At 43.4% G+C, this 251,187-nt stretch overlaps 2 protein-coding genes and 1 pseudogene across 3 annotated transcripts; all 3 read left to right on the forward strand.

The window, feature by feature from the left end:
* Positions 1 to 33,652: 33,652 nt before the first annotated feature.
* PIP5K1B (phosphatidylinositol-4-phosphate 5-kinase type 1 beta) lies at positions 33,653 to 166,760 on the forward strand (the record flags this gene model as incomplete). Its single annotated transcript, XM_080911334.1, has 13 exons — positions 33,653 to 33,721; positions 71,078 to 71,208; positions 77,666 to 77,783; positions 84,614 to 84,766; positions 88,449 to 88,748; positions 105,125 to 105,336; positions 107,132 to 107,215; positions 107,345 to 107,393; positions 110,403 to 110,487; positions 115,052 to 115,207; positions 118,941 to 119,085; positions 157,469 to 157,583; positions 166,596 to 166,760. The coding sequence occupies 13 exons, from the start codon at positions 33,653 to 33,655 to the stop codon at positions 166,596 to 166,598; spliced, it is 1,620 nt and encodes a 539-aa protein (XP_080767460.1). The 3' UTR covers positions 166,599 to 166,760.
* A 12,944-nt stretch (positions 166,761 to 179,704) lies between these two features.
* Positions 179,705 to 180,186, forward strand: LOC308416172 (protein max-like; annotated as a pseudogene). The gene has a single exon. The product of its transcript is annotated as a protein max-like (transcript).
* Positions 180,187 to 183,676: 3,490 nt separating this feature from the next.
* On the forward strand, positions 183,677 to 203,696 carry FXN (frataxin). Its single transcript, XM_080911655.1, has 5 exons — positions 183,677 to 183,860; positions 187,055 to 187,152; positions 191,150 to 191,270; positions 197,213 to 197,310; positions 202,345 to 203,696. Exons 1-5 carry the CDS (start codon positions 183,702 to 183,704, stop codon positions 202,493 to 202,495), a joined length of 627 nt encoding a protein of 208 aa, XP_080767781.1. The 5' UTR covers positions 183,677 to 183,701; the 3' UTR covers positions 202,496 to 203,696.
* Positions 203,697 to 251,187: the final 47,491 nt, after the last annotated feature.

Genomic DNA, 251,187 nt, shown 5'->3' on the forward strand with positions numbered 1-251,187 from the left:
CAGCTGGTTGTGAGCTTCCATGTGAGTGCTGGGAATCTAACTCAGGTCCTTTGGAAGAGCAGCCAGTGCTCTTAACCTTTGTGCAATCTCTTCAGCCCCCACTTGGTGATTTTTGAATACCCAGTATTCACTCTTATCTACGTCTTTTATTAGGTCATTTTCTACAAGGCATGAAAGCCTTATGTTCCTAAGCTACTGCTTTTCTATGAATGGTAGAACTTAAATAGGCTAAGGTCCTAAGAGTCTATATGGATAATTTCTGTCACCATAGTAACTTCAACAATTCCCTCTTAGCTCATGTAGACATTTTCATCTAAAACATATTTAAGCAAGTAATGGCATTTAGTTAAAAGTCCATTTTTGTCGTATCTAATAAACCTCTGTGGTATATTTTCTTTTATTGTGGCTATTTAAATTATATTGTGAGTGAAAGAAATCACAGTGGTTATCAAAAAGACCAAAGGCTACTATATGCGGGGACCTTTAAGTGCTTGCCCTGCACAAAGACCTGCATCAGATTGCTTTTCAGTAATTCAGCATGACTAGGTCAATCCACCTGAAGAGACCACACAAGACAGCTGATAGAAAAACAGGGAGTCTCAACTTAGGGGAAGACTGAGCAAGGACACCTGCAGCTGTTGATTTACTTTTGGAGCGGTTTAGGAGTACAGAGGTGTGAAGGAAGGCCATGTCTCTCTCTCTCTCAGAGAGAGAGAGAGAGAGAGAGAGAGAGAGAGAGAGAGAGAGAGATCTGCTTCCTTCCGACTACTAATTAATGAGGAACGCAGGATATTTGAGAGTAGGGTAAGTAGTGAATGAGATGCTTAATGACCTGAGAATGTATAAAGGGAGGGGCTGGAGAATGAATGGAAGGCTAACCAGGCTACACTGGATTCCATTCGAATGAGCACAAAGAAGTGGGGTGAGTTGATTATGTTTGGGAGTCAGCTAAGTAGGCACTAGTTAAAGTGTACTGTGACACAGTCATTCCTTGGAAAATGCAATACAGTAAGAGGCATTGAGGATAGTCAGAGAAGACAGTAGAAAGTGATGGACTGCCTGCCTATTTGGGGTCTAACCTTATAATGTGCCATACCAAAGTATGTGGAGAACCTGATCTCTGGGGCACTTTGGACCATCTTTTTTTCACAGATGATTTTATTGAGCTAGAAGAGCCGCCCAAAAGGCGTGCTTCCACCTGAATTCAGCTTACTTGATAGATATTGTGTCACACTGCTCTCAACAGCCATGATACAGGTTGTTGACATCTCAGTGAATTTTTTTCCTGAATAATTGAAGTAGTCTTTATATAAAATGTAATGAAGTGCTTTCTGTGTATCCAGCATTTTTTAGGAGCTAGTTTTCAGTGTAATCATTTTATGGTTTCCCTGAGATGGATGCTATCCTGGCCCTTGTTTTCTAAAGGAGGAAACGGAGACAGCTTGGTGAGGACACTTCCTGGGAATCCCAACCTGGAAGTTGCACAGTTGATTGCGGTCATCACAAAGCAACCGCAGAACCAGGTTGCTGTGGTCAGTGGATGCACGGCCCTGACAGCAGTGCTGAAGGAACACTGAAGTGACAGCTGACATCTGTGTGTGTGTGAGCAGTAAATCCCTCTGTAACTTCCCCTGGATTCACGTCCAGCTCACTGCAGGTGCTGGCCACTGCTTTCTCTCAGTGCTGCCCACTCTGGAGTTTAGAAACCCTGGGTAGTTTCTTCAGCGAAATGAGGCTATCAGTTACTGGCAGCTAAGATTTCCGGTTCTCACAAGACCCTTTGTTTTCCTGGGTGGGGAATCATCTAATAACATTTTGTCAGCAATAATAAAAATGAGTATCAATGTTTATATTATTTACATCTGGAAGGAAGATATCAATGCAGCATTCAATGTAGATACTATGAATTTACTATAAATAATACATAAGAAAGTCAAGTCTGTTTCCTTATGTCCCATTTTTAATTTTTCCCTTAGAATTTGGTTCCTTTTTGGTGTGTGTGTGTGTGTGTGTGTGTGTTTTATCCTGATAATTTGTTTGTGACGACCCGGTTTCCTAGCAAGTTAGGGCACTTGCTAGCTGTTAGTGTTACCACTTTTCTTTAAGTCAGGTGATATATTTATTAAAAAGAGCACATTTCATTGTCATTATTGGGCCCCAGGAGAATATCAGGAAGATGGTTGCCTCAGAAGTGACATGCTGAAGTGGATGTAAGGATATCATTCCAAAGTTTGGCATTTTAAGCTGATTGCTCTTTGAAACAAGAAGAAATAGCCAACCTTCTTTGTTTTCTTGTTTGTTTTGTTTAAATAAATATAAGATTTATTATTCTGTTGAATGCATATTCATAGATTTTGTTATATTAAATTTAAACTGATTCAGTTTTATATTTACTACTCTGAGGGAGCAAAGGCAAGAACCAATCTGAGTCTTCGTACTCCTCCACCATTTTTTAAAAAGCCATTATGTACACGTTTAACTCCAGCACTCAAGCAGCAGAGAACTCTTAGGGTTCAGGGCTTGACTGATCTACAGGACAACCCTGACTCAAACGAAAAAGTGGGGCAGCTGTAATGTATGTGGTAGCTATACTCACGATCCTTTTGTTCCTGGTTTTTAGTTTTTCTGTGTTGAACTTTTAGAATAAATTCTCATAGCAATATAAACATCACTCATTAGCAAACTCTAAGGCATCGTGGTTCAAACTAGATCCTCCAGCCCATCCTCACTCTTGTATTAGTGAGACAGGACACGCTGGTTCTCCTTCCAGTTGTCTCCTGGGGTTTCCCTAGCCTGACTACCGTCTTGGGCTTAGCTAACCAGGTACTGTGAAAGACAAGAGTGAAGAAAGAGCTTTTGTGCCCTAGCAAAGCAAGATGTTTGTTTGAGGTAACCATCCTTCCTCCCCCTCGCTGAAAGGACAAAGAAAGATGTCAGTGTTGCTGTGCGAAATCACTGAAACTCGATTGACAAGTGGCTACTCAATGTCAGTGTCCGTTCCTCCTACTGAGATCTATGAGCTCTCACCGAAGGAGCGGGTTATTTATTTATTTATATATAAATATATTTATTTATTTATCTTTAGCATTGGTAAATGTCAGGAGCTGTCACATTGGACCCTTCTGTGAGTAGGGAGACAGTGTGACTTTCTTGAACATTCATTTATTCTTTGTTTCCCTTCCTTCAAAATTTAAAACCAGGCTGTGTGTAAGAATTTCTGCAAGTTACTCTTGATGTTCTCTGCTTTGAGTCTCCTGAAGGAGGGGATGGTAAATAATAACAAAGGCATTAAGAACCAGGTGACTCAGGATTAAGAATTACAATTCGAGTTGCCATTTTTTAAAAAAATAAAATAAAAAGACTCTTGCTACCTGAGCTAATATTCTATACCCTTCTCAAGGCTTCCTTTACCACACTGCTTACTACCAAGACTTCTGGAATCAGCTCGAGTGTGCACCTCTAATGACTACCGCTTAATTCTAAGATTAAATCAAAGCAAGCAGCGTTGACAATCACCCTCTCCTCCTCCACACAGCCCCTGCATTCCAGGACTGCCCACACAGTTGCCTGTAGATCCTGCTCACACATCTGCCTTGCTTTCTGATAGTGTGTCTGTCCTCTCCTTAACATGACTCCCCCTACTCCTCCTTCTCCCCCACAACTGCCCCCTTAACTAACTCCTTAAACCTTACCTAAAGGGGCACAGTGGTTCTGATGGTCCCTGGTGCTCCTGGGGCTCTCCTTGAGGATTGTTTCATAGACAGGAATTCTCATTGTCAAAATCACAACTGCCTGAATTCTATTTGTGTGCTTCTTTGCCTCTTTCCCCATACAAAAGTCAGAACTAAGTCCCTAAGACCTTTATCCCTGAGACCTGAGCATAGCACATTAATTACCCAAGCGTTTTCTAAGTGGATGAATCAGTGGATAAATGAGAACCTTTGTTTGTTTTGTTTTTGATTTCGTGATATTCTTGGTGAGATTTTTTTCTTTCATTAACTGTGACAGAAGGTGATTGGAAAATGTGTTATTAAGCACTTACTCGGAAACACTGTGTCTTTAAGTGAGAAATGCACTAAGAGTCTTAGTGGAAGAAGTCTAGTCACATGGCTGAGCTCTTAATAGCTTCCTAAGAGACCAGAAGTTCATTCATTAAGCCATTTTTATTCCAAAACCTATTATGAGCCTCCCACTGGCTCATATGATATATTAATGTCTCTTAGCATATATTAATGTGAAAATAGAGCTTCCTAGTCAGTAGGAAAGACATTTTGTTTACATTCTAACAGGATGGAGAGGAGAATTGAGTGTGTGCATATATGTAAAGGGTAACTTATTGTGTATTAAAAAATGAGATCTAGGAGGTGGGAATAGAAGTACTTTGAGTAAAAGTGAGAACTGTCACAGGGGTAGCGCACAGAAGTCACATGATCAGTTTTAGGTTTCTTGTGAGGGACTCTTGAAAAGTTGAGAATTGATTTAGGGGAAAGAAATGGGGTTAATAAGGAGGCTTCCCAGCTGCCCAGGTATGAGATCATGGTGGCCTGGGTAAGGTTGGTAGCAGTAAGCAGAAGGGGGTAGCAGTTTAATTCTAGATGTATTTTTAAAGGTAGAGCCAACAGATTTTGCTGGCAGGTTTAAGGTGGACAGGAGCAAGGGCGAGAGAACTCGAAAGCAGTTCTGTGGATTTGAGCCTGAGCAACAGAAAGCATTGGAACTGCTCGGCTAAGATTGGAAATACATCTGAGTGGAGTGCGCCTACAGCTAGGGCTGTGGAAATGCACACCACTGATACCTTCACTTTGTTTTTTAAAGGGGGTGATCTTCATTAAGCACTGAGTTGGGGTGGGGGTCAAACAACAAGTTAGATGACCAAGTCTGAAGTTTAAGAAAGAGAATCTTGCAAATACAGAGGAGTTATATGCCTGAGGGTACATTTAAAGTTGAGATTAAACAAGTCTGATCAAGTGTAAGACATCGGTAAAGAGAATAATAACGAGGCTTTGGGGTACACCATGACACTGGAAGGTCAGAAAGAGGGAAAAAGAGAAGCAGCAATGAGGGAAGAAGGAAATCCAAGAAAGGGCTGCATCCTGGAAGCCCTGGGAAGAAACAGGCAGTTAGTGATCCTGTCCACTGCAGTAGGTCTCACCAATAGGATGAGAAGAATCACTGAGCTTAGGGACAGAGTGACATGGAGTTATTTTCAGTGGAGCATCAGGGGTGGGATCCTGATGAGAGAAGGAGGAAGAAGAACCGGAGTCAGACGATGGGAGAAAGTCAGATGGAGAAGAGTCAAGTGGAGGAAAGACAGATGGAAGAAAGACAGACAGAAGAAGGTCAGATGGAGGAAAGACAGACATAGGAAACTGTCTGAACATGACCTTGAGTTCTCAAGGCCTGAGAGCATCTGAAGCATGGGGCTTTGTTACTAAGAATTTACAGTAAACATTCCCTTACATATATATGATTGTAGTTTCAGAAAATAACATGGGGAGAAAATCATCTGGCAGTCTTCTCCCCTCCCCCACGGTGGCATTTTGTAATGGAGAATAAATCTATAAATTAGTGTTTTTACTGCAATCCTGAGCTAGCCATTAGAGCTAAAAGCTTATGATTCATTTCCTCACGTCTTGTCTGGCTCATCTTATTTCCTTGTCATTTATTTTTCTTCATGGCTTCTTTGCTACTTATAAGTTGAAACTTAGTTTCATACCCGTGGCATAATTATTTCTATAAGTTTGGCCCAGTTTATTAGCATAGAGACATGTTCTTCTTTGGTGAGTGCGATGAATTTTTAAAGTAGTTCATGTCACTAGGTAGATGTGACTTAGTAACAGCAATTTTCCTATTTTAGTTATTATTGTTTATGTTATTCTTTTTTAGAAATTATTGCTGAGTGATGGAAGAGACAGTTGGGACATTTTTCTCACCTTGAACTGCTCAGAATATATTCTAATCATAAAACGTCAATCATAAAATATCACTAGAGGGCTGAAGAGATGGCTCAGTAGTTAAGGGCACTGGCTGCTCTTCCAGAGGTCCTGAGTTCAAATCTCAGCAACCACATGGTGACTCACAACCATCTGTAATGAGATCTGATGCCCTCTTCTGCTGTGTCTGAAGACAGCTACAGTGTATTTATATATAATAAATAAATAACTCTTTTAAAAAATCACTAGATTTCATCTGCAGTGTTTGTCAGTCTGTTTTGGTCCTTTGCAGATGATTTTGGGACAGCTGGGCCATGTTCATACCCCACAAGAAAGAATGCCTTCTGGATGTATTGTATTGATCTTGGTCCTGAGGCTGCATTTTGATCTTTCAGACTCCGTCACGCACTGCCTGCTCTGCGGAGCATCTCTCCACTCTTCTGCTGGGTTCTCTCTGAAGTTTCGAACTGCCTATTGCCTGAACCCTTACTTTGGTATATGGTTGTCTGTCTGTCTTTGTGTGAATGGTGTGTGTGTATGTGTGTGTGTGTGTGTGTGTGTGTGTGTGTTTGTGTGTGTGTGTGTGTTTGCATAGCGTGTCTTGTGTGAGTGTATTTTATGTATATATGAGTGTGTGTGAGTTTGTATGTGGTGTCTGTGTGATGTGTTTGTGTAGTGTCTGGGTGTGACTATGTGTGGAGTGTCTGTGTGTGAACATGTATGGGGTATCTTATGTGGTCTATTGGAGGGTTAAAAGAGCTCAGCTTCTACAGACTGGTAAAACCCCACTCTCTTTCATATTTCCCAGCTTTGTCATTTTTGGCAAATTAATCTTATGTTGTTGTCTTCTCACCTATTCAACAGGAGTAGTTTATACCTCTCGATATCATAGATATCATATCACTAGAGAGGGGGAAAACATAAAAGTATTGTGCAAACCAGGGACAAGCAATGTGGAAGTCTGGAATAGAAGAAGACAGGTGTATACATGAGGTGGAGAGCCTTATCCTCATGGCATGCTTCCTGAAAGAAGGGGCCACTTATCTATTCTTTCCCTCCTGTTGACCCTCAGCTGTGGAGAATGCATGGTGCATGCTTGTTGGTGATGGGAGTTGCTCATGGAGCTGCAGCTGCAGTGTATGTGTTTACACAGGCTTTGCACTCTGGCAGGCATGTTAATATTAGGAAACCTTTTAGCCAATCACAGAGCACGTAGTCTAGGGAAGATATCTTTTTAATGACCCAGGATTCTGTGTAAGATCTTCAAGTTCTTTTTTAAAAAATCTGCCAGCATAGCCCCCCACCCCATTATTCAGGTTTCCGTAGTATAGAAATTGGCTTTACTTTGAACATATTCATCAATGTTTATAAATTTAGGAGAGGCATTTAACTATACTTTTGAGCAAACTTTCATATGCTATGTACTTGAATAGTGCGTGTAAAGTTCAAAGTAAAAAAGTAAACAGGCTAAAGGCAATTACATATACCCTGTGAATATAAAAGACACGCTTTTATTTGAGAACTAGAAATGTAATAAGTGACTCTTCCTGCCTTACCAGTGTATCCCATATGCTCTCTTTCAGACCCTCTGTGATTAAACATACTTACGTAATTTTCATAACCTACTACTGTTATGGAAATCATGAGCAGGTAAAGAGAAGCTCTTCCAATGATAGAGCCCATAGCTTCTTGTCTCTGGCTGTCACTAGATGGTGGCCACAGCCACTGTTGCTGCTGTTTCTGCTCAGCCACCACTTTTACACCAGTTCAACCCTTTCTCCTAATGGTAGAACTCAAAAATAGGGAAGGAAAAGGCCCTTGGGAGAAGCTAATGGACCTGTTGCTGCAGCCAGGGGCAGCACAGGAGGGTGTCTCCTGGTTGACTCAAAGAGTGTTGAGCCAAACAGCCCAAAGCCTGTGGCAAAAGTGTCAGTTATGGAGAACTGTATTCACACCAAGGATCAGTCCTCTATTTGACCACCAGGAAATGGTCCCCTCGTAGCCCAAGCCAGGATAAAATGATCACTAGAGCTTGGCAAGCCTTGTCATAGGAAAGTATCTGATGTGACTGCCTGAAACAATCATCACTAAAAAGTTGTTGCATTAATGGGCTCAAGTTATATGTCGGTAGCAAGCAGCTGTGGTTGCAGAATAGCCTCCTGGGGCATCACACGGAATAGTCAAATCAACAAATGGTCCAGTGCTCAAAATAGACAAGGGATTGGTCTAACAGCTGTAGGTTAGAGCCAAATCCTCCTAACCTCCCAGTAATATTAAAGCGGAGCTTTGATAAAGGCACATCACTGACGTTGAGAATATTGAACAGCTGTTATCTATCTTCTTACTTGTTTCTGTTAATGGCTTCTTTCCCTTGTACTGTACTATATTGGTTAGCCTTGTTTGTCAACTTGATTAGCTTGAGAAGCAACCCAGGGTGTGTCCTAGAGGGTATCTCCAAAGGTGATTATGGAAGCCAGACCTACTTTAAATGTGGATGGAACATTCACCGGGAAACCCAGGAGGAACAAAGGGAAGCTCCTGTTGGCTACCATGGTGCAACTATTCTCCTCTGTGTCCTTTCAACTTTGGTGGACTAGAACCTCTGACGTCATGTGCCAACATAAATATTTGCTTCCCTTAAGCTGTTTTATTACAGCAGCAACAAACAAACAAACAAACAAAAGCCCTCATCCATGTATAATTAATGTCTTAAATATTCTTCTGTGTCATTTTAATAGCTGAATGCTATATTCTTCTATGGGTGTACTGAATCATTATTGCCTGACTGTTACTGTCTCTGTGGGGAGTTTTTAGATTATTTTTTAAACTTAAACTGTCCTCATGTACATCTAAACAAACTTAAAATCTCAAAGCCACTTGTACTTCTTTTCTGTCTTAGTTACTTTCCTGTTGATGTGAAGACACATCATGGCCAAGATGAAAAAAGAAAGACTTTATTGGGGCTTAAAGTTCTGGATGATGAGTCTGTGACCGTCATGGTGGGAAGCATGGCAGGATGGCAGATGGGGTGCTGCAACAGTAGCTGAGAACTTATCGACAAGTAGTAGGCAGATACAGTTAACTGGGAACATTGTGGGCTTTTAAAACCTTAAAGCTCTTCCCCAGTGACACACCTCCTCCAACAGAACCACCCATCATAATCCTTCCCAAACAGTTGCACCACTTTTGGATCAAACATTCAAATATATGAGCCTTTGGGGCCATTCTCATTTTAACGCCACCGCATTGGCCTCGCCAATATGAAATGTCTGTTGTGAGAACTTGATTCACTTCTGTTTGTTCTTAAACTATTTCTTAGTTTAGAGGTGTTTTTTTTTTTTTTTTTTTTTTTTTTTTTTTTTTTTTTTTTTTTTTTTTGGCAGTTCTGTTTAGAGTTATTTCGTCACTGGAAAAATAAACCAAATGTTCTCTGAAAATACTCTGCATTTCAGATTTGATTTTATTTTTCAAATGAGTCTGATACAGGCTTTTTCCATCGATCCAAACTAGGGACTTTTAATAATGGTTATGGGAGAAACTCAGCTCCGAGATCTCTTTTTAAACCACAGTGATCAGAGATTCCAAGCTAAAAATTGTCCTTGGAGATCAGTGATAATTATACTTTTGCCATTCAGTGATGAAAAGCTGGGGGCTGAGGTGGGGAACAGGGGACAGTAAGCTGATGGCAAGTTTGACACCCGTCCTGTGGGCTTAAAAGTAAGTTTAAAGTCATCATCCTTCGCCTTCCATAGCTAGGGCAAGCTGAGGTCCTACGTTTCTAGATAATAGCTAAGACAGCAGATATTTTCCTCCACCTGTCGATTAAGACATTTCAGAAAGATAAGTGTTTTGACATTAGAGTGAACATATTTTGTGACGTGCAATATAAATGACATAATATATCTTATGACATCATGTCCATGTTTCTTATGGGGGTGGTACACTTGTGCACTTGCTTGCTTGGTTTTCGTATTTTGTTTCTTTTTGTTTTGTTTTGTGTTCATTTGTTTGTTTTATTCTTTGAGATAGGCATGCTCTCTCTCTCTCTACATCACCTTGGCTGTATCTTGATATGTAAACCAGACTGGTCTCAGACCCACACTGGGATTAAAGGCATGTGACACTGTATTCAGCCTACATTTACTAGGTTTATGGCTATAAAGTATAGGCAACAAAGCAAGAATCACAATGTTTATTTTAAAATGTAGAATATTTTATATTAGTGGTTTTTTGTGTGTGTGTTTAATGTTTTTATCTCTGTATTTCTGTATCCTCTGTATTTTTTTTTCGAATAAGATAATTGTTATTCTGTTAGAAAATTGCTAAACCATTTTATCCCACAAAGTAAGAGGCATGCATATGGCATAATCAGATGTTCTTGTAACTATTTCCTGTCTCAGTGGCATACTTTTCCCCTGACTTGGATTTAATTACTTGCAATTAAGATACACAAAGAGATTAAGAGACAAAATGCTCAGGAAGCATGCAGTTCAGATTATCTTCTAGATGCCTGTATGTGCTGAAGATCACTGTGCACGTCGCTGCCTTGGCATTGAAAAGGCCTTGGGTTGCACATTCTGAGGTGCTGAACAAGGAAGACTAACAGTGGGAGGAAACAGGTTTAGACTGAATAGACTGATGGGCTTAAGAACAAGGCACTGGTCTTGTTTAAGTAGATTCACATTTAAATAGGCATCTAGTATGGATATATTGTTACCATGAGATTTCAAACAAATGACTTTTCATGCACAGTGATTTAATGCCCTGTGGGATGCCACATAATAGCAAATGTGGATATTTGAAGATTAAAAAATACATTAGAGCCCAGATCTGAATTAAACTCAAGTATGACGATTCCTTTATTAATTTTGGCCTCATTTTATAAGGAAGATTTTTTTTTTAAGTTTAGAAAGTCTAATGAACTAATTAACAAAGCTCTGGGGAGTAATAGGTGGAATGAATTTCTGGCATGGTTATAAACTGTCAACCTGACAAATATTTTCTAAGCATGTACTTTGATAGGCCAACCATTGCACTTAGGGAAGAACTTTGGTGTACAATGTACACATTAAGCCCTTGACTTACATTGTAGCGAGGGGAGATTGTAACACAAAGATAATAAAATTATTCCCAGTTCCAAATGTTAGGGAGGAAATAGCAAAGGCTGTGAACTTGAACCATACTGAAGCACCTGCTTTGGGAAGAGTGGCTAAGGGAACGCCATAGGCAGAACCGTGGTGCATGCAGACCTAGGACAAGAACAGGCTTGGTTGTTGGAGCCGTTCAGATCAAGCTTTGAAGGCTAAGGCACAGAAGAGCATCGGATGAAGCTGCAGAGCGTCATAGACAGCGACTGAAAAAGGGCTCAGGGGACAAGGGAAGGAGGCTGAATTTTATTCCAGTTTGCAGAAGGCATTATGGGATTAACAGAAGGGACAAGTCTAAAACAGATTTTTTTTAAAATCACTTTTGTCTCACGAAGACTGGTTTGGGGGAAGGAGGATTATGGGGTGGACCAGTTATGGCTGCTACATTTGTCTAACCAAGACATGTTGGGTCCTAGGCTGAGGACAGTGGCCAAAATAAAAAGGAAGAGTGGCTTTGAAGGTTTTCAGGATGTAAGGGAGGACGTTCTGAAAGGCAAGAGTCTAGATTAGTTCCTAGCTCGATGAATTGAGTGAGAGAGAAACAATTTAAGGAGACTGGATGAGATGGGAACCCCAGAGGGCCAGAAGTACTGAGGAATGTGAGATTTTGTGGAAGGCTTGAAGCAGTGCTATGTCTAATGGGCTTGTGAAGTTTCAAGGGGAAATGTCTTTAGGGCAAGGGTTCTCACCTTCCTAACACTGCAACCCTTTAATGCAGCGCCTCCTGTTGTGGTGACCCCCAACCATAAACTTAATTTTGTTACTCATAACTGTCATTTTGCTGTTATGAATTGTAATGTAAATGTGACCTCATGGAGGATGGTTTGACCCCTGGAGGGTCACAACACACTGGTTGAGGACCACTGCTATAGGGTATAGGGCGCAACAGTTGAAGGCAAGCGAGCTAAAATGACACGTGATGCCAGGCAGGATGGCTCATGCCTGTAACTTCAAAACTCAGTGGCTTGAAACAAGTTTTCATGCAAGACTATCGCTGGGTGCTGAAAGCTGAGGCTGTTGGAGCAACCTAGCAAGAACTGGCCTAGGAGGGAAAAAAAATTACATGTGAGATAATCTTCCCTTAAGATTTATTTAAAACGATATTTGAATGGAATGTAATACATTTTACCAAGGAGGTGAAAATATTTGTCCACTGAAAACTACAAAACATTGGTAAAAGAAACTAAAGACTATACAAGCGAATGGAAATATGTCTCATATTCACAGGTTAGGAAAGTTAATATTACTTAGATGTCTGTATCACCCAAAGTGATGTTCAGACTCAGTCCAGTCCTTCTCCAAATCCCAATGAAATTTTATAGAAATTAAAGCAATTCATCTCACTTTCTGATTTCAAAGTATATTAAATACTACAGTAATCAAAGCAGTATAGTATTAACTTAAAAGTAGATATAGAGACCTACGAAATGGAATAAGAGGCCAGAAACAAACCCAGGTATATATTGTTAGCTGGTACTCAACTAGGGTGCTGGAAGTTCACACTAGAGAAGAAATAATGTATTCAACAATTTACAGCAGGAAACCTGAGTATCTGCATGCAAGAGAATAAAACTTACATTATACATGGTAAGCAGCCCAGTATCGATTAAAGTCTTAAATAAAGTACCAGGAACTGTAAAATTCCTAGAAAAAAATAAGAAAAAGATCAAAAACTAGGTCTCACAGTGGTTTATTAAATATGCCTCAAGAGGAAAACAATATCAAATTTAACTTTTGTCTAACAAAAGAAGCCATCATCAGTATGCCAGGGGAACCTACAACATGTGGGTCAAGGGGGGGAAACCCATGGCAAACTTTCCTGATGTGGGATTTTGATCTAAAATGAGTTGGGTGATAGAACCGTATGGAAGAGGAAGCTGTTCCCTGTGGTGTCCAGAAAGCTGGGAAAGGGAATTCTACAAATCAATAGCAAAAGTAAGGATAATCTGGTTTTTAAAATAGCCAACTCAGTTGCTCCTGTTAGTTCCTTTAAGGAAATAAAAATGTTGATGCTGATGTGAGTGAAGACTCTTCTGAAAAGCAAATTGTCGGTTAGAGCCTGCAGGTTTATGGCTAAGTTCCTTCAAACTGTTGGAACTGGCATGGCTTTATAGTAAAATTGCAACGTTATTCCTCTTATATACTACAGTAGGCCGCATGAAAGAAATGGATTGGTTTAGGGCAGACTGCAACTCATGGGAAACATGAGCAAAAATCTAGAAATCGTTTTTCAGTTAAAGATCACTTTGCTTTGAGCCTGTAAACGCTTCCCTGTAGAGTCATTAGAAGTTATTTTTCTGTGTTAAAATTTTTGAGATCTTAGCAAAATCAATAGGGAGCCACTCCAGGATTTGAGAAAAAAAAATGGGGTAAACAGATTCGCACTATAGAAAGTCCCTTTTAGTAATAGCTGTCTCAGACAGGTGGACTAATTAGGAATCTAATGAAATCATCTATGGAAGAAATGATGCTTTTTTTTTTTTTAATCAGGAAGGTACAAGGAAAATACAGAGAAAGTTTAAGTTAAAGAATATTAAAAAGATGGATTGGGAAAAATTGATTGATCAAGTGGCATATTAAAGAAGAATCCTGACAACTTTTGGCTTGGGTGTCTGTAGTAGGATAAAATAAGACTAGCTGGATTTGAGCACAATTAATTTGTCACACCTGTAAGACACATAGGAACCCCGTAAACAACTGTGACTATACAGCTCGAACTCTGAGAAATGTCTAGGTTCAAGAGTATTTGAGAGTCATTTCCAGAGTGTATTTGTGAAGTACCAGGGAGACAGAGACGGAGATGGGGGCGTCGGGGGTGGGGGGAGGAGAAATGGGAGTGGGTTGAGCATAAGTCGCCCTTGTTGTGTCTTCTCTGAAGTCCCCCCTCCATAGAAGATGAAAAATATATGACAAATGCCTCCAAGACTCCTCAGACTTAAACATCAGTGCCTCAACACTGAGATTGCCAACTTCCTCCACCCCCCACCAAGGAGCAGGGGAAACACCCAGATAATGTTAGGGTAGGCAAAGGACCGCACTGTTATGACTGGTAGCCAACGGAAATTGGACCCTCAGTGGACGAGGACCAATTGTTTAAGGTTTCAATCCAAATTTGAGAGCTTACAAGCCACTCTGAGTGCTGGTACTTCAGAGAACTCAGGGAAGGTGCTGAATGAGAAGAGCAAACAAGAGTCTGATTGCATACTTGGGGTGACCATGGCAATGCAACTTGGGACTTTCCATCCATAAGCCAGGGAGGGTGATGAAGACTATCTGTCAGTCCTTTGATGATTTTGGCCTTAAATGTAAGGTGAGACAAGTCTACAGCTTAAAAGGAGGAGCAACAAGCAGAAGGGGAGCAAGAAATAAGGGTTCTCCAGACATGAGTTAAGTTCTTATGTCCTCCGGTTGAAGAGCCCTATGAGAGAAAGAGGTTCAAGACCATGGGAAAAAGCATGACCAATAGGAGAAGACTCAGACAGGTGTGTGTTAGGGAGTATGTTGGTCAGTTTTGTGTCGTAGTGACAAAGTTACCTGAAGTAAACAACTAAAACAGCTGCTTTTCACACAGTTCAGTATTGGCCAGCTTGAGATACACTTCAAAAGTCGTGCCCCAGGGACCTCCTTCCCCCAACCACACTCCACCTCATACTTCCCATCGCCTCCCAATAATAGCATCATATAATGAAGCCATCAAAGGACTCATCTGTTGACACTGAGCCCTCGGGGTACGATCACCTCTCCACACTTGGACACACCAACAGGAGGCCAAGCCTTCAGTATATGAGCCTTTGAGAGTGGGATTCACTCTAGCTACTCTAAAAGAGCACCCAAAGCCTACCTAGGTGTGAGAACAGAGACCATGGACCAAAAAGAATAGGTGTGGCCCATGAGGTCACGGGCAGACAAGGTAGTAAACAGAAGGACCATCATTCCTCTGTGAAGCAGAAACAGGGTGCAGACAGTTGTCATGCAGGGAACTGAAGGAGATGGCAAGACCAGCAGATTGATGAGCAGGAGAACTCTGAACCACTGCATTGCCCACCTTGGCACTAACATTATGATCTTTGATAAATCATTTAGTCTCTCAGTCGCTTCTGTGTTCCCTGTAACCAAGCAGTGAGCTGTAACTTTGGGTTATTGAAAGAATTCCATGAGTTAATCTGTACCATACAAGAGCGTTATGGCCTGCAACTGTCATTATTGGTAGATCTGAGGGTGACTGCAGTCTGGGGTGAACCTAGCACCTATCAAGGTGAGTGGATGGGGGTGTTGAGCGGGGGAGGGTGATCGTAGCAAAGGAAGTGATGTGTACTGCTGGGAAGCCCTCAGAAGAGAGTAGCACTCAAGATTGGCTCACCGGGTCACTGAAAGGCTTCTTCAAAGAATGCAAACACTTGTTCAAAGGAGGCACAAGGCCTCCTCTAAGAACCTGCCATGTTGTAAAAGAGTGAGCCCTTGTGAGTGTTGTTGACAGGAAGCCTATGACGCCAGAGAACCATCTATATATAAACTTGTGGGCCGTGTAGCAGAGGGAGTGGCCGGGAAGAGCACAATGGCATGCCGTACAGAGCCTCACGTGTTCTGGCCTCTTGTAGCTGGGGGTTTAGGAGCAGTGATTGGCTCACGAGTCCCCTCTGCACATTCGCCGTACAAGACTGGCTACAATTAGCAATGGCGCTAAATGTACAGAATAGGTGTTACTTGCGGGCGACACATCTGAGCTGTGGATGTTGGGCTCTCCTCACATTGCAGACAAAAAGCATAGCCTTATTTCCTGCTCTCGGATAATGATGATGTGGCACAGAGGTGGATCCCTCTGGCCGAGCTATGCAGTTCGGGGTTGGAGGCAGGGTCATTGCCATGATTAAAGCTGGCAATTCGGCTTCACAGACTGTCTCAACCGCCCAGCTAGCTTAGCTTGTCCTGTTTTATAAATGGCTGTACTAAGAGAGGAGCCACAGGGGTAGGTGGAACTGACGCCAGGGTTATTCTGTCTTAAGTCAAAGGGCGTTGCACTGTAAGCATGAGAGCCCCCTACAAAGAGCTCTGAAGAGTGCTTCTTGGGATATAAGAGATCCAAGGCCCTCCTAACCCAGCAGCCAGCTAGGAAGAATGGCTTGACATAGCCCTGCTGGAAGGCCATATGCCTCTGTCCATCTTCCTACAGTCTGTGACTCTAGCTAGCCCTGTCCCTTCATGGCCTGACACACTGTAGCAGTTCTGTAGACTCACAGATGGGCTGGCCAAAGAGAAAGATTCTTTCTGGATTCTGTAGCCTTCAGTAGTCAGTGTTTGAAAAGCCACACACTTGTGACTTAACCCCATGCTTCCCAGCCCCAAGCAGAGCCCAGAGACAGAGCTGTTTCTGTTACCAGCCTGCCATGGTGTTTCTGTCCTCAGCTAGATTCAGAACTTTTGGTTTTCACCTCAACACGACCATAGAAGTTGCCAACTTTACTCAAATTTGGTCTTCTGTTACATCCTTTCTGCTCTTTTTTAAAAAGGCTTATTTACTTATTTATGCATATATCATGTATATGAGTACGCCGTAGCTGTCTTCAGACACACCAGAAGAGGGCATTGGAGGCCATTACAGATGGTTGTGAGCCACCATGTGGTTGCTGGAAATGGAACTCAGGACCTTTGGAAGAACAGACGGTGCTCTTAACCTCTGAGCCATCTCTCCAGCCCCCATCTACTCTGCTCTTAAGCGAAGTTTTTAGCCGATATACTTTATGTGTGATGTATCTGGCTGCTGCCCTTCCCCCAAGACCACATACAAGGTCAATTACTGACCATTCGCCCAACTTGGTACACCCTGAAGGTCAAGATAATCTTTTTGTGGTCACACCTCTTCCTGATCTGCTGACAGCCCTTGGAACCTGCTCTGCCATCCTGTCTTTCTTTGAGACTGCGAACTCCAGATCTTTGTCACCTCCTTCACCTCCACAGTATCTTGTTTTGCCTCCTTTCAGCTGTAATTGCTTCAATTCAGTCTCTGGCTCATTGACTCATTCAGCCCCTAGTGTGTCTTAAGCCTACGCAGAGTCAAGCACATGTCAAATGCTCTGTGGAAATTTAATATTCAGTGATTAGTCACTGATTTGTGATTTGCTGGCCTGGATTTATTTATCTTGGTTTTTGAATTTTTATTGCATTTTTTAGAACATTACATATAAGCCCTCTGACTGTGACGACCGAATACTAGTTAGAGGCAAAGCCAAGTGAAAGTATTAACTCCTAATCCTGCTACAGACATCCTCATTATTAAATGTGCTCATGTTTTGGCTTCTCATTTGGGTTCCTTGACAACAGGCACCTTCTTACCCTTCGTCGTAATCCCCAGTGTGCCTCGTGTAAAGGAGCCCTGGAGTGAGGAAATGAAATGTCCTTGCTGAGGAACATACCTTAAATAGTCCTTTTCCTACTGTTTTCTCTCTAGATATTTAGGTTTGTACGTAGTTCAAACTCACTTTTCTTTCTTTATTGCCTATTGTGCTGGTTAGTTTTATGTAGACTTGACACACATGTGAGTGGCGAGAACTTCAGGAAAGGATAGGCTCCCACCAAATTGGCCCATTCTCTTGATTAATGGGTGATGTTGGACGCCTAGTCCATTGTGGGTGGTGCAACCCCTAGGCAGGTGCTCCCTGATGATATAAGAAAGCAAGCAGAGCAAGCCGGTAAGCAGCATTCCTTCATGGTTCCACTACAGTTCCTGCCTCCAGGTTCCCGCCCTGCCTGAGTTCCTGCCCTGACTTCCCCTAGTGATGGACTATGACCTACTAAGATGAAATAAACCCTTTTCTCCCCCAGATTGCTTTTGGTCTTGTAGTTTTATTACAGCAATAAAATCCCTAAGTCAAGCTTATTATTAGCTCCGAGCCATAGGAAAACATTAAAAACTTCCTGGTTCAACATTTCCTCCTGGATTTTCTTTCCCTTTCCATAACTATATTTTCATTCTCTCCCACAAATGTCTTTTAAGATCTGTCCAACTCCACCCACTGTGTTCTTTCAGACTTCCCAACAGGCAGAGACTCTGACATCCAGTTCATTAGAAATTCTTTGGGGCCATTTACCCACTGTCCTTTATTGGAATGTTTCTGGCCTAAGGGAGACCTGTGCTGCTTTGCCTTTCTCCACAGAGGACAAACTCATCCCGCAAGTACTCTGTAGATTGCAGCAGGAGCAGAGCCAGGCAGAAGACCAGGTTATTTGTTTCTAGGGCCAAACGTTTGTCTTCGGTTAAATTTGGCTTTATGTGCATTTGGTTGGTCCTTGAGAAATTTCCAGGGAATGGAGCCTTAAACGGGGCACACCTTAGAAAACTAATAAATATCAAAAGCAAAGTATAGAAGACAAAGAAAAGAGAAGAGACATCATACTATCAAGACTTGATACTTTGAAATCAGTCATTGGTCAAATGTCTTATAAAAAGTGAATGAGAGAGCATAGAAGAATTATATGAAAAGGGTTCACCATTTGAGGTTTGCTGTGATTATTCCCACGCGTGGCCAGGAACATATTTTTTAAAGATATTTTAATGTTAATAGATTCCTTTCCCACATGCCAAATATCATGGCTTTATATGTATCTACTCTCCTGACTTTTTTTCCCTCCCTCTGGCATGCCTGCCAAGTACACACAAACACATTAGGTCTTTGTGTGTTTAGGATCTAAAAGCGAGGTTGGGGACTATCTGGCTGCGGTGCTGTTGCCATGAGAGACTGAGTGTGACGCTGGTCAGAGGACAGCACATGACTCGTAGCTGTTTGTGCCAGCGAGTTTCTTCTGTCCACTGCTTGTGGTGAAACGGCTTTACAAAGGCTTATGAATTCTCTCGGCATAACCTTTGTTGGGAAAATGAATTCCAAGTGGTTTGTTTTATGCTGAGCCTTTTGTTGCCACCATTTAAAGCATCCTGTTTGTTCACTTTGTGAGAGCCATTCTGAGGGCTGATGAATGTGTTTTAGGAGAGAATAGAAGAGCCTACAATTTGTTTTGATTGATCTTCATTCTGATTCAAAGAGAGCAGGTGCTGCGGTTTGGAATTGGTTTGGGCAGTGGCTTGGTTATATAAATATTAGAAGTATAGACTAAAGCTTCGTTTAAATTATCTTTCTCCATAAGCACAGAAGAGCTTTACATTGAACATTAGAGTCTGTGGTTCTATTTTTACAACTTCTCATATAAGCATGTTCCATACCATATGTTTGAACATATGTATGTATATGTGGCCTCCATTGTGCAGATGTATAGCATGCGAATTTTCCACACTCCTTTGAAAGTTTATGAAAATATTATTTTTTTTAAAAAAATCTAAGAATGTGATTTCTTCATATAACAAGAGGCCTTATTGTTTTTCTAGTCTGAAAAGTGTAGGCAGTTCTAATTTTAGAAACTATGCAAAGGGTTATTTTCATATATTTCAGAAAAATGTGGTTTTTGATGCTCATCTTTAAGCCTAATGACCCATTGCTGTTTTAAATTTTTCTTTCCCTTTCTTTTCTGCATTTTTGTTATGATTGTTTGTTACCAAAAGCCCAGCTGTCCCTCTTCTTAAACACACTGGGCAGATTATGGAAGTACTTACTTCCTTTCTAGCAAGACTACGTTCACGTACACATAGCTGCTCTCACCTAGTCCTCTGTGAACTGCTTTTGTTCAATTTCTGTCTCCTTGGAAGTGGAAATGGAACTTTCTGTGACCCTCCCCCCACCCCAGACTGGACTGACCCAGTTCCTCCTGCAAAAAATCCAGAGCAAAGCTCTGGGCACACTGGGTTGGAGTCATTTGCAAGTTCCTCTCTCCCTCCCTCCCACTGTGGTGATTTCCTGGTGAATTAGGCCCTGTCTTTGTCATTATGGCCCGGGAGCCAGGCTCACTACCTGGCATGTGATACTCATTAAACATTTATTGAAAGCATGGAATTATTTGTTGTTTTCATAATGAACATGAAAAGAGAATGATTAAAGTAAAAATGATTAGCAGTGACATCCACCGAGGACGGAGGGCCACACATACTCTGTCTGCTTTCTGTTCTGAGGAATTTAGAAAATGTGCATATACGTCCAGCCCGGAAGTCAGGAGAACATTTAGATATTGCTGTCTTACAGAAGCTCAGTTTGCAGGGGGCAGGAACACTGGGGGGCTTAAATAACTAACGGTCCCCTTCTCACTTTAAACAGGATTGAAGGGAAGCTATATCAGAGGAACTTGGCAATGCCACCAAACCAGAACCTCCTATGGGGGTCAGCACAACTCCTGGTAGAAGAGAAGGAGATGAGAAGCTGAGGTCACCGAGGGTCAGCAGCAGAGATGGGCAAAAACCCAGACTGTAAAGCCTTGCTCACCATTAGTCTTAGTTCCACCCTCGCTTCCTGGGTGTTTAATGAGCTGTTTGCACTTGTAGTTGTTAGGACCCTTCACCTCTTGTTTATGTTTGCTGACCTATTTAGCTAATTAGCCACTTTTCCCGTCATATGGCTTTGCCTCAAACTCAACTATGGCAGATTAAAAAGATGGAAGAAGGTGGACCTAGCTAGGAGTTGGAGGCTGTGGGCTTTCTGCTGTAGTTCTCCAACATGGCCCCTAGGTATAATACAGCATCTAAAACACTCAGTGGCTTTAAGCAGTTCCCCTACCACCTTGGAAAGTAAGAACGACCTCTAGGTTAAGACTCACTAATGCAGAACGCGTTTTACATGAGATACTTATGTAAACTAATATTGTAAGCTAATCTTTCAGTTGCATTTACAGATTCAACAATGCAACATAATTTTTATTAGTCCTCTAGTTATTTTATTTGGGGAATAGGAGGCAGGGTGTCAGCATACTATAAAGAACATTAGATCTGAAGTCAAATGGCTCTGAATCAGGGCTCAGCTCTGCCCACTCTACCTGGGCTTCAGGCAAACTACCCAAGGTCATGGCCTCTCTCCTCCTGTGGCATCTTGGCTCAGTGCAGGCAAAGGTGGAGCTCAGCAACTTGGTTGTGATCCACTGAAGTTCTTACCCAATTCCTAGAGTCATATAAATGGAGGCTCCTTTGCCAGCCTCTCATGGTCACCTTTCCATTGAGAACCACGGTTCTTATGGCTCACTATGTCATGTCTACCTTCCGGCTTTCATTTTCGTTTCTGTTTTCTTCTTTGTCCATCACTGGCACGTGCATCCTCACTTGTCCCTCACTTTGGACCAGCTCTGATGTGGGCCTAGCTAGGAAGTCACAGGGGATTCATCTGCCTAGCTTGGGGATTCTATGGGATCAGGTGATTTTAGCAGGCTGGTCCTTGGGAGCCTTGTCTGTAGTCTAACTTCTGCATTCTGCACTTGATCTTAGCCAAAGGCTCAGTAGCTATTACAGGCCACATAGTTCAACCTTCGCCATGTTGGTCAGGCCCCAAAAGACACCTCTGCTTTTGAGGTCTCTTAAACCCATCTCACCTTGAGAAAATCAAAAGTAGTTTCCTGCTGATACCCATCTCTGTCTTTAAGGATTACCTCTTGCTTAGCATTTTTTTTTTTTAAAGACAGGTTCTCTCTATATAGCCCCAGTTGGCCTAGAACTCACTATAGAGAACAGGTAGCATTGAAGTCAGAGATTCTGCTATGTCTGCTTCTTGGGTGCTAGGATTAAAGATGCGTACTAAAGTGCCCAGCCCTTGCTTAGCTTTTCAGCTCACCTAGCACTTTGGTAACCAATTCCATGTATTAAGTTTCTTTTCTTTACTCCATGTGTTTCTGTTTTCCCTGGTGGCCTCTGATAGCACTCTTGAAGTGGTCAGTTATCTGTATTTCCTTTAGTGGTTAGAGTGGCTTACATGTAAGGCCTCCAAGCTTATGAAACATGTTGAAAATGCTGGTTCACCATTCTTGCTATGCATGGGTAGTCATTAGTCACTTGCTTTGGCATGTGGCCCAAGAATGTGAGTTTTCAAAAATTCTCACAGCAAACCCACACTGAAGTAGGGGATCCTTGAGGTAGACATGGGGAGCATCACTAGGTTCACCGACCAACTAAATGCCTCTGTTCTACAAATCAGCCTTCCAACAAGAGTACCTGCCCTAAGAAAATTAAAAATGGCTGCGTCCCATCTGCTTTATGAAACAATCAAGTACAAGTATCAAAATAGCACACTGGGGGGCTAAAGAGAGGACTCAACAGTTGAACGCCTGTATGGCCCTTGCAGAGGCCCTAATTTCAGTTCCCAGTCCCCAATCCAGTGGCTCACAATCACTTGTAACCCCATCGCCAGGACATCCAATGCCCTCGATGGGCAACTTCAATTTATGTGCTTATACCTCCACATACATACGTACATGTATATAACTAAAAGTACGAATAAATTCTGAAGCCATAACAAAGCTAAATTGAGGAATGCTGAGAAGCTCTTTGCAATATGAGGTGAGTTAATGTGTGGGACACCATTCGTATGTCATCACATCATTGCATGAAAACCTCTGTCGTTAGTCATGATAACAGACACTGGTGAACCTAGCGCTTGGAAATCTGAGGCAGGAGGATCACTTGAGATTAAGTGTTTGTGGACAGATTGGTACTATATTCTCTTTGAAAAAATATTTTAATTTAAAAAGATAGTATCCATTGTTTATTATCCCTGTTCATGAGAAGATATGTGTGTAGATTCAAAAGTATGTGGGTGCAGGTGCATGTTAGTGTGTGTGTAGGTGCATGTTGGAATGTGTGCATGTGAAAGCAGAGGTCAGCCTCTGGTGTCCTCAGAATCCGTGTATCTAATTTTGTGAGAGTCTCTTGGTGGTAGCCAGTGAGCTCCAGGGCACTACCTGCCTGCCTCCACAGCATTAAGATTGCAAGCATGCGCCACCGTACTTGGCATTTTACATGAGTAAAGGGATCAAACTCTGGTCCTTGTGCTCACGCAAGAAGTACTTTACCAACTGAGCCATCACTCAAGCTCCTGAATTATTTATTCTCTAAGTTAACAGAATCCAGATAGCATGTACCAGAAACATAGGTAAATAATCAGAATTATGGGGGGTGGAGGGAACCAACAAAACAAAACCTTTTATTTCTGGCATCTGTTATGTTAACCAACTTTCTTTCTCAGCATCTTACTACATGACAGTTTAAGATAGCTTTGTTTAATTTCAGAAGTCTTTTTAAAATGAGTTTTACTGGAATCATGGATCAGACTGCATTTTCAACACATTTACCCAGGAGACTATGCCCTTAATTAGCCACTGGATTTTCTGCATTCTGTGCCTTTGCGGATACTATGAATGCAGCCCTGTCTAATTTTTATCAAAAGGTTGATTGTGAAGAATGCCATTCCCAGGGGACAGCCTGGAGGATGTGCAGTCTGTTTCTCACCAAGAGACCTTTTAAATCTTCCTCACGGTTTGTGTCAGATCACCAAAGAGCTGCCAGCTGGGGTCTCCACATAGCTCCTTCTTGTCAGTTTCACTTTGCCGGGGGAAATGAATGCAAACTGAAAGCCCCATCATCAGAGAATTCTGAACTGTGTATTGAAAAAGAAAACACAGCTTTCCTGAGGAAGAGGAGTGGAGAGATGGAAATGGGATTGAACGAGGGACACAATAAAGTTGAACCAAAGGGTTAGTGGGCTCAGAGCCTTTCCCTACTGGAGAGATACATTAATGAGAATGACAGAGAGAGAGAGAGAGACAGACAGACAGACAGACAGACAGACAGACAGACAGACACGGAAAGACATGGAGTGGGTTGAGGGAGACCAGCTATGTGCTGCTCACGAAGGAGCTACTACTGAGAGTGTTTCCATCAAATGAGTCTTGAACCAGGGGCATGAGGATAGGGGAGGACAAGAAAGCCACAGGGAATGGCAAGCGGCAAACTTAATCAAATGGATTAGGTACTGTTTGCTTTGCTGTGAGGAAATACTGGGCAAATGCCACCCAAAGAGAGGAGAGGTTGTTTGACTCACAGTTGGAAGGAATTCAGTCCATAATGTAGAGAAGGCATGGAGGCAGAAATGTGGTCACTTTGTAAGAGAGCCAAGACTGGCCAATGCTGGTTTACTTTCTCCTTTCCCCCTTTGTATTTAGTCCAAACCCCAACCCATAGTGTAGCCCCACCCTCCCTCAGGATGGGTCTTCCCTCCACTGTGAGTCTCTCTAAAACTCTTTTAGACTCTTAAGATATGTCTCCTTGTTGATCCTAAATCCAGTCAAACTGACAATGATGATCAATTGTCACAATTTATGATCAGGTCTAAATGACGACCAAGGGGCTCTGAGCTGTCAGTTGTTAAATCACACTGACTGAAGAAGAAATGGCACTGTTTGTGATTTGATAAATGGTATAGAGTAGGAAATGAGAGAATTAAAAACATCCCAAATGTGCCCACCTGTGGTTATAAAAGAGAGAAGTTACTGGTTGGGTTCTCTAGAAACACATACTGGAATAGAATGTTGGGTGCCTGATATTTATTAAGAATTAACTCTGTTGTGAGAATTGTGCTCTCTGGGAAGATATGTTGAAGGCCCAACTTCAAAAAGTTGTTCATGTAATCTTGTTTGGAAATAGACTTTTTGAAAGTATGGTCAAGTGAGGATGGAGTTGGGTTAGGCTCTAAGCAAGAAGGGCTCAGGAAATAAGGAGAATGTCACACTTAGGCAGGGATACCTGGTGAACCTACTGTGGGTCAGAAAATGCCACAAGCAGGGTGAAGGAGAATGAACCCAAGACTGAAAAGGTAGAGGGAGAGGCAAAGTTAGGAAGAGGCCAGGAATGGTCCACCCAGAGCCTCAGAGACATCATGGCTAAATCCTCGATTTTGAACTTTCAGCCTTGAAAACCGGCAGAAAACAAACTGGCCACTTTAAGCCAAACTAGCTAATAAAGCAGCCCAGGGAAGCCTAAAAGGAGCTATGAGGAAATTGAAAGCCAAACTCCCCTGCAGAAACCACAGAGCCTGCACTGTCTGCCTGAGGAGTGGCCTTGTCATCTGACCACAGAAAAGGCTGCCCAAGGAGGTGATGACCTAGGGTGACTGACTCCCTGCAGTGGCTGACCCAGATAACCCAGCTGCAAGCTGAGATGTTCACTGACCAGCATCCCACTCCCATCCCTGTCCCCCCAAGCTGGCAGCTCTTGCTTCCTGGAAGATCTGATTGGTAACTCTTTGAGTCTGCTTGCTACCTTAGGCCATGAGAAAAATAGCTGGTAACAGGGATGGATATAGTCATTTTGTGAACAAAAATGGTTGGGAATATAACTCTGCAGTAGAATGCTTAGTTATTGTGGGGGAAATGCATTACAATAAGAAAGAATTTAAAAAAAAAAGATTTAAAGTAGAAAGATAACTATGAGGAAATATATATGTAATTAAACTTTTAAATTACCAGGAAGAAAAAAAAAAGAGTCGAATTATAAACTTGATAAATGCAGCAAAGGAGTAAGAAACAATAAATACAGTTACAAGTGTAATTAATCATAGGAATGTGTGTTGAAAGCAAGCCAAAATATTATTTTCCACAACAGATATAATTTTTTAAACAGCAAAGTCAGATTTTGTTTTTTAAGAGCGATCTCTTCTAAGTTTTTATAAGAAACTAAGAAATCCTGTTGTGGGAGCAGACTCAGTCTGGTGCTTTGGTATTTTGGCATTTGGTTAAAATACAGAATGGCAAACTTGGTGGTGTAACTCAATGCTTACCAGCATTATTCCCAGTTGAAATGGAGAAAAGAGGGGGCAAACAAGCCAGCCCATACTTTAAACCAGGTGAGTATGGGATGCATATGTAGATTCCAGTGCTTGGAAAGTCAAGACAGGAAGATCATAAAAAACCCACACAGTCTGAGCAGTACAGCAAGATCCTAGGTCAGTTACTAGTATTTGGTGAGCCCTGCATTGGACCCCCAACACACTGGTGTAGTACATGCCTTCAACCCAGCACTGTAGAGATGAAGGCAGAGGATCAGTTATTCAAGGGGACTGACAATAACATAGTAAGTTGGAGACCAAGCTGAGAAACACGATATATCATCAGATCAAAAGCAAACACTTACTGGGGATATCATTGCATTGAGGAGCACTATGTACTTTTTTTCCTTAAACCCCTCCAAAAAGAAGAGATATTTTTGGCAGTGTTGGGATTTGAACCCTTAACAATGCTACACTGCTGAATTCTAGCCCAAAGAAGAGCTATTAACAGGAAAAGCAAAGGCATTAACAATCAAATGGAAGGCATTCTACAAGATGTCTTCCTGAAGACACCAGGTCCTTTTGAATAATCAGATTGAGGCTGATTTCACCAGCTCAAGAGTTTTGGATTCAAATCTTGTCTTAAAGGAGATTGAGAAACAGCTGGAAGAAAGGGAGCAGCTGAAAAATTGGGGGTACCTCTACCTTTAAGGTGATGGAGGCCCTGGTGTCAGAAGGAAAGGGACAGGGTGGGAGCTTCCTGACCCAGACAAAAAGGCATCTACTTCTTAACTCCATCACCATGGCTGACTCAGCCTTGCTGGCTTTGGTGGCTGGTAAAAATGAATCCTCAGTCAGCCTTCCTTTAAGACAAATTAAAAATTACAGGAAACATAGATCTGGTGATCAAGTTACAAATTCCTCAGCTTCAGCTGGAGAAACCTAAGCTGTAAAGAACTACCTTTGGGCACGTTGGAAGATCAAGATGAAGTGTACAGATATCCATAAACTTCACTGTTGGAACCTAGACTGAAACATTAGCAAATAGCATGACTTAATTGTTCTTAAGTGGGTATGACCAAGCCTCTTTTTCCTAAGCTCTAGGTGAAGAGAGCTTGACAATGTGCTGTCATTTTGTAGAATTGCATACAACTGTGGCGAACAAGCTAATATGGTAATTGTGGTTGGGAGTAAGTCTGAGTTTCAGGATAAAATAAGAACTGTAAATTCTAAAGACTACACAGCAAAAGTTCTCATTATACTTTTAAATATATTTAGGGATTATTCTGTTTAAGATTCAATTCAAGTCTTCCTTGGGAGAACCAGAGAAAACAGAATGCCACCAATTTTCATTGTTAATTATATATATGAATATATTTATATATTATTATATCTATATATTATAATATGTTATATATTACTGATTACCATAATGTTTCCCATTATAGTTATGCCATACTATACCATACTAAGGCAATATACTATATATATCATACATTACATATTTATATATATAATATACTTAATTAATATAATTAAATAGTTGACCAGTAATTGGAGTTGTAGACTTATCAGTTTCTGGTGTATAGTTCTTAGGATTCTGAAGTGAGATTTTTTAAAAGTCTTCAAAGTTTTTCATTTTGTGCCATCAGAAAATCTTTTCTCCTCAAATTAAAAAAGAAAAAAAATTATGTAATCAGAATGTGGGGCAGAAGCTGGACACAAGCCTATTTTTTTTAAGTGAAACTGGTTTTAACTGAATTTTTCTCCTTAAAAGAGTAGAGTCTTAAAATCATACAATACTATTGATTAAAATAATTGAACAAGCCAAGCAATAGTGACACACTCCTTTAATCCCAGCACTGGGGAAGCAGAGGCAGGTGGATCTCTGAGTTCAAAACCAGTCTCATCTGAAGAGTGAATTCCAGTACAGCCTGGACTACACAGAGAAACCCTTTCTTCAAACAAACAAATAAACAAACAAAACAAAGTTTGTTTTTGGTTTCAGAAACTGTATACCATTTCCAAACAATTATCTCATGTTTTTAAACTGAGTATTTTGTTGTAATTTTTCTTTTTCACGTGTTTAATTATCTGCAAATATTTGGAAGTCAGAAGAGGGCACTGAATCTGGAGTGACAGGTTGTGAGCTGTTATATGCGTGGTTGGAACTGAACTTGGTTCCCCCGAAGGAACATTAAGTGCTCTTAACCACTGAGCCATCGCTCCAGCTCCCTAACTCTATTTAATGCACACTCAGATGTGTATACCTGAAAATTAAAATAGCTCTTCCATAAAATAATGTATTGTATTAAAATGTCCACAGAACAAATAAAAAAAGAACTCTAGTAATAAAAAACCTGTCTGCAATATTTAGAGTACACACACACACACACACACACACACACACACACACACACACCACACACACACATACACACACACAAATGCAGTAAACTCATAAGAGCATTGATGATATCATGACTTGGAGACACTCTTTCAACCTCTGACCCTTACAATCTTTTTGCCTCCCTCTTTCATGATATTCCCTAAGCTTTGGGGGTGAGTGAGCTGATATAGATTTTCCATTTAAAATATCTGCAGTCATTTAATCTCTGTCCCAGCTATTTTTAAATAGGAATATATATATATGTGTGTATATATATGTGTGTGTGTATATATATAATGTATGTACTGGTAATAGAAAGTGGAACAGAGAGAGAACATAACATAGCCACAAGCATAGAGAATGGCTTTTCTTCACAGCAATGAAAAAGTATTGATATTGATTATCTGTAGGGGAATATATGTGTAAGGCCTGGTTTGTTTTAACTTTATACCTATCTACAACTTAAAAGGTGAATATGACCCAGGCACAGTGGCACACGCCTGCAATTTCAGATACTCAGAAAGCTAAGGTAGCATTTTTGCAAGCTCAAAGCTACTTGGGAAACTTAGCAAGATTGTGCCTGGACATTAAATAAAAAGGTATAGGGGTATTGCATGGTATTGTGCTTGCCTGACATGCATGGTAGCTGTGCTTAACCTCTAGCCCTGAGAAAGAAAAGGTTACAATGAGCTGATGGCCCCTCTATGCTAAGCACAGTTATAGCCAAAGGTTTGTGTAAGTGCTGTTTGCAGTATCATCTTAGCACCTATGATAAAAATGATTTGTCATAGAACTAATGCTGAGAGATTATTTACATGTTATGAAAAGGACCCCCTATGAAAACTGATAGGGTAATATCCAGTGCAGCCTCTGTGGTTTGAGTGGCTGCTTTTATCTGGTGGAGACTGTGATCTGGAAGCAGATCATCTCCTTGGCTGTAACAAGGAAGGACTTCCAATTTGCGACCCACATTATTGATACTTCATGCTACTCCTTCCCTTATTCTCACACCTCAACCTGAGAGTGCTATGTGATCCTTTGGGGAAAGGGAAATGTGGATATTAATAAATATTGACCGGCGATCTCTTCTTTAACAGGAACCTGGGGGGACAAAAGCAGTGTCAACGATGAGCAGGCTACCCATCACCACCAACTACAGATGACTTGTCATTTCACTTACAAAGGTAAGAAAGTGCATTCTCTGTCCCTAAATAATCCCGAAAGAAGCTCTATAGAGGCCTTAATCCTTCTACTGTGTCTTTATTGATGTACCTAGTTCATGACATTTATCTTTAACCATATCAAATTTCAAACAAACATCAAGCAAATGGGACATGGAAAGTTTTGAATGCCTGCCTGTGTGTGCAGAGACAAAGCATGGTGGGGGGTGGGGAGAGAATGCCATGAACTATGGTACATGGTTCATTTTTAATCCCTTCACATTCTCCCTACTTTTAAACAAATACTCAGAGAATACAGAAAAATATTAAATAGAATGTTTGGTTCATTTGCAATTTCATCTTCAGGCAATCAATCAGCAGTATTTACAGGATCTCTTTCTGTAGTTGTAAATATTCAACAATGGCCAATGGTTTCAAGCATCACACTACACTATCTCCTGCTACACTCTGTCCCCAGCATTCTCTCTGCATCCATGGCTAGCCCCATGAGCAGCTGCCTCTCTGCTGCACTCTGCTCCCATTCCCAGCATCCTTCCCCATGGTTATTGTCACTATTCCCAGTAGCACAGTAAAATCAAAACTCTCAAGGCATGGAATTTATCAATCAGATTTATATCAGTAAATTCTCACTTTGCAAAAAGTCCCCAAAATAAACTCAGAGCCGATTAATATTGATATAAACCCAACTAGATAAGACAAATTGTCCTATAATAATGCATTCCTTGTAAGATATTCATAGCTACCTGTGGCTATTTAAAGCCACACAGGGGATGGGTCATCCTTCTCCTCCTCCACCTTCTCTTCTTCTCCTTTCTCCTATCTCTCCTGCCTCTCAAACAAAAACAAAAACAAATATAAAACTCTGCACCCACCTTTCTTTTTCACTGCCCAATCACAGGCCTTGCCTTATCTTGCGCCTGCCCTCACCTGCATATAGATATCAACCATATCTTCCTTTCTCACTTTTGTGGAAATGGTATGATTATGATGTTATCTATGACTGTTTTGACTTACACACTTGCAAGTGTGTAGTTTGCTGTTGTGGTGCTTATTGCTGTCAACTTTGAAAATCTAGACTGGCCAGGGAGACTGGCCTCTGGACCTGCCTGTGGGAGGTCTTCTTGATGTCATTGACTGAGGTGGGCAGACTGTCAACTATGGGTGAGATTTTCCATGGTCCCTGATTGCTGTTTCTGGACTGGATAAAGTAGAGTGAGCTAAGCACAGGTAATTAGTCCATTGCTTTCCATGCTTCTTATAGACACAAAGTTAGTAGCTGCTTCAGGTACCTGTGCCTTGATTTCCCCATGGTGACAGACTGTAGTTTGAACTAAAATAAGACCTCTCTCCTTTAAGTGGCTTTTGTCATAGGATTCTATCACAGAAACAGGACAAGAAGCTAAGAGTCTGTCCCCAACCATTTCATTCACCTCTTTGACTTAGATGTATCCCTGCTTGGTATTACCGGTGTTTTGTTAAACATCATTCTATGAGTATATGAAATCTCAAATATTTTAAAAGAAAGAAAAATAACAACTTTAAACTCAGGTGACCCTTTAGGGGTGATACTCTTTTCTAACAGGATCCCAGGGTAGGGAGCAGAAGCACTGTCAAGAATGAATAGCCCCCCGCCCATTACTACCATGGTCCTCACGTATCTGCTTTGTGTTTCTCAAAAGAAATTTAAATCTCTCACCTCCTTTCCTACTGGCAAGTTAAGAGTGATTTACAGTGTAATGGAAAATACTGTTAGACTCTGCTCATTACCCTTCATTCATACCAATTAGACCATCTCCCAGAAGTTGTTTCCCAACTCCCACAGAGTAGCTGTTGACATGTTTCCATCTTCAAAACTGGAGGTCTGAGAAATGCAGCTACTCACATGGCTTTCTTCAAGGAGGGTCTCCATCTCTTTGTTCTGTTGAGCCAGGTTGGCTTTTTATCCTGAGCTGATGGTTGGCTTTTTAATCCAGAGCTGATATTATTAAGTCTTAAAAGCGTTTTAATCTTCTTACCATTTTATTAAGAACCCATAAAAAATTATTCTAAAAAAATAGGAAAAAGTCAATTCCACTTTAAACAAATAAAGCTGATGTTTTTTTGTAACAGACATCTTTGAAGACTCCCAGTTAAGGGATAGACACTTTAAATAAACCCCCATCTGAAAGTTGAGAGGGTAAGACAGGGGTTGATTGTGATAGCAGTAGACCTGGGCAGGTAGACTCACCTAAGTCCTTATCCTCATCTTCTGAATGGCCTTAGTTATGTCATGCACACATCAATGCTTTCCTTTCCTCAACCTTAGATCATAAGTCTTCATCAAACCTCTCCCTTCAGGGCTCAGAGATCTGTAAGAAAGAGGCAGAAAACTTTTAAGAGTCAGGTTTGGGGGATGACTCTCAGGAGACAGCATCTTCTTGGACCCAACAAGACTGTTATCACATCAGAATCAGACACACATATGACCACCACAGGTTCAAGCAAGACAATACTGAGAGAGAAAGCGACACAAATCCCACCCTTAAACAAGAAGCTATTTGCAACTGATTCTTACTGGGAAAGTAAATACCTGTTTTATCCAATGACATCTTAGTGAATTTATCAACCACACTCCAGAGCAGGCCCCAAGCCCAGGAGTAGTTGACCAACATAAGTCAGACTTCTTGTTTGGTTTGGTTTGTTGTGCACATTGTATTTTGATTTTCATTTGGGGGAGGTGGCTGTTTTAATTCTTGTTGTTTTCTTTCCTAAGTTTTTGAGGGGGCAAACATGAAGTTGGGTGGGTAGGGAGATAAGAAAAACCTGGGAGGAATTAGTAGAGGAGAAATATGACCAAATATGATACATGAAAAGTTTTGTCATCTTTCAAAGATCCTGAAATATTGTAGCCTGCTGTTGATGCAGGTACCCTTATTTATCACAGAAGTAACTGGCTTTAATATTTTTTAATGACTTTAAAGATAAAAATGAAATGCCTATTGAAAAGTGATTACAAGTACATGTTTGAACATCTACTGTCTCTCAGTTAGAAAAAAATTTTTATCTTAAGTGTATTTGAAAAAATTCACAGAATTAATAACTATTTTTGAGTTATTAAAACTAAAACATAAAAAATGTTTCACAATTTTTAAACAGATTAAAAGGCATATCGCAGCATGGAAAAATACTAATAATGTGCTTAGTGATGAAGTAATAGTCTAAAAATTTAGGATTAACAAGGAAATCACTAATACTACTAACAAATATGGGTTTAAAAATCAATAATAAAAATACTAAGACCCTGTTAGGTACATTAGCCAAAGTACGAGAAACGCAGAAGAAAACAAAGGGCTAACGGTGGTGGGAGGAAAATGTGATCCTCACTAAATGAGGAGGGTCCTTGATTGACCTGACAAATTATCAAAATATAGTAGCTGTTGTTGCTCAGTGAGCCAAGCTCCCAGTCACTCCAGATAGGGCTCTGAGTGGGCAGACTTCTTGGAAGGCCATTTGCTAATATTAGCAAGAGCTTTAAAGTGTTAATAGTCAAGCATGACAGTCATTCCAGGAACTGAGTCCAAGATAACACCAATTCTGGACAAGGACGCAGCACGGATAATTGTTGTATTATTTGCAAAAGCAAACTGTGCCATCTCAGCTCTCCATCAGTGTTAGCATTATTAACTAAAGTACGGACACCACAATTGGACTCACACCGTGATGTCTCCTTGCATCTAAAAGAAAACATTCTTTTTCCAGTGAGGATTTTTCATTGTCATAAGAGGGGCACGTGCTCGTTACAGCAATGTTTACTGAAAACACAAAGATGATATTATCATTTTTTTTCATATCAAAATGCATATGTCAAAAGAAAGGGATGAGTGTTTTAAAGTGTGGATTATGGAGTTGCTTCAGGGAAGTACTACTGAGAGAGAGAGAGAGAGAGAGAGAGAGAGAGAGAGAGAGAGAGAGAGAGAGAGAGAGAGATCGAGAGAGAGAGAGAGAGCATGTGGTTCATAATTTTGGTACTTTCCAGATATTTTGACAGCTTTACAACCTGACGCACAAAAAAAAAAAAAAAAAATTTAAATAGCTTGTAACAAGAAGTCTATCCATGTGATAAGGGTCTAGGCTCTCTACAGCATCTTTCTTCAGACTGAGAGAGGTGAGCATACTCCCTGTAAGAACTCTTGGAATTTTTTTCCTCTGCACACACCCCCCTTAAACAATAGCATTAACAACAAAGAACACAACAGTGTATAAAATATATCTGCTTCTGTAGCAGCGTTGCCATTATGCTGCTCTAGAGAGGAACAGTCAAATTTCACATGGAAATATCTCTTCGCAGATGTCGTCAACTGCTGAAAATGGGGACGCGGTACCTGAAAAACAAAACGAGGAGAAAACCTACAAAAAGGTGAGGTTTTAGTGCTGTTCTGCTGTGGCCGGATTGGGGATTTTAGGCCTTTCCTTCCTCTGAAGCAGTTGTTAACCATCTTAGTTTCTCTTGCGGCTCTACTGAATGAGCAAAGCCTTGGTGGTTTAAGTGAAAAAATGTATCATCACATAGGTGTAAGGATCGGGGGTCTGACTGGCATCCACAGAGCTCCATCCCTTCCAGAAGCATTTGGAGGCTTGCTTTATTCAGTTGTTAGAGTTCCCTGAATCTCTACTATCACACTTCCTTCTTTCTCAAAGCCAGCAGTGGCTGTCAGGGTAAGGTTCAAAGGGCATGCCCTTCAAACACTGTAAAGGACCAGTGGATTACCCTCCTAGATAATGCAAAATGATCAACAACCTAAATGTGCACTAGCTTAAACTCTTGGCTGCCATATAACATAGCATATTTATATGGGCGAAGGATTAGGACATGGCTCTCTTTGGGAGACATCCCAGTTACCATGTGAAGACAGGTAAGGAGAAAGAGTTATTTTTCTGCCTTTATTCTTTGTATTCATAAAAAGAAGCCTCTCGGTGGTGTATTATATCCTGTGTCTAGCATATGAATCTTTAAACTGATTGAATAAGTACTTTCTGTCTTAAATCTCTTATAAAGTTATGAGCCTGAGTTGCTGTCACTACATGCCTTTTTGAATCCTCTAAAATTTCACGTCTTCGGTTTATTTCATACAGACAGACCTCTATTTCTGGGCTTCCCAGTGTATCTTACCAGTCTTTGAACCTGATAAAATTTTTTTTTTTTTTTTTTTTTTTGGCTCTTAACCAATCAAGCTAATGTTAACACCGTCATTGGATGTTAACTTTATACATTACTGCTTTTAAAAGTTTTTGCCTCCTTCTCTTTTGGGTTCGAGATGCTCGTGTATTGTAGATTTACTATATCCCTTCTTTCTGTTTCTACTTGAGATTCTCTGATGGACAGCTAGTGAGAACTTTTCTCCAGGGTCATGAGTCATGTGAAATGTTGCTTTCCTAAGTGTCCTTTTCCTGTAGCTCTTTTTAACTCTTCCTTTCACTCAGAGAAAGCTAGAAATATAAACATGGAGATTACTATTGCCAATGATGATGCGCTCAGGAAAAAGATGCATCAGGATGAAGACTAAAGAATTCCATAATGGCCGGGTGGTGGTGGCACATGCCTTGAACTCCATGCAGAGGCAGGTGGATCTTTGAATTTGAAAACAGCCTGGTCTCCAGAGCAAGTTCCAGGACAGCCAGATCCACACAGAGAAACTATGTCTTGGAAAACAAAACATACAAACAAACAACAACAAAAAGTAGAATTTCAGAATATCAGCTATTATAAACTTTGGAATCCAGCCAAAGATAGCAATGACAACTCTTAACTTTAGACACGGGTGGGAAATGGGTGGTTTTTTTCTTTACCCAGTAAGCATGGGAACAAGGTAGAGACTTTAGGTTACATTACTTTAGGTTAGCTTCCAGCAGTATCTTCAGTCAGCATCAAAGTGCACCAAGATCCTTTGTCATATGCACATTATAGCAAGAATATGGTCAGCACCTATTGGCATTTACCCTGTGTGCCAGGTCCAAAATGTAGCAAAGCTGGAGGGTTCTACAATCAATGGATTGTGAAGTTGAGGAAGTTGCAAAAGTTAAAAACTCAAGTGCTGTAGTAATTCTTATAGAAAGAGATAAAAGGAAGTTAAAACGCCCAGCACACGCACACTCACACACATACACACACCCAAACACACCAACAATGTTTTAAGAAACACAATAATATAGGAATCTTTTGATGATCAGATTATTTGGAGGAATATAAGAGATGCAGGGTTTAGCCCTTAATGTAGTATTGGTGCTGCACAGCACACAAGGAACACTTCATGAACACATGAAGATTATACCTTGAAAATGTTCACAAATATTGGAAGTTATGCCGGCTCTAGGAATACATCAAGTCTACCTTGCATTCCACTATATGTGTTTTTAAGTGAGGTTTTCTTCCTAGTTCCAAAGCTCTGATGACAAAATATGGATCTGTTTAGTAAAGAGACTTGGTGATCCACCGTTTATTATGATGAAAAAACAACCCAGGTTAGACTGCTCCCTCCCCCATCCACTGCCAGGAATAAGACCCCAAAGGAGTCTATAAAGACTTTGCAGTTGACTGGGAAAAGTGAGCCTTGAAAAATAACTGTAGGGCTCAGTAGCCTCTAATGAGGTGGTGAGAGAAACCACTGTGGATTAGTGTTAACCAGTTACTTTGGGCTTTCTGTACAGGGCCCCAGGTTAGATGGGCAGCAGCTGACAATATCCAGCTTCCTCAGTGTAATGATTTCCACGTCTTAGGGAATAGTCAGCATTGTGAACTCTCTGTTCTCCTTGTCTTGATCATTTACGCTTGAGTGTTAAGCTGGCTGCTTTTGGTTCTTCCAACTGCCCATTTCTCTACTTTATTCTCAATTCTTGGCAAGGCCTGTAGGAACTAAACATAAGCCCATAAGGTTAATGTCTTCAACAAAAGGCTAAAGCAAGTTGGGTTTTAGCTATGTAAAACAAACATGCTGCCATTAAGGCAGGCATTAATGGCTGCCTCTCTCTGTTTACAGAGTCTAGGATTTCCACTCTCAGTTAATTTGCTGAATGTCTTCCGCTAGAGTTGTAAACACGAAAGCCTACAGGAGCCAGGCAGGAAACAGGTTTTGTATAACTATGGGAACCGTCATAGGATGGATGTGTGCCTTCCATTGAGGGTGGATGGCACTGAGCTGCTGCTAACAGAGCTCTCTCTCTCTCTCTCTTTCTCTCTCTCTCTCTCTCTCTCTCTTTCTCTCTCCTCCTCCTCCTCCTCCTCCTCCTCCTCCTCCTCCTCCTCCTCTCTCTTCCTCCCTCCCTCCTTCCCTCCCTCTGTCTTTCCCTTTCTCTCTTTGTCTCTCTGTCTCTCCCTCCCTCTCTCCCTCCCTTTCTCTCTATGTCTCTCTCTTCCTCCCTCCCTCCCTCTCTCCCTCCCTTTCTCTCTGTCTCTCTCTCTCTCTCTCAGGAAACAGAAATACACATCCTGGTGTAAAAATCTTCCAAGTTTTTAATCATCAGCTAATTCAGAAGTTTGTTTTTAAGTTTGCTCCGAGCCAAAGAGCAGGCCAGCCTGGACCGGTTTGTAAACACGGACAAACTCTTGATATTAAAAAAAAAAAAAAATTTTTTTTAAGTGAAGAAGAAAAGAAATGCCTTTGAGACCATGTCTCTGTTTCCCAAGAATGTATGGTTTATTTGGGAGGAAAAAATGTAGTCCCGTGTGACAAACGAACAAAGAATAACTCAGATCAGTATTACGTACCCAGATAGTTGACAGCCATTTTGTTTAGTTCGAAAGTCCCAAGTACCTGAATGCACATTGTTGTCCTCCAGGCTCTGGCAGCTTCTAAACTGGGGGAGGATTTGCTGGGTAAAAGGATCCTGCTGTTGATTTACTTTCCATCACTCCTTTAGTGACTGTCCCTTCTCATTTGCTTACGTGTCTATGTGGGCATCTGATGAGTGTGACACACACTTGGATGAGCATGGCTTGCTGGAAGGACAGGAAAGGCTAACTTGAACTCAGCCTCAGGGGCAGCATGGTGTTGTAATGGGTGTGAACCTTATGTTCCAGGCTAGTGTTGTCCAATAGAGCTTTCTGGAATGGTGGAAGTGTTCGATAGTCTGGACTAAGTCCATGGTGGTAAGATTTTCGAGGTTATTGAATGGCAAGGGTATCAGAAGAACTTTGTTTTAATTGATGTAATTGTTCTTCTTGAGTTTAAAAATTATTTTATTGACTGACAATTTTATGTGTATATAATGTATTTGATTGTATTAACGAACCCCATTTCCTTTTCTTACCACTTTTCTGCTGCATCTGCAATCCTTCTTTCTAACACTTCTCTTTTCTAATTCCATGGCTTTAAAAAAAAATAGCCTATTGAGTTTAAATAAGGTTGCTTTCCAGTGCACAGGAGTGAGGTCATTTATTGCATGGAGGGCCACACTGTTGAAAAAAGTCACTTCTCCTGCCCCTGACAGCTGTTAAATGCCAATAGCTAGATCCTCCAGAATAAGTGGGCGTCTCACATGCCCTTCCTCCATGCAGGTTGGAGTTTTGACAGCTCCATGTTGTTCAGGTCTTCTCCTGCCAATAACTACAGATACCATGAATTGATGGGAGCAATGGCCTCTTTCTGGACAGAAAACTGTATTTCATAGCCTGCTCTCTGTTCTCCAGCTCTGCAGTCTTTCTTGTCTCTCAGTCTTGAAGACAGAAGCAGTGTGTGCATGTGTGTGTGTGTGTGTGTGTGTGTGTGTGTGTGTGTATGTGTGTGTGTGTGTGTGTGTGTGTGGTGTCATACGCATCCCATTTAGGGCTGAGCAGTCAACTGTCATTTATTATCAGTGTTTGACAACTGATGAGTCTCTGCATTGATTACTGCCACTGTGAAAAGCTGCATCTCTGACCAAGGTGGAGAACAGCACTAGTCTGTGAGGATCAAGAAATACTTAGAAGACAGCTTGACAACTTGTTCATTTAGCAAAACAACACTAGAGGTTCCCTTTGAGGCTTCCTTGGAATTTTGACCATATTTACAGTACATATATTCTCTCCCATGTAGCAGGTCCCAAATCCAATCAGAATGCTGTTAGCCATCCCTATACGCATGGTACCACTATTGGGTCATGGGGAGGTCTTGCTGGGCAGCTCAGTTTGTAGCATGCAGGATCCACCATTGATAAAACCGCTGATGACTTTGGTATACCACAGGCTGAGGACCTGCAGTTTGAATCTTTGTTAGTAAACTTGAAGCTTAAACAGGTACAGGCTGGTTACCATAGTGGTTGGTGCAGTTGTAGGCACTAAGGCACTGTGACACTGTTGTGGAGAACAGTGACAGGCTGTGATGGCCATCCATTCCTAACAGCAGTATAGGGTGCATGGGGTAGGGGACTGTGGTACCAGCAACTTTTCTATTCAAGGAAACAAGAGTTGAACATAAATTAAAGTAGGAAAAGATAGAAGTAAAAAAATCTGAAACAAGTCCTCTCAGGTAGTCAAAGCTCACCTCAAATTCACAATCCTCATGCCTCTGGCTCCTCACTGCTGAGATTCCAGGTGAACATGACCATCCACAGCAAGAAGACTTTTGTTTGTTGTTGTCGTTGCTGTTTTAAGAAATGTATTCCTAAAAACATTCCAATGAAGACTTAATTGAAAGTTTGTGATCAGAGTGACTGTAACTAGTAAAGGATATGGTGTTGTGTATGTGGGGTGGGGGGGGCGGTTATAACCAGATGAGAGACTTGGAAACAAAGCAAAAGGCAAGGAATTCATCTGTAGGGATGGTCAGTGCTTGGGTAAGATTGTGATGCTGAAGACCCAACTCTCAGCATTTGTATGGATTTATTTTTAAGATGGAGTCTCATTATATAGTTTGGAACTCACTATATAGACCAGGCTACCCTTGGACTCATAGAGATTTGCCTAACTCTGCCTCCAATTTCTGGGGTTAAGGAAATGTTGCCCCATACCTGGCCTCTGTATTTTTTTATAAAGACATTTATTTTTATTATACATACATATATACATACGTACATACATACATATGTGTGCCAGCAGGTATACATGCAAGCCTGATTCCTGAAGAGGACAGAAGAGGGGATTGAATCCTCTAGGAGAGGAGTAATAGGCAATTGTGACCCACCAATTGCTGGTGCTAAGAACCAAACCCAGTTCCTCTTCACAAGCAGCAAGTGCTTTTAGCCATGCAGCCATTTCTCCAGTCCCCACGCTTCTGTACTTTAACTGTGATGAGACTGCCTAGTCCCATCCCTCTCAAACCAACAGATGTCATGATGGCAGAGTGATATGACCTGGTTCACCCAGCAGTTCTTTGCCAGCGACTTGACTCGAATCACTGCACTTGCCTGAGTTTTCGATCTCACCGTTGGAACTGATAGAGTTTCCCAGGAGCTGGGCATGTGCTGGTACAGGAAGTGCTTGTTGTGGCCATTTGCCACCTCTGTCACCTCAGTTCTGTACCCTGACCTTCTAGCCTGCTTCTACTTTGTAATTCTGTCCACACACCAACCTCCTCTCCTAGGGACATCCGTTCTGGTGACTACAGGTTGCAATGGGAATGGGTGGTGTGGGGCGGGGGCAGAAGCCTCCTGATTTTCATACCAATGAGTCTCTAACCAGTCTGGGAGGAGACTGAAGGTCCAGGACACATATAGGAGGGGCCTGGACTAAGTGTTCCTGTTTCTTTCATCTACTCTTCTGTTTTTCAAGACCTTGGTTTTGTTTCATTGCAAGGCATCAGCCAATTTTCCTCTTGGTAGAGCAGGCAGCGATGCCTGACCCTTGTCACATTTACAAGGGCAGATGGCTTTTATTACTTTGGAAATGTGAGTAAAGTAATGGCTCAGAGACACTTCGATCTAATCAAAGCACTTATTTAAACGTAACCCCCCCTTACATAGTCTTCATGAAAACATTCAGGAGAACTCTGAAGTGGCGATCCCAGATTGGAGGAAGGCACATCTGTGTGTATCTGTTCGTGCACACTTAGCTTGGATTCATATGAATATATTACTTATTCAAAAGTTGAATATTCATTTGAGTAAGGAAAAGAGCTTGCCTGTGTCTCATGCCCTAATCATTCTTCCCTTCCCTTGAAGCTAGCCCTACTTCCCTAAAATTAGCAAGCATATGTCCTGTCCTGGGGGGACTGCCCTCTTCAGCATGGCCTAGACACCCATGTATGTATTGGGCATCAGTTGTCTTGAATATCAAGTACATTGACCTCTAGGAAGAGGGACTGTGTGGCCTTTTGAACGTTGCTCTTATTTCATCCTAATGTGGAAACTACTCAGTCAGAAACTGTGTGGAAAACATTTAAGGTCTGGAGACATTTTTTTGGTTATCACAGGCTTAAGAGGTAGTCTGCTTAGCTTACAAAGAGATAGAGGCCAAGGACACTGTGTCTTACAATACACAGAAAAGACCTGTCAAAGCATCACCTAGATATTACTAGTACTACCAAACCTTGGAAGAAGAGAGTGGATTTGAGTTCTTCTCTGACGATCTGTAATCCTGAGCATTTTTTTTTCAATTGATCTGTGTCTTCATTATTCTCCATACATAAAATATAATGGATGCATGCTCCATCTGTATCACGTGCTATAAGGATCAAATGATTTAACAGATGTGAACATGACTGGATGAAGTAGAACGCTAGTGAGTGAAGTCACAGTACTGATTAATGAGAGTAAGAGCCCTCCACCGTGATTTCCACATCCATTTGTAAGAACAGCAAGGAGGTCGTGAGGCTGCTACTCTCAGGACTAGACTCATAGAAATGATTGCTTAGCATCCTGAGGCCAGCTGCAGTCGACCTGGGCATGGGATGGGAAGTGGGGAGTGTTGGAACTAGAAACTCTTCTTCCCCACAGCAGTGGCTTGTGAAGTAAGATGCAAAGATGAGCTGTAATAATAGACTGCTACTAGGATTTTAAAGTTGAACAACAAGGAGGTAGGGGGTGTAATTAAATAATCATGTCCGATTTACAAGCGTGTATAATGACAAACCATTATCTCCCTCCCCACATGGTGCAGACCCCATTCCAGACATCTCAGCTTCTGTAATTCATGTTTTCAAATATTCCTTTATTTCTTTCAGCGAGATATCGCATATCATTGAGCAAGTTAGTGGCAGCTTCAGAGAGAGCTCACCGGGGAAGCGAGCCATCTTGTCAGTCTGTTTCTCCAAATGGGTCACCAAAAGATGGCCACTTTCTGCATTCATATTGGAGGGGGCCCTCGGGTGGCTGGGTGTGCTCCATCTCCACCTTGCAACCACCAGTGTGCTCCATCTTTGGTCCCCAATTTCAGTAACCATTACATGGGTGTCCCTAAAATACCCCCTGTAGGAGATGCCATTCTAAGTTCATAACCTGTTTTAGGGAACAGACACCAAACGTAGCTGTGTTTGATATTAGGACAGGGTCTGGGGTGTTTCTTTCTGTTTCTGTGCCCAGACTCCATTGGCGCTGTTGTTCCTGATCACAATGAACCAGGCTACTTCATTTTCTAATGCAAAGACTGAATATGGGATGGTAACCTGCCTTCTGCATGATAGGGCCAGGGGGTTCTCATCTGAGCAGCAGATCTCCTTGTCACAGGGCCCACAGCTTATCTCTCTTTATCATGACCTCCCTGTATTTTGTCTGTTCCCTGAAGATTTTTTAAAGGGGGTGACATAGGAAAATATTGAGATTTCAAATGCAAGAATTCAGGATTCTGAAAAAAGGAAAACCAGACACAGAAGTTAGTCTTAAAAAACTTAATAAACACTCATAGGACACTCATCAGAGTGTACTTATTTAGAGTTGGCTATGGTGCGGAGTATTGGCCGGTAGAATATTTTTTATTGAGTTCTGTTTAGTTTATGCTATCTCAAAGCCTATTTGTTTGACAAATTAAAGTATATTATTATCAGATTCCATTTCAAAAACTGAGCTGATGAGAGTACTAACATCAAATGTTTGCTTCATGCCTGATACAGTTATACATAGCTTAGAATTATTCACTTTATCTTGATAATAATCCAGTGAGGGTGTCAGTGAAATAGCTCAGTGTGTTAAGGCACTTGCCACCAAATCTGAGACCCAAATCATAGGAGAAGAGAAGTTGTTCCTGAAAGTTGTCTTTTGACATCCACATATGCACAATGGCATGTCTGTACACACACACAGACACACAGACACACACACACATAGACACAGACACACACACAGACACATACACAGACACACACACACAGACACAGACACACACACAGACACACACACACACACACACACAGACACACACACACACACACACACACACACACACACACACACACGCAATGTAATTTTTAAAGATCCCAGTGGGGAGATGTGCCTGGCTTTCTGTTTTCATTAGTTACAAGTCCATGGACTCAGCCAACCATGCACTGAAAATCTTCAGGGAGAAATATTTCATGTGAAGTGAAATGTACAGAAATCTCTTCCCTGCCATTGTCCCTGAAACAGAACAGTGCAGTAGTGACTGGCACAGCATTTACTTGGTATTTTTGTTCTCAGTATTGTGGGGATGATTTAGAAGAATGGATGTTAGATGTAGGTAATATTCAAACATAGCACCATTTTATAAAAGGAACTTGACAGCATCTGTAGATTTGCATTTCTATAGGGATCCTAGAACCAATTCTCTATGGAAGGGACAGCTATGCTGTTGTTCCCATTTTTACAGATGAATTTTACAGAAAATTTGATACAGAGAGATTAAGTAACTAGTGGCAGAATGAGGCTAGGACCTGTCTGTGTCCAGAGTTTGCCCCGAACCCCACCCCACTGAGGTCTGAGCGCTGTATCCAGACAGTGGTGCTGCTGATGACATTAGGATGACCATCCGCAGCCACATGTAGTGATGTGCATCTTTAAAAGCTCACATGGGAAGCTGAGGCAGGAGTTAGCATGGTCCTTTGAACCCTGTCTCAGAGGAGTTGAATACTGTGTGTGTGTGTGTGTGTGTGTGTGTGTGTGTGTGTGTGTGTGTGTGTGTGGTCATTTTGAATTATTTTGCCGTAATAACAGAAACAGTGACACAAATAATCCTGGCAATTTTGAATGGGGAAAAAGACATTAATATTACTGAGCAATTATAAAACCAACATTTTCCCTGCTTCAATAGTCTAAAATTCAATTTCCCTAATTCTTACCTTTATATAGAATCCAAACGACAGCCCAGAGGATACCTTTGCCTATAAAATAGTAATTTTCCAGTAATTCTTAAATGAGAAATAAACATTCTGAGGACATTGTGAGAGTGCTGAAGAGAAAGGGATGAAGTGACTGATTCAAAGTGTTTTCCTGGGAGTGGAGCTCAGGATTGACAGTGGGGAGGGAGCTCTATCTGGCAGATGAGAAATATTATAAATGAGAAAATGAGGAGGAAGCCACCATTGAGATCCTGGTGAGCTGACAGCAAGGTTCACTCTTAACCTGCTATGGCAAACAAAGATCTGACAGAGGAAGCCGTGGGCTGGAGACTGATGGCTTCCAGAGTTCCCCTGGGGGAACCAAGGTCTCCCATGTGAACACCTACCTTCCTGGTGCGTACAACCCACCATCTGTTGGTCTCATATCAATGACTTTTATTATACTAGAAAGGGGAAGAGAGACTGCTTAGTCCTTTGTAATGACGTAATGGTCTTTGAGACATTTCAGCACATCGTAAAGGAGAGGGCTGGGTAAGGTAAGGACTATCTTGAAGTCCTGTGAGTTGAGACCAACCTACTGAACATACTGAGTTTCAGGCCAGCCAGAGCTACATAGTGAAGCCCTGGAGAGGGGGGCAGAGGGGTGGGAGAGGAAGGAAGAGGAGGAGAAAGAGAAGAAAAAGGAGAAGGAGGAAGAGGAGGAGGAGGAAAATGTCTCCCTGTGGAGACCTGAACACTTAGATTTTTGTCACTTGTGAATCTTCTTTCTTTTCTTCTCTTTTTTGCTTTCTCTTTTTTTCTGCCCAACTCCAACATATAAGTACTCTCAGCCATCCCCAGACACAAAGTAGGATCCACTCAAGGGAAATGTGGCTTCCCTAGGGTCTTCTCACCTTGTTCCATGACTTCTCCACATGAAAGAAGGACAGAAGCCTCCCTGTGGAGCTTCTCACTTGTTCACAGAGAACTGACCTATAAACGGCCTAGGTGATCTCCCAATTATTCCCCTGAGGTGTGTTTATAGTATGACCTTGTCATTCCTTGTGGGTGTGGTCTGGGCCTGGACTATAAAGAGCATTTGATTAATCATTTGACAAATATTTATTTAGCTTGGCCTAGTGCTGTGCCTTAAAGGTAAAACAGAGGCCAAAGAAAGCAAGAATCGTCACCCTAAATAATGTTGTCATTGTTTTGATAAAAGGTAGGCCAGAAAAAAAAAAGAAGGTTAATGAAATAACTAGCCATATTAGTAATTAGGGAGCTGTGATTAAGAATGGGGGTGTGAGTGCTGCTGTGGACGCAGAGCATTCAGGGAACTCCTCTAAGGAGCTGACATGGGGCTGCGGTCACAGCTGTGAGAAGGACACAGCTGAGAGGAGTGCAGAGGGGACACTTGTCAGAGAGCATGGCATTTGCCAGGCCCTGGAGGCAGGAAGCAGCTGGGTAGATTCCAGGAACTAAGGTGAAGCTGGTGTGATGGAGATTAAGCAAGAACAGACAGGAGAGCAGTTCCCAGGGGTCAGCGGACAAAGTTGTGACAGCTAGGGAGAGGGTTGCCACTAGCATCTGGTGACAAGGTCTCCGTGACACCTCCGGAGTACATAGAAGAACGCTTCAGCACACTGGTCCAGAATAGCAACAGAGTTACACTAAGAAAGAGTGACCTAAGCTAAAACAGGAACAATTGATAATCAAATGATAATCCCATGGGTTCTTAGACTGTTCCACTGGTTCAGGTGGAGAAGGCTGTCTAGGGATAGTGACATCTGAACTTGGACAGGTTGGCTGGGTAATGCCAATAAGAGTTTGAAGAAAGAACCAAGTAGGAGGTCGAAAATGTGACTTGGGAACCCATGGGACACTTATCAGTTCAACTTCAGTACATCAAACTGTAGATCTAGAGGATAAAGAGAGACTTTGTGGCAAGAATGTTTGCTTCTGAAGACCTCCCTCTACAGAGCTATATTCTTCACTGCTTCAAAATGCAAAGCTCTGGAAAATATTTTTGTTAATTCTTTGAGAATTTCATACATGCATTCAGTGTATTTTTTTATAATGTTTACCACCAAGTCCATAACCTTCAGTGTCTACGTAACTGGAAAACAGTACCATGACCACTGAAAAGCATAACACCCGACCCTCCTAACAAGCCACAGTCTAAGCATAGGCTCACTAAGCATACTGTGTAAAAGGACCTTTGTCAAATGAGTTTCATGTTGATCTCACACCTGCAGTGTCATATACATACTACATATGCAGATACAAATAAATATCCTACCAGACCAAAAACAAAACCCAAATCTGTACATTTCTGGTTCTAAGCATTTTGAATAAACGATGTTTGATTTATATTTCTCAAAAATCCAAATCTGAGCAGTGCATGCCTTACAATCTTCTGCTGGCTTTTTGTGGACTACTAAAACGGTCCATAGTCCATAGTGCGTGCGCCTTTTATGGGCCATCCCAATAGGAGTGTCATGGTCTCTTGCTAATTGTGCATGAGCACAGAGCGAGGTCCTTGGCAAATCCACACAGTCTTGAAATCCACATAGTCCACACAGCACTTGGTATACAAGGTTTGAGAGATGTATCTCTTTTTCTTCTTAATCCTAAAGTTGTCATATACATTCTGTGGGGATTTTTTCTGGAGTCTGCAATCTGAGATCTTCAACTAGAAATGAGATGTATGGGGTGAAAGCCTAGACAGGGTAGAATTTCTACTTAGCACGATTGAATGATGGAGGGAAAGAACGAACTCCTGAAAGTTGTCCCCTGACTTTCACATATGTGCTGTCACACAAACACATGCCCACAGGCTTATACATATATCCACACACATGTACACAATAAGAATAATACAGTTAAAAAATTAAGTGTGGCTTTCCTGGCTTTATCCGAGTCAGCTGTGATGCTGATTTGGGTCTTCTCTCTCCTGGATCACTTCATGGGCATTTGAAAGTTGATATTGGTCACATGTCATCCCTAATTCCCTTTATCTATGGTCCATGGACTCCTAATAATCAGCTACTTCCCACAGGAGAACTTAGCAAAGGATTCTCAATCTGTCTCTTAAGGATCCATTCTTTCTAGATGTTGGTAGAGTAAAAGCCCCCCCCCCCCCGTCCCCATGTTGCCAGTCAAGACATGGGATTGGCTAGCAGCCCAGGTCTCCAGTCCAGCCCCTTGATTGACACCCTTGTGAAGCGAAAGAAGCAAAGTGAGCTATTGTCCAGATTTGCTGTTTGAGAATTGCAAAGGAACAGTAAAACAATTAGAAAAGCAGGCGTAGACTTCACAGAAGCGTGGGGAAGGGTAGAGAGGGCAGACCTGCGGCTTGTTCCATAGCGGAGACAGCGATGTCAGGAGGCAGAGCACCTACCCTGTGCCCACTCTTCTGTCTGTAACCCCTGCAACCCCCAGGAGCTCAATCTGTGCAGGACATTTAATGTGAGTATAGCACAGTAGTGGTACAGCTTGAATGTTAAGTCTAATACGGTAGGAAGGAGCACTGAATGAATGATATTTGCTTCTACAAATCTTCAGTTGCCCTTGTTCTTAATGGGCTCCTCACTTGTTTCCGGGAGAATTTAAATCTCAGGAGAGCAGGGACTAATGGGTACTAATAAGGTGTAGGGTTCAGGGCAGGCACTGCCCAGTTTTGCTTTGCATACCTTTTAAAGGAAATGATTTAAAAAACTAAACAGTTCAAACAGCAAGTCCTACCTTCCAGATTACATGTTATTTTTAGCTTATTGATTATTTAAACATTGAGTAATTATTGATTATTGAAACAAGCAGATCAGTTCCACCATCTCCCTAATTTCATGTTTGGTTGCATATTCATTTGGGATGAAAACTAAGATCAGGCTTATCTTCAGGTTTCTGATTTAAAAAAAAAAAAAGTTTAAAGCAGTGCATCTGAACTAGAGAGCCAAATCAAAATCAAAATCAAAATGTTAGTCTCCTGAGAGTCGGCCTTATAAAAAGAAACTTTTCCCCCAGGAAGTATGCGACATAATAAAAATATCAGAAGTTTCCATTTCCTTTTGAAATTTAGGGCATGCCAACTCGGTCTGTGTTGATGTTTATCTCTGGACTTGTTATTCATTCATTTATTTCCGGAGAAGTATTATCTTAGCGCGCTGATAGTTCTTAAATGTTGGGTTTTTTTTTTTTTTTTTTTCTTTCTTTTTCTTCTTCTTTCCTTTTTTTTTTTTTTTTTTTTATGTCTTGTATTGTTTCCTATGTGTTCACAGATGTGTGGGAAGAAACCACAGCGTATGCCAAAGCTCCTAACTTACCTACCCAAAGAAAGTTCTCTTACCAGGAGAATAGTGATCTCACAAAGCAGAGCAGTGTGTGACATCCCTTGGCTCCTGGAGTCCTTACCAGGGGAGCACACAGGTTGGTTCACAAGGTAGCTCTGGCTACAGCTGGGTTACCGAAGGCTCAGCCCTTTCAGCCTGAGGTTCTCAAGACTCTCTCCAAAAGCAAGAGCAATTATATGCATCCGCACCCCTCCTGCTCTCTTACCTAAGTTTAGACTCAGCATTTGTGTGACTTTTCCTAGAGAGCTGGGAGCAAACTTGTATTCACCCCAGATAGGTCATCAACAATTGACCAGAAAAACTATTCTACCAAAGTCTAATTTAGTGAACCAGTGAGGGTATTTTGGGGGGGGATTAACTGTAGAAGTATGTAAGTGGGGGGTTACTTATGGGAGCACGGGTGAGTGACACAAAGACAATAGGTCATCAAAAAGCTTACCCCAGCATGCTCACTGTGCTGGAGATTAATGTCAACTTGACACATGCTAGAGCTATTTGAGAAGTAGGAACCTCAAAAGAAAAAAAAAAAAAAAAAAAAACTTCCATAAGATATGGCTGCAGGAAAGCCTGTAGAGCATTTTCTTAATTAGTGATTGCTAGAGGAGAGTCCAGTGGGGGTGGGGGGACCCCTGTGCTATAAGAAAGCAAACCGAGCAAACCATGAAGACCAAACCAGTAAGCAGCACTCCTCCATGGCCTCTGCACTAGCTCCTGCTTCCAGGTTCCTGCCCTGACTTCCTTCTGGGATAAACAGTAATGTGGAAGCAGAAGCCAAACCCCTTCCTCCCCAAGTTGTTTTTGGTCATGGTGTTTCCTCACAGCAATACTAACCCTACTCAGGTAAGGTGACACTGAGTCACAAAAGATGCATCCTTAGAGCCCATGCAGAACCCGAGAGACTGTCCAATTCAGAGGGAATAGATACATAACAACACCAGACCCCAAAAGCACTGGCACCCAGGTGGCCCAGAACATTTAGAGCTTTCCAGACCCCACCCCTATATTCTGGGTCAGTAGATCAAGTTAGGCACATATTTGCATTAAGCAGGGAAAGAGAAGTGAGCACAAGGTCCTTGGCCTTTGACGTCAGGAAAACAAGTTAGCACTATTAAAACTTACCTTCTGAAGGCTGTCTCACAGAGGAGTCTGTCCATCTGATTAAGGATTGCCTGTGTCCACACTCCTCACTAGCACTGTGCATTGTTTTTCAGATTGTTTGTATAAGACCGAGTCTTTCTAGGATGTCTTAGTTGTCTGGAACTACATTTATTGTATTGCCAGGTTCTACTTATGTGTTGCATTTTTGTTGCAAACATTTTTCTGGCTTAAAACTAGACGTTTAGTTCTGTTAGCTGTTTCTAGTGAAAAAAATCCCTATTTTATTTCCAACTAATGGAAAGAAATATATCCGTTTGTGGTTATAGAATTATGTGCGTTGCCTGTAAGCACTGTGTCGATAATCAAATGAGGCCATTTAGCATACCTACTGTGTGGTACATTGTCACTCCCTATGGTGAAAACATCTCAAATCTTCTCTAGCCATGTGAAGTAATCAATGTGGCATTGTTATTCCCGCCACCCCTCTCTATTGGGAACACTGTAACTTGCTCCTTGTAACTGTGACTTTGCACACACCGGCCGGTCCACTGCTCTTTCTCCCCATCTCTCTGGCATTGCTTTCCAGTCAAATCTTCATGGAGACTTTCATAACGTCAGACATGCTGCACCCGAGGCTCTATTTCTACTCCCATTTGCAATTTTACTTCTGGTAATGCCTTGTTTTCTTTATAATAATCCTAAGACATACTTCTTCGTGGTGTCACTTAATTTTCACTTTTTCCCAAGGATGGTTTTATATTCATTCCTCTAACGTAACTTCAAAATAATACGGTCATTCTAAAAAGACCTTACTGTGGTTTAGGAGGGTTTTTTTGTTTTTGGTTTTGTTTTTGTTTTTTGTTTATGGTTTGGTTTTTGTTAAGCTTGAATTACTTGTAATAGGTAAGAAAGAACATAACTAATTTTATTATAATTACTGCATTGAGGTTGGTTGGTTGGTGGGTTTATTTTGCTTGAAATGTTGCTAATTCCTCCTTACCCTTTGTTGAGGTTTTTTTTCCTAATGTAAGTTTATGTAACAGTTGGCTCTATCTCATCATTTGTGAACACTGAGGCATGAACGCAGCCAAAGGCCCTCTGAATTGGTTTCTGTTTGCTTTGGTTCTGGGATGGTCTCTTCTACGCTTTGCTGTGATCCAAGGCCTTGCTGGAAGCCTTAGAGAGGGAGGGGATGAGTGAAGGGTGGGGGATGTTGCACTTCACCCCTCATATGCTTCTAAAATAAGATGGCTCACATTCCGATTTCTTAGCACATTTTCCTGTCCTTCCTTTACAATCCTATGGAGTACAAACTCACATGACTCTGTTTCAAATGATTGATCCTGTAGGGGGAAAAATGGTCCCCATCACCTTGCTCTTCCCTGTTCTAGGGAAATGAACTTCAAAGGAATTTCAAAAGCATGTGTGGGAAAGGTGTAGCACGGTGGGGAACCCACCAGAACCCTAGCTGGATTCTGACAGAACCGGAGGGAAAACATGGAGTCCAGTCTTGTGCATCTACAGCTGTAGAGGTTCTGGAGACCATCTTTAATCCTGAAGGCCAAGTGTGTGCTGCTTTATTTGAGAAACTCATCACCAATTCATCTGTTTGATAAATGATCTAAGTAAGGTTCCTGTGTGCCATCCCTTGGGTCCTTATGCATACCAGTTTCCTTAAGTCTACCCCAATGCAAATTACCAGTGGCTTTGGAGACTAGTGGGACAAACAGTAAATAGGTGGAGGTGCCTCTCGTAGATAAGACGCAAAGGTATTGAGAGTTTTAAAAGTAACTTACTGTTGCTCCAGTAATGAATTACCGTACACTTTGCAGTTTAAAATAGCGTAAGCTTACGATTTTGCTGTTCTGTGTAATGGAACTCCAACACTTATCTCAGTGACTAAAATCAAGGTGTTATGTGGCTTTGTCCCTCCCTGGGAGTAGAGAAGAAGCCCTTCCTAACATCTAGGTCCTCTTTCCTGATTACCTGGGCTACTTACATTCCTTGTTCATGACTCCTTCCACCCTCTTCAAAGACAGCAGGCAAGGTTGGGTCCTTCCCAAATAGTATATGTCTTTCCTCTTTAGCCCCTTCCATTTTCACTTGGAAGGGCTTGTCATTATATTTGACCCAAGTGGGTAAACCAGGAAAGTCTCCCTGTTAACAGTGAGCAGAGTAGAAATGCGGTGAGAAATGCATTTTCCCTATTCAGGTAACACATTTGCTTGTTCTATGAGTTAAGATGTGAGCCTTGTTGGGTGCTATTGTTGTCAGTGTCTCTGTATAACCAGGCAGAGTTCCTCTGTGTACCCATAGTGCGTTGGTGTCTTATAATCATATTGCTGTCAGTTTGCCTGAAGCTCTTCACAGACAGACTGAGGTCCGAGATGGAGACCGTCTCATCTCTGCATTTTCTCCTCTGAGTCTTTCCCCTCTTCTGTTTAATCCCCCAACCCTGAAAGCTGGGGATCATTGAGCTCAGTAACTGTGACCCCTGTACCTAGATGTCCCTGCCATGGGCCTGCCTGGACACAAGATCATTTCATCCAGTATGAACACGATACTGGACTTTTTGTGAAACTCCTTGTGATTGAAAAAAAAAACTGTGGCTGGTGTTATTGCCATTAGCATAAAGCAATTAGTATTTGCATTCTCAGTCAAATGTTGAGCCTGGTGCTGCAGATGGTTTGGTCTGCTTCATTGCGTGGCTCAGCATGGCTCTCCCTCAGTACCATTGCCATGTTACTCCTTTGTGTTTAAAGAAGCAGAGTGTGTTTACAAAGCATGTCCGGAAGAAGGAAATGATTTGTGGAAAATACCTACATAGGGTATAGAGTTAGGCCCTCCCTCCGCTGGAATCAGAGCTATAAATGTGCCAGTGACTTCATATTACCATGGGACTGGTATTTTCCGTCTTTCAACATAATTTTAATAAACTTAGATAAATTTAATTTTTGAAAGTAGAACATGAGTTACCCACAGAGGTGTTACACACACACACACACACACACACACACACACACAAGGAATAAGGTCTTTACCTCTAATAACAGAATCAGTTCTTTCCTTTGGAAGGAATTTGACATTCACTGTGGCTTTTTGCAGTCTGTTGAGAATAGTCACCATCATTTGAGGTAGAAATAGAGGAAATGATTAATTTAGAAAGGAGAAGGATTGTGGGGTGGGTGGAAGTGACATTTTCTGCATTGTATTCTTAGAAACTTAGACTTTCAGAGTTGGATGTGCCTCTGATAAAAACTGTTCGAGAACATAAGAGGAAACGGAAGCCAAGGGAACTTTCAGTCCCTGGGACAAGTTGGTGCTGAGGGCAAAAACCCAAGCTGCAGGCGGATTCACATCTCTGAGTCTCATTCGCCTTTTCCAGCCCTTTGCTCATTTCCGGATCCTAAGTGGTTTCGCAGAGGTGACCAGTGGCCCTTGCTCCTAAGATGCCCTACGTGGCAGTCCCTAACTCCAGGCTTGCTGGTTAGCAGAAAGAACTCTGTGTAGTTTATCTGCTGTTGGACATAGTCCCTATGTGTCCCTGTGACCATGGAAGGAGGGTGGTGACCAAGCAGAGCTGCCAACACGCTGCCAGAACATTTTTCAAGGACCAGAGTCAGGAGCAAAGTGAAGGGTCTGTGCTCTGGAACTCGCTGTCTCTTCAGTGTTTGTGTCTGTCACTTGGCTTTGTGCAACAAAATGCCATTTAAAACAACTCTGCAGTTTTCAAACATTGTTCTAATGGGTCTGGGACAGAGGATGTATCTTTGTTCAGGGCGTAGGACAGCAGGCATGCTGATGGCAGAACAAGCGTTCACACACAGAGAGAAACGACTTATCCAGTGTAGGCCCTGGATGTTTTACCCTTAGATGAAAAATACAGTTCACAACTGTGGGTATTTAGCAATGTCTACAGACATGTTGGGGCGTCCCATCAGGGGCAGAGGGGTGACTCACTTAGAGCAGGTAGAGGCCACACAGGACTGTCCCCCACAACATAAAAGTGTCCAGTTCAGCATGTCACTCGAGCCAAGGAGGAGAAACCCTGACCGATGGGGAATTTTTGACTTAGCTAACTCCTGGCTTTAGAAGGTTGTACAGAGAACTAATTAGTTGAGAAACAGACTTACCTAGACATATATGTGATCTGGTACAGCATAAGAAGAGTTCTGTAATCTAGCAGGGTGAACAGGTGCAAGGACCTCATTTGGAGGCGGGGAGCCAATGAATGCAGTCTCTGTGTGGCCCGCCTCTTCCCCAGGCCTGTCTCAGTCATCAGAGTGAAGACAGTTTCTTTCTCTTTGTTCTGTCTGTGGGTTCAAGGATTTAGGTGTACTGGGATTTTGTTGTTGATGATGTTGTTGTTTGGGAGAAGGGAGGGTGTCTTGAAATATCTTAGGTAACCAGGTTTGAAGAGATAATTAAGAATAGGCAGAACAAAGGAACTCTGTGCCATCACCCAGTCTTCACCCAAACAGCTGCAGGCAGAGAGCCTGTGCCAGGTGAGGGATTGGGTCTCAGCAAACGCCACCATCACCAAGAACACCGAGAAAGTAGAGCGGAGGGCGCCAGAACAAGCTGATTGAGAGGATGCCCTAAGCCTTCCTCTAACTCTGAGCTCTGCTCAGGGGCAGGTGTCCTGAGAAAGATTTGCATTTCCTTGTTCCTTTTCGAATCTTTGAAAGAAAATGTCCATGTTGTGTGAGGTTCCCTGCCCCCAACACCAGGTGGTTACCTTTCATACAGATTGAACCATGTGGTAAAGATGCGGAAGCATTCCCAATCATGTTCCCAGCCAAGACGAATCGGTCTCCCATGACCACACCTCCTCCATCTGAGCCCAGCGGCTGTGGTACGGACCTGCCCAGCAGCCCTAGTTGGTGGTGGTCGACAGGAGACAAGGCTGCTTGTGTTCACTTCTGTTCAAGAACTAGTCCGTTCTCTCAAAAGCACCCTCGTTTACCCAACTGGATGGCAGAAGTTTCTCCCAAGCCAGATAACCAAATCAGGTGTGTTTAGTTCATAAGCCTGCCTGTTGCTAAGCAACCATAGGTAGACCCTGGAGCTAGTATCAGATGCTAGTGGAGCAAAGATGAAAGGATCCTACCCAGACACAGGCTGTGTCCAACAAAGCAAAATGGAGGTATGGTGTTAGGGGCAAGTTAGGCACAGAAGGCACAGAACCATGGGGGACGCAGGGGGTAGTGAGCAGGCCTATTATACAGCAGATACTGAGAACATGTCAGAAAATATAACACAGGAATTTCCAGACTGTTAACTCCTTGTTTGTGTGTGTGCTGAGTCCTTACTGCTATGGAGCCTACCCAAGGAAGCTCTACAGCAGGGCTATGTGTCCATAGCCTGTGGAATCTGAGTGTTGAGTTGCTCTCTCTCCATCCATCAGCTAACGATAAATAAAACTGAGTAAAGCATATTCATGGCTGAGGAGCCATATGGATTGCTTTGTTCTGTTAGTCCACATGCCGTGATTGCTAGATGATCATCTGTATCCTTGGATTCTAATAAAATAGCTGCTTATGAGAAGAAGTATTCTCTTAAATGGTTTGTATTTGGTGATTGAGTTCATTAGTGCTGAGTGAGCTCTGAACAAAGGCTGGGGTTAGATGTCCAGTAGATGACCACAGTTGGACAGAGCATACAGTCCAGAAAGGCCTGGCCTATGGAAACATTCCATATAAATGTGTTCCTCAGGAAGAGGGGAGGCAGTCAACCCGAAGTGAGCAGTTGATTATGGACCAGACTCCTCTGTTTGTGCTATCATTGGCAAGTCATGCATCTGCTGGGATCACAAGGGATCCCTTTTTGATGAGCCACTGGAGGGAGGGTTTGCTGAGAATCAAGTCTCAAGGTTCTGCAAACATTCTCAGAGTAGCCCTATCCATCCAAGTAGTGATCACTCCCAGGGAAGAATCCTAAATCATTTGTTGGTTGCTCAGACCTCTGTGGTCTTAATCAATACATAAAACAATTCAATGCTGCTCTTTTGGAGCTCAAAAGAAGGGCTCTTCAGAAATCAGTGACACCCCAGCCTTCCTTAGATGGTAATGCTGGAGGTTGCAGGCATATGAAGCAAGAATGCTTCCCCCATTACTACTTGGGAAAATGCCTAATCTGCTTCTCTTTCTCAATATCAGTGTGACTTGGAAAGTTGTAACCCAAAGGAGGCATGGCACATTTGCTTTTTGTTGTGTCTCTAATGGTGTAACTATGACTGAGAAGTCTATACTGGTATGACTATAAATGGAGAGAAAATAATAAATACAGGGAAAAGTGGTGGAATGAAAAATGTTAAGTCATATGAAGCAAGTAAATTTCAGTAAATACTGAGAACATCATGAAATTGGAAAGTAGACTTTCAGTATTTTGAATGTATAAGAAGCCTTTACAGTCTTTAGCTCACTGCCTTCATTTTTTTAGAGGAAGAAATGAAACCCCTGGATGTCAGGACCCTTTTACAGCATCTCAGCTTCTGCATGGTAGAAGGGGCTGGGCGTTTGGATTCTTCCTGGTGTTGCTGGCCCATTAGATCAGTTAGTTCCTAGGTGTGAATTACTGCACTGAGGCTTATGAAATGAAGACAGTGGTCACTGGATACTGTGTTCTCTTCCACGCCAGCCACTGAGCTGGCGGAAGGATGGAAGCCTGGGACTTTGCTCTCATCCCTATTACCATCTGAGTGTATCCCTGGGTTCAGATACAGCACCTCAAAGTAAGTCCTCCATGTAGAAGAGCCAGCCATCTCCTCCAGACCTAGAACATTCTGCTTCGGACGTCTATGATGAACAGGAATATAAGCAGGTCGGGGTAGAGCCTGATCTTGGGGGGAGAATAGAGATTGCAAAGGCAAAAAATGCTCCACCCAGATTTGCAAGAAATTGACATTATTGCCCAGTTTTGATACTATAATCTTGTTGTGGAGTTCTGGAAAGACATGTGAATGAATTTTGTGTGCTCTTTCTTTATTTTTATTTATATGTGTTTATAGAGTGGGGGCAGGGTGTGGCTTTCTGCAGAGTTCAGAAAGGGGCACTGATTCCTTACAGCTGGAGTTGCCAGTCATCTGACTTGGGTGCCGGGAACTACACTCCAGCCCATTCTGTGAGCTTTCTGGAAGGACCACAGTCAAACATTTCTTTGTAAAAATTGATGAAGGTTGTCCTTTCAGGCTTGCAAACTTTCTGAGCTGGACTTTCAACCTCTGTGGTGGTAAGAAAGTGGAGAATAAATATTACAAACAACTCAGTCTTCATATAAGAATTTTAAGTAATTACAACTTAATTTAAAGGAACAGTATGTAAATATATAAGTGTATTAAACATCTAGGAAAATTATCTCACTGAAGCCTATTAAATACTTAAAAGCTGTCTACTCCGGAAATACCTGAGCTCCAAATCTTAAAGCCTCATCTGATGAAAACCAATTCTGGTGTTTCATAGCTCTGTGTTTAAAGTTCTCTTGGCATTGGCTTGTTTGTTTGTCTGTTTGTTTGATTTGTGGCTCCTCAAGATTCAACAAAGCTATGAGGCAGTAGTAACAACACTGAAAGTGTCAAAAAGTTGCTAGAATTATCACTCCAAATAATCTAAGGGTAAAGGGGGTATCATTGCTCCCCATTCTTTCACAAAATGAGCTTGCCCGTTGGGATTTAGAGAAAAGACATTATTATCATAATGATCCTGCTCCATTGGCAGTCATAGCCCTTTCCTTCTTGACTTTGACTTTATATTGTACAATCACTAGTTATTCCTGTAGTGTGCAGTATATTCATATGACATGTTCTATGATATATATAATATCAAATATTTAGATGTATATTAAGATATATATATATATATATATATTTCTTTTCTTAGAATATATAAGCACATTAAACATTTATCTTGCCTTAATAACCAAAAAGGGTAAAATTCTTAACTGGTAGAGATTTGAAGGCGAAGGCAAAGCTGTTCTTCTTCCTTCTAGCCCTGCTTCTCCACTGTTATTAATTTCCTCTTTCTATCACAGTTTCCTCAATCAAGAAGCTTGGTTGTCAACAAGTGACTAATACAAATTGAGGCACAAAGGAAGAAAACGTGGTGTGATTCCTGCCTCCCTAAGGTGGCTCGCTTCTGCTTCCACTCTCTCTTCAGACAGATAGCCCTGGAAATGCCTTGCTTAGTCATTTATCTTCTGAAGTAAGGGATTGCAGGCCTGTGTCTATGACCTTGTTGATACTGTGTGGAAAGCACGTGTGATTTCCTCTGCTTAGCTGAACAAATCAGTTGGTGAAATGAGAAAGTTCTGACATCTCTTAACATAGATGATCAAGGTGTACACAATGAGTGTTTACAGAATACTGCTGTGCCCAGAAGCAATGTTCAGTTTCTCTGCAGGTCTTGGCCCTCTTAAAATTGGTTAGTATCTTGACTTAGCTCCTGAAGTCAATAGCCTGCCTTTCCCTCTCCTTCTCCCTTCCCTTCCCCTCTCTCCCCTCTCACCCTCTCCTTCCTACCCCTCCCCCTTTCCTTCTCCCTCTTCCTCTGTGTTTGTGATATGCAGCAAGAGCTGGGAAGACATGAAGGAAGTATAAGGCAGGGCTAGGAGTGAGTAACCACTTGAAGTAAGAAGGGATAATACAAAGGCAGTTAAAGGTGGGTGAAAATGTAGGGGTTGCTTAGGGTTTCCTTCAAAGAAGAGGGGTTGACTTGCCCCTGTCCCACACAGAGCTGGCCAACAGCCCAAATTCTAACTAACTTTCCAAATATCCCAATTACAATGGCTGTCTTCTTGGGTCCCTTAGTGCCCAGGTCTCTGTGTACCCAAACCAGAGTGTTTTGTGAAAATGGAAGTCTAAGGGAGTGACCCTTAGCTTTGGCCATCACCTGCCTACACAGCTCTTGAAAAGACTTGACCATAAGTAATGCAAATAAGAAGGGTAGCTGGTGGCATTACCTGGAGGCAGGTCCACACAGTCACCAGCAAGTGCTCGAATTAGCCGTAGGACTGAGGGGGGCTTGTGCTCCCTTGAAATGTACCCTCTCGGTGATGGTGTCCTCCATGACCAGTGACAATGTGGGACAGAGGGCTCCGAATGTGAAGTTGGGGTGAAAAGCCCTGATTTCTAAGGCTCATGTTTCCATGTTGGTGCTACATGACTCAGGATAATTAATCTACTTTGGGTTTCATCATAGGCAAGTAAAAAATAGTAGAGTGCCTGAGTGACAAGAGGACCCACAAAGGCCAACTTGCTAAGAGAACGCGGAAGTGATTCGTGCGCCCCTCACCCCAACTACTAAGATTGGAGTGGAGTCCTGACAAGAAAACCACCACCCTAATGAAAAAGTCCAGCCAAAGACCCAAGATTGTTGCCCACGGTTAGGAACCCATGGGAGAGGATTTTTAAAAACATGGCAGGAGACTATTAACAAACAGTTAGACAGACACTTAGACCGTGTCTGTTTTTCTGTCACATCAGCCATATGAGTTCTGCATACCCATCCCACCCACTTCAGGATTTTTTTATTCCTTCCAAAAAAGACTCCACTGCCCAACCAAGGCCATTGAGTGATGCATTCCTGTGTATCTGTGTTATCTAAAACATGAATTGTGTGCCTATAAATGAAGTTCTTCTAATGGACTATTTCAAACATAAACGACTAACAGTTTATAAATTTAATTAGAGAAATAAAGAGCTTTGTTTTGTGGATGATAAAAAATAGCTTTTTTGCTTTTGTTTTTATCCTGGGAGAATTTACAGTTTCCACAATAAAACCAATCTTTTCCAGAGCTTCCAGCGGGAGTATTTTGCGAGAGCAGTTTAGCATCAATTAACATGAAGTAATTGAGCATGGCTATTAGTGTGTGACCATAAAAAAGTAAAATTATGATGTTAACAGCAAGTATGCAAAAAGCACACGCTAATGATTAAGAAAATGGAGGGCTAAAGCAGCAAGTGTGGAAAAGATGAATGTTGATGATGCTTGTATTGGCGGGAATGTGACCATAAGAACAGTCTCATGCTCCACTGGGAGGTCGTGTAAGTTGAAATCTCTTCTAGGAGGATCTTGGCAGACCCTTCCAAAAGTAGAAATGTTCATCTCCTTTAACTTGGGAATTCTCTGGGATCTCTGTTGCAAGACATTCAGAACGTTGCTTCAAGAGTGGATGAACAAATGTCTTTTTTTTTGTTTGTTTGTTTGTTTGTTTGTTTGGTATTATACTTTACCTAAAAGTGAGAGCTGAGCTAGCTGAGTGGTTGTAGCTCGTGCTTGTAATCCTGGCTACTTAGGAAGCTGAAGGAGAACCACCAGTTCAAATGCAGCCTGGACAACAGTCTCAGCAGTAAGAGCCAGGGTTGTAGCTTAGAGCTAGAGCGCTTGCTTAGCATGCACAAGCCTCTGGGTTCGGTCCCACAGGAGTAGAGGAGGCCGTTTTATTAGAAAGGAAAAGCATATTAAACAAGCCGTCTTTATTAACAAAAGCCACACTTTTATAACACGGCCCTGGCGAGTTATGCACATTCAGTTGCCCTGAAGGATCTCTGCCAACAATTGCAGGTGAAACTCTCGATGGTATGGCTCTGTGACTTCTACTCTATTAGTCTTTTAGAAACGTTACTGTTTAAGCTAAAGACACTCCTCATAAATACGGCATCGGAGGGAGGGAGAGAGAAAGAAATAGTCTGTCAACAGGACAGCAGTTAACCAGGTCTGTCACATACAAGCTGTGAAGTCTGTCAGTCAGAGCGGGAATGCTGTGACTAAGTACGCATCGGAAGCAACCTAAGGGAGGGGAGATTTGTTCTGTCTTTGTTGGTTTCTGAGTCCCAGTCTATCTGTCATGGTACAGAAACAACAGAGAAGCTCAGTCCATGACAGCAGGAGCAGATAGGACAGCTTTTTCCACATGGGGCCAGACCAAAGCTGGAGCGAGTCATGAGGCTCACTTCCTAAAGGACCCATAGAACCATAAGCTGGGAAGCTTGTGCTGGGAGCCTGTGGGGAGCATTCCACATTCAAAGCGTGGCACATAAAGTGTGTATAGTTGGACACAGAAGACTAATATGTGAAAGAGCCAAGTTGCAACAAAGCCAGTAGGACTTTTATTCATTTATATTTTGCGATGCCATGTTGTACACACAATAAGCATACGTTCATCTCCAGTGTGCACCTGTATGTATTTTCATCGTGTTGAGAGAACTACCCGCAATGCATACTAAATAGTAGAGTTAACCTCTGCATACAAAGAGGAAACATGGGAACATTTGTGTTTCACCTTCTATAACTCTGGATTGCTTAACTTTTCCTCTGTGAACATGGGCCACAAGTCGGTCTGACATTTGTTTTTCTGCCCAAGAGCATTTTGAATCAAATCAAGGGTGTTTGCATGTAGGTTCCTAAGTGGTAGCGCTTGGAACATGGTTCCAGTATGTGTGAAGGCAAGGATTCCAACGATAACGGCTGAAGCCACTCCCCTGCTAATTTCTCAGAAACAGGACAGAGGTTGTCCTCACTTCTGCCGGGTTATTGGTTTGGGGGTAACTCCGTTGTGTGCCTGTGGAATGTTGAGCACACCACTGGCCTCTTACCAACAGATGGCAGAGACTCTCTCCGATTCAAACAATCAAAATCATCTCCATAACCTTCCAGGTGTCACCTCGGGGGCAAAGTGACCTTTCATAACAACAGATGGCAAATGAGGAAGAGTAGATGCTGAAGGCACATAGCAACATCTGTAAGGAACGCTTGCAACATCTGCCCCCAGTCTAGATGAGTGCTTAGGTAATCAATCTTTTAGCTTTACAGTTGACAGCTCCCTGCAGGGAGGAGGAATGGGATGTGGAGTAGTAGGAGGGTGGACAGGGAGGGGAATAAAATCTTAAGTGTAAAAATAAAATTTAAAAAAGGAAAAATCAAAAAAAAAAGTTGACATCTCCCTTTTCAGGCAGCATAACATTCTAAAATTTTGTGTGGTTTAATTTTGGCCAAAGTTAGAAAATTGGGGAAAAAATATCATTCCTTATTTTTTGCTGTTGAATCTAAGTTTGTGTTTGTGTCAAATAAATACTGTTCCTATTTGAATACATGGACATGTGTAATTTTCTTCCCTGGTGTGTAGGAATGATATTAAGAATATATTGTGCCATATTTATAATGGAATGTCTTTGGTTTAAACGGTAACATTTGTAAAAAGCCAATATGGTGGCATTCATAATGGCACACTGTCCTAAATCATGAGTTTCATTTGCAGTTTTTGGTATGTCTTCTTACGGCCCATTGAGTGTACCTAATTTACCACTGCTGACTGGCACGTACCGTGAGAGCTCAGCCTTCTCCTGACGAGGAGTGTTTGTGTAACACACTTTTCCTTTCCATAAAGTACGCCTCTCTTGACAGATTACCAACGAGGTGGAGCTGACTTAAAGGAAACCATGCAATTTCTTTTCTTTGTTCTACCTTTATCAACATTTGAGAGGCCGTTCTTCCGTCAAACACTGGAATCCTCTTAAAAAGCTTCTCGGTGAGAAGGGAAAATTAAATAGAAAGTATGTTTGCCTTGGGCTTTTTCCAAGGTTGTTTAGTGCCCACTGTGTCAGAATGACCTTATCCCAAGGCAGTTCACACAGAATGGAAGCCCAGAAAGAGGCCACATTAAGACGGGGCTACTATATTCTTATTTTGAAAAAGGTAGATTACTACAAAAAAAAAATGTATCAGAAAAGTAGTTACCTGCCATGAAAGTAATAGAACACAAGGAAGTCTCATGTGAAGCTAATGGTGGCAGAAGGAACTTGCCCTTTCTATCTAATGTCATAAACAGAGACATTGTGGAGAGGCCGGTGGAAGAATGGGACCAAGGGTCACAGTAGAATGTTAAGAAGCAAATGGAGAAGGAGAATAGAGACCTGGCTTCTGTGAATGTAGAGTCCAGGAAGCACCGAGTAGTTGTTAATAATTTAATTTGGCCTTGGTTGATTTGTATAGAGACAGGAGGATCTTTGGCTTGTGACCAGCACAACAAACTGTCTAGAGTTTATACCTTCTCTTTGAAACTACAAGTGGAGCTTAGAAGCAGCTGAAAACAAACAAAAACCAAACACCTACTAGTCAAGAGAGATGTGATGTGTTTTTTTTTCTAAATATGAGAGTGTAGTGGCCATTTATAGGGGGTAATTACAGATCTCGTGAGAGCACTCAATAAGTATATGCGTATATCTGAGACATTTTCCAACTGAGCTCCTCACAGGGGACCTTCATGTCTCTCCTCCTTTTAGATGCCTACAGGTACCCAGCAAGCTGGAGGAGGGAGGGATGCCACCCAGATTATACCCAAATTTGTCTGTTATTGGGCTAGATAAAGCAAAGCACATGTCGATGTGTGGCCATTTTTTATGCCTCTGTGCCCAGGTAGGAACAAGAGCAGTTTTATTCTGAGTCAACAGATTGATAGGTCCTAGGCCTGCTGTAGATTTCAGCTGAGCAAAGGCAGATTCCACCCCAGAATACATTTAGAGAAACACTGGGAGATACAGTTGAGCCATTTGTGCCATTTCCTAACAATCCAATGGTTACATGGACTTATAGCATTGCAAACCTTAGGAGAAGAAAGAAAAACAAATCCCAGGTCTACCCCACACATACCCCAGTACAGAAATGATGTCCATTTGGTTCTCTGTGGGTGCACACACGTGCTTCTTTAAATTTCCTTGGGTTTGTTTTGCATGTTCCTCCTTAGATATAGTGTAACGTTTTTTTTTTTCCCTGTGGCAGAACAGTTTTTGTGGTGATGGTTTAACTACAAGTCACTTTGTCAAATAGTCTTAATTCAGAATTGAGTTTACATGTGACCCTCTCATTTGAGTAAGAACTAGGAGAATTTATCCTGTGGTTCTTGATGTTGTCCCATTCCTGTGGGGGAATGAAGGAGCCTCTTGTTGCGATTGTGGCGCCCCTCCTTCAAACTCCTCCCTCTAGTCCACTAAAGCCACCTTTCCCTAAGCATCACCAGACTCCCTTGAGGTTGCTTATTTGAAGGCCTTTCTCTGCTGCTCCTTGATTACCCCCTCCTGACCCTTGGTTTTTAGTATCACCCATGCAACCAATCTTTAATTCTAATAATACCAGGCCAAACTTCCACTCTGCGCTCCTTTCCTGCATGTCATCTCAAACAGGATCCTTCATCTTCCCCAGAGTACATACCTTTTTCACTCTGCCCTCTCCTGGTTAGTAAAAGTGACCTCACTTCTCAGGACGAATCAAGAAACGTGTCCTGAGGCACTATTGGTGCTCTTTTTCTTCCTTATTTCTAGTTCATAGCAATCCCTGCCTGCCTGTCTTCAAACTCTGTCTTACATTCGACTCTTCTGTCCATCTTGTTTATTAGACTTCTCGAGGCCATTCCCATCTCCATGGGAACCAGCACATCCTAATCACTTTCCCTCCCACCATCCCTCCAATCTGTTCTCTGCACAGCCTCCAGTGATCCCTTCAAATTAGACACCTCTTCCCCACACAAAATCCTTCCCTGGCTTTTGCCATCTGTTGACCAACACAACTGAAGCCCACCAAACCCTTAGGATGCCTTCGGGGGACGAGCTCTACATTTGTCTTGTCTTTCCTGCCCTCAGTGCCAACTCTCAACCTCTTGCCCTTGGTGGTTTACATCCATGTCCTGCAACTGTTCTTCTAGTCCTAAAAATGAACTTTTTTGACCCCTAATGGAACCTTGTCCTACCACATGGAAGTCCTTACTGTCACTTTGTTAAGAACACAGATTCTGTTTAGGCCACTTCCATTTTCTTAATTTGTACAGAATTAATTGCCTGACACATGGTAAACATAAGGCCAGTCTCTAGTGACATGGCCTGCTATCCAGTTCATTGTCACCTCTCAAGCCTCAGCCTAGAACACTCTCTAGTTGGCTTCCGTGGATTCCATCACCTGTAAGTAGATCTCCAACTTCCTAATCTCAGTAATGTCATGATGACCTTCCTGCCATTGACTATTGTGTGTTGTTATGGACATATCTTTGTTGGATGTGTCTTTCCCCAGCCCCAGATCAAAAACTCCCATGAGAGCAAGAGCCATGACTCTTTGATCCATGCATTATCCAATGCCTAGCACAGTCTCAAGGGCTCTTAGATATTAGTTAAATGACCAATAGCAACTATATGACATGGTAAGAGCAAGTCTCCTCTGCCTAGGACAATGCTGGTGGAATTTTAGGGCAGGGCCTGGGATAGAGCACTGTATGTACTACATAGAATAGTAGAGCCCTCAGGATGTCCACATTCTCGCTCCTACGGCATCTCACCACCTCAGTTTCACATTTCTATAACCAGTGGTCTGACATCTGTCCCTTTTTCTTTCCTTACTTTTCTCCTTGAGACAAATGAGAAGACTGGGCCTTACTTCTTGAGCAGAGCTGCAGGGACAGGAGAGTGACCCAGAGCTGGACTTGAACCACCAAAGTGTGGTACAGTAGTGGAAATCTCCCTGCCTCAACTAAGATGGCCATCTTGCCACAGAGACATGTTCTATACCTGTTTTTCTTCTATGGTCTGGTTAAAAAAAAATACCTTGTGAATAAACATCTCTAGATAGCCTTACTCAAGGGCAAGTTGGGCCCTGGCTGTACCATTTTCTCATAATGTGTGTAGCTATCAAGAAGCAGAATGGACGAGATCCTATTAAAAGATGGCTTCCAGAAGATTACAAACTGTCTGAGCTTTGGACTTGCTCCTAGAGCGAGGATGCTGCAGGCTCATTCAGACGTTTCAAGTAAAGTCATAACATGAATACATTTGTACCTTTGAAGCAAATCTCTCTAGCAACATGCATCCAAGCTGTAATCCCATAATTAGTTCACAGAGCCTGGGGGCAGGGGGACTGTTGTTGCCATGAGATGTTTCAATGCTTCCTTTCAAAGCCAGTGACATCAGATGGCCTATTAAGTGATCCAATTTCATAGGCAATGCTTTATAGGAGGCAGTTTTCTATAACCAGTGTAAGGTCACTGAGCCCTCACTGTAGTTGGGGTTATTGCTGTCCTTATGGTGGATCTCTATAGGCATTTTGTCTTACTGCTAAGATGCTCATTACTCCATTGTTCAAGTGCTTCCCCGCATCTGTCAGCTCCATCTTCTGCAGAGAAACATCACATGTTAAGCAGGTGTGTAAACACATGTTCAATGAATGATTAGAGCATTGAGCTGGGAGCCTTCTAGAAGATCATGTACTACATGCCGTAAGATCTAGAGGGATCCAGTTTGATCTATGCAGTGGGCATTATGAATCCCTAGCAATCTGAGAGCTCTGACGATGAGCTACAATCCTCCAAAGACGGTGCTTTGAGGTCTAGCAGTGTAGCTCAGTGGTAGAACACTTGACTAACATGAGCAAGGCATTATGCTTAGTCCCCGCCTCTACAAACAAGCTTTAGAAGCTACAGGGTTTCACATGAATGCAAGCTGACATCCACTTTCCTTAGCATTAACATCATACCTGAACAGGCTATGGAAATAAATAAGTGATTTGCCTTTGTGATGTTTTGCAGCTCTATCTTTCTCTGAGTGTCACATGCTTGGTATCCAGGCAACATACTGCCTCCATTTATCCCTGCGAGGTCCAAAATTAAAAATAGATCGTGTTGCTGTGTTCTGAATCTAAGCCCATATTAAGCCTCTACTGAAGGAGCCAAAGGTTTCCCCTGGAGTTGGATAGGGGAATGGTCATGTTCCAGTACTTTGGGAACACAGCATGCAGAGCCTGGTGGTAACACTTACGAAGCCTGGAATGCATGAAAGCAGTTAGCTCACTGACGTCTTGCTGGTATCTCAAAGAAAGAAGGAGCCCTAAGGCTTCTGAATTGTGGGGAGAGAATGGCTGGTAGTAGGAGCGCCGCCACCAACATTTCATCCTGAAAACTCTTTGTCATCATGATGACTCGCTGATCTGATAATCATGCACACACCAGGAAAGATTTCAAAGGCTTTACCGAACATCTTGCTGAACATGAAGCCAGGCCTAATGCCTAATGGAAAACATGGCAAATGACGGGACCTTTTCTGCTGGTGGCCTAAAAAAAAGTATATGTCACTGTAGATGCAAGCAGTGCTTTCCATGAAGCTATATAATTATACCCAGGTGCATCCATGTTAAAGCGTCTCAGTTTTGCCCAGAGATTAGAAACAGGGAGCATGTGGGATCCTGACTACGGAGGCAGCCAGACACCGTTCTGTATTAATAACCCCCCTTGTTACCAGCAGTGCTAATGATGTGGTTTCCCAACAGGTGTGTAAGCCTTTGTTCGGCTTGCCTGTGGTTGGGTGAGATTAGCAGCTAATTAAACATTTTTATCTTAGGTCATCCAAAGGAATGGCTCCTTTGGTGCGCCTTCATTTGCTGAGGTCAAACGTCTAGATTTAATAGAGAACTTCCAACTTTGATTCTTGGATCATTTTGAAAAAACAGATATGGAAGCAGCCACCTGCAGAGAGACTTGGGGAAGTCAACTAACTGTACAGCCGTAGAGGGAATCATTGTCCTTGGTCACCAGGCTCAGCTACTTGGTTAAGGGCATTAAGGAACCCAGCTTTTAGAGACCATGGAGTATGGTTGTATGTAACACAGCCAGCTCTGGCTTAAGTCCTAGATCTGCCTCTTCTCCTTGTAGGAAGCTGCTAAACATGGCTGGGTCCATGAAATGGAGGTTGTAATGAAGGACGGAAAACCTTTACCCAAAAATTTGGGGACATGTTTTGGATATAAAATTCAAGAATATTCGCATGTGCATAATGAGGAGGCTTGTGGATAGAATCCAAGACGGAACCTAAATTTATTTATATGTCATCAATTTCCTTAGCCTAAAGACAATTTTGTATGGTGTTTCTAAGCATCTTAATCAGGTGGTAGGCTCTCTCTTAACCTTTGACGGTGACTAGACTGCTGTGCTGCTATGCTCCAGGCCTTGTTTGGTAGTGACCCTCATGGGAATTTGGGTGTGGAATTTTCCATGGTCAGTACCCAGGACCTCTGAGATGCTGGACAGCAGCTCTGCTCACAATGACATTGTTTCACACTGTAGATGACACTACTGATTGTTGCCAATGATAGAGCCTTTTGGATTTTCACATTTTCATGTTGGCGCTGCTTCCCAAGCGTCACCTCCCAAAGTTACTGTGAGAATAAAAGTTATCAGCATCAGTCAAGGGCACTGAGAACCTTGGAAGCACCGTGAAAGTGTGTGCTACGTGCTATGGTCAGGTCAGTAAAATTATCATTACCCATGTCATTATCCGTGTCGTTATCCATGCGGTAACAATAAATGATTAACTTATTTCTATTTATTACTGCGCTATTATTTCTCTCGCCCAGGCACTTAAATTTTAAGAGGCATGAAAAGAAATTGATGTGATTACAATTTCTTTTCTTTTTTTTTTTTTTTTTTTTTTTTGGTCTTGTTCTGCTTATTTAATTAAACACGTCAGTGGGATCCTCATTCCTTCAAGAACTCAAAACTTTACCGCAAACCATAGGAGAAAGGTTGTTGTTTTTGTTCTTCCTTAGAGCAAGAGGACATTATTTTATCCTATTCCCAAGGTTTTACTTCACAAATTTTAGGGATAAAACCCACCATCCAAGTCTGGTAACACACACCCCTGAGGTCTGACGGTTCTGAACAAGGTTACAGATTACCGTCAGCTAGGACTGCTTCCTTTTCCAGGGTGGGGACAGCAAGGAACATGGTGCTGTCTCTGCCTAGACTTGTACACTGTGATAAAATAGTGCTCTCATGGCTCTGGAAAACAGCATCAAGGATCGGCATGGGATGCAAAAATGCACCAGGGCATGCAGTCTGTTAGGACTAGACAGAACATTCTAGGGTGCTGGTTCCTCTGAAAAGTGTTGATCTATGGCTCACCACCCTGAGTGACAAATAGGAAAAGAAGTAGATTTTGAATCTTTGTACAGGGTTAAAATTAAAAAAATTCATCTGTGCCTTTGGAATTCAGCACTGCCAGTACAAAAGGTCACTGCTGACAACTAGTGGTATCTCGGAATGCAGGGAAGGAATATTAAAATTAAAAAGTTGTTTGTTTTTTTTTTAAGGCACTAGATGCACTTAAGTCTCAGTCTTTTGTATCTCGAATCCTATGGTCTTAAGTCAAAGGTATGAAAAGAAAACTGTCAAGACATTTTCCTGTGTTCTGCATGGTCCAACATGTGGGTAGTTGTTCTCAGATAAAGGGTGACAAATGTTCAGAGTGGCGCAAGCAAAATGCTCACATGATGATTTGAGGAATTGCTCTTACATGGTTTGGAAGCTTCTGAACAATACTGGTTGAGTGTGGTCGTTTCAGGCAAAATCAACAAGAGTTAATGTGTTCACCCTATGTTAAACATCTGCTTGGGAGTTCAGTCTTAGGCAACTGAAGATGACAGGACCTTAGGAAAAGAACCAGATATTGGATCCAGGGTGGGCAGTTCTGAAATAGTGCCATATGTGCATGAGGGTGGAATAGCATCCAAACAGACTGAGCAGACCCAAGAGTCATATGCATAGAGATGACAATGGAAGGGTTAATGCTAGACTGTTACCATGGTGACAACTGCAAAGGAGTCTGGGTCATGAATCAAAGTGTAGGGAATTCTTCAGTTACAGAAGATAAACTATGAGAAGCCAGTGGACAAATGACAGAACAGACTGTCACAAAAGCTGGAAGTGGTGCTCCCTCATACAAACAAGAAAAAAATTAGAAAGAGATGTTCTCTGATATTTAAAAAAAGGAAGAAAGAATAAGAGAGAGGGGGGATTGGGGATTGGTGTTGGATTTATAAAATATTACCTGGGGGAAAAGAAAGTGTTTCCTTTTGAATGTAATGAATAATCTTTACTCCATTTATTTCATCAGTTTCTCACCCATGAAACCACTGATGTTTGGGGATAGCTAACTCTTAGTGGTAGGGAGCTTTTCAATGCAGTGCAGGATGCTTAGACCCACTTGATGCTTGTAGCACCCACAACACACCAGTTATGATAACAACAACTAAAAACAAAAACAAAAAACCTCTTGCAGACGTTACCAAATGTCTCTGGTTAAGAATCATGCATTTAACTTATTTATTGTTTTCTGCTGTGGTTTGTGGCTCTGCATTAGCGCTACCAGACATAAAAATATAGAACATGCTAACCCTTAAGAACAATGTACCAAGGTGCTGGGGAAATAGCTCAGAAAAGTGCCCACAGCACAAGCACAGGGATCTAAGTTCAGATCTTAGGACCTTAATAAAATGCCAGACTCAGTACAACCAGCATCGGAGTGCTAGAGGCAGGATGTCTCCTGGAGCTGAGTCAGTGAACTGCCTAGGTCAGTATCTCAAAACATAAGGTGAATAATGGCCAAAGAAGATATCCAGCATCAACCTCTGACCTCCTCATGCATATGCACATATGCATAGGCACACACACACACACACACACACACACACACACACACACACACACGGGGGGGGTAGAATTCACAGATACAAATGCACACAAAACAGCATATTCTATGGCTAATGAGACATGTCAGAGGTGCAAACCTGATGGCCTGAGTTCAATCCCTGAAACCCATGTATTTAAAAAACCCAGATATAGAGACTGGTGACTACAGGCCCATCACTGCTGTGGTAAGATAGGAGGCAGAGCTGTGAGGCTTAACCAGAAGAAGCCTGCGTGTGCAACACAGTGGTAGAAACAAAATCAAAATCAAGTTGGAAGGAGATGACACCAAGAATGTTGTCTCTGGCCTCCACACAGGCTACCACATGCACACATATGTGTGTGCATACAAAGACACACATAAATGGATATATAAATGGAATCTAGTCTAACTTTGATTGCATTTTGTTTTTTTTGTTGCTGTTTTGAGGAGGTTTTCTCTATCTAGCCTTAGCTACTATTTATGGAACATGGTGTGCACATGTGCATGCATGCATACGTGCATGTGTATTGTGTGCATGCATGCGTACGTGCATGTGTATGTGTGTTTTAAAATCCTGGGTTTGAGTCCCAAGAGTACACATGCAAAAGACAAAAAAACAAAACAAAACAAAAAAAACAAACAAAAACACCCTATTAACATGTGCTCGCATGCACAGATGTATGTGTGTATACACTGATTCCCTAATTTAACAGCATCTCAGTTTCATTATTAAAATATTAAAACATTAGAAAATTTAAAATATCAGTGTTGATAGGCAGTGTGGCACACACCTTTAATCCCAGCACTTGGGAGGCAGAGGCAAGTGGATCTCTGAGTTCGAGGCCAGCCTGGTCTACAGAGCTAGTTCTAGGACAGCCTGGGCTACACAGAGAATCCCTGTGTTGGAAAACAGTTGCTGTCCTAATGCTTCATCCTGTGTCACTCAGCAGTACCGTATCTTTTTTTCACAGAACAATGAATAATAATTTAATTAGAGATCATTGCCAACAACAATAGGCAATTTTTAAAATTAAATTTTGTGTGGACACCAAAAGCTCCAGTGTTGTTTTTTTTTTCTCTATAAGTTTTTGTAGAGAGAAAATATTCTCACTTTTCCGCAAGGACGCTGCAGGGAAAAAAAAAAACAGATTTAAAAAACAAAAAATAGATTCAACTATACTATTTCCCATTGGGTAGAAATTATAATGCTCCTTATTGAAAGTGTTCCAAAATGTTTGCAAGTTCTTAGTAAAATAAAGACAAGAAGTACAATCTCTTAACCTTAGATACATTTTAAATGCGAGATGTCACACATACAAAAATGATCTATCTCATGGTGCGTCGTGGCCGGAATGCCTGGCCTAGGCAACTTAAGAGAGTTGGCTCCTGGTGGCCTATGTCACCAACAAGAGTCCATCTTTCGAAGGTTCTACGTCCTCTCAAAACAGCCACTGAGGCCTAGTGATCAAATTCGTGAGCCTGTGGGGACATTCCACAGTCAGTGTGAGAAGTCACCCAAGGAGAAGGATCTGAATAGATTCTACTAAGCCCCAGCTTCCTGCCATTTGGGAACAAGAAAGTAGCTTCACCCTCCAGTTTGCTGCCTGTCACGGTGAGCAAAGCCCTCCAAGCTAACACGGCACCCTGTGTTTCCTCTGCAGACTGCATCGTCGGCTATTAAAGGTGCTATCCAGCTGGGAATAGGATACACTGTGGGCAATCTCACTTCCAAGCCAGAGCGCGATGTCCTCATGCAAGACTTTTACGTGGTGGAAAGTGTGTTTCTCCCCAGGTAAGAGCATTCCATCAGTTTGAGATGAGTCTATGCTGAGAAAACTGCACTAACATCCTCTTGTTGAAGTATAATTTCTTTGACCCTGCACACGGGATAAAAATACTCCCACATATACCGGTGGGTGTGTGGGTGGGACCTGGGACTCCACCTGCTTTTGCCCGAGAACAGCCGTTTTCTGTGGTGATGGTGACTGTCATCCATGGGCCAGCTGTCATTAGTTGTGGTGGGTGCCTAGTAAACTATAAGAAGGATCATTGGATTTGGTGAGTGGTGGCAAAAAAATCTCTGAGTAAAACCTGCCACGTGTCTTGGGACAAAACAAAAAACAAAACCAAATCCCCATTGCCAAGATTTTTGCTATGCCAAATTTAAAAAAAAAAAAAAAAAAAAAAAAAAAAGAGCTGGGGCTGGAGAGATGGCTCAGAGGTCTCACTGCTGCATGAGGTAGGGGTGGGGTGGCAATGCTTGCCTTTGATGCCAGCACTCAGGGGGCAGTGGCAAATGGATCTCTGAGTTCAAGGCCAGCCTCGGATACAGAGCAAGTGCCAGGACAGCCGGGAGTGCACAGAGAAACCCTGTTTCAGGAAAAGATTCCCCTGGCAGCTCTTACAGAGGGCCTGAATTCAATTACCAACACCCGTATGGCCGTTCATAGCATCTAAGACTCTAGCCCCAGGGGATTCTATATCTTCTGTGGGCCTCAAGGGGCATATACTTAATGCACATCCGTGTGTGCAGGCAACATCCATACCCACAAAACAAAAGCAAATAAATCCTTTTAAAGATAAGTAATTAATTGAAGAACGGAGGGACCCCATATGGCCTTGCATCTGAACTAAGCCAGTGTGTTTCGTACTTTGTGATAACTTTGACTTAAATTTTCTTCAAAAAAAAAAATTGAGAATGCTGCCATTTTGACACCTTGTTTTTAATAACACCAAAGTTATTCATACATTTATCAATCTGGAGAAGAAAAAAAAAACTGCTTAAAATCAAGAAGACGGGGTGGTGAGGTAGCTCAGTGGGTAAGGCGCTCGCCTTCAAGCAAGACTGCCTGAGTTTGATTCCCCAGGACTCACAGGAGAGGAGGAGAAGTTCATGAGCTGTTCTCTGACCCACCTTCACACTGGCAGGTGTGCACACGTACAATATAAATGTAACAGACATGGTAAAGAATACGTGTGGAGGTGGATAACGGTGATGGAACTGCACCCCTGCGTGGTGTCTGCTATTGCTCTAATAAGTAAAAATATTAAAGCCAATTCCACTACTACAGAAAAATATTCTTTGTTCAGTTGAAATGTCACCATAACTACAAGACTTTTCAAAGAAAACGAGCTACCAATAAAGACATGCTTCCTGGGGATGCTCGCTTTGTCTTTATGACTATGAAGATTGTCATAAAGACTTTTCAGACACACTTATGTGTTCAAAATGAGCTGTTTTGTTGTTTATGACTGGGCTTGGTCTCATCAGTCAGGTTCTTAAAACCAGCTCCTAACAATAATCAGCCCTCAGTGCCTCCCCACCCCCGGGCGTGTGTTCCAGCATCCCCAAGCATCTGAAAATCCATCAATGCTGAGGTCCCTTTAAGTAAAGTAGCAAACACACACACACACACACACAATGGTGTATGACCTGCACACATTCTCCTGTATACTTTCTTATTGAGTGTGAATATGTTTGCATCCAACATGTAGAAATCGATTCTGTCTTTCTACCATGTAGATTTTGGGGATCAAACTCAAGTCTGTCGGCTTATCAGCAAGTGGCTTCACCCACTGAACCATCAAACCAGCTCTACCTCTTATTCATAGCATCTCTAGATGACTCATGCTACCTACTACACTGTGAATAGGTGCCCTCTGTGCTACTCAGAGAATAATGACAAGAAAAAATATCCAGTTTGTTCAATACAGTAGACCAGGCACACCACTGGGGAGCCAGGCTAACTGGTCATCCCTTACTTAGAAAATCTACTGTCACGTTTCATATATACCACTTTTGAGTCTTACAGCTTTTAAATGCTAATGTGACATTACAGTACAGTTGTGTGTGTGTGTGTGTGTGTGTCTGTGTGTATGTGTATAAATAATTAAAAAATAAACATCCATTGTGCATCCTTGATACATTTACCTGAAGACAAATGAATTTATGTTACTTTTCCCTGGGTTCCCTCCCTGGATTCAGTTTCTTCATGAGCTTAGCAAAAGAAAATTTCTCATGGCAGGTGTTGTTTTAGATTAAATAACTCCTTGGGTAGGATGGTGTATCCTACCCAATTATACCCTAATTATCACACATATACCCAAATATACCCTAATTATCACAACAGCCAGAGTTTTCTACAAAGTGATGGCTACATTGAGAATCTTGGTTGTGACTATGATTTCATAGTTGTATATATATACATTATATACATGTATGGACATAACATAAATTATATATATGTAAACATATTAACAATTCATACCCAGGTGTAGTGGGACACACCTTTAACCCCAGCAACTGAAAAGCAGAGACAGGTGGATCTCTAAATTGGAGGCCAGCCTGGTCTACATAGTGCATTCCAGGACAGTCAAAGCTATATAGAAAGACCCTGTCCTTAAAACATACAAACAAACAAACAGCGATTCATACATTGGTGGTGTATATGTGTGTACATGTGAATGTATCAAATAGTTCTCCCCATCCTCATGTTTCTGGGCTCATCTGAACATGTGGGTCAGGATAGATGGCCAGGACACGCCCTGGTTGTAAGCACCTGGAACATTCTAAAGTCTCTGGTCTTTCTAAAACATAAGTTTACATCAGTCCTAGAAAATTGCTTGATGTGACACACTTTATTTTTTAACAGTGGTTCATATGTGTTCGCATTTTTCCCACATATATGTCTGTGCAGTACTAGTGTGCCTAATGCCCTCTGAGGCTGAAGGGAATGTCAGCTGCCTTGGTGCTTGTGTCAGAGATGGTTGGGAGCCATCATGTTGGTGTTAGAAATCAGATCTGGGTCCTCTGCAAGAGCAGCTCATGTTTTTAACCACTGAGCTATCATTAATCCAGCCCCTAAAAGTCTGTTTTAATTTATTTCCATGCTAAAGCAACAGAATTGGTTTCCCTTAGCAACCAAATGCATTGTGTTCCTTTTTTATTATTTTTTAAATTGTCCAAAGCTATTTTTAGATGTCACACATTTATTCTGCAGATCATTTCACTTGTAGATGGGCAACGGCCCAGACATTTAAAGTTTAAGGAAGATATAACAGTCCCTGTGCAGTCTCTGATAACGTGGTCATCCAAAATCAAAGTGGATAAGTAGAAGCGTGAGCATTCAGCACCGTGATGAGTTTTCATTACTGCTCAGATAGAGAAGATGTTCTATAACATTTTACCATGTGACCATTAACTTGAGGTGATTTTAATTTATTATATTAAAAGCAAGCTTTAGGTACCAGCTGTCAATCAAGCATGGTTTTGTTTATGTAGTGGGAATGTATTAATGTACAATATATAAAATTAGCTTGCTCTTAATTTTTTGAGACAGGGTCTCACTGTATGGCTCTAGCTGCCCTAGAATTGACTATTTAAAGGAGGTTGGCCTCGAACTCACAGTGACTTGCCTGCATTTGCTTCTGGAGTGCTGAGATTCAAGGTGTGTGCCACAATACCGGCTAGCTTACTTTTAATAACATTCATATTTACCAAAAAACAAAAGCCCATTGGCATATAAAGTAATTAATGACCTAAGATCTTAAGTCACTTAACTCGCATGTAAATGGTAAACCCAGGATGGGAACCCAGTGTGACTGGTCCCAAAGCTCTGTTTCTCTCTATCCGATAGTCACAGCTCTGGAGATGTATTGCTGGCCTCTTTGCCCATTAAAAAAATAAATAAATAATCTGGGGTTGAAGAGATGGCTCAGTGGTTAAGAGCACTGAACTGACTGCTCTTCCAAAGGTCCTGAGTTCAAATCCCAGCAACCACATGGTGGCTTACAACCATCTGTAATGAGATCTGATGCCCTCTGTTGGTGTGTCTTATATATAATAAATAAATTAATTTTAAAAAAATCTATGCTGTGCCTTTCTTCTCTTTTGTAGGAAATAGTGTCACTAATAAAGCTCTAGTCTGGCAGCTATGTTTCAAAAGCTAAGAGTAAAGCTTAAACATCATTCCATTCTTATGAATAATTACCTGGCTTAACACAGTAGTCTGTGGTTAGAGACACGGTGACCTTGTCTCAAATAAAGGGGAGAGCAATGAGCCTTTGAACACCACATGCACACATACACACACACATGCACATACACTCGAATGGGTACACAACCACACTAACAAGTGCACATATCACACATATCACACATAACACAGAGAAATATATTTTTAAAGGAAACAATGTTCACCTCTTCTATCTGGAGGCATACTGCTGTATATGCACGTGTGTGTCTGTCTGTCTGTCTCATTCCCAAGGCAACCTAAGCCTAGCCATTTAATACCATGCAGGACCTGAGCATAGTAATCAAGGAACTGTTCCTTAGGAAATGTCTTATAATTAGTGGAAGCCAAGGTGAGCAACAACATAAGAAGCTCAGAACACACCAAAAGCAAAGCAAATTAATGCAGCACTAACTGCAACATCCGGATTACTGCTTGGAGTTCCCAGCCAAAGAATGAAGGAAACTGATGAAAGGAACATGGGCATTTTTTCTTAGTCCTGACCGTTAAAGGAAATCAGCCCTAAAGGGGTGCATAGCTTTGATGGTGTGAACTAAAAAACAATAAGCAGGAGCCTGAGAAATAAAGAACAGGCCAGACCCTGAGCCTACTGAAAGTCTCCTTCAAGCAAGCATTGCTATTGTTTCTATTGCTCACCGACAGAGAAGAAGGAGGTCAGAGGTCACATTGACTCTTTTGCTTTTAACTTATTTCTACGAGGCTGACATTTATAAATTATCACATGTCCCATAAATCCTGAAGTCTTCCCAGGAGATGTTTAGATGAATGTATTTCCTGTCATAAATTACAAAATGTGGACTGAGGAAAGGTTTGACTGTGTTGGCAGGTCATCACACACGATTAGGAATATTCAGACATGCTCCCTTAGGGGAAACAACAACCATTCACACACACATACACGTGCGCACACACACACCTGTTATCTCAGCACTGAAGAGGCTAAGGCAAGAGGATCATGGGTTCTGGGCAGCTTGGTTGACATAGTTAGTTTCAGGCCAGCATAAAAAACCCCAAAGGGAAGAGCTAGCAAGACGGTTTCATCGGGAAAGGGGTTTGCTGCTCAAGCCTGTCACCATGAGTTCAGTCCCTTAAATGCAAAGGTGGAAGAAAAGAAGCTGACTCTACAGTGTTTTTGTCTGACCTTATACATGCTGTGGCACATGTATACACGTATACACATATACACATGGTTTGTGTGCACACAACTGCACATGAGTGCATACACAATCACAATAATAATAAATTTTATTTTTTTAAACCGCAAAGAATGAAACAACCTGGCAGCTGTTTATGAGCAGTCAGCTTTGGGACCATGCTAAAATGAAAATGGACAGATTTTGCAATGTTTCTGAACATGTGGATTGTGACCCCTATGGGGGTGTCAAATGAACCTTTCATGGGGTTACCTAACACCGTCTGCATATTAGATATTAACATGATTCATAGCAGTAGCAAAATTGCAATTATGAAGTAGCAACAAAAATAATTTTATGGTTGAGGTCACCAAAACATAACTGTATTAAAGGCTTGCAGTATTAGGAAGGTTGAAAGCCACTGCTCTAGATCCTAGGATATTTTAAAAATTATTTCGCATGAGGTCTAGAGCAATGGTTCAGTAGCTAAGAACCTGACAGCTCTTCCAGAGAGCATGGTTTGGTTCCCAGAGTCCACCTGGCAGCTCACAACTCAATAATTCCAATTCCAGGGCATCTAACACTCTCATATGGTCTCTGAGGGTACTTCACACGTGTGGTACACACACATACATTCTAGCAAAACACACATACACATATAATAAAAGTAAGTAAATCTTTTTAAATTATTCCAAATGTTCCTGGTTACAGATATTTACCCAATATCCCAAAAATCCTGGCCAAGAATTACTTTAACTGATCCACACTAAGTTCCAGGTCTTATTGAGACATCATAATACGATTTCACTAGAGAAGATTGACAGTTTTCCAAGTAGGGAAGAGTGGAGAGAGGACGATCCTGTGATAAGCAGGGAATGCCTGCATGGAGTGGTCCCTCACCGTGTCACTGTGTCTTAACCCCGGGGCCATTGGCTATTGTGGAGCTTTAAGACTCCCATGAGCAGAGGCTATATTTTTTCCTAGAGATAATACTGGCCCACGACTAATGGAGATAGCCTTTGAAATCAGAACTGTCTGCTAATGTTCTTTGTCTCTGTCTCGTTTGTGGCTGTTTGAACCGCAGTGAAGGAAGCAATCTGACCCCAGCACATCACTACCCAGACTTCAGGTTTAAGACCTACGCACCGCTGGCCTTCCGGTACTTCCGAGAACTTTTCGGTATCAAGCCTGATGATTACTTGGTAAGAGCCTATCATTTTCCTCTCTGTGGAATGCGTGATGTTATCTTGAACAGCAGCGGTGACAAGTGCCTATCTCTTAGAGACCTCAGGAACATAGCAGATGTTCCAAGTTTTATAATGTTTGTATATTTGGCTTCAAAAATTCAATTTGATGCTGCAACTCATAACAGGTATTTATAAAATCTACTGTGATGGTTAATGTTTAAGTAACTGTAATATTATCACTTCAGATAATTATCCCAACAGATACCTTATAATTAACTTTAAAAGACTTGTTAGTTTTACTGATGAGATTCTGTTCAAATGTCCTCTATTTGATTTGTCTTATCTCAGACCTGCCTTGGCCCACAATTTTATCTTGACCTGCATTCTCAGATGACATTCAAAAGAAGCTAGATAGTTTTATTCTCCATGTCTCTTCCTAAGTCAGTCTCTGTCTCTGTATTCTCTGTCTCTATCTCTGACTCTGTCTTCGAGACAGGGTTTTTTTGTGTAGCCCTGGCTGTCCTGGAACTCAGTCTATAGACCACGTTGGCCTTGCACTCAGAGGGTGACCTGCTTCTGCCTTCAGAGTGATGGGACTAAGTCTCTTTTAAACATATTTTCACGTGTGCTGTCTCTTCACCTTCAGCTGTCTCTCCTCTCTGTCCTCCCTCGGACACAACAAGAGGCATTAACACATCAGCCTATGTGTGATGTGTCCTATAACCCTCGGGTTTATCTCATTCCTGCTCAGAAGGCCACAACACAGTTTTTTGCTGAGAGGAGTGGTTTACCTCATAATTTAATCACTTTTAGTACCTTGTGGTTTTTTTTAAAGTTGTTTTGAAAGGGACCATAGAAGAGATGCCATACTCACTTTTCCCCGTTCTGGATGGTCTTAGTAAGACTCAGGCGAGACCCCGGTGCACTGCTTTTCGGGGCTTTTACAAGTCCCATTGGTTCCTTTGTGCCTCACTGTCCCTCTGAAATACTGGCACCTGTCCCTGTCATTACTGACTCAAGGACATGGTATGGCAGCATTTGTCACTAATAGAAAATGTTTGGAATGTATCTTACAATATAAAGAATGAAAACCAAAACTGTTCCATGCTAATGAAAGTCTGTCGTTTTAGTTGGTACTTAAGAAAATAATGATTTCTGTTTCAAGTGTGTGTGTGTGTGTGTGTGTGTGTGTGTGTGTGTGTGTGTTTGCACATGTGTATATCTGTGTGAGGTCATGCACATGTCACATTACATGTGTAGCACTCAGAACAACTTTGAATGGAGAGGAAGGGTCTTTCATAGTTTGCCACTAGTCAAACTGAACTAGTTGGCCTATGAGCTGCTGAGATAGTCTCCTGCCTCTGAGTCAGATCTTCTTGAAGGTGCTGGGATTTCAGAGGTACCCCACTGCTTCTGAATTTTTCAGGGTTCCTGGGAGCCAGACTCAGATGAACAGGTGTGGCAAGGGCCCAAAAAGTCATGATTCCTTTTCCGTCTGTCACATAAGATGCACAGAACAGTGATGGTGATGTAACAAGTTTCTGAGCATCCTGGCCACTGTGGCTCTTTTCACCTCCCTCTCCCTGTAAAATACTGGTGCCTGTCCCCATCACAACCTACACAAGCACATAGGCCTGTTCTGGAGGTGGGGAGAAGATTGTTGGGTTGCACTGAGGGTTGCTATCTCTCCGGAGAATGTAGTGGGGCTTCATATGAAAGGTGCAAGATCACTCTCCTCCCTGTGGCACACACTAAAAAATAACAGCCTTTTTTTCCTTCTGGACATTATTCACCTTCTGATCAGCCAAATAGATACCACAGCAGTTCACAGCACTGCTAATACAAGTATCTGTCATAGCACTGGGTATGATGTGACAAGATGGCCGCTCATATCAGTCCTACTGTGTCCATTGCTTCGCAGCCCAGCATGCTCACTCCGGTCATTTCTGATTACACACAGTTTCTTTCTTTGGGAAAGTTCTTTTCTGAACAACTTCTCAAACCATTTATTCACATTTCCTTAATTCTTCTTTAAGACCCTCAAAAAATTCTTCATAGAATAGGAGAACTTACAAAGGAGCTTTGCAAACGAAAAGAACTTCATTTGCCTACCTGGTCTCCAGACGTTCCGAAGACCCTCTCTAGTAGTCCCTTGCTCCTCACCCACCAAGTGACAGGTGTCAAGTGTGCTCTCAGGGTAGCCACTCTCCACCCATCCTATAGTGATTGTTCACTCTGAAAAACATGGCCTCCATCTCGTGAGGTATATCTTGGAGCTGTTAAGCTCAAATAAAGCACAGAAGATGAATAGGTGTGTCTCAAAGGGGTCTCTGTAAAGAAACAGAGGGTGTGGCACAAATACCAAGTCCTGGCATCTGTCACACAGGGCTGTCGAAACCCACACTGTGGAGATACGTGGCCATAAGTAGGGGAAGAGAGAAGAGACCATTAATGAGTGATTGACAGCTGTGTAGATAAATCTGAAATTGCATCCCTGTTAATTCTGTGCTGTGATGTCTGGATTTCTGCCAGAATTATTGTGTCTGTTTCCTTAAAATTCACCATGTGCTTGTTGATTGCACGTTTCAGGTCTGAGCATGTATAGTTGGGACATGGAGGCAGTGGGGTGAAGTGCTTCCCAAGTGCATAGCACTGGGAACTCTTCCTTACTTGTTCCTAGACAGGCATCTCCCACCCGGGAGTCCCTAGGCATGTTCATCTCTGCAGCCACAAGCTGTTTGCTCTGTCTTCCCTTCCCCTCCAGGTATTCACAAATCCAATGGAACTCATAGGAGTTACTCAAAGGAATGTTTAGGCTTGTCTACAGCAGGAAAATCGAAAGCAGAGTGAGTGTTGTACACCATCAGGGAAACAGTAGGAGACCAGTAGGCACAAACATCCGTGCCTCATGGTACAAGTCTACATTGTTAGTTTGCACGGGCAGAGCCCCGTTGGGCTATGCTTTCTCTCCAGTGGGTATAGCAGGGAAACTTTGCAGAAGGTTGAAATGAGAGGATGCATGCATTTGAGCAGCTTTCGAGAGCTCGGGCATGCACATGGAGACTCAATTCAATTCTTTTTGTTTGTCCTTTAAAACCAGCCTTGAGAAGTTGCCAAGAACATGCTAACAAAGCGCTAGGGTTCTGGAGTGGAAATCATATTCCTGTCTAACATCATAATCTCAGTCACTTGCACACTGATGGTGTGCTATTCATAATGTTAATTCAAAATGTTACCAAAAGAGGCCAAACACTTGACTGTTGATATTCTTTTGTAAATTACATACTGAAAGATTACCGTACAAGTGACTGATCGTGCCATCCTCAGTGCTGATAGAGAATTTTGTGGCTTTATTAGGAGAGTTATTTAAGTCTGAATCTAAGGTTTTCCAGACAGATTTTTCTCTCTTGATTTAAATAATATTTTTATTGTGGATTCCATACAATGTATTGTGAATATATACACTTCCTCCCCCAACTCCTTCCATAAGTTCCACCCTCCCCTTCCTACTCACCTAACTTGAAATCCCCTCCCCCACTGAGTTTAGTTTGTACTGCCCAACTACGGTTTGGAGTGGAGTCCGTCCTGCAGTGTGGTTGACCTACCAGGGGTCACATCAAAGACAACTGAATGTCCCAGCAGCCATAACAGGCCAATAGCTTCTTAGCTAGTGGTGGGGGCTCATTGCCCCTCTCTCTGATCTATGCTAGGATTTTGTTTGAGTTGAGCTTGTGCAGGTCATGCATGTGCTTCTAGACAGGTTTTCTTAAATCGCCCCACGATTGCTCTACGTGTCCTCTCTGTGCCTTTATTTTGTGCTCTCATATTTTTAACTATACTCATGGGAAGATCCGATGGCCATTGAGTTGCAGTGGATAAAGACAGAAAGTGGAGAGTCTGGGGTCTGACTTCACCTTTTTAATGAGAGCCTGAGATCTGCACTGGGGTCTTACATTCATGATCGAACAGTAGACTGGACCTTTTTCTTGTTTCTGTCAAGGCGTCCTCATTGTATTAAATAATGTCTCACGGGAGTGTCTCTAAAGTGCACACAGTACACACTGGGTAGAGATAGTTCTTCCCATGCCTGAGAAAGTATGCACTGAAGGCTGGGTGTCACATCCACCTACATGTCATCATGTAATAATAATTTTAAATGGTTATAATAAGAAGTTACTCTACCTGGGGTCTCAAGGGCATTCACCTGAAAAGTCTTTTAGCTGCTTTCGTGTGTGTGTGTGTGTGTGTGTGTGTGTGTGTGTGTGTGTGTATACACACACACATATATGGATACGCACACATATGGAGATATATATATATATCCTTGAGTTTGCTATGTACTCCAGACTTGCCTTGAACTCACAGATACCCTCCTGCCTAAGTGCTGTGATTAAAGGCCTGTACAAAACCCCCTGATATTTTTATGATTATTTTAAGGAGGGGTTTCTTGAGCCTCCAGCTTAGTCACTCATTGCCATATACTTATGACTGGAAGAGCCACAGTTTACACACACCAGATAACTCACTCATACCTTATCCACTGCCCTCCCATCCATGTGAACACTTTGTACATGTAACTAGGTGGAGGCCCTCTGCTTCCTCTTGGCTAAAGAAATTTCTTGCCCACAGTCTAATGGCTATTTTTGCTTTCCCAACTTCTCCTTGGCATGCAGTAGGGATTTAAAGTTTTTTGATGCTTAGTCAGAGTGTCAAAAGCAAGGCCAGGTGAGTGTGGCCAGCATGGGAAAGACTGAGGTAGGATGGTTGTGACTTCAAAGGCCAGCCTTGACTGTATAACAAGACCTTATATCATAAAAATTAAAAGGCCACTGGAGAGGGGGTGAAATATGGGAGTTGCCAAAGGACTGGAAATAGACACTTGCTTCCGTTCCTTCTTGCATGCTTGTGTTTTTCTTGTCCATGATGCTGTCAAAGCAAGATAATATAAAATGTGACATCTACAGATTGCCTTTAGTCATTTCCAATCATTTCATTTAGTCTTTTGTCTCTCTGTCTCTCTTTCTGTGTCTATGACTCTGTCTCTCCCTCCAAACCCTCCTGTCCCCCATCACCTGCTTTCTTTTTTGTGACAGGAAACTAGATATTCACAAAAAAAAAAATTGAGGTGTTTTTAATCTTGTTCTTAGCTGTCTGTATCTTCAAAGGTATGGTTCCCTTAGGTTACGGCACTGTATTAGACAGAACCGTGTGGTTCTGGGAACGAGAAGCAGTTTCATGAAGCAATGGAATAAGATAATTAATGACCAGTAAAATAAAAGATCAGAATTAAGTCCTCGCATCTACTGCTAATAAATTTTCAACAACAGTGTCAAGAACGCACAATATGAAAAATGCTGTCTTTTCGATTAACTGTGTTGGGAGAACTGGCTATCTAGGGCCTGGAAAGATGGCTCAGTGGTTAAGAGCCCTGGCTGCTCATGCAGAGGACCTGAAAGCAGGGCTCAGCACCCACTTGGCTCCTCATCCCACAGCCTCCTTTAACACCAGTCACAGCAGATCCATCTCTCTCTCTCTCTCTCTCTCTCTCTCTCTCTCTCTCTCTCTCTCTCTCTCTCTCTCTCGCCTCCACAGGTACTGCAAGTATGTGGTGCACAGTCATCCATTGAGGAAAAACTCTCATACACATAAAAGTAAAATAAAATCTGAAGAAGAACCTAGTTATCCTTATGCAAGAAGCCAGTCCCTTATGTTCCAGCTGGGAATGTAGCTCAATGGTAGGACATAACTTAGTCTTAAGTTCTACTCAGTTTCCATCCCCAACGCTGCAAAAAACACAAAGTCAAGAGTTACTGACACCTTTGGGAAGGTGAGAATAGACTTGCAGGCAAGAACTGATGAGCAAAACAGCTGGAAAGGAGCATAGGGTCATTCGAAGTCATCAACACACTGTCAGGAGCCACAGGCATGCAAAACCCCCTTTAAAATGACAAGAGTAGGAACATACTCTTGTAATCCCAGCAGGAGGGAGGAGAGAAAGATCAGTGGGTCTTACTCGCCAGCTCATTTAACCTGATTATTTAATTCATTAATTAATAAGCTTCAAGCCAATGCAAGACTCTCACAAAAGAACTGGGCAGGGTTCTTGAGGATGATACCCAAGCTTGTCCTTTGACATTCACACATTTACACACACATTTAAGGCATTCAGACTTTATGATGCATGGTGGCACAGGCCTATAGTCACAATGTAAGAAAGTGGAAGCAGGAGGATGACCAATTTGAGATCATCTTAGCCTACATTGAGAGAAGAATACACTCTTAATTGTGTGTGTATTTGATACATCTATGTGTACATGTTCTTGTGTGCACCTGTGTGTGTGTGTGTGTGTGTGTGTGTGTGTGTGTGTGTGTGTGTGTGTGTTATCGAGAGTTAATATCAGATGTTTTCCTTTATTGTTCATTCACCATCTTATTTTGAGACAGGACCTCTCACTAAACTGGTGTTTGCTACTCAGCAAGACTAGTTGGCTTTGGAGCACCAGGGATCTATCTTCCTGTCTCAGCCACCCCTGCCCCAGAATTACAGGTGTAAATCCCCAGTTTTGTACTTGGTTTCTGGGAATCCAAATGCACATCTCTGTGCTTTACCTTGTCACCTGGCCCCAAAAGTTTAACTTAAATATTTGTTTAGAGTGGGTATTGTGGCTCATTGGAGAACATATACCAAGCTTGACAAGGTCCTGGGTTCAGTTCAACACTGTGAATACATAAATAAATTAGTATATGTGTACATGCATGCATGCATACGTGTATGTGTGTGTAAATACATACATGAATCTGTGCATAAAATGCTTTGTGTGTGTGTGTGTGTGTGTGTTTTTCAGTACTCCATCTGCAGTGAACCTCTGATAGAACTGTCCAATCCTGGAGCCAGTGGGTCCTTGTTTTTCTTGACCAGCGATGATGAATTCATCATCAAAACCGTTCAGCATAAGGAAGCCGAGTTTCTACAGAAGCTGTTGCCGGGCTATTACATGGTAAGGGTCTGCACACAGGTATAGTTTCTGTCTTAGGTACATGATTTTCCCTTGAGGGGCTTTGTTCCTGTGTGCTTTTCTTTTTGAATTTAGACTGTGTTGTAGCATTCATTCAATGGATTGTAAGAAGTAGTAACCAGACAAAACAGTTGCACATAGGCACGCAACAGGTCCATCTATCTGATCTAGAAAGTTCATCTCTGTAGGCTTTCCTCTCAGGTGACTCTCAGGAATATCGAATTAACAATTAAAGCCAAGAACTCAGCAACGTTCATTACTTTGTATGCTATCTAAAAAACATTAACAAAAAGGTTTTTTTAAGTGAGAATGATCTGAATAAAATTCAAAATTTTATTTAAAGGTATAAAACGACATGAAATAATGACGATTCATACTTTGTTTTTCAACTTGCTAGTGTAAAGATTTCTATTGTCCCTAAGGGAGTGTAAGTGCCAGTCACGCATGGAGGCCCGTCCCTGGTCCCAGTGCAGGAGAGGTGGAGGCAGAATCTCTAGAACAAGCACACTGGCAAACTAGCAGAATCTATGAGCTCGGGGTTGAAATGATAGACCCTGCCTCAATATGCAAAGTAGAAAAGAAAGCAATGGAAGAAGATAGTAGAAACTTGTGCACACACAAGTGCCCACATGCAAACAAGCACATCCACACGGGTACATAGTAAGCACCACACATACACACAAACACAGACACATACGAATACAGACACACACACAAGGAAAACAATGTGCCTATATAACCTGTACTAAAAATCTCCAAAGTGGTAGGTGGTGATACAGATGTGGTACGATGGGCACTGAGGTTCCTCAGTGGGTAAAGGTGGTGGTCGCCATCCAACCTTGCAGCCTGAGTCAGATCCCTGGAACCAACATGCTGAAAGGAGAAAACGCTCTTCTCTAAGTTGTCCTCTGATCTCCACACATGTATCATGGCATGCACGTCCCCACTATCATCCCCCACACACAGACAATAAATAAGGAAAACGAGATTCTTTTAAAACTGCATACTGTATAACGACAATTTCAATAGATGGATCAATGGTTCAAGTGTAGAGTCCAGAAGCAGACCCATGTGTATTTATCAGTATGTTTTATTACCCTCAGACAGATTTAAACTCAACAGGGAAAACCTATTTGCTGTCTACTTCATGGACATTATATTTCTATATCAGATCCCTTGCATACATAGTAACGTGTACTGCTTATGAAATAAGGCCAAATATAATGGTGAAAATTGTTACAAAGTCAGAAGGAAAGCTAAACAAAAGTGTAAGAAATACATAAACGTGACTTCTGACAAAAGACAGAACAAAAATAGGCATAATGTTAATGTAATCATCTTATTAAATTAAATCAGGGGATTGGAGAAGGAATCAGGGCTAATGGTACTGGTTTGGGATTCAGATTCAGCTTGGCAAGAGTTAGCGACAACTGCCTTAACCCACTGACTCATCTTTCCAGTCCATTCCACCACAGGCTTTGTTAGATGCCCTTTAATAAGCTATTTAAATATCTTACCTACTCTTAAAATGCATCAGTAATGTGTATGTGTGCTGGCTAGTTTTGTGTCAGCTTGACAGTAGCTGGAGTTATCTAAAAAGGGGCAACTTCAACTGAGAAAACGACTCCATAAGATCCAGATTAAGGCATTTTCTTAATTAGTGATCAAGGTGGAAGGGCCCAGCCCCTGGGCTGGTGGTACTGGGTTCTATAAGAAGGCAGGCAGAGCAAGCCATGAGGAGCAAGCCAGAAAACAGCATCGCTCCATGGCCTCTGCATCAGTCCTGCCTCCAGGTTTCTGCCCTACCTGAGTTCCCACTTGGTAATTTTGATGCTGAGCTGTGATAAGGAAATGTAAGCCAAATAAACCCTTACCTCCCCAAGTTTCTCTGGTCATGATGTTCCTCACAGGAACAATAACCCTAACTAAGATAGATGGTCTATAGATATATATTTTGTGTGTGTGTGTGTGTGTAATAAAGTGACCACATACTAGGAGAAAATGTTCATTCCATAGAGAATTTAAAAACTGTAGAAACCCAAGATGGATCAAGAACTGCAGCAGCATTACAACCCAGAAGAATGAGCCAATGATACCAGCACAGAATTATCGTTGAGGTAGCTAAAATGCATCAAGAACAGTAACTTTCTACAATATCCAGTGGTACTCAGCTCTTAAAACTGTAATATCTATAAAGTCATTGATCTTTATAGGTCTTGCAGCGTTTGTTCCTGGTGAGAATAATAGGAATGCAGGCATGCTTGCAGATTAGTCCCACCATTTAGGACGAGTTTTGCCAGCAGAATTAAGTTTTAGACGATTCACCACTTATCCCCAGGAATTAATCTCTTTAGCTCCCTTAGAGAATAGTCTCTAGCAGTACCCATCAGTTCTTGCCTGTGTTTAGTTGGAGCTAATTTGGAGATTTATGGGCATGCTTAATTCAACTTTTGCTGCTGTGAGTTTCAAATAGTTATGTTGGTATTCCAAGAACAGATCTAGAGGGAAATTGGAGACAACGGAGCCACGTGTGCATTCATCCATTCCAGCTGTCTATCAACAGCAGGGTGGGTAGAGAAAATGTGGTGCACATATACAATGGAACTTCTTTTCAGCCATAAAGAGGAATGAAATTGTGACTTTTATAGGAGAAAGATCGTTGAAACTGGAGTTAATTCTATTAAACGAACTGAGTCAGTCTCAAAAGAATATCACATCCCTCATGTGTAACTCTTAGTTGCATAAAAGTGATGTTTGTAGGAGCAGTTAGATGACTCATTAGGCACAGACACCTTCCACCAAGCCCGATGGCCTAGGGTCGATCCCTGGAACCCACATGGTAGAAAGAGAGAAGCAGTCTCCAGGAGTACTTGGTCTCTCCCCTGCTGCGTGTATACCTGCATGCTCTCACAGAAATGAGTGAAAATGATATTTCTTTTAAAAATGAAGTGCTGAAGAGATGGCTCAGTGGTTAAGCACACTGACTGCTCTTTCAGAGGTTCTGAGTTCAATTCCCAGCAACCACATAGTGACTCACAACCATCTGTAATGGGATCTGATGCCCTCTTCTGGTGTGTCTGAAGACAGCTACAGTGTACTCATATAAATAAAAGTAAATTAATCTTGAGAGAGAGAGAGAGAGAGAGAGAGAGAGAGAGAGAGAGAGCAACCATTTGGCTATCCAATACCTAACAATCTTCCCTGAAAACATACACATACAAGCAACATAATACAGTCTGATCAAGTTGTATTTATATATTACATATGTATCAAGCACACACACATATAAGTAACAAGAATTTTTTTAAGGGCTATAAGTTTGAAAGAGTAAGAGAGGGCACAGGAGAGGGTTTAGAGCAAGGAAAGGGAAATAATGAAATAATGTAATCTTTAAAAAAGAAAGAATTCAAGTATTTAAGTATGTGTGACATGAAAGAATCAATTTCTAGGGGAACAAAGGGGACCCATAAGGAGGCTTGAGGGAGGAGAGGACAGGAAGAGTAGGGAGTGTAAATTAGAAACGGTATTTTTTACAGTGGACATTAGCAGCACTTCCTGTGTTCAGTCATATTGGCTTCTGAGCTCACTTCTACTGCAAAATTATTTTGTAAAAATGGAACAGTGCAAACTTTTTCTTTTTTTTTCTTTTTTTTTTCCATTCTAGAATTTAAACCAGAATCCAAGGACTCTTCTGCCGAAATTCTATGGTCTGTATTGCATGCAGTCAGGAGGCATCAACATCCGAATTGTGGTGATGAACAACGTACTACCCCGTGCCATGAGGATGCACTTGACCTATGACCTGAAAGGCTCCACATACAAACGAAGAGCATCCCGAAAAGAGAGGGAGAAACCCAACCCCACGTTTAAGGACTTGGACTTCCTGCAGGACATGCAGGAGGGGCTGTATTTCGATACAGAAACATATAATGCCCTCATGAAGACACTACAGAGAGACTGCCGGGTAAGGACATGCCTCTGATTTCCTTTAAAATAATCTCAACTGTGGGACTTCTAGCTGCTGCCTGAAGAAGCTGCACAATAGATGTGTGCGGGCCCCATCTTTCACTGACCCAGTGCTAGCCCAGGCTCCCCAGATCTCTAAGGCAATGGGTGGATGATAAAGGAATGACCTGGGGATCTGTTCAACACATCTCTGCTGGTTTTCATAATAGTCTCTGTCAGCTTCCTTTGATGAAATAACATGAGAACTTTTACATTCCTTCCTCCCTCCGGGGAAGGTAGCTGAGAAGTTAATGAAATTTAGATTTAATTCAGAGACCGGCAAGGAAAGCCATATTCAAATGGTGGATGAAATGGGATTTCAACTGAGTATGGGGGAAATGTACTTGGTGAGATTAATGAAGGGCTGTCTGGAGAACCACCCTGACCTCTAAATGCTGCATATCTGCTCCAACCATTCTGTGGTCTGAAAGGCCCTGGGAGTGAGGTTACCAGCTAGAGCACAGTGCTCTGTGAACATGTGATTGTCAAGGTAAGGAAGGATTCCCCAACCGGTGGTGCATTTTCTTACCATAGTGATTTATAAAAACAAGTGGCCAAACCTCTCAGCTTCTTATGTGGTAAAAGTGGATAAAAATCCTTTTGGGGAAAAAGATAAAGACATCCCGATAGCTACTGATGATTTAATACATATACTGTCCAGAAATAGACTTGGACAGATCTATGCAAATAGACTTGGAAAGTTCATTCAGGACGTTTCGCCGAGCTGAGCGTTATTGGGCTGAGCAGAGGGCCTGATGGTATAGGCTGGACCTTTGCCAAGGCTTTCTAGAAAACTCATAGTACCACTAGGCAGGACCACCAAGAAATAAGTGCTATGCTATGCAGGCTGTGCCTTTCTGGGGACCTGGGTAAATGACGCGTGTTATTGTGAGAGAGAAAGGACCCACATCCAGCCTGGCACACTCAGATCTCAGGTGAGGAAGGCCGGCTGAGCACTGTAATGTGTAGAGCAGAGAGTCTCCACTGAGGAACCTAATTCTAACCTCTCTGGGCTTTTCCTTTTCTCCTGCTGTAGAATTGTGATAGCTCATGAAACTAAGCCCTGAGAGTCATTTTCTTCATTGACACAATTGTTCCATAATGTGTTATGTAGCAATGGCACATCGAGAGAACACAGTACACCACGTAGTCTAAGACTCATTAGTCATTGCTTCCTTCTCCCTTTGAGCCCCTTGGATTCAGCACAGCCATGCTCCCATTTTAATTGCTGAAGAAATTCCTAAAAGAAGGTAATCCAGGTTTGGAGACACACGATTTTAATACCGCACATAGGACGGTAGAAGCAAGCAGACCTCTGTGAGTCTGAAACCAGCCTGGTCTACAAAGAGAATTGTAGGCCCATTAGCACTACATAGTCAGACCCTGTCTTGAAGAAAGAGAGAAGAGCTGGAAACGTATTCGGAGTAAGAGGGATGGCTCCACAGTTAACCACTGGCCCCAGCACAGAGACCTGAAACTATCTGCTGCTCCGGTTCCAGGGATCCAACACCCTCTTCTGGCCTCTGTGGGCAGTGGGCATGCACGCAAACAAAACACCATATATGTAAAAATGTTTCCCAATTTTAAGAAGAAAAAACTTGTGCAGCGTTGCTTAGCAGGTGGTGGAATCTCAACACTGGAGATGTAAAGATTCGCTCTAAGGCTCTTCCTCTGCTTTATTGACTTTTTATTCACGTGTGCTTGTGTGCCTACCATGGGAGATGGGTGAAGCTGGAGTTACAGGCTGCTGTGAGCCACCTGACATGGTTGCTGGGAAGTGAAGTCAGGTCCTCTGGAAGACCAGCAAGCACTGTTAACTGCTGAGCAGGCTCGCCAACCTCTGTGACACCTTTTACTATAATTATCTCTTGACAGGTCATAGAAGGAGCAGTGGGAACCAAGCAAACAAAAGAGTATCCCACAGAGCTATTCAGCTATCTGGAAAATTCATGTTTTTCTTTAAAAAAAAAAAAAAAGAGGGAAAAGAAAACACACACACACATTTTAATAGAAACCTTTTATCTTGTGTTTTTTCTACCCTTGCAGGATGTGGGTGAAAAGTTACATCTAAATTCCCTAGAGTATAGTCCAAGCCTCTCCAATCTTAGATTTGTTTTTTTCCCCTCATCCCCTGCCTCTGAGTATGTGTCTGTGTGTGTGTCTGTGTGTGTGTGTGTGTGTGTGTGTGTGTGTGTGTGTGTTTCTTGAGCCCAATCACTAGAAAGCATGCTCAAACATGACTTTTCATAAAAAAAAAAAAAAAAGAAGAAGAACCTGGACATATGCCTGTTTGTTTTCTATTTTTTAACATGTTTGTTGTTCTAAGAAGTATAGAAGCCAATGTCAAGGAATCAAATTTTATTTGAATTTATGTAAGACATAAGTTGTGGAACTTGCTCTTCTCTTCACGAATGTGTTTATCCCTAAGATATGGGAACAAGTAAAAGCTGAGCCTGACTCCAATCCCTGGCCTGCCGAGTCAGCTGTGATCCTAGCTGGCTCTGGGGGAGGAGCTGTGTGCAATGCAGGGCTCTGTAACCGGTTCCTGGTGTTTCTTGAGGACTGCTTTGTAAGTCAGATGGATGCTGTCTTAGTTAGGTTCTCTACTGATGTGATAAATACATTACCCAAAGCAGCAAAGGGCCTGATTTGACTCCTGGTCACAGTGTCACAGGCTGTTGTTGGGATCTAAGAAGTCAAGAACTGAAGCAGAGGCCATGGAGGAACATTGCTTACTGGCTTGTTCTCTATGACTTGCTCAGCTTGCTTTCTTGTGTCATGCACAGCCATGCACCCTGGGGTGACACCCGCCCAGAGTAAGCGGCCCAACATCAAGGAATGCCCTACAGATTTACTTGCAGGATAATCTCATAAAGGCATTTTCTCAATTAAAATTCCCTCTTCCCTGATCTCTAGGTTTGTATCATATGGTAATTTGGCATTATGTTTAATGTTTACCCTTGAGTATTACTTAATTTAATTGAGACAGGAGTGTTTGGTTGGTTTTAACTTGTTTGCTTTTAGTTTTTATTTTTTTACTTTTATTTTTTACTTTTGGACCAGGCTCTTTGTGCCTTTTCCTCTCTGTATCTCCTCCACTTCTCAGAACTGAACTTTAATATGGCTGACGGGTATTAGGATCTAGGGAGGCCACAGAGTCCCTCTAAGGCCAGTGCTGGCACCTGACATCTGGGGCCTCTTCTGTTAAAGCCCTGCTGTCTTTAAAGCATGATGGCAGCAGTCCAGCAGGAGACAGATGAACTGGGCTCATATTGGGACATGTCCTTATTTCTGAGCATGGGGTGAGTAGCCTCCATGTTGGGTCCATTGTCGTCAAACGGTCCGAGAGATTTGGCAATGATACTGTCTTGTGAGGATCGGAGTAGGTGATGTCGCAGATTAACACTGAAGGATTCGAGGAATTCTCTGGATAGGCAAAGCAGTAGAAACATTATTCCCAAGAAGAACCTATATATTGTATATGAAATAGCATGACACATTTCGAGGACTATAGTTAGTCGTCACAGCAGCTAATAATTAGGAAAGGCATGTGAGGTAAAGAGAAATGCATCCAAATATTTGTCAAAAAAAAAAATCTTTTCCAGTATATGAGAACCCAATTGAGGACTTCAATAACAAACCCACCAGACCCCTGGAACCCTTACTCTCTGTTGATGGAGACATAGATTAGATTCTAAGACACTATGTAAATCAGTTTGGGGAGGTCATCAAAAACTAAAATTTGAACTGCCATATAATCCAGCAATGTTACTCTTGCCGATTTTACCCAAGAACCCTACACCAGCATACCACAGAGACACCTGCACATCCACGTCTACCGCAGCACAGCTCAGAGTAGCCAAGCTTTGCAGTCAGCCTCGGTGGCCACTGACAGATGAGCGGATAAAGAAAATGTGATCTGTATACACAATGCTGTTTCCTATTCAGCCATAAAGAAGAATTACAGTAGGTCATTTGCGGGGACGAGGATGAAACTGGAGATCTTCCTGTTAAGCAAAATAAACCTGGTACCCACAACATTTCACATTCCTCTCCCGTGTGCAATCTGAAACATATGCATACGGGTATGACATGAAGGTAGAGGGGGGGGGCTTATTTAGGATTCAGAAATGGATCAGCAAGAAGAAGAGTATGAGAAAGAAGGAGAGGATGCTGGGGGTGATGAGCATGGCCATGTTTGCTACAATTGGATGAAAATGTTGTTATTAAATCTGTCCCTGTAGATGATGAATTAAAACTAAACAAATACAAAATAAAGAACCCACAGCAGTTTGTCCCCAGGTTCTCTCTGGTTTTCTGAACAGGCACAGGAAGTCTACTGAGTGCTTGATGTATTCCCCAGGTTTCTGCTTTGCAGCTTTCATATACATTCTGCTGTAAGGTCCTAGACTAAGGGGTTCCATCTCCCTTAGCCTAAATGCTGTTGGAAGAGTCCTGTGTAGCTTGTGAAGCCAGCTCTGTCCCATTTCCTACAAATTGCTTCCCTGCTTCTGATCCAAAGCTTCTCTGTCTGGGCTCTTTTGGAATGGGCTGCATGACCTCAGCATACGAGCAAGCACTCTGGTTAAAAGCCCCGTCTCCCTCTCTCTGGCTTGCCCGGTGATATATAAACCCCTATGTGTCAGCTTTCCCTTTGTGATGGCCAATCCCTCAGCAGCTTCATCCTGTGGTACACACACCACTTGAAACTCTTCTCAAAAACTAATCTTGCATACTTCAAACCTGCTGAATCTGGTTCCCACACAGGATCCAAAGGGTCTTTTCCAAATGTCATCGTCCCGGTCCCGGGACCTCTCCTGTCCCTGTGTGAACTGGCTAGAAATGGAGAGAGGTGGATATGTGAAGAATTGGTCCCCTTTCTGATTCCCTATCCCTCAGACTCTGTCACTATGATAACTGTTCACTTCTGTAAGTGAAATGGTCTCAGGGCAAGAGTGGTGGTGACTGACAGTACATCACAGGTCACCTGCTGTCACAGAGAGTAAGATCCAGACTTTCTGCGGGCTTCCAGCATAATGGAAAAACCAAGTTGAGCATCCCTGTGAAAACTGCTTTCCCATGCAATGTGCTATCATTCCCCAAGCCTATACTCTTCTTGGCTTTCCCAGCCCATACAGCATGGCCATCAGGTAACTAGTTGGTCAGTGCAGTGCCCCGATTCTTAGTGTCTTTTCTTCCGTCCTCTCCCACGCTCTGCACACACAGTAAATCACCATGTCTCATCCAGTCCATCTCCTAATTTCCACATGAATCCACCTTATTGGAGCTGCCTTCATAAAAACTCTGGGCATTCGTCTGGAATTTCAATAGCCTCTCCATTCATTTGCAGTGTGCATTAACTTCCAACCTGTGCCCCTTAGTGCACCCCTTATTCTCATGACTTACTCTGCCAGACCATATTTTCCTGTCTTCTTCTCTCCCCTCCCCTTACTCATCTCAGTGTTGCTGGGACACCCCTTCCTCCCAGATCACCATGCAGCACTTCCTCCTCCTCCCAACCTTACCTCCTCCATAAGATATTTAATACCTTGTTATTTTCTCATGGAGAGATTCTTAAATTTGAGGATCAAGCCTCAGCCTTTGTCTCTACATGCTTGGCGCTCAGTGGATAATTAGCAAATAGCTCTCAGAAACTGGGTTTGAACAAAAGAATAATAAGTAGAATATCTGAGGATAAAGAGAGGCAGGCATGGGTGCCGCTCCAAGAAATCTGTCTTTTATGACTTCTCTATTTCTGGTTACTCTTGCAGTCCTTTTGAAGGGAACACCCAGTTTTGCTGAAATGTGTGCCAGAAATGGCATTGAGAATTTAATAAAGCAGATGATTTCCACTTTGAGTCACGTGGGATTAGAACTCCACTGGCTATCCTCCCATTGTGTCATTAGTTTAGCAGAAGTGTATTTATGTTTCAGTGATTCTTTTTTCCCATGGAAGCCATGTTGTAATGATCGTCAGACCTTGATTTGACGTTGACCTCTGCCTCCCTTACGTATGTGTCCTTCTTCCCCTGGGGTTTTAAATTAAAAGGTTTTTAAGCCTCTTAATTGTAACAGGGAAACCTTCCAGTAAACAGTCTTCTTTCTTTCTTTCCTCAGGCAGATGGCTATCTGCTTTAAAATTAAAATGGAAGCAAAGTAGACTGGTGTGATCAATAAACAGATCCCCATCTGAATTTTACATCCAAATGACAGATTGCCCCTCTGGGTTCAGTTTGGCACAGTGAAGAGTTAAGTTAGTTTATTTAAGGATATGTGGGGGTGAGGGAGGGGACAGAGGTGAAATTGTTACTTAGGAAGCTCTGGAACTGTTTGCACTCCCTGGTTTTAAAAAAAAAAAAAAAAGGCTTGCTTATAATGCAAGACTTACATGGATCTGCCGCTGGGCATTTGATTTTAGGGTCAAAGGGGAAGGGAAGAAGATGTGCTGGCTGGGAAATCTGCAGGGCTGCAGTGGGAGATTGAGTCTCCTCTTCCTGCATCTGTCATTAGAGGCTGTAGGGAGTCAGGGGTGAGGGACAGGGAGGAAGTGGAGGGTGGAGCTGAGTGGAGTGTGGCTTCTTGGGTAAAGCACGTGCTTTGCAAGTGTGAAGACCTGAGTTTGAATCCCCACAAGCCAGATTATAAATGCCTCAGAGGCCAAGGTTCCTTCTTTAGTCCTCTCAACAGCCACATCACTATGGCAGCACGCGACAGCTGCACCCACAGCATAGCGAGAAATGACCACGGTAAGATTTATGATTGAAAATTTACCTATGAATTTTGGAAGAGCACCTCTGATTTGTTTTGTACTTGTTCTTAATTTACCGTGATTATTTATCCCCTCTGGTGTAATTTATCTATGAAAAATCTACAGTCCTGTGTCATTTAATAAATTTGACAAATTATTACATCTTGCAATATTTTGGGAGCACGCTAGGGAAAAGTGAAATGATGACAAAGAATATTACTGGGAACTTGTGTTTATAACCTAAATATCTCTTATTCCTCCAAGTGGGAGTCATAATAGATATGGTCTGGATAATTAATGACCTAAATGAGTCGTTTACATTTATTATCATTCTTTGTTAAGCAGCAAAGTTATTAATTTTTCAGTAGTGTGGGATTGATTTTTTCTTTCCCCACAAATCACTGTTATCGTAAATATTAATAGGCCCTGAGACTTTAATGAAACCAGCTTCTATGGGAACATTTTGATGAGCAAAGAGAGCTGCTCCGGCGGCGTGTGGCAGGCTCTTGATTTACGGACTGGATGCCTATGAGCTTGTGTCTGAGTGGGCTGCAATATGGCTTACTTTGTGTTAATTTGGTATTATGATTAATGTTTATACCCCAGCTGTACTTCCTGGCCTTTTGCATTTAATTTAGATGGTGGAGGTGGGCTGTTTTTGTCTGGGTTTTTTGTTGTTTTCGTTGTTGACTTGTTTGGGGTTTTATTGCATTTTGAGCATCTGTCCTTTCTATGGACCACAGGATAGTGTCAAATTGATGATCCTCCTGCCTCAGCCTCTAGTACAGATATTATAGTTATACATCACCATACCTTTTTTTTTCCTTTTCAAAGATAACCTGTAAAAGGAAAAGACAAATGAATTCTTTTTCCAAATAGATTCTTGCAAGCACTGTAATTCCAGATGATACTTAATTGGCTCCACGATTTTAAATTACATTAGAGTTTTGCTATCAACAATATTAGTGATTCTTGTGCCATAAAAATACAAGAATAAATCTAATTTGGAGTAGTATATGACTAAAACTAACCCTAAATAAAAGGTAGTCTGAGGTGGGAGGAATCCCTTCTCCTCCTGTCCCCGAAATGGTAGTGTCTTAAGTGACTTCAGCACAGCATCACAATCAGAAGATAGATTTGAATATGACCTGCTGCTAAGTTTCACACTTCTTAATTTTTCCAGTTTTGTATGTGCATATGTGTTCTGGGGGTGAGGTGTGTGCAGTTAGGTACATAAGCAGGTTCCTATGGATTCATGTAGCCACTCCCACCAGGATAAAGGACAGAACAGTTCCTTCTCTGAGGTCCCTCCAGTCACCCTTTCCTAGCCTCCTCTCTTCTTCACAGCCCTTCCCTAACCTCACACCATTATGGATGTTTTATCATGTCTATAACTTGGCATTTCAAGAATATTGGATACAGAGATGAGCATGGTGATACATTGGTAGTCCCGGTGCTGGGGGTGGGGGAAAGAGGCAGAAGGAATTAGGAGTTCAAAGCCAGCCTGGGCTATAGAAAACAAAAAAAAAAAAAAAAAAACACTACAAGAATGCTCTAACAGCATGGAGTGCTGTAGGGTGGTTTTCACTTACTATAACACCCTTGAGATCATGCACATCAGATACTGCAGCAATAGTTGGCTCTCTTTTACTGCCGAGTGGTATTTTGTGATATGAATATACTTGTTTAATATTAACCTGCTAAAGACTATGGGGTTGGTGAGGGGTTAGTTTACGAATGGTTCAAGTAAGCTAAAATGTGAACATTTCTGTCCCGACTTTTTACCTGATGCAATTTTGCATTCCTCTGGGACAAATGATTGGGTGCTATTACTGCATTCGATGAAAAGTACGTGTTTACATTTATAAGAAGCTGGGGTGCTCCTTTCCATTGCTGCCCATTCTCCCTTCCCATAGACTGGCATAAATGGTCTGTTCTCCTCCTCTCCATCAGTGTATGCTGATGGCGCTTCCTTGTTTGCTTTTTGGTCATTCTATCAGCATATGTTTAAGTCTCTGGTTGAAACATCACCTGAGTATGTTCTCCACCAAAGCAAAGGCTGAGACTGGCAGAGACGCAATGTGAGGGTGTTAGAAAGGCCCCTGAAAGGGGAAATGAGAAAACGTTCAGCTCACAGTAGCCAAGAACATGCCAGTGGGTGTGGATGCGATAAAGCACGAAGTCTTGGGATTTCAGATGTGTGCTTCTAATAACAAGCATTTCCGTGAGACTGAATCCTTGGGAGGCTTCATCCGACACCCTTCAGTAGCCATCAGTATTGCACAGGAATTATTGATCTGATCTTAAAGTTGGCTACTAGACATTTCTGTTAGAACAAAACCCGAGTGGCTTTAGTTTCCCATCCACAGCATGCGGGACACTCATTCAGTATCACCTTCTAGTGACACCTAGGATATTACAGCAGCAAATGTTTTTGACCTGCTGGGTCTTACCTGGTCATTAAAGTAATACAAGCAGATTTTACTAACAGCCAACCCATAACTGGTCATGAAAGGGAACCAAAATGAACCATTCATGTCACCTTTACACATTTATCATACCGAAATTGTACTGTTCATTAGACCAGGATGTGCTAATGGCTGGTCGGCTGCAACTGTGTGGGCTTCTCGGTTAACTCCCCCATTTAAGACTGGCAACATGTCACAGTTGTTCATGAGTCTTGGGAAAGGACTGATGTTTGTCCCAGTTTTTGCCAGTTACTGCGGGTTAGCTGCAGTATGTGGGGCTGACTGGCAAGAGTCTCCTGCTGATAGTGACAGAGGGGACAGATGGTCAGTGTGGGATGGTGACATGGAAACTCTTTTTAAAAAAAGAAATATATATATTAATTATTCTGTGTTGCTCATTCCCAGCTTTCTACCAAGCAAAAGATACCTCAGGCGGTGTAAGCCAGACACATAATTCTCAGTATTTGCAAAATCAGCTTATCCAAACTTTGGTAGAAAAAAAGACTCTATGTTAAATATAATCTATAGATACTAAAGTAGTTTAACACTTTAAATACATAAAATATACTATGAAGTCATCAACTATATCTACAGAACAGGATTCATGTACCTTAAAGACACGGTTGCTAGGCTCAGCTCATCTATACGCTGCCTTAGTCACCATTGCTTGTAAACTGGCTTTGAATCCAGCATTGCTTGGCCTTAGAGGTAGGTTTTTCTCTGTCCCTATAATGACACTAAGAAGTGAGTGTCACAGGCTCACTTTTGACAAATGGAGACTACACAAGTTGAGCTTCCTGGGTCTGTTGAACTTAAAAAAGCTGGCGCCAGGCCTCACACTCAGGTTCCTCTGAGCCCAAATCCCATGGTCCTCCATCGTGTCCCTGAACCTGTATGTACGATGGGAGAAAGACACTAAAATTAAAACCTTACAACCTAACTAGCTACCAAAGGGTAGAAGGCCGCTGTGCCTGGTCCTCAGGCTCTGGTGATCAGGTACTGGGGTAGGTTCTTGAGAAAACTGGAGCGGGCTTTGCCAAAGTAGAGGGGGGGAGTGGGATGGGATGGTAAGTGGTGGATCACAAGGAAAATAAGTCTTGCAGACATTTAGTTCTTAAAGTTTGATGGGAAAACATAATAAAAACCTGTTGACACATTGCCAACTCTTGCAGCATGTGTGGTCAGGATATCCTAGAGGCATTTAACTGAGTCTTCTCTCTGAAATAAGACATGGCTACGGGGGACAGTTGGGAGCTAGTCCCATGACAGGGAGTCCTGTGGAAACAACTGTTGAAAATTCCCATTAGCTACAGAAACTGAAGGGTTGCCGTAGCACTGATTTTTAGAACCCTCCCTTTCATTCAAACAGACACTTAAAAAAAAAAATCTCTGCAGAAAACTGGGGGTAGGGGAGGAGAATCCTGCCCCAGGCCTGAGAAATAATTTCCTCATTCTATTGAAGACCTGAAGTATGTCTCAGTTTTCTTTTCTGGTCGTCATCGTCCTCTTCATTATGTGCTTAGCTACTTGTGACTTTAAATGGCACGTCACACAGAAATTTAAATGAGACTGAGGCAGGAGGAGTTCAAGTTTAAAGACAACCTGGACCATGTAGACTGTTTCAGAGCAAACATTTTCATATATAAGAGAGATACACATGCATCGCTGATAGACATACATGCATGCATCCTAGGTGAGAGACGACTGTTTCTAAAGCATAGGGCATAATTACATTATGTGAAGCTTTTTAAGTGAAAAGAAAAACAAAAAGTCGCCTTTGTGCAGTGAGTCCTGCACAGTCCAGCATTCTGAATCACTGGGTGGCGCGGCACAAAAACCATTCTTCTGTACCCAGGCTAAGGATTTAATATTTAATCCATTTTTATTTACTAGCTAAAATGATATGTCTGTATTTTCTCTTTATGACATTAGCAAAGAACACTCTGAGCCTTATTGAGGAAATTAAGTTAAATAAAAAAGAAATCATTCTGCTCTAATTGGATTTGCACATACACACTCTCTAGTGCTTTACCCAGAGGGGCTGACTTAGCAAGGACTAGTGGGCCACTGGATCCGATTGTCTTCAAACCAGTTAATTCCAAGGATGGCTATTTGTATAAAACCTCCAGGATACCATTTTGAATTTACTTGTCTTACTGGATTACCATGAATATTTTGTTCCAGTTAGTGACTCCTTATTTGATATGTAGACCAGCTAGGAAATTACTCAGGGCCCGGATGAGTCTCCCAACAGCTCCACATTTTGCTGTTTGTCAGTTTGGTCTTTGGACAAAGACTGAGCAGTTGAGGGGAGCACAGAGCATGAGCCAGCCTCCCACGGCCCACTGTGGCTTCTGTCCCCTGGTTCTGATCCGTGTCTTCATAGGTCTCATCTTAGCCGTTGCTGAGCAGTGGCAAACTGTGTAGTATGTAGCCAAATGTCAAAACGCATTTTATTTAAGAATCTCCAGGAAGTACATATAACTTTATTTTTAAAAGTTATAGCGTATATAAAAGTGGGCAGAATGCTACAGTGTGTGTGTACACACACACACACACACACACACACGTTTCAAACACATATATATGTATATATATTCCATGTTTGTTCCATGCCCTTTCTCAATTCAAAGTTTTTGTTTTGTTTTGTTGTTCTTTGAGGCAGGATTCCTCTGTGTAGCCCTAGCTATCCTGGAACTCACTTTGTAGACCAGGCTGGCCTCGAATTCACAGAGATCTGCCGGCCTCTGCCTCCAAAGGGCTGGGATTAAGAAAGGCCTGGCCACCATGTGTCAAAGCCAATCTCTCTCTCCCTGCCCCCTCCCTCTCCTTTTTTTGTTCTTTTTCTTTCTTTATATGCAATTTAAAGCAATACCAGCCATCATATTCTTTTATTGATGAATATTTCAATATGATTCTCCTAATGTTAAAGAAGATTCCTTTTTAAATTAAAGAAAAACAAGGCCTTGAATTTGAGAGGGTGCAGAATGGGGGGAGACATGGGACAAGATTGGAGAAAGGGGAGACATGGTGTAATTATATTTTAATTTCAAAAAATAAAAAACCTCGATGCCATATTATACATTTTTAAATTATATTAAGATGTAGATATTTCATTAAAATAATAAGTCTAAACATCAAATAGGCAGAATCCAAATTTCTAATTATTTCTGAGCTCCTTTTTAATTTAATGCATTCCACAATTCAGTCTCCATCTTAGGGCAGGTACCAAGTGTGCAATGGGATAGGCTTCCCAGCCTGAAGCCCAGTCTCATTTACAGCAAAACAGCCTCTCTTTTATCTGCCATTAGGCTGTGTTCACACTAAACAGTAAATGGCAGTGTTTTCAAATATCATTGTCATTTTCCCTGGGAACGGAGTATACAAAACGCTCATAATGTGTTTTGCAAACACCGGGAACTTTTATCTTCATTTCCCTGAAAACACAGTGCACAATCACAGTAAATGTTTTGAGTGCCAGAATTTTTGCACAGGCATGAAAATCACGAGGCCTGCGTGCTCTTACGTACAGAATGGAAGTGTGGGTTAGAGACGAATCGCCGCTGAGTGTTCTTCTTTATATTTACATGTAGACATACCAACGTGACCAATGTGCACTCCTTCCACAGCAGGAAACATGGAGTAGAACGAGCCTTTGGTGAGCCCAGCGTCTTCTTTTGATATGAAGGCTGCAGAAACAACCTGGGCTCAAGCCTTGAGGCACGAAAGGACCCATAACATGTTTGAGGTTTTTAGACGCAAAGCTTGTTCCCAACAGTTCATACATAATAAAGGTTTCAGAGAATTACAATATGAGTCAGGCTGCAAACATCCCCTCTGAGTTGAGAAACTAAAAAGTCTGTAGAGGAAACAGCATGAACAGACAAACATCAGGGCTTCCATCTTCAAAGGAACCTTAGGAGTAACTTAGATCTTTAAGTAACTGGGAGGGGACATCTAGGCTGGTATCAAAGGAGACAGGGACCATAAGACCAGAGACCTTTGAGGTGCCACCAAGTAGTGGCAAGTCTGAAGGCCTAGAGATGTGGTGTGAGTCACTGAGTCCACCGAAAGGGAAGCCGGAAGAGAATGATTAGAGAAGAGAGATGTTTTGATAACACCAGCTGCGGGACTGGGCAGCTAATGAAAGGAAAGGCATCCCGGAGTCCAGTGATTTCAAAGGAGAGAGGGAAGTGAGGGGAAAGAATTGCTTTGGGACAAAATGAGAGTTTAGAGTTACAATCCTGTTAGAAGCTTTAAAATACCCAGAGGCCACTGGGAATAATCGGGCAGCCATTGAAGAATGAGAACAAGCCAAAGATAACAATTTAGGAATCTCCTACAGGAAGGTGGTAATAAACTTGGCCTGAGTTGCACGTACACCGAGTCTTGTGCTATGCTCTGAGGGGCTGACTTAGCAAGGTGGTCCTCATCACGTGGGCCACTGTTCTGCTGCTCCAACCTCTCAAGAATCACTCTCTTACCGCGCCTGCTGACAATATTCCCTGTACTTTGAGTATGTGTTCCAGTTGCACCTCTGACTTTAAATGGTTATTGAGAGAGAAGGAAACATCACACTTTGTCGGTAAACAGTCTGGCCGCATCCCGACCTGATCCCCATTTTCTGTAGCTCTGAGAATGATGTTTCCTTTCTCCAGTGGGGGTGGGGGTGAGTACTGCCCACGCTAGAGGAGAAGGTGCCGGTGTTTCTATGGTAGCCTGTGTTTGCAATAGTACATGTACAGAACCCACCAATCACAGTGACATCAGACAGACTTCCTGGAGGTAAATGTGCGCTTGCGTGCTGGGCTGGACTGGGGCTGTAGGTGTGGCTCTCTCCTGAAGCTCATGCATGTCACACTACTGGCAGATAAATCAGCTCCTTTAATGAAGTGACTTTTTAATGAAACGAATGACTGGGACGGTGTGGATGATAACTGTTTGGTCCTTAATTGATGCAAATCTCAAAAAAAAGTCTTGAAAAACCCGCAGCTTTAAAGAAATCCTGCCCTTTAAATCACACCATGAGCAGGCCAGAATGCATTTGAATTTTTGTTGGACTTTTAATGAATTGTGTTTTCAGAATTGGAACTCTATAGGTGTTTGTTTCTAGTGATGTGTGTACTTTCTCAAACTAGTACTAGTTATGGGTCGCAGTGAATTATCATAATGAGTCTTACGAGCAATCAATCGAGTGGTTACTTTATATGATGAATTTTTCCCAAGCACTTAACTTCATCTGCATTGCCATATTTAATTTTCTCAAGCACCATACGTAGCAGGCAATGTTACTGTAACAATTTTATGGATAAGGAGACACACCTATGCTAACAGGACTTATGCTTTTTAGCCCCAGCTCCTTAATCAACAAAGACTCCAAGAAGGAAGATCTAATTCTGATAAATATGAGCAGGAAATTCATCATGGGTTGTCTGGGTGGACTATCCCCAGGCCATAGATACTCTTGGTATCGTGCCTTTACAGAACCAAGAGCCTCTCCTCCCATTGATATCCTATAAGGACATCCTCTGCTACATATGCGGCTGGAGCCATGGGTTCCCTCCCCCCATCATGTGTACTCTTTGATTGGTGGTTTAGTCCCTGGGAACTTGGGGATGGGGGTCTGATTGGTTGATATTGTTGTTTTTCCTAAGGGGTTGCAAACCCCTTTAGCTCCTTCAGTTCTTTCTCTAACTCCTCCTTTGGGGACCCCATGCTTAGTCCAATGGTTGGCTGTGAGCATCTGCCTCTGTATTTGTCAGGTTCTGGCAGATCCTCTCAGGAGACATCCATATCAGGCTCCTGTCAGCGAGCACTTCTTGGCATCTGCAATAGTGTCTGGGTTTGGGGTCTGTATATGGGATGGATCCTCAGGTGGGGCAGTCTCTGAATGACCTTTTCTTCAGTCTCTGCTCCACACTTTGTCTTTATATTTACTTTTGTGAGTATTTTGATCCCCCTTCTAAGAAGGACTGAAGCATCCACATTTTGGCCTTCTTCTTGAGCCTTATGTGGTCTGTGAATTGTATTTTGGGTAATGCAAACTTTTGGGCTAATATCCACTTATCAGTGAGTACATAGCATGTATGATTTGTTTGTGACTGGGTTACCTCACTCAGAATGATATTTTCTAGTTCCATTCATTTGCCTAAGAATTTCATGAAGTCCTTGTTTCTAATAGCTGCATAGTACTTCATTGTGTAATGTACCACAATTTCTGTATCCATTCCTCTGTTGAAGGACGTCTGGGTTCTTTCCAGCTTCTGGCTATTATAAATAAGGCTGCTATGAACATAGTGGAGTATGTGTCCTTGTTAGATGTTGGAGCATCTTTTGGGTATGAGCCTAGGAGTAGTATAGCTGGGTCCTCAGATAAGACTATGTCCAATTTTCTGAGGAACTGCCAGACTGATTTCAGGTTTCAATAAAATTGAACCATTTTAATTCCTTCATCTCCCCACTGTCTATAGAGTGGATAATTAAGCATTAAGCCCTGTTATTCCTTGAGCTCATATATATTAAAAAGACTGGCTGTGGAGAAATGGTTGACAACTCTAAAAGATGGGCTTTGAAAAAGGCCCTCACTATACTAAGCAAGATTCAGATGTGGAGAATAAAATCCAGGCGAAAGCCGAGTTCGCGCCGGGGCGTGGGCACCTGTGAGACTGGCTTGTGGCTTCTCTGTCCTTGTGCTGATTAGGAGTGCCAGTACTAGAGTCAGCCTCATGGATCCGTCACTCTGTCTGTGACTGAGCTGATTCTTCTATCTCCCATCTCCATGTTTTTCATCTGCCTAACAGAGACCGCAGTAATACCCAGCTCCTGGGGCCATTGTGAGGGTTGAATCCAAGGGAGGACCATGGCACCTGAAATGTGAACAGCATCCAATAAGGGCTGTTAGAGAAACACATGTGGGGGTGCTTCTTTTAGATCTGCATAACAATTTCATCCCCCCACACCGCAGCAGATGCTTCTGTAGTAGCCCCCCAGTAACTAGGAATGTTTTGGTTTTGATGTTTCGCCTGTCTGCCTCTCAGCGGACAGGGTGTGACATGTGTGCTGTCCCAGAGCTCTTGGACTCACAGGCAGACTGACCTCCTGGATCTTTCCCTTCCTCAGGTTCTGGAAAGCTTCAAGATCATGGACTACAGCCTGTTGCTGGGTATCCACATCTTAGACCAGTCCCTCAAAGACAAAGAAGAGGAGCCCCTCCAAAACGTGCCTGATGCAAAACGGCCCGGGATGCAGAAAGTCCTGTACTCCACAGCCATGGAGTCGATCCAGGGTCCGGGCAAGTCTGCAGATGGGATCATTGCAGAGAACCCAGACACGTAAGTGCTGCCACACGCCCGTCTGATCTCAGGTTCCCGGAAAATCACCTGAGACACTCTGGGATAAATGACCAGCTTTTTTTTTTTTTTTTTTTTTTTTTTTTTATCACTAAAGACTAGAGGAGCTGAAGTTTCTCAAGTTTGTATCAATCTTTCACCCACATAGTTTCTGTTTTTAGATAGTTTTTTTTTCCTCTCATTTGCTTCACATGCAAAACATCTCCCAGAAGAGGGAAGACGGACTCTAGATTTGAATATGCATGCACTTAAGAGAACACATGGGAACAACGATGTTGGCACTTGGGAGCTTTTTACCTGTATGAGGGGAATCTTTGCTCGTATTGTCTCTCTCCTCAGACAGATGTGTTCATTAACTGCAGGCCTCATTTGCATATGTGGAGAACATATTTGATAATAGAAACCACTGCCACCGAAAAAGGTTGTCGAAATGGTTGACTCATTACATGTGAACTTGCTGAGCAAGGACACAAAGGAGAGCATTTCCTAAGGCCTTAATCACCTGCTTTCTAGGATTCTCGGGCAATGACTAAGCCTGGTGCACATTTGTCTTTCATAAAGGAAACTAACACGTAGTCTGTCTTTGTTCCTATCTTTGCTTACAATGCTGGCTAAGTAGTCAATAGCCCATTGAATAAATTATTCTATACCCGTATCGTGAAATGATGCACAACTATTAATCACATTGCCATTGATATAAGGAAAGATTCCACGTTAGAAAATGTAACGTTCAAGTTGTAAAACTGCCAAGATAAATACATACATACATTAATCTTCAGATTAATACATACACCCTGCAAAAACATATCTCAAGAATTAATTTTTCAATTTTACACATAATTTTTCTTCTATATGTTTTTCTTTGTTGCTGTTGTTGTTTTGAGACAGGATCTCTCTAATGTGTAACTCTATCTTGGAACTCACTATGCAAACCAGACTGGCCTCGAACACAGAGATCCACATGCCTGTCTTCCCAGTGTTGGGATTAAAGGTGTGCACCATCATATCACATCTTTATGTAGTTTTTCAATATTACAGTAAGCATAAGATTCTTTAGATCATATATATATATATATATATATATATATATATATATATATTCTTCTTTTTTTTTTTTTGAGTCATGGTTTCAAGTAGTGCAGGCTGACCTTAAACTTTTTACATAGCCAGGAATGGCTTTGAACTCCTAATTCTCCTGCCTCTGCCTCCTGAATCTGCTACCATGCGTGTGATTTTTCGCAGCGCTGTAGGTCAAACCCAAGGCTTCAGGCATGCTAGACAGACACTCTTCTGTGACCCTAGCATTGCCTTTTTTAAAAAGCAATATTTTATGCTGCTCTAAAAATCCTTCATTGCTCCTAATTTTTAAATAAAAGTGTTTTTGGTTTTGCTTTTAGATGTTATTTATTTTATGTATAGGAGTGCACTGTAACTATCTTCAGACACACCAGAAGAGGGCATTAGATCCCATTACAGATGGTTGTGAGCCACCATGTGTTTGCCGGGAATTGAACTCAGGGACTCTGGAAGAACAATTAGTGCTCTTAACTGCTGAGCCATCTCTCCAGCCCAAAAGCGGTTTTGTAATGACAGTCTTTCCAGCTAACTCATCATAGATTTGACAGCTCTGGGGTTTTTATCCTTTAAAGTGATGAAAAGTTATGACAATAAAGGAAGAGGTAGTCTAGAATTCTTAATGTTTTCAGTGTATAATTAGTAATGAATTTAACCCTCTGTACTTGTTATAAAAGTATCTTTCCCTTTGCTCCATCTGCAGAATGGGAGGCATCCCAGCTAAAAGCCATAAGGGAGAAAAACTGCTTCTCTTCATGGGCATTATTGATATTCTTCAATCATATAGGTGAGAATTTGGGGAAGTGGTCTTCCATTATTTTAAAAATTCTTCAAAACAATTTTTGCTATGAAAATGTACCAGATGAGAGCAGCTTTGCATTCTCAGTGGTGCTTTCTCCGTCTGTTTACTTTGTAGGTTAATGAAGAAGTTAGAACATTCCTGGAAAGCTCTTGTTTACGATGGGGTGAGTGGCCTGTGCTTTGTTAAACTGGACACATTTCTAGTCCGGCTTGGACTGTCATTAGATGTGGAGGAGTGCTTTGCCTGCTCAGAGTCTGAGGCTGGGAAATTGGTTTGAGTCTGAGAACAAGACCACATAAGTCTGGATGGCTGTTCAAATAAATGACATCTAGCCCAACAGCCAGGTAGTTGTTAGGAAAGCAAAACTGTGGTTGCTTCTCTGTGGAATATGAAGGTCACCTTTGTGGGGTGGAGGTGTCTTTTTCAACGGCTCTGAGAAGATGGAGGCCTTTAAAATGAAGACTGGGCTAAAGATTGTTGAGCCCTGACTATGATGGTGAACAGCCCTGGATTTGAACCAGTTTCCCACTTGACTGGCCACATGAAAAAGCAACCAGTTTTCTCATCACTGAGGGTCCAGGGCCTACCTGCTGTGTTTTGCATGTTAATGTGCAGCTCAATGTTTATCTAACACATGTCAAGGACATAGACAGTGAAAAATGTTGGCATGGAATGTATTTACAAATGCAGTGAACTTTTTAAAGATTTATTTCATTATTTTTAATTATCTGTATATTTGCTTGTCTGTGTGTAAGTGTATGCCACCCGAGGGCCTGTGCCCATGGAGGTTAGAAGCATCAGATCTCCTGGAGTTGCAGCACCTGCCTAATGTGGATGTTGGAAACTGATCTTGGGTTTTCCTCAAGAGCACTGTATGCTCTTAGCCACTGAGCCATCTCTTTAGTATATGAATATATATGCTGATTGGCAGGGAAGTGTCAGAAGAGCAAACTCCCTCCTCACTTCTCTCTCTCTCTCTCTCTCTCTCTCTCTCTCTCTCTCTCTCTCTCTCTCTCTCTCTCTCTCTCACACACACACACACACACACACACACACACTCATATCTAGATGCTCGATTTGAACCCTCTACTGCTGACAGAACTGAGCCTCTCTCAGTTAATAACTGTGGCACTTTCTCAGAGTCTAACGGTCAAAGACTTGACTGCACATTTCCCTTTAAGATCTGAACAGACACCCTCCTTTGAAAGAAGATAAATGATAGAGGTTGTTCTCCTCCATTCTGGAAAGAAATATGCATTTCTCAGTCCTGTGGAATATTGTTACTAACCTTTCAGCATGTAAAGAAACTATGGGCTGATAGCCAGCTTCCATCAGAAGATAACATTAAATCATAGGCTCACAGAATTGTTCCTAAGAATTAGCCACAGACTCTGTCAGTCAAGGATTCCTCTTATGAAAAATCACGGTTGGTTAATTTTAGGTCTCCCAGCTGAGAAAGAGAACCACACTTTCAAAGACACTTTTATTCCATTACCAAGCCAATGGTTTAGTCCCAAGTTAGCACTGTAAGTACGTCTTCTGATATTCCATTCAGGAAGAATGTATACATAACAACTAAGCAATAACCAAGACTTATTTTCATTGGCTTACAACCTTGTTTCTTATTTAGATGGAGTTGTTCAGGCCAAAGATAACAATAATGGAGGCCCATTAAAGTCAGCCATGGGTTCCCCCCACTTCCTACCAATATTTCTAAGTCATAGCACCTGTTGTGAGAAACTCCTCATAGCTAACTGTACCATCAGAAGAGCACACATCACAGCAGAAACAGTCTAGCCACCTCTCCAGCTCCCCAAGGGTGTGCTCGGCCTTCCTAGTGTGAATGGAGAGCCACGCCCTATTAACTACCCATTGAAGAATTGCAGGTGTCTCTAACTAGAGGCACATTGACTCATAGGACAGTGTGTTCATGGATATAGCAGATGTTTCTAGTTAGGATTAGAATGTTTCTCATTATGATTAGAAACATCTAACAGGATGTTTCTAATTAGGATTGATTCATGGGACAGTGAGATGGGGAAGCCCTGAGACGTTGTCTCTTCCCAGCGTCACACACCCCAGATGCAGGTCTCCTGGCTTCTGGCTCAGTACTCCTTGAACCCCACTGCAGACCCTTCATAGTGTCCACACTTGGCCTTTTAGAAATTCCACTGTTACATTCCAGAAACCTACATTCAAAAATAGAGCATCTACCAGATGAACATAGAGAGTCCACTCCTTTATCCAGGCTGTTCTCTGGATTATAATAAAATGACCTGTCAGTCCTAAGGTCTCCTGCCGACCATGAGAGGAACCTGACCCTTTAATTCAATCCAGTCCTGTGTGGTCAGTAGCTAGCACACTGGAACCACAGGAAGTCTCCTCGCCTTGTCACCAAGTGATGAAACCACACTGATTTAAATGTCACTCTTAGGGTGCTCAGTGTGTTCCTGATCTTTCCAGTGTAACCAAGAACTGTGCCCTTCTTCACTGGCCCTTGCAAAGTTGCTAATGTTCCTAGCTAGAATGGCAGATGCCTCACTGAAACCGTGTATTCACTACAAGTGCCACCCTTCATCCCAGATGGCACTTGAATTGCTAGTTGTCTGTTAGAAACAGAGCACGTTAAGTGCCCCCATGACCTGTGGTGTTGACAGGATGGACAATTTTCATTAATGGATCACAGTCTTTTTTTTTTCATAGTTTTTAAATTAGATACTCTGTGTTTACATTTGAGATGTTATCCCTTTACCCCGCCCCACTCCCATCCCCCCACCCCATTCATTTGTTTTCATAAAGGTGTACTCCCTCCTAATCACCCTCTCCACCACATTGCTTTGGCATTCCCCTACATTGAGAAAACATGCCCTCCCTGGGCCAATATCTTCAGCTACATATGCAACTGGATCAATAGGTCTCTCAATGTGTGCTCAAAGGTTGGTGTTTTAGTTCATGGAAGTTTTGGAGGTTTTGATTGGTTGATAATGTTGTTGGACCACAGTCTTGTGGTTGTCTCTGCTCTGACTGAGTCTTGCTGGCTGCCCCCAGCCCTAGCCTTCTGGTCCTTCTAATCCTTTGCCGTGCTCTATTTTTGGACCTTGACTAACAGCCTTTTTCCAGCTTAGGATGAACTCCAAAAGGCGAACCTATCATCTCTCTTTCTATTTTCCAGGACAGCGTTTCAGTTCATAGACCAAGTTTTTATGCAGATAGATTTTTAAAGTTTATGAATTCCAAAGTTTTCAAGAAAATTCAAGGTAAGAGTATTAAAGTTTCTTGATTGTAGCACTTGTGACTGATGTCATCATATACCTGTGGAAAGTTTTGGTTGAAAGAATGGGGATTTTTTTTTTTTACTGCAGCAGTAGTAATGACTATGGCTAAATGTTGTGATTTAATGATGCCATAATTATTAGCTCATTTTTTTATTAAGAGATAACACAAGCTGAGGTTGGGGAGATGCTCACTCAGTGAAGTGGTTTGAAAGGATGAGGACCTGAGTTCAGACCCTTAGCTCCCGTGTGATACACAGGATAAGCTCTGCACTGGTGAGTTACAGACAGACAGATTGCTGGAGCTTGCTGGCCAGTCCACCAGCACATGTTCAAAGGGAGATCCTTTCTCAAAATGCATAACATACATACATACATACATACATACATACATACATACATACATACATAGGGTGAAGAAGAATTGAGGAAGACACACAATATCAATCCTTTGGTCTCCATATGAACACACACATACCATCAGGCATAGTGGCACATACCTATAATCCTAGCACTTGAGAAGATGAGGCAGGAGGATTGGGGGTCCCCAGACCAGTCAAGAGTATACAGTCAAAAGAAAAATATTAAACACACATGTTCCACAAATGGTGGCCAGCTACAGGAACAGACCTCAACATTGAATCTATAGATTAAAATTTCCTACATTAAAAATTAACGAAAGCCCCTACAGATGTAGCTCAGCTGTGGCCCTTCCCAGCATGCACACGGGCCCAGGCTGGAGAAAGTTCTCAAACCATAAGTAATTAAATAAAAAGAACAAACTAAGCCCAAAGCTAATAATAATTATTTCTGAATCAAGGTGCATATGGCATCTTATTTATCTTTATACTTCTGGCAAATTTTCAGTGTGCATACTGTTAGTGTTTCAAACTGTATGGAAAGTGAAGAATAAGCAAGTCATACACATAATTGTTATTTATCATTTAATTATTCAACTTTATAACACAAATCAAAAGTTAGTCAGCTCCAAAACCATGATGTTAGTAATCATAAATTTTTCTTACAATATTCCCCGAAGTTTGAAAATCCAAAGGAAACCATGATAATTACTTAAAAGCCCTCCTCCTAGACCTGCTTAGTACTAAGATGTTGGCATACTTCCTCCCGATTTTTTTTTCTGTGCGTTGTGCATTTCTATAAAGCTGGTGTCCAACAAAGCACAGACTGCTGTGTGCAAGCTCCAGGCTTGACTCGGCACCACACACACACAGCATAATGGTGACTCCTTTTAGGCTCTGCCTTCTGGTTTCCGCATATCATTATAATTAGTTTCTCAGATCCTCAGTATTCGAAACATCATTTGAAACTGAAACACAGCCTGAAAATTACAGGGTTGTGCCATAATCTTCTAGCCATTCATTCAGTTTGGGGCGTTTCCACATTTCTCCTTTTTCTGTTTCTACTTAATATTTTTATGAACATAGTTTCAAATAAATGCTGTGTCTGAATCAGGATTATTTACTTGGGATAGAATTCAAAATGTGGAAGTAGGATATTAAATGTACATAACTTACGTAACTACAGAGAACCCAAAGGCAGCCCTCAGCCTGCAGAAGGTTCTTTAACTTATGCCCTTTTGATAAGTAGAAAATGTTACTTGATAGTTTTATTTTCTCAAGTACTGGTCAGGTTCAAGCATCACTCGTGATTTGTCAGCCATTTATAATTCCTTTAAGAATTAGGCTACATAATATTTAACCACATATGTTGGATGTTTATCATTTTTTCAGATGATTTGCATAAGCTCTATGTTTATATTAAACCTTCACCTTATTGTTCTGAGCCCAGCTTTTATATACAATTAGCTGTTCCAATGGCATCTTAAAATTTACTGTCAAATTGAGGTCACTCTATAAATTACATTTTTTGCCCAAGGTTTTTCTGACCTAAGAAGGACTATGAAGTAGTGTTTGTTCAGACTGCAAGTCTCTTGTTTAGACTGTGGCTCGTATTCTCCGAGATTTTCTCCCTCTCTCCCCACTGAGCCAGGACTTTGTAAGATTTCAAAAGGACATGGCCCTTCAATGTTTCACACGCATCCAATTCTAGAAGAGGGGGCCTCCTCCTGGCACCTCTTCACTTTGGTAGCTGGGTTTTTTGTTTGTCTGTTTGGATTTTTTGTTTGTTTTGTTTTCCTTAATACAATAGCATATAAACTGGAACCATAATCAATAGCTTCTTTGGTTCCCACAAAAAAAAAAAAAAAAAAAAAAAAACAGCATGTTACAGACTTTGCCAATCTCAGACTTATCATACTCTTGATATAATACGTCTTATTTTTTAAAAAAAGATTAATTTGTTTCTATTTAATGTGTATGAGTGTTCACCTGCACATATACATGTGTGCCGTGTGCATGCAGAGGCCAGAAGAGCGAGGCAGAACTCTGACTATCTCTCCTAGTTGAGACTCGCTGAAGTCTTGCATCTTTTCTGAATTCAGCCCATAATGACAGCACACTTCATTCAAACTCTGAAGAACTCCCAGTGCCTTCATATTCTCATAGAAATAGTTCAACCTTGTGACTCATCTGAGAGGTTAGGGACCCCTAGCAGTCCTCAAGCCGTGGCTCATATTCTCTGACTTAGATATCAAAATATGTTCTACTTAGAAATCTAAGCTACTACAGCAAAGGGCAGGAATGTGTCACAATTCATAAAAGATCAGAAGCAGAGGGAGCATTCCAGCACACACCAGTTTGTGGCTAATCACTTCTGCCCTGGAAAGGAAAAGTGAACCTTGCTCAACAGAATACAGAGCAAAGGAAAACCAGCTTCCTTGGTCCACTTAGGTATCATTAAAATCAACTGTGAGCAGCCAAGAGGAATGGTGTAATCAGTTGTTTAAACATCCAAAAATCTCCTCTACGTTCACACAGATATACACGCATGAATACACGCACATGCACATGCACACCTTAACCAGAAAATGGAATGCTAAAAGCTAGAAAATCAGGCATCATTAATCAAGTGAAGAAGACAAGAAAGTCCCCTGTGGTTCTCTCTCTAGCCCTTTGACCTGGAGCGAGCCCACTTTTCCACCCTCTGTTTCTGGGCCTGTAAAAGGGCCAGGCTCCCTCAGACATTTCAGCAACTTGAGATATGCAGTATGAGTTCTGGCCTCCAGACTAAAGCCTGAGTCCACAAACATTATTTATCATGGTGACAATATTAATAAAAGACAGCTTGGGACAGAACTAAGCCTTCCCTGGAAGCAGGGAGATTGCCCTCAGTTCTTAGCTCATTTGTGAGTCCTGGAGTTCTTCTCCAATTAATCTCTTGAAACATGTCCACAGAAAGTTCTAATGAGCCATGTGACCCAAACTCGGGAGAGTCCCAAAGCTAACCTCCATGACTAATCCGTTTGCTGCTGGCTCACTGCTTTAAGCAAACTTCCGAAGGACTGCTGCCAATAACAAGTTCAGGGGAAGCATAAACAGGTCTCCGTGCCCCTCTTTTCCTCTGACTTCCTCCAATGACAGTCTCTAGCCAAGAAGAGTTACTGTGGGAAAGCAGGACCGTAAGTGGTGAGATCGGACTCCAGCTTAAGCAGCGCCTAACCAAAGCCTTCTGTGAAACCACAGGCTGAGGGCGGGCATGGGGCTGGGGAAGCCCATTTTCACTGGCCCAGGTTTCCCACATGCTTCTTGGGCTGGAGAATGCCGTTCGGACAGAGATGGGAGTGGACTGTACATCTAACAAGACCAAAGGGAAGGAAATTTCAGTGGGAAAATCACAAAGAAAGAAGCAATCATGAGTAACGTGGCTAAATCTGGCAACTTAAGTAGACCATCAAACACTGGAGCATTTAGAAGTCCTGGTCCCTGCTAATAAAACTGGGGGTGTGAGAACTCCGAACTACTATCTGCATTTACTGACTCTCCCAGCCCCCTCCCAACATAAGAAAAACAAAGAGGGGAGGCAGTCCTTTAGCAAAAAAGAAAAGAAATTAAAGTTCACCTCAAAATACAAAGTCCCAACTCCAGTGTGTTTTAGAATATTTTCTTAAAATCAAACTATTTTGAGCAAATAATATAGCCAAGAGCAGACATTTTGATATCCCTTGCTATATATAGATATGAAATGAGACCTTGGTTTTCTATTCTCAAATTATGTCTAATATATTAATTAATAAACAGAATATTAAATTTAGAAATCTGAATCTGACTTGGTAAGTTTTATCTCTTTAGTTCTGGAGGGGACTTTGGTTTGGTTTTTTCCTTCTTTTTTTTTTTCTTTTTTTTTTTTTTTTTTTTGGTTTTGTTTTGTTTTTTGAGACAGGGTTTCAGAGATCTGCCTGCCTCTGTCTCCCAAGTGCCACCATACCCCAGCCTCTGTGGTTGTTTTAAAACAAGATCTCATTGTGTAACCCAGGCCAACCTCCAAGGCCTACTGCCTCAGCCTCCTCAGTTCTGGGACTGCCACTGTGCCCGGCTTTACAGTGTGACATGCCCCACTGTGCCAGGCTTTACAGTGTGACGCCATCCTGCTCTGCCTGGCTTTATAATGATGATTCATCCTTGCCGTCTAGCTCTGAAGGCCTCACCATCTAAGAAACGGTGCAACTCCATCGCTGCACTGAAGGCGACCTCCCAGGAGATCGTGTCCTCCATGAGCCAGGAATGGAAGGATGAGAATCGGGACCTGTTAACAGAAGGACAGAGTTTCAGCAGCCTGGATGAAGAAGGTAAACCCTTGCAACTTCCTAAAGCAGGAAAATTCTAGTAAAATCTATGACCAGCGTAAAGTCACAGTAGAAAAATTAGAGACTATCTGCTCCAAGAGATAGCCTATTAATAAAATGTTATAGGTACACAGGGTACAATAAATCTATATAAATTTATTTATATAATGCCATATAAACAATGCATGACATGTTATTTATTACATAAAAATAGTAATGCTAAGCTATTTAAAGAAAAAATCTATAATCCACCTGTTTAATAATAACAAATGTCTGACTGTTTCCATGTTACGTTCTGTTCTACATATATTTTATGCTTATGGTAACTAGTAGATTTCAATGCATAGTATCAAACTTCTAAAAGAATTAAGTACTGACAAAAATATATTCATATAGTGTTATGCCAAAATGCCGTTAAAAATCTGTACATGTCTCTTTTTTAAAAAATAAAGTTGAAAGAGAAAAAAGATAATTATCCTAAATATAAAAAAATAATAATAATAACAAGTGCTCACCTATTAGTCTTTGTTTTCCTAAATTTTATTCTGTGTGTGCAGATACAGACCTGCAAATGCACCAATGTGTGCACATTTGTCAGTGATGTAATAAGCCTTTCAGTTATTTATTTAGTAAATTTAAGTGAGTGTTCAAACTTGTTTATTTGGTATGAATATCTTAGATAAACAGGAAGGGATTGATGTGGACATTTTATACCTTCTTAAAGAACAGTGTGTTCTTGCTGCTTGAGGATGATGCTCCACAGACCTTGTATCTTTTTCTTTCCCCATGGCTTGCTGGCCAGGGCTGATGAACAGTGGCGAACAGAAGCAATAGCTCTAGGCAGTCTTGACTGGTCCTGATTTTAAAACAATGTTTCTAATAGTTCACTGTTTAAAATGATGCTTGCTGTATTTCCTACCAATTGCCAGACCAAAAGACTTTCTTTCCTTAGTCTATCCACTGTGTTAATAATTCGAATTTTCTATTTTTATCCAATAAGGGGAGGTAATGTTTATATATTTCTATCAATTACTTTTTGGTCTTTTTTTTTTTTTTTTTTTTTTTTGGTTGGTTGGTTCGTTGGTTTTGGGGGGTTTTTTTGTTGTTTTGTTTTGACTTGTTTGTTTGTTTATTTGTGGTTTTGTTTTGTTTTGTTTTGTTTTTTCATGTAGCTCTGAAACTCACTCTGTAGACCAGGCTGGCCCTGAACTTACAGATATCTGACTGCCTCTGCCTCCCACGTGCTGGCATTAAAGGAGCACACCATGATACCAGGCTCTTTTGGATCTTTTGGTTCACAACAAATGTAGACTTTTAAAAATCAGTATGTTCTTTGGAGAATCTCCAAAGTGTGTCTTCCTATAGAAGATTCAAGACTTCTTACAGATACCTTCTTTCCCTTGGAGTCTTCAGAATAGATGACTATTTCTATCCCCCTTTTATCTTAGCATTTGTCTCCTTATATATATTAAATTGAATCTCCTTATCATATTCTAATGTCTAGAGTTACTTCAAGAAGAGTTAATGAATTGCCTATGGTGATTAATGTTGTCAACTTGGTGTGTTCTAGAGTTGCCTAGGAGACAAACCTCCAGGCATACCTGTTGTAAATTGTCTAGATTAGTTTAACATCTGGGCACACTTCTGAGAGAGTGTCTTGATTAGGTTAATTGCATCGTTCCCCGGGCTTTCATCATGGACTACATAAGAGGGAGAAAGCCAGCTAAGCATGAACATTCATCCCTGTCTGCTTCTTGGCCACAGATGAGTATGAGCAGCTACCTCCAGCCCTGCTGCCGTGACTCCCCCACCATGATGGATAGTGCCCTGGAACTGGAAACCAAACTACAAACAAGTTTTTCTTTCTTGAGTTGCTTTTGACAGGTTATTTTGTCACACCAATGGGACAAGTCACAAGGTCCTGTCTGTGTTAGTGACAGCAGTTTCTGGTAGATACTCAGCCCCTTCCTCTAAGCTGCCTCCACTTGGCCTCATCCTCAGCAGGCTACCTGATTTCTGAGGACACACAGAAAATTATAGGTGGCTACAGTTTGAGAAATAGGCAAAATTTGTTTTCTTAAATAACTCTTGTTTTAACAGACACTTTACCTTTTGTTTTCTTTTGTTTTTTTTAAACTGAAATCTTGTTAAGTTTCTAGGCTGGCCTAGAACTAGCAACCAGCCTATCTCAGGCTTCCCAGTAGTAAAATTAAATATATTCACTGTTCCCAGAATACCTAGAAACAGAGGAAGTAGTGCACCTGGGATGTGATGTGCACCTGGGATATGATGTGCACATGAGATGTGATGTGCACATGGGATGTGCACCTGGGATGTGATGTGCACCTGGGATGTGATGTGCACATGAGATGTGATGTGCACATGGGATGTGCACCTGGGGTGTAATATGCACCTGGGATGTGATGTGCACATGGGATGGGTTTAGAAATTTTTTTCATGTGAATTATTGGACCCATTGCTTACATATTTGGGCACCTTTTTACATGTGATCTAAACTTCAGTTCAGCATTTCCTGTCTCTGCTCCACTTTCCCTCCTTGCTTCTTTCTCTGCTCATCATATATTTTTCAAATCCAAAATTCAGGGACTGGAATTAGATTGGTGGTGGGGTACTTGCCTAGCATGTGTAGGGCCCTGGATTCTTCCCAAACAAACTACTACAAAAATAATAAATAAATATAGATATATGCATGCATGCATACATACATACATGCATACATAAACCTCAAACTCATCTGGGGCCATTTTTCTATTTTCCATTTGCACAGTCAAAATATATCATTTGGGACCTTTTGTATATATCAAGCAATGTCAGAAACACCCCAAAGCTGTACTGTGTTCATTAACATTATTTCAGCTCAGTTTGGCAAAAGATAAAGAATCTGGATAAACCAAAAATGGTGGCACATGCCTTTAATCCCAACACTCACAAGGCAGAAACAGACAGATCTCTGTGAGTTCAAGACCAATTTGTCCTATACAGTGAGTTCCAGGACACCCAGGGCTATATAATAAGACCCTGTGTCAAACGGGGGGGGGGGGGGGTGCTTTATGTGGATCCTGGATGGAACACAGGCCCAGGTCACTGCTGAGCCTGGCATGTTCATTCTTCCTGAGAGGGGAAGGCCCTAATGTAAATACTTTCCTGGACTCCTAAACTTTTAAATAGAAATGAGAACTTTCTTGCTTTGAAAAGGGCAGGCTTACTATTAAAAGAGGATGTCATGAAGAGCCCTGGCTCGTGCCCAGAAGTCTGTGCGGGCCCATGTGGGATTGAGACGCCACAGGCTGTTGTTTTGTTAAAGTGCTTGTTTATGTCCCTTGAAGTCTGCCTCTCGAGTGGAGGGCAAAGCAGGCCTTTCTGTTCATGCATCTGCTAGTCATCCTATTAATCTCTGCCGAATTATCTCCTTAAGCTCCTAGGAGTTTTTATGCCATCATTTTGAAAGAGTAAACCACTTTATTAGGTTTTTAAAAGAGCATTCCTAATGTCATTTCCATAAGCCATTTTGTAAATTAATGTCATTTCCGTTTTGTCTAACCTGTTTGCAAGCAGCTGTTTTACATTTCTGTTGGGGTTCAGGAGAGCACGGTTAATTCATAGTCTCATTGCAGCCTGAGACATATAGCAGGTGCTTTTGACTCATTTAAGTTATTACAGATCTAAAGGGGTGTGTGTTACTGAGGTTCATGAGCATTTGCTTTTACCCCTTCAGCCCTGGGATCCCGACACAGGCCCGACCTGGTACCCAGCACTCCATCACTGTTTGAAGCTGCTTCCTTAGCGACCACAATATCGTCTTCTTCCTTATATGTCGGTGAGCACTATCCACACGACAGGACTACGCTTTACTCAAACAGGTAACATTCAGCACTGCCCACTTGTCAATCAAGCTGTTACTTAGCAATATCTTAGAGATGGTATTCCTAGCAACCAGATGTGCCTTCCCCTGCATCATGTGTAAGAGAAAGGGCATGCTTTCATTTTACTGTTGCAAAAACACATTTAAAGGAAAACCCTTCTGTTTTCCTTTACGACTAATTAATCATTACATTTTTGTTTAAAAAAAAAGTTAGAATTATACACTTAGATCCATGCAAAACGACAAAGTTTTCATTATTTTTAGTGAGGTGTGTGTGTGTGTGTGTGTGTGTGTGTGTGTGTACGTGCATGTGGCCATTCACATGTGTCGACTTGGGTATTCACGTGCCCGTGTACATGTGGAGATCAAAGACGACCTCATGCGTTGGTCATCACCTTCCACCTTTTTGTGACAGTGTCTCTGTTTTCCTGCCTCATAAGCAAGGGTCACTGGCCCAGGAGCTGCCAAGAGTTTCCTGTCTGCCTCCGAGATTATGGGAGTAGTGATGTCCTTGCTCCGTGTCACCTTTTTACATGGGCTCTGGGGATTCAAACTCAGGTCCTCACATTTACTCAAACAGCAAATGCTTTCTACCCACAGAGCCATGCTCACGACCTTTTACCTGCCCCGCCTCCTTTTGTTGAGACAAGGGCTCATGTAGGACAAGCCAGGCTTGAATTCATGTTCAAGGTGTGTTTGTTGTTCATTATACCCAGCCATGCCCATTGGGTACTCTCAAGTACACGTGTGTGTGTGTGTGTGTGTGTGTGTGTGTGTGTGTGTGTGTGACTTATTTATTTGCTAACTAATGCTGCTATGGAATGAACCCGGGGCCTCAGGAGTGCTCAGCAAGTGCTCTGTGACTCTACTATATCCCAGCCTGTGAGCAGATTCTTTAAAACAACCTCTCTTCATACATATTACTCATGTAACTACAGTGTTTTATACCCTGTTCTGTAACGAATGTATTCATGGTTTTAGAGTTGTCTGTGAGTCCGGAGTTCAGCACGGTCTTTGGCAAGCTTAAGTTTGTATCTTCTTACCAGTTGCATTTTGTTGCTCTGCCTTTCGCTCTTGGCTGCATAGAAGAGTTCAGAGCGTTGGGTAGCAAATGAGGCAATGCTGGCTCTGGAGAAACAGAACAAGTGGGGACTGTGGAGCTTGGTTTGGACCGCTTCACCTGCCGAACCACCAGAGAGCGTCCTGTGTAGGTGACTTACGTCATTTAAAGTACATAAAGGGCTTTCTCATTGAAGAAATTTAGTGTAACATATAATAGCTTAATGTGAATGTAAGCCATGAATGTTTACATTTGGTTTCTCAGTCAAGCTTCTCTATGTATGGTGCAGCAGATGTGGGGGGGCTGTGTCCCACGAGTGTAAGCGGGACTCAGAGGGTAGCAGGAACTCACAGCAAGGCCTCAGCAACGTTAAGAACAATTCTCATAACAGTGGTATTTTTTTATAGTTTGCTACTATGGTCATTATCAGGAACATACCATTCAGTGCACTCTTGAATTGTTTAATGAGATGTCCAGCACTAAGGAATGGTTGGTGTTTTGGTGGTTGTGGTGGTGGGTGGGTGGGTGGTTTATTGGTATCAGAAGGGTTCATTAGTGCTCTGTCTCCTGGTAAGAACTATTAAACTCCTGAGCATTCGCAGGGTTTCTTTGGGCTCTGGCCTCCTCCTAAAGCCAGTCCTGTGGCCAGATCGAGTCTAGCTACCTCTCCGTGCCCACTGGCTGGCTGTGCACACTCAGCACTGTGTTCTAATGTTTTCTCTCCTGCTGATGCTAGCTCACCAGATTTGCATGTGGGGGGAACAGTGAGCCTTCTGTCTGTAATTACTCCACAGTCTTCCCTCTCTCTTTGATAGTGCGCTGCGTTAAGAGTTTTCTCTGGTTCTCTACTGTGGTATCTGGAACCTTATGCGTAACTATCAGTCACAGGGTTCAGTTGCAAGAACAAAAAAAAAAAAAAAAAAAAAAAAAACGTACTCCATCGGAAGCAGACTCGAGTTAGGTGTTTGCGAAATGTGTGGGGAGGCTGGCAGAGAGGCATTGCTCATGCATTTTGGTCCACTGAGCCCACCCTCCTGCAGCACTGCAGGCTGGGTGGTATTCAACCTCTCTCAGAGACAACTGGGAAAGCGTTTCTGAGATCCTTAGGTGTCCTTACAAGAAGCCAACAAGGAAACTCTCGGGCAGCCTCACTTTTCCAGACACTTCTGAGCTAGTGAGGAGGGCGGAGCATCCCCCAGGAACCACCCTCTCTGCTTCGTTCTCTTGCTTGTCTCCTGCCTGCTCTCCCACAGTTGCTTCTGCTGTTAGCCTCGTCCTGTACAGAAAGCTGAAAAATCCACCTTCTCCTTAGGGAAATCATGAGGATCAGAGGCTCAGGGATGCTAAAAACCCTGAAGAGAAATAATGGCCCAAGGACCCCTGGGAATGAACATCTCTGAATGCTTAACCCACCATACCTAGCTCAACTTATTTAGCAGAAAAACCAAACCAGCAAACTATAAAGCCATGCTCATATCATGGATGTCGTATGTCTTCAGTGCTGTGCATGGTACATCTTGAAGTCATAATTGACATGATCCTAAGTCTCGTCAGGCTAAAGAAGTTTTAAAACCAAATACAGACAGCCAAAGAGGGAAATGCATCAAACAAGGAAAAAGAAAGTTCATTGAATATTGACGCTGCAATTTGCGTCTGAGCTTTTTCTGTTTCGCCGTGAGTCATATTTCTATTCAAGTGGCCTGCTTTCTCCCTTAAACATGTTATCCTTATCTGTGCTCATACAAGCTATAAATTCTTCAAGTACCTGCTGTCGCCCTCTGTCTCTTTAGAGTCTTTAACTTTGAGACATTGAGCGGCATCCAGATAAGTCCACACCTAAATTATGTATGGCAGCAGGGAATGTCTCTAGAATCCGTTTATTTTTAGAGGATCATTCTTTGTGACTTTTAAAGTTTCACTGTTTCTTAGAATCTGGCTTGCTAAGTATACTTTCAAAATTGACTAGGAAGCAAAGAAAAAAGTTATAAATGCCTTAAAAGTACAGTTTTAACTGCTGGTTGAGAGTATGTTCTCTGTCTGTCTGTCTGTCTGGGCCCATGTGTATGTGCATATCTGTCTTACTTTCTCAGTCAGGGATCTATCTGCCTGTCTTTGCCTCACTGGTGTTAGGAATGTGAACTCAGGTCCATTTGTGGCAAGCACTTTACCAACTGGACCGACTCCCCAGCAGCAGTAGATATTAAAGTACATGGTCTCAGGTTAGAGCATCAGCTCACACGAATACAAAGACATGTCATCAGCAACCTGCTTCACAACAGATCGTAGGTGTGTACGTTCTGAATTTCTGGTGCTTCAATTTTTCTTTTCTACTAAGAAATCCATTCTTTTAAAAGTGATAAACTGAGCTCTAACAACTGGAGAGGCAAATAGGCTTCATCTCCAAAACTAAGAGCAATTCAACGTAATGTTGTGAAATAAGTTGGGTACATGAATATTCATTTGCTCCATGGTTTCCTGCACAGTTGGGAGCGGAACTGGAGCTCTGATTATGCATACAGATCGAAAGCTCACCTCATCCCAGTGCATCTGTGCTCCCCCATCACAGAAGCGCTTACCAGCATCACTGTGGTAGCTACTCTCATATATTTGCCCCTGTTTTACTGGTGGCTGTCTCTTAACAGTTGGCCCACTCTAAAGACATGGAGTTTTATGAGAAGAACAGATACCATAGGAGAAGCAACTGGCCATACATGGGAGGTCAGCTGGCCAAACCTTCCTAACTGATGAGTCCAGCAGCTAGATCTCAGGCTGATTCAGAAGAACTGACAGCAGTCCTGAACCCTCTTCTTCCTGTCTGAGTATTGTCAACTGTCTTAGGGTTTTACTGCTGTGAACAGATACTATGACGAAGACAAATCTTATAAGGACAACATTTAATTGTGACTGGCTTACAGGTTCAGAAGTTCAGTCCATTATTATCAAGGTAGGCACATGGCAGTGTCCAGATAAGCATGGTGCAGGAGAAGCTGAGAGTTCTACATCTTCATCTGAAGACTGTTAGCAGAATACTGGCTTCCAGGCAGCTAGAATTAGGGTCTTATAGCCCACACCCACAGTGACACAACTATTCCAACAAGGTCACACCTCCTAATAGTGCCATTCCCTGGGACAAGCATATACAAAATATCACATCAACCTAGGAGCCAACGAGCTGATTCCTATAGCCATGAGTCTCTTCTCCCAAATAGTTTACCACTCAGTTTAAAGCCATGGCAGGAGAGAAACTCAAGTAGGGTTTCTGTTGCTGTGAAGAGACACCATGACCAAGACAACTATTTTAAAAAAAACATTTAATTGGGCTGGTTTACAGTTTCAGAAGTTCAGTCCATTATCATTATGGCTGGAAGCATGGCAGTTTACAAGTAGATCTGGTGCTGGAGGAGCTGAGAGTTCTACATCTTGATCCACAGATAGCAGAAGAAGACTGGGCACAGCTTGAGCATATATGAGACTTCCAAACCTGTCTCCATAGTAACACACTTCCTTCAACAAGGCCACACCTACTCCAACAAAGCCATATCTCCTAATAGTACCACTCACTCCCTGTGAGCCAAGCATTCAAACACATGAGTCTATGGGGTCCATACCTATTCAAACCACAACACCCTTCTTTAGAATAGTCTAAAAGATCAGGAAATGGCTATACGGAGTTCCATAGTAAGTCTGCTAGTAAGAGTCCAGTTGGAGCACAGCTCTCCAGGGTCTAAGCCTCCTGTTCTTTCCCTGAGTCACCTTTGCATCAAGGCCTACAAAGACTTTTGGTCTTCTTGTGTGTTGTAGGGCAGCATTGATTGACTTCCTTTTCCCCTAGCCCGAGCTCTGGCCCTGTATTTTGCTACCTTGCTTTTGCTACATAATAACTTTTAAAAAAGATCTATAATCAACAAAGTGGCAGGCTTACTTTAGTGTCTACATGTGCTGTTCTAGAGGTCATTAGCTACTTTTTATTGACAAACATTGTTGTTCCTATTATGGTTCCAGTCTCATTTCAATTCATTAATAATTATATAATGAAATGCTCTTTAAAGTATATCATATGAATTTGAGTTCACAAGGAAACTGACATGGCATTTCTCTTATTTCCACCTTCCCTGGGTGGAATTGAAACTGCTCCCCTGCCCACTGAGAAGTGACTCTAGTAGGAAACCTGTTTAGTTTAGAAAGATTTGTATCTGTGCTCCGTGATAGCACAATTCAGGGGAATATAGGTAACTAGGTAGAACATTACTAAGAGGGGGAGCCAGGATAAGCTGAGATTCCAGAACTTTCCCTAACCCTGTTATGGGCAGAACATACTACAGTGTTACTGTGCCTGTTTCATCTACCTGCTGGACCCAGACCCCAATCCAGAATTGTTTAGCCCCCCTCAGGTGATACCCTGTGGATGCTAAATTTCCATCTGGCCTCGCCAGACTTTTGGGGTTTTTCTGCTTCTTCCTCTGATGTCTTCAGCCTTGCAGATAGTCTGGCTTACTTCCCTGCCTCAGGTATTTCTCTTGTTTTTACATCATAATAAATCACCACTTAGAACTTCAACCTTCAAACTGTCCCTTCTGACCATGGCACACTGGGCAACTGGTTTCCTCATCTCTAAGAAGACCCCACCCCCGTTTATAATAAGTAGATTATATCCTGGCCCGAACGCAATTATAATGCCTCCTAGAGCATGCCACCAAGAAACCATTTGTTAACATAAATAATCAAGCAAGTTGAGGCTTGAACACCTTGGAGCTTCCTCCCACATTCCCCTGCAGGAGGCAAAGTGTAATTATTTTGGTAGAAAGCATCAGAGGGCACTTTGCTACTCAAAAGCCAGTCAAGAAAATAGGTACTTAGAATTGTGAAGTAAGTGGATTTACAGAATGCAGGAATGCTAGAAGGCTGGGGAGGGAGAGCTGGCAGAAACCCAAGGAGTCCCCATAGGAACCAGCTCCCACAGTGCCCCTTTTACCTGGGACCTACAGCCAGCCACCTTTCAAGCAGGGTCCGTGGAGGATGAGGCCACCTAAGAGAGTTGAGATGGCAGAAGGAACAGAGCCAACACTAGAGACACTGCACGCCTTAAGGAGGGAGAAAAATGAGAGCGAAGGGAGCCAGGGCCTTCTGTCCTCACCTCCTCATCTGTGTCCAGCCACATCTTAACTGGCAAGACTTGCAAAAGAAGTATCTTTGCTGCAGGTTGTCCTAAGAAGAAGGCCTTAGAGTTGCCAAGTAACTGCAGCACAGAGACAAACAATGGAACAAAACAAAAACATTAAAAAAAACAAAAAATGGGTTTATGTAACATCTTTTTTTTAAGATTTATTTATTATATATATAAGTACACTGTAGCTATCTTCAGACACACCAGGAGAGGGCATCAGATTCCATTACAGATGGTTGCAAGCCACCATGTGGTTGCTGGGAATCGAACTCAGGATCTCTGGAAGAGCAGTTGGTGCTCTTAACCGCTGAACCATCTCTCCAGCCCCCCCAACATCTTTTTTTAATAAGAAGAAAAATGAGAAGGAGGTGGGGAGATAATTGCAGGGATCAAAGCCTTTTACAAAGGAGAGCACACACAAGAAGAGAAATGCACTTCAACTCCTACAAAACGAATCGCAGAGCCTGTTTATTAACATGCCACTCCAATCGCTGGATGTAAAGTAGCTGCAATTTTTCTAATGATCTGTGCAATTAGATGCTTCAGTATTTACCAAAGTGTCTAGCTTTCCCAGGTGCTGTGCCAGAGTGAATACTGGTTATAAATACCCTCTTGGCTAATTCCAGGCACATGGAATAGACAAAGCACTGTTTTAGCTCAAGAACTCATCTGAGAGATCTGATAAACCCGAGGAGCCCAGGTGAGGCTCACTATGCAGAGAAGAGCTGTCATGCACATTCTGAACCTTAGACCCTGACCTGTCCCATCAGCTGACTGTAACTCAGACTGGAGCACGAATTCATGGACAAGGAAGTACAATGTCCCTGATATCTTCTGAGAAAGTAGATCACCAAACAAAAGTCTACATTCCCAGGCTCCTGAAGCAAAACCTTCCCAAGAATATGTTAGGAATAGGACTTCAGGTCCAGTGCTGGGGCTACCAGGGGCTCTGAGGGAGGTCTCATGTGTCACTCCAGGTGTATCTGTGGCAGGCAGAGCACATCAAACCATGACAGAAGCTTCACGCTGTGCCTGTTAGTTTTGCTTCTCTTGTGTCCCCAGAAAGCCAAGGGAGGACCTTGTCTTTTGCACCTGGACCTTACCAGATGGCTGCCTCTCTCTCTCTCTCTCTCTCTCATATATATATATATATATGAGCTATAGAACTGCTTCTAAAGTGATTGGATTGTCAAATGGCATGGTTTCTGAATGTGCAGAAAAGTGAAGTATACTTTTTAGATACATGACATTTTATGAATAATAAGACTCAGAGGTAATTTGAGAATTCTTCGCTCTTTTTCTTTAAGGGTTTGGTGAGTGGGATTGTTTCTAGGTCCCTTTCATCTATTAGTAAGATTCTTTTCAAGGGTCCAATTTGTAAATAAGCCATATTGCCTAAAAGGAGGAGGAGGACTTGGTGGTGACTCTGTTGACCAGACTTTAGAGAAATGGAGATGGATCCGTGGCTAAGAGTACCTATTACTCTTGTAGAAGGCTCATTTCCCAGCACAATCAGCTCCAGGGCCTGACACCCTTAGCACCTTCTTGCCGGATGGGGCGACACACACCTTAAATCCCAGAATTTGGAAGGCACAAATGAGCAGCTCTCTCTGAGTTCCTGATGAGCTGGGTCTACACAAGCAGTTCCAGGTCATGCAGCCATCAGGGCTATCCAGTGAGACCTTGTCTTTAAAAAAATAAAGCATGCTTTGTTTTCATCTTACTTGGGAAAAGAAGTGTTAACATGTTTACTATTGCTGTGCCCACTCCCAGTAGGGAAAACAACTCTAATGCTGGAGCTTTGGAAATGGAAGGAAACCTTTGACATCGTGTCATTATCAATCCTTTCATTTACTTCTTTTTGTGTCAAACTTATGTGAAGACACACACATACACACACACACACACACACACACACACTTGTACATACACAAAAATGTGCAGTGTTCAGCAGTCAGATGGCTCTATAAAACTTGCAAGGAGAAAAAAGCAGGGCTCTGCCCACCTCTGCATGGGTTTCACTCCTCAGACGCTGTCTTCAGCTCTTTTCCTAGTTAAGTCTATGTTACTAAGTCCAATGCGTAGGCTACTGTTTCTGAGTCTTTCTTTTGTGCATTAGCTGATAACATCTCCCTATAGAAAGTAAATTTATCTGTCTTTTCTTAACCCCACACCTACCTCATTTGTTATTTCTCCCTGGCTCCATGGACACCCTTCCTGCCTTCCCATCTTCTAGAATAGTTCTATCATGATTGTGCTCTCTGGTCAACTTTGAGTATTTGTCATAACTTTGCAAATACCCTATTATACGTGTTGATACTGAAAAGGGATTGGAATTCCAGATACCAAAATCCATGGATGCTTTTATAGATAGATAGATAGATAGATAGATAGATAGATAGATAGATAGATAGATAGATAGATAGAGATATTCATTATATGAAATTACCTATGCACAACCTTCTATATGCATTGTATCATTCCTGGGGTATATATAGAACCTAACAAGATATAAATTATGTATAAATAGCTGTCACACTGCATTGTTTATAAAATAAAGATTGGGGAATTAAGATGAAATTTTCAAACTTGTCAGTTAGGGCTGAGGTTTCTACATCTGCAGAACATAGAAGCTACTGTGCTGTGGTTGTTTTGGAGGTGTGGTTGTTGTTGTTGTTAGTGGCGGTGTTGTTTTTTTTTTTTTTTTTTTTTTTTTTTTGTTTTGTTTGTTTGTTTTTTTAATCTCTTAAATGGATAATGGCTTCCTCTTGTTTCTTTTGTTCTTTGTTTGATCTCGATCATGGAGACAAGTACTTGCTCCACCACTGAGGCACAGCCCCAGCTTGGCTTATTGATTTTTAATATACATGTCTTTCTCAGAACTTCAGCTCTCTACATTGGCCTACAGACGTGTTCTCAGAGCCTCTGACCTGTCCCAGTCTGGACTGGTGGCTTCTCTGGCCATTACTTCTGGACTTTCTCTCTCCATGCTTCTGAATACCCTAAGCACCCATGGTCTACAGTGTCTCCCCTCCGCTGACTCCCAGTTTTCCTGGAGAACCTATACCTTCCTTCTCTGTGCACACTTTCTTTGCTTCCCACCGAAGTGGCAGGTGTTGCCTTTGTGCTGTCTTGTTCTCACTTGACTTGCTGAGCCATCAGAAGCTCTCTTCAGTCTGCACTGCAGTGGTCTTGGAGAAGGGAAAGGGGTCCCTGACATTTTTCTTTTATGTTTTCTTCACTTCCCACAGTTTCTCTTATGCATGTAGGAAATTTCCAGGTTTGTCCTCCAGTTTTATTTGCATTGTATCTTCATTTTCACTCATCTTTCTCCCACTAGGCCTGAAAATTTTACTCAGCTTAATCTTCTAATCCATCCACTAAGTTTTTAGTTTCCATTCCCAGGTGTCTTAGTCAGCGTTTCTATTCCTGCACAAAACATATAACCAAGAAGCAAGTTGGGGAGGAAAGGGTTTATTCAGCTTACACTTCCACATTGCTGTTCATCACCAAAGAAAGTCAGGACTGGAACTCACGCAGGTCAGGAAGCAGGAGCTGATGCAAAGGCCATGGAGGGATGTTACTTACTGGCTTGCTTCCCCTGGCTTGCTCAACTTGTTTTCTTATAAAACCCAGGTCTACCAGCCCAGGGATGGCACCATCCACATTGGGCTGGACCCTTCCCCCTTGATCACTAGTTGAGAAAATGCCTTACAGCTGGATCCCATGGAGGCATTTCCTTTCTCTGTGATAACTCCAGCTTGTGTCAAGTTGACCCATAAAACCAGCCAGTGCACCATGTTTTCTAAGGCTTCTTTCTTTATTCCTCTGAACTTTCATGTTGTGGGAACTCTGCCTTTATAGCTATGATGTTTTTTTTCTCTTTTCTCTCTGAAGTATAAAGACTGCATATCCCTAATAATAGCTCTTGGGGTCTTTGCCACAATCAATAATATTCCTAAATACCTACATTTGAGGTACTTAAGCTTGAGTGAAGTTAGGACAGGACCCCAAAATGAACATGTCACCTTATAAACACTGTATTTGTCACTTGCTTCTGACAACACTGGTAACTGTTGTGTCTGACTTCTCCTGCACACACGGCCCAGGGGCTGAGAAATATGACAGTCCCTCTCTTTCCTGGTTATCATTTACTGCCTGCATCGTCCTGTCATTGAGACAGTCTTTAAAATTCATGTCTTTGCCTTCATGACCAGAAATGGTTCATAAAAGCAAGGGATTCAGAGAAAGGCTCTCGGTATGAACCGTGACAAGCACGGAACGAGATGTTTGGTTGAAAAGCACACAGCCCTGATGGTACTTGAGCCAACACAGGCAAGTCAGCTGCCTGGGAGCTCGCTGCAGATGGAAGTTCTTCTGTGGCCGAGACATGCTGTGAGCTTTCTGTGCCTATTAAGGCTAACAAAGTTGCTGTACCAATACACTTTCAGCCTGTCAGTTATGATTACCAGTAAATAGCTTTCTGTTTTCACATTCTGGTTTAAGATAAACCTAAAACACATCTATTAGGTGCCTACTGTATATCACACACTCTGCCAAAAACTTTACACATGTTATTTTACCTATGGATCTGTTAGCTCTGCAAGGTGTGTTTTAGAGGTAGGAAAGGAGTGGAAACATACGTGGTAGGAACATAGATAAAAATCAGTTCTTACAAAGAATATTGTACACCCAAACATAAAACCATGTTTTAAAAAACATAGTAAGTTACATAAAATGAATTCATACATATTTTATTCTCTCAAATCTATGATTATTCAATCACAGTAAATTTATATTCAGGGGTGTCACGTGGGAGTGATTCTGTTTTGATCTAATGAGATGTGATCACGGTTCAGAAAGTGCACCAGCATCCACATAGTGGCTTACAAACATCTGTGAACCAAGTTTCAGAGGACCAAACACCCTCTTCTGCCTCTGTAGGCACTGGACACACATGGTGCACAAACGTATATGCAGGCAGACCATTCATACACATAAAAAAATAAGTAAAAATTTAAAAATAGGTATCAGGATACTGTGGTCCGGCTGCTATGAATAGATAAGGGTCAGGTGGCTTCTGGGAAATACAGAACATTCAGTTTCCATTTCCCAAAGGGACTGGTTCCCCCAAGGGTTTTACATCTTGGTATCTTGGGCAACTTGCCCTTGGCAGCCTAAAGGGGAATTGGGACTTTTTGTTGCAAGGCATTTGCTCCTTCATGAGAAAGAGCTATCTAATTGTGCCTTTAACAGCAAATCGTTCAGACCCAGAAATGTATCACATGACCACCAGTAGCTGCAAAGAGGGTGGGAAAAATATTACCTGCCCTTAGACTTACTCTTAGAAGAGAAAGAAAATTATGTTCTTCTGCCACTAGTAGGTTCACAGTTGAGGCCCCTATAGCAAGATAGAGTGGACAATAACCCAACCTTTTGAGTAAAATAAAGGAAAACATATAGATTGGTTTAGTAGTTCTTTTTGTGACAAAGAAGCCTTCTTAGATGAATCCTCAAAGATGTGGGGACACCTGTGCGTTTTTTTATGCTGTTTAATGAGTGGACACGCTTGCACAGGTACAGCTGGACAAAGGCAGTATAATCTCATAGACATGAACTACAGGAGCTAGCAAGCCTGTTACTCAGATTCTCTGTGTCCCTCTGTCTCAGGTTCCAACAGTCTTCTCTTCTTGAAAGTCTCAAGAGAAACTGAGGACTTGCTTTAGGAGTTTGGCAAGAGAGGGTCAGAGAGCAAGTGACCTCTGCCTTCTGAAATGCCACAATACCGTGTTTTGGAGAAACACATCTAGATCTTCCAGTGTCTCAAATCAAGGTTAGGGACTTCTAGCAATGCCACGGGCTCTGCATGTGGGGTAGAAACAATGCCAAACAGGAAGGTGGGAAGACCCTGGATGTTGGGGGTACTGGTAACAGTAGTAGTAGTAGTTGTTGTTGCTGCTGTTGCTATTGTTCTTTGAAACAGGGTCTCACTATGTGTAGATGAGGCTGGCCTTTAACTCACAGAGACCTGCCTGCCTCTTCCAGTGCTGGGTTTAAGGTGTGTGCCACCACACATGGCTGTTTTTGATTCGTTTTGTAGAAGCAAGCTTTCTTATGTTCAGAGTACTCCAGCCGTGGAACTACACGTGAGTGGCTACCCTCGGACTACAGGCCTACTCCGTGGAGTCCCTTTGACACTGCATCCTACACATTGATCTTGGAGACATTCCAATTTTATCGGAATTCATTTTACCTAGGAGTTATCCAAGCAACACTTAGGATTTTATGGCTTTGGATCATATAATTAGGTACCGGTCTTTTGCCCCTTTCCTCCTAATTAATAGTTAATAGTGTGTGAAACCTCGTGGGTATGTGGGTGAATGTGCACTTGTGTGCATGAGGGTAACTTCAGATACCAGACTTTCTCAGGTGCCATCCACCTTGTTTTCTGAGCCAGGCTGTCTCAGTGGGACCTGAAACTCACCAGGTAGGCTAAGCTGGCTAGCCAAAGGACCCAGGGATTCTCCTGTCTCTGCATCCCCAGTGCTGGGGTTATAACAATGCACAATGGGTCCTGTGAATGAATGATGTATGAAAGGATGCTTTACCAACTAACCGACCTCTGCAGCCCGGGGCACGAATACTGTCTTTCTTTACATCAGATGGGGTCGTGGTGTATTTGTGAGGTGTCTCAAGGAAAGGCACAGAGAGCTAATTGTGTCACATTTTGTAAACATTAAACCAAAAGTTCCTGTAACCCAAATGCCTAGTTAGTGCTGCAAATCTTGAAAAATAAAGCGGTTTTTGGTCTCAGTGCTATCAACTTTTGGACATTTAAAATGACCTTCCAAGATGTATTTTTTTTTTCTCAACTCAGAATTGATAAGAAAACAAAGTAGTCTTTTCACTGATCTCCTCTGACTCCAGAAACTCTTCACAGCACTGAGGGGAGAAAGCACAATCATTAGCTTGTTCGATTAACAATCCTTAGAAAGTTTAATTATAGTCATCTCAGTATCAGGTCACTGAAAAAATGGAAAGAAAAATACTCTTGTGCAGAATCTTCTCTTGACATCCTGGAAAGGGTTGGGTTCTATTCATAGAAATAGCGGTAAACTGGCTTCATAGGAGAAATGAGGCTGCCCATGTCTGCAATCCCAGTGCCCCTCTACATGGCAAGTTCCAGGCCAGCCAGGGCTACATCTCGAGACCCTGTCTCAAAAAACAGAGACAACGGGCAGGAGGGGAAGTAAGAAGTGGGCCTGTTTGTGAATTTGGGGGGTTTTTTATTATTATTATTTTTGAGGATTTCGTACATGAATACTGGACTTTTATCCTTTCCACTCCTCCTGTGTCCCTGCCACCCTCTCAAGTCCATAGTTGTTATTGTTACGTGTGTGTGTGTGTGTGTGTGTGTGTGTGTGTGTGATGCAGGGGGGTAGGGCACTGGTGTGGAGGTCAGAGTACAACATTATGGAGTGGATTTTCTCCTGCACTTTAATGTGAGTTCCAGAGAATGCACTCAGGTTGGTGGGTGTACTCAGTAAGTGTTAACTGGTGGCCATCTCACCAGCCTCCCTGTTTCCTTAATATAATAAATACTAAGTGCCTAACTGAACGCCACACAGGCTCTTCTTCTTCTTCTTCTTCTTCTTCTTCTTCTTCTTCTTCTTCTTCTTCTTCTTCTTCTTCTTCTTCTTCTTCTTCTTCTTCTTCTTCTTCTTCTTCTTCTTCTTCTTCTTCTTTCTCTCTCAGGTGTGGAATTTATGGTAAAACATAAAGAACATGGAATTAACTGTTAGAAACACAGGAGGAGGGAGAAGAGGGAGAGGGCAATGGAGTGGAAATGGAACGGAACTACATATGTCTTATGGAAACAGACCCTCTGCCACCCCCACCTCAGAGCTATGGGTTCTCAACCTGTGAGTCAAAACCACCTTAGGGGTCAAATGACCTTTACATAGGGGTTACCTAAGAGCACTGAAAAACAGATGTTTTCATTACATTTCATAACAGTAGCAAAATTGCAGTTATAATGTAGCAACATAAATAATTTCTTGTTTGGTGGTTATCACAACATGAGGAACTGTATTAAAGGTTGAGAACCACTGCTTTAAAGTGAGCAGCTTATATGTAACACTTAAAGTCTATACGTTATATTCATTCTGTATTTTAGTCCATTCAATATGGGTGTGAAGCAGAGCACATGCTTCAATTAAAAATACGTTATTGCTAAAACTGCTCACAACCATCCAAGTTTTAATCCTAGTCTTTTGGGGATACTGATGTTTGCTGATAAAACAGGGCATGGGCCACCAAAGGCTGGGATAGTTTTGGCAAATTCCTAAGTCAGCAGTGATATTTGATGTATCAGTTGACTCTCCCTTTCACAAAAGATTTATCTGTAGCACAATATGCAGTTTGGTACCACTTTCCCTACAGTAGAACATCTTTCAAATTCTAAGCCAACCTTCTCATGAACTCATTGTTTTTAATACATGAGTAGTACTCCATTTTGTGTATGAAGCACATTTTCTCTATCCATTCTCTGTTGAAGGACATCTGGGTTCTTTCCAGCTTCTGCTATTATAAATAAGGCTGCTATGAACATGATGGAGCATGTGTTCTTGTTAGATGTTGAAGCATCTTTTGGGTATATGCTCAGCAGTGGTATAACTGGGCCGCAGATAGAACTATATCCAATTTTCTGAGTAACTGCCAGACTGATTTCCAGAGTGGTTGTACCAACTTACAATCCGACCAACAGTGGAAGAGTGTTCGTCTTTCTCCACATCCTCACCAGCATCTGCTGTCATCTGAGTTTTGATCTTAGCCATTCTGACTGGTATGAGGTAGAATCTCAGGGTTATTTTGATTTGCATTTTCCTGATGGCTAAGGATGTTGAACTTTTCTTTAGGTGCTTCTCTGCTATTCAGTATTCCCCATAATAATTCTTTGTTTAGCTCTGTACCCCATTTTTAATAGGATTATTTGATTCTCTGGGGTCTAACTTCTTGAGTTCTTTGTATATATTGGATATTAGCCCTCTATCAGATGTAGGATTGGTAAAGATTTTTTTCGAAATCTGTTGGTTGCTGTTTTGTCCTATTGACAGTGTTCTTTGCCTTACAGAAGCTTTGCAATTTCATGAGGTCCCATTTGTCGATTCTTGATCTTAGAGCATAAGCCATTGGTGTTCTGTTCAAGAAAATTTCCCCTGTGCATACGTGTTCTAAGCTCTTTCCCACTTTCTCTTCTATTAGTTTCAGTGTACCTGGTTTTATGTGAAGGTCTTTGATCCACTTGGAATTGAGCTTATGATATGAAAATCAAAAAGAAGGAAGGCTTTGGGGTGTCTGCATGGCAAACAGCTACTTCTCACACAGGCTCTTCTTGATGTGTATAGTTCAGTATAAGATTGTAGTAAGGACAGCTGGGAAAGATGGCTTCGAGGTTAAGAACACTGACTGCTCTTTCAGAGAATCATGTTCCGTTGGCAGCACCCACATGGAAACTCATATCCGTCTGTAATTGCAGTTCCAGGAGATCCAAGTCTCTTTTGTCCTCCAAAGACACCAGGTACACACATGATATACATACATGTGTGCAAACAAAGCACTCAGACCAACACTAAAAATATGTAAAAGTGGGGAAGATTCTAATAGGGACTGGGGCCATGACAGCTCAGCAGTAGAGCATCTAACACAGGAAGTGTACAACTGAGAAAAAGCGAAGGAAACCACAATGGAAATGCCCTCTCATATCATGCTGGAGGCGTTTCTGCTGCAGTAAATACACCCTCGTACATCTCTATGTCTTTCTGGGTTTTATTTTTACAGAATATACACATTTTCATGTTTAGTGTTAAGGTTGCCTGGGTGCAGCTTCCATGTCATGTATAGAAAACACTGGGCAGCAGCAGGTATCCTGGCTCTATGTTTCTTACAGTTGTTGTAACTATAACTTACTGTGCAAACCACTAACCCATATGTCCCCAGCCTTCATTTCATTGCTAGAGGCAGCCACCTTTCATGCCCAATTTTCCTTTTCAGTAATTTCCTTTCCAGCTCGGTAAGCAAAAATGATCTTGCCACTAGGGACTAGGGAGGGATGTCTTCCAGTTTCCACAGACATGGACCACTTTGGATGAGGATAGCCCCTCCTCCCTCATCTCCTCTCTGCCTTACTAAAATAGTGTCACCATTTTGGTCATATCATCAGCATCCTTCCTATGTCACAAACATCACTCACAACTCTGCCCTGCTGTAAAACATCATTACTTTGCCTGGTATTCCCCCTCCCCCACCCCCGCCCCGGAATGTCTTATACTTACTACTGGCTAAATTGCAAGCTTCCCACCATGCCTGTTTGGCTCAGATAGACTGTATCAGATCTATATATCTGAACGCTTCTCCTAGAGACTTCCGGCCCACTCCAGTCTGCTCCCTGTGCTGGTACCTGTCAGTTCTGAGGACATCATTCACACTTACTCTGGGTTCCTCATCTTCTCTGAACTTGGCTCCATTGCTTCGTGGTTTTTATATTTCCCTCTTATTAACTTATCCCTTGACTTTGACGGAGCATCTCCAGTCACTTTTTGAGATAAAGCTCATAGGAAGTCTTGAGGTTCTGTATATCTGAAAGGTCTTTATGCTAAGCTAACTCTTATGTACCGGATTAGCAAGGCCTTGAGTCTTGGGGATCATCTTCCTCAAGGCCTTCAGGGGCACTGTTGTACTGTGTTCAGGCTACCTGGGCTGATGAGGGGTTCAAAGTTACTGTTTTCCGATCTTATGTATGTGGTCTACTTTCTCTCCCTCTTCAAGCCTAGAGATCTCTGTTTTCTGATAAAGTGCATGGAGTTGCTGGACTTTTTGTCACCCACTGTAAAGTACACTGTCCCTTTCCAGTCTACATTCAGGCCCTCCAAGGTGAGATGCTTTCTATTTTTTCTTTTTTATCTGACTTGGCTTTTGTAGTCAGCAATCTTGTTGATTCCCTCACCTCTTTTTTTTCTCTTCTCTCATTATGATCTTGATGGAAAAAACCAAGCACTGACCTTGTCCATGTTTCTTTTGATTGATCCTACCTGCCATCTTATCTTTGTTATGTATCTATTGTCAAGAGTATCTGTTGCTAAGTGTATCTATTGTTCAGTGTATATCTATTGTTCAGTGTATATCTATTGTTATCTATTGCTAAGTGTATCTATTGTTCAGTGTATATCTATTGTTCAGTGTATATCTATTGTTAAGTGTATCTATTGCTAAGTGTATCTATTGTTAAGTGTATATCTATTGTTAAGTGTATCTATTGTGAAGTGTAATAACTTTGATTTCTCATGCTGTCACTGAGTCAGTCCTGCTACATTTCACTTTCAAGACCTCTTCAGTCCCAGTTATTTCCTTGTATAGCTAGGTGCCTCCTTTTATTTAAGACTTTAACTCCACTGAGGATCTAAGCATTACTGGGGTGTGGGGTTGGGGTGCATTTTTTCACTCTTACAATTTTACCCCTTTCCAATTATCTTCCCTTCCCCCCATTGTCCCCTCTCTTACAATAATGGCTTTTCTTAGGTTTCTTTAATACTTAGTTGTCTGCTAAGGCTTAAAAGTGTGCCACTGTAAATCTGCAGAGACAGGGTGTAAATTGGCTGCTACCTAGTACTGAGAAAGGGCTTGGAAAAAACAAAGTGATTGCTAATGAGTACAGTCATCTTGCAAGTGACAAAGAAAACATTGTTAAATTGATTGTGTGCTTGTCACACAACTCTGGATATACTGAAAAACATCAAAATACAGAAAATGAAGTGAGCAGGGAAACATGTATCCAAAATGAACAACTTGCCTTCTCCAGTCCCTCTGATCTGTTATTCTATTATATGTTATATAACATAACATATATGTAACATATATGTTACTGAGAGTCTGTTTTCATTTAAAATTCTGATTTGGAGTAAAGAACAGATAAGTATTTATTTCTGGACAAGTCATTCTTGGAGTTGTAGAATCAAAAGTTTGAAAAGCATATTCCTTCCCGCCCAATGGTAGGAATATTACTTCTCATGTGTAGGTAGACCAGACCTCATTAAACATAAGGTTTATCATTGGCTATTTTGAGATTTAAAACAGGTAATAAAAATAAAAGCTGAAGCTCCTGGCCAAGTGGGGAAGCATCCTGAGCTTTACCAAAGTTGAAGTTCCCGATACTCGCAGCCTCATAAAAAGTAGACAGATTGCGTTATTGCGCTGGAGAAAGGAGAGGCTTGCTGTGTTTCCTACATGTTCTCCCTGAGTGACTCTTGGTCTTAAAGGAGCTATTCAGTTCATCTACACTGAATATAGGGCTCGGAGGATTAAAATGATGGGCGGTGGGCAGTAGCCAATCACTATCCTCTAAGACACTTGACCAGGCATCTAACTTGGTTTCTGTTTCTGCTGCCAATGCGTAGGACTGCACCACACACCCCAGACATACTTCTTTAAAGCGTAGCAGGTGAATCACCAAGAGAGAAAAAGCCAATCATTTTTTGAAGTGCCATTTTGCCACATGAACTGGCACATTCAAGACAATTCTGAATTACCTTGTGACTAGAGCATTTTAGTATCTTAAGATGTTAGTCATGTCTAGTGTCTCCAAGATTGCTGGTCTCTGGAGCCTTGCAATTCTTTTTTCCAATCTAAATGTTGAAGAAAGAAAAATTGACTTTTTTTCCGTGCTGGGGATTGATTCTGGAGCCTCCAGTGTGCTGTGCATGGCTCATCACTAAACTCTGCTACAAGCCCTTGAAAAGGCACCATATATATACATGTTATATGCAATGATGCATGTCAACATGCCCTTCCCAAAATACCACAGCCTTTCAAAACTCTGTAATGTGAAAGATCTCACAAGAAATAAAATTGTGAGACCCTCTCCCCTTGCTCAAAGACTGTTAACAAGAGCATCATGATGCATTTTGATTATCTCAGAATTCTGAACATTAACACAAGAAGATCATGGGTTCTAGGCCAGTCTGAACTACAGAGTATATCCAGGGCTAGCCTGAACTACATAGCAAAACACATAGACACACAAAAGAAGGCAGGATATTAAACTAAGCTGGGGCCTCCCAAGTTTTGGAACTCATGCATTTGTGCTGGTTACATGTATGAAGCCAGCCCTGATGGAAGATACTTATCTGCTGATTATAACACACACCTTTAACCTGTTATCATGACTACCTCTGCCCAGGGATCTTTGCTACAAGATCATCAGGGATAACTTATGAAGTTCATTCCTACAACTCTCTCTCTCAAGTCCTGGAGTTAAGTCGCAAACCTGGCACCTTTCATAGTCCCTTCCCCTGGGTGTTCCCTGCCAGGGCACTGAGCCCTTTGTGGTAGGAATTTCAGGTGGTTTCTTCCTGCCCTGACAGTAGCTTCCAGTGGGTCAGTTCTTCCAGTTAAAACTTGAGATCTGATATGCAAGGGAGGGGAAACAACTTAAATAAAAATGTATCTTCTGTTTCTAAGCTCCTGGCAGTTAGTAGAGCTACCATCCTCCATGTGTGCACACACACACTTTCACACAGAAATCAAACACACACACACACACACACACACACACACGCCTCCTTTTTAACTCAGTTCATCTGAGCACCTGCTACTCATTTTAGAAGGAAATTAAATCAACAGTGGTTTTTTTCCTTCCCCATTGGCAGTCTTTAAACATCCTCCTCTTGTTTTCAAGAACACTTTATATTCAGGCATGCGCACGTGTCCTTTAGCTTGTTTATTTTGAGTTTCAAGTCTGATAGACACTTAGAAATGCGTGTAGCTCCACCTTCTCCCATTTTCCATTCACATGATAGATGTACTAAAATGTCTCTTAGAGGTTTCCAAAATGATTTAAAATGCCACTGAGAGATGTCAAGGCCCCATAAGGGAGGGAAAGGGCTAATGTTTATTTATTATAAGTAAACATCCTATTTTGCTATCTCAGAACAATACGTGTATTGATACCTTGAACTTTGAATAAATTGGCATCTGTTCTGTGGTTGCCTTGCTGTGAAGGCTACTCCCTTGAGTTCGTCTCCAAACAAGCCAAGCCTGACTTGGGTCCAACCTGACTGTATGCAGTCCAGGAAGCTGCTGAGGCCCTTGGTGAATAAGAGCTAGAAGCTTTTTCCTCCCAAGGGCAAAGAATCAGAAACCAGGCATAAGTCACAAAGGAGGGATTGTCCTAGTAAGGCAGACCTTAATGGTATGGTTAAGAAAGAAATGGGCAGCTTGGAAGAGGCTACACTTCCCTGTAGCGCTAAGGGATTCAGGAAGATAAATAGCATGTAGCTTTTTAAACTAGAATACCCTTGAGTTTCCCTGTGACCTTGCCTTTCAAGGAGTCTCATGAGTCAGACCTCACAGTAGACACAGAGGAAAAGGAAGTGTCTGTTCCACATACAACAATGCCTCTTCGCTCTCCTCATGAACGGAGCAAAACCTGAAGCCTTCGAGTCTGGACTGGAGGTGGTCTCCCTTGACAAACGGTGTCTCCTTTGTAGGCTGCACCAAGATTGGGCTTGCTAATTCATGAATTAACCAGCTGTGTCACTTACCATCCCCCAGACCCTAGTCTCTTCATCGCCTAGAGAGTAAGGATATCTATTACACACAGACACACACACACACACACACAGAGAGAGAGAGAGAGAGAGAGAGAGAGAGAGAGAGAGAGAGAGAGAGAGAGAGAGAGAGAGAGAGTTACCACAGAGGTTCACACCTGCAGTTGAAGCTGGAAGAGCCGGAGGTAAAAGCTCCCCAGAGCCCAGGGGTTCATGTCAAGCCTGAGCAACATAGTGAAACCTTCATGGCTAAAATGGGACCAAGAAAGTCCAGTGTGACGGTTCCCACCTGCCATCCGGGAACATGGGGGCTAAGGCAAGAGGATCACCTGAGGCCAGGAGTTCAGGATAAGCCTATGTAACATAATGAGAACCCGTTGCTAATGAGAAAAATGAAAGATCATTTCTTTATCCTTTGGCTGATATCAAAGATCAGAAAAGAAGGGGAGCTGCCCAGTGGCTCACACCTGTAACCCTAGCACTTGGGGGACTAGAGCAAAGAATAATTGTGAGTCTGAGGCTGAACTGAGTCAAGGAGGAAGAGGAAGGAGTGAAGGAAAATAGTAATACTAATCAGTTATCAAAGTGTCCATCACACAGTCACAAGTATCTGAGTTCAGATCCCCAGAACCCACAGAAAATGCTGGACATACCAGCATTTATATGTCACCTCAATGGTAGGGGACGGAGACAGGTAGATCCCTGAGGTTTACACAGCTGGTCAGCATACCCAGATCAATTAACTTGAGGTTCAGTAATGGGTCCTATATCCCGCCTCAAAAAAAAATACAAATAAGATGGAGGGCAGTGGAGGAAAATACCTCCTCGCCTTGGATGCACATCTACACAAACACATGCGTTCACTGTGTGTAAAACCGCAGAGAAGAGGAACGGGTGTTAATGTAAGGATGAGATAAGAAAACCTCGATGTTGATGAACAGAACAGGACAGCCTAGACTAGTAAGTTCCAGCAAAAGCCAGTTTTTAACCATGCTACATACTGGGCACTATACCCATTAGCAGGCCCAAAGGACGCTTACATCTCTTGCTAGTCCCCAAAGGTGGACACCTCCACATTCTTTCTACATCACCTCTGACTTCCAACCGAGAAGCGTTCTCATCCCCGGTCCAGCTCAGCAGCCTCTGTCTTGTAATTTCAAAGTATAAGGTGCTGATGGGGGAAAGGGACCTTCTCATGAACATGCAGTGGGTTTTGAGTGTGCAGTGGTCTCCAGAGGGTTGTGCATGTGAACACTTGGGTGCCAGCTGGTGTCACTGTTGTGAAGTTGTAGAGCTGCCGTGGGGGGGGGGGGCCATCTGGAGGAAGTAGGTGTTGGTGGGTGGACCTTCCTGTCCGAGCTCTGCTCCCTGGCCTTAAAGAAGTAGCATGCTCTGCCACAGGCTCCCAGCTCCAGGCAAGGAGCCCAGCGGTCATGCGTTCTCCCACCATGAAACCGTGAGCCAAAATAAATCCTCCCTTAAGCGGCTTTTCTCGGGTGGTCTGGTACAGCAGTGACGACAGTAACCAGTGCTGCACCCCGGGGAAAGTTCACGCCCCCGTACAGTGCTTCAGACAACATCGCTCTACACCAACTGTTCCACAAACGAAGGGGGCAGCTCAAGAAACTTGTTTGCAAATCCCTAGCTTGACAAGAGGGATAGAAATCCTCATCCCTAAGAAAACAATTTCTGACTCTAAATGGAACCAAAACACCAGACATTTCTCTCCTTTGCTTTTTAAAGGGGCAGGTGAGGGGCTGGAGAGGTGCCTCAACAGTTAAGAGCGTTTCCCACTCTCACAGAGGACCTGGGTTTGCTTCTTCACAAACACTTCAGACAGCTCACAACTACCAGTAGCTCCAGCCCCAGGGAGCAATGCCGTCTTCTGCCTGCCAAGGCCTTACCACACACATGCATACGCCCACATACATGTACATGCACATGCCATTTCTTTCTCTCTCTCTCTCTCTCTCTCTCTCTCTCTCTCTCTCTTTCTCTCTCTCTCTCTCTCTCTCTCTCACACACACACACACATTAAAATAAATATAATTTTAAAGGTAGTTAAGTATTCAAAGAACAAAACATTGGGCACAGGGGGCAAAGGCACCAGCTGAAGGAGCTCTCCGAGGCTGAACAGAAACAATTTAAGCAATAAAATAGTGTGGGTTGGGTTGTGGACACCCCTCCCCCTCCCAATTTAAAAAGTCCAATAGAATATGTGGATGTGAATCTGTGGTTAAAAAAGAACCATGAAGGCAGAGGCAGGAGCTCCCACACAGGAGCACTGCAAATGTCCTGTACAGACTGCTGTAGGAGAGACAGACATCATCCCTATACCCAGACTGCAGGCTACACTCAGCATCGCCCTGCCAAGTGATACAGTGTAGGGAGAAGGAAGGGGACTTTATGTTCCTGGAGCATCATATATACCGCCTTGGCAAAGCCATCGGGTGTGACATTGTCAGTGACCTCAGACTGACTGGATGCGAGGAGGACAGAATTGGCCTTTGAAGTCTTCCTCTCAACAGCTCATAGTTACTGCCTAACCAAGAAGAAAATCTCGGCCCAACCCAAGTGACGGTCATTCCGAAAGATATCCTTTTGAAGTGTCATGGTCGTTAAAAGAGGAAAACCATTTCTGGCGAACATCACAGTCCAAGGAGAGGGGCTGATTAGATGCTGCATTGTATTCTGAATGGGACCAAAAGAACACATTGGGGAAGACAGAATGTGCATGGAGTTGGCTTTTTTTTTTTTTTTTAAGCATGATCATCATAGTTTTTTTTAAAAAACAACTTTATTTTACAAAACAAAGATAAATGTACAGATTTTAAACATTTTTTGCTTAAAATTATACATTTTTGTGAGTACTTTTTTTTCAGATTTTAACATAATTTTTACATAAAACTATATGAATATATTTTTTAGTCAGTACTTGATTTTTTTCAAGGTTTGATAGTATGCCTTGAAAACTTAATAGTTACAATGAGCTAAAGTACATGTAAAACAAAATGTAACATGGAAATAGTTAAAGTTTTCTTGTTTTGTAAATATTTTTTTTTGTTTTGTTTTGTTTTCTTTATTTCTTGGACTTCATACAGTCTGTGAGTTGTTTCTGGGGTGTATTAGCTCACAGCAGCCCCTGATCCTTTCCTTGCTTCTCTAACAAATGATGTTTACCCTTACTTAGCATTGAAATACATCCTGGGGTGGTCAGTGTCAGGAACTCTTGGAGGGGGGTATGGATCGGCTGTTGTACTGTTGTGGTCTCCCTCACCCTCATTCCAGATCTCACCTACACTCCATGAGACTTTAACACTGAGATCTGGGGGCCTCAGTCTCAGTCTCCCTAAAAAAAAGGCAACAGGCAAGGTTCCAAGGCATCCCAAGGTTCCCTGAATATGCCGGCATTATACTAACCAGTCAGGGCTGGGCTTGAAGTCTTTGCACTCAGTTCTTTGTTTCTCTTGTGTGAAACCCTTATGCTAACACCTACCCTGACAGGTTGTTAAAACCGTGAATTTGATTTGATAGTGAAAGAGTCAGGCTTAGAAACTCCAGGACTGGGAGGTTATGCTCCCTGGGGGAGGGGGGTGGTAGTTACTGTTCCTTAATCTTAGCTGCAGTGTGCCTAGAACTGTAGGATTGTTTTTTTTTTTTTTTTTTCAATTAAACAATGCTAGAAAGAGGAAAATGTACTTGAGAAAGATGGAGTTTGGAGAGAGGGGGAGGAGGAGAGAGAGAGAGCAAACATTGTATCAGGTTTTAAAACAAGCTGGAATGCAGACCGGTGCTCAGCAGCCTAAGTGTTGGGGCCAGCACACCTGGCTGCCTGGCAGGTCACATCCCCGGATCTTTGCACCTGAGTACACCTGCACTTTGCACCCAGTCCCTTCCGGAAATTGCTTTATGATCTTCGGGAAGAGACAGCCTTGTTCTCAGAAGGAAACAAACTTCAGTTGGAAGACTGACGATAAGTGTCTGAAGGAAGGTCATTTGCAAAGAAACGGAATCAGTATTTATTCAGAACAAGTGGGGTTGCCATTGAAACTCTGGAAGAGTGTCTCAGTGGATATTCAAAGAATGGCCCCAGAAACTCTTGTGGGACCCCCTGAAGCTCATAGGATATAAAACTCATCTGGTGCTAGAGGTTGATTTTCTTGTTTTCAGGAAACAATAGCAACTGTTTCCCTTACTACTAAAATTAGGAAACTTAGCTTTGTGTGGTGGCACACACCTTTAATCCCAGCCCGTGCTAGGCAGAGAGGCAGGTGGAGCTCTGTGAGTCCGAGGCCAGCCTGGCCTACAAGATGATTTCCAGGATAGGCAAGGCCACACAGAGAAACCCTGTCTCCAGGTGGGGGTGGGAGGACTTTGATGAATAAAAGTGTCATACTTACTCCTTACAGTAGAGACAGAGGCAGGATTAACATGGAGTACAGAAAGGCTTCTGCAGTGCTGTTAGAAACTCGTCCAACTCTCAGAAATCATTAACCAGCCACCTAAGCCGCTTGAAGGAACATGTGCTTCCCCTGGAACTGTTGTTTTCCTCTGGAACGGTGTCATGTAGAATTACAGCTAGGGTTAATTACAAGTTGTCAAGGCCCAGGCCATGTGCCAAGTCTTCTGAATGCATATCCATTATGTGCTTGTAGCAAGGCTGGCCCAAGCTCTCCTGATTGCCACAGGCACAGGGTTGCTCTTGGCAATTGGTAGAGCATCCTAGACAGCAATATTGCGAGCTATTGGAGATCACCCTTCCCTCAATGGGAGGAAGTGTCTAGAAGACAAAGTAGGTCGTTAACTCGAAGAAAGATGAGTTCTTATTCATCAAATGCCACGGGGTTTACTTCCTCAGATATGTTAGGTTCTGTGTGTAAAGATGAATTTTTAAATTCTGAGTTTTTAGAGCTGAAGAAAAAAGAAGGGGCTTTGACTTTTAAAAGATGGAAATGTCAGTGAGTTTTGTTCACTGAGCTGTGTTCTTAGCACCTGTTAGCGAACAAATCCCATATGAGCCTGTGGATGTGGTGCCTTCTGGAAGTTCATCAGGATCCTCGGCTTCCTCACCATATTCCCCATTCCATCATTTTGCCAGTAGCTGCAAATATTCCAACGGAAGCAGCAACCTCAACATCCTATAGTAAAATTGACGCCTGATGTTTTCTTCTATGTTTCCTACCATGGTGTGCTGCCTGTTTCTTCTCATGACTTAGGGGATTCAACTGTCATTTGTCTCAGTGTGACAGCTGTTAAGCTCTGCTGGTATTAATCCTTAAATGACGTGAACCTTCCTCTGATGAATTATTATGTTTTTGATAATTGATCTCCTGCTAAGTCTCTACTTTACTTTGGAGATGATGTATATATGTCTCTATAGTAGAAATACGGTGTCATTGTGGGCCATTAGCAGTCAGTGACATCACACTGAAAGATTAAATTTAAAATTTTGTGATAATTGATAAGCACTCTTTAGCCAGAGCTAGATTTATTGTCTCGTTGGTAATCTGCTGCTTTCACTTGGAAGTACACTGTCACTATGCCTGCTTCATTTCCAGTGTTACACACAAATAGAGGAAATGGCCTTCTAGTACTGAGAAATAATTCTCCGATGCATCAACAAAAGCACTCATATCACTGGCAAGTGTGTAGAGTTCTCTGAAAGTCATTTATCTTACTTTTATCTTATTAATGTAAAGTAAAATGCCAACTGGCATCTTGTCAGAACTGGACATTTATTAGTGGCAGGCATGGTCTAGACACAAATACAAAAGTTCTATGAAGTATAGGCAGCACTCTGACACTTAAGTTGACCTTATAATAAAATATATTGTTTATTATATTATTATAATATAATATAAATTTATAATATATAATACACAGTATATAGTATGATATATAAATATATTATAAAATATATAATAAATAACATAATGTGATATACATAAATATATGACTATAACTGTTGCCTCTTATACTATTTGTAATTCACTACATGAGCCATTGTAGCAAAATCTCTACATAATAATTTTTAACTTCTTTATTTACTGTATATAAGTATACTGTCACTGTCTTCAGACACACCAGAAGAGGGCATCAGATCCCATTACAGATGGTGATGAGCCACAATACGGTTGCTGGGAATTGAACTCAGGAACTCTGGAAGAGCAGTCAGTGTTCTTAACCACTGAGGCATCTCTCCAGCCCCCTGTAATTTTTATGCTATGCTAACAACAGCTATTATGAATTGATCACAAGTGGCAATTACTATAAGAGTTCATGTCACTGGATCTTCACAGATGTTCTTATGTTGCTGAAGACAAGGAGGTGACAAGGATGCTCAACCCAGGGACTTCTAGCACTAGATGGGAAAGAAGGCATTTGTTTACTTGATATTATTAGCAGGACACATGGCAGATACTTGGGCTTCTGTAATTCCTATTAACCCTGTGGTAATAAAAAAAGATGTCCCAGTCAGCTTTCCATGACTTCAACAAAATCCTGATAAGGAGAAAGGATGGAGCTGCAGAGATGGTTCCGTGGTTAAGAGAATTTCAGTTCCTCTAAAGGACTCAAGTTCAGGTCCAAGAACCCATAAACCGCTGTAACTTTCACACCAAGAAAGCCGACGCCTCTGTCCTCTACAGCCACCTGCACTTGTGTGCAGATACAAACATCCATATGTAATTAAAAACAATCAAAATAATGTTCTTAAGTGAAAAGGTACCCAAGATGAGTCGGTTCCATTGCTCTGGGTCTCCGGAGCATGGCAATTAACACATGGTAAAGAGCACATGATAGAATTAAGGCCCTCCCCGGAAACAAACAAACAAAAGAGCCTGGGTCTAACTGTCCCCTTTAATGATATGCTCCGAAAGAACTAAGGACCTCCCCATGGGTTCCACCTTCTAAAGGTTCCTCCACTTCCCAGTGCCATCCTGGGAGCCAGGCTCGGAACACATGGGCCTTCAGGAAGCATCCATCCAAACCACAACAAAGAGCAACTTTATTCCCAGCTCCGTGGACATATGGCTAGAGTATGTGCTTCCAGTGACAGAGTAACAGCCCATGTCCAGCTAAATAGTCCTGAAGACAGGGCACCCAGGAGGCAAGGGCCAGAGCTTCTGAGAGACTTCTAAATCAACTCATCTGTGATGAGACAGCCTCACTGAGGACATGCTATTCTGGAGCCTTGGTGTGGATATTTTTAGAGCATTTGGATTAATTGCCAGCAAGTTATTTCATGCAAATAGGACTTAAACACATATGTGAATGATAAGCAGTTATAAAACAACTAGCATTTAGATCAGACTCAGAAACAGATACCCAGATGCTTCTCAGAGTAGGTAGAATACAAGAGCATAGGGGGCAATTTCAATGACGGGTTTTAAACCTAGATAGATAGATAGATAGATAGATAGATAGATAGATAGATAGATAGATGATAAATAGATAGATAGATAGATAGATAGATAGATAGATAGATAGATAGATAGATAGATAGATACGTAGGTAGGTAGGTAGGTAGGTAGGTAGGTAGATAGGTAGGTAGATAGATAGATAGATAGATAGATAGATAGATAGATAGATAGATAGATAGATAGATAGAGATATTTACAAATTGCCTCAAAAATTGACACACAACAAGAAGCCAGGTCTTTGAGCTATGGGAAATGACAGACATTTAACAAAGCACAGTAGTGTTTATTTGCTTATTTGTTGAAGGTAAAACCTGAGTGTGACATGCTAAGTGGCTACATTTCTGACGTCACCAACACCCATGCTATTCAAAGCTAAACATACCAACCAGGCCCTAGGCTACTGAGCAGAATATTAGCCCTGTGGACGCACTGAGCATCCATTCTAAATCACTAGACACAAGCACCTCAAAGTCAAAGGCAAGGCCTCCCTTCAGCAGCATCGCTGGAACACCAACTCCCTCCCTGTACCTAGCCATAGTCCATAAGATGGACTTCATCATTCTCAAAGTTTTGCGAAACCAGATGTCACTGCCTTTACCACGCCCCCTCTCACTCAAAAGCAAGCTTCCTAATGCTGTGACTCTTTAACACAGTTCCTTATGCTGTAGTGACTGCAACCATAAGATTACTTTGTTGCCACTTCATAACTGAGGTTTTGCTGCCTTTTATGAATTGTAATGTATCTATCTGTGTTTTCCGATGGTCTTAGGTGACCCCTGTGAAAGGATCATCCGACAACCTCTCCCCAAAGAAAAGATTCTTAATTCCACCTGCCCCAAAACCTAATTCTTAAAAATGCATCTTCCTGGGTCTGTTAGGCGCTTCTAATTAAAATTTGAGAATCTGGCTTACTAAGCATCCGGACTGAACCGATGTATGATTTGAACACACCCGCTTCTGATCTGTAACTCACACTTTATAAAGAGTTACAATCAGAGGTTATTAAAACTCACCCATAATTCAGAAACCAGAATAAATTCTCCATTCTTCCCAGCATGGTCCTTAATGCCAGACCATCTCTGCTGTGAGGAAACCAGGCAGGCACCCCTCCCTTTGTGGCCACCAGAGCTCTGTTCAATTTATTTCCCCCTAAACTGTTTATGTCCCTAATGATTCAGGACACGGTTTTTGACATGCACCTCGGAGACTAGCAGTTACCATGATGTTTTCCCATTATTCAAGTTGGAGGCCTTAATTAGTGTGGTGTTGGCCAAGCCATGCATGAGAAACCCTCCTGTCATTTTGTGCCTCTTTGATGCTAACAGGCTCAGTAAAGCCCAGACCTGCATATGGTGTTCCAGCATCAGTGAACCGTTATAATTACGAACCACGTCTTTGAGAGCCACGCTGTCCTCCTAATCTGTTCTCTGGTTATTTTTTTCCAGAACCTTTTGCAATCTTAGTATTGACAGGGTAAATGACGCCCCCTCTGTGTGATCATCTCATCTTACAATGAGAACCACAGGGAAATCTGAAGTCTAAGGCATAAGCACAAAAGAAAATAAGACTTTTTGTTAGGTTTTACAGAGAACAGCCTTATGTTTTTAAGAACTAGATAGATAGATAGATAGATAGATAGATAGATAGATAGATAGATAGATAGTGTTTAACAAGGGATAAGAATTGTACTTTTTTTAGGTACTTAAAAAATACCATTTTCTGTTATTAATTTATTTGGTTCACATACAAAGTAATAGGTTTTTTTGTAGTATCTTTATACTGTGCACCACTAAACTTCCTTTTTGTTCATTCCTGCCATGCCCTCCCTCCTTTCTGATTCCTTCTCTCTCAGGTCATCCCACTTTTCCTTTTTCTTAAAGATTTATTTATTTTATGCATGTGAGGACACTGTTGCTGTCTTCAGAAGAGGGCATGGGATCCCATTACAGATGGTTGTGAGCCACCATGTGGTTGCTGGGAATTGAACTCAGATCCTCTGGAAGAGTAAGTAGTCAGTGCTCTTAACCACTGAGCCAGCTTTCCAGCCCCTCTCTTCTCCTTTTTTACCACCTTGCAATATGAATTTCTTTAAAGTTTATGTCTTCTTTCATATATGAATTCATATTAATAAGAGGTTTCTTTCCAGTCAGGTTATGGTGGCACATGCCTTGAATCCTAGCACTCAAGAGGCAGATACAGCAGCATGTGGGTCTCTGAGAGTTCAAGTCCACCCAAAGCTACGTAGCGCATGCTTATAGTGAGGCCCAGTCTGGAAAGGAGGGGGAGGGGGATGTTCATTCCTCCAAATGGTGCTGTGAGTTTCCGAGAAGGAAGGAGGGTTAGTGAATCTTTCCATTTGCTGCAGCCAGGCTTGGTATTAGCCATTTAACCCACTGCGACTCATGTGAGGCTGCCATATGACTGGGTACCACTGACACGGCGGTGGTAACATGACAGAAATGTGTCATCTCTCATTTCTTTGAACCAAAAGTTTCCAGTCAAGGTACTGCAGGGTCTGTTGCTTCTGGACACTGTGAAGAACCTTGTCCCAGGTTTTTGTGCAGCCTCTGGGGGTATGCTGGCAAGCTTTGGCATTCCTGGGGCCTGGCCTTTTGCTTCTATCTCCACGTGAAGTTGTCCTTGCATGTGTTACAGATTTCTCACTTGCATGATGACACAGGTCATGTTGGAACAAGCTACCTCTATGACTTCATCTCAACAAATTATAGCTGCAACAGCCCTGTGCCCATATAAGGTCCCATTCTGAGGCACACTGGGCTAAGACTGTTAACGTACAAAGTTAGAGGCACATCAGCCTGTGACGTCACCTCAAAGGAAGCATACGAGTTCTGGGTGGATGGACTGAGATGCAAGCTGCAAACTGCCACAGAGAAAAGTTGCACCATTGTGTCATAAACCAGAGGGGGAAATGGTGCCTAGCTTGGAAGCCACTTCCTGCTCCCCTGTCCTAAACTTTTATCAGTTTCTTCTTCTGTTTGGCCAAGAAAAGGTGTCCTCAATTCAGCAAGTTTTATTTCTGACAGGCCACTGTCATCTCCCACTTTGGGATGACAGAACATCTAAGGATAAGAATCAAAATTCTTGGGGAGCCAAGAGCACCTCATCAAATCCAACTCCCTGTTTTACAGAGGAGGCAAGCTGGGGTCCAGGATGGTTCGGTATCTTACTCAGTCTGGCATTGTCAGCCCCTCAGAACACTGCTCACCAGAGAGCTCCTTCTCCCATGTGACATACTGTGTTCAAAGGGTCCCTGACCGATTGCATTTGCATCCTATTTCTAGTTAGGGAGGGCAGTCATGTCTGTTTTCAGAGAATACCTCCCTTCTATGGTATTTGGGCAAATGCCTGTTTGACAGGTCTGTCAGACATTTCTAAGTCTCTCCTATAGTACCCACTCAAATAGATTGTCTCTCAGCACCACAAATATGAGCTCTGGACAGGAGTCATATCTGATCATTAGGAAGAGCACACTTTCCTACACAGCAGAAGCTATTTGTGTTGCAAAATGTGATAGAAATTAATTTAATAACCAAGTATACATTTTGGTTTGTTGGTGTTATTCTTGGACTGGTTGGGGGCTGCAGGATGTTGTGTTTTATATGTTATAATAAAATTTGTAGCTACTTGCTTTCTTTTCTTAGCCATTTCCCAAACTCTTTTGGTTTGGATATTTGGTTCCTGGTTTTAATAAGTTACAGTTGACAAATAAAAGTGATATGTTCTTTAAATATACAACACTGTAGTGTGATATGGATCTATGTTTGGAATATTGCCATGATCAGGACAGTTTACAAGCCCATGATATCACATAGATTTGGAGGTGATGAAAAGACAGGTCAGTTCCATTACCAATTCTCAAATGTACAACAAAGTATTAGTAGCTTTGGCCTCTGTGTTGTGCACTGAGTCTCCAAAGATTGTTCATCTGGCCTAGCCAAACCTTGGAACCATCTGACCAGCATCATCTCTCCAAGTTTCCTTTTCCTCCTGCATCTAAAAAAACCATAGTTCTAGTCTCTGGTTTTATGAGTTGAACATTTTAAAATTCTGAACCATTGTGAACCCATTTTGTATTTCTTCTTCTGTATCTGCCTGATTTCACTATGCATAGCAACTAGTAAGTCTATTTGTGTGGTCACAAATGCCATGATTTCCTTCATTTTCAAGGCTGTATAATGTTCTATAGTATGCATATGGAGAGAGGCAGAGAGACAGAGAGACAGAGACAAAGACAGGAAGAGAGAGAGAGAGAGAGAGAGAGAGAGAGAGAGAGCATGTATATCCATCAACATTTAAAATGTTCTCCCAACTTTTTTTTTGAAAGTTTGCTCTGTTGAAGACCTAGACACATCTGAACTATTTGCCAACTTATCTTTTGTTTTTCATGTAGTACCTGATGTGAAGTAAGCTATCAATATATGGTTTTGGTTTATGATTTTGCAAATAAGAGTAGAGACTTTTTTAATGTTGATAGTTCATTATCGAAATGTAATTTGGGGAGGAATTGATTGTTTTGTTATTTAAGAAAAATCTCCCTCTGTAGCCAAGGCCAGCTCCAAACCCAATATGCAGTCTGGCTAGCCTTGAACTCAAGCCTCAGCTTCATGAATGCGAGCAGTGCTGGTGTGAGCCGCCACAGCCTGTGCTTGACATGTATGCTGTAGAATGCTGAGATCTTCGGCAAATCACTGCATTGGCAGGGTTAGGGTTCACTGATCACCAGGAAAGGCCAAGGTGGGGAACCATCTCCCTTCCCAAGAAATTCCCTTCCACCTCTCCTTCCTGACTCCAAGGTCATAAAACTAACACTGTAGTTTGTCTGTCTGTTTGTCTGTACGCTGTCTGCTTTGAGAGGGCTTGGTCATTTCCACTTTTATGTGTCTTCCATGATCTATCTCAACTAATGTTTTTGTGTTATGGGAGATGAGGCTGGGGCTGGGGTGGGGGGTTGAGAGGAGTCTTGTCCTGGCTGTCCTGAAACTCACTTTGTAGATCAAGCTGGCCTCAAGAGATGTGTCTGCCTCTGCCTCCCAAGTATTTGGAATTAAAGGTGCACAGCACCACAGCTGAGCAATCACTCCTGTTTTGAACATCTGTATACCCATCTTGAGGTGGTCTGTAGTCCATTGGTAAAATGCTTATGTCCCGTTCTGGAAACCCTGGCTCAACTCCTAATACTCTCAAAACCAAAAAGCATCATGTCTTCATGCTCCTTTTGACAAGGCCCAATAAGATGTCACTCAGTCACTCAGAACAATCTGCCACTTGCCTGTTTTTCTCTTGTTCTTCCTTATTAGTGGAACCATGGTAGCTGGGACTCAGACTCTCTTAGAAACACGAGACGGGCTGATTCTGAGAGACTGGATGGATTGAGATCAAATGTATTTATTGTTACTCCAGAGTCGGGCCTGGGTTTAAATCCAGGTGACCTGTATTTAAACAACATAGACTTAAGGCTGCAAGGTACAAAATACGGAGCAAGCAGCTTGGCCTTAGCCGTATCATCTTTACTATGTAAAACATGATCACAACCTTGTAACTAACTACCAGCTTTAATTGGCGTGTGTGTGTGTGTGTGTGTGTGTGTGTGTGTGTGTGTGTGTGTGTGTGTGTGTGTGCGTATGTGCATGTGTACATGCATGTGTGTGTGCATGTGGGCTGGGCTGGGCTGTTAGAAAGACAAGTGAGAGTGAGGAGGTAAAGTTCCCCGAGGGTCACCGTCCACACTGTGCTGAGGGGAGCAGCTAGCTTCTGTGGGCTGCTCTCTGAGCAGCAGGCCCTTCCTGTTTCATTCTCTTTCTGTCTATCCGTTTCGAGCCCCAGCTTTGTGCTGTCTCTGCAGCAGGCTTTATGCCCTGTACACAGGGAGGTTAAGCCATGCCCTGCAGCCACAGGCAGCCACCAATCAGTCCTAGAGATTGCCTGCTGCTCTGCACTCTGGCTGGAAACGGGCAGACTCCCGGCCTAAAAATAGCAGGAGTGGAGCGGAGGAACAACAGCAGCCTTGCTCCTGACTGCGGAGGCAGAAGACAGACACTCTCTGAAAGGCGGGCTCCCAGGGGCAGAAGTGATTAGAAGTATGGGCAGCAGACAGTGTGGATGCTGCAGCCGCTGCCAAGGCCTCCCAAGTTCCTGGGTTTTTGGGTAACCCTATGGACATTCCTCCTCACAGCTGAAAAGCCCGGCATGTTGGGATTCTGTCTTGAAGGAGGACATGAGCCTACTGCACAGTGACATCTTCCAGCCTGTCATGGGAAGTCTGGTGCCAGTTCCTGAGAAAAGCAACAGCCTCTCCCCTCCCCCATCAGAGTACTGCTCAGGGTGGCATTTTTTGACCTTCCCACCTGGGCATTATGGGAACAAAAGCAGCATGTGGCTCTAGGACTGAATGAGGTTTGCCAGCCACCAAGTGAGTTTCAGCTGTATTTGTAGGTTTCCCTGTAAGGAGACCTCTCTACTTACAGTGTTATCGGTTGGTGCTCTAGCAGCGAAGCCTCGAATACCAAAACAGGAGCCCCTTCCAAGCAATTGTGGTAAATCCATCTGTGCAAAGAGATTGCCTCAAAGGGCAAGGCATGATTCCAGAGCTGAAAGGATGGGGCTGCTCCCCTGTGTTGGTAACGAAAAGCCTTCCTTCCTGTTGGCCTTTCTCTCCCACACATAGTGGGGCTTGGTCCCTGGAGTGGTTTTGTGAGCCGGGCTGGCAGGATTCCTCTAGAGGTGAGGAGCCAGGTTTCTGTGCTCATCAGACCAGGCCATCACAGAAGCAGGGCCTAGGCTCAGTCTCTGCCCTTCCTCTAGAAACCCTTGGGGCTTTGTTTCCCCTAGTGCAGTCAGCTTCAAAAGACAAAAGCTCATTAACATGGGGGGGCAGCGTGGGGAGGGGGGCTGAGATGTGGCATGAATTTCTTATGCAAAAGTGAAGAGAGAGTCAGCATCTCCACTGAGCCTTGTAACCTTAATACCAGCAACTTTTTTCTAGACATGGCCCAGCAATCATGACTCTGTGCCAAGAGACAAAAATATCATGCTAACTCGCCATTGGCCTGGCATTAAGCAGTATTTACATAGCCTCAACAGCATGAACTCTGTATTGATCTTTTAATTTTGGAGACAACTCATGGAGGAAACAAAAAATCCTAGGTATCATTGTAAAATATATGTTTTAGCAGCCATTATAAAATGGGTGCAAATTTATCTTTTATGTATTCAATACAATGTGAGAAATGGAAGATGAAGGGAGAGAAGGCAAAGATGGAGTAAGATGTGTGGGTGGTAGAATTAAAACACTTAAACATAAGCTATAGTTACAAAATAATATATACATATATTATATAATATGTTATAATATATCATCATATATTATATTATAATGCATCTATCTTATGTTATATATCATATATGTGTATATTATTTTGTAACTACAAATTATTAAATTAAAAATTTATCATAAATTAAAATTTTCTAATGTTTTAATGTATATAGTGATATATACATTATGTATATGTGTATAAAATACAATATATAATATAATATGTTACATATTATATGCTATATTTTATATATATATATATTGAGTGTGTGTGTGTGTGTGTGTGTGTGTGTGTGTGTGTGTGTGTGTATGCAGATGTTCTCAGGAAACAGCATGAGAAAAGGAACAGGGAGCCAGGGTATGCCTCGGATGAGAGTCTTTTTTTCCAAGGCTCATGAAAAGATATGAAGGGGATTGGAGAGTTTGGCAGGGGTTAAGAGTATTTGTTGCTCTTACAGATTCTCAGCACCCACTTGGCAGCTCACAACTGCCTGTAACTCCAGCTCCTGTGAATCTGAAGCCCTTTTTTTTTTTTTTTGGCCTCCAAGGACACCAGGCATGGACATGTAAACAAAGCGCTCATTCACATAAAGTAAAAATAAACTTAAAAAAATTTTCACCAGAAAAACTAAAAAGAACAATGTTGATGGGAACTTCCTGGCAGAGGAGGGTGCTAGCTGCAGCCATAGCTCCCCAGTGATGTGTGACTCTGGTAAGGCAGTGAAAAGGTGGCTTTAAAGAGACAAACACTGTGGCTAGTTCCATCTGTTCCCTGAACACATGTGCCCTGAGAGTGAGCTGTGGAAACACTCAGTGGGTCAGCAGACAGAAGTCAGGGTTCCGGGCTTTGGAATTATTGATGACAGTGTCCACAGTCCAACCAGACTAATGCTCTGTGTGACACTAAACTGATGTCACTTGCCAGACGACAGCCCTCATGGCATCAAAGGACCATAGATGTCCACTGCCAGAGAGACCACAAGGACACGAGTTCCCCTGTGTATGCTCATCTGTGAGAAGCTTGAACGTTCTCAAGAGCAGAGCGGCAGGGGCTACCACGACCTCCTAGGCTTCTGTGAGACAGAACAGAACCAAACGGATGTTCACCCCTGTGCAGCTCATCGCACAGTGGACGAGGCGGCTCAGCCCTGGGGTCTGCAGGGATGGCAGAATGGCAGAACGGATGGTGCAGAACCCAGGCCAGCTGCCAGGCTCCCAAACCAAGTCACGTAGCATCGGTTTTAAAATGGATCTTCCCTCTGTTAGTCTAAGAAATAGTTGGGCTCTCTGACCCTGCCACTGGAGTCTGGGAGCCTTTCTCCCAAGAGAGATGCCCTCACTTACAAATAACTCCTAAAACCAAACCTGGGAAATTCATAGGCTGAGAAAATATAAATTGATTACAAATGGATGGATGCCTGGGAAATTAACAATAGGGCAGGGGAAAAAATGGCAAGAACAGAAATATTTCCCAGTGGACATTCTATTAGCATTTGAGCTAAACCTTTTGGGGGTTGTGTCTTCTCTTCTGTGTGGAGCATTATTAAGGGAGAAAACAATCTGCTGTAGGCTGTGGATAGAGTGACTAAAGTTGGTGTTTATTCTTGCATTATCACTTTATGCTTCATAATTACATGTGTCACATTTTACTATTTTTAATGGCAGTAGACAAACACCTGTGTATACCTGTTGCCCAGGAAGGCCACAGATGGAATTCCTTACACCTGTATGCTGGTCAGGCCATCACCCACAGTCCCAACACCAGTACCACCCTCTTGCATCCAGCGTCCTGTCCTTGTAAAACATGAGAAACTTCGGCAGAAGGGTAATAGCGCATCCCTGCCTGATGCTTAATTTAAATACTGTCAAAACAGACCAGCTCAACCTTTAAACCCAGCACTGAGGAGGCAGAGGCAAATGGATCTCTGTGAGTTTGATGCCAGCCAGCTACCTAAGTTGTTCAGGCTTTTATTGTTTCCCTAGGGAGTCCACATACGGGGTCCTCGTAGAGTAAATGGTAGAGTACTCCATGTTGTCTGTCATTTCAGATGTGGTCCTGGTCCAGCTCAGCATGAGCATCACCTAGGGCTTAGTCAGAAATGCAATTCATGGACCCAACACTAGACCCTTTGATACATAAATCCCAATGGAAAGGTCCAAGAAGTTGCATTGTAACCAGCCCTCCAGAGACTCTGATGTACGGTGAAGCTGAGAACCACTAGGCCATTGAACTTTTCAGTTCCAAAGACAGGAAGAAAAGAAAGAGGGAGAAGGAGGGGGGAGGGAGGAAAAGAGGGAGGGAGGGAGGGAGGGAGGAAAGGAGGGAGGGAGGGAGGGAAGAAAGGAGGGAGGGACAAAAGGAGGGAGGGAGGGAGGGAGGGAGGGCAGCAGAAGGGCTGCTCTCCGGTCCAGTTTGTAAACTATCAATGTATGGATACATGAGAGGGGCAGAGCAGTCAGAAGTGAAAACAAACCCCTCAAAATCAGAGCTGGCCGGAGGCTTCTAGATTCACCAAAGCCAAAATTCACAAGCACGTGACCCACAAATCACCTCCTGCAAACACCAGGAACTGTCACACATGTAAGGGGGAGGGAAAATGATGTTATTGATAACACTTTATTTAAAGTAACAAAACTACTCACTAATAAAGTAAGTAATAATTAAGCCTAAATAGCCATATTTACAGGGTGACTCACCAAAATTAGTTAGTTAATTAATTAGGCCAGAATCCACAGCCACAATCTGTCCTTGGATCTTCTCTGTAGGCCACAAACTCATTGTTCACCTTTGTTTTTCTAGCAAGGGGTTACCTTCCAGTTCAACCTTCACCTTGGAAGAGGGGACCATCTACCTGACTGCTGAGCCAAACACCCTGGAAATGCAGGATGACGCATCTGTACTGGACGTCTATTTAGTGAGTGACTTTCTTAAATTCTTCTCAGCTTCCTGTTTGCAAATGGGTTGGGGCCTTGACTTAGGCAAGACTAAAGTCAGGCATGCTTGGGGTTTTTAGAGAAATGGTTATCTCCTGTCCCTCCTATGGGTCACAAGTCTCCCCAAGCCATATTGCCCCTATAGTTTGTTCCAGAGCTGACAAGATGGGTAGCTTAATCCTAGCTCAGCAAATCAAGAACAAGTCCCCCAAATGACCCCTGTGTAGTGGGGACTCTAACCATCTGGCTGCCCCAGATGGGTGTTGATTGGAAACAGTGGCACTCCCACTGCTCTCTGGATGGGGCTGGATTCCCAGCATCCCAGGGTTCAGCGAGCGGTCCCTATAGCTTGCCTAGGAGATACCATGGTCACCTGCTGCACAGACAGATGAGTTGTCAATCAGAGGAACAGGCTCCGGCCGTCACTTCCTGTCTCTGCTTCTCATGGACCACTTATCTTTAGGCTTCGGTTTTCTCATCTATTATTCTGAATGCTCTCTACGGCCCGAGCAGCTCCAACAGGCTCACTCCTTCTGAATCACAGGGAGTCCCATACGGTTGGCTCTCCAAAGAAGGGACAGCCGTTCTCCAATCTCTGCAGTGTCGCTACCTCCTCTTCCTTTATGCTTCACTTCGCCTTTAAGGCAATGCATCTGGAACACCTGACACCATTAATTTGTAGTTCCGGGGTATGTTGTCTTGCTGGAGATATTTTTATTATTGTGTTTCATGTTGTCCTACATCTGGGAAGGCTCAGCTTCTTGCCTAACCTTCAGTGACTTTTGTTTGACTGTACATTATGAAAGAATGATAAAGAAAATCCAGTCTGGCCTGGGCAACTTCTCTCTCCTTTCTTTTTGATCTAATTCAAAGGCTCTGAGTCCCAGTCATTTCTATCCCAGCCCTAGAGGCTTCTGGGATGGCATTCTCTTTGGTGTCATCTCCCAGTGTAGTGTGAGGTCTCTTGTGAGGTTTTTTGTTGTTGTTGTTGTTGTGTTGTGTTGTTTTTTGAAGATGCAATGTTTTCTTCTTAGTAGTAATATCCTAATCCACTTCGGGCTTAACTGATCCAAACTACACACTACACATTTCGTGTATTTCCCTGGGAAGTGTGCAGGCTTAAACCACATTGCTTTGTACATGTGAGATGACATGAGAGTTCCTTTAAGGGATCCACCCGAACCCGAGCCTGTGAGCTATGGCAGCCTTGTGACTTTCTCTGTAGTTTGAACTGGAATTGACAAGGATGGTTGACCTCTGAAGAAAGCTAACAGTTTCCTCATTCAGTTTAATTCAGGTCCTAGTTTCCTCCACACTGCTTTCCAGAGGCCCTTCACCTCCACACCTTACATCCCCAGGCTTTCTGGTTCATTTGCAAATATTCAAATCAAAGGGAGATGGTTTTTTTATGATGGCTTTATCCATTGACCAGAGAAGTTTCCTGTTGAATGCTGAGCTGATGAGCCACAGATTGGGGTATTGAACAGCAAACAACAGAACTGAGTGTGGCCGCACTAAGGGAAAATGGGCGCTTCTGCCATCCACCTAGCCTGTCTGCAGACACTCGTGCTGCCTGTCACCCCAGATCCTAAGGCAGCCCTGCCTGCGGTAGAATGCAATTTGACATTTCTGGGAAGAACAACAAAAAAAAAAACCATTCCCACAGGGAAATGGAGAGGGAGAGAGTATCCTTTCATGGCTCCCAGGGAATGGGTTGTCAGTGAGAGATGAAGGAATTGCATTTTTGATGAAGGATGGCTGCCACCCAACAGCGCTCTTTTACTTCTCTTACTCCCATTGCCTTTGTACTGGCCACATTAGCATGCTGTCAATAACACGCCCTTTATCTATGAAAGTGCTTCTGCAAAATGGCCATTTGAAGTGCAAAAACAACTTCGTGTAAGGGAAAGAAACAGTTAAGCCTTTATATATATACCAGCATTGGAGATTAGTGTGCTGACCTGCAGCCCTTGGACAGCTTGATTATTCAGTGTGTTTGGGGTAGTTAATAGTGCTCTTTGATCATAGGAAGAAGGATGGCAAAAAAGCAAGAGTGACTGAATGCACAGAACCACACCATGATGTTGGCAGAAAGCCTGAGAAAATACCAAGACAAACACTCAACAAATTAGGTCACGGGGGTCTTAGAAAAATCACGGGGGATTTTGGCAAAAAGAAGCTGAGTTTCTGAGTTTGAATTCTTAGGCGTGGAGATGAATGACCACCCTCCACGACCACACTGCATCAGAGAGGGTCTCTAATCTCCGCCTGTGTAAGCCGGTACCAGCTGCCCCAGGGGGTGCTGATTGGAAATGTGGCATCCCCGCTGCCTCTCCAGATGGAGCTGGATTCCCAGCAACCGGAGGTCACTGCTTGAATGCCCACTGGGGTTTTGTGAGAGCAGGATATGGAGAAAAGGCATACAGCGCCTCAGGCTGACACTCCGAACTAGAACGCCTTTCCGGTTTCTCACCTGCTTGCACTGCGGGGAAGATTTCAGAGAGTAAAACAGGGCTCTTAGCCCAAAGTGCTTGATTCCTTAAGTTATTTAACTAAATAATGCTTTTAAGACCCATGAAAGAGCTGGGGTGGGGTGGGGTGGGGTATGTTGGGTGGGGGTGGTGGGTGCAGGTGTGGTGGCACACATATTCGATTCCAGCACTCATGAGGCAGAGGTGAGCAGCACAAGTTCGAGACCAAGCCTGGTCTATATAGAAAGTTCCAGGTTAGCCTAAGATCTTGATTCAAAAATAAAAAGTAAAAATAAAAGAACCACAGCAAAAGAATGTCCCCGCTTGTATGTCCGCACACTCACTGGTGACAGCTGTTCTTGAAATAAGGATGATGAATGCTTAGGTCAAGCAGTAAGCAGTCCATCTGGATTGGGTGAGCACACACAGGATTTAGGAAAACAAACAGGTAACGTTTACTGAACACGATGAGAATTAGACTGAATTAGACTGGGTTTGCAGAGGCACGCTGGCGTTCCACTTCGGCTAGGCTCAGTGGCAATGCCCGTTTGCGGGGCTGTGGCGAGGGCCTTTCTTTGTGACATCCTGGCTGCAGTAGCCTTGCCCCTCTGGCCCCTTCTGCTTCTCTTTAAGGGTCTGCATCTGTTCCCTTCTCCGTCCTAGGACACCCGTGTTGTCTTGGCCCCGAAGATTCTCAAACTCTTGCAAATGAAAGTTCTGAGAGGAGGCCAGCACTCCTGGTCTGAACTTGGTGTCTGCCAGGCCTAGAACCTTCAGGGATCAGATGGTGACGTTATGCCAGGCTAGACCTTGTGAGCATTTCATGTCACCCTCTTGGGCCTGATAAACTTGACTTCACTTGTGCAAATTTCCTCCCTGATCTCTGAGGTGCAAGAGAAGAATGTTTAAGAACCATTGAATTTTTTTTTAATTTAATTTAAAAATAGGGACTTAGCAGTTAAGAGCACAGGCTGCTCTTCCAACCGACCAGGGTTCGATTCCCAACACCCACATGGCTGCCCGTGACTGCCTGTAACTCTAGTTCAAGGGGATCTAGTGCCCTCTTCTGGCCTTTACAGGCACCAAACATTGTATGTGGTACACAGAGACACACCTGCAGACAAATGCATATGCATATAAAATAATAAAATAAAATTTAAAAGTATAAACAAAGCTGACCAAGTCTGATAATACAGGAGGAGGGGCCCAGAGGAGTTGCCTGAGGCTTTCCCTTGTTTGTCTGCCCGTATTATTCTCCTGCTGTAAGGAATTACCACAAAGTGTATGGCTTAAGCAACAGAAATGTGTCACCTCATAGAGGCCCTGGGTCTGAACGCAACATACCCACAGTGCCTTGCTCCCCAAATAGGTGTGAGGACAGATCCCTACCTGTGCTTGCAACCCTTCAGGCTTCACATTTCCTGGTAGTCAGATGCACTTCTCTGTTTCAGAAAGCAAACTCTATGATTGACAGCCACAAACTCACTGATCAGTGTCCCTCCTTTCCATAAACCCTCTGCTGCCATCTAGTGGTCAAATGGCAGCTCTGCCCATGGAGAAATGGGGGAAATGACTGAAGGCTCTATTGAAACCTAGTGAAGAATGAGTACGGAACACAATATTCTGTTTCCTCTCTGTGCACTTGACCATATCCTTCCAACATCGTGTGTGTCAGTTCAGCGGGTACCAGAGTCTTTGACCATCAAAGGCATCTCATACCACAGACCCAGCATCTGCCAGCTCAGGTTGGCCTGAAGGCTGCAGTTAGAATAGTGCACAACAGAGAGGCTTGTCTCCCGTCAGGTCCCAGCATGCACTTCTCATCCACTTAAGCCTCTTTGAAGACCACCTCTTGGCCTGTAATCCAACATAGAAAATGCTGCTTCTGCAGTTCAGAAAACAATTGTAACAAAGTATCAACAAACTCCCAGTGGGCAGGGCTTCCTTTACTGTCTCTGGCCTATCCTGTTTTCACAAACTGAGAAACTGATCAGTAAAGAGGGACAGGATTGAATATAATAAAATGAAAATATGAAGGCCTTAAAAACAAGAGGACTCTTTAAATCCTTGTGCTCCTGGCCACTGTTTCTGTTTGCTAGAGCTTTCACAGCCAAGCATGAGAATAAGTCACTGAAGAGTGTACAAAGTTCTCTCCTGTCTCTATAGACTGGGAGTTCAAGGTCAAGGGTCAGTGGGGCTCTAGCTCCACTGCCATAGAATCTGCCCCAGCCTCTCTACTTGGCATATCGACAGCTGTCTTCTCCCTGGGTCTGCACAGCATCCACCCTGTGTGTGTCTGTAATTCAGACTCCCAGTGTCTAGAACAGCGATTCTCAGCCTCCCTGATGCTGCTACCCTTTAATGCAGTTCCTCGTGTTTCGGTGACCCAACAAGACAATTATCTTTGCAGCTACTTCATAACTGTAATTTTGCTACTGTTAAGAATTGTAATGTAAATATCTGTGTTTTCCTTGGTCTTAGGCAACTCCTGTGAATGGGTCATTTGTCCCCACCCCCTGAAAAGGGTTGAGAACCACTATTCTTGAAGGACACTAGTTCCAATGAATTAGGGCCTAACCTACCGTCTCATTTAACCTGATCTCCTCTTGTAAAGACCCTGACACCAGACAAGGCCGTGCTCTGGGTGACTGATAGTTAGCAGGTCTCCACAGTAGAAAGACACAGGTTAACCTGTGACAACCACCATGTACTCTAGCGAAAAGCAGTACTACCTCTCTATACTTCCACAGAGGGAGAGGAGGGCCTTGTGAGCCCGAATCTTCTAGTTTCCTCAGCTCTGGTGTGGCTGGCAATGTCCCTCCATGCAGATGACAAAGCAGCCAGGAACTACCTCCAAAGCCTGGGTTCCTTTGTTGAATGATATCAGCACTGTATCATTTGGCTCTCCCCCCCACCCCCATCTCTTAAGTACAGCAGAAGCTGAGGTCAAAAGATAGACTCTTGGAGCTGCAGGTCCGTGTGCTCTGAGGTGCTCATGGAACCACGGAGATTGGCAGCAGGCTCAATTGGGTACCAGCAATCCCCTGTGGGATAATCAGGATGCATGAATCTCTGATGTCCTCCATCACCTTCCTGCCCTTTGAAAACAAATTAATGAAGCAGTGAATCATGTTAAAATATTACTGCTGCACTAACAGTTTTGAAATGAGATCCTGATCTCGGTCTATCTTCTGAGATATGGGAGACGGTGGCAGTTTCTGTCATCTACCTGCTGTGGGAACAGGGCACTGGAGCACTGGAGGTTGGCAGCGGTCCTGATAAACCAACATTCAAAAATCCAGTCAGTGACATTCTACCAGACTAGACCCAAATGGATGTCTCCATCCAAAGTGTGAAACTCCTTCGAGAACACCGACAGTCCCATAGTCTACACCAAAGTGTCTCATGACGTCTGCAGTCCCGATCCCTGGAAAAGAACAACCGTACTTTTAGCTATGAGTCCTAAAATTTACTTAAGAGGAATAGTAAGAAATTTGGACTCAGACCATTCTAAAGTTTTTCTATTGCTATGACAAGATACTTGAGATATGTTTCTATTGTACACAGAAGAAAGAACATTATAAGTCAAACCACTTTTAAAATACACTGGGACAACCTCAGAGATGTGGGTCACAGCAAAGCAGAGAAATCTTGTCATCTGCCTCTGATACTAAAGACATCCTTAGCTTTGGGGTTCTGTAGAGGCTAAGTTAATATATCCCAGCAGAATCCCAACAAGTTCTTGTCTGATCGTCACTGGATGTTGGTTTCAACAGAGTCAGGTAACAAGGAATGCCTATCTAGGAGATTAACAATAGCCCAAGTTGGCTCTGGACCTGCAGCCTTCCAATCTGTCCACATCTCTGCAGTTTCTGATCAGTCAGCCAATCTCTGCAGCATAGCCTCTTTCCAGGAATTCTCATTCAGAGCTTCCTCCCGCCAGACTCAAGGGTTGCACTGCCCGCCAACAGAACCACCGGCTGGAGCATGCAGGAGGCAGACACAGGCAGATCTCTGTGAGCCGCAGATTAACTGTGAAGTTCTGCACACTTGTCCTGATTTCTACAGCACCAGTGTGTGTGTTTACCATGCTTAGCAAAATGCTGAACCAACTGTTCTCCATCCCAGGTGATCTTGTCTCATGAAATAACAAACAGTGAGGGAGGCATGTGAATAAAATAAAATAAAATGTGCCGGGTATAAATTACTGTTTTAAAAAAAAAACTGTTGTGGTAGAAAGCTGGAGCCAATATATCAACAAGTCACAAGTTCAAGGCCAGCCTGGGTCATGTAACCAAGACCTATTTCAAGAACATTAAAAAGAAGGAGGAAGAGGAGAAGAAAGGAAGGAAGGGCAGACTTTAGACTTCCTTGCTAAGGGATAATGACTTTGACTTTGCAATTCTGGGGTCTCTCAGAGAACAACCAGGTGAATCCAGACAGGGAAGAATCCTCAAAGCCCAGAAGACAATGTTGGAGCAAGGCACTGTAATAGCTTGCTACAGATTTGTGGTTATGCTGTGAGTGAGTGGAAGAAACAGGCAGAGTAACCCAGAATGTGCTGTCATCGGAAAGACACGGGAACAGCAGGAAATAGCACAAACACAGAACAGGGCTTGGGGAAAGCAGAACTGAGGAATTGCTAAGAGAAAGGGGGACTTGATATAAGAAAATATAATCAGGGAGTTGGGCATTTGGTGGTTGGAAGTAAAGAATACTTTTCTCCAAAGCATTTTAGCAAATAACTTCAACTTGATACCAAATGAGAATGCTCTGGATAGCAGAGGATGCCCCATGGATAGCAGGGGATGCCCCATGGATAGCAGGGGATGCCCCATGGGTAGCAGAGGGGCACAGCATGCCTGGGGCAGATGACTTGCCGGGATTATGCAACATGCTATGTTTTATCCCAGGGGCATCACTAGTAAGGTTACGATCCATAGCGTCTTGGAAGGCTGTTTAGCAGTTTGTCTTGACAAGGCTTCATGGGTATAATGTCTCACCTTTTTCTTCACCTCTGACCAGAGAATTCCTCACAGCACAATCTAGACCTTAAAATAATCTATTGGCTAAATGTATTTTTAAAGCAGTAGGTCTGGAGTGGAGACCAAGGGAGGACCTGACAGGAGACTTAGGAAAGACGACATCATCTGTTGTCTTGCGCACATGTGCTATGTAATTAAGAAAAAGACCCTGTGTAGCTCACGCTCAGCAGAGGGAGAAGTGAACTATAAGGCGAGTAGTGAAGGTTGAGCATTTGCCTAGCATCCTTGGGCTCAATTCCCAGTACCAGAAAAAGTAAAGTTGTAAAACTGCAACTCACAATTGGGTCAGATTGTGTGATGAATATCTATTATTTATCGACAAACGAGATTACCCTTGACATTGTTTTTTTTTTTCCCTCAAAAAAAAAAAAAAAGTATTGTTTCAAACTCTTTATTCTGAATTGGGTTTTGTTTTGTTTGTCTCTTTTGAATGTGTTGGGTAGTGCCACATCTGTGACCCAGCTGTAACCTTCTCTCCAATTTGGGGATACCAAATTTGTTTGTTCGTTTTGATTCTAAGGCTCAAAAACCTAGGGCCTCACAAATGTTAAGCATATACTTTTATCATAAAGCTACATCCCCAGCCCCAGCCTAATATCTTTATATATAAGCAGATTACGTCTGCTTATTTACAATTCTCTGAGCTTGTGAATGTACAGGGAAGTCGTTTAAATAAAATAGTTCCCTTAGTGAGTATGCAACAATAACAGAATAGTGTGTGTAAGTGTATCTGTGCCTATGTCTGTATGTGTATGTATTTGTGTATCTATGTGTGTTTGTGTGTATGTGTGTGTTTGTGTGTGTATTTGTATGTTTGTGTGTATGTGTGTGTTTGTGTGTGTGTTTGTGTGTGTATTTGTTTGTTTGTGTGTATGTGTGTGTTTGTATGTGTGTGTGTGTATGTGTGTGTTTGTGTGTTTGTGTGTGTGTTTATGTGTGTGTGTTCGTGTGTGTATTTGTATGTTTGTGTGTATGTGTGTGTTTGTTTCTGTCTCTCTCTGTGTATGTGTTTGTGTGTCTATGTTTGGGTGTCTGTGAGGCTAGCCTCAAACTGAGGCTGAGAATGACCTTGAATTCCTGATTGTCATCCTCCTGTCTCCACTCTCCAAGTGCTAGGATCACAGGATGTACCATCTTTCCGACCTTGCCTGCCTCTGCTTTTAGCATTTTTAGGTTAGATATCTGATGGCTTGTCTTACTGCCAGCCACCAGGATGTTTGAAAATGAGGATAGCATTCATGAGTTCAGGACTATTGCAAGTCTTAACATGGCTTCATCCTAAATCGCTGCTGTGTTGTAGCTGGGGCTGGATCTCCATAAACCGGAGGTAATTAACACACCACAGGCCCCAACCTTAATCCATGCTGCTGGGATTACTAGTTCCTGGGAGAACTAACAACTTAAGGTCCCACTTACAGGCAGGAGTTACAAACGGCTGAGGCTCACATCTGCTTCTTCTTTTCTACTTTTCCTCCAGTAAGCGGAAGTGGTAACTGAGCACAGGAATGGGACCTGAACACAGCTCTGGGAGAGGACTTCCCCCACCGCAGAATCCTTCAGAAGAACTGGGCTGAGCCCCAGCACGCGCAGGAACAATCAGCTGGGCCTTGAAGCTTGTGAGATGTCGGGGAGCCTTGGTCCATGGCCGATCAGCATATGGCTGTGAAAACCCCACAGCGTTCTGTGGGCGCTGTTGCTTGCTGATGTGAAGAACTGCATGAATGCTACCTAAGCTGCTTTTCTATACCACCGCCAGTCACCCCCTGGGACTGGGAAGTGCTGTTTTCCTATAGGCTCTCTCGGTGTTCCATTCTGCATGCATAGGGTTACTACAGATAAGCAACCTATGGAATCTGCTTCTACATTTTTTTTTAAAAAGAAATCCATCCATGCAAAATGATGAATAAGATATGAATCCTCTCTCTTTGTTTCAGAGATTCTAATCATAGCCCATGTCGTTGAAAGTTTCGATCTGTTTTCCTTTAAAGATCAGTATAATAGGTCTGCCTTTACTTTATAGAAAGCCAGCTTCTATAAAGATTTTTTTCACTGTTTACTAGTGAAGTGAGAAAAGCAAAGCTATTTATAAAAGGCCTTATGTCTTGTATATACATTGTCTTTGGAAGATTTGTGATTTAGTTTATTGCTCGTAAAAGAGAAATTATATAATTTATTTAGTAAATACTACTGTAAACTATAGTTTTATTGAAAGAAATAAAATATTTTGTTCTCAATTCTGGTCACACATTGATTCAAATGACTTATAATTTTGTGTGTGTGTGTGTGTGTGTGTGTGTGTGCGTGTGTTGTGTTGTGTGTTTGTTGGGGGTTTGAAGAGTATCAAACCTAGGACTTTGAATATACAAGACAAGGGCTCTACCACTAAGCTATAACTATAACCTCAGTCCACATTGATTGAGTAATTAAAAGAATAAATAAGTAAATCTTTTTAATGGAAATAACCCCAGTGTGGTGGTTTAAATAAGAATGGCCCCCATCAGCTCATATATTTAATGCTTAAGGAGTGGCACTATTTGAAAGAATTGGGAGGTGTGGCCTTGTTGGAAGTGTGTCTCTGGGAGAGGGTTTTGAGGTTTCGAAAGCCCAAACCAGGTCCAGCTGCTCTCTTCCCCTGCTGCCTGCACATCTGGAGGTAGAACTCTCAGCTCCTTCTCTAGCACCATGTCTACCTGTGTGCTGCCATGTTTATAATGGGCTAAACCCCTGAAACTGTTAGCCAGGCCCAATTAAATGCTTTCCTTTATAAGAGCTGCCATGGTCGTCGTGTTTCTTCACAGCAAGAGAACACTAAGATACCTTGCCTTAGACAGGTAGAAATGGAATAATTCCTAGTTCTAAGACAACATCTACCTAATAGTAGAGTCTGTTCAGCTAGTCCAATGAGCATTCCCAAATAATGCTGGCGTATTCGTTACCATGTTGGGCCATTTTAACGAACGACCCCAAAATTGCAATAGGACAATTTTCTTTCCCTCTCACATATGTGGGTCAGCTTAGCTCCAAGGGCAGTCTTCATCTGGGACCTGGAGCAGCCCAGAGGCATGCCACTGTTATAGCAACAGAAGAGAATGGTGGGAGTGCACAGCATTTGTATTTGCCTGAGGTACTTTTCCATCACGTTCCTTTGGCCAAAGCCAGTGTCAGTGATGTCTGAAGCCAATGGATGTTGAAAGGGTGCTACTTCCCACATGGAAATGAAGCCAGCAGAGGGGGCAGTGAATACTGTAAACAAGGAATTTACACCATCTGGTAACCAAGGCTACAGACATTCCTGATGAGATGCTCAAAATAAAATACTTGATGTTAAAGCAGACTGATTCTTGTAAACAAAGACAGCTTGTGAATGTGACCTGGCCCCAGCTTTTGCTTATTTAGACTCTCACACTCCACAGGAGTAGCAATTTTTCCTGCAGAGTTGATGCTGGGAATCCATCTTGGATTCAGATCAATTCTAGAATCACCTGTTTTATGCTGCTGAGGCAGAATAGCACAGGCTAGGTAGTTTATAAAGAACAGAAACCTGCTCGTGATTCTAGGGCTTGAGTAGTCTGAGACTAGACTAGAAGTGATTGGGCCCCACCCCCTCCCTCCAGCACTGGTATGTTCTAGCAGACACTGTTCCTATGTGCCTACACGATTCCCCTTCTTCCCCTCCCATTTGTAAATTACTCATTTATCTCAGCTGGGTACTCCAAGGAACCCACTGATTCCTGGAAGTGTAGATAATTGTTCTGGGTTCCACTTTTTACTTATTCATGGAGAAAAAGGCTATAGTTTCCATTAAATTCATAGCAGCAATGGCCCACAAAATGTTAAGAACTGTTGTTTTAAGGCCTACCTCAAATATTTTTATGCCATGAGTTTGTCTCTGACCCTAACCCTTCACCCTGACTTAAATATTATATGAACATATATAGTAACCTGTAGATTATCCTGAAGCTGTTCGTATTTTAATGTTAATTCCACTTCCCCAAGAAGGGCTGCCTAGTCATATACTCATAAGGTGACTTCATCTGAACCTCCCCATTTTAATTAGAAAAATAAAAGAGAGCCAGTGACTGGGCGGGGGGAGGGAAGTAGAAAGAGAGGACTGAGGAGGTCAGAGGGGAGAGGAGTGAGACAGGCAGAAGAGGAGGTCCAAGAAGAACCTCCAGAAAGACCAGCTAGATCCAGGTGGGCTTAGTTGGCATTAAACAGTTATGAGCATTAAGGATTGTATGGGTCTAATATCTCATATAGAAGGGCAGTTTGTATCTTTGTCTATTTGATGGAATCTTGTTGTGTAGAGGGTTTGTGGATTGAGAATTGAATATATAAACCTGTATGAAAAGCTATCGGGCTACAGAGTTGTGTTTGTGATGGGTTTTTGGGTAAATGAACACCCTGGGACAGAGGCAGAAAACAGGTAGTGGAAAACCACCAGGAAAGAGAGTTGTGCAAACAGTGAGTGAGACCTGGGTGGCAGCTCGAACTGGGTGACAGAGATGTGTGGGGCTCCATACTAAAATCAGGGCCTTGGAGTGAGGCACAGGGCCAATAAGGAGATAAGCTTTTTTTTTTTTTTAAATACTTACTGCAACAGTTACCTCCTTTATTGTTGACCTGATTGGCTAGGTCCATGCCCATTGTCAAGGTCACTCTCATGCACTTAAAGTCATTTTCTTTACCCATATATACAAAATTCTTTGACAGTGATAGCCTCTTGGAGAAATCATGCTCAGAGCTGTCTGATCTGCTGCAGTTCTGGCTGAATGATTGATGGGCTTTCTCTGCCGTTGACATCTTGGGATCTCTGTTCACCAGCACCCTGGGAATTCCCTTCATCTCTGTCTTCAGTCTTCTTTTATCTGGATGTTGCACCGTCCTCTTTTTTGATTTCCTGTCTCTGTTTGATAAAGTACATCAAAGGATGTCAGAGGGCCAGAGGTAACTGGGCTCCAGGAGCCAAGCACTTTCTCCTTAGCAACTTGAAACTTAAGCAGAGGTACATGGGGGCATTTGTAAGTGAGGCATCAAAGACAGTATCTCAGAAGGCTGTGTGTGTGTGTGTGTGTGTGAGAGAGAGAGAGAGAGAGAGAGAGAGAGAGAGAGAGAGAGATCAATCCCAGGGCCTCCGGAATGCTGGGCAACCACTGAGTAACACACCTAGTCACCTCACCTCCTTTTTGAAAGTGAAGCAAGCAGGAGGGGCTGGGGACATGTCCACCTGCAGAGTGCTTGCCTAACATACATTGGGTTTGATGTCCCGCAGAGCCTGGGCAATATTATACATGCCTGTAATCATGACGTTTGGGAGATTGGAACAGAAAGTTCAGAAGTTCAGTGTCACCCTTAGCCATGATGCAAGTGTGAAGCCAATCTAGGACATGTAAAACCTGTCTCAGACAATAAAACTGACAGCAGGGTGTGTGCTCCCTGTTGTGCATCCCAGCACATGAAAGCCAGAGGCAGGCAGATCTCCATCAGTTCAAGGCCAGCCTGCTCTACATAGCAAGTTCCAGAACAGCCAGAGCTACCCACTAAGACTCTGTCTAATAAATACATAGATACAAAGTAATGAATAGAGAATTGATCACATTGAGTCTTTGGTTTCTATAAGACATTCAGGCTGAGAATGGTGACATACACCTTTAATCCCAGCATTCATGAGGCAAAGGCAGGCAGGTGCTTGTGAGTTCAAGGCCAGCCTGGTCTACAAAATACATTATAAGAGCCAGAGCTACATACTTAGTGAGACCCTATCTTGAAGAAGAAAGAAGAAGAAGAAGGAAGGAGAAGGAGGAGGAGGAGGAGGAGGAGGAGGAGGAAGAAGAAGAAGAAGAAGAAGAAGAAGAAGAAGAAGAAGAAGAAGAAGAAGAAGAAGAAGAAGAAGAAGAAGAAGAAGAAGAAGAAGAAGAAGGCATCTTAGATCGATGATGCATTACGAATCCAAACCCTGCCTAGACTTCAGAGTGAGCTCAAGTAGTGAACTCAAAGCCAGCCCAGGAAACTTACAAAAACCTTTGTCTCAAATGCAGAGTTTAATTTGGGCTGGAGAGGTGGCTCCGTGGTTAAGAACACATGTGGTCTTACTGAGAACCGGAGCTCTAGCTTCAAGGGCTCCAACACCCTCTTCAAGATCCTGCAGACATCCACATGTGTGGTGTTCACTCACACAGACACGCACGTATACATATAGAAATAATAAAATACATTTTAATTCTTTTATGATGAAACCCCAGGACCAAAACAACAACTTATAGAGGAAGGGTTTAGTTGGGCTTACAGTCCCAGAGTGACAGCAGTCCATCACTGGGACAGCAGGGAAGGGTGCATCAGGCAGCAATGGCAGCTAGACAGGGAAGCTAAGAGCTTACACCTTGAAAAACAAATATAAAGCAAGTGAACAAACCTGAAAAGGTGGGAGTCTTATAACTCTCAAAGTCCACCTCCAGTGACACACCTCCAACAAGGCCACACCCTGTAGGCCTCCCCAGACAGCACTGCCAACTGGGGACTGAGCTTTCAAATGCCCAAGACTATGGGGGACATCTCATTCAAACCTCCACAATACTTGTCTTGCCTTCATGTATGTCCGTGCATTGAGGGCATCGGGTCCCCTGGAACTGAAGTTACAGATTATTGTGAGCTGCCGTGTGGGTGCTAGGAATCAAACTCGGGTCTTCTACAAGAGCAGTTAGTGCTCTTAACCTCTGAGCTATCTCTCCAGCCCTCGAAATAAACTTTTTTAAAGAAATATAAATAGAGACAGCACTGTTTAGGGTTTCTGGTTTTGGTTTGGTTTGAATTTTTTTCTGGGGGATGGGTGATATTAGTTGTTTGGTTTGTTGGTTTATTGTTTGCTTTGTTTGTTGGTTGGTTTATTGGTTGGTTGATCTAATATGTATCCCTGGCTAGCTGGCCTGTGTAGTCCAGGTTTCAGGCTCAGAGAGATCCATTCATCTCTGTCTCTGACTACTGAGAAAGACACTTTCCCTTTCTTTCTTTCTTTCTTTCTTCCTTTCTTTTTTTTTTTTTTTTTTTTTTTTTTGTTTGTTTGTTTGTTTCCTTCTTTGTTTGTTTCGTTCTTTAATTAAAGGTCCCTTACTGGTCCTGCTTACAGGAGTCCATGAGTGCCCAAGATGAAGGAGAAAGGAGGGACAACCAAGGTAAGGCAGGGAGGGTCATTTCCAGAACATTCCACTTACACACAGAACTAAACAGACAAGTCACTATTGCTCTTCGACATAGGCAGCATGGGATAGGGAGAGGTGGGGAGTAGGGGTGTCTTTAAAGAGAATACAGGCTCCCTGTGAATGGGTGCCTGGCTAGTCTTGGCCTGCTTCAACCCAAGAGGAATCAAAGTACCAAAAGCTGTTAGAGAAGGCCAGACTATCAGGGATGAAGAGAGGACAATCCAGGGGTGAGGGTAAAGAGATTGCCCTCCCCCTGCTGAGAATCCCCTACTCCTCAGGTGTGGCAGGAAAGGGGCAGCCTGTTATACCTTAGAGGAAGTCCAGGGCTGCTAGATGTTCCAGGCTCAGAAACACTCCCCCTCAGGGAGATGAAGGGGCTGCTACCTAGATTCTCTGACAAGTTCAGGGGTCCTCAACCACCTCCTCGTAGCAGTTTGCTTGTAATTCCTGCTTGATTCCTGTCAGCTTCTTGGTGGCATCCTTGGAGCTGGCATAGATCGTTTTGATCTTGAGGGCGTGCACCAGAGTGCCTTCTAACTGGAAGAGCAAAGAACTCAGAAGAGGCCTCAATTCAATTGTTTTAATAATCATATGTCTCTCTGAGGCAAAAGAGAAGCAGACAAACACAGCAATTCCAAAAGGCACCAATAGCACCAAAGGGGCAGTTCCAGAAACAAGAATATGCAGGGCTCTTGAGTAGCTATGGTGAGAAATTCTGGGGTCCAAAGCCAGAGCTGGCCTGCAAGGCTTATTAGCAGAATGCTCACCTTGGAGTTCATACAAGGAAAACAGTGTTGCAGGTCTGGTAGGAAATTATACCCTCACTCCTAAGAGCTGCAGCTGGCTTTGTCTAGCTTAGTTCAGCCTGAACTATGAAGTCCCTGCCTTTAAGGCTCCAGATCATTAGTACTTTCATCATGGATCCTCACGGTCTGCAAGAATGACAAACCCTATTTTTCTCCTGGTCCTCAAGGACCAGGCCTGATTTCAAAAAGAAGGCCTTAAGGCATCAGCTCCAGGAACAGACCATAAAATCCAGAAGCAAAGTCTTAAAACCCCCTCCCAAAAAACAGCCTGGGGATAATCACAAAAAAATGGGGAAATACCTTATCTCAGGATGAGCAGCCCTATCTCATCCTATGGTTCATAACATAGAAATGCAGCCAACTGACTACCTGTGACTCCCTAGCACCCATCAGTGAAATTTTAGATTACCTAATCCTTCTAGAGGGTTCCCCAGTTCCCTATAAGAAGGCCTGTCCACCTTTGTCTGGAGTAACCATTTCAGAGACTGATTGACTCCCGAATGCTGGCCATTTCTGCAGAATAAATGCTCTTTGTTGTTACATACTGGGATCTTCCTTTTATGATTTCCGGACCCTTACAAGGCCACCCAGGTTGTAGCTGTCCCAAAGAAACTCAGAACAAATGGCTAAGCCGAAGCCGGATGCTCACTCTGACACCTAGCTCCTCTCTGCTCTTCACCCCACCTCCTACCTTAACCATCCCTAGCTTCCCTTCCCCCAGCTTCTCTCTCCTGAAGAACCCTGCCAAAATCCTACCACATGCTATCTGGGTTCCCTTGACTCTCCTCTCCTGATCAAGTTCAGTCTGGACTCTTCCAGATGTCTCTCTCATATCTATAATAAAAACCTCAACCATACCTCAACCTCCTCCTCAACCATCCTCAAAAACCTCAACCAGGGGCTGGAGAGATGGCTCAGCAGTTAAGAGTACTGACTGTTATTCCTGAGGTCCTGAGTTCAAATCCCAACAACCACATGGTGGCTCACAACCATGAGATCTGATGCCCTCTTCTGGTGTGTCTGAAGACAGCTACAGTGTACTTATATATGATAAATAAATATATCTTTTTTAAAAATTAAAAAAACCTCAACCATACCTCAACCTCCTCCTCTACCATCCTCAGTTCATTCAGTCACCTCTACCTGTTTGGCTCCGCCTCTCTACCCTCCTTTGCCTAACCAAGCTCTGTGCCTTTATCACACCTCAGATTGAGGCTGGGCCAGTCTTGTGGTTATTCCTATCACAGCACTCCCATCAGGGACCCTGGTGGGGGAGCTGGCGGAAGGACTGGAGGAGCAGAGGGGGATTGCAACCCCATAGGAAGAGCAACAACAGCTGGCCGGACCACCCAGTGCTCCCAGGGACTAGACCACCAACCAAGGAGTGCACAGGGAGGGATCTATGGCTCCAGATGCATATGTAGCAGAGGATGGCCTTGTCTGACATCAGTGGGAGGGGAGGCCTTTGGTCCTGTGGAAGTTTGATGCCCTAGCATAGGGGGATGCTGGTGGGGCAGGAGAGGGGTGGATAAGTAGGGAGCACCCTCATAGAGGCAAAGGGGACAGGGGAGAGGGTGAATGTGGGATGGGGGAGAAGTTATGGAGGAGAGGCTGGGAAGTGGGATATCGTTTGAGATGTAAACAAATGAAGTGATTGATAAAAAAAATAGAGCTATTAAATTATCTCCTTCCTTCGCAAGACAATAAACTCCACAAGAACATGTTGATTAGCATCCTTACCCACTGTATGCTCAGCAACCTTGGGGCCTGGATCTGTAGACACTTAACTTAACCTACCTGTGGATGGATAGGTAGCTGGACTAGGGTAGGGGTGGGGTGGATAAAAAGGCAAACCTGAGCAAGAAGAAAGAGTATCAGTGAGGTAACAGAATAGAGGTTAAAACCAGAGGGCAGATCATAAACTGAGACTCCTGTCATTGAAGATAGCTACGGAAGAAAAATCAAGGTGACTATAAAGTCCAGGATATCGATGCAGGTAGCATATGTGGTCCAGCCTGGAAAACAACTGGGGTGGGCATTTAATGCAGAGATCCCACTGCATTCATGTGTGATGTGAAAGAAGAAGGTGTGGAGGCTTGTAAAAGCTAACGGAAGCAGGAAGCCTGTTATAGCCAGAGACCCGGCAAAGGGGTATTATTATGACGACAGTAGCTAAAATCAGGTGGCTTGTCCAGTAAGAAGGGGAACCACAGAGGAAACCCAGTCATTACTAGTGGTACTACTTATATGAAATGGAGTAAAACAAGAAAGGAAGGAAATAGCCAGTCCAGCGCATCGCTGCCCACCCCCAGGCTCCAGTGTCTGTTATTGTAATGATTGTAAAGATTGTATTGTAAAACTTGTGTTGCGTCCTTGGAAGACCCCCGCAGAGGGGAGACCCTCACTCCAGTCTCAAGATGACACGATCCCCCAAGAACTCAGGAGAGACCGTCCTTGCTGTAATTACACGACGTTTATTAACAAAACCAGTGCACTGGGTCGAGACTCGTATCCCACGCAGGGGCAGAAGAGTTCGACCCCGAGTGTCTGGGAGAAGGGGCTTTAAAAGGAGAAAAACACAACCCAAGGGGGGAGGGGGTACATCATTGGAAAATACCAAAAATACCAGTGAAGAATCGCAAGGGAAACACCCAGTTTCTCAAGATTGTTTATAAGGTGTTATTTTAACTTTTATGGTCAGTCAGTTCCTGAAACAGAGTCACTGAACCTGCTATCCTACATTTTTGGCTCCGCTTTACCTGCTAGGGGGTCTTCTACTTTACCTGTTAGGGGGTCAGGATTTATCCTGGTCTTTCATCCTCATCAAATGTCACAGTCCACCCAGGTTGCTCCCGTCATGTCTCAAAGTACGTCAGGACAAACTAAAGGGAGTTTGGGAGTCTAAGTCCCCTATAAAATAGAGCAAAACAGTCGGATAGAGATGAGACACAGATGTGAATAATAGCAGAGAGGGGCCTGGGAACCAGGCGGCTGCAGTCATTGCCTGACTTGCCTTCCGGGGGTAAAAAGATCTTGGTGAAGGAGACAGGGTACTGTGGCCGGGCAGCTCAGCATAGGTCACTATTTCCAATGACCTATAGGATTAAGTAAGGAACAGAAAGGTGTGTTGTGCTGGCTGAGTTTCTCAACTTGGCACAGCCCAGGATCATCTGGGAAGAGGAAACTTCCGCTGAGAAAACGCTTTTTCCATCAAACTGGTCTATGGGTAACTAGGGGATTTTCTTGATCAGTGATTGATTTGGGAGGGCCTAGCCCATAGTGGGAGGTGCTAAGTTTGTGCAGATAGACTGAGTTCTATTTAAAAAAAAAAAAAAAAAAAAAAAAAAAAAAAAAAAAAAAAAAAAAAACTAAGAGGAACAAGGCAGTAAGCAGTGCTCCTGTTTCAGTTCCTACTCCAGCCCTGACTTTCCTCAATGACGGACTCTGACTAGGAATGTAGGGTGAAATAAACACATTCCTCCCCAAATTGGTTTTAAATTATGTTTTATAACAGTAATAGAAAACAGACTAATAAGGTTTGTGGTGGTTTAAATAAAAATGGCCCCCATAGGTTCATAGGGAGTGGGCAATATTAAGGGGTGTGGCCTTGTGGGAGTGGGTGTGGCCTTGTGGGAGTGGGTGTGGCCTTGTGGGAGTGGGTGTGGCCTTGTGGGAGTGGGTGTGGCCTTGTGGGAGGAAGTGTGACTCAGTCTCTTTCTGCTGCCTGCCAATCTGGATGTAAAACTCTAGGCTTCTCCAGCCCCAGTCTGCCTGCACACTGCCATGCTTCCCACCACGGACTAAACCTCTGGGAACAGTAAGTCGGCCCCAGCTACATGTTTTCCTTTAACAGAATTGCTGTGGTCATGGTGTCTCTTCACAGCAACAGAAATCCTAAGACACGGTTCTTGGTATTTCCCAAACCCCTCCTGGAAATAGCAAAGGACGGGTAGACCCAAGTCTGTGTCCCAGCACAGGCACATACTAACTGGAGGTTTAGGGCAAGGGAATTTGCCTCTGGGCCTGATTCTAAAGTGGAGATTATACTGACCTCAGTATGACTGTTAGAAAAACTGAATGAGAGTATTTATGAAGTATTGCACCCAGTGTGAACATCTCTATCCTATATTCTGAATGGAAGGTCCTGAGAAAAAAAGACCCTCTGAAGTTCTGGGCCAGGCTCTCTAGAAACCTGCAGTTTAGCAGTTTAGCCATTGGAAAAAGAAGGTCCGTGCCCAGGCTTATATGGTTGTTGGAAGATCTGTTTCCTTCTTAGTTTTGGCCAGACACCTCAGACCCCTACCATCTGGGCCCCATCTTCACAGAATTAAAAACTAGCATCCCCCAGAGTCACCAACATGGAAAATAAGGAGGGGAGTAGTCTAGTTGCATCTAGGAGAGAAGGAGGCACGTCATTCAGTCATTACCAAGGGTAAGGGAAGAACAAACAGCTCTTCCCCCAGCTATGGTCAAGACCACCCCATCCATGTTCCGTCAAATGAATGCCTACTTCCAGCAGACCACCGGCCTCTCAGTGATCTGCCCCAGCCTGAAGTCTGCACCAGACAATCTGAAGAGACCCAAGGGTTGCTTTCTGAGCTCTGCAGTCACAGGTGTAAATCTGTGCCTCTTCAGTACCACCAAGACCAGCCCCCCAACCATTTGTGTGACCCACACTTGAGAGTTCCCGTCTCACATGTTGCTCATTCCGTCTTTATGTGAAGCCTTGAGGCATCCGCTCTATTTGACAGGGAGGAAACTGAAACACCGAGAAATGAGAAATAGAGCCAGACATGGAGGCACATGCCTATAACTCCAGCACTCAAGAGCTGGAGGCAAGAGAACGGGAAATTCCAAGCCAGCCTGGGCTTTCTAGCAAGACCCTGGTTCAAAAAAAATAAGAACCAAGTTTGAAGGGATTTGAACAATGTCATGAAAATTATCTCAAACTTGGAAATAGGCGGAAGAGATTGCTGTAGGTCTATAGCTCAAAGTTGCACAAAGATCTGAAGGAGACAATTGCCCCAGACACTCCAAGAGGCGATATCTAGAAACATTAGAGTATAGCACCTTAATCAGGAGTGAACATTACTGCCACCTAGTGGTTACAATATAGGATTGCTGCTAAAACTCAGACTGGGTCAACCCCATAGCAAGGAGGTCAAAGGGTCACTATGGAGAAATCCTCCTTTGAGAGAGTGTGACCATACTTGACCTATTACCAACTATTAGTTGTGTCTCCAGCACATCAACACGTAGAACGCTGATTTCCGGCCTTCGTCTTCTGACTCGGAAGCTAACCTCCAGCATTACAAAGTGTGTGGAGTCTTCAGCAATAGGGTCTTATTTATCGTCAAGTTCTGGTGGACAATCAGGAGCAACGACAACAGTCTGTATGGTTGGGGGGACTGTTTGGACTTCTCTTACCAACAGCTTGTGGGGGAGGTATCTTACATCCAGCTTGTTCTTTCTGTGGCATCAAACCCAGAGCTTTGTGTACTGTTGAGCTATACCCCGACCTTACCTCTCTCCATAAATACAGATTTACACCGGACTTGGGGTCTTATAACCTCATATAACTTCTTTCAAGGTCCTGGGTGCAAATACAGTTTTGGTCTGAATGTGCTGGGGACTGGGACTTTCTGCAAGGAACTTGGAGGCACATTTCAGCCCATTGTACCTCTCTGATTCATTGTTAACGCCTGCGGGGCAGGTGGTCCTGAGTTGTATAAAAGTCAGGCTGAGCAAGCCACATGGGGCAAATGAGTGGGCAGCGCTCTCCCCACCCCTGTGCAGCTCCTTTGGTCTCTGCTTCGGTTCCTGTTGAGTCCTTACCCTGCATTCCCTCGTGTTTCCATGAGAAGTGTGTTTCTCACCTGTTGGACGCTGTCGTGTACAGGAACAGCTGCTGGGCCCACAAAGTCATGCATATTCCTGTCACACCACGGAGCATCCTTGAGGGACAGCCGCTACATGTATGCCATCTCCTTAATCAACACGAGCCACTCTCCAAGGCTCAGAACTGAGGACGGGATTCAATGATAGAGTACTTGCCATACATGCTGAACATGGTGGCAGACACACTTCATCACAGCACTTGAGAGGCAGAGGCAGATGGATCCCTGTGAGTCTGAGGCTAGCCTGGTCTACCGAGCAAGTTCCAGGCCAGGCAGGGCTGTATAGTGAGACCTTGTCTCAAAACAAACAACAACACAAGCCAAAAGTAAATAGCATGTTATTCCAGGCACACCACCTTCCTTCATCTTTGTGATCTCTCAGATAAATCTCCAAGAATAACTTTGGTTTTGTAGAAACGAGAACCCACTCCCAAATGCTATCGCATAGGGCCCCCCGAGGCACACTGCTGGAAGCCGAGCCCAGCAATTAAGTGCCAACCTCCTTTCTTCTGGCCATCTCAAGTTTCATAGTTAGCGATTATTTATTTAAATTTGTTGTGTGGGTGAGTGGACAAGTGAGTGAGTTTGTGTGTGCGTGTGTGCGTGTGTGCATGGGGCGCTCCGCTTGATGTTGCCGGTGATGCCCCCTCCCCCCACCCCCGCTGCAGGGGCCCTGGGCCGTAGGAAATGAGCGATAACGATGACATCCAGGTGGAGAGTGATGAAGAGTAACCGAGGTTTCAGTCTAAGGTTCACAAATGGGCCCCCATAATGCACTGGAACGAAAACGTCGGGACCACATGAAAGACAGCTTTCACAGTTTGCGGGACTCAGTCCCAACACTCCAAGGGGAGAAGGCATCCCGGGCCCAAATCCTAGACAAAGCAACGGAGTGTATCCAGTATATGCGAAGGAAAAACCATGCGCACCAGCAAGACATTGATGACCTCAAGCGGCAGAACGCTCTTCTGGAGCAACAAGTCCGTGCCCTGGAGAAGGCAAGATCAAGTGCCCCGCTGCAGACCAACTGTCCCTCCTCCGACAACAGCCTCTACACCAAGGCCAAGGGCGGCACCATCTCTGCCTTCGATGGGGATTCAGACTCCAGCTCAGATCCCAAGCCTGAAGAGTCCCAGAACAGGAAGAAACTCCGGATGGAGGCCAGCTAAGCCATGCGGGGCAGGCCAGCAATAAAACTGTCGACTCTCCGTTGCATCCTCCTTCCGTTCATTAGAACCCTCAAAACTATTGAGAAGTCTCTTTATTTCCCTTTTCTCTTTATTGTTATTTTACATAGAAGCTCTTAGACAACAGCTCTCATCCCCTGCCCTGTGTCCACTATTTTTAAATGTATGCTCTTTAGGGGTTCCTGTCCCCGCCAGAAATTTTAAACCAAAACACCCTAACTTGGCAGCTCTTTCTGTGGAGGACAGACGGCCGGCCAGACCTCTGAGTACAGGGTGTCCTGCCCACCCTGCCAGCCCCTCCAGCCCTCAGAGCGGGTGCCTGGAGGACGCCTGCTCTGCTCGGCTCTCCTCCCAACCCCCCTCACCTCTGCTTGGTGGACACTGTGAGTCTGAGTTGCTCAACTTTGACAAGATGACCAGATTGGAGTAATCAGAACTAACTCCCTCTCCTTTGTAAGTATTATTTTTTGGTAAAGCTGTCTCTCCTGTTGAAAGACCAGATTCTTGAAGAAATTTGTGTAGTAGACAAGGAAACTGGGGACAGCATTGCCCTTGGCCACCGTTACTACTCTTCAGCTGTGTAAGCCTGCCCCGCCAGCCTTCCAGAAGACCACGAGACGCTGGTATGTATAGGAGTGGGGGTGGCGACTGTGGGTGGGGCTGGGAGGGAGTTCTAGGTGGGGTAGAGGTTTTGTATTAAGAGCCAGTGATATGATGTTTTGATACTTATTTCCTGCTACTGAAATTTTGAATCTGAATGAAATGCCCCTATTTCTGATGATGTCGATATTGTAAAGCGACAGATTCATGAAGTAATGATCAAATCTCTTTCTGTGTGTATTTCTAAGAAATAGAGCCAACTATTTTGCATATAAATACCAAGAGCGACTTACCTGGTACTAAACCCACAGCCCAGTCCAGCCTCCCACCCCACTTCTTTCCTCCTGACCTGGAATTTGTCACCACTGTGTGATCCAGCCCAGGCTCTGGCCTGTGGTCAGCAGATCCCAGTGAAGGGTTTCTCATCTTTAGGTTTCATTTCTTTGTCTTTTTCCTACTCTGTTGCCAGCATTTGCTGACTTCTAGTGTATACTTTGTAGTCTCAGTCCGTGTCTCATTCCATTCCATGGAAATAAAAAGTATGTTGTACATACTGCCCAAGAATTGTCTCGCAAATTAAGGCTTCCCCCTTTACCATAAGAATGTAAATACTTATTTTATCCTAAAATAAAATTTGTGCTGTTTCTTACTTAGTCTCAGAAGCACTCATATTGGTTAACTAATTCAAACTAAATGACTGTATTTATCAATAGGAGGCTTTGGGGTTTAGTTTAGTCTTTAGTTTACTGAGACAGGATTTCTCTGTGTAGCTTTGGCTGTTCTGGAACTCAATCTGTAGACCAGGCTGACCTTGAACTCACAGATTCACCTGCCTCTGCCTCCTGAGTGCTGGGATTAAAGGCGTGGACCACCACCACCTGGCATGAATCAGTTCTGCGTTAAGCTCATAGCAGGGTATCAAAGGCTTACCCGAGTTTGGATACTGGGTGTTAACAGTTTCCTGGGACACAAGGAGCTGTTCCAAGCTCCTCAGTAAACAAAGATATGTCCTTGGCAGACGTTAGGGAGGACACCCTTGAACCTCTCATCAATTATTCTAAGTAAATGAACCGTCTTACAGTTCCCTAGCATGGAAGTCATTGTCTTGGGAATATGTGTAACATCCCTTCTGGAGTGGAGTAGCTCTCACGGGAACTTTCCATGTCTCCTCACCAGAATGTGCCCCTCCCTGGTACTGGCTTTTATGGTTTGAATGTTTTTGTCAACTCCACGAATTACTCTTGAGACACTTCACACACACACACACACACACACACACACACACACACACACACACGATGAGTCTCGGTCATGAGAGCTCAACCCTTGCTGTATGCAGGTCTTATAGGAAGCCTTTCTGTTGTGTGAGGAACAGCATTCTTCTCTTCTCCAGAGGATCCATTTCTGTTCTTTATAAACTACCCAGCCTCAGGCAGTACATTACAGCAGCACAAAATAGAGCATGACACTGACTGGTAACGTTGCCCTTACATTTTTGCAGAATATTTGCTTCCATGATTCCAGAGAGCCAATCAGAACCGCAAAAAAAAAGTCCCTTTCTACGATAGTTGGGTGTAAGAGCCCTTGGGCCAGAAATCAGGAGGCCTGGGTTCTAATTCCTCTTCGATCAGGGGTGTGACACTTAAAATGTCAGGGCCTCCAATTCCACATCTGAAAATTAGCTACAAGTCAGAGGAGAGGAAGAAGGGAGAGAGAGAGAGAGAGAGAGATAGAGAGAGAGAGAGAGAGAGAGAGAGAGAGAGAGAGAGAGAGAGAGAGACTGAGATTGCACCAGCAGTCGCTACAACGCCCCCCGCCCCCGTTTCCTTTGTAGCTTTTTGTGGGAACTCAGAAGCAATAGTACCCCAGGTCAGGTGGTACATGAGAATGTTCTTCTTGAAACCCTAGAGGCAAAAGACTCCTATGACACTGGCTTGACTCTTGAAGCTCAGAGTTCTCCATGGCGTCACAATGGCAACCCCAGACAATGCGCAGACTCTTCAAACTGACACAAAAGCCAGGAGAGCTGCCAGGAGTGTGAGGATCCTGTTGGGGCTGCTGAAAAAAGCTATGAGGAGACCCAATGACCAGTCCTGACTACTCATCCAAAGGGCAGCCGGTCACCTATTAGTACTACTATTGTTTCAGAATCCCATACATGTATACAATTGTTTTCTGATCAAACCCACCTGCCAATCCAACTCCTGCAGAACCACCCCATTCCTTCCCCCCATTTCATGTCCTTTTTTTTTTTTAAGGTCATACTCCGGCAGTTCTGGAACTCACTATGTAGCCCAGGCTGGCCTCGAATTCCATATGCCTGCCTCTGCCTCACGAGTGTTGAGATTAACGGCATACACCATCATCGCTCCACAACATTTCCGAGTCCACTTAGCGCTAACGGTATAGGCACTGGTGTAGGACTATCCACTGGAGCAAAAAGACAGCCTAGCAGAAGCCACACCCCAGAAGAAAAAGGACCCTCCCTTATCCTGTAGCCAACAGCAACCAAAAGCTCCCGGACTACGCTTGGGGCTATGGAAGCCCCTCCTCCATCCTTTCCGCTTGGTACTTCTGTTTGCCTAAAAGACGCGGAATTTGAGATAATCGGGCAGTTGTAACTGTTTGAACTTAGTTTTTTAAAGCAAGGCTATTTTGATCATCAGCGTATGCTCAGAATCACCCACTGTCATTCTGTAAAGTTGTTGTCAGTGAATAAACTCGCGGAGGTCGGTGTTTACACACTCGTGCTGCCCAAGGGAGTCAGTCTGGCACAGAAAATGTAGCCACAGTGCAGCAGAGCTGAAGCTGCGCGCCGCGGCACCTGCAGGACACGGCCACCAGGTGGCGCCACCGAGTCCCCGCGCGGGGCGGAGCGGCCGCCGAGCGGGAGTAGCATGTGGGCGTTCGGACGTCGCGCAGCCGCCGGCTTGCTGCCCCGGACGGCGTCCCGGGCCTCCGCCTGGGTCGGGAACCCGCGCGGGAAGGAACCGATCGGAACCTGCGGCCGCCGAGGACTACTAGCCACAGCCAACGCCGGCGCCACCCGCCACGCCGTGAGTACGCGCCCCACCGGGCCACACGCCGGAGCGCAGGCCGCGCCCGCCCCCATGCCGGGGACGCGCACGCGCCTGGCCGCACGGGGTGGGTGCGCGCGCGCAGGGGGCAGGGCATGCGCGGTGTTTGCGCGGGCTTAGGTCCTTTGCGGTGGGGATGAGAAAAGCCAAAAAGTCAACGTAATTAACTCAGGATTGCACAGCGTGTGCACATCGCTGGTAGCAGGCAGGAGCATGAAGCCTACGCTTCCTTGAACCAGTTGCCTTTTTCGGGGCGTGGGACTAATGGGGTTGTGGGGTTCCTCCAAGCACGACTTTTTTTGTTGTTTGCCTCACTTTGTATCTATCCATGGCTAGCCTAGGATTGGCTGTGTACCCCAAAGTGGCTTCAGTCTCGTGATTCCCCTGCCTCCTCTCGAGTGCTGGGATCACAGCTTTTGGAAACGGAGGGGACCTCATTTCCACATTGAGACGGCGCGGCGCCAGAGAGCCCTGTAACCTTGGGGGACCCTAACTGTCTGGTGGCAGGGCTTGGCTTTCTGTTCCCCGGTAGATTAAAGGGTTACACCCATTTTGCGATTTTGGCGGGAGAATTTACTCTATTCGTTAACGTAGCACTTCAGATAAGTCTCGGTTCCAAGAAGATGCAAAGAACAGAATCTCTTACTCCATGGTTTGAAAAGATAGCCCAAAGGATAGCAGTGAAGGAAGGCGTCTCAGAGAGACCTGTGATAGATGCCAAAGAAGGGGCCTGGGGGAGCATGTCAGGAAGAGGTGATCTATGGACTGAGGTGGAGCAGGCTAGTAATGTTTGCAGGTTCAAACCCAGCTTAGGATTCATGAGGTCCTGTCTTTAAAATAAAAACAGTAGGGCTAACCTTGTAGCTCAGCGGAGGGATAGCCACTTAGCATTCAAGAGGTTCTGGGTTCTTTCCTTAACATTGAAAAAGAAAGTTTAAAAACAAAACAAACAGGGAATGGTCAGAGAGACAGCCAGGATTTGAAGGGCAGGACCCGGAACCCCTGCTTTCTGGGATGTTTACGCCCAGTTCTTCCCTTGCCTGGTGCCTGACAGCTGGGCTCCAGTTGCAACTGTGCACTTTGGATTTCTGCATCCATGTGAGGCTGAGCAACTTCGTCTTTGGCATCTCTCCCCTCACCTACAAAATACACAGTCCATCTTTACCCTCGTGAGCAAATGTTCAGTCTATTCACCGAAATGCTTTTTCATGCTAGTGTACTTGTTAGTGACTTTGTTGTTTGAAAGTGGTCCCGAGGCCTAGAGCCACAGTAAGCACAGTAAGACTGTGGCTTACAAAGAAAATGTATGTAAGATACACTTCACTCCAGCATGAGTTACAGTGTTCTCGCTTCAAGTTCAAAATTGACAAATCGATATTAAATAAAGTAGCTTTAAACAGACATGCACACCAAACAGGATTATACATCAACTCTTTGATAGTCGTGACCCTGAGACTTACAGGGACCCAACCTATGTTTCCCCTAGGAACAAGCACAGCAGGGCTTTCCCCTCCTGAGGAGAGGATGGAGTAGGGGCTGGAGAGATGGCTCAGCATTTAAGAACACTTGCTATTCTTAGAGAGGACATGATTTTGATTCCCAGCATAAGGCAGTTTCTAACCTTCTGTGACTCCAGTTCCAGGAGATCAGGTGCCCTCTTCTCCCTCCAAGGGCACCCACACACATGCTGTGTGCATCCGTATACCCAGGGACACACAAAACACAAAATAATACAAAAAAGATGATGATGATGCTCTCCCCTCATGACGCCATGAGGGAAGAGGACTCTGAGTTCACTCAGCTAAAGACTGAGCGGGGCCGAGCGGAGGGAGACTCCTCTCGGGCACATGGTAGCTGGAGCCGTGGTTGTCAGGATGACCCTCGCTTCTTCAGATTCCCCTCTTACCTGCTGCCTCCCTGGCTTCCAACCCTGAGCCTTCCTTCTGCCTCCTCTTTTCTGAGCTCCCCGCAGTCATCACCCGCTCAAGAGCAATGGCTGAGCCTTTGCATGTCAACTAGAGTGGCAGTGTGACATGGCAGATCGCGTGGAAGCGTCATGCCAGAGGGACGAGTGGCCACCTCAGTCTCGCTCATGGCCTCCTCCCACCCCACCCTCACATACCTGCCACCTCAGCCAAGGCTACACCACTCTTCCCTGCCTCGCCACTCAGTCTTGGCTGGTCACAATCAACACGTATGCTATCGCCCAGTGCCCGGCAGTTAGAGAACTCAGCAGGTCACACCAGGCTGACCACTCCATCAAGAGGCCAGCCAGCCCGTTTCTGGACTTCAACAGAATTCCACCTCTTGCCATTTTTTTTTTATACTTTTTCTTATCTTTTAGTTAAATTCTGGGCTGCTGTGATGTGTGCCCTTGTTGCTGGCAAACCACCAAATCTCTTAAATAGCCTGCGGCAGCCCTGCCCTGAAGAAATGTTCTGTCTGGTGCTGTGTAGCCGTGGCCACTTGAGATACAGACAACATAGCTGTCTTAGTCAGTTGGAGAGATGTTCTGTCTGGTGCAACCTAACCATGGTCACTTGAGATACAGCCACCAGAGCTGTATCTGTTGCTGTGAAGAGACACCATGATCAAACATTTAACTGGGGCTAGCTTTCAGTTCAGAAGTTTAGTCCATTATCACTACGGCAGGAAGTATGGTGGCACATAGGCAGACATGGTGCTGGTAGCTGAGAGTTCTACATCCGAATCAGCAGGCAGCAGGAAGAAAGTGAGATACTGGGTCTGGCTTGAGCATCTGAGACCTCAAAGCCCTCCCCAGTGACATTTTCTCTAGCGAGGCGCACCTACTCCAATAAGGGCACACCTTCTAATAGTGTCACTCCCTGATGACCAAGCCTGCACACAACTTGAAGGGGCTGTTCTTATTCAAACCACCACAACCCAGGACTAAATTTGGTTTTATTTCAATAAATTCAGAGAGCTCCCGATGTCTCAGGACTGTCCTATCAGATGGCACAAGTTTAGCAGAGAGACAGGGAAGACTCATAGTAAAACATTAGGGGTGGAGGTGGGATCGTTTCCTCGGAACTGTACCTGAGATGCTGTAGTTGGTTACTCTCAAATAAACGAGGCCCAATCTATAAGCTATGTATTGCTGGATCCAAGCAGACTAAGATGTAGTAATTAGTGTTTTTAATGTTGGCTTTTAGCGCTTGAACCTCCACTACCTCGGTCAGATTCTGAACATCAAAAAGCAGAGTGTCTGCGCTGTGCCTTTGAGGAACTCGGGGACATTGAACAACCCAAGGTAAGGTGAGAACACCTTCCACCTCAGGCCTGCCTGTCTTCCTCTTCCTCTCTCCTCATATGGAAACTGTTTCCCCCTGGGAACAACCGTGAGTGACACCGTTCGCATCACTAAGCATCGGCCATTTTACTTTAAGTCCGTGGTGTTACTGTGTGAATACTCCAGGCTTCCTTTAGGTCCTTCCTATTGTTGGATGTTTACGTTCTTTCCCCCAGAATTTCTCTAGTTGAGAAAGACCGTACAGCTATAAAAAGTGTAACGCTTCTCCAGGTTGTCCAGGGTTTGTCGTCCAAGTTAGGTCAGCCCGTCCAGGTTGCATTTGGTAGAAGAGTTGGCAGCATTGAAGGGTTAAAACTGGTGCTGGTCCCTCACCCTGGTTCCCATGGACCAAGCTCAGCTGGAAGCAAAAGCCAGGAAGTGTCTTCAGGAAAACGGCAATGGATTCTCATGGAACCAGTGCTGCCTCAGTTTACACCTTTACTACTTGATTGTCTATAGGACCCTCTTTCACATGCAGCAGTGTCCCCAGCCCGAGATACCAACCAAAGGCACATGGGTTGCTGTGTCCACTGTGACATCCAAGATGTCTGAATGACATTCCGTACTCTAAGCTATGGAAATGCCTTTGTGTCTGCCAGTCCCTCTTCCTGTCTGCCTGTCTCTCTCTCTCTGTCTGTCTCTCTCTCATACACACACACATTAGCTTCGATTCTCCCTTTGACATTTTTGTCTTTAAGCAGCTGTCCCGTGTGTCTCCCCCCCCTTCATTCGATCCTCTAATGAGCAGGCCACTTGCCTCCCAGCTCACCATTTCTTCTGGTGAGCTTACTGTGCAAGCCTGGCTGCTAGAGTTTGATCTCTGGGCACATGGAAAGGTGCAAGGAGAGAACAGCTCCACACAGTTGTTCTTTACCTCTGCAGGCAAGCCATGGTACATGTACATGCAGACGCTGATAAATAATGAGTCAATGTAATTTTTTTAAAAAAATGTGTATTTAGTTTATGTATATGAATATATTGTAACACACCACAAGAGGGCATCAGATGCCATTACAGGTGGTTTTGAGCCACCCTGTGGTTGCTGGGAATTGAACTCAGGACCTCTGGAAGAGCAGTCAGTGCTCTTGACCACTGAACCATCTCTCCAGCCCCGTAATTTTTTTAAAAAAGACTATTCCAACTGTACTTAAGAATTCCTCAAGACACCCCAACCCACCCTCCATCTTCACTCTCTCCATTTCAGCCTCAAAATGTCCATCACAACCTACCAGAGCAACCACTATATTTAGAGCGGCTCCTACCATTCTGGTCAGTCCATAGCCTGTCCCTAGCAAGAGGGTGGCTGGCAAAAGGATGGATCAGATGCTATTAGCACCCAGCAGCCACTGGTGTCTTACTATAAGTCCCTGGTAACCTCTTGGGTAGTGGAGTAAACATCTCGTAACTATGTGTACCACCATCACTGGGGCACAAAAGCCCACAGAAGAAAGACTGTTACTGCAATGTATTCTTTCCCCCTGTTGTTGGGATGGAACCCAGGCCCTTAAACTTGGTACATTCTGAGACACTTCCCAGTGCAGCAGTATTTTTATTGTCACAATTTAGATGCCATAGGCTTCATCAGAGGTGATAGTACTCACTGCATTGACAGCTCTCACCACTATCTAATTCCAGGAAATGGTCATCACTCCTGAAAGAAACTCTGTGCATTTCATTAGTCAGTAGTCTGTCCTTCCATTTCCTGCTCCCAGAACCTAATCAACTCACGTCTATGACTTCATAGCAACGTGCAAGGATTGTGGGGATAGGGTGTGTTTGTTTGTTTGTTTGTCTTAGACTGAGTTTTTCTGTATTGCCCAGGCTGATGTTGAACTCACAATCCTCCTGCCTCAGCCCTTACAGAATTTTTTAATTAAAAATAAAAATTGACAAACAGTATCTATAGAGAAAAGTTCCATAGGGCTTCAGCTGCATAATTTTCCCAAAACTGAATTTTAAGAGAGAGAGAACACACTTTGAAATCAGTTCAAGCCCAAGAAATAGACTAGAGGACTAGAGGGCTGGCCCAGTAGTTAAAAGGACTTTCAGCTCTTGCAGAGGACTCTGGTTCTGTTGCTAGGACCCGCATAGCTTCTCACATTATCCATAGTTCCATATCCCATACGATCTGACTCCCTTTTCTGGCCTATGAAGGCACCGGGCAGACACGTGCATGTATATAACATGCAAGCGAGCACCTATACACATGCTATAAAATATATCTTCAAATTAGAAGAAGAGAGAGAGAGAGGCCGTCAGTAGCCTGGGCAAGCACCCTGCTCCCTCCAAGTTTAATATTAACCCCTTTAGTGTGCTGCCATTCTGGTTTATGACTGCTTGAACTGGCTTGCGTGATTGTTTACTTTATACACACTTGGTGTGGCTGAGTGTCACTGTGTATGCAGCCCATCCCGACACTGCTGTATTTGTGACATCCGTTCATATTGCTCTCAGAGTCTTAGGCGATTCTGTCTTATCAGGTAGTGGTCCATCGCCGGAGCTTAGGGCAGTTCTTCTGCCCTGTCATCTTTATACCTGGGCATTTCCCAGTTGGTGCTCTGAGATAGCTTCAGTCCAACCAGGCTAAAACAATGCATGTCCTGTTGTGACCCTGGGAGTTTATTTCTGTTGCGCATACTCATACTCCTGAGAGTGGGCCAAAAAGGCCACAGGCAGTGGGAAGGTTCAGCTTTGGTGACTGTTGCGCAGTGGTTTTTCCAAAGCGATTGATCTCTGCCTTGTCCCTCAGCAGCATCAGAAAGCCCGCTTGCCCCTCCTCCTGTGCCTTCCATGTCATATCATCTCATTTAAATCTTCTTTTGAAAATATTAACAAAGTCAGTCATCTTTTCACATGCTCACTGGCCATGTGGCAGTCTCCTGTGTAATCTGTACAAGTGTTTTACCCATTTTTCTGTTGGATATTCTTTTTATTGATTTGTATTCTGGATTCATTTATTTTCAGATGTATGTAATACAAACACTTTTCCCCACTTTGTGTCTTGACCAACAAAAACTTAGTACCTAAAGCAATGAGGACAGCTTCAGTGTCCAGCAAGGGTGGCTGTGGAAAATAAAGAAAATATGATGAACTAGACACAGTAGTACACAACTGTAGTCAAGGCTTCTTGGAAAACTAAGGCCAATCCCAGCTACCTAGGAAGCCCTTGTCTCAGAGAAAAACAAACAAGGTACTTCATTCTTGTATTTTTAAAAATTAGAAAGAGTCCAAAGAACACAGAAAAGACTTGGCGGATGCAGTTGCCTCTGCAATGGCGGACGTTTGGAAGAGAGGCTACTTTTCTCCTTTATGCAGTTAAAGGTCTTGCTCTGTACATACTAGATATTTTCCACCAATTTAAAAATACAAATGAGGGGCCAGAGAGACGGTTTAGTGGTTAAGAGCTCTGGCCGCTCTGCCAGAGGACCCCGGTTCAGTCCCCAGCACCCGCGTGGCAGCTCATGACTGTTGTAACTCCAGGTCCAGAGGCTCCGACCCCCACATAGACACACATGTACATGCAGGCAAAATACCACACAGGTAGAATAAAAATAAATTGTTTAAAAACTGGTAAAGCCAACCGTCATTTAAGAACTGAACAAGAATATAAATGAAAGGTGAGTGACTGAGAAAGGCTAGGCACGGTGTCTCTCTCCAGTGTGACGTCATGAGGCTGAGGCAAGCCAGAGAGCTGCCATGCATTTGAAGCCTCTCGGAACTACCCAGCGAGGCCCTGCCTCAAGACAAAGGAAAGGTACAGGTAGATACGTCATCTTGATAGTAACACCTTAGAGAATCAGGGTGACTCATGGAGTGAGCTGTCCTGAACCCTGGCGCTTGGGTCTCACCCACACTTTGCTAGTTGGCTACTTCTGCTGGAAGGCTCTTTTCTTCTCAGTTTGTGTGTATTTATTGTGACTGTTTGTCAGTGACAATGCTCTGGTGGCTTTCCCCGCAGCTCTCTAGATGAGACAACTTATGAAAGACTTGCGGAAGAGACACTGGACGCCCTGGCGGAGTTCTTTGAAGACCTTGCAGACAAGCCCTACACCCTGACGGACTACGATGTCTCTTTCGGGGTACCTCTTGGCTTTGTTATTTTCTGTTTTCTCCTTAAAAATTGTAATTTAGGCTGGAGATGTAGTTCGGTTGGTGGAGTGCTTACCTCGCATACTCAAAACCTTAGGTTCAATCCACCGCACCAGAGGCAGAGGCAGGAAGATTAGAAATCGAGGTCATCTTCAGCAACATAGCAAGGTTGAAGGGAGCCCAGGCTACACATGAACCTCTTTTAAAAAAAACAAACAAAAACTGGTAGTGGCAAACACCCTTGATCTCAGCACTCAGGAGGCAAAGGCGGGCAGATCTCTGTGAATTCAAGGCCAGCCTGGTCTGCACAGCCCGTTCCAAGGCAGCCTGAGAAACCATGCCTTGGGGGTAGGGGAATTCTCACATACACACAATTAACTGTCACTTAGTGCTAAAACACAGAGTGCCCTCCAGGCAAGTATGGTGGCACACAGCTGTGACCCTGTACTCTGGAGTAAATGCAGGAGGATCACTGAATAAGACCAATCAGGCTACATAATCGATATCCTGTCTCAAGGAAAGGGGGTCAGGGCTGGTAGAAGGCTCAGTGGGTAAACCTGCTGGCTCTAAACCTGCTGACCTCACCTTCAATCCTCAACCCACGTGCAGGTGGAAGGATAAAAGGATTTCACACCATGCCGTGGAGACACACACACACCCACACACACACACACACACACACACACACACACACACTCCCAGACACACACAGACATATACATTCAGAATAATAATAAACTGATTAAAATAGAACAGCCTCCAGCAGCAGTACCCATCCCGTAACATAGACTGTGCTTGGGTCATGTGGTAGGGTCATGTGACAGCCTGGCTCTGCCAGGGACCTTAGGCCAGTCACTCTGCCTCTCTGAGCCTTTCCTACTTAAAGACAGATTCCCAGGGGGCAATGTCTGTGATTGTTCACTCGCTTTGAGTGGCTCCATTAAAGGAAGAGCCCTTAACCAACACGGCTGGAGCCCTTGGAGGCAGAGTGTCTACGTAGCTCTTGCTCTCTTGCTGTCCTGGAACTTTCTGTGTACACAGAGCTGGCCTTGAAAGATCCGCTGGACCTATGAGCATGCACCAGCACAGCCTGGTGCACCTGGACTTCTAATGCACATCCCTGAGCCCAGCCCATAGAATTTCTGATTTAATTAGTGCGCAGTGTGCCCTGGACAAGAAACTGTATTTGCAGATCTTCCCTGTGTATGGCTGAGACTTCCAGCCACTGGAAGCTAGAGAAGTTTACATGCTGGCCACCAGGTGGCAGGCTAAGCAAGGATCTGCTTAGGCTTGTACCAGGGGGAGAAAAATGTCTCCTCCTTTTCTTACCCATTCCGCTCCACCACATCCCCAGTCTGGGCAGAGGTTAATCCTCTCGAGAGCAATTCATTAATACCAGGAAATGTCATGAAGTGTGTATTTTGGAGTAAATCATAGGATTATGTGGGGCAGATGGCTGTCAAAGTGTTGGGGGTGGGGGAGGACAGTACAAAGTACTTTCAGATTCATTATTTTTATTCCTTAGTAAGAAGTCACATGTATGTGACGGTACCTGGTTTAACACGGCATCTCCCATGTGCCTATTTCTACTTCTGTGGGTGGCCAGATGACAGCAGTCTCTGCAGTGTTTATCTCTGCAGGGGCAGGGCCTTCACTGGCCTAGCCAGCTAGGACTGTTCCTGCTCTGATTGGTTGGTGTCAGGGTCTCCTCTGATACACTGTTCCTTAGCAAGTGCTTAGTATTTTGTTTCTCTCTATTATGGTTTGATTTCGATGCCCTAGATTTAAGAATCGTGTTGAAGGCCAGGTTCCCAGCTGGTGGTGTCACTGAGAGGTGATTGGGTCATGAGGTCCCTGCCTTACCTGAAGCACTAATCCAATGGTGGAGTCTGGACTCTGTGGATCACTGAGGGAACTGTGGAGGGTATGGCAGGGGCTGGGAGCTGTGGACGATTGGAAGAAGTAGGTCATTGGTGTGTCGTGAAAGATGTTCCTTATCCATGGCCTCTTTCCCCTTTGCTCTTTGGTTTCCATGAGGAACCAAACAACACAGCCAGCCAGCCATGGACTAAAAACTTGGACCCCATGAGCCGGTGTGAATCTTTCCTCATGTTTCCTCAAATACTTGTCACAGCAAGGAAAGTCTGAGTAACACAGTCCCCTCCCCGCACTTAAATATACCCACACTCCCAAAATGGACTCACATTGGCTAAAGAATGGCAGTGGGGAACCGAAAACCTCTGTGCAATCCACTTGCAGACAGTTCTAAATGCCTGATGCCCCTGGTAGGCCAGCGTAGCAGCTGGGGGAAGTCTAATCACTGTAGTCTGGCTGAGAGGAGGTGCTGAGCTTCTGGATCCCTGCCTTGGCAGCCTTGCCCTTCACTTGGCAGACAGTAATATAGGGTGTGCTTGGTCACTGTCCATTGGCTCATTCTAATATCACTCCTGTGTTTGGGTGAAAGCCTGTAGATGTTGACTGAGTCTGAGATAAAGATTACCTACTCTTAGGAACTCAAAATAGTGGAAATGGGGGTCAGGGAAGCGGGCTTCTTCACATACAAGTTGGTGTTGAACTAATTCAAAGCAGAAGGGTTGCAAGGACTCTGCCAAGTAGAGACCTCCAGGTAACCTTCCCAGAGGCACCTGCGAAGTCCTGGAGCAAGAGGGGATGCTGGGAGACAGCCTAAGCACTGTGAGATAGGTCTCCCACGGGTGGCTTTTGCTTGGTTGTATTTGGTTTGGGAGCATACATCTGTTTAATTAATATGCACTCATGGATATCTCCAAAGACTGGGATCAGAGAGTAAACAGAGGATGCAGTGGTTAGGACAGCTGTCCCTGAAGCAGTCACTAGCTGTAGTTGTGACAGGTACAGGTATGGAGCCCTTGAGGGGGCCAGCCAGATGTCGGGAGCCAGGCCAGAGTGATGCAACTTAGGCAGGCCCAGGCTGGTTAGGAGAGAGTAGACCTGGAAGTCACATCTGGAGAGTTACTCCTTGGTATTCATTTGCAATGGAGACCATCATCTTCAGGGTTCCCCATGTAGGGTGGAACACACGGGGTGACAGAGGTGACTGAGGTCACCGAGTCTGTTAGCCTGTAGCTAGAAGCATAAAACTGTACAGTTGGGTAAAGAGCCATGTGTTCGGGGACTGCCATGGTTGGGGGCTTAGTATCTACTGTATACAGTGTTAGGAAGAAATTAACATTGAATGTGTACACAGGGTTTCAGTTTTTACAAAGTGGAGATATTTCTAAATGGCTCTAGAGTAGCAGTAAGAATGGACTCAATATTACTCTGCTGTGTAACCTAAAGAAAATTTAGTGGGTTTTTTCCAAAGATAAAAGGGAGAAAATATATAACTAGCAGCTGAGAACGAAGGTTCTGGATGGGGAGGAAGCGGTTGCCTACAACAAGAAAAACTTTTTAAGCCCAAACTGCCCTGCTTTTCAGCAGCTCTGCTATTTGCTAATGTTTTGTTTTTGGTCACCGTGAACCTCTTTCGTAAAACTGAGGTAGTGATTCCTGCTTCCACACTGTGGTCTAGTTGGAAATATTTAACTCATCTAGACTCCGATCCTGCCACACACTGGGCTCTAGTGTCAGAGGTTTGCAACCTGTGGGTTGTGATCCACACACTGGGCTCTAGTGTCAGAGGTTTGCAACCTGTGAGTTGTGATCCACACACTGGGCTCTAGTGTCAGAGGTTTGCAACCTGTGGGTTGTGATCCACACACTGGGCTCTAGTGTCAGAGGTTTGCAACCTGTGGGTTGTGATCCCTTTGGCAAGCTTTTATCTCCAAAAATATGAAGATTCATAACGGTAGAAAAATTAGTTATGAAGTAGTAATGAAAAGTTTTATGATTGAAGGTCACCACAACATGAGGAACTGTATCAAAGGGTCTCCGTATCAGAAGAGTTGTGAACCCCGGTATAAATAGCCATTAGTGTGTCTACTGAGGGCCTTGCTGTGTTTGTTCTGCCTGTATGCCCACATCTCCACCGGGAACTTTTGTGGCTGTGGTTTGTGTAGCTTGCTTTTTTGTTCTTGTTTTGTTTTGGTTTTTTTTTTTTTTTTTTTAATAGGGCTTCATGTTGCTCTGACTGGCCTCAACTAGGATGTGGCCATGGATGACCTTGAGTTTCTTGATCTCCCAGCTGAGCCTTGGAAGTACAAACCCTGATCCACCTAGGGAGGAAACCCAGCGCCTTATGTGTCCTAGGCAAGCTCTCTCCCAGAAGAGCCTCTGCATTTGCCGTTTCTTCCTTTGTTGTTTCATTTGAATCAGAAAAGAAAAGTTATTATTTAAAAGAAGAAAAGAGAGATAGGCAGACGGGCAGGCGGAAGGAAGTTGGGCATAGTGACACGTGCCTGGCACTTGGCAAACAGAAGCACAAATATTACAAGTTTATTGCCTTCCTGAACTAGTAAAACCTTATCTCAAAAAGAGAGAGAGAGAGAGAGACCACTACTGTCCCCTCCAGTGTCTGTTACTTACATTATTATCGGTCCCAGCCTCTAGTGTTTATATAAATGGCTGGCTGTGTTTGTAAGAGTGTGCTGTGAGAATCATTCCAAGACTCCTGATTAGATGGATGAGCGCTTTGCAGCTTGCAGAGGAAAGCTGAGGTGCATCAGGGCAACAAGAGGCTCCCACTTCTAACCAGGCTTCTGCTAACCAGAAGCGATACAGGGCACTGTCAGAGTATACTTAGTGCCTAGGCTTTGTTTCCTATCCTGCCTCCTCTGAGACTACAGCCTTCAGAATGAAGGGCTCCTTTGTTGGGTGCTTTCAAATTTAAATGTTCATTTATTTGGCTAATTGGACTGGCCAGTCTTTTGAGAGCGCAAGGCCCTTTAGAGGGAAATAAAGCCTTGTGGAATCTTGAGCTCTTGCTGGATGCCTGGGAAGGGTCTGGAAGTAACACAGGTAGGCTGGGGCCGTTCGTTCCTCCAGCTCTTCTAAGACAAACAAGGCAGGGCATTGACTACTTTCTCCTGTTTTTCTGGTTTGCATTCTCATGTGCAGCCTGATGGCCTCAAACTCACCATCTCCCACCTGTAGCTTCCCGAACCCTGACCTTACAGATTTTGCCACCACAACCACTTTCTTTCTATGTTTTCATGATAGTCAGGTATGTCACTTGGGCAGATGCTGTTAGAGTTTGGTCTGTGTTTGTATACGTTCCGGTTGGCAGTGGAGGCTACCAAGCTAGCGGAACTGTTTACCATCGCTGAGATCTCAGGCAAGACTTAAGTTGTCTTGGTGACCACACAGGCAGAGAGAAAGCGCTACGAACTTCAAGTGTTACTGCCATTCGTCTACTCGTGGCAGCTGCAAAGATGGCTCAGTGGTTAGGCTCTTGCTACCTTATCATGAGAACCAGAGGTTAGATCCCAGCAAGCAAATCACCTCGGGGGACTTACAGACCCCTGTAACTCCAGCCTTGACGCTGTCCTGTGTGTCTGCTGACCTCTAAGGGCATTCATGCACTGCACATGCACTTGAACAGAAACACACACATGAATAAATAAAACAAGTCTCTGACCCTGAGAGTAACATTTTTACTATATAAGCTCTTGTTTTTGAATGATAAATTTCGTTTGGTTTTGGTGCCAAGAATTGAACGTGGGGCTTCCCAAATCCTGAACACACACTGCCAGTGTGATACATGCCCCCACTTCTTACTGGTGTCTGTTATATCCTTAGATACATGAAAGGCATTGAGATATGAACATGTGTGTGTGTGTGTGTGTTCAAACATAGCTTACATAGTAAAAACATTAGTCTCAGGGCCAGAGTGGATCAGAGATTTATTTTTATTTATATTTATATATTTACACACACATAGATAGATAGATAGATAGATAGATCACAGTACTAATTTAGCTAATTTTTTCAAACTTTCTTCCACCTGACCTCCTAGGATGGCGTGCTCACCATTAAGCTGGGCGGGGATCTAGGGACCTACGTGATCAACAAGCAGACGCCAAACAAGCAAATCTGGTTATCTTCTCCCTCCAGGTATGTCCGGAAGTGAAAATCTGTAAGGGGTGAACGCATCTGGACGGCAGTGTTGGGGATCGTTTGAGACAGTGTCAGTCACTGGCTTTGCTTGAAGTTGAACACCCCCCCACCCCCCCCACCCCCCACCCCCCCACACACCCCCCCACCCCACACACACACACACACCCCCCACCCCCCCACCCCCCTCCACACACACACACCCCACCCCCCCCCACCCCCACCCCCCCCCCACACACACACACCCCCGTTGATAACTTGATTGCTATCCTTAGGCATCAGGATGTTGACAAGACCTGGAACAGAAGGAACTTTTTAGAACCTGGCCCAGACTGTTTTTCTCTATTATGTCATTGTCCAGAAAAGAAAAATCACTGGCTCGCCTTTGAAAAAGATACTTTTGCCAGGCCCAAGTTACATACCTGTAGTCTCAGCAGTCAGGAAGTAGAGGCAGTAATTCAAGGCCTGCCTTGCTATGCAGCCAGTTCAAAGGCTAGTCTGGCCTATCATCTAAGACCCTATCGCAAAAGCCAACCTGGTCCGTGTAGTGAGTTCCAGGCCAGCCAGGGCTCTACATAAGCCACTTCTGTTAGGTACAATGGCATATGCCTGTGACAATAATAATAATAATTAATTAATTAATTAACTAAAAATCTACTTTAAGGGACTAGAGAGTTGGCTCAGTGTTTAAGAGCACTGACTGCTCTAGAGGTCCTGAGTTCAATTCCCAGCAACTACTTAGTGACTCACAACCATCTGTGATGGAATCCGATACCCTCTTCTGGTGTGTCTGATGACAGCTACAGTGTTCTCGCATGCATATGATAAATAAACAAACAAATAAATAAACCTTTAAAGAAAAGAAACTACTTTGAAGACTGGGGGTGTATCTCGGGTAAGGTGCTTAACCAGTAATCTATAAGCCCTGGATTCAACTTCCAAAATGGAAGGGGAAGAGGGAGGAATTTTTTATATTGTAGTATCTGAGAAAACTTGCACTTTGTCCTCGAAGTAAGTTAAACGTTAACTGCTGGCCTATTTTGTCTCGGCGGTTCTGCTGGCAGGCTCACTCTCCGTCACAATGGAGCAGTGATATTTTAGCAGCAGCTTCAGGGCCCCTTTCTCATGCCTACCTCACGCAGTGCTGCAGCTGAAGGAACAGCAAGGTTCACTGCACGCAGACCCTGACTCCACGGATGAGCGTACAGCTCCGGCCTCAGTGGGCTGGGAATGGCAGAGAGATGCCCACAAAGAGCCTTCACATTAACCTTGCTGAGGCTCAGAGGCAGTACTGAAGAAGACATTTTGAAGGAAAAGTGAGAAGTCTCAGCTAGAACTAGTGTGGAATTCCTTGGAAGCGTAATGGTGTTGGCAGTTTTTTTTTTTTTTTTTTTTTTTTTTTTTTTTTTAAGTGCCAAGGTATGGCTCAGTGAGAGAAGGCCCTGGGTTGGAGTCCCTCTTCTCCAGCACAAGGGTCAGAGCTCAGGTCCTGTCACCGTCAGGTGGCCCACATTCACCACAGAGTAATTAGTCACTTACAAGAAACTTTTAAAACCTGTAACTGGGGCTGGAGAGATGGCTCAATGGTTAGGAGCACTCACTGACTGCTCTTCCAGAGGACCCAGGTTCAATTCCCAGCAACCACATGGTGCCTCACGAATCTATAAAGGGATTTGATGCCCTCCTCTGCAAACAGAGCATTCATATATCAAAACAAAAACAGATTATCTATCTTAAAAACTAATTTATATGAGAGATTTGGGGGAATCTCCTAAGAAACCCTTCATTACAATTACTTTCATAAAAGAGTGCTTTTTAAAAATTTATTTATTTATTTATTTATTTATTTATTTATTTATGTGTCCATGGATGTGGGTATAGGTGTGGACGAGTGCCCATGCCTACAGTAGCCAGAAGAGGGAGCTAGATCCCCTGGAGCTGTAGTCCCAAGCAGTTGTAAGTAGCCCCGTATGGTGTAAGCAAGTCTCCAGAAGAGCAGCAAGCATCCCTAACCATCAAGCCCTCTCTCCATCACTCTGGAAGTAAGTCCTTATTTACCCAGAATGTCTTTCACAGGGCCGTGATTATAATTTCTTTTTTCACAAGAAGACCTTTGTGGTCCTGTGGAGACGGTATTTCCTGGCCCATTTGCCATAGGATGAGCTAGGAAAGTACTGTGGGGGACACATTGGGAGCCCCAGAATCTGGGCTCAAAGCCCTGGACAATGGAGAGGGTTCTTAAGTTGTTCAAATTCTACCTGGTTACCGGACAGCAAGGCTGTGGTGCAGGACCAAGGACCATTCTTTGGTTTCCCCTGGGTTTGTTCCGCTTTAATGTGGCCTGGGTACCTTGTGTTCAGAGGTTTCTGCTCTTGTAACAGAAGCCCTGCCTGTTTATTCGCCTTTTTCTCTGTATTGTCCAGCATCTGATCAGCAATATTAAAAGCCTTCGTGCACTTATACCTATAAAAGACACTTCCCGTCTCTTCTCTCTACCCACAGGAGAAGGGTGCCTTTCCACCTCACCTCAGTCTCCTCTTGGTTTCTGAGGTGCTGGAGATTGAACAGCACATTGCACACACTGGGGCTCAAGCGCTGTACCCGCTAAGCTGTGTCCTCATTCTTCTAGCCTGTCTTTGAAAGTTTCCTCGAGTGTTCTCAGTGGACTTGGGTGTCCCAGATGGTGAACTCTCAGGATTCTCTGTCACCATGATTGTCTCTTACTCTATCTAATGTTCTCCGGGCCATGAGGAGCTAGAATTTGAGAGAAGGGTCTTGTACATGTGGAATAACAAATCATGACAAGAACTAGCTACCAGTTTGTCCACGTCAGTGTGTGTCAGTCAGCTTCATATTTCTACAGCTGAGCACCTGAGACAAAGTTACCGACAAAGGGGAAAGGTTTCTTTATCACGGTTTTCAAGGTTCAGGGTCCAAGACTTGGGGGGTTGGGGGGATGATAGTTTAGCCTCTTGTACAATGGCACATCACTTCCAGAGTGATGGAGAGAGGGGAGAATGTGTAGGACTAATGTCCCATCTCAAGATGGGACACAGAGAAAAATTGGACAGGTCCCCCATTCCCTTTTGTGGACACATCACAGTGATGTCAGAAACTCCCAGGAAGTCACTCCTCTTAAAGGTAGCTATTAGGAGGTAGTATAAAACCACATCCCAAATACTTTCTCCTCATGCCTGAAGAATGGAGTAAATGCAGCAACAGGTAAGGAAGGTATATGAGGACGCACTGATAAAGCTCTCAATTTCACAGATTTATTATTTAATTATTAAAGTACCTACTTTAGCTAGAAATTATGGAGCAAGCTAGTAACCCCAACCCTTGATCGATAAAGACAAGATCTGGAGTTCAGGGTTATCCTTGATTACATAAGGAACTTGAGGCTAACTGAGGCTATGTGGGACCCTGTTAAAAGAAGGACGTTTTGTTTGGTTTTTTGAGGCAGGTTCTCACCTTGTGTACTGGCTGGTTTTGTGTGTCAACTTGACACAAGCTGGAGTTATGGAGAAAGAAGCCTCCCTTGAGGAAATGCCTCCATGAGATCCAGCTGTAAGGCATTTTCTCAACTAGTGATCAATGGGGGAGGGCCCAGCCCATTGTGGGTGGTGCCATCCCTGGGCTGGTAGACCTGGGTTCTGTAAGAAAGCAGGCTGAGCAAGCCAGGGGAAGCAAGCCAGTAAATAACATCCCTCCATGGCCTCTGCATCAGCTCCTGCTTCCTGACCTGCTTGAGTCACAGTCCTGACTTCCTCTGGTGATGAACAGCAATGTGGAAGTGTAAGCTGAATAAACCCTTTCCTCCCAACTTGCTTCTCGGTCATGATGTTTGTGCAGGAATAGAAACCCTGACTAAGACACCCTGTACCCCTGGCAGGCTTGGAACTCGCTGTATAGACCAATCCAGTTTCTGTCCACCAACTGCTGGATTAAAGCCTGCACCGCCATGCCCAACAAAGTTTCTAATAATAGCACAGGGGGCAGCCTAGGCTGGAAGAGGCAAGGTAGGTGATTAGTAGGTATTAGTAGGATAAGAGGGTGTTTCGGACCTAGACAGAGTTAGTGGCGACACATAGGTGTAGGTTGGGCATTGATCATCTGTGGTATAAAATTACCATCACTTCCTAAAGGTGGCTGTAAGATAGCAGGTGTCCTAGGAAAAGCTGAGATGCTGAGGTAAGCAAAGGTTCACCTCACTGCATGCCACTGCAGAGCTGCATTTGGTCGGTCTCTCGGTGGCAGGCAGCTCTGTGGATTTGGTTAGCTCTTCATCGAAAGGAGGCATTTGTTTTGGTTCACAGTGTCAGAGACTTTAATCCCTATTGCCTTTGGGCCTGCAGTGAGACAAACCATGGCCAGGGATATTTATTAGAGGGAAGCTGCTCCCTCCCTTGGCAGCTGGAAGCAGAGGGAAACAGGACAGTCTCCCAACCTCCCATTCAGGCACACTGCCAGTGACCTAGCACACCACAATTAGGCCTTACCATATAAAATTTCCACCACCCGCAATAGAGGCGTGAGCTGGACAGTGAACTTCTAGCCATGGCCCAGTGGGACCTTTAAGATTCGATCCAGCCAAATGTAGTTGCCAATAATCCCAGCACTTAGGCTGAGACAAAAGAAATCGCTACAGTTTGAAGGCTAGCCTTGGCTACACAAGTGAGGTCCAGGCTACCTGTCTGAGATACAAAGTAAGAATCTATCTTCAAAGACAGATAAATCAGCTGGGTAATGGTGGCCATATATCTTTAGTTTCAGCACTCAAGAAGCAGAGACAGGGGGATCTCTGAGTTCAAAACAGCCAGTGCTACACAGGGAAATCCTATCTTGAAAACCAAAACAAAGATGGATGGATAGATAGATAGACAGACAGACAGACAGACAGACAGACAGACAGATAGATAGATAGATAGATAGATAGAGGTAAACAGCACACACACAGATTGATTTAGTCTAAACATGGTGGCTCTCCCAAAGAGGGTCCTCACTGACTTACCATGAATTGATTTTGTCTTGCAGTGGCCCCAAGCGCTATGACTGGACCGGGAAGAACTGGGTGTATTCCCATGACGGTATGTCTCTGCATGAGCTGCTGGCCAGGGAGCTGACTGAAGCTTTTAACACCAAACTGGACTTGTCTTCGTTGGCCTATTCTGGAAAAGGCACTTGACTGCTCACCACATACAAAGACATTAAAAACAGGCAAAGACCCTGCCTCCTTCTATAGCTGAATGTCTGGTTTCTCGTACCTGCTTCTGAAGATAGTCACACTGTGTGTGACAGCTCTGTGAAAAAGTGCGTTACCTCCCACCCTGTCCCTGGTTCTGGCTCTTCATTTCTACAGAGATTTGTTACGATTGTGTCGTTTCCTCCCCAACATGAGACCTCTGGTCTCTTAGAATGTCTTACACCATGCGTGTGTGCTAACAACCTCCTGAAAGGAAGAGGGCTCAGAGGGAGAAATGACTCGTTCCCATGCTCCCATTGTCTCTGAAAAAGATACTCTAAGGAGTAGCTTCTGAATGCCCCCAAATATGTACACTTCTGAGCCCTGAGCATCAAAGTATCGGAAGAACCCTTTTGTGCTTTGGGACCTACACTGGGTACCCAGGACCTCTGCCTTCCTAGATGGGGGTCATTGTACAGTCAGCAGCTACAACATGGACCTGAGATGTCTTAAGCTTTTGAAAATTGAGCTGGGCATGGTGGTGCACGCCTTTAATCCCAGCACTTGGGAGGCAGAGGCAGGAAGATCTCCTGAGTTTGAGGCCAGCCTGGTCTATAAAGCCAGTTCCAGGATAGCCAGGGCTGTCAGACACAGAAAACCTGTCTAAGGGGGAAATAAATAAATGAAAATTGAGCTGGAGAGATCACTGAGTCCACACAAACATGAAGACAAGAGTTTGACCCTAGGTATCCACATTTAAAAACCAAGCACGTTGGTGCTAGTTTGTAATCCCAAATTCTCCACAGGGAAGTGGAGACGAGGGGTTTGCAGTCTTGACCAGTCAGCCCGGGGTCTCTGAGAAACACTGTTTCAAAGAAACGTACTTGGCAGGCTTCAGTTGACCTTTCCTCCACATGTGTGCACATGCACCAGAATAGACATGTATGTGCACACAAACTCATACATGCTGAATAAATGCAGAGATAAAGGCAAGGGGGACAAATCCCTATCATAACCCATTTTCCAGTTATTCAGTGATAGGGTAGAATGTAGTTGTACCTAACACCCACTGCAGTGGGCCTATCAGGCAGATCACAAAGCTCTCCTTGTTCCCACTGGGTAGGTGGGAGAATGGATGGTGGACATTTTTTTAAGGCCTGCAGTAACGGTATTCTTGCTATTGCTCTGTTAACATTTTAGATAAATTCCTAGTGAGCCCAGCGCACCATCTCACTGTCGCAAGTGTTACAGGCTGCACTGTGTAGTGTAAGCAGCACAGCTCCAGAATACAAGCTAAGCAACCATAAACCGGGCTTGGGTTATTTGAAACTGAAGGAAAACTGGGAGCTGGGAATCTAGCCCAGCTGCTTGCCTGGCTTGTGAAAGGCCTTAAAGTTCCATCCCCACACTACAAAGGGCTGGGAGGTTTGTCAGTCTTATGCAAATGCACAGCCAGGGCTGAGCGGGGTGAACTGAACCCATTACATCATAGGCAAAACAATGGAACAGTGTAAACAAGCTAACTGGGTATTTAAGATATTTCCTTCTTCACAAATAATTTTTGGGAGGTCTGGTGGAAATTTTTGAGTTGGGTAAGTCAGCGCCAGAGAGATAATAAATAGGACCATGTGTGGACATGTCTACAGGTGTCACTTTGTCTTCTAATGAAAACCACACGTGCATACACAATACAACACACTACCCACCCCCCTTGAAACAGTGAATGGGACTTTTATCCACTTGAGACTACATACACACACACACACACACCACCACCACCACCCCCACTTGAAACAGTGAAATAGGACCTTTATCCACTTGAGACTTACCAGACCTTCAGAATGTGTCCTGTGCTGCTGTGGGGAACTAAGGCTACCAGACTCACAGTTTTTGGACTTTTTTTTTTTTTTTTTACTGATATTGGATATATTTTATTTACATTTCAAATGGTATCCCCTTTCCCAGATTCCCCTCCATCTCCCCCCTTTTTTTAAGATTTATTTATTTATTATATATAAGTACACTGTAGCTGTCTTTAGACACACCAGAAGAGGGCATCAGATCTCATTACAGATGGTTGTGAGCCACCATGTGGTTGCTGGGAATTGGACTCAGGACCTCTGGGAGAGCAGTCAGTGCTCTTAACCACTGAACCATAGCTCCAGCCCCTGTTGTTTTGTGTTGTTGTTGGTTTTTTTAGATTTCTTTCACTTTAAATGTTTCTCTGGTTTTCAAAGCAGCAGAGATCGAGTTTCAGGGAGGCTATGGCCGCCCTGCTGGGTGAGTCAGATCCTTCTGAGCATGGGGGAGGGGAAGCTCATGGTGCTGCTCCTCTCATCCTGCCTCGTTGAACTCCAAGGAAGTTTGGATTAGAGATGCTGTTTGCTCATTTGTTTCTGAGACATTGATCTGTAGCCCACACTGACTTGGAGTTTTAAATACATCTCCCGCCTTTGTCTCAAAGTGCTAGGACTGCAGGTGTGCCACCACGCCTGCTAGGAGTTAAAATTGTGATATAAAGATATCACTATCCAAAGATGAGAGTAGCCGTGATGGGACAGAAATGATGCCCCCACCAAGAACTGCACAGACTACAAGGCTGAGACAGGAGCCTCACAAATGCAAGTCTGTCCTGAGCCACACAGCAAGACTCTGTCTAACTCAGTCTAGCCAGGCATGGTAACATACAGCTTTAATCCCAGCACTCAGGAGGCTGAGGCAGAGGGATCTCTTCCTTGAGTTTGAGGCCAGCCTAGTCTACATAGTGAGTTCTAGGTCAGTCAGACCCTGTCTCCAAAAAAAAAAAAAAAAAAGATAAACTCATTCTGGAAGCAAGCTGGAAATAAACCCCACACTGTGAGCCACAACACAAGCCTAAGACCTGGGAACATTTCCCATTCCATAGTCCAGACACCACAGACAAGATTGCTGCATGTTCAGCCTATAAACAAGAGAAAGCTATTTTGTCATTCTAGTTTTGTTTTCTGTGGTGCTGGGGATTGAACTCAGGGCCTCAGCATGCTCAGTAAATGTTTTGTCATTGAACTGTGTTCCTAGCTTCTCTCTCTCTCTCTCTCTCTCTCTCTCTCTCTCTCTCTCTGTGTGTGTGTGTGTGTGTGTGTGTGTGTGTGTGTGTGTGTGTGAGAGAGAGAGAGAGAGAGAGAGAGAGAGAGACACGAGCGCATTCGTGTGTATTAGAGCTAAGTTTATTAAGTTTGATGTTTTCATTATTCAGTTTGCAATATGTCTTCTCACATTAAACCCTGTAACCACCTCCAAAGAAAAAACAATGTCTATAAGGATGAAATTTGTGGAGATCCAGAGTTGCCAAGATAACTCACTACCTCCCATCCTCTAAAGTCAAAGCAACAGGAAATGGTACCCAGTTGAAGTGTTGGCACAGACTTATCTTTTACAAACTGGAGAAGCTGTGTGCCACAGAGAGAGGAAGACGGCACAATGCTATGACGATTCTTATAATAGTGGACTGTTTTTTGGCTGGGGATTAAGTTCACTTGGTAGAGTGCTTGCCTAATGCGGACAAAGTCCTGAGTTCAACTCCCCAGCACTACATAAGTGGCCTGGTGTAAGTAAAGCCATGCCACTTTCCAAAAGAACGTCAAGACTGTGTGCATAAGACATTCCTTGGAAGGACTGGAGAGATAGCAATGTTGGTAAAGTGGCTGCCACAAAAAAACATGAGGACCTAAGCTCATATTCTTAGCACTTGGGTAAAATAATGGGGTATGGCAGATGGCAGCACACAGTTGTCATCTCAGAAGTGAGACAGGTAACTCTGGAGTTCCCAGGCCGTGAGTCAGATTCAGAAAGACACCCATCATTTTGTCATGAGCCTCTCACCTCCATATGTGCACACATAAATAAGTGTCAGGCATCCTTGGCTTGTGCAGCAGAACCAATCTAAGCCTATCCCTGGCTTTCTTACAAATAAACAAGACTCGGTGGTTATTTTATTTGGCTTTGACAATTAAGGGAGTCACCCCTATTCTACTCTTCTGATTGCTCGCCTGGCTACCTCTCCAGCGGTGCACCCCCAGGTACTTGCTGTTCCTCCTGGCCATGAGCTCATGGTCCATCTCCCCTCCATCTCCTGGTCTCTCCTCACTCCTCTCTCTTCTCCACCCCCAGCCAGGTCACTCAAAACCCACCTACCTCCAATCCCTCCAGTAATTGGCTATAGCCAATTTTATTTAACCAATAGTTTTAAGTCAAGAAACATGTCTTGCACAACAAAAGCCTGAAAAGGAGAGCATTCACTCCTAGGCCTAGACCTTTGGGTACAGCATTATAATACATACCAACACCTCCAAAGGTAACTTAACTAGTGAAGATACTGGAGTAGACATTGAGGCCTTGATTAAGGGCATGGAATGTGTACAGGTACTTACTTTATTGTTGATATTGTTTTTCTTCAGTACCAGAAACCTAGGGTGTCACACATTCTAAGTAATCCTTAACTTAGGGTGTCAGACATCCTAGGCAAGCATCTCAGCTATACTTTCAGCCCAGAGTCACCTCAGAGCCTGCATCTGCTAGAGACAAATGCAAAAGCCAACGAACCATCTCCCCTGCTCATGTCGATGAAGAATAGAATGTTGAGGAAAACACCCATACTCAATGGCAACATACCTCTCAAGGGCTTCTTCCTGTCTAAAGGAAGATTCAGGGTCAGGAAGTCATTGTAAACACAGAACTTAGTTTACACCAGGCCTTTGCAGACCACTGGAGACTCTGTGCTCTGCCTTGGCATTTGGAAGGCCACCTGATGTTAATGTTTATCTCTTTCAAAAACTGTGTTTAAAGCCGGACAGTGGTGATACCTGCCTTTAATCCCAGTGCTCAGGAGACAGATAGGCAGATCTCTGAGTTCCAGGCCACCCTGATCTACAGAGTGAGTTCCAGGACAGCCAAGGCTACACAGAGAAACACTGTCTTGAAAAAAAAAAAAATCATTTGTGGGGCTGCAGAGATGTCTTTGCAGTTAAGGGTGCTTGGTGCTGTGACAAAGGACCAGTCTTCAATTCCCAGCACCCATGTTTAGCAACTCTCAACTGCCCGTAACTTTAGCTCCAAAGGATCAAATGGCTTCTGGCTTCTGCAAGTATCCCCATGTATGTGGCAATGTTGTGTGACAAAAAAAAAAAAAAAAAAAAAAAAAAATTAGGGAGATGCAACCCTAGATATGGAATTCATGACAGACCAAAGTACAGATATCACCGAAGTCCAATTTGGTGAACCAATGAGTTTTATCAGGGTTATTTACAGGAATATGGGGTTATTATGGGAAATGACTCAAAGACAGTTGCATCACCATGGGTAACAGCTCACAAAGGGTGGGAAAGCCAGACCGTGCTACAGAGCCTGCAGGCAGCTCAAAAGGTTAGAGAGTTCTTTCCAAGAGACTCTGGTCTAAACCTCTTCTGGGAAGCTCAGCTGGTTTCTGTTCCTCCCAGGCAGCTGGTCTGGTCTTAGAGTCTTCTTTGCATCTTATCTGACATTCTCAGCTTTTATTGCTTACGTTGGCAGGGAGGGGCCTAGTAAGTTTACTCATTTTCGGGGACTTCCTGAAGCTATTTACAGGGGTTTTTTTTTTGTTTGTTTGTTTTGTTTTGTTTTGTTTGGTTGTTTTTTTGTTTTGTTTTGTGTTGGTTTTCATCTTCCTGTTTAAGGACCTTCCTTACATAAAGGAATGTTTTAATCTCCGGGGAAAACTTACACAACAGGCAAACACAATATATATTTACACTCAGGAGGCTAGAGGCAGGTAGATCTTTGAATTTTGAAGCTAGCTTGGTCAATGTATCAAGTCAGAACAACCAAGGCTACATAGTAAGACCCTATCTCAAAAAAAAAAAAAAAAAAAGGTGGAGGGATGGCTCAGCAGTTCCTAGCACCACCACTTGGTAGCTCACAAACCTGTTACTCCAGTTCTTGGAATATAACACCCTCTTTTGGCACCAGACATGAACACAAGCACACTGGCATGTGCCCACACACACCACACAGACACATACATACACAAAAAAGCAAAACACGGATACACATAAACCTCTAATAAGAAACTTATGTGTTACAGAATTGCTTAACTCCATCATTGAGCTGAACATGAAACTTCTGTGTTCAAAGGATTTTACTCACGTTTTTACAAATGTTAAAGGGTTCAAAATGCATTATTGTTTATTTATTCATTTATTTATTTATTGTTAGCATTTGACATATATAGAAGAGGCTAGAGAAAGTTAAAACCACAGAAGAAATGAACAATTCGAAATTTTCATTAGATCAGGTCCTGAGTTGAAATCACATCTGCTCCAGGTGTTTTAAGTCAGAAATGTTGTGTTTTGTAACTAAGGATCCCAAACTTAGCCTTGATTAGTGAAGATTTACAGGTGCTGTATGAGTAACAAAATTCTAGCAGCCAATTGGCTGACTCTAGCATCTAGCTAATTGGCTTGTGAAATTTTTAATTAAATATTTCTTAAATCCAGCCTCGGGTTCTCTGAAATTTGCCTTCATCGGATTCCCTAGACTTGTTTGAATAAGCACCTTCTATTTCCACTTATAAGATCAAACACCATCAGCTGCCTATGGATAGGTACAGAGAAAGCTCTATCCTGCTGTGAATTTAAAAGCCAGCTGGTAAGGTGCGCCCCTGAGCTAAGATAGGCTCACCCCCTGCCCCCTCCGGCTCCTTACAGTAACCATCACCCAGTTACTGCTGCTGACATCATTAATCATCCGCTTTCAAAACAGCTAGTTTTTCCCACGGGCAGTCTGCTGATGGGTACACCTGTTAAAGGTGGAAGCCACTAGGAAACCATAAGGAACTCTGCCAAGGACCCTCAAGCAAACGAGCATGCTTCTCCAGTGTGTTTGAGGTGGGTAAAACATGGTTTCCCTTGTGGGACAGAGTCTGACACACAGAACCAGACCCAGTGACAGAAGTTCTGCAGGCCCCACCAGCCAAGAAGGAAGTGGGAAGCAGCCACCACATTCCCTCTGGGAGAATTTTAAAGTCGCTGGACCGCCTAAGCACTTTCTCTTTTCCCAAACCCCAGGGACAGCTAAAGCAACCAGACTAGAGTTTTGTAATACCTGCACCATTTGCTTAAATAAATCCTAAGAGAAAGAGAGACCCTAAAATCTCTAAGATTAAAAACCAAGAGAAGCAAATACATTTAGACTTAGAATTATCATTTGTTTTGAGACTTGCTATATAGCCCAGACTGAATTTAAAACAATCCCCCTGCCTCTGTCTTCCAAATGCTTGGATTGCAGGTGTGCCACCATGCTTCCCAAGAGTTAAAATTCTGATGCAAAACTACCCAGACTTTGTGTTGCAGAATTCAAGATGCTGCTTTTCACACAAGACAGTAACTATAATGAGGTACTGCATGGGCCATCGAAAGTATGTCCACCTCATCCTTGCCAGTCCTCCCACAACCCATCAGGTTCTACAAAAAACACCCTCCAATCTGCCTCCTCTTGGACCCAGCCAGTAACTTGCTGATCAGGTACCCCTGTTAAATATCCTGAGTACTTAGGCTGGAGAAGGCTGGCTTCACCCCTTCCTCCCGTTCCTGCACTACACAGAAGCAAACGTAATGGACAGACGGCTCAGTGGTTATGAGTACTTACTGGTTGCTTTTGCAGAGTGTTGGGGTAAATAATACTGGGGTTTCTATCCCACCTTGGATCATTTAGTTCCCAACATAAAAGACACAAAGCCTTTATATTTGTAACAAGCCTTAAAGCACTAGAGCTGAGTAGATAGCAGCCCTCTACGTTATTTTTGTCTGCTTTCCCATCAATAATCCCAAGATATCACTTGCCATATTTTGCCTGGGCTGTTCCTGCTTTAACTGGCTGGCCCTGGTGGCCAAGTGCTCACCATCCACCTACCCCAAGCACCTTCTTTGTCCCTCTCTGCTGCAGACCTCAAAGCCCAGAAACCTAAGCCCCACCTACCTCTCTTCCTCCCAGCCACTGGCTGTCTTTGTTCCACCAGCAGTTTTCAATTAAGAAGCAAGGTTTGCACAACAAAAGCTGGTAAAGTGAGAATTCTCTCCTCACGGAGACCTTGGGCTACAGAATTCAGCAAAGCAATACATAGTAACAGACCATAGCTGAGCATCTGGGTGTGGTTCCCAGCATCCACTTGGTGGCTCACAGACCTCTGTAGCTCCAGTTCCAGAGGAGCTGATACTCTTTTCTGACCTCAGGCACTAGGCATTCTCATGATACACATAAAAATGTTCAGGCAAAACATTCATACACATAGAATAAATTTTTTTTTTTAAATTTGCAGGTTTAACAAAAGGTAGAAAATGACCCAAGTCCAAAGGAATGCCGCTTAAGTATACAAACAAAGCCCTGGGCCACCAGAGGAACAGAGAAAAGGCTACACCCAGAGCAGTAAGGCCAGAGAGCAGTTGGGAGGCTGGAGATGACAAAGGCATTCCCTTCCTTTTTGGAGGAGAATCAAGACCTTTTCTTTCTTCCTGCTCAGAGAGGGGGCCGAGCAGAGTAATTATTTCTTGGATCCAGTGGCTATCTACCTTCCGAGGAAGTGGAAGGCTGCAGAAGAGGAAAGAAAGGGAGGACTATTAATAGCTCTGGCTGGACATGAAGAACGGGGATCTTCAGAACTGGAGGAGAGGAAGCCTGTGCAGGCAGCCACTTCTTTGCTGTGCCGGTGACTAGGCTTTGACATGAAGAGAGAAGAAATCCCAAAGGAGGCTTGGGAAAGAGGGAGATCCCCAGAAGTGGGAAAGGCTGAAGACTCCCCAGAGGGACCACTCAGGGTCACCTACATAGCCACAGTCCCCCAAACATATTCTTCACTAGGGTCCGTTAGAAGCAGTGGAAAATCAGTAAAATGTTAACAATAAGCCAGGTGTGGTGTTGCAAAGCAGTGAAACTAGCACTTGGCAAACAGGAGGATCACCACCTGAAGCAGAAGGCACTAGCCTGAAGCAGGAGGATTACCACGAGTGTAGGTACATAGTGACTTCCAGGACAAGCCTAGGCTACAGATTGAGACCCTGTCTCAAACAATAAAAAGAGCTGATCCTGGGGTCAGGCCTGTAATCCCAGTATTTTGGAGGTGGAGGCAGGAGGATCAGAAGCTCTGAGGGCTGAAGATAGGCCTCTGGGGTCAAGAGTCCTTGATGCACTCCCAGAGGATCAGACTTTGTTCCTAGCACCCACTTTGTGTAGCTAACTGCAACCCCTGACATCTGATACCCACTTCTTGTTGTGGGCATCCAGGAACATGCAGACACACACACACACACACACACACACATGTAAATAAAGATTGAAATCTTTAAAAAAAATTTGCAAGGCCAGTTTAAGCTACATAAGAACTTTGAGCCCAGCCTGGGTGACATAAGACCCTGCCTCAAAACACTAGAATAGGATTGTCATGGTTGAGAAGAGGAAGGAATGAGGGGTGGTTAGTTAGACCAAAATTAAAGAGGCATGAAAAACCTTCATGGAAACCAGTTATTTTGCTTATCGAAAATAGATTTTTTTCATACTATATATTCTGATTATGATTTCCCCTCCCCCAATTCCTCCCACCTCCCACCCATGCAAATCTATCCCCCTTCTTACTTGCTCTCATTAAGGAACAGACAGAGGCCTAACAATGATGGCACATGCTTGAAATCCCAGGCACTCGGGAGACAGAGGCAGGTACAAAGCCAGCCTGGTCTGCAGAGTGAGTTCTAGGAAAGCCAGGGCTACACAGAGAAACCCTGTCTTGAAAATGCACATACACAAAACAAAACAAACAAACAAAACTAGGCATTTTAATATAAATAATATTAAAAGAAAAAAAAACAGAAAAAAGGTGAAAGAAAAAAGCACCAGAGACACATATCACATAGACACAGACACACACTCATTTACACACACAGAAATCCTATGAGGACATATAATCAGAAACTAATATACAGCATAAGACTTGTAGGATTAAAAAACACTGCCCACACAAAACATTATGAGACAAAAAGAAAGAAAAGAAAAGAAAACCTCCAGAAACATAATTAAGCATGGCCATCTACTGTTGGCATGGAGCCTGCCCTTAAGTGCGGAAAACTAATTACTTTATAAACTAATTTAAAAATTTCTTAAAGGGGGGGCAGTTTTGTGGGGAGCCAATGAAGCCTCAGGTGAATGTTTATTGTCTGACATGGGATAAAAGCTATTCCAAGGATGAAAGCCTCAGACCTATGGGAAATCAGCAACACCTTTGCACTTGGTCAGACTGGGAAAGGTAAAACCTTCTGTTCTGGTCCATGTGTGTGTAAAAACTAGCAACTGCTGTTTCCTGCTCCTAGGAGTTTAAAACTGTGGCTGCTCAGGCACAGACACCTTCAGACTAACTCCTCTCGTGGTCCTGTACAATACAAATGCACTGAGTGGCTAAGATAGTATCACCCATTACAGTCCACAGCCCATCTGACCCCAGCTTTCCTGTGTGCATCTGTCATTTCTTAAGCACCACAGTCCTTTCTTCGTTCCCTCTCCCTCCCTAGTCAGATTTCCAGGACAGAGCTGCAAGGGAGGTGGCAGGGTTCCCTGCAGAGCAGGTACCTGCCCCAAGAAGACATGAGTTACTACATACAAATCTCTACATGCAAGTGGAGTACAAAAACTCATGCAGACAGGCACAAATACACGCACGTGCATACACACACACACACACACACACACACACACACACACACACACACATAAAAATGAGAGAGAGAGAGAGAGAGAGAGAGAGAGAGAGAGAGAGAGCCATAGGAAGATGCAAGGAGTACTTCTTGGGGGTATATGAGGTGTGTATAGTGTGTGGGAGGAGGAAATTGAGGGTGGATATGATCAAGGTATGTTATATATGTGTATGAAATTGTTAAAGAATAAAAGAAAGCTATTTTTAAAACAATTAAAAATAATTAGTAGTGTTAATAACATGGGCATCAGTAGTGTTGAAATTGCTCCTCCAAGTTGCTTAAAGCTGAGAGAAGGAAAATGACAGAGTTTAGTAGACATGAATTATAGGATTAGCGCAAGCAGCTATTAAAATGATGAGTCAGAACTTTACACTGATTTCTGTTTGGGTCTTCCCAAGTAGGTAGGAGTGTGTGTGTGTGTGTGTGTGTGTGTGTTTAATAATTTTTTTTATATTTCTAGTCTCTACTTATTTTACAAAGTTTTAAATGGTAGACTGTGGCTAACACACATGATGATCTGTGTTTATGTTACAGAACTGTCTTGGTAGCATATGTTCTACATGTCCACATCTCAGTACTTGGGAGACCAAGGCGGGAAGGCTGGGTATTTCAGGCCAGCCTGGGCTACAAGGCAAAGCCTTGTCTCCAAAAAAAGCAAAACAAACGCACAGAATTATTTCTTTGGTTAATTTAATCAAGATGTTAAGCACTATTTTGTCTTCACTTAGTAATTCATTCATTCAACTGGCTTTTTAAAAATCAGTTGTTCTTCTCTGTGAGGGTGCACATGTACCTGGGGAGGTCAGAAGGCAACTTTGTAGGCCTGTTGTCTCCTTCCACATTTATATACATCCTAAGAATCAAATTCAGGTCCCAACAGGCTTGTACAGCAAGTGCTTTGCTCACTGAGCCGTCTTGCCAGCCAATGATTGCATGTATTGTACAGTGTGTGTGTGTGTGTGTGTGTGTGTGTGTGAGAGAGAGAGAGAGAGAGAGAGAGAGAGAGAGAGAGAGAGAGAGAGAGAGAGAGAGAGGTAAGAAAACACGTCTTATACGTTAGGGAGAGGTGGTCCAGGCCCTGGAAGCAGTCTAGACTATCACCACAGTCCAGCTAAGAGGTGGTACACAAGCTAAAACCCCTGTTCAGAGCATCAGTGAGGAGGAGTTGGGTATTTAGTTTAGCAAAGAGGCGAGTCTCAATCCAGGAAAAGACAGACAATTCATTGCTGGTTCAGTTAGGTTTGTTGCTGTGATAAAAAATACTGACCAAAAGCAAGTCGGAGGGGAAAGGATTTGTTTGACTTATATATCCAGTTCGCAATCCTTTGAGGGAAGCCAAGGGAGGAACTTGGAGTCCGGAACTGCAGGGGACATGAAGGGGTCCTGCTTACTGGCTTACTCCTCTTGGCTTGCTCAGCCTGCTTTCTTGTACCACCCAGGACTACCTGCCTAGGATGACACCCCCCAAAGTGAGCTGGGCCCTCCCACACCAATCTTTAATCAAGAAAATGCAACCCCAGACTACAGGCCAATCTGAAAGAGGCAATTTTTCAGTTAGGATTCCCTCTTCCCAGATATGTCTGGGTTTGTGTCAAGTTGACAAAAGCCAACCGCACAATTGCTAAGCACAAGAATGATGCTCTAAGCATGGAGAGAGTTTACCGATTTTTCCTATGGTTTAACATCAAAGAGCACATGGAGGTTATAACTGAAAACTTAGGAGATGGGGAGGAACCCGAATGTGTTCATTTTCTGCCTTTCCTCCATCAGACATGAGCCTGGACTCAGGAGTTTGCTTTGGAATACGCCCACTTGCCTGTTCACACTGATAGTTACTCACACATTATCAAGCACATTCCATTTTTCTGGGTACAGAGGGCAGGAGGGAAATGTAAACAGAAATAGAGACCAGTCAGTCAACAAATGCTGCCGTTCACGAAGGCGCTGGGTATTCTGTGTTCCGTATCCAGCACCAAGTTCTTCTCAGAGAGAAAACAAAGCCAAAAACAAAGTCCATCCTGATTTTCTGACCTGCCTGGTATTTGAAAGATGGTCTTACTGTGGTAAGGCCACACAGGAGTCACAGAACCAGGTCCATGGCTCAGTGGTCCCAAGGAAGGGAGGAGAGTCACAGAAGTTCTGTGATGGTACCAGCCTTGGCAGTCCCTCTTCTGCTTGTCTCTCTCGGGAAGCTTACAGAGAAACTTGAGCATGTTTGCTCTGGGTGGATGCATATTTTCTTACTGATAGGAAAGCTAGTAAGAGGAAATGGCATTGCGTCTCCCATGGGGAGGGACAGCCCCAGTAAATATAGGCAGGTCAGCATACATTTACACTGTTCATGTTTTCTAGGGAGTATAATAATTTTGAAAATTTTCTACAAGGCTGCTAGGGTATGCCCTTAGAGGAAGGGCTGATGCACTGTAAAGTGTTTGGGCCTAGACCCTCCTCTTAGAGAAGTACTACACATGCCATTCAGTGTGTGAATAACACACCTGTAGCTGCGTACTTCCTAGAGGTCTCCTTTTACAGCCCCATAGTCTTTTATCTGTTCTTACTGGTTTTTGAGATAGGGTTTTATGTATTCCTGTCTGGTCTTGAACTTAGTATGTACCCAAGGATGACCTTGAACTTTGGATCCTTCAGCCTCTGCTTCCCAGGTAGTGAGATTGCAGGGGTGTGCCTCCCCACAAGGTTTACGTGGTGCTAAGAGCAAGCTTGGGACTTTGCTTATGTTTAGTAAGTGGTGAACCAACCGAACAACATCCCTAGTATTTTATCCAAAACCCTTGAGCCATGAATTGCTTTTTTTTTTTTCAAAAATATGGTAATGCACATTATTATAGAATGCCTTCAGGAAAGACTGAGCCAGTACTCTATAATTCAGTGGTTCTCAGCCAGTGAGTCACAACCCATCTTTTGGGGGGAGGGTCAAATGATCCTTTTACAGGAGTTGCGTATCAGATATCTTACATATCAGATATCTATGTTACTATTTGTAAGAGTATCGAAATTACAGTTATGAAGTAACAACGAAAATAATTTTATGGGTGGAGGTCACCACAACATAAAGAACTGTATTAAAGGCTCACAGCATTAGGAAGGTTGACAAAACTATAATTAAATACATGGATATGTGCCCATCTGTCTTAGTTTGGGTTTTATTGCTGTGAACAGACACCGTGACCAAGGCAACTCTTATAAGAACAACATTTAATTGGGGCTGGCCTACAGGTTCAGAGATTCAGTCCATTATCATCAAGAAAGGAACAAGGCAGCATCCAGGCAAGTATGGTGTGGGAGGAGCCGAGAGTTCTGCATCCTCATCTGAAGTCAGTATTCTGCTAGCAGCTAGAATGAGGGTCCTAAAGTTCATGCCCACAGTGACACAACAACCTCAACAAGGCCACATCTTCTAATCCTGCCACTTCCTGGCCCAAGCATATACAAACCATCACACCATCAAAGTGTGCAATTAGTTAATACTGATAGAATAAGGATCACAATGTACTTACATCAGTGCAGGTCAGATTTCCCTGCCAAAATGTTTTTGGACATCAGACTATTGGTTTCAGGGATAAAAATGCTAAAATTTCAGAATTATAGTAGTGATATCCTGGACTTGTGTAAAACTTTAATTAGGGAAGCAAAGACAGAAAGTTCACTGCATCTTTGAGGCCACCCTGGTCTACACAGTGAATCCCAGGCCATCTAGAATCCTGCCTTAACAAAAGAAAACCTTTCTTTGAGAGCTGAGTATGTAGCTCCAAGGCACAATGGTTACCTTACCCTCAGCATGTTGTGGGTTTGATCCCAGCACTGTAGTACAATAAATAGAAGATAAAAAAGCACCTCTAAGTAATTCCAAAAAGCAAACAACTGTGTCCAGTCCTGTGAGTAGCTGTTATTCAGTGGAGCTACACAGGGTGTGCTGAGGAGAATAGAGGCCTTTCTGCTACACGTCACGCACCTTCGTGACAGCCACCAGGAGCTTCGGAAGGACATAGATGCACCGTTAACATTCGCCTCTGTCCCCAGTCTCCGTTTCTGGGTTATGGCCACCTGAAGAAAGAGGTCTCCATTTGGTAAACACAGACATGTAACAGTGCTCACAGAACCTCCTAATCTGAAGCCCAAAATGCAAGCTCCAAAACATTTCCATCAATGGCTCCTCCACCTCCGTTTTCCAGCTGTGTCCTCTCAGGCCAGGCCTCTCTGGAATCAGCATCTGCCTTAGTTAGGATTTCTAGTGCTGTGAAGAGACTCCATGGCAAAGGCAATTCTTATAAAAAAAAGAAACACATTTAACTGGGGCTGGCTTATAGTTCAGAGGTTTAGTCCATTATCGTCATGGTGGGAAACATGGCAGCACTCAGGTAGACATGGCGCTGGAGAAGGAGCTGAGAGTTCTACATCTGGAGCTGCAGGGAGATAGACACACTGAGCCTGGCTTAAGCATCTAAGATGTCAAAGCCCACCCACAGTGACACACTTCCTCTAACAAAGCCACGCCCACTTCAGCAAGGCCACACCTCCTAATAGTGCTACTCCTTATGGCACTGTTTTTGTTCAAACCATCACAGCATCCTTCCACACATGATGGGCGCATCTGTAGCAAAAGGACCTTATGTGGAGAGCCTTAGGGTACCACACTGGCACCTGCAGGGACATAAGAAGGACTGATCAATATGCTTTTGCTCGCTGCCTGTATACTTCCCAAAGGCAAAGTCCTATGACTTGTATCCAGCTAGGCAGTTACAGGCAACTGATACCTCCCAAGTGAGTTGGAAGGGATCTTGTTTCGAAGGATCCTCTGGGAGTTGTTGCTTTGGGAACCATTAGGTGAGAATAATTAACTCAGCTACTTGTTTTGGCAGCTCCCATTTTTCCACACAATCTTTTACAGACATGGCAGCCTGACAGTTGCTAGAATTATCTGCGACACTTTCCTTCTTCTGGAAGACTGGCAGAACTTGTGGTTGTTGTACAGAGGAGAGAGTGGGCACCATGCTTTCTAAACATACCACACGCTGAGCAACTTCTGATCTGTCTCCTGGGATTCCAATTGGCCAGTGCCATGTACTGCTGCCTAGACAGTGAGGTTTGGAAGATGGCGTGGAAACCAGGTGAGGGGTTTGTTTGTTTATCACTGAGGGCTTTAAATACTGGAATAACATAAGAATAGTAACAGGAATATTGCATCATTCCACATCAAGTCAAGAAATTGATATTTAATTCTGACTTACCCATCTAGGAAATGTATACTTTTCATGGATTCTAGACTATGAGCTGTTTTGTCAGATATGGGCTCTATCTATAAAGAGCTTAGGCTTGATTTTCATATTTGGAGTATGTCTGTGAGTGTGTGCCTATATTACAGAGGGAACTTATAGGACAAAGAAAAAGCAAGCAGAGAAGCAAACAGCCAGAGACGATGAAGTGGGTGTGAGCCAACACACATGGTGGAATCGCAGGAAACGATAAAGGGAGTGGATTTAGAGATAGGCCTTCATGGGTACATAAGATTTTCATTGGTAAATTAGGAGGTAGGAAGACACCTTAGGAAGAGTGTCTTTAAAACAAGATAAAACAAACAAAAAGAAAACAAATAAAAAAACAAGAGCCCTTCTTGGAGAAGTCCAGGTTGGAAGAAATACAGTATCTAGAAATACAGTATCTAGAGAAGCACTAGAAAAAAAAATACATCGAGTTACTTTGTACCCTGAGTGCCAGCCAGAAAAGACATCTAACTCTTTCAAAGGAGTTCAAGCTGGGTGTGAACGAGCCCTGGGTACCAGCCTGAGTATCATAAGATATACTAAGAGAGCCAGGAGGATGAGAGATGCTGATGGGAAGGATTCAATGGGAGCCTTGTACTTGCTGTTGAGTAGGGTCATAAGCAGGTCAGACAGGATGCCTGTGCCGGTAAGGATCAGGACATGTGCATCTGGGTTCTGTGTGAAGGGCCTCTGCTAATTCATGAAAATCAAAGCACAAGAGGAAGTCTCCTCCTGCAGTTCCTTCTCAGGGGCAGAGCAGGTCAGATGGTTGCAGATTACTGTGTGCAGTCAAGGCAGGAAGGAATGTTTTCTCGTCTCTTTTTACATATCCTGTATTGTTTTTTTTAACTTTTAAAATTGTGAGATGGGACATGTGGGAAAATTTATAAAACAACAAAGAATTGTTTGGCAGAGTTGGGATAGGGATTTGACTGAGGTTTTACTCATGCTAGGCAAGTACTTTACCTACACCCACAGCACCAACAAGCTCTCGCTATGCAGCCTTCCTTGACTTGCCTAGAGCTCAATCAGGCTGGCCTCAAAATCATAGAGATCTGTCTGCCTCTGCCTCTGCCTCTGCCTCTCAAGTGCAGATATTAAAGGCATACATCACCATGTTTGGCTATATGTACAGATTTAATTAAAGCTCAGCCCTCCAAGATCATAAGAGGGCATCAGATCTCTGGAACTTGGAGTTAAGGGCAGTAATGAGTCACTGTATAGGTGCTCAGAACTGAACTGGGTCCTCTGCCAGAGCAGCAAGTGCTCTTAATCACTGAGCCATCTCTCCAACCTCAAGGCTCAATTAATTTTTTGTGAAGCCAATGACTCTGTAACCACCTCCCAAGTACAGGAACAGGACACCTGCAGCATCTCCAAAGCTTCTGGTTCATGTGAACCTTTCTCATGGGAGAGGATGTAACATCATTTGGACATATTTCAAGTTCAGCTGGGAACCAGTTCTGTCTACCCTGAGAAGAATCAGTTGCTGAAGAGTTTGAGCCAATTCCTAGTCATAGGGTGTCTTAGTTAGGGTTTTACTGCTGTGAACAGACACCATGACCACTGCAAGTCTTATAAAAGACATCATTTAATTGGGGTTGGCTTACAGGTTCAAAGATGAGAGCATGGCAGCATCTAGTCAGGCATGATGCAGGAGGAGCTGAGAGTTCTACATCTTCATCTGAAGGCTGCCAGCAGAACACTGGCTTCTAGGCAGCTAGGATGAGGGTCTTAAAGCCCATATTCACAGTGATATAGATATATCTACTCCAACAGGGCCACTACTCCCTGGGCTGAGCATAGACAAACCTTATGGGATAGGAGACATAGACAAACACAGGGATAGGAGAAAAGGATGGGGGCTCAGTGGTAGTTACTTGGTATGTACAAACAAGATCTAGTGATGGATCTCCAGTACAACAAAAACTACACAATCCCTTCCCAGAATGCCTCGAAATAAGGACCAGCCTTAGATTCTAAATGCACTGATTACCAGGTAAGCTACGCAGCTTGCAGGCTGACTCAGACTTAGGTCAAGACATGATTTTAGACCTATGGGGTTCAAAGCCACAAGCAAAGATGACAGAGAAAAACAAAACAAAACAAGCCCCCCTCCAAAAAAAAAAAGAAAAAAGGAAAAACAAACAAGCAAACACCCTAGAGAAACCTCATCCACTGTTTCAATCAGAAAGTTATTATAAAAACATGGGGCAGTTTGCCTTCATATATCTTATGATACAAAAGGAAAGACCAAAAGCCTGCAACCAATCATAATTCCAATATAGTACCTTTCTAGCTTTTCCTCTATGAATATAAACACACGGGATTTGCAGCACTAAGAAACCTATGAGGTAGGTCATACTATCTTCTTTTGTTGGGGCTGTTTTGAGATAAAGTTTTGTCATGGAGGTCTCCTTGGAACAGAACTTGCAATGTGGATGAGGTTGGCCTTGAACTTGCATCCTCCTATAGGGAGCACAGGCTCCTATAGGTCCACTCATATGACCAGAGAGTGACAATATTGTGACTTGCACCCAGATCCTTGGAATTTTAAAACCAAAGCTTTTTCTCCTGAACAGCTTCTTCAGCTGGCAGCGAAAAGTACACTTGACTATAAGAACTTGAGCCAGTGGCGTCCACATAAATTACTGAAGGAAGGGGAGTTAGTTTAGACAATGTTAGGTTTTCAGTCCCCGTTGCTTTCAACGCAGAGCCAGAGTTGCAGATTTCATATGCATTGGTTATTGTTATTTTTCCAATTTTTAAAATGACTTGCTTATTTTTATTTTATGCCCATTGGCGATTTACCTGCATGTGTGTCTGTGTGAGAGCGTTAGATCCCCTGGAACTGGAGTTACAGACAGCTGTGAGCTGCCATGTGGGTACTGGGAATTGAACTTGAGTCCCCTGGAAGAGCAGCCAGTGCTCTTAATAGCTGAGGTATCTCTCCAGCCCCCTTGCTTAATCAGCAATATTTTTTTGGTATTTCTGAACACATATGCATATATATAATATACATACACACACACATATATATAATTTTATATTTGTGTATATGCTTATGTATCTGTATGTGAATGTATATGTGCATGTTATATACATGTGCCTGTGCATGTGTGAGCACATGCATGTGAGAACCAAAAGATAGCCTTAGGTTTCACTGTCTTTTTAATCAATCAATCAATCATCAATCAATCAATTATTTTGTGTGTGGGGGGCATTCATGTATACATGTATACTGTGTAGGAGTGCCTCATTTTGAGTGTGGTAGTCAGAGGACCAGCCTTGGGAATCAGTTCTCTCCTTCTACCCTGTGTGTTCTGCAGATAGATCTCAGATCACCAGGCTCAGGGAGCAAGTACCTTTGTGCACTGAGCCACTTACCTTGGGTTTTAAGGCAGGGTCTGTTCATTGGTCTGAAGCTCACTGATTAGTCTAGGTTGGCTAGTCCAGGAACCCCAGGAACCTGCCTGTCTCTGCTTTCCAGCACTGGAATTACAACTGCACACTGCCATGCCTGGTTTTTCCACATGGGTATTGGGTTTCAAACTCTGGGCTTCATGCTTAGTATTTCTGTACATATATGTATATGTGTATACATACATATACTGTTACATTTCTGTATATGTTCAGGTATCTGCATGTGCATATATATATATATATGTGCATGTGTGGACTTCATGCTTCTTCAGCAAGCATTTACTAAAGGGGCTATCTTCTTGGCCTCTCATCTAACATTTTTAACAAAACTACCAACTCAAGGCTTTAAATTATTGCCAAAGAGAAATTAGGACTTGTTTTTGTGGCCTTTGGTCCATGGAGTTCATTCTACACAGGAGTGACTATAATTTGTGAATTTTGCATATTCTCCTTTCTGCTGGACATTAACTACACAGTTACTCAGGAGCTCCACAAAAGCAAAACCTGCCATCTTGTTGGTAATTGTGACGACAGAGTATAAAGCTGGCCCAATAACCAGACTAAATGGTGCCATGAATCCTTAGTAAGTATGCATTAGTTCACTTAGCTTTAAAATTATTATATATTTTAATTGTTTCTATATGTGACTTTTATGAACAATGCAATGAACTGGTAGAAAGTTCACACAATTTTCTCCTTTTTTTTTTCTGAGTTTGTATCTTATTGTTCTATGGTAGGAATCTGATGACAAAATTATAAAGGCAAATTATCTAAGCAGTTTCATGAGTACATGCATTATATAAATGTATATATAGATATATGATACATACACATATATGTTTTGTTTTTGAGACAGGGTTTTTCTGTGTAGTCCTGGCTATCCTGAAACTCACTCTGGAGACTAGGCTGACCTTGAATTTAAAGATTTTCCTGCCTTTTCCTCCCAAGTGCTGGGATTAAAGGTATCAGCCATCGCAGCCTGGCAAAAAGAAAATTTTAAATGGTGCTGTGGCCTCATGTAAATGAAGCACCAGTGTATCCCTGAGCTACAGGCCAGGCCTGGAAATGCTTTTGTAAATGGCTGGAGCAGTTTGGTCTATAGCGTGGTGGTTCAGTTCCCAATACCCAAACCAACCAAACAACACAATACAGGCTGGAACAGTTTCTAAAGGCAACAGCAAGATACCTGTCTTTCCACACTTGGATTTGCCTTGGGTTTCCTTATTTTTAAATTGTTGCTACTGAGTAGGATTTTTTTTGTTTTCTTGTTTGTTTTGACATAGTATCTCACTGTGTTACCCAACCTGGTCTTGAACTTGAATCCTCCTAAATCAATGGTTGGGATTACAGTTGCGTGCCTGGCTTGCTGTTAAACAAGAGAACTTTGTAATCTTTAGCATGCTTCTTTAACCTGTGTTTTATGTTACAAACATAGTGTACCACTCAAATACTCATAAAATAGGAGATATTATTTTGTTTGCATCCCCAACAGCCCCACTATTACCCAAAGAATAATTAGTGTGAGTGTAATTCAGTTGTATCTCTGCCCCTAATTTCACTGTTAGACTACAGTAATAAATGCCAGTTGTAATTACTGCCAAGCAACTTATAGTATTGTATAATACTTATCCTTTTTTGAGCATAACAATGAATGATGTCTTCATTTGCTGCAAAGGTACCCAACCACTATATTCATATTGTTGTGTGATAAAACTTTTCTTGAGGAGACTACAACACACGTTTCTTCACCCCCAAATAGAAGTCTACGACAAAGTGCAGATACCACCAAAGTCCATCTTGATGAAGCAATGGGTTTTATTGTGGTTACTTACAGAAATGGTTAAATATGGATGAGGGGTTATTTGCAGGAACGACCCCAAGACAACTGCATCACTAAGCCCCCACCCCCTACCCTGCCCCAAGCATGGCTGATTGCTCACAAAAGCTGCAGAGCTTGGAGTACTTTTCACAGCCTGTCACAGGTCAACAGTGTCCTTTTCAAGTCATTCAGTTGGTCTAAACCTCTTCCGGGCAGCTCAGCCGGCTTCTGCTTCTTTCAGGTGGCTCATCTGGTCTTTTTTGTAGCATGGCTTGTCTAAGAGTCTTTGAAGATTTACAGCTTTCTCTGGGAGGGAGGGAGGGAGGGAGGGAGGGAGGGAGGGAGGGAGGGAGGGAGGGAGGGAGGGAGGATGGCTGGTGAATGTGATCAATTTCAGGGACTTCCTAAAGCAACTTTGAGTTGTTTCTCTTCCTGCTAAGGAGCTTCCCTTTCGGATAGAATGCTTCAAGTTCCAAAAAACAGTTATACAACACACACACACACACACACACACACACACATTATTTTTTTTTCTGTATTTCCATTTTCCTCACTGCAAATGTATAGTCAATCCAGGCTCTAGAGAAATTACAAATTTTTATTTGAATTTACAATTGGCATCCACCAAAGGTTTACCTAAAATGACAGCAATCTTAGGACTTTTAATAGATGGTTAAACAGAACTGGTAGATAGTCCAAGGCAGTCAGTAAAGCGCTTGCCTTCCAAGTATTAGGACTGGAGTTCAGTTCTCAGAATTCACATTTGAACTTTTTTTTTTTAAAACAACTTTATTTTACAAAACAAAGATAAATGTACAGATTTTAAACATTTTTTGCTTAAAATTATACATTTTTTGTCAGTACTTTTTTCAGATTTTAACATAATTTTTACATAAAACTATATGAATATATTTTTTTAGTCAGTACTTGATTTTTTTCAAGGTTTGATTTTATGCCTTGAAAACTTAATAGTTACAATGAGCTAAAGTACATGTAAAACAAAATGTAACATGGAAATAGTTAAAGTTTTCTTGTTTTGTAAATTTTTTTTGTTTTGTTTTGTTTTCTTTATTTCTTGGACTTCATACAGTCTGTGAGTTGTTTCTGGGGGAGTGCAAGCCTCTGGGGTTAGCATCCCACTATCAGTGACTGCATATTATGTCTGTTCTACATTTGAACATTTTTAAAAAGCCAGCTGTAATGCGAGTGCTTATACTCTCAGCCCTAGGAAGGCAGAGACAAGCACATCCTTCAAGCCTGCTGGCCAGCATTAAAGGAAAAATACCAGCTCAGGACCCCAAGACCAAGTTCTTATCACAAAAATTAAGTTGCCCCAGAGGAACAGAGGGCAGGGAATAAGAGACAAAGACAGGGGATAGAGGATGGAGAAGAAGGGAACAAAGGAGAGTGGGGAGGGGTGTTTGTCATGGAGTGATGTCCTCAGATAAAGAGGAGTTAGATAAGGCACATAGGAAACTGGAGGTTTATAAAGGTACTAGGGGAAACCCTGTGTGAGGACGAGGCGTTAAACTTTAATTGGGCATATTTATTAGGTGAGCCAAAGGGGCCTTTTGATTGCTGGACTTCATACTTTGATATCTGGACCTTAGTAGTCAGCCTCAGAAGGAAGAAGTGGCCAAATAAGAGAATAAAACTTGGGTTACAGGTCTTAGGAGTGTAACCTAACATTTTTTAGCTAGCCAGAGGGAATGGCAGAGAAGGACAAGATCTGCTAGAGCCATGCTCGAGCTGGCTAGAGTCCCTTCTATCCTAGTCTGCCTGGTGAGTTTCAGACCAGTGAGAGACCTGTCTCAAAAAATGTACTGTACACAAGAAATATCATTCGAGGTTTCTTGCTGATCTCTGCACATAAATGCACAGCATTCATAAGCACCCACACACACCTACACACCAGCACATGGAGAAAAAACATGTCCATATACCAAATGACAAACACCCAGGGCTGGAAAGATGGCTCAGCAGTTTAGAGAGCACTTGTTACTCTTGGAGAGGGTTTATAGGACCTCGTTACCTTCTTAGAGGATCAGATATCCTCCTTTGGCTGATGTGTACATTACATGCATGTGGGGTACAGACACACACACAAGCAAAACACCCATATACATAAAGCAAAAAAAAAAATCTTTAAGAATAACCAACAGAGTATTTATGAGCTGTTTATCAAAGTCCATGTAACCAACATCACTGAATGCTGACCAAATGATCGGCAGATCACCAATTTGAACTGATACGTTTAGAAAATCTCAGCCAAATGAACTGAGACTTAACCCTTGGTCTGAACTACTGCCTAAAGGGTTTAAATTGAGAGGTAGCTGCACAGAGCATGCACAGTTGTTCTCAAAGCACCTGGGAGACTGAGGCAGGAGGATTGAGAGTTTGAGAACAATCTGAGTTTTTTTTTTAGCAAGATCCTCTCTTGGGAAAATAATTTTAGAATCAGCCGAATAAAGACGACACAGCACAACAGAGTAGATTAAAATGTGTGTTAAAAGGGGTCAGAGCTACCTTTACCTCAGTGGCTGCTGCGTTTGGAAAATGGAGAGTTCCTGGCTGTGGCTCTTGACTTGCATCCCAACACTGATGGGGATGAGGGTCAGCTGTTCACAGCTCCATTTTGCTGCTGCTCAGAGAATGTGGAAGGTACAGATACTGTCTACTGAGCTCCTTCCATGAAGTAAAGAACCCAGGTTACTCCAGACCCATAGGGCCCCACCCTGAGACTGTATGGCAGTCTAAGAATGCCGAGAGGTTTCTCAGCAATCACATGACCTTTGCACGCTAAGCTAAACTATTTCTTAGAGCCACACCTGGCTCCATTCCATCTCTAGGAAGTGCCAGAATTTCACGGCCACAGCCTCACACTGGGTCTCCTTTGAGACTCCTTTCCATTTCCCTAGGATAACTGCATTTATAAGACAGATCTTTAGTCTATTACCTTACTTTGGATTTTACCTTTTTGTTTATCTTACTTCGGCCATGCTGAGGATTAAACCCAGGGACTCATCAACACTGTCAGCGACCTACATCCTGAGTCCCCTTTGGCTTTCAAGGACATTAAAAACTTTTCTGGAAGTGTGCTGGTCAATGTTTACCACCCATCACCTCAAACTGCCCAGTCCCCTTCCTATCCATATAACCATGGCTGCCAAGTGGCTGAGCCTCCTTTCTAGTGATTTTCTGCTAACTTAAACACATGTGTTATGGTTTGAATGTAAAATGTCTCCCCCTGTTTGTGTGAATGCTAGGAATCGAACCTGGGTCTTCTGGAAGAATGGCTAGTGCTCTTAACCACTGAGCCATTTCTCTAGGCCCTCATATAGCCTCCCAAGCTTACTTAGATGTTATAGGTATGATTTTGTATCTGTCAAATATTATATAATACCTTTGGGATAACTGAGCCAGAATCTCATGTAACTCAGTCTGGCTTTGAAGCAGACGATGGCCTTGAACTCCTGATTCTCTGTTTCAGCCTCTGCTGCCTGCCCAGTGCTGAGAGTATAGGCACATTCCATCTTTCCTCATTATATAATAACATTTTGCAGTTAAAATGCTAGCTTTTAAAAGACAGTGATAAATCATGTACAGTGAAAGCTTAAATGAAATGGAAGTGTTAGGTTTGTAACTTCTGTTAACCAAATACTCATTTTAGAAGCAAAGCAAATCTTTGAATATTCCATAGAGAAAACTATCTTGTGCTGACAAGAAGCTCATTAGGTGTTGGCTGCCAAGTCTGATAACCTGAGTTTGACCTCTGACCTACACACACACACACACACACACACACACACACACACTAAATTAAAAAAAAAAAAATCTAGATCCTGAGTTCAATTCCCAGCAGCCACATGGTAGCTCACAATTGTCTGTAATGGAATCTGATGCCCTCTTCTGGTGTGTCTGAAGACAGCTACAGTGCACTCACATACATAAAATAAATATATATTAAAAAATTTAAAAACCCAGTCGTAGTGATACACATTTTATCTCAGCAACCAGGCCTCAAACTCACAGAGATATAGAATTTGCTTCCCTGCCTCTGTCTCCTTAGTGGAAACTTGACATTACTTTTTTCCTATTATATGAGGCAACTCGGATATTTTGTTGTTGTTGTTGTTGTTGAACTTATTGTTTTCCCTCTGTTCTTTAGTTAGATTACAAAAGAAGAGTTGCTCGATGAAAGGAGATTGAATAGCTTGAGACCACAAAAACATCAAGTAGCAAAATCAAAAGGGGGAACAAAGGTCCTTTCTGGGGCTACACAATACCCTACTGCATGATACCCCACTTCAGGGTACATCACTGAACAGTACCCCACTGCAGAGTACCCCACTGCACAGTATCTCAGTGCACAGTACCCCCATTGCACAGTACAATACTGCACAGTATCCCTATTACACAGTACAATACTGCACAGTACCCCTATTGCACAGTACAATACTGCACAGTACCCACACTGCACAGTACAGTACTGCACAGTACCCACATTGCACAGTATCCCAATACACAGTATTCCACTGCATAGTACTCCAATATAGTACTCCACTGCACAGTATCCCAGTGCACAGTATCCCCAATGCACAAAATCTCACCTCATAGTACCCCACTGCCAGCTAGGGAAATAGTCTCATCAGGGCGAATGCCCACTTGCTCCTTCTTGTCGTCTGTGCTTGTTTGTGAAGCACAGTGTGGAATCTAGCACTGCAGGGCACAGGGCATAAGAGTCCACTGTCACCAAAGGCAACAGAACAGGGCTTTGTTCCCCAGATGGGCTCCCTGGCTTTCTCTGAGCTGCCTGGGTGCCGTAGCTGCTAAGGGGGTGGTGCTGGGCCACTATCGGAGCTCAGAGTTCATGACCTCTCTTCATGCCTTTGCCCTTGTAACCCATGGAGGGGGCTCATTTTATTTTTTTCCGGAGCTAGTTTTAAGACGTTTAGTCCTCAGAGTAGACATGTTTATTAGCTACTGCAAATGCTGTCGCCCTGATGACAGAACACACAGACAAAGGCGTGCATACATACAGCTTGTACCCAGCAGAAGGCGTGGGGGAAAAGACAATGGCACTGTCCGGCCAGAGGCCTTCCATCCTACCCAAAGGGCCTCGAAGGAAAATCCAAGCTCTGTTGGAAACGCCCATCTATCTTGTTTCAGATATGGAAAGAAATTCAACAGATACTTTCATTTTGTATTGGGTATGTAAACAAATACAAGTATGCCCATCAAACACACACACTAGCCACAGCAGCCCCATCTATTAAATCAAAACAATGTGAATACATCACTTAAAACATTGGGGGGGGGGCTGGGTGGTGGTGGCACATGCCTTTAATCTCAGCACTCAGGAGGCAGAGGCAGGTGAATCTCTGTGAGTTTGAGGCCAGCCTGACCTAAGAGCTAGCACCCAGACAGCAAGGCCTAAACAGAGAAACAATTTGTTGGTTCTGTGTCTGGCATACATGTGTTTCTGTAGGTGTGCGCACATGTACACTCGTGTATACAAACATGGAAGCCAAAGGTCTAAGCTCTCCACACTATTTTTTTTGAGATGGGGCTCTCTCACTGAACACGGAGCTTACAAACTTGGCTAGACTGCCTGGCCAGTTGATGTCAGGACCCTGCTTGCCTTCTCTTGGCCCCAGCACTGGGGTGACACTCACTCCTGAGCCCAGATGTTCCCAGAGTGCTGGGGATCCAAACTCAGAGTTTTATGGTCGCCAGCAGGCACTTTACAGACCGAAGTATCTTCCCCGCACCTTATTCTATTGTTTCTTCCTAGATTTCACTCACTTAGAGAACATAAAATCCCAGACTTGCTATAGAGCTAAGAATAACTTTAATCTTCTGATTCTCAGTCCTCTAAGTCCTGAGTACTGAACCCAGGGCCTCCCATATGCTAATAGAGAACATGCTACCAGCCTAACTGTATCATTAGTCCCCCCTCGATGTATATATATGTACACACACGTATTATATGTGTATATAAAACACATATATAAATATTATGTTCATATAAAATATATAAATGTATATTATATATACTATATATTAAAATGTTTTAATATACACATATTCACATACACACATATACATATATATATATATATATATACATACACACACACACACACACACACACACACACACACGCACATGTGTGTGTTTCTTGAGTTCTTTCACTGAGACCAGACCAGGCAGTCCTCTGCTGTATATGTGTTGGGGGCCTCAAGCTAGTCATGTATGCTGCCTGGTCATGGCAACTCCTTATAAGTATAACATTTAATTGGGACAGGCTTACAGGTTCAGAGGTTCAGTCCATTATCATCAAAGTAGGAGCATGGCAGAGTCCAGGCAGGTACGTTGTAGGAGCTGAGAGTTCTACATCTTCATCTAAAGGTTCCTGGAATACTGACTTCCAGGAAGTGAGGATGAGGGTCTTAAAGCCCACACCCACAATGACACACCTACAAGGCCACACCTACTCCAACAAGTCCATGCCTCCGAATAGTGCTATTCCTCAGCCCCTATAGGCTTGTTCAGACACATGAATCTATGGGGGCTATATCTATAACAAGAAAAGTACATTCAGTCCAACTTCCAAAGTCCCCATAGTCTATAGCAGTCTCAACAGTGTTAAAAGTTCCAAGTCTCTTCTGAGATTAATCCAATCACTTAACTGTAATCCCCAAGGCAAGACAGGAAACCAGCTGGACAGACCCCAAACCTTGCATCTCCATGACTGATGTTGAAGCTGTTTCCATATCTCCACTCCTTTTTCATCTTTATTGACTGCAACAAACTTCTTCCCGGGCTGCTTCCACTCCCTGTTAGCAGTTTTCCTCAGCAGATATCCCATGACTCTGGCATCTCTAACATCTTGGGGTGTCCAAGGCAACTTCAACATTATAGCTTCTTGTTCCAGTGTCTGGGATCCACACATGATCTTCCGGGCTTCTCTAAAGGGCTTGGGTCACATCTCCAGCTCTGCCCTCTGTAGCATTGTAGGCTCTGGTTGACTCTATTTCACTGCCACTGCTGTTCTTGGTGATCATCTCCAATACCCTGGAGTCTTCTGCCACAAGTAGACTTCACCAATAGCCTCTCATAGGCTCTCTTCCTAGTGTCAAGCCTGAACTTCTTTGCAGGAACCCTGCAGTCCTGGGCCATCAGTGGCAACTGAAGCTGCATCTTCACCAATAGCCTTTCCTGGCGTCTTATAGTGCCAAGCCTCAGCTGCTCTTCATGACCCCTTCATACCTTCAAAACAGTACCACCTGGGTGACTCTTACACATGAGGTACAGCCTTGGCTACCTCTGGAACACAGCTTCTTTGTGCTCCCAGAAAACACTTCCCAGAAGAATCACCTCAGTGGTTTTGGTCCCTTCTCAATCACTACTAATTTCTTAGCTCCAACTAAGCATCATCAATTGTCCCAGTAGTCCCTTCTATTCTTGACTGTAAAGTCAGAAGCACATATGGCTGAAGCTGGCGAATTCGGAATATGGCCCTTTATCCCATTACCAGTTTTCTGGTTTTCAACTCCCCCACTTCATAAGCTTGGCTGTCCTTGAACTTGCTCTGTAGATTGTCCTTGAACTCAGAGATCTGCATGGCTCTGTCTCCTGGATTACTGGTGTGTACCACCGTGCCTGGACCTAAACTTAGTGCTGAGCTTGGAGAAGCCTATGGCTATACAGATAATGTGAGGACCATTTACACTATTCGGTGTCTCCAGGCCTGGTTATGGATGCTTGAGATAGTCTGGGACAATGATAACAGGTTACCAGGGTGTACATCACTCGCAGTTCTCAGCTTTCTCAGTGGAAAGAGAAAAGTGGAAAGAACAGAGTTTTGGTTGTTGATTTGTTTGTTTGTTTTACATCTTTCCCATTGGAAAGACAATCCTGTGTGCTTAACATTTCCGGTTTCTCTGGAGACCTGTGGGCAGGCTGTACTCCCAACAGGGTCTCAGGTTAGCAACAGTCCGTAACTCGTTCCAGGGAATGCCAGGGTCTCTTCTAGCCTCTGGCAGTACCGGGCATGAACATGGTACACAGTCATACATGCAGCGAAGACAACCATACTCATTAAATACAAACACAAATCATTATACACACACACACACACACACACACAACTGGACATGGTAGTTGTTAGCATTCCTTCTAGGCTCTGCCCCACAGTTACCTGGCAACAGCCAGGTGTGCCTGACTCCCTGACTCCGTATGAAAGGAGCTGCTTGCCCTCTTCTCACTCTCTTTTATTCTTTTCCTCCATTACCTTCCAGTCCCTTCTCTCCCTATTCCCCTCCCCCCTCTCTCCACGAGTTCATGTTCATAACCGGCCTCTACTCCCCTAATTTCTCTGTCTCTACTCCCTCAACTCCCTTTCCCATGCCCTAAAAAACTCGACTCCATACTATATCTGTCGTACGGCTGGTACCTCGGGAGGAAGGGATGCCTCAGCATGGGCCCCTCACATACCTCACCCTACCAAACATATTCCTGGTTCGTGTTCTTTTTTAATAAAACACAACAGCAGTGCTCACCTATTATTCCAGCACCTGAGAGGCTGAAGCAGGAGGATTACCCAAATTTTGTAAGGCCCATTAGGGCCATAGTAAGACCTCAATTTAAAAAAAAAAAAGGAAATCATGTGTGTGTGTGTATACACGTGTGTGTGTGTGTGTGTGTGTGTGTGTGTGTTTTCCTCTCTTAGTAAGGAGTGGCACAATTGGTATGCTTTTATTTGCTTAAAAGTCCGCTGGTGCTGTCCGTGTTGGTTTATAAGACCAGGTCTTTTATTTTTCGGGGGCAAGTAAGTCCTAGGTTCTGTCTCCCCAGCTCTGGGATTACAAATCTATGCTTCCGTTCCCGATTTTTCTTGTTTTCCTTTTTTTCTCTCTCGAGAGATAGGGTCTCAGTTGATTCAGTTACTCCTGGCGAAGGTTTTTTGTGGGGAGGAGAGTGCGCTTGCGCGCCAAGTTGCCTGCACTGAACTGCAGCATCCTTCACAGGATTTATAAAAATCATACTCAAGTACTTAAGATTGCAACACAGTCGGCAAGTCTGTATCGTTGCGTGCGGTCACACGGGGCAACTACTACCACCATCCGTCTCCACAACTTTTACCATCCTAAACGGAAGCTCCATACCCTGGAATCGTCTGAGGATTTTTAACCACACTAGGTTAAACGGAAGGCGAACTTGCGCCCCGGGTGAAGCCTTGGTCTCTGAGCACATTCCTCCTTCTCAGCGGATTGGCCAAGTGACTAAGCAGGCTCTGGGTTTAGCGCTCCGCCCTCACCTATTGTCCCCAGAGAGGAACCGGTATTTCCGGATTGGAGCCTCCGACCCAGCGATCCAGGGTGAGGGCGAGGTTAGAGGGAGAGGGGGAAGGGGTTGAAATTGATCTTAAAACTTACCTTTTCAGCAATACTATTACCTGTTTCTCTTCTCCCCCCCCAAAAAAAATCAACCTGTTGCCTTACCATATACATATATATATAGTGACCCACAAACACCCTTCCAGTAGTTTGTGAAGGGTTGACTGAGCTTTCCTCGCCTACCCTCGAGAAAAGACTGAAAGCAGATCTGGGCACGAATAACTAAACCCTGCGAATTTTTATACTCTCGAGCAGAAGCTTAGTGAGTTTTGCTGGGAAGAGGTGGAAGAGTCGCTCAGTCCCTGCCCCACCGCTGGGTGGCGCCAGTGAGGCCTCCCCTCCGCCCAACCGGACGCCCCAAAGTGGTTCTAGCGTCTTTATTTTTATTTATTTATTTTTTTTTTTCCGGGTCTGGAGGAAGCAGGTGACGGCTACCGCCCATCTACCCTCCCCCTAACCACACACACTCAGATAGGCACTTTTTCCCCTTTTCTTCTAACCCTCCAAACAGGAAATAGGTTGAGTCACAACAATACCCAGGAGCGGCCGGTGGCCGAGGTCACTGGCTCCCGCCTGCTGGGGCTGCCCGCGGCCCTCCGCCTCCGGACTGGCGCTGCGCTGCCCGCGCTGTGCCGCCCGCCCGACGCTGGGACCGTCGCCTCCTGCGCGCTGACTCTGCTGGCTGCCGCCGCCCCCCTTCTCCAGGCGAGTACCTGCCTCTCTGTCCCTCCCGGGGTACAAGATCGCTCTGAAGCCCGAGTCGCCGTAGGGCAGCGTGCGTGGACGCCGGGCTGTCCCTGTGGGGTTTGGGATGTGATTTATTAAGCACTGCTTTCTGCGTACTTCCATCTCCCACCCCTGGGCAGCCTCGCATCACCGGGGTTGACTTAGGGTCACCAGGACCCTGAGTTTACGCCGCTGCTACAGGTGCCTGGCTCCTCCTTGCCCTTCCAGGCGGGGACATTGTTTCTTTCCCGCGGAGCGTCTCTTCTACTAGATTCAGAGGGGCTTTGGGCTTCTGTTGGCAGCGATGGTATCTAGGGGATGGGTGGACGCGCCGGAGGAAGGCTGGTGTCCGAGAGCAGGTGGGGGGCGATCCCGGTGACCATAGGTCTGCCCCCTCCCCCGCCGCTTCCGCCAGGAAAACTGCCTCACCGATTTGTGAAACATTTAATTCGGGTTTGTCTGTCTGTCTGTCTGTCTGTGTGTGTGTGGGGGGGGGTCGTTCGACCCATTTATAAAGGAGGAGCGGAGTTTTCAACACAGGGCGTTGTCAGCCCTCCAGGGCTGCTTTCCCTGGCTTTTTTTTCTAAGGGACTCTCAGTCAAAGCCGAGTTGGAGATCTTTATGTTGGAAAAAGGCCACTGGATGCCAAGCATTCTCCGAGCTTGAAAAGGGTGTTTTCCAGACTGTTGCAGTGTGCGAGAGGGTTTCTGAGCTACTGTCTCTTAGTTGTCCACTGCGCCTTCCCAGGCCCAGCGAGTTCTGTTCAAAGGCTCCTCTGGCCTCTAGAAGTTGCCTAGATCGTTTGAAAGACCAGTTTCCTGGTAAGGAGAAAGGTATTCTGGGACATTGCCTGGGGGCCTCTTGAAATCCCTGGTTTCAGGCCGCACCCAACACTTGTTACCCCTGGGATCTATTTGCACTTTGACCTTTAGAAACCTTTGGCCCAAGAAAAGTGGTAGTGCCCAGCAAAGGAATGATTCACCCAGCCTTACATCTGAATGCTATTTTAAAAGTGGGGACAGACAGCTCAACCACATTAGACCTACCTACTCCTCCCCAGAGAGATTGGCTCTTTATTGAGATTTGAAAGTATTTGGCTAGCATGTAAACTTGCAGGTTTTTTTTTTCTTTTGAGGGAGGGGGTTGTTTGTTTGTTTCTGGACCTAAAATGTTTCTTAAAATCATACCGAACGTGAAATTGAGCATCTTTAATCTTTCTAAATGTACACGTAAGCAGCATCAAATACACTCAGTTTTCTTAAGGGGGCCAAGAATCCTGACTAGGAAGGTGAGAAAGTAGAGTCACATAGGCAGAACAGAAGCAAACGTTCCAGCATTCCCGAGTGGCCAAGGTGGGAAGTGTGCTTTCTACTAATGAAGATAAAAGAGCCCGGAGGAGGATTTTCTTTTGTTTAGGCTGCAGTGGAATGGAGTCACTCAGGGAGGGGGGTCAACCTGCTCCCACTAATTAAGTATAGATTCGGCTAATCTCTAATTCTTCATCCCATTGGTACGAAGTAATGAAACTGCATTTTCAAAACAATTAGCTTTTATAGCAGAGCTTGCTGGCGCTCACCTTTAATCTCAGTGCTCAGAAGGCCAAGCAGGATGAGTTCTGAGTGCAGGGCCGGCATGGTTGCTACCCAACTCTAGGCTAGCCATGGCTACACAGTGAGACCCTGTCTCAAAAACCCAAAGCGAACAACACCTATTTGTTTCTTTATTGGGTGTGAGTCTGAGGGTGTGTGTGCAGGTGCACATGGAGGTCGGAGGACAGTTTTGTGGAGTCTGTTTCCTCCTTCTACCTTATGGGTCCTGGGAATGGGAGTGGGCCTTAGACTTGGCTGCAAGCCCCTTTACTGTATGAATTTTCACCCCTAACCCTGACCTACCCCCCCCACCTGTGTGTGTGTGTGTGTGTGTGTGTGTGTGTGTGTGTGTGTGTGTACGGAGGGGACATGTATGTGTGTGCTGTGTGCACTTGCATGTGAAAGCCAGAACCTGACATTAGGTGGCTTCCTTAGTTACTTTCCACCTTATATATTGAGACAATGTCTCTCACTTGACCCCAGAGCTTAATGATTTGCTAGTCCAGCTAGCCAGCTTGCTCTGAGGAGCTACAGTCCCACCATTACTGTCATCCACAAGTGAAGTCTGAATGGTAAGTGCTTTACCCACTGAGCTGTCAACCCAGTCCCTCCCTTGCTTTCTTAAAAAACTTTTTTTTTCTTGTATATTAGGTGTTTTGCCTGCCTTCAAGTTTGTGCGCAGTGGTCTAGTGCTATTGGAGGCCAGAAGAGGGCATTGTATTAATTAGAATTAGAGTTACAAACATTGGGTTCTTGGGAATCAAACCTGGGTCCTCTGGAAGAATAGCCAGTGCTCTTAAGTCCTGGGTCATCTCTCCAACAAGTCCCCATTCTTCACTTAACACTAACTCAAAGTTTTGAAAGCAGTCTGAATGAACTTTAAGAAAAAGGTTCTCTCCCCAAATATTGGAGTCACAGGAAAAACTCGAGGGAGCTAAAAAAAAAAAAAAAAGAAAGAAAGATTTGAAATAAAAATTCAAAAATATTTCAACCTGTTTTGTTTTTAAAATATATTTCTAAAAGATGTATGTTTGACTATGTGTCCGTGTGTGGACATGTGTCTGATGAGACCAGAAGAGGGTGCCAGATCCCGCCCTCCCCACCTCGAGCTGTAGTTTCAGCTGTGAGCTGACTGCGTGCTGCTGGGAACAGAACCTTACAGAGTTCTGTACTTAACCTCTGAGCTCCAGTCCCTTACTTTTATCTTAATGTGCACCACCCGCAGTTATAAAGATGTTCCTACCGCTTAGGAAATTGGTACAGTGAAGAGTTTTTTTCACTTGCTAAAAGGTCCAGCTCGTCGTTTGAAGGCAAATCTTCAGTGAGAACATGAATGTGAACAGATCTCAGAAGTCACTGTGCGAGATGAAGAACGTGACTCAGGACACAGAGGCAGCAGGCCACGGGTGTGGGGCACTTTAATAAATAATCGCCTAGTGGCAGGTCCTTCATACTGGCTCCTTTTCTTTCTTAAGATATGATTGATTGTGTTGGGACCTTCATCTGAAGGAGGTTAGCACACGGAGGAAGAAGTTTACAGCTTCCTTTGATTGAAAAGTCCTTTTGAAATTGTTGACAATAACTCAGCCAAGATCTAGCAAGAAAGTCTGTTCATTTCCCCTCCCCACCCCCGTTTCTGAAGATTTCTGCATTCACAGAGTTCCTAACTGCTGATTCCTTTTACTTCTAGCAAGGTTAAGTGGAGTTTCCCTCTTTTCTTAGAATGTCTTTTAAAATACAATGTAGTTTCATGTTTTATTTAGTGACAGGTGTTTTCGGTCCATGGCGGGGGTGGGGGGGGTGGGGGGGGCCTTTTTCTTTTTAAAGGTTTCTTTTGTTTTGTAAAAATTTATTTATTTGTTTGTTCTTGTACCTTGTAGCTGTCTTCAAACACACCAGTAGAGGGCATCAGATCTTATTACAGATGGTTGTGAGCCATCATATGGTTGCTGGGATTTGAACTCAGGACCTCTGGAAGAGCACTCAATGCTCTTAACCACTGAGCCATCTCTCCAGCAGAGACAAATCTTTAAGAAACCACCCAGGAATGATTTTATTAAAAATGAAAACCCCCTAACACTTTGGCTCACCAAATCAGTGTTTTATATTGGAATATGTAGGTTTAAGCGCATATGTAGTGATTCTGTTATATAAACAGGTTTAGGAGTCAACTTGAATAACTGTGCATGCACACACACTTGAATGGACATTCAAAGGAAGATACTGTTTTAGACTTTATTATTTTACTTTTTTTTTTTTTTTTTTTAAATGTATGGGCTTTTTGCCCACATCTATGTCTGAGCACCACACCAATTTAGTCCCCTCAGAGGTCAGAAAAGAACATATGGTGCACAGACGTATACATTTGAACAAAACACCCACACAGAAAAATAAAAATAATAAAGAGTTTTTTAAAAAATCAGTCTCAGTTTGTCAGTTCTAATCAGCACCTTTCTCCTTTCTTCTTTCCTTCTGTTTTTGAGACAGGGTCTCACTTTATAACCTGGCTGTCCTGGGACTCATTCTATAGACCAGGCCGGTGTTGAACTCATAGATAGATATCCTCCTGCCTCTGCTTCCCCAGTGCCGGGATCACAGGCATCTGCTCCATCACCATGCCAGGCCCCTCTTTCTTTTTCTACATAACTACCTCTTAATACTAATCTTGATGGAGATTTAACTTTGGTTTAGTGTTAGTGAACACTTGGTGTATGGTCATTGTTAACCAGAGATTTCTGAATATATTGTCATCCAATCTTCACAATAACCTCAGAGGGCTCTCCAACTCCTCCCCGAAAACCCCCTCTAGCTCTCCCTCTAGCTCCCTTTCCAGTCCCCCTCCAGCCTCCCCTGCCTCCAGCCTCCTTCCTCTCATTTAACAGAACAGAAATCAGCCTCCCCTGCCTCCAGCCTCCTTCCTCTCATTTAACAGAACAGAAATCAGGTCACCCCGATCTTCTTGCTTGAAACCATGGTTCTTCTCATCATCCACCCCCATCCCATCAGACGTGCTCGGCTGCCTGGCCCCACTCACTGCCAGGAAGCTGACACCCATTCATTCTTCATTCGAATCTTCTGGAATAACAGGTTCTGCACTATGAATACACCGAAGTCAGTGGAAACAAATGAGCCCAAACAGAAGTCAGTGCCGGAGGAGCAGAAGGTTCTTTTGTTGGTGCTTGAGACTCTGATGGCTTAGCTTGTACTTGGCTTGACTGTGGTGTTAGTGTAGTCAGACTAGCGTCCGACAAGCCAACTCTGGAACGCTTTCATTACTGACACGGATGGATGATGCTATTCTTGCATGCCAACCTGAATGTACTGTCTGGAACTCCGAAATTCGGTCTAGCCACACATAGCTGGATGTGGCGGTACACGTCCATCTATGAGAGTGTACCGCCATCACTGAGCTGGCCAGGAGGATGAGAGGTCTGTGCTTGCCTGGGCAACGTAGCAGAGCCTTTACTTCCCGGCGCAATCCACAGGAGCATATGTCACAAACTCAGAGTTGCTGCAAGCTTCTGTATAAAATTAGAGGAATAATTATCTCCTTCCAGGATTGTAGTGAGACCTCAAAAACACTCTTATGTGTAAAAGCACTTGTAAACTGTAAAATGGTAACAAAAGCTGCCTCTTCTCCCCACTGGGAGGAATTTATAATGCAAAGGAGATAGGAAAAGCCACCCAGCTGCCTAGCACACTGTAATTTATCTAATACTTTTCACTTAACAAGGCTGTTTGGAATTCTCTGTGTAGATTTAAGCAAATTAAAAAGCAATTTTTTTTTCACACACACAAATGTGAAGCTGGGCATGGTGGCATATGCCTTTAATCCCAGCAAAAGGCAGGCAGGTCTCTGAGTTTGAGGCTAACCTGGTCTACACAGCAGTTAGTGTATGTAGTGAGACCCTGCTGAAAGAAAGGAAACACAAAAAAGCAATTTTATTGCAATTATTAATTTACCATCCAATTCGCCTATTACAATGCATAATCTAGTGTATACTCGTTGTATAGCTATGACAATGATCAATTTTTAGAACTAAAAAAAGATTATCATGTGTACAATGTTCTGCTTGCATGTATGCCTGCACACCAGAAGAGGGCACCAGATCTCATTTGTTGTCAGCCACCATGTGGTTGCTGGGAATTGAACTCAGGACCTTTGGAAGATCAGCCAAGTACTCTTAACCTCTGAACTATCTCTCCAGCCCAATTTTAGAACATTTTGTCTGCCTAAAATGAACACTTTCTCTCGAAAGACCTACTTGTTGCCCGGCATGACTCAGTGTTCCTCCCCAAATGTCGTCGCAGGGGTAGTAATCTGCCTCTGTCTTAGGGTTTCCATTGCTGAGATGGAACACCATGACCAAAAGCAAGCTGGGTAGGAAGGAAAGCATTTATGTGGCTTACAATTCCCTATCACTGTTCATCCTTAAAGAAAGGAAGGACCTCAAACGGGGCAGGAACCTAGAGGCAGAAGCCTAAGGAGAGGTCATGGACTGGGTGTTGTTTACTGGCTTTCTTATAGGACCACCAGCCCAGGGAATGGCCCCACCCACAATGGGCGGGCCCTCTCCCACCAATCACTATTTAAGAAAATACCCACAGGCTGCCTACAGCCTGATCTTATGAAGGCGTTTTCTCAGCTGAGGCTGCCTCCTTTCCAGTGGCTCTAGCTTGTGTCAAGTTGACACAGAATTAGCCAGGACAGTCGGTCAGTTCATAGAGTGGTCTATCCCAGGCATTTTCTAGTTTTAAAATTTGTCTTATAGATTGTTTTTGTTTTTTTGTTTGTTTGTTTTGTTTTTTAAGACAGATTCTCTGTGTGGGCCTGGCTGTCCTGGGACTTGATCTGTAGACCAGGCTGGCCTGAACTCACAGAAATCCACCTGCCTCTCCCTCCCAGAGTGCTGGGATCGCAGTCAGGAGCCACCACCCGTGACTACCAAACATTCTTTGTATCTGACATGATACAACACACTGGCTTCACGTTGGCTTCTTTAACTTCCCCTCGGCTTTTAAGATTTATCGTGTCCCTACCTTTTGGTAGAGCTGGAGAAGAAGTTGAGGGCGTTACCCATGCTATTCAGCGTTCTATCAATGGGTTACATACCGGCCTGGACTTGGTTTCCTTTGTTGATGATTAATGATCTTCATTTTGACATCCATTCATCTACATCTTGGCTAGCGTGAACGACGGCACTGTGAACACTCATGTAGATGGTTTCGTATGAACATACATTCTGTTCTTCTTGGGGCTGCTCCTAGAAGTGGATCGTCTGTGGCAAATCTACTGAAATCGGGATCTGCCGAGCTGGTTTCCACAGCGGCTGCATCTGCTTGTCGCCTCTTCAACCACTTGACTTTCGATGACTTTCTGTATTTCTCTTGTGTGTATGTGTGTGGTGTATGTATGTGTTCCTGCGGTGTGTGTGTATGCATGGGGCTGGGGCTGAGTTCAGGTGTCTTCCTCTATTACGTTCAGGTCTTGCTTTTTAAAAAGGATTTATTTATTTTTATTTTATGTATAGTGTTTTATGCAAACACTGTTTTATGAGTGTTTTGCCTAGATGTAAGGGCACTCTGTGTACAGTGCCCTTGGAGGCCACTGGAATCATATACACTTCCGAGCTGCCACATGGGTGCTGGAAACTCAGAAACTGGGTCCTCTGCAAGAACAAGTATTCTTAACCTCAGCCGCCATCTCTCCAGCCCCTCCATCTTTTTATTATTTATTTGAAATAGAGTCTCCCTACATCTGGAACTCACAGATTCAGTTAACTTGACAGCCAGCAATCTGCCTGTCTCTGAATCACCCAGGCCTGAGGTTACAGACAGACACCACAGTGTCTGGGTTGTATATGGGGAAATCCAAACTCAGGTCCTTGTTTCTGTGTGCCAAGCTTGTTGACTTGAGCCATCTCCCCTGTCACCATTTTCTGGGTTTTTAATTCGAGCTATCTGACTTAGCATAGAGTGGTGTTGACTTGTATTTTTCTGGTGGCTGATGACACTTAGTATCTTTTAAAATACTTGTTTGTTTGTGTATGTTTTGGGGGTTAGGGTAACTCTTATTATGTAGTTCTGGTTGTCCTGGAACCTTGCTATGAAGACCAGTCTAGCCTTGAACTTATAGAAATCTGTCCCCTCTCCTGCCAAGTGCCCAATTTATTAAACTGTTTTAAGATAGAAACTCCTGTAGCTAAGATTGGCCTCCAACTCATGTATAGATGAGAAGGACTTTGACCTTTTGACCCTTCTGCCTCCTCCCCAGTGCTGGGATTCCTAGCATGTCTTATGGGATGACATGCCTGGTCTGTGTGGTGCTGGATGCTGAACTCCAGGCTTTCTGTGTGTTCTATCTAGGCAAGGTACTCCAGTACATTATATCCCCACCCACTCATGTGTTTCTAGGACCGGATGTTTTTGGCACATTTTCCCCTTGAAAATTAGACACAGAAGAAAATCTACTTTGAAGTAGATTCCCTGTTGAAGTGTAAGCTGAGCTCTTTTTTCTTCTGGAATCTATTTTGTTTTGCTTAACTTTTGATTTGCTTCAAGACTTGATGTAGTTCCTGATTGTCCAGAAGATTTGACTGAAAAATTAGTAAGGGGCTGTTGAGATGGCTCAGTGGTTAGGAGCATTGACTGCTCTTCCAGAGGTTTTGAGTTCAAATCCCAGCAACCACATGGTGGCTCACAACCATCTGTAATGGGATCTGATGCCCTTTTCTGGTGTGTCTGAAGACAGGTACAGTGTACTTATATACAATAAATAAATGAGTAAGTACACAGAACATCATTACAGTATGTGTTTGCATAGGTAAGCAAGGACTGACTCTAAGGGCCGACTTAATGTCTATAAAAACAGTGTGCTCCTGTCCTAGTTAGGGTGACTATTGCTCTAACAAAATATGATGACCAAAAGCAAGTTGGGGGAAAAGGGTTTATTCAGCTTACATTTCCACAGCACAGTTTACCATTAAAAAAGTCGAGACAGGAATCAAGCAGGGCAGCTATTCAAACAGGGCAGGAACCTGGAGGCAGCAGCTGATGCAGAGGTCATGGAGGGATGCTGCTTACTGGTTTGCTCCCCAAGGCTTGCTCAGCCTGCTTTTATAGAACCCAGGACCACCAGCCCAGGAATGGCACCACCCACAATGGGCTTGGCCCTCCCCCATCAATCTCTAGTTAAGAAAATGTTCTACAGGCCTGCCTACATCCCAGTCTTATGGAGACATTTTCTCAACTGAGAGTCCCTCCTCTCAAATGACTTTAACTTGTATCAAGTTAACATAAAACTGTCCAGCATAACACCCATCCACATGTTAATGACATTATGCGTGGTGACCATTTAAACATTCTTATTGATTAGCATCTGTCAATTCTACTTAATAAAATATCTAGTGAAGTTGGAGCTGGAGCCCAGGGGTAGGGAATGTGCTTAGCCTGCTCAAGGCCTTCTGTGTTTCCTCAGCACCAAAGCTAGGCTTGGCGGTAGATAGTTCCAACCCTGCCTTAGGAAGGGTGAGGCTGGGGGATGGAGAGTTCAAGGGCCAGCCTGGACTCCAGGGCGAGATTCTATCTCAAGCAAAACAAAACAAAAACCCAACAGCAAAAGTAAATAACCTGTACATTGTTGTACTTTAAAATCCTGTTAATTCAATTTATTGAAGGGTAGCTAGTATCAAGTTCCCCCAGAAGAGGAGTTAGTATATTTGTTATTTTCCAAGCTTCCTGTCAGGATTGCTTCTCTGCTGTGTGGAAGATTAATCATCTTCATGTTGTATAATCAAAAATCAGGATTGAACTTCTTAGTTGATGTTTCGAAGTCGAGTTTTCGTTTCCTATTATGACAGAATGCTAGGAGCTTCACGAGAAGTAGAGGCGTGAGCTGTATTTAGTACAAGAGAGTTATTTCCTGTTGAGAACCGCCTGAGACAATGGCCCGGCCTGGCCTGTGGAAGGTAGTGCAAGGAATTCTCAAACATGAGGGTATATCCACACCACAGGAGAGCTGGGTAAAACACCTTCTGGCCTTCCCGCTGGAAAAGTCTCTCTGAGGGAGTCTGAGAACTGATGTCTCTACTCAGAGCAGATGGTGCTGACAGGGCAGGGGGAGCTTCTAGGCAGAGATGGTTGGTGGGCATTTGGCAACAGGGCTGGCATGTGTGAGGTGGGACGGCTAGAGCAGGGTTGGGCTCCTGGCATGCTGGTGTTTGGTAGGGTCATGGGTGTGATGGGGGTAGGGCACAGATAGGAGCTAAGGACTGACTGCAGGGATGCTATAGGGAGGGGGGAGTGGGGGCTGGAAGCAGGCCAGAGCCTCCAGGGGATGAGAGGTAGATGACAGAGGGTGTGATCAGAGCAGCCAGGGCCTTCTAGCTCCCCCTAAAAAAGCAGAGTGAGGACCTGGGAGGTGCTGGTTTCAGGGGAGGGTCTGAGCTGCCATCAGGAGGCAGGTTGGGGTACCTAGGTCCTCCTTCCTAGCACTTCTGGAAGGCATACTTTGCCAAGGGTCCAGTTGTGCAGCCAGCGTACAGTCCGAGGACGGGTATGGACCTTTCTTTAAGAGATAAGGACTCTCTTTTGTCCTTCAGGCCACAGCCCCAGGATTTAGGCTCGACTATCCCCCCCCACTGTCCCCCCCTCCCTCCCCCTAGCATTGCTAATTGGCCTAGAACCAAAGTGGACGCTGGGATTCCTTCGTGTACACAGTGTCCACATCACTAAAACTCACTCCCCTCCTTGCCCATCCAGCTTAATAGCTTTAAAGATTTGTGCAGCCCAGGGCCCAGTGTTCTTAGCATAACTGGATATAAGCCGATTCAGTGAGTGGGTGCTGACACACTCGAGTGTTTGTGACAGTCCTCGTCGTGAAGGTCAGAAGTTTGCAGCAGAAAAGAATTCCGAGCAGGGTGGTGGCCCATCGCTCAAAGCTCTCATGCCTCTACCCTTCCTGCGGGCTCACAACGCCCAGGTCAACATCCTCTCATTTGTGTGTATGTCCCAACTGGAAAGAATTTTTTAGTACGCCTGGAGATGTAAAAGAGTCTTAGGTTTGGGAAGAGGCACTAGTTTGTCCTAATACTCTCTTGTTTGGGGAACCTGCCGCCGGTGGAGAGTGATCTTTTCATATCTGGCTTTACCACCGCCTGCTCTGTCTGACTGCTGTGGTGGGCTTCAGACATTCCGGTGCGCTCTCCCTCTGACTCCGGCCTCTGCATACATTTACATTCCCATGTTCCTCAAGGATGTGTGAGGCTCCTGCTAAATGGGCAGGAAGGGACCAGGAGGATTTCACAAGCCTCCATCTGGGGAGTGGTCCCCAAGACCATCGCCAGCCTTGGTGGGTTCAGGAGAATTCACCAGACTCAGCACATGGCTGTACTGGGGACTCACTCGTGGCACAAGGACACACACTGAAACATGTAAGAGGACAGTGAATGGAACAGAGTTCGGAGAGCCCAGGGACCGGCTCGCAGTGCCACTGGATCATCCAGGGGGTTACAGCAGACATGTTTAATTGCCACAGCAACAGCTGTGACCACGTGTATGACATATTGCCAACCAGGGAAGACCCTTAGAACAGCATTTCCTAACCTGTGGATCCAGACCCCCTTCGTAGTTGAATGAACCCTTTCATGGGGTTACCCAAGACCTTTGAAAAGCACAGCTGTTTACATTGCAATATATAACGTTACAGTAACAGTTATGAAGTAGCAACTGAAATAATGTTATGATTGGGGGTCACCATCTCTGCAACACGAGGAACTGTATTAAAGGACCACAGCGTTAGGGAGATTGAGAACCGCTGCCTTACAGGCTCAGTGCCAGGGATTTTGTTGGGGAGTTATTACATGGGCATCTGCCACCTTCCTGTGCCAACCCCCCAAATTCAAATTCCCTAAAGGAAATCAGATGCGGAGCAGAACCCATATTGTGTAAGTCGTTTAGAGACAGTGAGCCACTCTTGATTAGCTCAGTTCTGGGACTGGGAAGCTCTCCCACTCCTGAGCAAGACCCCATGGAAACCCTGGTTCTTCCTCCTCCTCTTCCCCCTCCCCCTGGTGGAGCCAGGGTCTTTCTGGGTAGTTCGGGATGTCTTGGAACTTACTGAGCAAGCCAAGCTAGCAGAATACTTGTGCTACCTCACTCATCCAGAGCAGCCTTCCTAAGTACTGAGATCAAAGGAATCCTTGACCAAACCCAGCCTTTTTAGGGTCACCCTTGTGGGCGGTATCCTCAGACGGCAGCAGGCTGGTCTGTAGTGTTAGCCTTTGTGTGCGTAGATAGGAACGAGGCTTGAACTTGACACGGATATCTATGCTGATTCTGTGCTGCAGGAGCGGGCAGAAGCAAGCGTGTCCCCGACTGTCGTCTTGACTGTCATGGCAGCTTGGATTACCCACTACAGAGACATAATGATGGTGCGCTCTGGAATAGAGTTGAAAGTCCTGTTTGTTCATTGTTTTTTGTTTTGAAACAGTACCTATAACCCAAGCTGACTTTAAAAGCAGGGCAGTTTCTCCTTTTCGACTCCCCACATGCTGGGGTTACAATTGTGAGCCACCATGCCTGGCAATTAATTAATTAACTAATTAATTAATTAATTCACTTTTTTCTTCTAAGACACTCTATAGTCCTGGCTGGCCTCGAACTCACGGATCTGCCTGCTTCTGACTCATAAGCGTGGAGATTAAAGGCCCACATCATCACACCAGCTCATTCATATTTTTATTGGATATTCTCTGTGTTTACATTTCAAATTAGGTCATTCTTTTTATTAAAACAAAATATTGCATGGGTGTAGGTTTATGTCAGGGCAGATACATGATTGGATGGTAGAGAGGTAGGCAGGGAAAGGTCTAAGAAAGCGAAGAGGAGGCAGAAGTTGACGGAGGAAGAGATGGAAGCCAACATGTGTGTTTCTCGCAGCACATCACTAGCTTGATGAGGTTGTCATGATTATTTCTAAGGGCTCTTATGGGTCTAATTTATCTTTTCTGGATGGGCAGTTTATATCTTTGTCTGCTGGTTGTAAGCCTATTGTGTAGAGGGTTTGTGGATTGAGAATGTAACATATAAACCTGTTTGATAAGCTACAGGCCTTTGGAGTCATGTTTGTACCGGGCGGTGGAGGAACGGAACACGCCGGGGGCGGTCGTATCCACCCAGGGACAGAAGCAGCAGGGGCGGTGGAGTGAACAGCATCTGAGTTCTTAGAGGTGGGGTAGAGCGCCAAGTTAGAGACGCTGTAGTGCCAGATGGCCCCGAGAGAGCCTGCAAAGCGAGGGATAAAAGGTTAAGCCACTTTTTAATATTTACCGCAACACGTGGGTGTTTTGCCTGGATGTATACTAGGGTCTCTCCACTATTCAGCCTGGATGTCCTGAAACTTGCTACAAAGACCAGGCTGGCCTTGAACTTGAAAAGATCGTCTCCTGCCTCCTGAGTGCTGGGATTAAAGGAACACACTAACATTGTCGAAGTTCCCACAGCTCATTATCTGGGAAGCCGGATTCAAACCCAGGCATCTCATTCTAAATTTCAGGGTCCTAACCGTCCTGCCGCCCTAATCAGGGAGAAAGCTTTAATACCGGTTTCTGTCGTTTCATATGCTGGTTCGTGAGAAAGGAGACATGTATTGGAGATTCAAGGATGAAATGTTGTATCGCGCCCCCTTTCAGGTTCTTTCAGAATGCTCAAGAAGACAATCTGTTCTTTCTAGGCTGGTCTCGAACTTGTTGTGTAGCTGACTATGACTCTGGCCTTCTGACACCCCCACCCCCTTGTGTTGGATTTATCAGTGTTGTGGTTTGAATGCAGAGCTTCACATATAGTCAATAAACTCTGTGCCAGCTTAGCTGTGTCTGCAGCCAAACAAAAAAGACATTTCTTTTTCCTCCTGTGTGTGTGTGTGTGTGTGTGTGTGTGTGTGTGTGTGCCATAGCCCTCATATAGAGGCCACAAGACAACTTAAGAGTCAGTTCTCTCTTCCTGGGTGGCACTGGAGGTTGAATCCAAGTTCTCAGGTGGAGGTGGTGAAAGAGAGCCCCTTGCTCAATCTTTAGCCTCTGGCCACAGGTGGCCTAGTCTCAGCACCTTGGTGCCTTCTCCATTGGGACTTGGGGTAAACCGTTTTTGTCCGTCACTTCAGAGTGCATGCTCTGAGGTTCAGTCTATTATCATCAAGGTGGGAGCTTGGCAGCATCCAGGCAGGCATGATGCAGGCAGAGCTGAGAGTTCTGCATCTTCATCTGACAGCCACTATGAGAAAACCGACTTCTAGGAGGAAGGTTTCAAAGCCTATTTCCACAATGACACACTTCCTCCAATAAAGCCACACCTCTTAATAGTGCTACTCCCTGGGCCAAGCATATTCAAGCCACCACAGATAGTTTACTTGGAACCAGTATGACCAAGGTTTTATAGTCACCAGAGAAGAAAATCATAAACCAATGTGTTTAGTAAACACCTTGGGGACCTGAAGGAAGGTTCCAGCAGATAGAAGCTAGAGCTCTGCTGAATTTAACAACACATTCCAAACATTTTCTTCTAGTAGTTCCAAAGACAATAGGTCAGACATAGAGGTAGGAAGTAAATGCCTATTATAATTCTGGTTCTTAACTTGCAACATTCTATCTCAGCCAGTCCCTCTGCAGGATCCTTAGCACATGTGTGTCTTCTTCAGACAGTTTCAGTTCACTTGCCAGGGCTGGTCCTGGGCTCAAGTGATCCTCCTGCCTCAGCCTCCTGAGTAACTGGAACCACAAGGAGCAGATGGATATGGTGTTTCCTTACCAAACTTAGAGGAAAACTTCTCTTTTTAGTGGGAAGGGGAAGGAGTTTTGAGACAGGGCTTTTCTGTATAGTACTGGCTGTCCTGGAGCACACTTTGTAGACCAGGCTGGTCTCGAACTAAGAAATCCACCTGCATCTACCTCCTGTAGTGCTGGCACTAAAGGTGTGCACCACTACACCCGAGAATTAGGTACCACAGCACAAGGGAAGTTTCTTAGACTAGGATTTTTGCATGAGAAAAGATGGACAGAAGAAAGCCCACTCGTGAACCTCTGGAATGAATGTGCTCTAAGAACATGTCTAGAGAAAAAAGGCGAGTCTGAGCTGAGCCTCTGAGGTCATAGCTTACCCCCTCCTCCTTTTAAAACTCTCTGATTTTTCTACTTTGAGTTTGGGCATTTCCAGCCCCCTGAAAGCAGACCACACCCAGCGAAACAGGCTGTTTGGGGTATTTCCAATTTTATGCTTTTAAAGCGTCGATGTGGTTAAAGTACCCACTGGAGAAAGATGGCCACTCTTCTTCAGTTAAAAATAGGAATAGTTCAAAAGAGTGCCAGGCTGATCTGTGATTTTTTTTCCCCCCTCTTTTGAGACAAGGTCATGACATGTAGCCCAGCCTGGCCTGGCCCTCACTGATGGACCACACAGTCCTGGAACTTTGTCGGGGCCTCTGCTGCTGCTGCCTCTGCCTCCCAGCTGCTGGGGATACAGACAGCCATATTCCTGTGCCTGTTGGCTGATGTGTGGATTTTGTATATTCAGTTTTCATATTTTTATTTTTTATGTGTATGTTTGTATCTGTGTGTGAGTACATGCCACATATGTGTAGTTGCCCTTGGATGCCAGAGGAGGTCATTGGGTTCACTGGTGTTACAGGTAGACCTGGATGCTAAGAACCAAATTCATGTCCTTTAGAAGATCGACAAAGACTCATAATTGCTGAGCCATCTCTCTAGCTTCTGTATTCAGGTTTAATCTTCTGGAAAGAGAACTTGAACATCTTGAACTTAAAGCTTATTTGGGATAAGGTATATTTTAAATTGTAAATAGCTACTGGTAGCTACTGACTAACACCTGTAATCCCAGCACTTGTGAAGCTAAGGCAGGAGGGTCATCTGGATTTGGAAGCTAGCCTGGGCTAGCTAGTGAATCTAGGTCAGCTTGGGCTACGTAGCACGACCCAAATTTCAACAAAGGAACATACAAACTAAAACTTAAAAAACAAAAACAAAACCACTAATGTAATGAATTCACAAATAAAAACATCACACAGCTAAATAAAGGTGGGCTTTGTTAGTCCCCGTCTCTAGCTCAGTGAACTTCTATGCACCACCATCCTGAAGCATTGGAGCTTAAAGTAAGGTTTTTGTTTGCTTGCTTTAGGTTACTTTAAAGCACAAGCTGAAGGTGTAAAGAATTTCTAGAACTCACAGCCTGACACCCTAAAACCAGCACTGGGGACCCACAGGCAGCTCTGAGTTTGACACTAGTCTGGTTTACAGAGCCCAGGATAGTCTCCCCCTCAAAAAAAATAAAAAGAATTTCTAGAACTTGAAGGAAATAGAAAATTAGCTTCATGTATATGTATTTCAAAAGAACCTTCAGAATGCTAAAGAACACATCTCATATAGAAGGGATAGTTTGTCCAGATGACGTTTCTCTGTATTGCTGTCTGTATTGCAAAGGAATTCACATGCAGATGATAGTCCAAGAAATGAATAAATACACCAGAAAGCTGAATTATCTAATTTGTAAGAGCAAGGTCATTTTTTTTAGCCATATTTTCTGACATATAATTATTTTCCTAATGAAAGATCCAAGTTTAATTTTGTGTGAGGTCATCCTAGATAAGAATTGTTTTGTAAGAGCTCTGGGTTAAATGTTGAGATAAAAAAAATCCCAGTAGCAAATGACACTTGACAACAGGCCATTTATAAGCCATTTGGCATTTCTCTGTAGTAAAACAGCTTCAGTGGGTAACAAGTTTCACTTATTTTCCACCCCCAGCTCAGGCCTCTTATTCGGGACAGTTACTTAGTAATTTTTATCACGCTCATTAGAAACACAATTTGTTAGAACCAATTCTGTTGCAAATGTGTAATTACATCTTCCTGTGTGGTTAAATGAGGGCCGGGCGGAATGGAACTTTATTCAGGGGCGGCAGCTGTAGCTTATGAGTCCAAGTTCACCCCATAAAAGAATCCTTGTGACTGCTTGTTTGCAAAACGACCAGTGGGAGTAAAATACCATAATGGGCTGTCTCTTGTTTTTTTGCTCTGTCTTCTGTGTTGTGGTCAGACGATGTTAATTGCTTAATCAGACAGAGTAAAGTGAGCGTTTGGTCTTTTATAGTTGTTAGGAGAAATCAATCTTGTATATCCTCAATCTTCTCACCATTAAAAACGGGAAGAGTGGGGCTGGAGAGATGGTTCAGTGGGTAAGAGCATTGACTGCTCTTCCAGAGGTGCTGAGTTCAATTCCCAGCAACCACATGGTGGATCACAACCATCTGTAATGGGATCCCATGCCCTCTTCTGGTGGGTCTGAAGACAGCTAGAATATACTCATAAATATAATAAATAAATAAATCTTAAAAAATATATTAAATAGTCAAAACTTGAGTGTTTATTTTTACACATGTATACATTGTATCTTGATTCTATCAACCCCTAACAATCACACTTCTACCCCCTTCAGCTGCTCCCCTACAAAGCTCCTCCTATCTTTACTTCATTTTCTCTGTAACCTGTGGGTCACAGTAGTGCTGCTCTTGGAATGGTGACTGATACTCCTGACTTACCTCATGTGGGTAATCACAGCTATGCTGAGACACAAGTACAATGGTTACTTCCTGTTCAGAGGACAGCACTTCCCAGCATCCCTCACATCCTCTGGCCTTATCTTCT

This window comes from Micromys minutus (assembly GCF_963924665.1).
Source record: "Micromys minutus genome assembly, chromosome: 2".
Taxonomy (NCBI): domain Eukaryota; kingdom Metazoa; phylum Chordata; class Mammalia; order Rodentia; family Muridae; genus Micromys; species Micromys minutus.

Coding starts and splice junctions, on each gene's coding strand:
- FXN (XM_080911655.1), top strand. CDS start 183,702: ATGTGGGCGTTCGGACGTCGCGCAGCCGCCGGCTTGCTGCCCCGGACG. Junction 183,861..187,054: donor CCGGCGCCACCCGCCACGCC/GTGAGTACGCGC, acceptor GTTGGCTTTTAG/CGCTTGAACCTCCACTACCT. Junction 197,311..202,344: donor TGGTTATCTTCTCCCTCCAG/GTATGTCCGGAA, acceptor TTTGTCTTGCAG/TGGCCCCAAGCGCTATGACT.